Below are 288,358 nucleotides of genomic sequence, written 5' to 3'. Positions count from 1 at the left end.
TAGGCCCATGCACCACTCACAACCCCTGGGCCTAATGTATGAAAGCTAGGCAAAATGGGTGCAGGCCTGTGAACACTGCCTGCATTCAAAATGGCCCCTTGCCTCCCAGCACATGCCCAAATCCTGCCTGTACCAGCACTGCAAAATGGCCCCCAACCACATGGCTTGTCCCCATGAACACCCCAAAAAAACAAAAAACACAGTAAAATCAGCACAATCCCATGCCATCCATGCCCTCCATGATGTTTAAATTCAAGACACCCCACAGAAAGACTAGGCCCATGCACCACTCACTACCCCTGGTCAAAAGGCCCCAACAACAGCCCAAAAAATCGAAAAACACAGAAAAATCTGCACAATCCCATGCCATCCATGCCCTCCATGATGTTTAAATTCAAGACACCCCACAGAAAGACTAGGCCCATTCACCACTCACTACCCCTGGTCAAAAGGCCCCAACAACAACCCAAAAATCGAAAAACACTGAAAAATCAGCACAATCCCATGCCATCCATGCCCTCCATGATGTTTAAATTCAAGACACCCCACAGAAAGACTAGGCCCATGCACCACTCACTACCCCTGGTCAAAAGGCCCCAACAACAGCCCAAAAATTGAAAAACACAGACAAATCAGCACAATCCCATGCCATCCATGCCCTCCATGATTTTTAAATTCAATACACCCCACAGAAAGACTAGGCCCATGCACCACTCACTACCCCTGGTCAAAAGGCCCCAACAACAGCCCAAAAATCGAAAATTCCAAAATTGTAGTTGCAGCAACTGTAGTGCCCCAAACAAACTTACTTGTGAAATTTCTAATCCAAAAGTGATCCAAAGAAAGTCAAAAAGGCCTCAAATCCAAATATCCAGCAGCATCCACAAAAAGTAATCCTTCCAGGTCAAGATCCGAATGAAAGTGACCAGCACCTGAAGAAAGCACTGGGAGGAGCCTGCTGGACAGGAACAGGAAGTTGGAGACTGTGGGGCACTTCCTTCCTCCCACCCCCCCCCCCCAAAATGGACTCCTTGCAAAAAAAAGTGCAGGCAAATGTCAACCTGAGGAGTTATTCTGATAAAAATCATCATTTTCAGAAGGTTAATGCTGCTTGCTGGTGGATTTCTTGTGTGGAATTACAAATTCTGTATTTCGCCAGTGCGAGATTGTTGCTGCCCGCGGCATCTACGTGTTCGCAATTGCGAACTCTCGCGATGCGTGCTGTGCAAGGTGGCAAGCTGCGATTACGTAATCACGGTCGCCATTTTGGATCCCACAGCAAGATCCAAAATGGCGCAGCACTCGCAAAATATCGAGAAAAACAACTCGGCAAACGCTGAATGACGGTTAGTAAACGCCGCGCGCCGCAATATTGTATCACTAAGCAAAAAAATACGCCGCGTGCGAATTTACCGAATATCCGCAAAATCCGCGAGCGGAACGGATTTTACGCCCATGCTTAGTGACAATGTAGACACCCCTGCACCATGGTGCAAGCGCTCCTCTGTTGCGGGCAGGATTGTTTTTAGCAGGAAGGGGCACCTTCCTGTACAAAAACAATCCAGAGAGCCCATTTCCTTGTTCTATATGTGCTGCAAAATGCAGCACACATGGAGAGAGGAAAAAACAAGGAGAAATAAAAACATTTCTCCTAGTTACACCTGCTCTGGGGAGACATGAGGTTTTGGCGCTGCCTCCGGTTTCTGTGATTTTGTAAATCTGGGGCAGTATCAAAATTCATGGGTGTTGCGTGGGAATGCCCATGGAATGCCTCATAGAAGCAGAGTTAGACAACACAGCGCTTTGCGCTGCCTTGCTTTACTCCATATCTATGAGGCCATGCAAAGCCACACAGGGTGGCTTTGAGTCGGCTCATAGAAATGAATGAGAGGTCTGCACCACCGGAGCATCAAAATAGATGACGCTCCAGCAGCGCAGGTAATAGGGCCAATAGGAAAGATTAGAATGAGGCTGTTCTCCAAATGTCAGGATCGGCCATGGCGCCTACCTGAACTATAGGGACTACAACTCCCAGAAGTCCCTGAAGGGGGGGCGTGGCCCTATAAAAGCTGGGCGAGCCCTTCCTACACTGTTCGTGATTTTGTTGTTTGCAGTACTTCTGGGTTCCTTAGTTGTGTGCTGGTACCTGTCCTCTCCCTGTGATCTACAGCGAGAGGTTTTGACCCCTTTCATTCCGCTGTTTGCGCGAGTGAAAAAAGAAACGCGCTCAGTCATTTGGATTTAACTCGGAGCTTGCCGAGTAAAGCGCGGGTTGTGCTTCCTGGTTGTTCTTTCCTCCTGGCGTTCCTGTTGGCGGCCACATACCGTGGCGGGAAGGAGAGCAAAGTTCAAAGAGGATGAACGGACAGTGACGGATTGGCACAAGTACTGTGAGTCGTTCAGCAATGCGTGCCTTTTAACGCATGGTTGAAAATGTATTGAAAACTTCCTCTGTAAGGACAAGTGATAAACGGAAGTGTTCTGTTAAGGATTGTTTGTGTTAAGATACAGGAGAGCGGAGTGTATTGCGGGGCAAGCCTTCTGCACACTGTCGCTACGAAGAAAGGCACTAGTGTCTACAGGGGTAATTGCCAAAGCGGAAGGTAGTGGGGGGAATCCTACACCTTGCCGTATTTGGAGCGTTCTTCATTGAGGACACTTTGATTGTTGGTTTGAGAGCGGAAGACTGTAGTAGGAAGCTATGTCTTGCTGTATCCATTAAGGTTTATCCTTGTACATTTCTGAAGGAAGAACTGTATTCCAAGAGGTTGAACTATTTGATTTATTCACGTATATTGGTGGACCTATACACGTTTAATTTGAGCACAGACCTATTCACAAGGCGGGGTATGTACAAATCCTCTAGAGAGTATTGAACATTTATTCTCTGGGTTATCTGAGAGTAACTGGTGTTTATATTCCATAGGGACTAGCGGTGCAGTTATTCACATTCCGATAAAGGGAGGAGGTGGAGTGCATTTCTTCTGGAAAGGTGAATCCTTTAATACACTTAGAGAGAATGCAAGAGAGTAGGTTTTCCCTGTGACCAATTATGACCTGTATGCTTGTTTTCTTGTCTTTCAGCCATCCCTTCCCTGCTGTCCCCTTCCGTCCCCTCCTTGTTCTATTCCTTTTTTATCCCTCGCCCTATCCCACGAACACGCTGTATTGTTAGTGCCAGCGTGTTGGTGAGGTCGGGAGGTGGACGTATATGTGCAACGACCGTATCCTGCAGCGTGGAGTCTGACAGAATCACGAACCCACGAATTGCATACTGCCTGGTACGATCGGAGCACATATGGCCACCTTGGATGATGTGTTAAGGGCTCTGGTTTTGGTCCAACAAGAATTGGCTTCGTCTAAAGCTGAGGCGGTAGCTCTTAAGGATAGGGTTGAGCAGTTATCAAAGAATCCTTTTTCTACCGGCCCCTCCCAAATTCAGGTTACAGTCCCTCCACCTATTCCGTTAGCCACCCCAGAACGTTATGGGGGGGATCCACGCAAAACACAAGCATTCATGACTCAGATCATGCTTCACTTCTCTTGTAAACCAGCCTCCTTCCCTACGAATCACTCTAGGGTTGCGTTTGCTATATCTTATTTGGTGGGGGATGCAGCAAATTGGGCAGTCCCTTTGGTAAAACGAGACGATGCCATGTTGTCCAACTGGACTGCGTTCAGAGAGGAATTTGAAAAAGTCTTTGACAGAAGGGCCACTAATTTCAGCGCTGACAAAGAGTTACTGTCCCTGCGTCAGGGGAGGAGTGATCTGATAACCTACCTAACCACGTTTAATCGGTTAATAGCTGAAACAGAATGGCCACAGGGCAAAAGGATGTCCTTATTTTATCAGGGTTTGAAGGATGAATTGAAGGACGCCGTGGCACATATAGACCCTCAACCCTCTACCTGTGTAGATATGGTGAACTTGGTATTGAGGTTGGATGGGAGGTTGACTGAGCGGAGTGGGGATCGGAGAAAATGGGACAGAGGTTATACCCGTAATGTAAGTTTCCCTCCTAGGGCTATGGGTACCGCAGAAGCTGGGGTAGAACCTATGGAAATAGGAGCTATTAGACCCCCTTTGTCCAAAACTGAAAGAGAAAGCAGAAGAGTACAAGGCCTTTGTATGTATTGCGGGAAGAAAGGACATTATGTCCGAGAGTGCCCTTCTAAGCCCAAGACTCCGAATACTTGGAACAAAAACCAACGGGTGGCGGTGTCCAATACAGCTAGAGAAATTGAAGAAGGGTTGGTATCCTCGCCTAGGGAGGAAGAGACACCTGACTGGAAACTTACATCTTTGTCTTCCTCAGGGATAGGGGAAACTGAATCCCACCTGGTGCTAGCTATGACATTGGAGTGTGAGCAAAAATCCCATCAAGTAATGGTTATGCTGGACTCAGGGGCCACAGGTAACTTTATAGATGATGGGTTGGTGGCTCGTTTGTTGATACCTAGGGTACCCAGAGGCAGTCCAGAGGAGGTTTTGGCTGTCGATGGGCAACCCATTAAATCAGGTCTCATAACTGAGAAAACCGCAGAAGTGGAATTGTCTATTGAGGTGTCCGAAGGAAGACATGTAGAAAAGGTGGAGCTGAATATAATTGATGCTCCACAATACGAGATTATACTGGGGATGCCGTGGTTTACGTTCCATAACCCGTCCATCGACTGGAAATCACGCACAGTGCATTTCTCTTCAGGATTTTGCAAGGAACATCTGGTGCCTTATGTGTCTTCCCCAGTAGCAGTATTAGCCTTACAGTTTATGGTGGCTACAGCCGCTGAAAAAGAGGTGAAGCTTCCGAAACACTACGAAGCCTTTCAGGATGTCTTTAGTGAAAGCAGAGCGGAGAAGTTACCTCCACACAGAGCATATGACTGTCGTATTGATTTGGTTGATGGGGCAGTGATTCCTACATGTCGAGTATATGCTTTGTCGGTCCCCGAAACCGCTCACTTAAAGGAGTACATCGATCATTACGAGAGCATAGGCTTTATAAGACCTTCACGGTCCCCTGCAGCCTCTCCCCTTTTCTTTATAGCAAAAGCCAATAGTGATTTGAGGGCGTGTGTGGACTACCGCGTCTTGAATAAGAACACCATCCGCAACCGATACCCTCTCCCCCTCATTACCGTATTGATTGATCAAGTGAGGGAGGCTGTGATCTATACTCGCTTGGACTTGCGAGGTGCCTATCACTTGGTCAGGGTTTGTGAGGGGGATGAGTGGAAGACGGCCTTCAAGACGCGGTATGGCCTTTACGAATATCTGGTCATGCCGTTTGGGCTGTGTAATGCCCCTGCGGCTTTTCAGTTCCTGATCAATGACGTTCTGAAGGAGGTTATCGATTTGTTCGTAGTTGTCTACATTGATGATATTTTGGTATACTCAATGGAGGAAGACAGTCATGTGGAGCATGTATGTAAGGTTCTGGCCAAGCTGAGAGAACATAGTCTCTTTGTGAAACTCAGTAAATGCGAGTTTGGAGTGTACAGTGTAGAATTCCTGGGTGTGATGATTAGTCCTTTGGGGTTGCAAATGTCGGAGCGTAAGGTGGAGGCAGTGCGAAACTGGCCTGTTCCGAAAAATGTGAGAGAGGTCCAGAGTTTTTTGGGTTTCGCGAATTATTATCGTCGCTTTATTTTGCATTTTTCATTACTGGCTGTGCCTATTACAAGGCTTTTGAGGAAGGGAGTGCCTTTTGAGTGGACATCTGCAGCAGGGGATGCATTTCAAACCCTTAAGACTTCATTCACTACTGCTCCGGTACTGTCTCATCCCAATCTGGAACACCCCTTTGTGGTAGAGGCTGATGCTTCGGATGAAGCTATCGGGGCGGTGTTGTCGCAGAGAGATGTAGGTACAGGGCAGTTGCACCCAGTGGCCTTTCTGTCAAAGAAATTGAGTTCGGCTGAACTCAATTATACGATAGCAGAAAAAGAACTGCTGTCTATAAAGAGGGCTTTTCAAGAATGGAGGCAATATCTATGGGGGGCCCTTCATACCATCACAGTATACACTGACCATAGAAACTTGCAATTTATGTCATCTGCCAGACATTTAACACAAAGGCAAATGAGATGGATGCTCTTTTTTGCAGAGTATAACTTTGTAGTCACTTTCCGCCCGGGGTCTGAAAATAGAAAGGCTGACGCCTTATCTAGACAAACCATGCCAGTGGAAAGTGTGGAAGAGAAACAGGCCATCATACCTACAGGGAAAGTCTTATGTGTGGTGAGAGCAGAGACCTTTTTGGATGACGTGAGAAGTCATCAGTATCCTGGAGGGTGGAGGTCATGGGCTCAAGGCGTAGTGGAGAGGAAGGTGAGAGACGGGTTGCCCTTCTTTCAGGAAAAGCTGTTCTTGCCCTCAATTCCCTTGCAGAAGAAGGCTTTTTGCTGGTGTCATGAGGGAGAGCTTGTGGGACATCCTGGTATACGTAAAACCCTCGAAACCATTCAAAGGCATTTCTGGTGGGCTACCCTGATTAAGGATGTTACGCTGTGGGTGACCCGTTGTGATGTTTGTGCTAGAGCCAAGGGAATAACCACTAAGAAAGCGGGGAAACTGATACCCATGCCTACACCCATTCAACCTTGGCAGCAAATCAGTCTGGATTTTGTGTCTGGTCTTCCGTTGGATAAGGGATTTTCAGCCGTTTTGGTAGTGGTAGATAGCCTCACTAAAATGGGGCATTTTATCCCCTGCAAAACCCTTCCAAATGCCAGTCAGACGGCCCAACTGTTAGCCAGCAATGTTGTCCGGTTGCATGGTATTCCCAGGGTGATTGTGTCAGATAGAGGGCCGCAGTTTATTGCAAGGTTCTGGCGCATGTGGTGTCGCGCCTTGAATATTGAGTCTAATCTGTCCACCAGCTTCCACCCCCAAACAGATGGGCAGACAGAACGTCTGAACCAGATCCTAAAGAAATACTTGAGATGCTTCTCCAAAGAAGCTCATGAATCCTGGGTAGATCTTTTGTGGATGGCGGAACTAGCCTATAATAATGCTTGGCATAGTTCAACGGGGATGTCACCCTTCAAAGCTAATTTCGGTTTTGATGCTAACACCTTACCGGTTGACATTCCCGCTGATCTCCACGACCAGCCTTCTGTTAAAGAAAGGGTCTTGCTGTTGAGGAAGGTACACAAGGGGGTGCAGGTGCATTTGAACAAGGCAAAGGAGGTGTACAAGAAGTGGGAGGATCGCCGCAGGATAGAGAGCCGTCAGTATGTAGTGGGCGATAAAGTCTGGTTGTCCACAAAGAATATAAAGTTTAAGTTACGCAGTGTATTCCATCCAAGGTTCATCGGCCCTTATCCCATCATGAAACAGGTGAATCCCGTAACATACAAACTGAAATTGCCAGGATCATTGCGCATACACCCAGTGTTTCATGTACCGTTGCTGAAGCCTGCGCTTACATCTCGCAGAGCGACCCCTCCACCGGTCTTGTGTGACGGGGGAATGGAATACGAGGTGAGGAGCATTAGGGACTCCAAGTGGAGCAGGGGCGTCCTTAAATACCTGGTGTCATGGAAGGGATATACCTCGGAAGATGATTCCTGGGAGCTCAGTTCGGATGTGCATGCTCCAGCGGCGGTGCGTTCTTTCCACAGGAGGTTCCCTGCTAAGCCTGGCCCTAGAAGGCGCTAGGGACGGGGACATACTGTCAGGATCGGCCATGGCGCCTACCTGAACTATAGGGACTACAACTCCCAGAAGTCCCTGTAGGGGGGGCGTGGCCCTATAAAGGCTGGGCGAGCCCTTCCTACACTGTTCGTGATTTTGTTGTTTGCAGTACTTCTGGGTTCCTTAGTTGTGTGCTGGTACCTGTCCTCTCCCTGTGATCTACAGCGAGAGGTTTTGACCCCTTTCATTCCGCTGTTTGCGCGAGTGAAAAAAGAAACGCGCTCAGTCATTTGGATTTAACTCGGAGCTTGCCGAGTAAAGCGCGGGTTGTGCTTCCTGGTTGTTCTTTCCTCCTGGCGTTCCTGTTGGCGGCCACATACCGTGGCGGGAAGGACAGCAAAGTTCAAAGAGGATGAACGGACAGTGATGGATTGGCACAAGTACTGTGAGTCGTTCAGCAATGCGTGCCTTTTAACGCATGGTTGAAAATGTATTGAAAACTTCCTCTGTAAGGACAAGTGATAAACGGAAGTGTTCTGTTAAGGATTGTTTGTGTTAAGATACAGGAGAGCGGAGTGTATTGCGGGGCAAGCCTTCTGCACACTGCCGCTACGAAGAAAGGCACTAGTGTCTACAGGGGTAATTGCCAAAGCGGAAGGTAGTGGGGGGAATCCAACACCTTGCCGTATTTGGAGCGTTCTTCATTGAGGACACTTTGATTGTTGGTTTGAGAGCGGAAGACTGTAGTAGGAAGCTACGTCTTGCCGTATCCATTAAGGTTTATCCTTGTACATTTCTGAAGGAAGAACTGTATTCCAAGAGGTTGAACTATTTGATTTATTCACGTATATTGGTGGACCTATACACGTTTAATTTGAGCACAGACCTATTCACAAGGCGGGGTATGTACAAATCCTCTAGAGAGTATTGAACATTTATTCTCTGGGTTATCTGAGAGTAACTGGTGTTTATATTCCATAGGGACTAGCGGTGCAGTTATTCACATTCCGATAAAGGGAGGAGATGGAGTGCATTTCTTCTGGAAAGGTGAATCCTTTAATACACTTAGAGAGAATGCAAGAGAGTAGGTTTTCCCTGTGACCAATTATAACCTGTATGCTTGTTTTCTTGTCTTTCAGCCATCCCTTCCCTGCTGTCCCCTTCCGTCCCCTCCTTGTTCTATTCCTTTTTTATCCCTCGCCCTATCCCACGAACACGCTGTATTGTTAGTGCCAGCATGTTGGTGAGATCGGGAGGTGGACGTATATGTGCAACGACCGTATCCTGCAGCGTGGAGTCTGACACCAAAAGGAAAGACCAACACTCTCTGAAAGAGACTTTCCCCCAAAGTATAGGTTTCTAATCAAGTGAATGACATTACACACCAATGTGAGGAGATCCATCTCAAATGATACTGTATTTGTTCACCACCCATCACTGTCCCTGATGCCATCCAACCTGTGTCTCTTTGGAGTGTGGTTATTGGTCTGTGTTACAAGCCCCCTTTCTCTGTTCTCTCATTCTCTAATTCCTAATCTATTCTTATCCATCTGTACTTTTCTAAAGGGCTAAGTTACCTAGAGTGCATCCTGGCACCATTTATGAAAGCCTACTGAATGAGATGCTATTTACTAATTGAGGGGCATATTCTTAAGATAACCATCGCAAAAGTAACTTAACGCAACACTCAACATCGCAGTCTATCGTGGGAAAATGGCGGTACCATGACATAGTCACCAGATAACGCGTCAAATGACCGCATTAAAATCAACGCCAAGTCGCAAAAAACACAAAACACGAATGCAAGAAAAGCTGTGATGAGGCCAATCGCGATTCAAAATCAGCGAAAACCAACAACAGGTCTGCAATTCACATGCGGTAGGCGGGAAAAATCACCATAAAAGTGGAAAAAAAACAGACAAACAAATGCCAAAAAACAGCGAAGCACAATGGATGTTGCCGGAGCAAGTACCGAGGAGAACCAGAACCGCACAAGCCCCCCCGGCGGACCAGCCTGGGACCTCTGGGTCAGGAAAGGCCAAGGAGAAGAAGAGTAGGAAGAAGCGCTTCAGTCCGCAAGAAAACAGGATCCTGATAACGGAGGTGGTAGAACACCATAAACAACTGTTCATCACCTCCACTGTGTAATTGGCAACCAAAATGTACTCTTGCCGTCCATTGTGGACAAGGTGAATGCAGTCGGCGTGCTGAAGAGGATAATGGAAGAGGTCAAGAGGCGCTGGAATGATGTTAAGCGCAAAACCAAGCTGAAACTAGCCAACAACCGGACGGCAGCGATGCAGACTGGAGGTGGGAGTCCTGCGCCACAGGAGCAGGTGGACGAAATGGAGGAAATAGTGTCCACAGTCATCAGTGGGGTTGACAGTGGCAGGAGTAGGGGGACTTGACACTGCTCAACATAACCGGACACAACAGCACCAGGGTGAGTAACGACTGAGGGGACGGGGGGATGGACACATTGACACACATGTACAATTGAGCTGAGCACATCGGTGGACAAACCATGCCCCAGCCACCAACTCACACCAAGAGACCAATTTACCCAAGTATGCAACATCTCAGCACTGCATAGGCACAGAAGTCAAAGGCACATCACATGAAATAGAGAAGGGGCAGCAAAATCAGAGCTGCAGGGGTGACTCCCCCAAAATGCAGCACACACACACACACACATAACATGCAGAGCACATCAACACTGACAACAATGTGGTACAAACTGCAACACGTCCACCACAGGATGCAACGGGTGCCGACTGGGTGTAGACACTGGCCAATCACATTTGGCATTGCAAACAAATGTGAGTTGATAATGTACAAGTACAAACACACACAAGTCATCTTGTCAAAATGTCCACTCTCCCCCATCAAATAGGCAGTACCTCACAAACAGCCACAATGTACACAGTCATGCGGTTAGCGCTCTAGACCTCTGCTTTTGCAAGGCTATTTAGGCAGCGAGGAGGCAGGCGCATTTGCGGTAAGGAGTTGGTGGCAGCTACTCTAACTCCGCTTGGCGCTGACCTCGCACAGCCACGCTGGGTTAACTTAGAAAATTATAAAGGGAGCTCGAGATCGTTTTAAGATCGTTTTTAATATTACTTTGCACTTTGTAATAACTTGTCACAAACCCTGAATACTGATTTTAAAAGTACATTGCTCCTGGTTAGATAATTAGAGGCACGCTGTGTTTTGAAATCACTTACTTGCACACATCTAGGAATTGGTTTGTCTGCCTCCTGACCCCTGAACCGGCACTGCAGCACTGCAGCCAATCGCGGTGTGTGGAGGGCGGGGCAGAGACGGGCCACACGGAGAGTCGAGCGGTTAGCGCTCTAGACCTCCGCTTTTGCAAGGCTATTTAGCCCTCGTCGGCCCCAGCACGCAGCGTTGGCGCGTAGGGTGGCGCCTAATCCTGCGCCTAAGACGAGCCAAAGACCAGCCCGTCTGCGCCCGTCCGCGACAGGACAGGGCTAGGGGCAGGAGATCATGTCAATATCCCCAACCAACAAGAGGAATATCTGTAACAGGCGCCTAACCTACTCCTCACAGGTATTATTAGGGCTTAAGGACCAATCATCTAAGATATGCGATGTTGCCTTACAATTCGATCTGGAAGGACCTTTTTCATGCGACATTTGTCGCACACAGTTCTGCCTTGAAGCAGTGGTCAATTGCCATCAGCGGGACCCTGCCACAAGACGATATGAATTACACAGTAATGTCCCAGCCAAGAGGGCAAATCCCCCTTTGGGGAGCAAAAATCTGCTTTGCAATGTGCGCTCGCTTGTGAAGCACGCCATACAGGTATGGGACATGATTTCCCCAGAGAAACCTGACTTATGTTTCTTAACAGAGACTTGGCTCAAGCCTCACTCAGTTCCTGCCATCACATTAGGGATCCCTATGGGATATAAGATAATCAGAATGGATCGCCCTAGCAAATTAGGAGGGGGAGTAGCCATTGTATATAAGGAGGAGTTAAACATCACAATTCTGGAGGAAATTAGTACCCCGCGCATGGAACTATTGATTTTTAAACTCACCTCCGTATCTAGGGAAAATAGAAGGGGTGCAGTACTGTATCGACCCCCAGGTTCGAGTGGAAATTTTTCCATTCTCCTTATGGAGGCCCTTGCACCATTCATAGAAGAAAAGCAGAACTTCCTATTAGTAGGGGACTTTAATATGCATAGCGACTCAGAGAAATGCATGGAAGCTAAAACCCTCTTAATGGATATGGAACATTTAGGTCTTAAAAAGATTAATCAGGGACCTACACACGAGGCTGGCCATACTTTGGATCTGGTGTTTTCTAACTCTCCCCTAACTACGTGTATGCCCCCTACCCAGGTCGAATGGACTGACCATTTTATTTTAAAATTTTACACTGATGCTATGGATAAGCCACGCATACAGTTGCCCTTGCCCACTAAAAGAAGACCCTGGCACAAATTAACGGCGGATAATTTTCGTGAAGCCTATCAAGCCCCCTTGATCAATGATCACAGAGGAACTATGTCAAATGAACTTGAACGGTTTGAAAAGGCAGTTAGCGAAGCAATTAACTACACCATCCCGCTGAAAATATACAAACCCCGTCAGGCAGTCAAGCAAGAAATCTGGTATTCCGAGGATCTGAGACTGATGAAACAAAAAACCAGAAAGTTAGAAAAAGTATGGAGACAGTCTCAGAGACCGGAGGATAAACAACACCATATAACCGCTCTCAGGTCTTATCACAAGGCCATAAGGGCAGCTCGGAAAAACCATATCGCGATGCAACTCACCAAGGCAGGGAAAGATTCAAAAGTTTTATATAAGATCTTACAAACTTTTACTAAGCCTGCGGCATGTGAAACTGTAGAGGTTGCATCTCAAGACCTATGCGACGGGATCTCTCAATTCTTCATGAAGAAGATAGATGCAATCTATGGAAAGATAATGACCTCAAAGAATACTGAGGTGGCCGATCCCAATAGTCTTTTCCATAATAACACACAACAGAAGCCACATGCTAAGTACCTAAAGAACTTTCCCCCTATCTCCTTAGAGGAAGTTACTGCTCTAATGACTGAGATTAAGAGTGGCAGCCCCGAGGACCTCATCCCTGCCCGCATTATGCCCATGCTGGCGAAAGTTCTGGGCCCAGAAATCCAGCAGTTAATCAACTTGTCACTAAGTACGGGAGAGGTCCTGAGGGACTGGAAAAGTGCACTCGTGAGACCGCTGAGTAAAAACACCACCATTCCTTGGACAGAACTCACCAACTTGAGACCTATTTCTCTCCTTCCCTTTATGGGTAAAGTGATAGAGAAATTTGTTAATAGGCATTTGTCCAATTATGTTGAGGAGACAGATGGACTGGATCCATCCCAGTCGGGTTTCAGGCCGAGGCATAGCACCGAGACCACCTTGTTGTCAGTCGCAGACGATTTACACATGTTCCAGGATAAAGGTCACTCTGTTATCCTGGTTCTGTTGGATATGTCTGCGGCGTTTGACACAGTGTCATATGACATCTTGACCACCAGGCTAATTAACATCAGCCTGGAAGGTGAGGCCTTAGCGTGGTTGAGGAGTTACCTGACAGACCGCACCCAAACAGTCACCTTGGGCGCCTATCAGTCAGAGGAGTTGGAGATCTCGAAGGGGGTGCCACAGGGCTCTTGTTTGAGCCCTACCTTGTTCAATATCTACGTGGCCCCCCTAGCGAACATCATGAGGTCCCATGGGTTTATCCCTGTGTCATATGCGGATGACACCCAACTCCTTTTCCCTTTTACACACTTTACCAATGAGGTCAGGAACTCCTTCTCCCAGGGGATGAAGGCAGTGGCCCACTGGATGGCATCTAACTTCCTGCAATGTAATGTTGCTAAAACGGAAGTGATGCTGTTCGGTGAGGCCAAACTCCTGTGGTCCCCTGATTGGTGGCCGCAGGATTTGGGACCAGTCCCGGAGCCTAAACAGGTGGTAAAAAATCTCGTTGTGCGTCTGGACCATGAGCTGTCCCTGAAGCAACACAGCAACCAAGTGGTGGGCTCCTGTTTCCATGTCATCGGAATGTTAAGGAAAGTGTTTCCCTTGCTCCCTGACTCTACCAGGAGGACGCTAGTGCAGGCCTTGGTGTTGAGTTGTTTAGACTATTGTAATGGGCTGCTTCTATCAGCAAATGAGGGAGTAATTGCCAGATTGCAGGTGGTCCAAAATACAGCGGCCCGCCTTGTTCTAAACCAGCCCCCTCGCACCACCTCCAAACCCCTCCTGAATACCCTGCATTGGCTTCCTGTCAAGCAAAGGGTGAAGTACAAGACTTGTTGCATAATACACAAGTGTCTTCAAAAGAAAGGCCCTGGGTATTTGTTTAATAAATTTCTCCCCTATAAACCTTTGCGATCCTTGAGATCCAGTGAACAAGCTCTGCTGCAGGTCCCAAGAGCAAAAAAGACTAGACAGGGTGGTAGAGCCCTCTCAACAGCCTCCCAGTTTCCTTAAGACTCTGTAAGGAATATCTTCCGTTTAGGAAACAATTAAAAACCTTTTTATTTCAAAATTATTAGATAGGACATGTACCCACTGTCTATGTGCAGGAAGGATGCCTAAGGCGCGGAGATACTCCTTTGGGAGGTGATCCTAGCGCGTTATAAACCCGCAAATAAATAAATAAATAAATGCAGTCTGTATGAAAACATGTTTAATGCAAAAACATACTTGTGGACACATTTTTAAACTGCATCTCACCTCCACATTGCAGATGTAGCATCAACACCTTGTGTAGAGCTGCCCGAACTTCTCTTCTCTGATGACAAAGAGGATCACCACAGCTTCGACTCCGATGCCCACCAACAGCTCATGGACAGCCTCCACAGCCCACCTCCAGGATCATGGCAGCCCAGCTGCTACGAAGAGACCCCACCTCCCGTGCAGAACACACAGCAGGCAGCACACACCACCACCGCTGCCTCCCAGGACCCCCCACGAAGAACACATGGCCTTCCAATGCCGTGTGTTGCGGTGCCAGAAGAATCTGGCTGAACAGGTGCGGGTGAGCTTCAATCTCATGGCAGACAAACTAGATGCCATATGTGGGTGTCTGAGTCTCATCAGGGACCACTCACGGTCCCTAACAGACACCCACAGTCCGCTCCATGATCTCCAACAGACCATGGCTGACATCGCTGGAGCCCTGACTCAGAGGATAGAACAACTGTCCAATCAGAGTGGCTATACTGATGTCACACAGGAGTTGGGAAACATGCGCAGGTTAATGGAGACAATGGAGCAGGCAAATGCGGAAAGGGCGGCTGCCACAGCTGCACACAAGCGAGTGGTAGCTGCATTTCTCAATGACCTCAAGACCATCCTCATGGAATTGCTGCCACAAGGCCTGGCGCTGATGCATTCTGCTGCTACCACTACATCCACATCTCCACCCCCTGAAGTGTCAGTGCCACACAGTGCAGGAGACAGAACACCACCACCCTCACGTGAGGCACATGAAACTCCAGAGGACGAAGATGCGGATGAATCTGCTATTGTGGTACGAAGGACGCAGTAGCATTCTTCTCTGCCATATGGACGGTTTCTGCTTGGTCCTGCCCTCTGCATCTTCACCTTCCAGTGTCCCCCGATGCACTCTGTGACACTCACCTTGGACCTTGACATGGACTACCATAATCTGTTTGATCATCAATGACACCTCAATCAGACTGCGGACTGAACTCTTCCTCTTCCTTTGGACTTGTCATTTCCTTAAGGACGCTGGCTGGCCCTCCATGGGCCAACATCGTAATGTGTGGTTTGCATGGCCCTGTACTGCTCCAGATGCAACACTCCACTGAATGTGCATTAAACATTCCTCCTAATCACACAGATGTGTCATGTCTATGGCCTTTCAACTCTGGAAGTATAGATGAATGTAGGCTCAGTGAATTCCTCTTACGTCCATCTGGTTCATGTTGTAGAACTTGGGTCAATGCGGTCCGGGTGGCGCAGACACAACAACAGGGACACACGCATTAATTACTTCCTTGTCCAGCCTAGTACGGAACCACGCCCAGAGCCCCGGGGTCATTGTTCACACCATTATAGTGGACTGGCATACACCAGGCCAGCCCACTCCGCTTACACTCACAGGGGGAATGACAACGCTACATGTCCTAGGTTTTCCCTGCGGTGATCTGCTGATCAAAGGTCTAGTTGTTAGCATGCCACAGCCACTCCCTCATGGCAGGTTTACACCCACTCCACACCCATCCAGCACACGCGTCACAGGACATGTGACCCTGGCAATAAAAAGGGCTGGGCGCACGTTCTTGATGCCATTTCCTCTCTATCTTAGTGGTGTTCATGGAGGCATGAGGGCCTACGTCCCTGCAACACCACTCTCCCCCGGCCCGGAGGTGACATGATGGTGTCCGCACCACAATACCCAATCATACAGGGTCCATGACTTTTGGGGCACAGATTTGGTGGCACCGGATACACTGCGGCCGGCACAGGCACACCGCCACGGGACGGTGACTTTCGGTGCACTGAGGTAGGGGCACCTTAAGTGCTGAGCGGGATGATGTCCTGTCCCGGCGGTCTAGACTGCTCAGCAGTTTTTGTATACCCTGATGGACCACCGTGTAGGCCAGGGCAAGCGGGCAGCACAGACCTACCGCAACGTGGCGTCGCCTCCCGGATCACAGAGTTAGTGGCACCTCAAGGGCTGAGCAGGTGTGCAGCCTGCGATGATGTCAGGTGTACTGGTATGTCCTCTGCAATGGCAAAATCAAGATCCCGAATCAAATGTGAGACCTGGTGACCTGCGGAGCGGGGCAGCATGATGTGGAGGGTGCCATGTTCACGGGCCCCAGACTTTGGGCTTGCACCGGCACGTGGTGGGCCCTCATTGCAACACGCCGGTGGCGGAAGGTGAACAGTGAGGCTTGGGTGCGCAGGGACGGGCATGCACTGCTGGGCAGAGGGAGGTGCTGGGGGGCAGCTGCCTGGGCACGCAGGGGAGGGCATGCACCGCTGGGCAGCGGGAGGGATTGGGGGCCAGCTGCCTGGGTGCGCTGGGGCAGGCATGCACCACTGGGCGGCAGAAGGGTCTTATGGGGCAGCTACCTGGGAGAGCTGGGGCGGGCATGCACTGGTGGGCGGCGGCAGGGGATGAGGGGCAGCTGCCTGGGTGTGCAGGGGCAGACAGGTGATGTTGTGTGCAATTATATGCACTTTGCCATTTATGTATCTGGACTCTGTTTCAGATGTGGGACCTGGTCAACTGCACCCTACTGGCACGTGGTGGGAGACACACCGGTGTCAGCAGGTGAGCATTGAGGCCTGGGTACGCAATGTCGGCACTCTCTCTCCCTGCCCATCTATTCTGTTCTCTGTGTCTCTCTCCCCCTCTCTGTCCTTCTATCTCTTTCTCCCCCTCTCTGTCCATCTATCTCTCTCTCCCCCTCTCTGTCCATCTGTCTCTCTCTCTCTCCCCTTCTTTCTCTCTCTCTCTCTCTTTGTGTCTCTCTTTCTACTTTGCTCTCTCTCTGTCCTTTGCTGTGCGCAACACACTCCTTCTCATCATGATTTTTGTCTTGCAGGCTATGACCTACAGATTATCCAGAGGGGAGCCAACTTGTGTCTTCATTTCTGTTCTGTGTTTATTTGAATACATTTACATGTGTGATGCTCATTTTTGTGACGACACATGCATGTCACCAAATGTGTTTGTGCAATATCAGGCGGATTATTTGATGCATGATTCTGTGTAGTTGATGTGGCATGTCTTTGACCGGGGGGTGTAGGTGTCCAGGAAGGAGGGTGGGTCCTAGGGGTGGTGGTGGTGGGTGTTGTGGCCCTGTTGGGGATCCCAGCAGCATGATCAATGGCTCCAAGGCATCTGTTGTTCTTCTGGTGTGGCTGTGAGCTGGGCTCCCTTTTCTGGTGCAGGCTGTGGTCTGACTTTACACCAGGTCAGAGCAGGTGTTAATTTTGCTGCTGCTAATGATCCTAATTGCATGTTTTTTGGTTGATCGCTGATCTGGCTGGTCATTAAGAATGTTGCGTAGTGGTGTTGTCACAGCTTTTTGCACGGGAACGCCTACTCTGCATCTCATTAGCTATAGTTGTGGGGGTCATCTGTGGCGATGTTGTTTGCGGCTGCTATCGCAGGTAAACTGGTGATATGGGCTGTTCACTCCAGCTTGTGAATTGGGTGATCATTTTACCGCGACTTTGACTGCGATAAAGTGCCGATAACTCGGCGATAACTGCTTGAGAATATGCCCCTAAGTTCCATATAATTTATGGACTAGCACTTTCCTGAAGTACACAAAATCCTCCCACAGATGCAAAGTAATAGGTCAAATATGCCACTATTTAGGGGGCCACCATTAAAGAAACCTGGCCTCCGCTTCTAGCTTTCTTAAGTCTCAGTACTACCAAGCAACCTTGTATAGTTCATCATAGACTTTGACTTGGCATTTTATGGCCTGAATATGTCTCGCCCCTCCGATGTCTCACTGGCGCCCTCCCCCCTCTTAGCCACCAAACTTTGGGACTCATTTATGAAATTTTTGCATAGGGCAGAAAAGCAAGGCACCTTGCTGTGCTGCCCTACGCCAAAGTGAAAGGACAGGAATGCACTGTATTTAAACAACACAGTGCATCCCTTTCCTTTCTGCCTGTGCTGGAACCGTTTTAGCAGCCTAGCGAAAATGTACCTCCATTGCAGGCAGAAGGGGCATTTTCTTGCACAAAAACAATCTTATGAGGCATCTTCCTCTTTCTATGTGTGCTGTAAAATGCAGCACACATTGTAAGAGCAAAAATATATTTCTCCTCATTCCCCATCCCTCGGGCGGCGTGTGGATTTGACGCTTTGCCAGGTTTACATCACTTTGTAAACCTGGGGCATCATCACGTTCCATGGGTGGATGAATGGAAAAACCCACTCCAAAGTCCATGGAACGCCTCCCGGGTGCAGAGTAAGGCGACGCAGCCATTTGCGCTGCGTCGCCTTACTCATGATTTATGAGGCAACTCGAAGCCACGCAGGATGGCTTTGTGTGGCATCATCAATCGAAATGCGAGCCCTGCATCACGCATGTACCACTTTACAAGATGATTCAGAAAAGGGGGTGGTGATGAACAGAGTGTCTGAATTAAGCAGACCACTCTTACCCAGTCCAAAGATCAGGGCTTGATCCATCACCGTTTTTTAGCTCACTGCACCATCCCAGCTCAGAACTTGGCTATATGCAAATTAGTCTGACCCTGGCCCAGTGCTTCATGGGAACAGGGAAGACCAAACTACCAAGCCAATTCTTATACTGGGAAGGAAACAAGCTACCGGGGACCGGTTTCTGGCATTTCAGCCGTCTTCGGCCCGGCTTGCTTGAATCCTGATGGTGCAATGAACTAGGGACCCACATCTGAGTATACCCTTCCACGCTTATGGTGGACAAAAATGATTCAGAAAAGGGGGTGGTGATGAACAGAGTGTCTGAATTAAGCAGACCACTCTTACCCAGTCCAAAGATCAGGGCTTGATCCATCACCGTTTTTTAGCTCACTGCACCATCCCAGCTCAGAACTTGGCTATATGCAAATTAGTCTGACCCTGGCCCAGTGCATCATGGGAACAGGGCAGACCAAACTACCAAGCCAATTCTTATACTGGGAAGGAAACAAGCTACCGGGGACCGGTTTCTGGCATTTCAGCCGTCTGCGGCCCGGCTTGCTTGAATCCTGATGGTGCAATGAGCTAGGGACTCACATCTGAGTATACCCTTCCACGCTTATGGTGGACAAAAATGATTCAGAAAAGGGGGTGGTGATGAACAGAGTGTCTGAATTAAGCAGACCACTCTTACCCAGTCCAAAGATCAGGGCTTGATCCATCACCGTTTTTTAGCTCACTGCACCATCCCAGCTCAGAACTTGGCTATATGCAAATTAGTCTGACCCTGGCCCAGTGCATCATGGGAACAGGGCAGACCAAACTACCAAGCCAATTCTTATACTGGGAAGGAAACAAGCTACCGGGGACCGGTTTCTGGCATTTCAGCCGTCTTCGGCCCGGCTTGCTTGAATCCTGATGGTGCAATGAGCTAGGGACTCACATCTGAGTATACCCTTCCACGCTTATGGTGGACAAAAATGATTCAGAAAAGGGGGTGGTGATGAACAGAGTGTCTGAATTAAGCAGACCACTCTTACCCAGTCCAAAGATCAGTGATGTCATTTGAGATTTCATCAGTGATGTCACTGACCTTGTCATGAATGATGTAATATGTGACATCATCAGCAGTGGATTGCGGGTGCGCGAAATATAGTTAGTACAACTAACTATATAGGAGCAATTTCAATGGTTTTGTATGAGTGAAATGTCCAGCTAACTATAACACCCCTAAAACGTATAGTTTTTTGAGTGAATTTTAAAGGTTTTTTAAATGCTAATTCTTAACTATATAAGGCTTGAAACCTATGTTTTTTTCAGTGAATTTGCAAGGTTTTTTAAATGCTAATTCCTAACTATATAAGGCCAGAAACCTATGTTTTTTTCAGTGAATTTCAAAGTTTTTTTTAATGCTAATTCCGAACTATATAAGACCTGAAAGCCCACCAGGAATCTCCAGTATGCGCCAGGGGACTGCATTGCAGAGAGGTGTAATGAAGCCACGCCCCTTTTTACACCTCTCTGCAACGCAGCCCCGTGCATGTTTGAAGAGGGGGAACTAATTCCCCTTGCATACTGGGGGCCCCTGGGGGCCAACTAGCCCACCTGGAACCTCCAGTATGCGCCAAGGGGCTGCATTGCAGAGGTGTAATGAGGCTATGCCCCTTGTTACACCTCTCTGCAACGCAGCCCCCTGCCGAATTTGCAGAGAGGGAACTAATTCCCCTTGCATACTGGGGGCCAACTAGCCCACCAGGAGCCTCCAGTATGCGCCAGGGGGCTGCATTGCAGAGAGGTGTAATGAGGCCACACCCTTTTTTACACCTCTCTGCAACGCAGCCCTCGTGCATGTTTGAAGAGGGGGAACTAATTCTCCTTGCATACTAGTAGTCCCTGGGGGGCCAACTAGCCCACCTGGAGCCTTCAGTATGCGCCAGGGGGCTGCATTGCACAGAGGTGTAAAGAGGCTAAGCCCCTTTTTACACATCTCTGCAACGCAGGCCACTGGCGCGTTTGCAGAGGGGGGACTAATTCCACTTGCATACTGGGGGTCCCTGGGTCATATCTGCCCAAACACCGATATTCCGAACGATTGAAAATGATTTTTCTTGAGAAACATTTGGATTTGGATTATCATGTCCTATACTTTGGAATTTTTGAAAGACTGACTTTGAGGATGCTATAAATTACTCAAGTCTGCCCGAATTGTGTGGGTAAAATTGATACCTAGTCACTTTGAATAAGAATGTACTTACATCTCGTCTAACATTTGGAAGAAATATTTAGTTATATGACAAAAGGATACCGACCTAACTTGAAGGAAATAAGAACGCCCTGAAGAAGTTCTGTTGTACAGAACAAAACGTTTCGGCTGGCTGTGGTACATACACTTAAGGAAAATAAAAGCATTTGAATACACACCATGATTCAGAGCTTCAATAAGGACTCTAAGTGATATGATTTGATTGGACTTATTGTGCAATTAGTGCTGTGCCAAACTTTGGAATATTCTCCACTACTCTCTACTACTTACTCTCTCCTACTCCACTACTCTCCAATACTCACTCTTTACTACTCATTCTCTACTACTCTCTACTACTCTCTCTCTACTACTCACTCCCTACTACTCACTATCTACTACTCTCTACTACTCACTCTCTACTACTCTCTACTACTCACTCTCTACTACTCTCTCTCTACTACTCACTCTTTACTACTCACTCTCTAATACTCTCTACTACGTACTCTCTACTTCTCACTTACTACTACTCTCTACTACTCACTCTCTACTACTCTCTCTCTACTACTCACTCTACTACTCACTCTCTACTACTCTCTACTACTCACTCTCTACTACTCTCTCTCTACTAGTCTCTACTACTCACTCTACTTCTCACTCTCTACTACTCTCTATTCTCTCTCTCTCTGCTACTCACTCTCTACTACTCTCTACTACTCACTCTCTACTACTCTCTACTACTCACTCTTTACTACTCTCTACTACTAACTCTCTACTGCTCTCTACTACTCACTCTACTACTCACTCTCTACTACTCTCTACTACTCACTCTCTACTACTCACTCTCTACTACTCACTCTACTATTCACTCTACTACTCTCTACCACTCACTCTCTGTTACTCTCTCTACTGCTCTCTACTACTCTCTACAACTCTCTCTCTACTCTCTATTACTCACTCTCTTATCTCTACCTCTCTACCTCTCCCTACCTCTCTCTCTACTAATCTCTACCTCTCTACCGCTACCTCTACACCTCTACCTCTCTACCTCTCTCTACACGCACACATATACACATATATATATGCATATATATGCATACATATATAAACATATATATTCTGTATATCTATATAAATACAAATATAAATGCATGCATACATATACATATATGCATACATATGCATGTTATTTACATGAAAGTTTAAAAAACACAAATAAAAAAATCAAAGCTAAAAAGCCAACTCATTACAAACAGAATGGCTTTAACTTACACGAGGGCGAGATTTATTGCATTTTCAATGCTTGTTTACTTTGGTTCCATCAAGAAGGCATTCAGATGTGTCACACATTTGCCATAAATTCTGAATGTAAGCACTCTAGTTACTCATTAGATCACTGTAGTAAAGATACTGCTCACCAGGGAAGTCTGATGCTGGTATTCAAAGTGCATGTTTCAGTCTGCATGTCAGAATTTTTTTAATGAAATAGAAGAGGATTTGAGAAGTCACTCAAAATGTGCCCTAATTTTTCTTTCTGAAGCACTAATCATACTTTCTATGGCAAAATGAACCCCCTCATTTTGTTCCTTTTTAAATTAAATGTTTTCAGACTTACCACTTCATTCCAATGAAGATGACTTCCGGTGTGCCATACTTTTGTCATAAGTAAGACTGTTAGCGCTCTAGTTGTTATTTAGAACACTCTGGGACATTCTGTCATTGGGCTATACTTGGGCTACATCTGGGTGATATTTGGGCTACATTTAGGCTCTTTTGTCTCTGGTAGCCATCTTGGGAGACTGCATGTCAGAATTTTTTAATGAAATTGAAGAGGATTTGAGAAGTCACTCAAAATGTGCCCTAAATTTTCTTTCTGCAGCACTAATAATACTTTCTATGGCAAAATATACCCCCTCATTTTGTTCCTTTTTAAATTAAATGTTTTAAGAGTTACCACTTTATTCCAATCAAGATGGCTTCAGGTGTGCTATACCTTTGTAATAAGTAGGACTGTTAGCGCTCTAGTTGTTCTTTAGAACACTCTAGGAGGCTGCAGTAGAACACAAAGGAATCAACTGACAGTCTCTGTCCTTGTTGGATGTACATGTTTTACTGAGAATGTCAGACTTCATTCTCACATGACTGAGAGCAAGGGCTCGGAAAGAGTGTCCTGAGTGGAAAGTTCAGGGCTGACAGGGCTAGGGCAGGTGGAGGCTCATTGTTTCTCTGTTAGGAGACTGGTGGACAGACAGCAAGCAGAATGGGTGAAGCCTGCAAATTAATGTTTATTTCTGCCCTCGGGCTCAAAGGCTTGCTCACCGGAAGAGATGGGGAGTCAGAGGTGTCTCCTACCGGAAGAGGCCAATAAATGGCCAGTGGATCTAACAAGAGATTGCCCGGGGCTTCTAGGAACCCATTGCCACCTACTAACCAGACTCGGGCTGCCAGCAGGGGAAGTTTTAAAGTCAGTGCATGTGTTGTGCACAGAAATGTGCCCATGTATTGATTGAATTATTGACTATTAGAACCCAGACCTGCCACATTGAAGGAATACATTTTTGTCATACACTTGCAATTAATATTTAATTCCAACAAGACTCTACATGTTTCATGCCATTTACCCGAGGGCCTCAGTCTGTGGAAGGACTCTAGCTGGGTAAAAAAAAAATGTAAATCCATATTTGTAAAGCGTGCACTACTCACCATTATGGGTCTCAAGGCGCTGGGGCCATTGTGGAAATTAACACCTTAACCACGGCGGTTTTTCCTCCGCAGTGCGGACATTCTAAAGGGTGGGCGGGGCTGCGTCGGCCGTTGGTCGACGGCAGCACTAGGGAGGTAGTGCTCCCGTCGGCTGACGGCAGCCCAGGACGGGTTAAGTGAGCTATTGCCCAGTCACAGGCTCCGAAGTCAGCTGCCATGGCTGCTGTACCACACCTGGGTCTAAGCCTCATCTTACATTTTTCTACATTTTCCTGGAGAATATAATTTGTTATTACCTACTGGCGGTCGCCAGTAGGTATATATAGTTAGGATTTTTTTGAATAGGGATTTCTGAAAATTCTATGTTGAATAACTTTGGCGTTGATGGACGGAATTGGCTGAAATTTTCAGGAAAATGGCACATTTTGTTTCTGAGCGTCCCCTGAAAGTTTGGGGGGGTTTCATCAAGCTATATATATATATATATATATATATATATATATATATATATATATATATATATATATATATATATATATATATAACATTTCTATGGCAAAATGAAACCCCTCATTTTGTTCCTTTGCAAATTAAATGTTTTAAGTGTTAACACTTTATTCCAATCAAGAAGATATCAAGAAGATATATATATATATATATATATATATATATATATATATATATATATATATATATATATATATATATATATATATATATATATATATATATATATATATATATATATTACCTACTGGCGGTCGAATAGGGATTTCTGAAAATTCTATGTTGAATAACTTTGGCGTTGATGGACGGAATTGGCTAAAATTCACAGGAAAATGGCACATTTTGTTTCTGAGCGTCCCCTGAAAGTTTGGGGGGGTTTCTTCAAGCGGGGCCGAGAAAAAAGGGGGGTCCCAAAACATGTTTTTAACATTGAGTTTTCCTTAGGGCGGTTGGACTCACTTTTAGCTCGAACGGCTGAATGGATTTCTATGAAACTTGGCAAAATTGTAGAGACTGTTTGCCCGATGTGCCTTTGCTAGGTCTCAAGATATGTGCTCCAGTGGATTTTGAGAAATTAATGTTCCAAAAAATATACATATCTGTGACAGCGTCCCGGTTCGCGTACCAGACGCGTAACGGAACTTCGCGAGGAAAAGCGGATTGGCTCTCCGGTGACTCTCAACATTCTAAACAGTCCGGAGCGGCCGCCATCTTGTCTCTAGGTAGGATCGAGAGACAAGAGGTGGAAATAAACGAAGGGGGAAATGAATGAAAGGGGCAAGGTAGACCCCTCCTGACCCCCTAGGATTGATGTGGGGGCTATTAAAGGGCCCCGCAGGGCAAAAAAATAAAATAATTTTTTTTTCGATTTTTCGCAGTGGAAGCGCTACCCGGTACGCGAACCGGGTAGCTCACCGGTAGCGAAACGGGAGTCCGCCATCTTGTGTTTCGGACGAATTTAGTCACAAGATGGAGGATAAACAATGTTGGGAATGGGTATAAGGGGGCACGGGAGACATATCCTGACCCCCTAGGTTTTCTGAGGGTGGCTGAGGAGGCCCATATATGTAAAAAAAAAAACCTTTTTTTTTCAAATTTTCGCACGGTTAGCGCCCGGTCCGCGCACCGGGTAGCGTTCCTGAAAGCGTAACAAGGGGAAAACCAAGGGAAATAGTAAAATAATATTTTAGAGTGCTTTGAGGTAGGGTAGCTCTGAATAGAGCTGTTGTGTTGTGTGGGTGATGTAAGTACCAACATGTAGGTACCAATGAAGAGTCTAAAATTCAATGTACACCGTCTCCTCTGTAGATATTTTGTATGTTCTAATATGGGTTATTGAAATGTAAATGTGTGGAAAAGCACTTCATGCTTTAAAGCAATTGTATTTTTGAACTGATTGTTCTTTCCTCTTAGTCCTCCTCTTTGTTTTTTTTCCCCACACTCTTCTTCAGCATGATAGTTGATAAATTCGTTCCCTCAAAAAATTTATATACATAAAAAAATTATATTAAATACATATAAAATATATTTTTCCTTTAAAAGAAGAATACATTTTACAGCTTTTGATATTTGCTATTAAAAAACCATTGAAATTCACTGAAAAAACCATAGGTTATAGACCATATATAGTTAGGAATTAGCATTTACAAAACCTTGAAAATTCACTGAAAAAAACCATAGGTTATAGACCATATATAGTTAGGAATTAGCATTTACAAAACCTTATTTTACTCACACAAAACCATTGAAATTCGCATATATAGTTAGTTGCACTAACTATATATCGCGCACTCACAATCCACTGCTGATCATGTCACATATTACATCATTCATGACATGGTCAGTGACATCACTGATGACATCACTGATGACATCACTGATGACAACATCCAGTGACTGTATGTTTCTGTAAAGTTAAAATATGTCTTACATATTGAAGAATGAGTGGATGTATAAGTGTCTGGATGAAGGATTTAGTAGGTGCATGACTGACTGTATGAGTGAGTGATTAAATGTGTCTCACTGAGTGCATGGGTTAGTGACTAAACTGTCTTAATTTGTGCATCATTATGTCTGTTGTTCTGTAAACTGCTGCATGTGTTGATCAGTAGCTATATGAGTAACTATATGGGTTATTGATTGGTTGCCCAAGTATTTGTATGGGAGACTGAGTGTGTGTGTGGGTGGCTGGGAGGTGTATGACTCTGTGCATAGATGTGTGAGCAGTTGATTCACTAGATGTATGGGTTCAAAAGTGCATGTGGAAACAGCTGTATGGGCGGTTGACTGTGTGCATGAGTGTATTGGTGAGTGAATGGATATCTCAGTGCTACATGTCAAAGTAAGTACATATGTAAAACACAGTACATGTGAGAGTTGACATATATATGAATAACTGTGCATAAGAGCCAGTGAATGTGTGAGTGGCTGTATGGATCATTGTGAACTTGTATCAGGGATTGTATAAGAGAGTAAATATGTGTTAGTATATGTTTGAATAAGTAAGGTGTGTATAACTGTATAGTTGAGGAAATGGAGGTGTGATTGATTCTTTGCATGACTGACTAGGTGTGTGAGTAACTCCATGGATGAGTGACAGTCTGTGAGTGTCTGTTTACACTGAGTGTATCTAAGGTTATATTAGAGTCTGAAGAGGTTCATCGTATTATCACATGAATGATGTCATCAGTGATGTGATCAGTAATGTCAAATGAGATGTCATCAGTGATGTCATCAGTGATGTCATTTGAGATGTCATCAGTGATGCCATCAGTGATGTCATTTGAGATGACATCAGTGATGTCATCAGTGATGTCATTTGAGATGTCATCAGTGATGTCATTTGAGATGTCATCAGTGATGTCATCAGTGATGTCATTTGAGATGTCATCAGTGATGTCATCAGTGATGTCACTGACCATGTCATGAATGATGTAATATGTGACATGATCAGCAGTGGATTGCGGGTGCGCGATATATAGTTAGTGCAACTAACTATATATGCGAATTTCAATGGTTTAGTGTGAGTAAAATAAGGTTTTGTAAATGCTAATTCCTAACTATATATGGTCTATAACCTATGGTTTTTTTCAGTGAATTTTCAAGGTTTTGTAAATGCTAATTCCTAACTATATATGGTCTATAACCTATGGTTTTTTCAGTGAATATATATATATATATTCCAGCTCAACTTGTACCACAGAATCACAGGGCACTCGCGGGCGGGTGCTTCAACGCGCCGGTACCGCGCGTCAATTATCAAGCTCACAACTTCGCTCTTTAGTCAACAAAGTAGAAGCACTCCGGTGGGTTTTCCAAATGGTTTTAATCCGGTCAACAAAACAGACGCGTTTCGGACGTCTAGTCCTTCGTCAGTGTTTACCACATAGTCAGCGTTGCCTGGCTATAAATCAACACGTCATTGCTAACTATACATGAAAAGCAATGACGGCATCAAAAGTATTTCATTTCGTATGTAAACACTGCGGCCATTTTAGAATGGGCAAATCCATGATCAAACATTTTATAAAATATTTTACAAAACATTTTATGCGCCTGAAATATATTGGCAGCACGATCAAGAGTGTTAAACTACGGGTTCTAGAACACCAACGGGCAATAACAAACCAGGATACAACATATCCGGTTGCCCGACACTTCGCCCTAACACATGATAGCAATAGGGATCTATTGCAATACTGGGGTATAGACCATGTACCTCCACAACCCAGAGGAGGGGACAGATTACTGAAGTTGAGAAGGCTAGAATCACGTTATATTATAGACCTAGATACTAAGACTCCCCAAGGGATGAATAGTGGTGAAGAGATGACAGTTCATTTGGGCAAATGAAATATGAAACCATGCATTGTTACTGTTATTTCGATCTATAACTGCAAATAATTTTGTATATTTTGATACTTTTTCTGAATTGCTCTTTCTATGTATAATTTTGATGCAAATTTTGATGTAATTTTGACTCCGTATACTAGAGCATATATGACAAAGGTTAAACGTAACAATGAAAACAAAAGATTAATATGTCAATTCCTTTGACCGTTTTGACCTAATACAAGTGCTGTTAATGGTTTTGGTTCGGTACGGTATGTAATGTGATGGCTGGTGCTATGCCGATACACTGCTTGATTGCTGCTATAATCACCGGCCCTACGCGGCCCATTTGCGGATACACAGCTTTATTAATTTGACAACCTGGCGCCGCACAAAATGCGGGCGCATAAAATGTTTCGAAGCTCCATATGCTTCTCTTCAGGGGCTTTAACGTAAGCGGCGTGCATGACCGCCAACCAACTTCTCCATTTTCCATATGCCACACCCACCATTGGGAGGCTCAGATGAGACTGTGCGTTATGGGAAGTATGGTGTGGAAAGCACAAATCAAGTCCTGTATGGACCCCGCAAGGGTGCCCGTCCTCGATTCCATGTACGGCTGCTGCTTCACTGCCGTGACCCAGAAAGCTAGCGGGGTGGTGCATGCTCTGCGGCTGGACAACCGCATGTATATTCTCGCTCCAAGGTTGTCCACCATTGAGTAGCACACAAGCAGCAGCTTAATTTATGCGTCGGTGAGGACGGGAATCCGCTTGCAGATGCCGCTCCGTAATGGATCTGCCCGACGCGTTTCGAAGCTCCATATGCTTCTCTTCAGGGGCTTTAACGTAAGCGGCGTGCATGACCGCCAACCAACTTCTCCATTTTCCATATGCCACACCCACCATTGGGAGGCTCAGATGAGACTGTGCGTTATGGGAAGTATGGTGTGGAAAGCACAAATCAAGTCCTGTATGGACCCCTCAAGGGTGCCCGTCCTCGATTCCATGTATGGCTGCTGCTTCACTGCCGTGACCCCCAAGGCTAGCGGGGTGATGCCTGCTCTGCGGCTGGACGGCCGCATGTATATTCTCGCTCCAAGGTTGTCCACCATTGAGTAGCACACGAGCAGCAGCTTAATTTATGCGTAGGTGAGGACGGGAATCCACTTGCAGATGCCGCTCCGTTATGGATCTGCCCGACGCTTTTCGAAGCTCCATATGCTTCTCTTCAGGGGCTTTAACGTAAGCGGCGTGCATGACCGCCAACCAACTTCTCCATTTTCCATATGCCACACCCACCATTGGGAGGCTCAGATAAGACTGTGCGTTATGGGAAGTATGGTGTGGAAAGCACAAATCAAGTCCTGTATAGACCCCGCAAGGGTGCCCGTCCTCGATTCCATGTACAGCTGCTGCTTCACTGTCGTGACCCCCAAAGCTAACGGGGTGGTGCCTGCTCTGCGGCTGGACGGACGCAGGTATATTCTCGCTCCAAGGTTGTCCACCATTGAGTAGCACACGAGCAGCAGCTTAATTTATGCGTAGGTGAGGACGGGAATCCGCTTGCATATGCCGCTCCGTAATGGATCTGCCCGACGTGCTTCAAAGCTCCATATGCTTCTCTTCAGGGGCTTTAACGGAAGCGGTTAACTTCAAAAACACATATATCTGGGCGGAGCCTAACCACACATCTGATCTGATTGGCTGTCAGCACTTCATCTAAGAAGTGTTGGCAGCCATCTTGGGACCAATATACATGATAGCACCTCATTAAAAAGCATTGTAGTTAATAGAGGGTTTTAGGACTTTAGTTACATTATAAATCATTTGTTGATGGTACCATACTCATTTTAGGAATTATGGTGTGTTCTAAGGTGATTTTACCATGTGAAAAAACCTTCTGCTGTGATATCATGAATTATGTTTGAAAGAAAACTATTATCTCATGCTTTTCTCACAGTGGTTTGGAAGGGGATCTATAAGCTAAACTGAAAGCATATTTTCTGTAAATTCACATTATCTTTCTCAGTCATGTGAGAATGAAGTCTGACATTCTCAGCAAAACATGTACATCCAACATGGACAGAGACTGTCAGTTGATTCCTTTGTGTTCTACTGCAGCCTCCTAGAGTGTTCTAAAGAACAACTAGAGCGCTAACAGTCCTACTTATTACAAAGGTATAGCACACCTGAAGCCATCTTGATTGGAATAAAGTGGTAACTCTTAAAACATTTAATTTAAAAAGGAACAAAATGAGGGGGTATATTTTGCCATAGAAAGTATTATTAGTGTTGCAGAAAGAAAAATTAGGGCACATTTTGAGTGACTTCTCAAATCCTCTTCTATTTCATTAAAAAATTCTGACATGCAGTCTTCCAAGATGGCCACCAGAGACAAAAGAGCCCAAATGTAGCCCAAATATCACCCAGATGTAGTCCAAGTATAGCCCATTGACAGAATGTCCCAGAGTGTTCTAAAGAACAACTAGAGCGCTAACAGTCCTACTTATTACAAAGGTATGGCACACCTGAAGCCATCTTGATTGGAATAAAGTGGTAACTCTTAAAACATTTATTTTAAAAAGGAACAAAATGAGGGGGTATATTGTGCCATAGAAAGTATTATTAGTGCTGCAGAAAGAAAAATTAGGGCACATTTTGAGTGACTTCTCAAATCCTCTTCAATTTCATTTAAAATTCTGACATGCAGTCTCCCAAGATGGCCACCAGAGACAAAAGAGCCTAAATGTAGCCCAAATATTGCCCAGATGTAGCCCAAGTATAGCCCAATGACAGAATGTCCCGGAGTGTTCTAAAGAACAACTAGAGCGCTAACAGTCTTACTTATGACAAAAGTATGGCACACCAGAAGCCATCTTGATTGGAATGAAGTGGTAAGTCTGAAAACATTTAATTTAAAAAGGAACACAATTTTGCCATAGAAAGTATGATTAGGGCTTCAGAAAGAAAAATTAGGGCACATTTTGAGTGACTTCTCAAATCCTCTGCTATTTCATTAAAAAAATTCTGACATGCAGACTAAAACATGCACTTTGAATACCAGCAGCAGACTTCCCTGGTGAGCAGTAGCTTTACTACAGTGATCTAAGGAGCAACTAGAGTGATAAAATTCAGAATTTATGGCAAATGTGTGACACATCTGAATGCCTTCTTGATGGAACCAAAGTAAACAAGCATTGAAAATGCAATAGATCTCACCCTCGTGTAAGTTAAAGCCATTCTGTTTGTAATGAGGTGGCTTTTTAGCTTTGCTTTTATTCGTGTTTTTTAAACTTTCATGTAAATAACATGCATATGTATGCATATATGTATATGTATGCATGCATTTATATTTGTATTTATATAGATATACAGATTATATGTGTTTATGTATATTTATATATGTATATATATATATATATATATATATAAATGCATATGCATATATATATGTGCATATGTGTGCGTGTAGAGAGAGGTAGTGAGGTAGAGGTGTAGAGGCAGAGAAGTAGAGGTAGAGAGGTAGCGGTAGAGAGGTAGAGACTAGTAGAGAGAGAAGTAGAGAGAGGTAGAGAGTAGAGAGTAGAGAGTGAGTAATAGAGAGTAGAGAGTGATTAGTAGAGAGTAGTAGAGAGCAGTAGAGAGAGTAGCAGAGAGTGAGTAGTAGAGAGTAGTAGAGTGAATAGTAGGGTGAGTATTAGAGAGTAGTAGAGAGTGAGTAGTAGAGAGCAGTAGCGAGTGAGTAGTAGAGAGTAGTAAAGAGTGAGTAGTAGAGAGTGAGTAGTAGAGAGTGAGTAGTAGAGAGTAGTAGAGTGAGTAGCAGAGAGAGAGAATAGTAGAGAGTAGTAGAGAGTGAGTAATAGAGTGAGTAGTAGAGAGTGAGTAGTAGTGAGTGAGAAGTAGAGAGGGAGTAGTGAGTGAGAAGTAGAGAGTGAGTAGTAGAGAGTGAGTAGTAAAGAGTGAGTAGTAGAGAGAGAGTAGTAGAGAGTAGAGAGTAGTAGAGAGTGAGTAGTAGAGAGCAGTAGATAGTGAGTAGTGGGGAGTGAGTAGTAGAGAGAGAGTAGGAGAGAGTAGTAGAGTAGTAGAGAATGAGTAGTAGAGAGTAAATAGTAGAGAGTAGTGGAGAATATTCCAAAGTTTGGCACAGCACTAATTGCACAATAAGTCCAATCAAATCATATCACTTAGAGTCCTTATTGAAGCGCTGAATCTTGGTGTATATTCAAATGCTTTTATTTTCCTTAAGTTTATGTACCACAGCCAGCCGAAACGTTTCGTTCTGTACAACAGAACTTCTTCAGGGCGTTCTTATTTCCTTCAAGTTAGGTCGGTATCCTGTTGTCATATAACTAGATATTTCTTCCAAATGTTAGACGAGACGTAAGTACATTCTTACTCAAAGTGACTAGGTATCAATTTTACCCACACAATTCGGGCAGACTTGAGTAATTTATAGCATCCTCAAAGTCAGTCTTTCAAAAATTCCAAAGTATAGGACATGATAATCCAAATCCAAATGTTTCTCAAGAAAAGTCATTTTCAATCATTCGGAATATCGGTGTTTGGGCAGGTATGACCCAGGGACCCCCAGTATGCAAGGGGAATTAGTCCCCCCTCTGCAAACGCGCCAGTGGCCTGCATTGCAGAGAGGTGTAAAAAGGGGCATAGCCTCATTACACCTCTGTGCAATGCAGCCCCCTGGCGCATACTGGAGGTTCCAGGTGATCTAGTTGGCCCCCAGGGACCCCTAGTATGCAAGGAGAATTAGTTCCCCATTATTCAAACATGCACGGGGGCTGCGTTGCAGAGAGGTGTAAAAAAGGGTGTGGCCTCATTACACCTCTCTGCAATGCAGCCCCCTGGCGCATACTGGAGGCTCCTGGTGGGCTAGTTGGCCCCCAGGAACCCCCAGTATGCAAGGGGAATTAGTTCCCCCTCTGCAAATTCGGCAGGGGGCTGCATTGCAGAGAGGTGTAAAAAGGGGCATAGCCTCATTACACCTCTGCAATGCAGCCCCCTGGCGCATACTGGAGGTTCCGGGTGGGCTAGTTGGCCCCCAGGGGTCCCCAGTATGCAAGGGGAATTAGTTCCCCCTCTTCAAACATGCACGGGGCTGCGTTGCAGAGAGGTGTAAAAAGGGGCGTGGCTTCATTACACCTCTCTGCAATGCAGTCCCCTGGCGCATACTGGAGATTTCTGGTGGGTTTTCAGGTCTTATATAGTTAAGAATTAGCATTAAAAAAACCTTTGAAATTCACTGAAAAAAACATAGGTTTCAGGCCTTATATAGTTAGGAATTAGCATTTAAAAAACCTTGCAAATACACTGAAAAAAACATAGGTTTCAGGCCTTATATAGTTGGGAATTAGCATTTAAAAAACCTTTGAAATTCACTGAAAAAACCATAGGTTTCAGGCCTTATATAGTTAGGAATTAGCATTTAAAAAACCTTTAAAATTCACTCAAAAAACTATACGTTTTAGGGGTGTTATAGTTAGCTGGGCATTTCACTCATACTAAACCATTGAAATTGCTCCTATATAGTTAGTTGTACTAACTATATTTCGTGCACCCGCAATCCACTGCTGATGATGTCACATATTACATCATTCATGACAAGGTCAGTGACATCACTGATGACATCTCAAATGACATCACTGATGTCATCACTGATGACATCATCCAGTGAATGTGGTTTGCTACGTTATTTAAACATGCATTATATATATAGAAATTTGCATTGAAGAATGAGTGGATATATTAAAATAAATATTTGGATGGAGGATTTAGTAGCAGTGTAATTGGCTGTTTACTTGACCAATTTATAGTGTCTCACTAAATATAGTGGATAGTGACTAAACAGTTTGAATATCTGTATCACTTTGTCAGTTGTTGTGTAAACAGGTACTCCAGTTGGTTACTAGCAAACCAGGTGATGGGGACTTGCACTAGGGCCTGTGGAACCTTTGCTACGCCACTGACCAAAGGGTTGAAAGGGTCACACAAAAAAGATGTAGGAGTTCCATACATTGTCATGAGCTTTCCAGAGCCACAAATGGGGTCCAAGCCCCACTGGCATATATCCTGAAAATCTGGCTCGGATCTGGCCATCTGGACGTACCATGGACATCCCTGACATAGATCATCTATCTCAGATAGATAGATTCTTAACTTCAGCCAAACATGCTGTGGGAAAAGATTCCAGAGAACTTTAGACAGCAGCCAGCCACACACTGAGGGAATACGCTAAGTACACTAAATCCAGGCTCTACTCCACCACATTGGAAGAAAGTATACGGCCCTGTGCACATGTGGGGTGGTTTACAAAAAACTGAGAAAGTCCGAAATGTAAGCGTTCTATGCACCCACCTTAGCTTTACGGATATTTCCAGCTTTTATGCTATTCACAAAACTCCCTAGCAATAGGTATGGAAATCTATGAACTTGCTGAGTTCCATGTATGTTGTTACTTCTGAGCAGAGTGTGCAGACAACCTGCAGGAGATAATCCGCTGAAATGCACATTTGTATATTTAACTGTAAAAGATTTGTCCTCATAAAATGATCTTTTTCCATATTCCTCCAAAACATATTGAATGTTTTCACATCCATTTTGCACACTTCGTTCAGTCCTTTTGTTTTACTTTAAGTGCAGGTGCACAATTTAGGAGCAAAAAATGATTAAGACGGTCTGTGACTATGACCAACAAATGTGTACCTTTGTGTATTTTCTCTAACTTCCCGGTATCTGCCTTCTACCTCTCTCCAAGGAACACGTATGTCTTCTGATCTTAAATGTAGATGGTAGTTGAAAATGTATTGCAATTCAGTAATTATAACTCAATCTCATGCGAACATCTGTCTGTTATCACCTGGGCAAAAACAGTGGGTGGGGTATTTTTTTTGTAAAAATATTGGTGACACATCGGTTTTGGTAGACAAGGGTTATCAGTATGTTGCAGCAATGTTTTTTTTATTCTTACTTTTTTTTTTTTACCGTTGCCTTGACCATGGGAATCGCTAGATTGTTCCCATATTGTTGCCATCTGAATGTTGCTGTGCTTAGTCACCATCAACAGTAGTCCTTCCCACGGTATATTGTGTCTCCATGATGCCTTCTTTTCCTGTGCCTGGTTGTACTTTCACTCACTGGTTGTGAGTTCTTCAGCTTCTGTGGTGTCCCAAATGTGTTTGAGGGCTATTAGAGTCTATGAGGGTCAGATCTGCACGTGTGTGAGGGGTATATTAATAGATAAGAACTGTGAGTGGGGGGGAGAGCATGGCTGGACATCAGGTGCTGTACTTTCTGGGTTAAGACTGGTCCTCCTTGCAGTGGCGTAGCGTGGGCGGGCCACAGGGGCTGTTGCCTAGGGTGCAAAATTCTTAACGGCACAGGGGCATTCTTAAGGGTGCACTTTTTAGGTCTCGCCCTGGAATTCGCATCCGAAGGATGCGTCCAGGGCGGAGACTTATAGTCGGCTGACACGGGGGAATGAGGGACACAAAACTGTGACGAGCGTGGATTGAGCTGCGTGCACGCGCGTCAACATTCACGCATGCGCACATCACAGCCACACGCATACACAGCACTCACGCATGCGCACATACACACGCATACACAGGCACACCCCCGTCACCTACACGCATACACAGAGACCCCTCCACACACACCAGCCCCTCTCCTCTCGGCTCCACACACACGCACACGCATTTACACTTACACAGACACGCAGGCACCCAGACAGGCAACCCCCCCCCCCGTCACACACACGCATACACACGCATACACACAGACTCCAGGACACATACACACACACATGCACGCTCACACACATACACAGTCCGCCGCCGCGCGCGCGCACACAGATGCCCCCCGCCCCCCCCCAACAAGGCGACGCCCCACTCACCGGCATCCTCAGTGCAGCGGCTCCCACCGGCAGCAAGACTCTTCTTCCCTTCTTCGGCACCGGGGCGCAGGGTAGGCTCCTGCCTGCTCCGGTGCGCCAAACAATCGCGGCTCTTCCGTGGGAGGCGGGGTAGGCTCCCGCCCTCCTACTTCCGGTTGTCCCGCCCGGCCTGCCTGACTTCCTGTTCGCAGGCCGGCGGAAAACGAAAGCGGGAGTCCGCCGTAATTGCTTACCTTAGGGCAAAGGAGCGTGTGCGCGGCGGTTTCCTTTGCCGCGCGCGTTGATTGGTAAATGCGCAGTGAGTATTTTTTATAAAACTGTAAAATACTTGAATCAAATGCGCATCACGACGTCTGCGCATGTCCGTGACTTGGTATGATACAAGGAGGCAGGAGAGGAGAGTGTGCGAGCGGCCGGTTTCCTTTGCCGTGCATGTTGTTTTGCCAAGCGTGTTGTTCGTTGAGGGTGGAATGCGCAGTGATTTCCCAGGCGACCGATGGCCGGGTTGTGTGCCTGGCCCTCTCCATCAAGTCTTCGTCTGATCTGTTTTGATAAGGACGGGTCGGGTGGGTTCGTTGTTATGGGTGATTGATTTTTTTTTTTGTAAGTACATTCCTCCAAGATACAGTGAAACGTTTAGTACTTTGGTATTGCGGGTACATTTTGTCTCTTACCTCGTAGCTTCTAATCTACGGCCTTGTGCTGTTGCAGGAACATATCATTTTGCCATTTTGTTCAGACATTGACCAAGCTTAGCTCCTCTGACATAAACCAGTGCACGCAGAAGAGGTACCCGTTTTATGCCACAAAAGGAACAGTAATGATGAGTGCAGAGTGAGTGCAGAGTGACAGTGAGTGCAGAGTGCATGCAGTGAGTGCAGAGTGACAGTGAGTGCAGAGTGCATGCAGAGTGACAGTGAGTGCAGAGTGACAGTGAGTGCAGAGTGACAGTGAGTGCAGAGTGACAGTGAGTGCAGAGTGACAGTGAGTGCAGAGTGACAGTGAGTGCAGAGTGACAGTGAGTGCAGAGTGAGTGCAGAGTGACAGTGAGTGCAGAGTGCATGCAGTGAGTGCAGAGTGACAGTGAGTGCAGAGTGCATGCAGAGTGACAGTGAGTGCAGAGTGACAGTGAGTGCGGAGTGACAGTGAGTGCAGAGTGCGTGCAGAGTGACAGTGAGTGCAGAGTGAGTGCAGAGTGACAGTGAGTGCAGAGTGACAGTGAGTGCGGAGTGACAGTGAGTGCGGAGTGACAGTGAGTGCAGAGTGACAGTGAGTGCAGAGTGACAGTGAGTGCAGAGTGACAGTGAGTGCGGAGTGACAGTGAGTGCGAAGTGACAGTGAGTGCAGAGTGACAGTGAGTGCAGAGTGACAGTGAGTGCAGAGTGCAGAGTGACAGTGAGTGCAGAGTGACAGTGAGTGCAGAGTGACAGTGAGTGCGGAGTGACAGTGAGTGCGGAGTGACAGTGAGTGCAGAGTGACAGTGAGTGCAGAGTGACAGTGAGTGCAGAGTGACAGTGAGTGCAGAGTGCAGAGTGACAGTGAGTGCAGAGTGACAGTGAGTGCAGAGTGACAGTGAGTGCAGAGTGACAGTGAGTGCAGAGTGACAGTGAGTGCACAGTGACAGTGAGTGCAGAGTGACAGTGAGTGCAGAGTGACAGTGAGTGCAGAGTGAGTGCAGAGTGACAGTGAGTGCAGAGTGACAGTGAGTGCAGAGTGACAGTGAGTGCAGAGTGCGTGCAGAGTGACAGTGAGTGCAGAGTGACAGTGAGTGCAGAGTGACAGTGAGTGCAGAGTGACAGTGAGTGCAGAGTGACAGTGAGTGCAGAGTGAGTGCAGAGTGACAGTGAGTGCAGAGTGAGTGCAGAGTGACAGTGAGTGCAGAGTGAGTGCAGAGTGACAGTGAGTGCAGAGTGACAGTGAGTGCAGAGTGACAGTGAGTGCAGAGTGACAGTGAGTGCAGAGTGACAGTGAGTGCAGAGTGACAGTGAGTGCAGAGTGACAGTGAGTGCAGAGTGACAGTGAGTGCAGAGTGCGTGCAGAGTGACAGTGCGTGCAGAGTGACAGTGCGTGCAGAGTGACAGTGCGTGCAGAGTGACAGTGAGTACAGTCACTCAGCACCACCACATTATCAGTCAGAACCACCACAGCATCACTCAGAACCACCACAGCACCACTCAGCACCACCACAGCATCACTCAGCATCACTCAGCACCACCACAGCACCACCATAGCACCACTCAGCACCACCACTGCATCACTCAGCATCACCACAGCCCCATTCAGCACCACCACAGCATCACTCAGCACCACCACAGCACAAATATGTTCTCTCAATGTTTCAAGCTTTATTACAAATGTCACAAAAAGATGTTAATATTTCACTTCTGTTCTTGGATTTTGTTACAATAAAATACACTGAACATAATCTTCACAAAAGTTATTTACAAAAGTTTGAGCTATTGCCATTATAAATTACAATCACTTTTATTAAGTATTAAAAAAAATTAAAAGCCATTGTTATTTGTAATATCAATACATCTAAGTCACGTAAATACAAATGTTGCATTACAAATGCTATAGGTGTCACATTTGCGAAAGTTATAACTATTGGCATTGTAAATGACAAAGCTATTAATTTAGCTATTTTCAAAACCAACACATAAATGAACGTTTGGTAAATTTCCATTAAAATATTCGACTTTTTTACTAAGATATTATTATACTGTTTTATGCAAACAAAATTTAGATACTGCATAAATAACTTTAATAAAACATATTTTATATGAAGCTTTTTATGTAAAAAAAAAATATAGCATAAAGCAAAAAACAATTGCCATTTACAATGCTAATAGCTCAAACTTAAATAATGCGAGACCTATTGCATTGCAAATGCTTGTTTTATGTGGAAGGATACTTACCTTGTCCTAGGCGCTGGCAGCCCATACTACGCCACTGCCTGCTTGCATGGTAAATGTAAATGCCAGCATGTGTAAAGCACACAGCTACCCCCAGAGAGGTGTCCTGGAGTCAGGCACCCTGGCTGCTGCGCCACACCGCTTCCAGGTGCGGTCATGCACCTGCCGACCTGCATTGACTGCCATGAGCTGTGTGACTTAATGGTGAGTCTGCTAGTGTCTGCAGCCTAAGCATCCACATCATCTGTGGGCCAATTTAACGCACTGACCTACATTTCTACCCCTAAAGTAGGAAGGGAAAAACATATTTGGGATACAAGAGCTTAACACTTGAACTTGAATCAGGTAAAAATTAGCAAATGCCCTTGATGTATTTGATCTGAAGTAGTTTCTCTCGCTTGACAATTTTTATGAACATTCACTTCTTTAATATTTTGTTCTTGAATTTAAAATCACAATTTCATATACAGAGTAATATGTACAGCATATAGATAGTATCAGAGAAGACAGCAAAAAAATAAATAGAGCGTGTAGCAGCTCAGGGTAACTGCTAACAAAGCCATCCCGCCTTCTGTATACCTTTTGTACATTTCAGAACAAATATGTAATATTGAAGTTACATTCAGCACTCTGTTAGAAAATATTACTTATATACGCGACCCACGTACTGTTATTAACTTTTGCATGACAAAAAGAAATATAGGTTATGTAAGATAGAAAATGACATTGTCACCTGGGTTACAAAATATGTGTCTGCGTTTTCAGCTGATTAACTCTGTGCGATTGTAGCGAAAATGAGCAAACTCGAGGTGTTATTTATAATTCTCCTTCCCAACTACAGTTTCTCATTACAATATTTGCACTGCGCTTCCATAAAGACAGCTTCCAGTCTCTGGTATATCAGCGAATGAAGAACAGAGCAGGGAAAATGAAATAGGTTTGTTCATCAGTCAGTGACAAGAATGTGATTTTTGGCAATTAATTTGGCCTGATTGATTTGGAATCCAGGTGCTACCAAGCACAACAAAAACATTAAAAATCCAAAGCAATCGCATGAGAAAATTAACAAAAATCCTCTTAAAATCCCTTGTTAACTATAAGAGTAATAATGATAAATATATTCGTATTACTTTTGTCTCTCTACAATCATTGGCCAGTCAACGCCAGAGTTTGTATACAAATTCGCGAGTCAAGAGTTGCCTTGAAGTATGTTCTTTTCCTGGTCCTTCTGATACTCTTCCTGGGCACGCATGAGTTTTTTGCCCCTCAGTTTCCACTTGTGAAAGCAGTACGTCACCATGGATGTAACAACTAAGGTAAAAATAATTGTCACCAACACAATTAGGGCTATGGTGGAGGACATCGAGGCCTCCAGCCGCGTGGCTTCCGCGTCCCTCGTGTCATTTTGCGATGCAAGGTTTTCGTAGTCATTGGATGTGAATGCCGTGGGCACAGGGGTCCCATTGAAAGTTGGCTTCATTAGTCTGAACTGCCACCAACTCACACGTACGAAGACTTGGAAGTAAGGATGAACTTGGCCGAGTTCTTGGAAAAAAGTGATCAACTTCTCAAAATATGAACCTGGAAAGCATCTTAGTCCTAAGGGGATTTGACCAGTACGTGTCACACCAGATGTGCGGAAGATTCCATCCCGCTATCCGGGGTGCTCTCTTTTTCCAGAATCAAATTAACTCAGTAATTCTTTGTTTCCTTGATCTTCCTTTATGGTGGCCTTTAGTAAAGATAAAACAGGTATTCAGTTTTTTGAAAGACCCTTTTAGAAAATGTTCATCTATTGAAAAATGATGGATGTTCATACATAGAAGTTTGCTTCAGTAAAGCCATTTTCCCGAGTTTGTATTACTGAAGATTGAAAGTAGAATAAATATGGGAGAAAGAGAACCAGATTTTAATATGCACACACTGTGGAGACCTCAAAACATCTTCAATCCAAAGTGAAGGATATCATTCATTCTACTTTCCCATCTTCAAATCCAACACCTCCAAAGTCTCTTTCTTGCTGGAACCTTCCAGTGGTCCTCATGGACTGGTACTGTGAAGTCGAGGCTCTTGTCTGAAATGAGAAAAATATGGTACAGTTCAGGCAGCTGTTTTAGTTTCTAGGCAAACTCATTATAATACAGGGGTGTGTGCAAACACTGCATACAACTTCACTGTAATTTAATTATGGCAGTCTAGCCGTGGCCTCGCAATTTCTCTGTAATACGAAAGTGACATCACTACTCTATTGTAATAACTGAGTTGTGAATTCACAATGCTTGTTGCTAGATGCAACACTTAAGGTGAAACACAAGTCCCTCACACCAGAACAACTTCACTGTCGCTTAAACGAAGAAAGGGACAACACTTTATTTCACCTGAACTTACTTTCACTGGAAATTCATTTTCATTAGCTCTTGCAGAGGCATTTAGGATAACATGTCTATTTATTGCAGAGCTGGGGTTCACTGCAAGAAAGTAGGCACCTATTTGCAGGTAACACTTATCCTAATCTATTAATCTAACGGATTCTAACGGATTTGACGTTTTCTAGATGAAACTGTTACATGTATCGAACAAGAGTTTAACAGGAAAAATTCACAAGCACAGAGCCCTCATTTGTTCTTTATAAACACACTTAGAGGACATCAGATATGTTACTGAGCAAAAGACCAAGGGCTGATTCACAAAATAAATAATGAATCCACACTTGCAAATTTACATCTACCTCCAAGAATAGATTTACTACGTTTTGAAATTCACCATTATTTCCAGGAATTCCACAGAGAAAGCTGTGCCCGACACAGGTTTCTATGTGAATTCCTGGACAGAAACGTGATTTTCCAAACATGCTCCGGTTTATGCTATGCTCTGTCCATTCGTACAGGGGCAAATATATATCGTTTTTTTTTTTTTTGCAGCAGGGGAAATATTTTCCGCCACAGACAAATCTCTTTCTCTCGATGCCTCCATATCTGGGGGTATTTCATGTCCATCCCCTCACTGGAAAGGATTATGGGCAACATGCATCAAAGTTTGCATTTGCGATTTTTAAGAAATAGCAATTTAGGAATCGCAAATGCTTATGAATGTAGGATTCGCAAAAAAAATTGCCATTCCTACACATTCCTTAATTGTGACTCCCAAATTGTGAATCGCAATTAAGGAATTACTTCCCATTAATTCCTATAGGCTTTTTCAATGCATCCATTAGCAAGGTCGCCTTCCCTGAAGAATGAAAGAACGTAGAAGTCACACCTCTACTCAAGAAACCAACTACCGATCCCAGCGAATTCAAGAACTACCATCTAATTTCTCTGCTCTCCTTCCCCGCCAAGTCCATCAAAAAAACCATCAACCACCAACTTCCAGAACACCTGGAGAATAACAATCTTCTGGTAACCTCCCAATCCGGATTCTGCACCAGCCACAGCACCAAAATCACCTCAATCACTGCTACTGATGACATCCCCTCCCCAACCAAGGAGAAAAGGTGGTCCTGATCCTCCTCGACCTCTCTGCAACCGTTGACACTTTCGAAAGACTTGATCACAATGGTAGCCAAGGAGACGCCCTTGAATGGCTTGCACCCTTCTTCACTGGAGGAACACAGAGAATCTGCCTGCCGCCATTCACCTCGGAACCCAGGAACATTATCTGTGGTGTTCCTCAAGGCTCGTCCCTCAGCCCCATGCTGTTGAATGCTTATTGCCCCCCTGGCCAACATCGTCAAAGCCCAAATATCATATGCTATGCAGACAACACCCAGCTCATCCTCTTTCTCTCAGAAAGCCTACCACCAAGAGGGCCAACTTCCATAGGTGTATGATCAGTGTCGCTGACTGGATGAAAAACAGCTGCCTGAAACTCAACACAGACAAAACAGAAGTGTCGATCTTCCTTAACAAAGCCTTCCCGTGGAACCACACCTGGTGGCCCTCCAAACTAGGACCACCACCCACTCCGAAAGATCATGCTCGAAACCGTGGCATTATTCATGACAGGAAACTCACCATGAAAGGCCAGATCAATGCAACCTCAGCCCCCTGCTTCCTCACTCTTCGCATGTGCTGGAAAATCTTAAACTGGCTTTCCATCAATACCAGACAAACCATCACTAATGCTATAATCACCAGCTGCCTGGACTACGGCAATGCGCTGTATGCAGGAATCAACACTCAAACCATGCAGTACACAGTGTCCAGACTCATCCTCGTCCTCACCAGATGGACCCACATCACCCCTCACCTCAAGAATGTCCACAGGCTCCCCATACAAAATAGATGTCAATTCAAAATGCTGATTTACACCTGCAAAGCCCAACACAACCAAAGACGAGCATACATCAACCACCGCCTGAATCTGCACCAACCCTCCAGACAACTACATTCTGCCTCATCTTCCACCACACCCCCCTGCCTCCACTTAAGCAACAGTGAAGGCCGCTCCTTCTCCTACCTAGTCACTAAATCCTGCAACAACCACCCCTGCGGCTCTGAACCTCCACCTCTCTCCCATAATTCCGGAAAGCCCTCAAGACCCGGCTGTTGAAATTAACCCATCCAAAGCACTAACCCCCTCAGTGTATAAATACCCTGACGGGTTATTAGCCCTGCTTTATTAATCTTATTTTGATTTGATTTGATGGAAGAGGTCAGTGAACGATGAGTCAAAATTTCTAGCTTGGGAGTAGTGCAGTGGAAATTTCTGCAGATATCTTTGACCGTTTTTCTAGAATACTTTCTGGGTGATACAGAGAACCTTGCATTTGATTCTGGCTTTGACTGATTTCAGTAATGGCTTTACTGCATCCTGTTTGCATAGGTTAAGGTATTCTGGCTGCCTGGTTATTTAACCTTTGCAGCCTGGCAGTGATTGTTTAGATGAGGCCTGTGCATATGATGCTACAATGGACCAACTGAGAGATAAGGGGTTTGGTCAGTTTTGAGTAGTTTACAATGCAGGGAGAGCTGAGGATTGACCCATTAGACCACTGCAGTGACTTGTGAACGGAACAACAATTCGGAGTCAGATCACCCCCCCCCAGGCTCCTAGTTTTTGAGGAACCTGCGTGTCAGTCAAAGAGTACTTGATCAGTCTCACTTGCTCCCTTTACAATGATCTCAGTGTAGGCTCTGTGCATGGAGATGCCGCTCTCCTTTACCCTGTGGGGGATGTGGTCCAAACAGGATTGTTGTATAACACGATGTATAACACGAGATAGCACGAGTTACACCTCGTGTCTGTCTCGTGTCAGTTGTTGTTGTTCGGTGCATCATTTGAAGGTGGGAGTTGGGGATGTTTAGAATGATGCTGAGTTATAACTCACTTGACTGGACTTGAGAAAGGATGTGTTTCAATAAACACTTTACCAACAACATCCTGCTATTAGTATCTTTTTCCACACTGGCGACGAGGGTAAAAGAACTTCTAATTTAATCTATGAGAAAGGATTCTCATCTATTTCAAAATTATTATTTTTTTTTAATGGTCGGTGGTGCTGTGTAAACTCAAATTAATGTGCATGTCATCTGTATACATTTGGGAATGCACTTGATGATGTTCACGACACAGGGCCATGGCGTAGATATGGCTGCATTCCAGAACATTCTATACAGAAATATTGACTGACTTATATTGTATCCTAAAGATTGTTCATCCTCTCTCTCTTTCCAACTCTCTCTCACCACTTTCATGTATCATCCAGACCTATTGGCTTTACCCAGGCATGTTTCTACATCCATGGGTGGATTTTCTGTTCTTTCTCCAATACCCAGACTGGCGTTCCCAGTCCTCAAACATCAGGGATAAATAACTTCAGATCCCATCCAATTACATCAAATATTGGGACCCAGTGCGAGCAATGCTGATCGAAAACAATAACACTACACAACAACTACTTGAGCACGGATTCTTTCTCCTTCCCCTTTCAGAATTTTTCGTTTTTATGGTGTACTACACATAATACTGCATCTATGTGCGTTTTATGTAAATGTATCTGAATTTAAATCTTGATTTAGCCCTGCTGAACATGAACCTTAATAGTTGATGCTTGCACTTTATAAATATTTAAAGCAACATCGCAGCAGCCACTGTAATGTGGAGGCTTATAAATATTTAAAGTTAAGAAAATAAATGCTAATCTTGTTTCATTATGAAGCACTGAGGCATTACTCAAGTGCTACAAACAGCCAATGATTAATGTACATGAATTACACATGCATAATGATAATTGCCTGTGTGTACAAACTAATCAGTTCTACAATGAAATATACGATTATGTCGGTGATGGAAATTGTTAATATAGTCCTTAATGAAGAAAGAAAATATGTGTCTTAACCTGCCATGAAACGCTGCTTTAACCCTTGTCAGATTAGTAGCAATATTCACTCCTGCACTACATATAAATATCCTTAAAACACTGCTGTTAAAATTAGGTTATAGTTAGGATAGATTACAAGGCCTTATGTTATATTTAAAATCCTCTGAAATTGATTAAAAACACAGTAAAAGCACAGTTATGGTTACACACTAACAGACCTGCAAACCATACCTCGCATATCAAATACAATACAATGAACTTCTGTGGCCTTTTGATGACAGACTCTTTCCAAATGCCAGCTCGTGCAGCCAGCCCACCCTAGCGGCTCATGGCCCATTGTCCACAGGGTCTGGTCTAGGGCCTCCCCTTCGATGTAACTGATACAATTATGATTTTCATAAATGATCTTTCAGATCAGATTACATATTAAATTACTACTAATAATATAACTAGGAATTTCGAATTACTTATTTCCTGGAGCATTTATTGTTATTTAATGGCGTGCTTTTAGTTGTTGTTACATATTAGTATAAATATGAGGGCCATATTTATCAAATTGTAACACCTTGCTGTGCTTCAATACAGGGAAAGGGCAGTAATGCGCCGTATTTATCACAATATGGCGCATTCCTGCCTTTTCCAAGTGCTGGGGCACAATGTGCTGCCCGGCGCCAGTGCAGGCACCCTTGTAGGGAGGAATGTTTTGTGTAGCAAGGGGCACCTTCCTGCACAAGAACAATCCCTTGAAGCTTATTCCTTGTTCTCTGTGCTTCTGCAGCACACATAGATAGAGGAAAAAACGAGGAGAAATAAAGATATTTCTCCTTGTTACGCGTAGCATTTTGGCGCATCCCCAAGTCTTTCTGTAATGAATCAAAATTCATGGGTTTTCCGTGGGAACACCCAGGCACCACACATGCAACTCTTCCCTGAGGCAGAGTAACACAATGCAGATTTGTGCTGCATTGCGTTGATATGGATTTATCAAGTGAATCAGGGCCACGCAAAGTGACCTCGCATGTATTGATAATTCACATTTCAAAGGTTGCGTCGCTTTTTCACCTCACAATGTGAAGCAAAAGCAACCCAACCCTTGATAAATATGCCCCTGCGTTCTTAACCCATGCATTATTTTAACTCTAGTTAACTACTTTTTACACACATAATTACCTACAACTATATATATAGTTGTTAGACCTGCCATCCTAGGCATGGTTTCCCCCAACTTTTTGCCTTCAGTCCTCCTGTTTTTGCTTGCTTTGTTTTCGCTGGCCTTAGGACTCTGCAGACTTTACCACTATTAACCAGTAGCTAAGTGGAGAAGTGTGGCTCAGGGGTTAGAGGCGGCAGACCCGGAAGCTGAGATCGGTCCTGGACCAGGCTTCAATTCCCCGCCTCGGTGGGTCTTGGGCTAAAAATTCCACGGACTCGATAATTCTCGCTCCGGTGCCTTCTCGACTCATGGGTTCACACTCTGCGACTCTGGGCAATAGCTTGCTTAATCTCCACAACGGCCCCTCGCGGCGGGATGCCTGACTTTCACCTTGTGGATACCCGCTGGGGCTATCACACAGGGGAATATCAGGACGGGTTCCCTAAGCAAGCGCCGGGACACCCACTGCGGGTAGCTGTGCGCTATATAAGCTCAACTACATTTACATTTACAAGTGCTTGTGCTCTCTTCTTTAAACATGGTAAAATTGGCTTACACCCAATTGGCCTATTTAATGTACTTTTATGTTTCTAGTAAAGCAGTATTACGTGTACCCAGGGCCTGTAAATTAAATGCTACTTGTGGGCCTGCAGCACTTATTGTGCCACCCACTTAAGTAGCCTTTTAAACATTGCAGCTTGGGTAGGCATATGAAACTTCTATTTCGACCAGGCAAGATAAACCTATGCAAGTTAAATTGGGGGTAACTGTTCCTAAAGGAAAACAGAGAAGAGAGATCTAGGCTTTGGACAGGGCATCAAAGGCAGTGCTCAGGACTGTCTCTTGTGGCCCTCACACACCCCTAAGGATGTCATGATTCATCATTGGGCTGGTGCTCCTCGTCGGGCCAGCGTTGCGATGCCCTAAGGTTCCTTTAAAGGGTCACTTTAGAGGAGATCTTTAAAATTGTTACTGCCGTCTGATGAGTGCAAGGGTGTTTAAGTGGGGTGGCTGTGATATGTGAGAATGAGTGAGATTAAAACGGACCAGGGGATGTAAAATCAACTTTAATATACAGTCTCTCTTGACAGAATTAAAAACAGAATTGGTTAGTGCTACTTAGGGGTTATGGTGTACCCAAGGAGCTCAGTGTATGTAAGTGAGGTAAAATCAGTTCGGCATGTTTCGCACCTCTGTGGTCACTAAATGATCTGTGGCACTTCTTCAGGACCAGAAGGGAAATATCCCTACCCCACACTCAAATCATTTAAATCATTATGAGAGGGCCCCTATAAAAGAGAGGCACCCTTTAACCTGAATAACATCACAGGAAATGACATTATTACCACGGACCCTGATTTCTTTCGGAAAGGCATGTCACACAACCTAATATCTCAACAATTGAGGATTTGCATTGGATGGCATCAGCAACGAAAAGTTGCGCTAACCGCTGCTTTGCATTATTTTGTATCAAGGGGGCTTTCCATGGATGGTTCTTGGGGGTTCCCATGCCACCACCCGTAGGTGTGATGCAAATCCCTATCACCAAATATTGGTGGAGAAGAATTTGCACCAAAATCTTATGCCTCCTCGAGGCAGGTGTAACGAGGTGTCATATAGATATGCTTTGCCTATATGCTGTGTTAAGTTAGCATGAGCTTATTAGGAGTTTAAACACCATTTTACCTTTCTGCTGCATCTGCACACAACACATATCTGTTGCTTTAGCTTTGAGCCTAGTAGAGTCTTTTGATTCACACAAGAAGAATATGTTGTTACTCTAATATCAGCCTTGCTTGGTGAGCTCTGTCTGTACAGTGAGTAGTGAAACCTTCAAGGATATCTCAACACAGTGGTTGTTGTGAGGTCTGATCTTCGCACGTTCCTAGACATAACATACATGCAGCTGCGGCCAAATTCTGGCTTTAGGCACGTTTTATATTGCTTAGCAAAGAGCATACAAACACACTTGATGGTGCTTCGCATGCAGAGAGCTGGTGGAAGATGATGTGATCCCTTACCACTAAGATCTTGAGGTATGGGGCCGCCCTGCTAAAAACCCAAAGAGACCTTCTTAGATATAATATATTATACTAGCAAGGGAGGGTGAGAATTAGGTGTTGCTGAACCTTATTGGTTTTAGCATTTTACCATGCTTTCACCTTTTGTATTCTATAGAATAGTGACTATGCTGATTACTTTGTTTCTTAAAATATGTTTGCTTGTATTAGCTAAGATACTGAGTTTGAGAACACTGCATTAGTAAATAAACATTTTAAATGTGCACTCGTCCTCATTTACTCCTTGTTCTGGATTGAAATGATTGTATAACGAAAGAGTGTTCATGTGTTCCACGTCACCTGAGGTGTACTAAGTCCATGTTCTGGTTTGTCTAAGCATTGGGAGTTTGTGATAACCAATGAGACACTGTAGCTAGTCTGGTAGGGGATTTTGGGTACTAAGGTGAGTTTTGGTACACCCTAATTCACTGAGGTTCCAAGTCTCTATGCACAGTTCTGTATGAGAACTGAATCCCTGCGACATGAAGCCCAACGTTGGTGGCTCTATTACATGACACTTGAGTAGTACAGTATTCAGTCCTTAACCACTTCACTATTGTTTCCCGTTAACGGTGGTGTAGGACAAACCTACCTATATTTATGTAGGTCTTTTCAAGCTTGAATCTTTCTAAACGGTTTCTTTAAATTACTACCCAGTTGTGCTACATAGTTTACTTTGTACCTCTTTCTTTCTGTTTCGCTATGGCCGCGGTGAACATTCTGCAATATGGTTGCATTGCGGTGCACAATCATTTGCAGACTTATAATGTTATGTTATGTTATGTTATGTTAAAATGGGACTTATATAGCGCAACGGCTACTCCAAAGGAGTGTCCCGGCGCTTTGAGCTCCAGACCAAAGAAGAGAGCTAGATAACATAACAGTAAAAGAGCAGGGGCCTAAAAGAGGGGACAAATTATCCAGCAAACAGCCAGGTTTTTAAGTCTTTCCTAAAGACAAGCAGATTTGCGGTGTTTCGCAAGGACACCGGTAGAGAATTCCATAGCTGAGGAGCAAGGAAACTAAAGGACCGGCCGCCTAGCCGAGCCCTTTTGATGCGTGGCACCCGAGCCAACGCCAGAGCTTCTGACCTGAGGGATCGTGCAGGTCGATAAAAGTCCAGCCTCCTCTGAAGATATTTGGCACCATTGCCATGCAAGGCCTTATGGGCAAGAGTCATGGCCTTGAACAGTATCCTTTTCCGCACCGGAAGCCAGTGAAGGGATACAAGGAGATTGGAGGCACTAGTGCGGCGGTGCAGGCCAAAAATTGCACGCGCAGCAGCGTTCTGGGTGACCTGCAGATGCTGGAGGAGGTATTCAGGCAGGCCCAGATATAGGACATTTGCATAGTCCAATCTGGACCCTATGAGTGCCTGAACAGTGATCCTCCGATGTTGCTCCGAGAGAAGGGGAAAGAACTTACGCAGCATTCTGAGAATCCCAAAGCATGTTCCCGTGAGAGTAGAAACCTGGGATTTGAGCGAGAGCTCGTTGTCAATTTTAACTCCCAGGTTCTTAGCCCACTTAGAGGACTGAGTGGGAGGGAACATGTCAGCAGGCCACCATCCCTGCCAATCTGGTTCCGATGGGCATCCGAAGAATAGTATTTCAGATTTGTCCGAGTTGCACTTAAGGCTGTTGTGCGAGAACCAGCTAAAAACAGCCCCAAGGCACTCACGGATCCTTTCTCCATCGAACTCTTCGCTCTTACGACAGGTGAAAAGGAGCTGGGTGTCGTCAGCATAAGAGACGATCCGGGCCCCGTAGGACTCCGCCAATGTCGCCAGAGGGGTCATAAGGATGTTAAATAGAGTGGGGCTCAATACAGAGCCCTGAGGCACTCCGACTCCCAGTGGCGGCATCTCGGCGGATCCGGGTGGGACCCAGACCGTCTGGCGGCAGTTGGCCAGAAAGGAACGAAACCAGTTGAGCACCGTCCCCCCTAGCCCGATGTCATGAAGCCTAGTGAGGAGATCCTCATGGGAGACGGTGTCAAACGCCGCCGACAGGTCTAGCATGACTAACATCACCCTGCCTCCCGTGTCCAGCACCTCTTTAACGATCTCCGAGACTTCCAGGAGCGCCGTCTCGGTGCTTAAGTTGGAGCGAAAGCCCGATTGGGAATCATGAAGTAATTCATTAGACTCCAGGAAGTTGGAAAGCACGCTGTGCACGTGTTTCTCCAGGATCTTAGTCAGTGCTGGAAGGAGCGAGATCGGCCTATAGTTAGAAGGTGCCTCTGGGTCAAGATTGGGCTTCTTGATCAGGGGGATGACCATGGCTTGCTTCCAGGCCTGGGGCAGAAAGCCCTGACTCAGGGACAGATTAAGGATGGGATTGGCTATGGGGTTGATGGCGTCTGCCATTTTTGCTAGAAATTTTGCTGGGCACGGATCTAACGGTGAACCCGATTTAAGGTTCCTCATCAAGGCTAAAGAAGTAGCAGCCGAAATAGGAGGAAAGTCTAGCAAAGTTGGGCCTGGAGGAGACAGAGAGGCTGTCTCAGTCGGCACCGCAGACACATCATCTGGCGCTCTCAACGGGAACGAAACCTGGATTTGCCTAATTTTGGTGGTAAAAAAGTTGGCAATAGTATTAGCCCAGGTCTCCGCAGGAGCACCCTGAGTAGAAATGGACCGGGGGCTGGTGAATTCACGCACAATTGAGAAAATCTCTTTACAGGAGTTAGCTGCGTCGTCAATCCTTTTGGCGAAATAACATTTCTTGCTCTGAAGGACTAGATCATGGTATGACTTCATCATGATTCTATATCGTTGTTTAGCCTCCGGCTCATACTGGGCTCTCCAAGCCCGCTCAGCAACTTTGCAATGCCTACGGGCGTGGGCTAATTCCTCCGTAAACCAGGGGGCAGAGACCCGCAGGGCAGCGGACCTGGGTAGCTGTAAAGGAGCGAGCTCATTTAGTCTGGCAAGAAGCCAGGATTGCAGGCTCTCCAGATCTTTCTCCAGGTCGCCCGTACAGGACACAGGGTGATCTACCAGAGCATGCATGAGCATATCTGGGGTCACCCGATGGAGTGCCCTATAACTGCTGCCCTGCTGTCTCGTAGCGCTGGCCTGAGAAGCCACAGTAGATGGTATTTCAAAATGGGCAAGAAAATGATCAGACCAAACGACAGGCAGAAGTGTTACAGCCCTGATAGGTGTGGTGGAAAAAACCTGATCAAGTGTATGGCCTTTGTCGTGTGTCGGACCAGAGAGAAAGGGGGAAAGGCCTAAGGTGGATGCGATATCTAGCAGTTTGATGGCATCCTGGTCATCGTGGTCGTCCATATGGAAATTGAAATCTCCCGCCAGTAGGCAGCGCTCCGACCTAAGGACAAGGACCGACATGACCTGCTGGAGATCATCAAAAAAGGATCCCACTGGGCCCGGAGGTCTGTAAACAATCAGACCCTTCAATGCTTGTTGCGGCGATAGGGAGATGGTAAAGGCTAGGGAGTCAGCCCCAGCGATGGTGTGAGTATGCGTGACCGTGCACGGAAAAGATTTTTTCACAACCAAGGCAACTCCTCCTCCCCTGCCCTTGTCTCTGTCCTGTCGATGGATGGTATAGTCAGTGGGGATGGCTGCCACTATGTCCGGGTGGGAGGAATCATTAAGCCATGTCTCAGTGAGCATCAGACAGGTGGGACTAGTCGTCAAAAGGAGATCAAAGATCTCGTGAGTGTGACGATGCAACGACCTCGTATTGAGGAGTAGGCAAAGGTGATTTATGCTACTCTCCTTAGCAGGGATAGGGGAAAGGAGGGAGCGGACAGGGTGCCAAAGACAAGCAGGGCACTTATGCTTACCCCTGTATCGGCCAGGAAAAACCGAGTGACACGACGCAATCAAATTGCGCAAAGAGTAGAGCTCCTGAGCGGAGTAGGAAAGCATAATAGCCAGAGGTACCTGCCACGCCAAACGCCTCCGGGACGCTGACGGGCGCAGACGGGCAGGACTCTGGCACGACTCTGGCGCAGATCCGGCGCGCCCACTGATCGCGTCCGCTGCGCGGAGGGAGGGGTTAGCTTTTTATAGCGCTGCTGGAGCGCGAGGGTGAAGAGTCCTACCCCCAAGATGGCGGCCAAAGTGAGATCCCAGCCCTCGGCGTCAACACTCAGCCGAGGGCGGTCTCAGAGTCCCAGGCAAAGGAGAGGAGAAAGCGAAGCGCTTACAAGCGCTGGGAAGTCTAATGGCAGGCAGCGCAGTGCTCCTACACGCTTATAACACAAGCGCGAGCACGAGCTGCAAAGGGCACACAATTAAAATAGCAGCAATGAATTTTCACACGCTAAGTTTAAAAGCCAAAAGAAAAGTAAGGAGACCTCCCGGCTTTCGCCTCAGGAGGGAAATGGTAGGTAGGTAGCAGATGGTAATCACTAGCTACAGGCTCGACACAGCCCTGGCCCGCCTGGAGCAGTCGCCGGAGTGGGTTGCTGCAGGGATGTTGCTTCCTTGGCTGGTTCCTGTGGAAGGCATGGCCGTGATTATGGTAGTGAGTGCAGAGGTGGCTTACCCATACGAAATGTTTTACTCATGGGTGACCTTCCCAGCTGTGAACGCAAATACTAATGTGTTCGACATGTACACTCCCACGGCCATGCCACAGGAATATGCTCCATATAGGGCACAAGAAATTCCGAAAGATAATTGGCAGCACCAAATCCGGTTTGATGGCGCCCTACCCAATTCTTTGGCATCTCCGAGGTTAGGTCCTTTGTCCATTCCAGGCGCATATTGGCCTGTTTTGGCTGGATGTACACCTCATCCTCAACACGGGGCATGTACCGTGGTTGAGTTAAGACGACTACATGTAGTCGCAATTAGCGTGATTAGGTCGTTAGTGCAATACATAACCCGTAATCTCCCGGGCGGGGCCCCGGGTGGTGCGGTGCTTCCTGCCGGACAGGGCGGAATGAAACTCAGTCCCGTTATGGTCAACGCTGCGATGGGCAAACGCCCCCAGGAAAAGGATGATTTTCCTTTCTGGCTTGCCGAGAAGTTTGACCAGCTGGAAGCGGTATTTCCTACATGATTCCTGGTGAAAAACACAGGATTCTGACAATTAGCTTACCGAAAGACTTGACCCCTGAAATTGGTGACTGTGAGACCTGGAGTAAAACATTTGCGGCGGTCTATACGAGGTGTTCTGGCACTCCGTCTATGACTGTCGTGCCGACGGTCCTTAAACGGGTTCAGGATGCGCACGGACCTGAGGCTGCTGTTGAATTGGGTATGCGCCTTTGTGGCTCCTTTGATGTGGTTTCCGATCTCATACTTGCTAATGCCAAGGGGGATGCGGTGAACTTTCATGTAGCCAATGCTTTGCAGGCAATTCCCGATGCCGAGAAACCCCGACAGTTGGCAAGGATTATTGTAGCGGCTTATAAAACCGTGGGCCGCAATAGTAGGGGTCTCAAGACTTTTTCTACTAAAGAGAAAATAAAACCCCAAGGGCAGAAGTCAGAAACTGACGAACAGCCCAAGACCAAAAAATAAAATTGGCCGAAAAAACAAAAAGAGGGAAAAAGCAACAACAACAGAAACAGGAGTCTCGTCGTGCGTCTCCATTGCCTGCGCCCCCAGAACGGGTTTATGACTTGCGCGATCGCGCAATGGTAAAATCACCTGATCGATATCAGGTTTCTGATCAACGCTCTCCTCGTTCTTTTCAGGAGTCATCGGCCTCATCGACCCGTGGTGGAGGAGGTGGCAGGGGTCGGGGTGGGAAGCAAGGACGTAACCCGCCCTGCCCGAAAGACGGTAAAGGCAAGCAGGACGTTTCTACACCGAAGAGACCCCAGTTTCAGAAAAAGAAAGTCTCCGCTTTATCAGCGAGATATGCCATAGATAGTGAGAACGCAGCATCGGAATCAGACATGGGCTCTGACCTTGCTGGACAGCACGGCGGAGATTACCATAGTGCGAGAGGCCCTGCGTCTACTACTGAAGGTGACAGCGACTGACCGTTATGTTGTTGTGGAGACAGCTGACACTAGCTCCCCCTGACAGACTTTATGAAATAGTCCTATTCATCGAAGGTGACATACAACGTACCATAAAAGGGGTATTTTGAGAGAATCTTACAACTACCTATGACATTTTGTTAGCGGAGACTGACTGGCCCCCACCTTTTGTTCTCGCAGCTCCAAGAGGGGAGGAGGTGATCCGCCCTAGTTTCGCGCAGACTGTCTCGAAGGAGCATGTGCTGAATTTTGCAGGAGAGTGGGCTAAAGCCCTTGCGCCGGCTCTGTACCGTACACACTGTGGTTGGGATAAATGTTCCCCATGCCACGAAATACCATTACGGTGGCAGCCGCAGCCTCAACCTCAGTATCCCATTAGACGTGAAGCTAAGGCTTCCGTTGCGGAAATCCTTGAACAATTGAAATATCAGGGAGTGATTGAAACTTGTGTGTCACCAATGAATAACCCTCTTTTTACTGTGACCAAGCCTGACGGTTCATATCGTTTGGTATTGGATTACCAGCATTTAAACTTGCATTGCCGTACTTGTGCAGTACAGAATACTCACGGCTCTGCCTTAGTGGATAGTCTTGTGCGTAAGCGGTTTAAAACCACGCTTGACATTTCCAACGGTTTTAAGTTCCCAATGGACTAGCTTTACTTGCGGCGGTGTCCAAAAACATTTAAAATGTTTACCGATGGGCTATAAGAATTGTCCTGGGGTGTTTGCTGCCCGCATAGTCTCGCTCTTGGAGAGGGTCGACCCGGATGCTTGATTGTATGAGGATGACATTTAACTCATGGATGACGAGCTTTGGGAGCATGTGTGTCGAGTTGACCGCTTGATTTGTAGCTTTGCAGACTTCGGTTACAAATTCAACTTTGCAAAATCGCACATTGCGGAGTACACAGTGTTGTTTCTGGGCTACGAGCTCAACAATGAAGGTCGAGGATTGGCTCCTCACTTCTTGGAGAAATGCGCACAACTGCGCGCTCCGACAACTCTGAAAAAATTACAGTCTTTGCTGGGATTTTTGAACTTCGGGAGGACATACATTCCTGAATATGCCCAGCGTATCAAGCCTTTGTATGCTTTGATACAACCAACTGTTACCAAATCAAACTGGCTGCCGGAACACTCAGCTATACTGCAATCTTTGCAGGCTGATCTGCTCGCTTCTAAATACTTATTGACTCGTGACAACCACACCAACCTGGTGATAAGAATCATCCCTGGGACGGTGGGTTTCACATACCTTACTTTTAATGAAGGAGACACAGTACCTATTGCCTACAAGTCACACTTTTTCACTTTGGCTGAAATGCGATTTTCCACTGTGGAGAAAGTTTTGACGGCTGTTCAGATGGCGATTCATAAGGAACGTGCTCTGTCACAGGGAAAACGCATGTTGGTTGTTACCCCGTGTCCTGCTTTGGAAGCAGTTATGAAAGCCAGTGTACCTAATTCTAAAGCTTTGCACCCTCGGTGGATACAATGGGCAGTATCTTTGGCGTCTCCGGATGTCACGTTTATTTTTGATGCCTTCTTACGGTCGCAGGAGTTTTTGCAATATGAATTTGTTCATCCTGCACCTTTGGCTATGCGGCCTTTGGAGGATTTCCATTGTATCATATACACTGATGGTTCGGCGCAGGTTGCGAATGGTTCTAAACACGCCTACGTTTCCGCATGCGCCAATGTGGTAGGTGCCATGGTGAACGATGAGTTCAAGTCCAGAGTCGTGCACACGCAGACTCTAGGTGACTGCACATCACAATTGGCAGAGCTTCGTGCTCTGATGCTTGTATTGGAGTACGCAGATCCTAGCGTGACGACACATATTGTAAGTGATTCTTACTACTGTGTCCAGTCTTACAATGAAAACTTGTTCTTTTGGATTCAGAATGATTGTCGTGATTCCAAGGGCTGCACAATAAAACATAAAGTGATCTGGGTCAGAGTGGCTGAGCTTAAAGAACAGTTGCCACTCATGTTTGTAATTCATACTCTTGGTCATCAGCATGTTGGAGTTCACGCTGTTGGCAACTCGCTGGCTGATGAAGCAGCAAAATCTGCGGTATCAACATATTTAGTTGCAGCAGTCACACGGTCCAAAAGTAAGATTGATGGTGATATCTTGGCAGCTGTTGCTGCCACTGAGAAGGGAGGTAAACATCCTAAGGGGTTCCCTTCGAAGTACACATACCACTTAAGTCCCCATAAGGTACCTTATGTGAAAATTCCTGAAGTTGGGGAGAGATTGATTCCCAACTCGGATCGCAGAAATACATTGATCACAGCGGCCCATGAAGGAGTTGCGTCTGCTCATGCGGGCGTTTCTGCCACTGTGTCTCAATTGCAACAACGTTTTGGTGGCGGGGACTGTACAAACAGACGCGTGATTATGTCCTTCAATGTGACATTTGCCAGCAGATTAAGCCTTCAACTGCTGCACATCCGCCCCAAACACAGTTATTCATTTCTAATAAACCACTGGGTTGTGTTTATTTAGATCACTGCGGTCCTTTATCTTCTGATACTGCATATAAGTACGTCTTAGTCGCAGTTGATTCATGCACACGCTTTGTATGGGTGTGGCCTCACCGCAGCGCTGATTCACGGACTGTCATAAGGGATTTGTGTGTCTTTGTAGGGATTTTTGCCTGTGGTACCTTCCATTCGCATCAGGGGCCTGCTTTCGCCTCTAAGCCGTATAAGGATGCCATGGCTTCGATGAGGGTCCAAGTCAAGTTTTCGTCTCCATACAGACCTGAGGATTATAGTGTAGTGGAACGAATGAACCGTGACTTAAAGCAATCATTGACAGCTCGAGTTATAGGCACTGGCAGGAACTGGCTGGCCCATCTCAATGGCGTGCAGCGTGCTCTTAATAATCTCCCTAGAAGGTCTCCGGGTGGGCGGACCCCATACGAAATGCTCTTTGGTATCAAGATATATGTACCGGACCTTGACGGTCTAGACTCGGTGGCTGTTGCTGCCTCCTTTGACGTAGATGAACATTGCAATGTTTTACAGAATCTACAAAAGACAAGAGACAGTCTAGCAAAGGAACATTTGCCCTCCACTTCGGATGATGCGTTGCCGATCCGGGTAGTAGGCTGGCTACCCCAAGTTGGAGAATTGGTTTGGGAGAAGATCGATAAGAAGAAAGAATTTGGTCCCTCATACCATGCTCCAGTTCCTGTACTTGGTGTGAAGGGCACAAGAACAGTCATTTAACCACCACTTCCAGGTCTTAAAGAAAACAGGTATATCTCCATTGACAATGTCAAGATAACCAGAGTGGCAGATTCTTCTTAGTATGACACCGGCAGTCTCATGTCCTTCGATGGTGAGAAATTCCGTGTTGGCCTTCGAATCCTGAGCCGGAGGTGGCCCTCAAGATGCCTGCAATTTCTAGTCCTTTATTGAGTGCATTGCCTGGTACTCAAGCTGATGAAACTGATTATACTTATCCAACTGACTTATCGATGCCTGATTTGCAAACCCGTTTGGCCACAGAATTCAGATTTTCATTTGACACTGTTTCGCGCACTTCAGGAAAGCCCTCAAGGATTAGAGTCTATGCATCATTATTTAAAAAACATTTTTTGATTCCCCCTTGGACTTGTATTTGGCTGGAACTTTTTTCACTTTACCTTTTTATGTCAATTGGTTTTGTGTTTTATTTTTTTTGATTCATTAATGGACACTATGTCGAGGAGAGAACATGCATTCAACATCTGAATGGAACATTGGCACCCCATTCCTCGTCACATTCTGCTCACAGATTGTAGAGAGACTTGGCTTTTGTTAACATCACTGCTTGGCCTGTCCTGGATGGGATAGTCTGGGATGCTGTTAAGTTTCAAATCCATGGGCCCACTGAAGTTATAAATGTCCCTAATGTGCTTAGAGTTAACATGGGGGATGTGGTTAAACAAAACATACGTTCTGATGATTGGGATGTTCAGGCGGTAGAGGCTTTGTTTGCTGATTTAAAGTATTATGCTGCCTTTGATGCTTAAGATTTGTATTTAGAATCTGCTAATTATGGTGATTTAATTTGTTTCCAACATTTTGGCAATCACTGCCTACATAAAAACTAATTCTAGGAGGTGTACTGTAAATTATACGCAGTGGGAGCATTGTCCAGCTCCTTTGCGAGGCAGCTCGAGTAGGTTTTTAAAAAAGTACACTTATTTTACTGATTTTAATCAGTCCAATCCCGCATCATTTTATTTTAGAATGACAGAAAGATCCATGTCCAAAGTTAGACTTACCGATACTAAGTTATTGTACTCTAAGTCCTTTCTAGACCAGCTAGCTGTTGGAGGCTACGAGTTATGGAAGGAAACAGTTGACCTTAAATCTGTTTGGGGTTCTACAAGTTGGCAGGTACAAGGCACTGAGGCTTTGCACGGTGCATGTCTCATCCCAAATCATATGTTGTTTTTGAATTCTACTATCTCACAGACAACATGCTTTGGATTGGCTACTTCTAAAAAATTAAAAAGTCATTCCTTCCCTGATTTGGAAGAATATTCAGGTTGGGATAATACTACAAAATTTTCGATCAGAGAGTTGCAAACTCTGTTGCAAAATTCTTCCTTTAACATATCCAGTTTGGATCCCAAGGGTTGGTTGACGTGGCACAGAAGTGCTGATTCGTGCCAACATTGTTTTCTGGGTATAGCTGATGGTTTTACACAGGTCAGGGTCGATCCCCGTTTTGAGAGTGACCATTCTGTAACCACTTATTCAGTAGGCAGTTTATGTCAGAATTGGCTCAGACATTCTACATTGCCGTCAGTCAAACTGCATTTGTCTAAACTGACTGACGATGTTGATTTGAAGGATTTCATAAAAGGCCCAGCACGAGGTAGATCTAGAAGATGGATATATGCCGTTTATAATAGTTAGCAGCTTTTATTGAGGAACATCACCAACTGGACGGGACCCAATTTGGGTTCCGCAAGTCCCATGGCACAGAGACCGCCCTGATTAAGGCTGCTGATGACATTAGAGTCATCCGAGATCAAAGAGGCTCAGCACTATTGGTGCTGTTGGATCTCTCTGCAGCATTCGACACGGTCGACCATCAGAGTTTGGTCGACCGTGTCGAAAAAATGGGTATTCAAGGGACAGCCAAGAGCCTACTGGCCTCTTTTCTGAACAATAGATCTCAGGCGGTGACCCTAGGACCGTTCCAGTCGGCTAACTTGTCTCTGCCGTGTGGGGTACCACAAGGTTCATCCCTTAGTCCGACACTTTTTAATATCTATGTGTCGGACCTAGCTAAAATCATCAAAGTACACGGGATGAACCTTCCCTCATACGCAGATGACACTCAGTTGGTTCTGAAGAAAAAAGAAGTTGCTGGCCCTCTCAAATATTTAGTCTCTAAACATTTTGAGACCACAAACAAAAAATGAATCATTTGTTTGTAAGGGTAAATTTATTTAGCCCTTTTGAACTTATTTTCAAAATTGAACTATTTTAAAGGCGAGAAGAACACTTTACAACAATGTACAAGACACAATGACACCTATTTACAGCTACTATACAAATAACATATATACAGTTGAACAAACAATTATGCACAAACTTCTTTTTCAAAAGCAAAAAATGGCGATTATTTCACAAAATGATTATTCTTTGCAAGAATGTAAGCCGCTACAAAAACCACAAAATGAAAGAATGGCAACAAGAATTGAATTTTTGTTTAGCAATCAATTCAGAGATACTGAATAGTCTCTTCAGGGACAGATAATTTATAGTTGCCGTTTGCCGACGCGTTTTGAATCTGTAAAGAATCGCAGATTCTCCTCAGGGCTCTGTCATTGTAGTTGATCTATGTAAATAAGGATATAAAGGAAGTTTGTTTTAAAAAAATATTATTTGGACACTTGTCAACCCCCTACGGTCGCTAAGAGCTACCGGACTCATTACCTTCGTGAAAAGGCGGTATGGTCTCGATGGTCCAATTGCTCATGCAGGGCTGTGCGCTGCAGATGTTCAATGTGACAGAAGATGAGTTCTGCAAGAGAATTAATTCATATGCTTACTAGACCACCCGGGGCAGCACAGTGTGACTGACTCCAGACTGGAAAGGCACAGGATTTCTTACATTAGTCAGGTATGACGGTAAGGCTCTGTCTAGATCCTTTCAATGGTCAATGCAATTACGATGGTACCTATGAGACACAAGCGTTGTGCTCAGTGTTAAAATCTATTTTGACACCCTGGACAATTGGGTTATGCAAGGGAGTGTTAGAAAACATACCTATTGTTTGAAGGTAGAGCGGAGAACGCCGGTCGCCATGCCGTTTTCTCCTTGTCGTTCTCTGTGTGAAGTTTTAGTCAATGGCGGGGGCCAAGTTTAGAATCCTCCGCAAGTGAGGCTCCGAAAGCACTATGACAAGCTTAACAGCTTTAGCTGGTAACTAAGGAAATCTCTCCTTTTCATTTCAGCGTGATTCATATACACGCCGTTGTGAATACCGCGGAGGATTCTAAACTTGGCCCCCGCCATTGACTAAAACTTCACACAGAGAACGACAAGGAGAAAACGGCATGGCGACCGGCGTTCTCCGCTCTACCTTCAAACAATAGGTATGTTTTCTAACACTCCCTCGCATAACCCTATTGTCCAGGGTGTCAAAATAGATTTTAACACTGAGCACAACGCTTGTGTCTCATAGGTACCATCGTAATTGCATTGACCATTGAAAGGATCTAGACAGAGCCTTACCGTCATACCTGACTAAGGTAAGAAATCCTGTGCCTTTCCAGTCTGGCGTCAGTCACACTGTGCTGCCCCGGGTGGTCTAGTAAGCATATGAATTAATTCTCTTGCAGAACTCATCTTCTGTCACATTGAACATCTGCAGCGCACAGCCCTGCATGAGCAATTGGACCATCGAGACCATACCGCCTTTTCACGAAGGTAATGAGTCCGGTAGCTCTTAGCGACCGTAGGGGGTCGACAAGTGTCCAAATAATATTTTTTTAAAACAAACTTCCTTTATATCCTTATTTACATAGATCAACTACAATACAGAGCCCTGAGGAGAATCTGCGATTCTTTACAGATTCGAAACGCGTCGGCAAACGGCAACTATAAATTATCTGTCCCTGAAGAGACTATTCAGTATCTCTGAATTGATTGCTAAACAAAAATTCAATTCTTGTTGCCATTCTTTCATTTTGTGGTTTTTGTAGCGGCTTACATTCTTGCAAAGAGTAATCATTTTGTGAAATAATCGCCATTTTTTGCTTTTGAAAAAGAAGTTTGTGCATAATTGTTTGTTCAACTGTATATATGTTATTTGTATAGTAGCTGTAAATAGGTGTCATTGTGTCTTGTACATTGTTGCAAAGTGTTCTTCTCGCCTTTAAAATAGTTCAATTTTGAAAATAAGTTCAAAAGGGCTAAATAAATTTACCCTTACAAACAAATGATTCATTTTTTGTTTGTGGTCTCAAAATGTTTAGAGACTATATATTTGAGAGGGCCAGCAACTTCTTTTTTCTTGTGATATAATCGGTCCAGCTGCCCCCTCGTCACAGGACCAGACTCCGTTGTTTTACAAACTCAGTTGGTTCTGGCTATCAAAAATGATGGAGATAAAGTAGCCGAGGGGTTTAAAGTAGGCATGTTGGCAAATTGTCTAAAACTTAACTTCGAAAAGACGGAAGTGGTAACCTTTGGACAATTATCTCCAAGTTGGTCCCCCACCTGGTGGCCAACTTCTTTTGGAACCCTGCCTAAACCGGCCTCTAAGGTTAGGAACCTGTGAGTGGTATTCGATAATGACCTTAATTTTGCTTCCCATGCCAATCAGACTGCTGCTACAGCGTTCCACAAACTACAATTGGTGAAAAAAATTCTTCCTTTTCTACCGAAGAGTGTAGGCAAAACTCTGGTAAGTTCTCTAGTCCTATCCTCGTTACCTTATTGCAATGGCTTATTTGCCAATGCCCAGATCAGGGTCATTAAGAAAATGCAGACCGTACAGAATGCGGCGGCCAGACTTCTTTCTGGAATTCCTAGGCACAAACCCATAGCTGATACAATCAGAAGCTACCATTGGCTCCCTATAAGAAACCGCATTAAATTTAAGACACTATGCATAGTATATAAATCATTGCACAAACAAGCACCTCAGTTCCTGAGAGACCAGTTGACACCTTACTGCCCTTCAAGACCACTTCGTTCTTCTACTCTTAATGAATTAGTGGTGCCACGTACAAAGTCTGTCTCTTGGGGAGATCGCCGCTTTTTGCTTGCTGCCCCAAAACTATGGAACACATTACCCCAGTCCATTAGGACCAGCCCCCCTCTCATGTCATTTCGAAAAAAACTGAAAACGTGGTTGTTCAATCAGTAATTGTCAGAAACTCAGTAGTGGAGAATTTTGCAGAAGTAACAGCGCCGAGACGCCTGCGGGCATTTGTTCGCGCTTTGTCAAATGTCATTAATAAATAAATAATAAATAAATAAAATAAATAATGAAATCTGGAAAACATCACAGATTGAGGCGGCTACCCGCCTTAGGGCTATTGATCAATCTAATTTAGAAAAAGTGCTTGCAGTAGTGGATAATAGCATTAACACGCTTTCTTCCCGCATCTACACATTGGATAATATTGTGTCATCTGTTGTTGATATTGTGCAAGAGGGTGTGTCTGTGTTATACCATGGTCAAAATCAATTGCATTCTATTATGCAGTTTGCATGGACCCTGCAGACGCTGAAGGCCGGGAAAGTGCCTTGGAATTACATGAATGTTTCCTCTCTTTTTGCCCCGTTTACTTTGACTGATAAGCAACGTTTGCTTTCAATGAGAGATGCATCTTTTTCCATGTTACACATTGAACGATTAGAGTCTTTACCTTTCTCAGTGGCAGAGGTCACTACTGCAACGTGGCTTATCCACGGGTTAATAACTTTACCGTTTGCACTTTTCCAATTTATAAATTGAATGAAATATTTTGCCATTGGCAGATACGAGCTTCTTGGTAGCTCCTATTTACATGAAGCCTGGTCACTTCCATTTACTTACAGATGCCTTAGGGAGGGAAAGGAAGTTCATCTGAAAGGCGAGGAGTGCACCAAAACACCAGATCACTCATTGATGTGTAGACATATTCAATTGCACGGCTCTTGTAATCAGGAACGGCCTAATTTAGCATGTGTTTTAAAGGGTACACCCGTGCCCGCTATCGTCCGCACATTGACTTTACTGGCGAACATTAGTTATTTACTTTTAAATAATGAAGATTGCTGTGAGTTATTAAAAGGCATAGCTTATGTAGTTACAGGCAGTGAACGTGTGGTTTGCTGTAAAAATGTGTTGTATCCACCCACGCATGGGAACTTGGATGTTTCCATCTGGCCGAGGATTCCGACTTTGAAGGCAGAGTTCAATAAGATGAGTCTAATAAGAGCCCTATTGTCACAAAAAGAAGTTGCCCTGACATCTGCTCGTGAAACATTTGTCCTTCACTTAGCTAACACCCGCACAGAGGTGCATGCTTTATTAAATACTGACCTACCATTGCATTTCGGTGAGCTGATTCATACAATCTTTAACGCGTCCTCCACATCGGGGCTGGCACACTTTTTTAAAGTAGTAAGCAGTGGTCTTGTGACTTCTTTCCAAAAGATATTTGGAGTCATTCCTGCTTTCTTCCATTCAATCTTTTCAAGCCTATTTGGTGGATTTCCCGTTTTACTGGCGCTGGCTGCAGGCTTTCTAGTGCTATTTTATTTTATTAAAAATGGATGCACATCCTGTGTTCCAAGACAAGCTGTCACGGTTGGCACTGTATCGCAACAGGATGCTTGAATATTATGGAACGCTGCCGATCGCCACCTTAAGTGCAGCATTTGGATTATCGTTTTGATTTTCCTATTTCACATGTGTCCAGCCTGTCTTTCATAGCCTGAGCTGCGAATTCGAATGGGCCCTGGATTTGTGTCTCTGCAATATGGTGTCTCCTGAAGTGGATTTTAATCAGCTCATGAGCCCCTTAGTTGCTCATGAATTGCTTTGTTCTGACGGAGGGATTATGGCCTTTGCAGCGATGCATGGAATGCTGGGTGGTTGGAATATATTCGCAGCGGCGCAAGATTTCTTGGCACACAGCTTCGTTGAGAACCCGCCGAGTTGTCCTCTGATGGTACTAGAGGCTCCGGTAATTGAAGAGCATGTATGTTCTTTCTCGCTATTGAATTGGATGGCTGAGTTGTTTTCGGATGATAACAGTGACTTCCTTTTGGAAGCTGTTCTGCTTATTTTGCATACTCAGTATTGGCCTGAGACCTATCGAGGCCCTTGATATCATGGAGCTTTTTGTTATTTTTGGTGGGGAATTATGATGAACCTTTAAAGTCTCGGACCTATTGACTTTGTTTAAAGTGAACACTAAATTGTCATGCTGGTGAGATTTTGGTATTTTGGCTGACAATATTTTTTCCTCGCCTTCATGAATTTGACCTGACTATCTTTATTGAGCTCTGCCTTTCAAAAATGAGTCCTTTATCTTCGAATTATCTTATCCGTGCTCGGATCATGGGAGGGTGTCATAGATATGCTTTGCCTATATGCTGTGTTAAGTTAGCATGAGCTTATTAGGAGTTTAAACGCAATTTTATCTTTCTGCTGCTTCTGCACACAACACATATCTGTTGCTTTAGCTTTGAGCCTAGTAGAGTGTTTTGATTCACACAAGAAGAATATGTTGTTACTCTAATATCAGCCTTGCTTGGTGAGCTGTGTCTGTACAGTGAGTGCTGAAACCTTCAAGGATATCTCAACACAGTGGTTGTTGTGAGATCTGATCTTCGCACGTTCCTAGACATAACATACATGCAGCTGCGGCCAAATTCTGGCTTTAGGCGTGTTTTATATTGCTTAGCACAGAGTAAGCATGGGCGGAAAATCCGTTTCGCTCGCGGATTTTGCGGATTTTCGGGAAATTCGCAATCCGCGAGATTCGCGAATCTCCCGCAAAATCCGCAAATCTGCGAGCAGCGGATTTTGCTCGCACTGCTCGCACTGTTCGCGTGAGTTCGCGGCTTCCCAGTACAACTTCGCGCCCCGCGAATAAGTGCTAAATTGCAGAAATACGATCTTAGCAAAACTGAAACTACTTACCAGGTTCAAAAGTTCAGGCTCATCATTAGTAGCCATTTCCTGTAGTGCTTCCTGAGGGGCCCCTCCAGAGTTCAGTTGCCAGTTGCAACTATTATGTGACCCTGCTCTGAACCTCAGAATAGTTACACATATGCCACAAAGGTCCTGAATTACAGCTAAGGGAGACAAGCAGGAGCCAGGCTGGAAGTTAAAATCCATTAATCAGCCCCTAATTCATTATTGTCAGTTGGGGCAGGGCAGGTGTTGTAACTAATTTTGCAACAATGAAAGCACTTAGCAAGTGCAAAAGATCACTAATCAGGGCGCACTAAGGAAGCAGGTGCCAGCTAAAAAAATATTCTGTGACACATTAATCAGCCCCAAATTAATTCAGGTCACTTGAGGCAGGGAAGGTGTGCTTTGCTTTGCCGAAAATAATGTACACTGGACAACCAGAGGGTGTGGTGATGAAACAGAGGGTGGCATGGGTGGGCCAGAGGGTGGCATGAGTAGTCAGAGAGTGGCAGTGGTGACAGAGAGTGGCAGTGATGAAGAAGAGTGTCCCAAACAGGCTGGACACGTAGAAACAACAAGTTCGCAAAACTTGCGACCCGACAGGTAAGTTCGCAAATTGCGAAATTGTAAAAACCCTCGCGAACTGGCAGAAACACGGGCGAACACAAAAAAAAAAAAATCCGCAAATTCGCGGGAATTCGCGGATTTTGCGGATTGCGAGTTCGCAAATCCGCAAAATTCGCGAACGCGAGATTCGCAAAATTCGCCCATGCTTAGCACAGAGCATAAAAACACACTTGATGGTGCTTCGCATGCAGAGAGCTGGTGGAAGATGATGTGATCCTTTACCACTAGGATCTTGAGGTATGGGTCCACCCTGCTAAAAACCCATAGAGACCTTCTTAGAAATAATATAATATACTAGCAAGGGAGGATGAGAATTAGGTGTTGCTGAACCCTATTAGTTTTAGCATTTTACCATGCTTTCACCTTTTGTATTCTATGGACTAGTGACTATGCTGATTACTTTGTTTCTTATAATATGTTTGCTTGTATTAGCTAAGATACTGCGTTTGAGAACACTGCGTTAGTAAATAAACATTTCAAATGTGCACGCACCCTTATTTACTCCTTGTTCTGGATTGAAATGGTTTTATAACGAAAGAGTGTTCATGTGTTCCACGTTACCTGAGGTGTACTAAGTCCATGTTCTGGTTTGTCTAAGCATTGGGAGTTTGTGATAACCAATGAGACACTGTAGCTAGTCTGGTAGGGGATTTTGGGTACTAAGGTGAGTTTTGGTACACCCTAATTCACTGAGGTTCTAAGTCTCTATGCACAGTTCTGTATGAGAACGGAATCCCTGCGACAGAGGAGAATGGTTTTCATTTCTTCTTGTTTCTCTAACTTTGCATGTGTGTTGTATTGCACAGCACAAATACAAAGGGGGGGGAATGCCTTAAAGCAAAGATTTTGTACTGGAAGGGACCCTTTCATATACAAAACCTATGCTTCAGAGAATGCACACACCTTGCACTCTTGTACAAGGGTATGTGTATTAGCATATGACTGCCAAAAGTAGGCACTGCGAGAGAAAAAAGGAGCTCTCTTTGATGTGAGGCAGCGCCACAGCTTTGCTGCAGCATTGTCTTGTGTCAAAGAACAGTAACTGCAATCATTCACAATCTCACTCACTGTCAGTTGGCTCATTCACTTTCACTCGCACGTACATGCAGAAACATTTTTGTGCACATACGCACACTCTCTCACTTAAATACGCTCTCACCAGCAAGCACGCATAAAACATGCATTTAAAACAATTATCACTTACCACGGCTGCCTCCACATGTGGTAAGTGTGTTCCATTTTATATTATACTAATAGTGAATATAGTCACGATTAGTATAATGAAAAACGGACAGACAATAAGGAATGCAGAGCGCATTGTGTTCTTGGCTCTGATTATGCCACTTCTGAGACCAGGGGTTGCAAAGGCTGTGCCAGGGGTCGCAAGGGGCATGCCATGAGTCACAACTGTAACCCCTTGTTCATGTTCAACAGGAATCTTTTCTAACAAATCCGTGGCACTGCTATGGGCACATGTTTTGCACCAAGCTTTGCCAACCTTTTCCTAGCAAAGTGGGAGGAGGAGATTAGATCTGACCACACCTTGAACCTGTATTTCTCAAAGGTAAAGGTGTGGCTCAGGTACATTGATGATTTGTTTGTTATCTGGACAGGGAGAGAAACTATGGCGAAAGAATTCATCAATATCCTAAATACCAACAATCTAAATATTAGTCTAACGAGCAAAATCAGTGGTACGACAATAGAGTTCTTAGATCTCCAAGTAACACCTGAACAAAACATACTGACCACCAGTTTGTACAGAAAAAGTACAGCAGGGAATACACTTCTACACGCCCTCAGCAGCCATCCGGACACTCTCAAATGGAGTATTCCGTATGGAGAGCTGCTGAGGGCGAAAAGAAACTGCAGTACACCTTCTGCCTTTGAAAAAGAGATGGAAATCATGATGTCTAGATTTAAAGAGAGGGGGTATCCCGAATGGGTATTGAAAAAAGCAAGAGAGAGAGTTCTAAAAGTAGATCGTGATTCCTTGTTGAATCCTAATAACGATATCTGCTCAAAAACAACAAATCAAGACTCTGAAGGTACAATAAGAACAATAATGACCTTCAATAGTAATTCTAAAGAGATATCTAAGATACTGATTGACAAATGGGATGTATTGCGTAGTGACCCTATCATCGGTCCCAGTATATCCGCAGGCCCCAAATCACCTATAGAAAAGGTAGAAGCATAAAAGATATTATTGTCAGAAATGATATTACAGCAAAAAAGACAATAAATGATCACCAACTTAAAGGCTTCTACCCCTGTGGGCACTGCAAAGCATGCCGTACTAGTTGCATGATAAAAAGTGTCTCCAGTCCTGGCCAAAATACCCCGAAAAACATCGAACAATTCCTGACATGCAGTTCCACCTTCTGTGTGTATGTATTGATGTGCCCATGCAAAATGAAATATGTTGGCAGTACCACCCTTATGACCAAAGAAAGAGTTCTAGAACACATGCGGGCAATAACCAACAAAGACCCCCATTACCCCATAGCTAGACATTTCGAACTGTGTCATGGCTCCAACAGCAATTTGCTAAGTTTTTTTGCTTTGGAACAAGTTCATCTGGGTCCAAGGGGTGGGAACAGAGCTCTTGCACTTCGCAAACGGGAATCGAAGTGGATAATTAATCTCGAAACCAGACATCCTAATGGGCACAATCTGGATGAAGAACTGGCCTATCACTTAAAAGAATAATGTCTGGACTGGTCATTGTTATTTCAATTTTCTGAATCATTCTTGAACTGTGTATAATTGTATATTGCTATATGACTGCACTCTCTCTGAATCATGCGTTTTGTACCCGCCATCTGCCAACGGGTCCCAGGGCTTCAGTAAACGGGTCGTTGTTGTTTGGATATATATATATATATATATATATATATATATATATATATATATATATATATATATATATATATATATAACGTTCACTCTGCTGCTTGAACGACCCTCGACCAGCCAACGTTGATGCCGTCGGTAGTAGCAGCCGCTACCGCAATGTTTTACAGGTACTGGATCCCACCAAGTAGAAGGAAACAGAGACGGCACACCAAGAAATCTTGCACAAACCCTTTATTGTGCACTCGTTAACCAAGGACGACGCGTTTCGGCGTAAGCCTTTATCAAGTAACCACCATTTTGTGTTTAGCCAAACTTATAGTCCCACATTTGTTTCAATACAAAATAGACATAAAGAAAATACTTGGTAACATACATGATTACTGAAGAACTCATTTAGCTTCAAAGATTCTCAAGAAATATGTCCGAGTTTTAACCTTGAGTACATGCAATGCTCCTCGATTTGGTGAGAGCGAGTGGTATAAGAAGTTGGCTGTATTTAATTACCTCTCTGGCAGTAATTGTCAATGATCGTCACAAATAAATAAATGACAGTGAACCGCCCCAGAAAAGAGATTCCCGGTAGGAATTCTCATGCGGTATGTGCCCCGCATAAAGCAATATAGCCCGTCAATTTAAATATTATGTTCCATAGTGACGTGGTGCCGGTAATAACCATTCACAGAACGACCTAGGAATGACGGGCGGCCGCTAGGTATCTTGGGAATTGTAGTTAGGTAGATACCGCGGAACAAGACTGTAGTCCCGAAATTATTGTAAGGGAGCTCCCTGATTTGGATGCGGGATGGGGCACTGGGACTGGATTATGTCAATCGCGGAGAGCTCCCCTCGTGAATTGACCATCATGTATGACTTACGGGATGGTAATAGGTGGTAAAGGTCACGGTATGAGTGCTTTCTTAATAAGGATGAGTGTAAGGTGAGATATACCAATCCAAATGAATGTGTTAATACTGTGAAAAATAAATAATACAATAAAATTATATGTAACAACCAACTCGAATTACAATCCATTATCTTGAGTATGGTGTCATGCTCCTATATTCAAAAAATTGCGATTCAGACAGTAGGAACATTAGGATACAGTCTACTACTCAGTAAGGCTGTGCCTTCCCTACTCATTATCTTTTGCATATATGTACATAGGAGAATTTGTCCAATAAAACGTGAAAAGTGTAACACACAAAACATTCATCAAACCGCGGGTATACTTCTGCTCTGCCCTGGTTAGTTCTAGGAGCCTATGTGGGATGCTAATTCTTCCCCATAATTCAGTCCTTTTGGGGCCTTACTCTCCATATCAATGATTTTTCTAGACTCTCTCATCCTCAGCTGTGTTTCGCGGTCCCCACCTCTAATGGTTCTAGGTATCTTATCTATTCCGTAGAATCTCAGGCTGCCGTTATTGCTGCCATGTGTTTCTTCATAATGGCGGGCCATGGGGTAATTATGGTCTTTGTTGGAGATGGCACGGAGGTGCTGCAGAATCCTAATTTTTAATAATATATATATATGATATTAGATTGTTTCCATGTATCCTCATTCTGGTTATCCTGGGTGTGGTCTACAAGTTTCAGCCCCGGAGGGTCAACGTGGCTTTTGTCAGGGCCAGAGAATAGAGTGCATGCGTTCTACAGCATACACAGCAGGGGTATACGTGGCAGGTACTTACAGTATTTCCTCACAATTGTTTTTGATCACAATACGTCTCGTATTGTGTCGTGTTTGTTTGAGGCATGATCCCGTGTGGGCTACTGTTCAGACATTATCTAAATTGGACATTTTTTATCCATCCGTCCCAGTGTTTGCTGCACCTACCAGCATCTTTGCAGTCTCGTATACGCATGGATAAAAATTGTAAGACATTTAACAATGAATGAAAAATGATAGAACATTTTAGAAAAAATTAAAAAGCATACACATATTGGAGAAAAACTATACATAATAAGATGTAGGTTGGAAAACCAAAACACACCCATCTAATTGCAAGGTCTTGTAATGCTTTTCTAAAAGATATATGGTCGATTCATAAAATCATTAATAGGAAAAGGGAATAGTACTTTAAGAGTATTCTTTTACATACTGTAGTATGCTTTTAAGAAGCAACTTTGAAACTTGTTTGCAGACTTCAGAGAGCACTTGGACTACCTCCTCGCATTCTGTGATATTGAGTATAGCACAGTATTATGAGCATAGGGAGAATGAGGAGAAGGAGAAGGTGGCGAAAAAGCATAAGGAATTGAAAATTAAGGTGTCATTGCAGCATAACATTAAACCCACCTACCTCAACCATGCCTACATTTCTACCAACCCACCAGACAACTGCACTCACTTTCCTCCTCACTTGCTCGCACCCCTGCATCCACAAAACCAGAAATGGTGGTCGTATGTTTTTGCAAAATGCTGACAAGACTTGTAACGACCTCCCGCAACATATTTGGCCTCCTCCTCTCTTCCTGAATTCCGCAAGAGGCTGAAGACCCGTCTCTCCAATTTACCCTGCGTCACATGCAGACACAGCCCGAATGCAGGCTCGAGCCTTGTCACTCACCCAGCGCCTGGATACCCTCTTGGGTGACAAGTTCGCTCTACAAATCCACATAACATAACAACCCAAGGATATCAGAGCGCTGTACTGCGGCTGTGAAGAGTAACCCACAAAAATACAAAGAATTGAACTAAAAATAGCCTGGTGAATAGAACTTCAGAGTTGATCATTTCCTAATGTTCTAAAAGACCATCTTCATTCCAATATTGCTCTGCCGGCTAAAGATCGAAGTAGCCTTTTGATATGCTTTGCATTTTAGTTTTTATGAAAACACATTTTAAAAAAAATATAATTATTATATAAATATTTGTGTCCCAGGGATGCTCTGAAGGTTTATCTTTTGTATAGGTGCGTCTTAAACATACATATTTATCCTCCCCTAAACATTCTACACACTTTTTTTACAACATGTACTTTTCTATGCACAACTTCATGCAAATTCACTAAACAAAATCAAAGTAGTTGTTCAAAAAACGTTTTCCTATGTAAATGCAACTTAGAAATAGCAACAGGCAGACACAGATGTGTCTACATATATAGATACATACTCAATCTTATTTCTAAGAGTTGTGACAGTCTTCTATTCACTTGCTAATGCCTGTCACTTTAATTGGGGAATCGAGATTGGTTTGAACAATACACTTGCACCTCTGGGTATTATTAAAAGGACTGATTTCCTGAAATACCACAGTGTAATTATCATATTACAGCAAAAATGTGTTATGCCTGGAATAATGTTCAAAGGAAGCCGCAGTGAATCAGTTTATCTTGGGATTTTTCATTTACTGTAACTGATCATAATTGGCTTTTTGTTTCCAAAGACCTACACCTCATACATTCCTTTTTTAGGAGCCAGAAACAGAGGACGCAGCGCGCTAATTAACTCCGCATTAGAGATATTCCCAACTGCAGTAAGCACTATTTACTCTCCATGTGAACAGTTTGATATTAAAATATGCAAATTAGTAGTGCTTGCTGGTAAGAACATTTTCCTGCGATGAAGAAAAACGAGACGCCTGGATTTGAGAGAAATGCCCTAAAACCAGCTACCTTTGTCAGGCATACTGCTTCTGGCCAGACATTCTTGAGTGGAATTAATGCCAGCATTATAGGGGGGAAAGTTCACTAAGATACTGATTGCAAGCTGGCAGGTAAATTCTGCTCAGGGATTTGCACAGGGATAAGAAGTCTGAGATTTATGGTAATTCTGCCACCCGGGCCTGGCATCGACATTTATAGGAAGAAAAGCATGCAGTATATTCTAATACACACAGGATCTGGTGTAGGAAACACAATTTGTTTCTATAATTCCCCACTTTTCAGAGGAAATCTCAGATTACCTGGTATTTATCGCAGTCGGTAAATACCAAACAACGTGCCTTGGGTATTTACGGGGTGCTGGAAATATTTCAGCCTTTTTTTGGCCTGCAATGAATCAGAGCCTAAATGTTTATTTTGAGATATATAATAGACCATTAAGCGGTGATATCCCTAGGTCCCTAAATTTAAAATATAAAAAAGGAAAGAATTAGGAGCCAAGCCTTCTCAATCTATGCATTCTGAATATGGAATAACATTCTCTGACCCTTGAATATTAGACTTGAAACACCAAGTCTTCCTTTTAGAAAGGAGTTGAAGTTTCATTTCTATGAGGCACAACACATCAAACATCCATGCGGAACTGGCTTGCAATCAGGTCCCACAACCAGCTTGAAGTTTCTTCTGAACACAATCCTGGATTGTCCCCTATTTTCTGGTTCTCAACACTCCTCGCATACATGTCCCTGAAGTGAGCCCATTTTTTGGCTGGCATTCAAGCCAAAGCCCTGAATCCTTGGCTGCTTGCATCTCGGACTGAAATTACAGTTGACCTTTTGTCCTTAGTATCTGTTGATTTAAGATGAAACAAATGGAAATTCTACAGGTTAACTGAAAGTACCACTAAACCCATTAGACACAAATAACTGTTGCAAGACACAACTTCATTGTATGTAAATGTGTTTTGTGTATTTGTAATTTATTTATAATTTAGCCTTTAGGGATACTAAAATTCAGAGATAAAATGGAGCAGTTCACACTTGTTAAGGAAGCTAATGTGTGTTTGTTAATTGCTGTCCTTACTTTGCAATTGGAAATGTTCTCTTCCTTAGTTTACTAACGCTTGATTCAGGAAATGTTTCTTTAAATTTGCGGACTCCGAGCTCTAAGTGTTAACTGTAGTGTTAAGGCAACACATTTCTGTGCGAGCAGGAGGTAACTTGTAGTACAGTCAGTGCTAAATCTGCTCTTTTGATAGCAGGTGGTGGTGGACTCAGGCACTCAATTTTGCCGCCCAGGACCAGTAATATGTACCGGGTACACTGCGCTGTGGTGCACCTTTGGGTAATATAGGTGACAATGTGCAAAATGTAATACCTCAAGGGAAATAAGCATGTCTTATGTATTTCCTAGATATGGTGAAACAGTATGTAAATATTTATCACTGGATGATGCTGTGATAGATTTCATGACTATCAGGGCAGAGGAATATGCCCGGAGAAACATTTTTGATTTGTGTGCCTACCTGACTCTTAGGTTTTTTAGAGGGACCACCAGTTTGCTCAGGCTATAGATGTGTGCGACAGGGGAAACAACCTTTACAACGCAGTCATTATATTGCACTCTCTTTACATAGCAGTCATTACCTTGCAACATCCTTTCCATCGCATGTCATTACAACGCATGTCATTACAACACATGTCATTACAACGCAGGCATTACATCGCAAAGTCATTACAATGCATACCATTACTTGGCTGCTCGGCTGCTCGGCTAAAGACTTTTAAAGAACTCTGTTACACCGGGCCGTGTCAGGTCGGGTGTGGATGCTGCAGCTGGGGGAAAAACTACACGTTTCTTTTTTTGCAGCAGAGGGCAGAAGCCCAGCAAAACTACGGAACATCACGAATTAAGTGATTTTTCACTTTTCAAAAGAAGACGCTGAGACTGTTTAAAAACTGCCAAGTAAGATTTATAAAGATTTATAAAAAAAAAAACCTCTGTTACCTCTGAGGCTGTGATAAAAGACTATAACTAAGTAGAAGTGACATAGTGGAGTTAAAAACGTCTTACATACCTTGAAGGGCCAAAGGGATTTAAGGAGGTCTCAGAGGGACTCAGGCTCAGAGAGACTTGACGGGTGGCAGATATCGGCAGATAACGGCAGAAGTTGGGGTGAAGCTGCCGTTATAATAAACAGTATAACAGTGCAACATAAGGATATTTCAATATGCCCCCAAAAGTTGCACGTGGTGGGAAAACTAGACCCAGTGGTGACAACCCGATTGGGACTCGTGCTGCACTTGCGGCAAAGGCAAGGCAAGATAATAGCAATAACGACCCGGATAACATTCAATTGAGCACCCCAAAAATCCCACAAATGTTCTCCAAGGGAAAAGCACCAACAATAAGTAATACTGACCCTCAGAATGATGGAGGAGGGGGTCAGGGAAAGGGCTGTGCATCATCGATGAATGACCAAGATGAGACGCTAGTAGCTGCTCTAGAACAGTTGATTGTTTCTCCGACAACCCCTTTTGTTATCCCATCCACGTGTGCCTCACCTGCTGACTCCCACGTACCATTAGAAATACAAAAGGATGCTGTTTTTAATGGTAACGATGAAGGGGCCACGGAAGTGGATCCACCCCGATTGGAAGGGGCAGAAGGGGAATGTGATGCTGATCCCACTGGCAGTAAAGATAGCGAATTTTATTCTCTATCAGAACACTCGGAGGGATCTGACCTGGAAGAGTATTTGGATGAGGAAAGTGAAAATGTGTGCAAGGAGAACACAAGCAAGGATGCACATACCAGTGCTGCAGAGGAAATGCATACAACTAGATCTTGGAGTGAGGAAACCTCTGAAGGAGACCCAACAGTTATAGACCAAGAAATAGAGCTGGATTTAGCAGACTCTATTCAACAAACTAGCTCTAGCCCGGGACTGCCTAATCAAATGCCCATTGATATTATACTGAAAGCCATATCGGAGCAACGACTAGAGGCAAAAGCCGAATACTTGAAAACGCACAATGCTTGCAAAAAATTACAGAACACGGTACGACGCTTAGTCAAATCATGTAACGATTTCACAGACAGGATGGCAGAAGCGGAGGGACGTATTTCGTTATTAGAGGATCAAGTGACACACATTAAAACCAGCCTTGATGATTCAAAAGGGCTGAAGGAAGACATGAACGCCAAACTGGTTGATTTAGAAAATAGACTTCGTCGTAATAACCTACGAGTTCTGGGTGTTCCAGAAGGAAGTGAGGGGCATGATGTACGACAATTTATTGTTGAACTTTTTGAAGAAGCCTTTCCTGAAGTCAAAGAGTGGGTTTGGTCTTTGGAGATCCAGAGGGCACATCGCTTCCCTTTTCGCAAACAAACGGCACGGAACACCCAAACACGTCAATATCCTCGAGCCATTTTGATATCCGTTAATAACTTTTTGGCAAGACAGAAAGTGTATGATCTGGCTAGGCCGGATAAGAAACGCTCCGGGAAGGGTATTGAATTTTTTGTACGCCCAGATTATTGCCACTCCACGGTAGAAAATCGCTGGAGAATGCGTCAATTGATAGAGCCATTTCAGAAAAAGGGTGCGCAAGCTTTTTTGCTCCAACCATCCACGCTTAAAATAGTGTATAAAGGACAAAATAGATTCTTCACCGCTGAAGCTTTAGCAAAGGCTTATCTGAATACACTAGAGTGAGAAGTAAGACTTGAATATTATTAGATCAAATGTATAGTACGGTATAGACCCACTCTATCTAATGTTTGGACTTTTTTGGTCACGCCCAAACAGCTGTGGCGCTCTCACATACATCACCGGGGCAATAGGCCCCTTTGCCTTAATGTTGGGGAAGGGTCACGGGGGGAGGGTAGATGTGTTGCGGGGAGGGTTCGGGGGGGGTGGGATGTTCACGGGGGGTGTGCTTGGGGAGAAAAAGGGGAAAAAAACTCAGTCAAAGTCATGGATTATTATGTTGAAATTAATACTTTTTTTGATGTTGGAATGATACAATGGTACAAATTAATATCTGCAATGAACTTCTATTTTTTTTCATGGCAAACTCTAATTTTCGAATATGCTCTTTTAATGTATGTGGTCTCAATAATATAAAAAAGCGTAAACGTGTGATGCATGAAATTCGGCTAATACAACCTGATATAATATGTATTCAGGAGACGCATATACCATGGGTGAAAAGACAAGTATTAACAGATCTCATATTTACAGTGCTGGCTGTCTCACAACAATCAACTACGAATAGAGGGGTGGCTATCTTAGGTCAACGCTCTGTAATCACGACGGGGAAGGTTAAAGTAGATAGTGTAGGACGTTGGGCTATTGTGGAATGTGTAATTGGCAATGCTGTGACAACGATTTGTACAGTATATGGATCCAACGTGGATGACAGTGCAGTTATAGAATACCTAAATGTAGAATTAGCCCTCTGGAGTACTCCACTAATTGTACTGGGTGATTTCAATATCCATGGGGAACTGAATACATGGGACTCAAACTTTTCTAGATATTTAGGTAGGAAGCCCAAGGTTTTTAAGGCAATACGTCAACTATTATCCCAACATGGTTTGATTGATGGATGGCCCGTGACACATTTGAATGATCCAGGATATACTTTTTTTTCTTCACATAAGAAATTTGTCCGAATAGATTATATTTTCATACCTAGATATATGGCACAAGGATCCAATATGTCTGTTAAACCACGCATCACCTCTGACCATGCCCCAATTGTTATGGAGTTACCTATATCTAATACACGTAGAATACAAAGATCCTTTACCTTTAATAAGAAACTGTTATTAGATGAAACATTTGTGAATCAAATTATGGATTGGGCTCAACAATTTCTTGATTATAATAGAGCCTCTACATCGTATGCAATGGTATGGGATTGCTTCAAGGCTGGGATACGCTGTGAAACTTCTAGTTATAGCTGGAGTGTACAAAAGAAAAGGAAAAATATAATGATAGAATTAATACGAGATTTAGCTAATGCAGAGCATGATTTAATTTGCGATATTAGATTACAACGCAATAGCGAAATATCCCAAAATGAAGTCGCGAAATGTAAAGCGAAGATAAACGGGATTTGGAGTCAGGACATAGCATTACAATATAAGGCGTTCCGCGCAGAAAGATATGAATATGGGGAAAACATAGGCAGATGTTTAGCACAGAGGATGCGCGGGAGACAGAATATGCAGCGCATAAACTCTATAGAAAATAATCAGGGAACTCGTGTAGAATCATCAGAGGAGATTTTACAAGTGTTTTATGAATACTATACAAATCTCTATACCCAAGAAGATCTCTCTTCTGACTTACTGAATCAATACATTGATAATTTGGAGCTGTCCCATCTATATCCAACACAACAGGAACAATTAGAGCTGCCTATTACAATTGAAGAGCTAGAGACTTCACTGAAAGAACTAGCCCTCGGGAAGGCCTCTGGTCCTGATAAACTGCCATTAGAAATTTATAAAATCCTATTCCCTATAATTAAAACAGATATGCTTGCAACTTTTCTTGAAGCTCAAAAGGGTCATCCTCCATCATCATGGGAAGATGCCAGCATAGTTATATTTCATAAAAAAGAGAAACCTCCGCATTTACCTGGGTCGTACCGCCCCATCTCCCTTATAAATGCGGACGCAAAAATATATTCCAAAATTTTTGCTAATCGACTGAGCCAAATTGTCCCAACTCTAGTTTCTCTACAACAACATGGCTTTCTTCCTGAACGCGGTACTATTAACCATATACACCGGGTTATTGCTACACTAGACTATGCTATTACACAACACAAAGACGTCGGTCTGGTGCTTTTAGATGCTGAAAAAGCATTTGACCGCGTGTCATGGGTATTTTTATGGGCAGTCATGGGGAAAATGAGATTTGGTTTACAACTTATATCTTCACTACAAATTATGTATAGGCACCCGAGGGCCAAGATCTCTATATTTGGACAAGAATCTAAGGCAGTTAATATCACACGGGGCACACGACAGGGGTGTCCCTGTTCACCCTTATTATTTGCTATCTATATAGAACCCTTGTTAAAGGCATTAATGTTATCTCAACAAATTCAACCCATGGTTCTACCAGGAGGCGATGTAAAGGTGTTAGCTTATGCTGACGATATTGCAGTGGTAACTTCTGATCCGGAATCCGCATTAATTGAAATAGAAAATCTGACAGGCATGTTTGGCAATGTATCCGGATACAAACTCAATAGCCAAAAAACCCAGGTCATATGCTCACCAGGCCTATGTATTAATGACAGTAGGGTCACTATAGAGGCTAGATATTTAGGTATTAAAATTAGACTGATGCCACAACAGTTAGTCTCATCAAATTGGGCAGATATATTAGTGTCAGTAAAAAACCAACTTGATAAAATAGAGTATCTGCATTTATCGTTAGTAGGGAGACGCAATGTTTTAAAAATGACAATCCTTCCGAAAGTTTTATATTATTTTCGAGCAATACCACTGGAAATACCCACACTAGAATTGAAAAAATTGCAAACTATAACTGATCGATTCTTATGGAGTGGGAAAGCAACACGGAGAGCATCTAAATTTATGACTTTACCAATCTTAAGGGGGGGGTGGGGAGTCCCAAATTTCGTACTCTATTATTTGTCATGCCTTATTCAAAATGTTAAATATTTTTCAATTGGCGGAACTCCACCCCCATGTGAAAGCCCTGATATTTTCTCTCTTTTATTAGGTCCACAATCTAGTCAAATGCTACTTCGCTTCACAGAACCCAGCTATTATAAAAGAACTAGATTCAAACTTATATGGTCTGCTTTCAAAGGATGGCGTTCTATTCGGAAGCTCATCTCACTGGGCCGTATTAACTTTTACACTCCGTGTAATTCTATAGAACTTCTCCCGGTAATCTTCAGGGATCGTACTATGGGCCTCTGGCGGGAGAAGGGTATAACAGTTATGGGTGACATGGTTAAAAACGCATTATTGCCTCATTTCAGGAGTTAAGAGACCAATTTAGCCTGTCGAAACATGACTTCTTTAAGTATTTGCAAATAAGGAATGTTTTCCATACACACCCACATATTGTACCATTATGCTTCAATGAATTTATGGAAATATTAAAAAAAACAACACGCATAGGGACCATTTATAATTATCTGTTAAACTTGCATCAGGACGATATGGATCAAAGGCATCAAAATGGTGCACGAGACTAGGCACATCAGTAGTACCATTTCAAGAATCAATATTCATGGCTAATAAAATTATTCTTTCCGCCAATTTATATTCTCAACATTATAAAACTTTATTTAATCTTTATCACACACCACTTAAAATGTCAAAATGGAGTAATGCATATAACGGGAAATGTTATAGGTGTCAATGTGATTTGGCAGATATTATACATATATTTTCAGACTGCCTTATATTAAAACCTTTTTTTATTTCTATAGAACTCTTTTTAGCACATATTACTAAATGCGATGTAAAAATTTCTAGAGAGATGATTATTTTTGGTTTATCGAATGTCAATGAATTGTTTCTAGGTTACCAAGAGAATAGATTTGTTATATTCATGGCCATGGCTGTAGCTCGCCTTTGTATATCATCAATGTGGTTAAAACCCGAGGCACCTACATATGAAATGTGGCGAGCAAAATTTTATAATATCTTTAACTTGGAGTTTAATCTCTATCGCATTAAATCAATTAGGAAAAAGAGAAGAGGGTACAAAATTTGGCAGACTTTAATAGATTATTTGGATCAGCAGTGATTATTGTTTGTTATTAGATAACATAAAGATATTGCCTGGATTGTATATATTTGATGTTAAAACCACTTCGTGATTCTTTATCTCTATGTATGTTGAATATTTGTGTTTTTCTTTTGTATACATGACTGAACTGAATCAATAAAAAAAAACAAAAAAAAAAAACAATGCATACCATTACAACGCATAGTAACCTTACACTAGCCAACACTTACCCTACTGTTGCACTCACTGGAGTTAGAATTGTAATTTTTACCCCTACACTATCCAACACTTACCTTAAATGCGATGTAATGGTATGCATTGTTAAGGTATAATGCAATGTAATGGAATGCGTTGTAAAGGTCGTTTTTCTGAAAATGCGATGTAATGGCATGTGATTTAAAAGAATGCATTGTGAAGGATGTTGCGATGAAAAAAAGGCATGCGTTGTAAATGTATGCCTTGTAACGTCATACATTCGTGTGACAATGTTTAGTGTTTAGAACGTTTACCACTGCCTGTGCGTTTGAAAATTATATTATGCAACATACAAAGGATAGGATTGGTGTATTATGCAGTATTAAAAGATGTAATATTGTTGGTTAACATGCAGGAATCTGCCACTCCAGGAACTAGTTGCTCTTTCAAAAAGCATTCATTACCAGAGAGAAAAGGCTGTGAAGACATTTGCTTTATCTAAATAAGCCTTCAATGTAGCATGATCTGAGATATCCAGTTGGGGAAGACAATTAGCATGCTCTGTAGCATGTTGGAACATTTTGAACATATGTCCAAGAGTGGTAGTACGTGTGCAAGTTTAAATTCCATGTGTGAGAAATAAGCAAAAGAGCAATTGGATAATTTGTGCTGCTAGTGCTTTGTTGAGAGGACCCTTATGCTGAGGTTATGAATTCTGGAATGCATCTTGATTTCCAATGCAGGATTAAAATCACCATTAATTTAGTGAAAATATTTAAAGAAGAGCTGGATCATCTAGAAATGAAACCCCCAGACATCTAACATTGGGAACATCAAGGTTAAAAAATGTTTCTTCCAATATTTTGATGACCAAGTGAATTTTAAGAAACAGTGCATACAGAAAACATGTGCTTCTTTTGTAATCTAATAATTTAATTTATTTATAAGCATCAGTCCTTGAGTACGTTGTGATCAATCCTACTCAGGCGTGTCAACAAGACATCTGTAGAGATTTGACATCAATTGAGCAAAAGATTACGCTACAAGTTTTCTTTCCTTAATAGAACTAGATTAGTATGATGTGTGACAAGGAGACGCCCTTGAATATGATTCAGTAGTAGGGTTTAGATTCTAGACATCCACTACCAAACTCGACCGCCTAGAAGTTTGGCTACCATTATATTTAGGTGGAGTTCTTATGATACAATTAGGTCATATTTAAATTAGCGGTTAAAGTCTACTTTGGGATTAGATCCAGGAATTGAGGCTATTCTTTTGAATCTGTTGGACAATGATCCTGAGTGACATTCTTTGGTTTGTTCCCAGCCATATGGACGGCCGACCTCAATAAGCAGTAACTGCCACTGTAGCTCAACCGACGGCTGGAATTTCTCACAGTGCTGCTCAGAAACATGCAGGTATAAGCCTTCTTTACCTGTCCTAGTACATCAGTTGGCATGTGGGTGATTGAGTCATTACAATTCCCTGTTTTACATTTTTAACAGATTTGCTCAAGTCACGTTCCATCACCACTTAGGGCTTGCATCAAAGAACTTTGCTTTCCCTCGCAATTTACCTAAGTAAGTTATTTTAACTTGGGTCAAAATGGGTGATGGTGATTTACTTACCAGAGAGCAGATGTTGTAAATGAGACTATATATCTGTACAGACTTATGGTTGTTTGTCTGAAAAGATTAATACTATATATGGTTTTAAATTGTAATGTTACACCATTTGGGTGTTACACACATGGATTTCTTTAGTTTAAATATGTCTAGATGATATGAAATTTGTTAACATGTGTAGAATGGATTGGTAATGTTTGTATATTGTATCTACACAGGGGGCTTCCTCTGCACTATTATTTGTCCTGATGATGGTCTTATTGACTTCTGCAACAAAGACCGAAACGTCGGCCCTTTACATCATCTCCTAAGGACATTTGTATTCTCAAGAGCTTCTTTTTGCCAGCAGTTTGTCTAAGTTGCTCTTCCCTCAATGATTGGAGATTATGTTTGTTATGAATTGATTTGCTGATTTTTTCACACATCTGTTCATGACATTTTGTTGGTAATCAAATCACTTGTCTGTTCCCCTTTAATTGATTTTTAAAAATATAAAATAACTTATATTTTCCTATTTACTAGGATTTCCGTGTGTTCTTTTCCTTTTGCTCAATTGATGTCAAATCTCTACAGATGTCTTGTTGACACGCCTGAGTAAGATTGATCACAACATACTCAAGGACTGATACTTACAAATAAATTAAATTATTGAATTAACTAAATCCCTTGTAGACACCCTTTACCTTACATTGTTCACTGCCCAAGCCTACAAGGGTCTATTGGGTTACGCCTTCTTTTCGTATATCTTTTGTAATCTGTTCTGTCTGTGATACAGAACTACATTTGGAAACACCAGTCAAGTTCTATTTTTTTTAACTATTTTGAATTTTTATGAATGCACATATATTGCTCGAGGGAGTGAGTAATAGTAACAAGCACAAATGGTAAATTAATCGCTTTAACAGAATACTCAACTGTTTATGAACCAAACCCCTTTGGCCACTAGAAGTGACAAATGGCTCATTCAAGTGTACTATATGATTTTATTAAATGGATCTGTTTAGAGTGTTCTCAGAACATTTTGGTTTATTTTGTCACATAAGATATGTAAAATTTATATCTTTGAACTCATGACACACAATTAGACTCTGCTAAAAATGACAATGCAAAGCACCTTTGCACATACCCCAGTATTGCCCTTTCCCCAAATCGGCACAAAGAGTACTGGAATATTTGCTTTAAATGCACTTTTGATTAGATTTTTTTAAACATTTTCACAGGGCGGGGGAAACTCCCACTCAAAACCTTACTTGAGCAAGGCTCCCTTGCTAAAATTCAGATCCAGTATTATTAGAGATTTGGTTATGCCCAGATTTAAGAGAGTTCGTCTAGGGGGGCAATCTCTGACGGTTAGAGCTGCTCAGATGTGGAACAACCTTCCCGACGTACTTAGGCACACGTCAAACCTCTCAAGCTTTAAAAAACTTCTGAAAACACACTTATTTAGGCAAGCCTTGTAGTTTCCCTGTTTCCTTTAGCTGACACCAGGATACTCTCTCGCGCCAGGACAGTTTCGACTAGCAGTGCGCGTTATAAGCAACTATATAACATAACATAACATAACATATTATACCCGGCTTTCAGCAGTGCCAGTTAAGTTTGTGGGTGGAGCCAATAGAATAAGTGGGCTCCGTAAGGTGCACTGTGAGACAGCCATGATGTGTCTGAACATTTGAAAACAAGATCATATCAAACCAGAACTGAAAATGTTGTTTGGTAGGATTTGATTTAACATGCTCTGCACTGCTCATAATACCTACAGGTGGAAAGTACCCATATGTTACGCTATCTAACCCCAATTATTCATCAACCAGTAACCTACGCTCATCGCTTGGACACACTCACAGATCTTTGGGAGTCTAGGGTCCCCCCATAGGCTATAGCACACCCCTCACCCAAATCAGAAAGGTGAACCAAACTGCACATACTTTGGAAAACAACTGAAAGTAAAAAACCTGAAAATTCTCACTCAACTACAGGTGTGTCAAGACTGTAGGACATCAGAGAAGGTTCTTCCTCACCAGTCAGACTTTAATGATTCAGTTGTTGTACATAGCTAATTTCACCAATTAAAAGGCTTTTCAGTGCTCTTAAGTATGTAAGAAAACGAGCAGCACTCTACAAAACTCAAATAAACTATAAATAAATAATTACATACAAATACAAAAATAGGACCAATAGCCAGGCGAGGGTTGAAAGTGGCATATCTTTCATAAATGTGAAAACTCAGTTTAGAGAACTCCAATACCAAGCAAAAAGAAAATTGTGTTCCTCGTTGCCCCTTGTATCAGATTTGTTTTTAAAAGTTTACATTAATGTTCCCATGGTAGCAGCTCAAAATGAGGCCATTCAATGCATCCTTGAAATCTGTTCAGTTTTAATAACTTGGCAAAGTATAGTTATTTGCTCCAAGTATTGATATGCAAATGCATTGCATCAGGTACCTCAGTAATAACAGCTTGTTATAGAGTGAGCTACGTCACAGGTTTTTGTGGTTTCAAAGAGGTGTAGGCAACAGGTGCAACTACTGCTCAATTAAATTAAACATAATTTACAAACCTCGGAAGGATGAAATGTGGAGGCATTTTTGCTGTGAATCAAAAGCATGACTTTTCAATTACACCACATGCTACCAGGGGACACCGGGAGATATGGAAAATAGCTCTTTAAAGTGGATACTTCAGTGTGTGGGTGGAATGCAGCCAGGGGCGGCGTGGTCTTCCAGGTGGAAGATCAGTTCTCCGGGTAGGATGCTTGCGTAGAGGACGAGTGCTATAGCAAAGTCTGTTATGATGTTGTGAAGTTGGTGCATGGTCCTAGTGGTCTGTAGATGAGAGTGCTCCTTATGGTGAAGTTGTCTGTGATGTGGATCTTGAATGACAGGTGTGCCATATTAGCAGATGACGTGTCCATGGAGGTGGTGCAGCTGATGGCATTCTTGTGGATGATGACAATTCCACCTCCGGGCTTGTGAATTCTGTCTGGCCTGGTCATCTTTTCACAGTAGGTTAAAGTGATCACTTGAAATGCATCCACTATCTAGGTATTCCTTGGAATGTTTGTATGACCTGCTCCAAATCTCAACCAGTACATCCTTATGCACAGTAGATGGGAGACACAGGTGAAAGTGACTACTAGCTTATTGTCAGATGGACTGATTATGCCTTATATATCTGTACTATTTCTAGCCCTGATGAAGTCAGTGAAGGACAAAACACGTGTTGGCTACAAGTGAATATCATCCCAAAGGAATTTAGAAGATGTTTTATATACCCAGTGACAGGAAATCTGACTGGAGCATTATAGTGAGGGGTGGTACTCGAGGGTGTATCTGTGAATTATAGTTTGGTAACTGCTTTTCTACAGTGTTCTATTTCCAGGATGCGCCCAGATCATTTTACTTGGAGGACGATTTGTGGAGTAGCAAAGGGTGTATAATGTTTTGAGATACTGACATTCTGGTATGAAGTTCTATATGTAAAAGTACTGGCAAAGTCAATTGTTCTCGCCTTTACTAGCCAGGCCCAAGGCTATTGGCTTTGCCAGTGCTTGCTTTGTTTGCAATAGTGCAAAGTAATAAAGAAAACAAAATTCAAAATGGGCACTGATGCGTCAGTATGCAAATGCATGCATGCGTTCACATAGGCAGCCATCTTAGAGTGTGTTCTATTTTTTACGTTGGCGCTGTGGGCTCTTGTGATTCATGCATGCACTTGCTTGGGCAGTCATTTTGGAATGGCTTTTGGCATACAGAAAGAACATTTCACGATTACTGCCTGCACATGTCTTAGTTACTCATTTTCTGCTTCGATATGGGTGGCATCTATTTTCGAACCATAAATTAAGAAATACATGTTATGCAGGATTCCACTTAAGCAGAGCAAAGTGAGCAGCTATGAGAAGTTTACCAGCCTAGATGTCGATAATAGCCTATATCTTCTCTACACTTCGGTCCTGATGATGCAATAACGCAAGTGCTAGAAGCAGGAAATGGTGGGAAAGAGAGGAAAGGTGAGAGAGGGAGTGCGACAAAGACAACACAACTCCTGATTCAGTCTTGTCGAGCACTGAGCGACAGAGACAACCCAACTCCTGATTCAGTCTCATCGAGCACTAAGCGACAAAGACAACCCAACTCCTGATTCAGTCTCATCGAGCACTGCGCGACCGAGACAACCCAACTCCTGATTCAGTTTTGTCGAGCACTGAGCGACTCTCACAGGTAATTATATTCGAACTCCCTAAGAAGGACTATCGAGTAAAGGAGCAAAGGTCATAAAGCAACAATGTTTTCAGACAGGTTAAAGTCTATAGAGTGCCCAAGCGCGACCACATCGAAGAACTAAACATGAGGCAAAGACAAAGGAGGTGGATATGGAAGAAAATACCAAATGTTTGGGTTGGGAGGAAAGGTGTGAAATTGGTCAACAGCGAAATGGCAGAGACAGTTTGCCAGACGCCATGCTTCTATCTTAACATGTTGTTATACTGCCCCTGCTGGTCTTGCCCCGGAAAGCTTTGCTGAAAATAACACTCCTCTTTTTCCTGGGGGCGGCCATGTTTGTAGTTCATATCCATGCAATGCCATCTCCATCTCCCTGCTCTCCATAGCTGCCCAGTTCTATCTCATTTAAAGAAAAGCAGGGAGCTGGTAGTGAGGGGAGAAGGGCAGGACATAATCAGTCAGGTTAAAAGGATGGGAGAGTGTAAATAAAACAACAAAGCAGGCAGGAAAAGTGGGGAGGAAGATAATCAGACGAGCCACAGGTAGTTCCAGGGAGTGCTAAAATCAAAAAAAAAATAGTTTCATCGTGTTTCCTCGTGTCAGCAGTGAAAGGATACAATTCATCCACTCAATAATCATGGCAATGTAGAACGACTGCAAGGACGGATCAAACAGAAGCATAGGAAGGAAAGCTTCAAATGAGGGATGAGAACTGAGACGGACAAAAAAACCGACCAAACGAGAGCAAGGCGCAGACGCAAAGCCCATGCTAAGTATAGGATAGAATGCAATCTGCAACAGACAGATAATGCTGTCTATAGTGAGACAGCAATCAACTTAGTTTATATAAAAAGTATGCTTAAAAGACATACAAAGACCTCTGCCCAGATAGTCCAATTTAGTCAGGTTCTTTCACTTCTCCATCCACCCTAATTATTTTAATTTATTTAAGACCACACGAATTACAACTCTGGTACTGGTAATATCTATACTGAGAATGCCTCCTTGCAAAGATAATGTAGGTGCATATGTGTGTATATGACAATTGCATAGCATCAACCTACCTAAAAAGTATCAAAGTGCTGAACAGTGTCAAAGGCAAAGATGCATTTGTGATTTAGGGTTCATAAAGTAAGCGCAGTTTCACCTCTTTTCTAAACTGGAGCATGGCAGGGGCAGGCCTCATGCATACAAAGATGTTGTTCCAGATCCTGGGTGTATAGATGCAAGAGACTGGTTTCCTTGTTTTTTCTTTTTAAAATAGCACACAATACTAAGTATTCATTGTTTTCAGTACTCTTTCACACATGTAACAGCCAACACAAAACCAATGAAAAACAAGTAGTACAGGTATTTGTATAGTACTTTTTTGCAGCATGACACATTCCAGCTTCAATTAAGCAGAAAGCTTGCTCCGCCACAGGTTTGTATCGGGGCACAGTCAAATCCACTATACACAGACAATAAAGATAGCACAAATGAATTAGATAACAATAGACTTGAATCAGTAAGACTTTTCTGCACCCAATTTACTATACGTGGTATTAAGTACAGTACAGTACAGCCGGGAGTATTTTATTCCTTATAATACATGGTCATACCATTACATTTCTCACACCTACTTAAATCCTTTGTACATAGCTCTTTCATGTAGAATAGAGAACATATTTGCAAACATAAAGAATAAAAATAGATGCTCTAGTGCAAAATTGGAACTCTTCTGCACCCTTTGCAGGATCTGCAATCAATCCCTGCGTTGCGGACTTGTTCCGGCTCCCTGGAAACAGGCTCTCATTACCCCTCTACTGAAGAAACCCTCCTTGAACCCCGAGTGCCTACAGAACTATCGGCCAATCTCCCTGTTGCCTTTCCCGGCGAAAATCGCCGATCGCTGGGTGAGCTCCTGTCTCTCCAAACACCTGGAGCAGAATCACATTGTGGACGAAATTCAATTTGGTTTTCGTCCGGCCCATGGCACCGAAACAGCGGTTCTCACTGCCATGGAGGACCTTCATATGCGTGCAGACAGGGGCCAGGCTGTAGCCCTGATCCTGCTGGACCTGTCTGCCGCATTCGATACGGTCAATCACGTGATTCTGATGAGGAGATTAAGGGAGGCGGGGGTGGAAGGCACTACGCTGCTCTGGTTTCACTCTCTCCTACGGGATAGGAAGCAGGCCGTCTCCCTTCCCCCGTTTCAATTTGCCTTCTCCCCGGTCTCTCACGGGGTGCCCCAAGGCTCGTCCATCAGCCCCATCTTGTTCAACGTTTACCTCACACCTTTGATTACGTTAATAAAATCACATCGGCTAAAAGCCATAAACTACGCTGATGACACTCAGCTCATCCTCTCGTGGGAGGGTGAAGAATCGATCCCTCTGGAATCGTTTCACGATTGTTTGAGAGATACAGCGGGTTGGCTGCACAATAACTCCCTGCAGTTTAACTCCTCCAAAACCGAGGTCTTGTTTTGTCCCGGAAGCCGAATCCCCCGGCTGTTTCCAGCCGAATTTTGGCCCCCGGAAACCCCGGATAAGCCACAACCGGTAACCTCAGCCCGCAACCTCGGTGTCATGATGAACAACAAACTTAGCATGGAGACGCAGGTCGCTAAAACAGTGTCCACCTGCTCGGCCCTTCTGCGCTCCTTACGCAAGATCATGCCACTTCTCCCCTCTCAGGCACGGGCACTAATTGTCAGGTGCACTATTCTCAGTCGCCTTGACTATTGCAATGCGATGCTGCTCGAAGCTCCAGCGGTACTACTGGATCGTCTCCAGAGAGTTCAAACAGCCGCTGCCAAACTGGCCCTCGGCTGGAATAGGAGATCCTCGGCCACAGCGGCATTGGCCGAGCTGCACTGGCTCCCCGTGAAACAGCGAGTGGCTTTTAAATCACTCTGTCTCGTTTTTAAAGCACTGCACGGAGTCGGGCCCAGCTCCCTGCAATCTATGTTCTCCTGGTACTTCCCTACCAGAGCCCTCCGGTCATCCACAGCTCGCCTTGTCACAGTGCCAAGATTCAACAAGGTCAGGACCGGAGAAAGATCCTTCAGAGTTGCAGCCGCAAAACTATGGAACAGCCTGCCCCTCGACATTCGCCAAACAACTGAACTTCTGCCTTTCAGAAAGCAGATCAAAACATGGCTCTTCCCCAAACTTTAAGTCTGGTACCTCGCTCGGTTGCCCCATTACCTTCCACTTTAGGAGTTATTTCTTTTTACAGCGCCAGGATACCTGCAAGGTTTTAAATAAATAATAAATAAAATTAAGCACGTCAAAAAGCTGTGAGATATTGGTTGCAAGAAGATATTGAAAAAGTTCAATGCAAGTCAGTTTTTTGTAAACAAAAAAGGTGCAGTAGTTCAGAAGGTTTAGAAACATGCACAACATTATATCATTTCTATACTTGCCTAAGGAATGCAATAGATAAACATGTTGCATTAAACATCTCCTTTCTGGTTGTCACTGTAGAGCTAGTCAAACAAGCGCACAAAGAAAGAAAAGCTATGTTTCATTTTTGTGCTAGAAGCAGCTGCTTCAATTATGAACCGTTATCTGGCCTGACTTTTCCCTGGCTACTGGATCTGAAATTATGTCAGAACTCAACTGTAATAAGTTATTACAATTGATTTCTGGTGTCTTTTCTTTATATTTGGTGACTGGGTGTGTCACATGTCACTGATTATAAATAAATTACAGACTAGTTTTTATACAGGGACTGCAGAATCCCATGTTTTATATTAAACTTCATGTGTTACTGTGACTACTTTTGGTGGTCTGAAGTTCTGTGTCCTGAAGGTGATGACTGTGAGAGGGGAAACTACAAGATCTGAAACTTGAGGAGCTCACTTAGGAAGTGAATGTGAGCAAAACAGCAAACACCAAGGGGAACCCAAAGGATTGGAGGATGGAGAGCAGAAAAGACAAATAGAGCACCAGCGGAAGAAATACAGAGCTTAGTAATTGAGAAAGAGTGACATCTTGGTGAACAGTCTCGCTAAATTGTTTGTACGACTCAGTGTCATCTTAAGGGTAAAACATATTTTGACGGTCCATGTATGGGAAAAAAATTGAATTTTTTTACCCATTTCAAGCCCACATAATACCAAACAATACTAAATTATATGTTAAATTTTAACAAGTTCACACAAAAAACCATTTGAAATAGGTCTTGCCTATGTGACCTCAAAAATTCTTAAGTTGTCATTGATTTTGGGAGGCAGAGTTAGAAGCAATGCTAGGCAGAGACGGAGAGAAGTTTAGATAGAGAGATAGAATAGACAGTTAAAAGGGTCAGTTTTCTGGGAGGTGAATGGGGGGCATGGGAGGTGGGAGCCCTGAACAATTATCCACTTTGCCCATGCCTTAAAACATCTCTGCTGTGTCTCACTTTTTGAAGCGCAGCCTTCCTCGGTGCAAATTCCACATCTTAGTGCAGTCTCTCTTTGGGGGTCTAATTTTACACTTTGCTACAGTCTTTTTCTTGGCAAGCAAATCTCTCGACCTTAGGGAACAGCCTCATTCACCGGGTGCATCTCCTAATTCTAGTTGCACGAAAGCCTCACATTGAGCATATGTTCTATGTGTGGAGCACAAGCTTACACAATAGGTGTGAGTTTAATTTCTTGAATCACAGCATTAGGTATGAGTCTTGCATCTTTTAGTGCGATCCTCCATTTCCTGAAGTGCAGTGTCATGCTCTGAGTTTCCTTCTGATGTCTGTGGATGACGGTCTCACTCATTGAGTGCAAGTCTCATGCCTTAGCCTCACTCAGTTGGTGTGCCAACATGCCTTGATGCACAATCATATTTGTTTGGTGAGAACTACCCGTCTTAGAGTACAGTCTCACTCGGTGGGTATAAGTTTCACTTCTTGGAGAAAAGCCCCACTCTTGACCATTCTAAAGGGTCCTCTTGAGATCAACAGAGTCATGCACCAGTGAGGTTGCTCCAGAGCCACTCAAATCTCCTTTCAATGACAATCCAGAGATGCACATTCTAAGTCCTGCACCTAAAATGACTGTGGAACAATAACATTCCTCACTACTGATTTCTGTTGTGGAGGAACCGATGTGGACAGTCTCTGCAGGGGGTGCTGGGTGGTGCTAGGTGGTGGACAGTTGAGAAGAGTCAGGAAAACACAATAAAAACAAACCACAAGTGCTGACACAACGTGAGGATGCAGGGTGTGGGGAAGGGCAGTCAGGTGGTGAAGAGGATGCAGAACGTCTTGTGGCCGTCAGGGGAATAACAAACCACGACCAGGGTCAGACCAGGACAGCAAATAGTCCTGACTCCAAAATTAAACTGCAAATCTGATAGATAAAAAAGTGAGTCATATTTTCAAATCGAGCGAATTTTAACTTGTACAGACGTATTGGTGTTTTGCAAAATATGGGGAACTGCAGTTGTGTTAACTGCAGGCAATGTTTGTGGTCAAATCAGTGAACTCAGCAGTAAAAACCGTTCCACCAGACCATAAAACAGGCCCACAGACAGACAAGAATCAACAGACACACAGACCTGTCAAAACAGCCATTCTGGCACTGCCTGGTTGCCCTCTATGCCAGTCTGACTGTGCCCACTACCCACACAATAGGGCAACTGCTACAATAATAAAACAAAATGAGCAGAATTAAAGAGGCAGGGAATGAAACAAACTGTCAATGAAAAAGAGGCACCCTAAAGGCTGTGCCACAGGAAAATACAGCTGGGAGGGGCACAACTTCATGGTTTCCAGCCTGTTATAGGCAGTGCCATCTGAGAGCAGCAGAATCAGGGCAAGGGGGTGGTTACCAGGCTACCGTCAGCTTGTGCTATGCAAGTGACTCTGCCCTGGGCTTTTATTTATCACTTAATCTCACACAACATTTGATTTGCATCTGCAAAATGCAAATTTTGATTCACAGATCTGTAGGTTTTTTTTACAAACGTAAATCCAATTAGTCATTTAGAAAATCCTGCATGCACGCGGACTCTTCCACGTGAAGAAATCTGGTTTAGGTGATGGGAAAGAGAAGGCAAGCTAAGATACAAGGTGTGGGGAGATCTTGAGAACACTCCTAAAGTCAGACCTTTCTGGGGTACAAGAGGTTTTCCAGGGCATTTCTCACCCCACAAGCACATGACATCTAAAATGACTCATGCTTTCCAAGAATGTGCCCCTGAATATCAAGACAGGAACACCGACCTAATATCGTCGACAGTATATCGAGAGGTAAGAAAGAATAGGTTTTCTATATCTAACTCCCCATATTATACTGAGGAAAAGTGTTCTTCTGATCGGCATCATTTGTACCGGGACTCCATTGCTTTTTCATTGCCATCTCGTGTCAAACACTTCCACACGACCCACCTCGTCGTTTCTGCAGATGCCTGAGGAAAAACGAACACGACAACAGCCATCTTGCAGCCTGCATTTCTGCCCAATAACTGTCGCACACCCAACCCTCCTGTTCTTTGCAGTTCAACTGAAAGCCACAAGACAATCACACCCTGAGTAAATGATTTGTTTTCCATCTCCTGCTCCCAGCCTGGTAAACATCCTTGACACCGTGATCAGATTATCTGGACAATGGTCTGACTGCTGGGCCTTGATCAGGGTGATTAAATAATGACTTGAAAGACCGGGCTTTGATCAAGGTGATTGAACAATGACCTGAAAGACTGAGCCTTGATCAAGCCAAGTGAACAATGATTTGTGTACCAAGCCTTGACCAGGCCACCATCTACAAACGTCGTCTGGATCTGGTCATCAGCTGCAAACACTGCCCTGATTGAACAATGAACTAACAGCCAAAAGACTGGAATGAAAAAGTATAAAAGGCTTGTAAGCAGCGGAGTAAAGCAGCAGCCTCCTCTGTCTTGTTTCCAACGAGATTGGGACTCTGTTCCATAGCCCCGGCTATTTGAATAAATCTGGGTTCTTTCTGCAGACGAAAGCTCCTGTGTCTCTTTTTACTACGTATGAGGGTATAGAAGGCTTGGGCAGTTCCCCCGCCGCCGAGACGCAATAAGTAGGTTATTCTGGTTCTTCAATACCTTAACAATATATATATCTGCCAGCTGCATATTGTGGAGTTAATAATAGTACATTAATTCTTCTTCTATATGCACTTACCTTCTGATATTTTGTTCATCGATTTTCTGTCATGATATTCCTTACATCCATATTCCATAGTACAACTCTTTCCAGAGTTGGAGAGGAAAGGTAACATGCCTTTATATTTTCTCAAGTTGCTAAAGCCTGCTTGGAGGAAATTACTTTCAGATAATATGAAAATGGGAAACTTTGGGGTAAATTATGGGATAAGTACCTTGAACTGCCTCCATAGTAGCCTTGTGTTTTCTTTAGTGAGTAGGAGTGATGCCAGTTTCCTCCTTCCTACTGTTCTGTTCATCTTCCTTTGTCTATTCTTCAAATGTTAGTGTAAGAGGATTTCGATTTTATCTCTTCTTTTATATCCTTATTGTAAATTGTAAAACTGAATAAATTAGTCTAAAAAGTGGATCGGTGGTGTTTGGCGGATGAGCTGGACGTAAGAGGAGAGCTGATTGGGTGAAGTATCTGAAGTATTTAGCATAAACACTTAGGATAGGGTTCTCTAATCCGTGACAGTGCCACCTGGAAGCTTCCTCTTACTAGAAGACCCCAGAGAGGGCTAGAGTGAAACCTCTTCCTCGTTAAGAGGCATGGTACCCAGAAAATGCCCACCATCCTGGGCTTTTAGGACAGTGCCCACCCTAGATCATGATGCTTATGAAAAAAAAACACTGTATACTAGTTCCGTCAGTTAGAACTTAGCATCTGGTAACTTGGACACTGGGAGAGATTCACACAGAGGTTAATCTGCTCTGCTCTAATCTCGAACTCCTATTTGTCATGAAATGTGCAGGTGAATTACGATGCATTGAAAAGTCCTATTTTATCTTCATCGACAAACACAACGGGGCAGATTTACAATAACTGACGCATCCCTAGATATCAGCAGGAATGCGCCAGTTATTGACCGTCACGGCGGAGCCACCATGGATGAGCCGCATTTACAATGCGCCGCACCATGGGGCAAAAATGGACATATGCATGACACATCTGCTGCCGTAACAGCGGCGCATTGCTGGAGTTGTGTCGCAAGCGCGGCGCATTGCTGGAGTTGTGTCGCAAGCGCGGTGCATTGCTGGAGTTGCGTCGCAAGCGTGACGCAGCTCCAGCAAGGCTCGGGGTGCCCCTATGCCTACTATGCTGCGTCAATCCTTACGCCTGCTTCAAGCAGGCGCAGGGTTTTGACGCAGCATTGTCTTTAAAGTGACTGAGTGAAATCTTGTAGATTTCAATCAGCCACTTTTATGAGACGTTCCTGTGCCGGAACGCACCTCCTGCGCCGGAACGCCTACATGTGGCGCAGGGCTTTACAACGTGATGCATCTCCCAGATGTGTCACGTTGTAAATACCCCGCAGCATGGCGCTGGTTTGCACCGCCGCTGCATCACAAAAGTGACGCAACAGTGGCGTAAATGAGGCGCATGGGGCTTGTAAATCTGCTGCAACGACTCTAGAAAACCATGGCTCTGCACAAGGAGGAATCCTCTTAACCACAGCATGGCATAGTGACTGAGGGGGATTTTGTCAATTTATTGAACCCCAGTTGGTCAGTCACTGCTCCTGGAGGCCATGCTCTGAGATGTACCGAGACACTAGAATGACCTATGTTGTAATTAAGTGTCTGGCATTGGGCGGCATAGGTTTTTGTATTATTTAAAGCTCTGCCATGCTGGCCTTATTTACTGTATGGACTGGGAGCTGTGATTGCCTCACTACAGTATCAAATCTCTCATTCCAGCTTTTCATTATTGGGGGTTCCCGAGGTTTCTTAATAGCAAGTTTAGACGCAAGCCCTGTAAATAGTTGTATCTTAAATTATTTAGTATTTTCATTTATGAAACTTTTAATGCGCACATCTGGCCAAATGAGTTTCCGGGCGCAGGGCAGATGCAGGTGGTAAGGTGCACAAGTGCATACGATTAAAATATCCACGTGTTCAAGCTTTTGCGCTAGATCAACAAAGAATTGCAGGTTAGTTCATTGCAGGGAGCACTGTATCTCGCAGGAACTCTCACATCTAAACAACATGGTAGTATACTACATAAAAGAAAAACACCGAAAGCATAAGTTATAGAATTGTAGAGTTAAAATACTTAATTTCGCAATATTATATATTTTTAGCAAAATTGCTCAGTTTTAAAGCGAAGGTTACCAGTAGGTGCAGTCTTAAGACTAGGGTCACTCTTCGTGTCGGAGCAAAACACTAGTGTTACTTTTAAGGTTAACATCAGGCGTAGGGTCAATGTTGGGGCTAGAAATAATGCCAGCCGTAGGGAAAGGCGTTTCTGAAGCTAGGTTTAGCATCCGGCTTAGACTTCGGGTTAGCGGTGAGATTACTAGGTTTAGCGTTGGCACATCAAGTTTGCATATTTTTTCCTCATTTTGGAATTACATGTTTGTATTCATAGGTTTTGCTGCTTATTCAGATTTATGTGTTCAAAGTTTTTTTATTTCATTATCAACGTAACTGTTTTAGGCATTAGATTGTATGTTTTAGGATCTACAACCGTCACAAAAGGGGACTCAATAGGTCAGTGCCTTTAGGGAGTCAATCTAGACCAAACGTGCATCATAGCATCATTTTCCCTACTTGGAAAGTATCCAGTTTGGTCATTGCACCTGCTGCCCTAAACATTCAAAACCTGCTACACTTAAACTCCCTTTAAGGTTAGAGACCTCAAAAAGGCCAGGCAACATTTACAAACAATTCTGATGATTTTCAATAAAGTCAACATTTTTCTCCCAAACATTACTTTTGTGCTGGATCAGTGCTGGTTCGAGTGAGTGCCAAAGATTTCAGAGCCCCAGTGGCAGGGACCACTCACGCGGCATAGCCAGTGTGTCATGGGCCCTAGTGCAAAGAAGAAGACGAGACCACCAGCCACTGGATGAACTCTTGCATACACCAAAAGCCAGGGTTCAATGGGTCCCTGAGGCCTCTGGGTCCGGTGGCACTGCACTTGCTGCACCATTGGAAACGTGGCACTGGACCACTCCAAGCTACGCATGGTATCAGTAGGCATTCCGGCCCTCGGAATGCCACCTTAGGAACCCCGTGAATCATGCCATGATGCCCACACCCTCAGGGTGTAGCCACTCAGGAAAGAGTTCCAACTATGGCCAAAAAGTTACAGCGATGTCACACAAAAAATAGGCGTGGCAGGGGCCCAGTGATCGAGTTGTAAATAAATAAAGAATCGCAGGGACCCACCGTTTCCCCGAGGAGCTCGCCGTCTTTACTGCTGAATGCCAAGGTTGCAGAATACCAAGGCTGCCTAGTCTTCAAAGCACCTTCTGCCTCTTTCCTAATTTTTAGACTAAGCTTCCTGTCTCTATCTCACTCTTTTCATTACTTAGTTCTCCCTTGGCCATGGTTTCCCAATATTTTTCTTCCTTCTTTCCTCCTTTTCTGTCGCTGTCTCTCTGGCTCTTAATGTCTGACTAAATATGTCTTTTTCCCCCTAAATGAGTGTTGGTGCCCACCATGAACAACCCCCGGCACAAGGACACCTCTGCATGGACCTTCTTAGTTTACATGGCAGAGAGGGTGTCAGTGGATTCATATTCCAATAACATGGAGCAGCTGTAATGGAAGGCACATAAAAGCCTGCTGCATGCCATACAGGAGCTTAGGGTCATCGTCAGCTGGAAGATGTCTTCTGCTGGCTCCACCCGGCCCGAGGTCCAGCCATCGCACAGGACAGTTCAACTGACAACCTGCTACTCAGGGGCAGCTTCTCCACAGGGGCCAAAAGGGCGGTGACCCCCCACCCCCCCAATGATGTTGCACCTGCTTCTCACCTCTCACCAATCATTTCCTTACATGTAAAAGCTGCAATATCACCATGCACCAGAACAGGGTTCCCCGGGCTGTACTGCGCATGTGTCAGCTCGGAGCTGTTACAGCCCGTCCTTTCAAAGATGAAATGCATGGTGAACAACCTTTACAACAAAACTTTTACAACGCACTACCATTACAACGCGGTCATTACAACGCAAACCATTACAACGCATTGTGCTGGGGGGCGCTCTAGGATAGGGAATAGGTTTAATTTTCTATCCAACACCTTCCCTAGTGTCCACGAGGACTGGAGTTGGAATAGAAAATTAAACTTTTCACTATCCAGCACCTCTAAGCGCTTTGCGTTGTAAAGGTTTGCGATGCATTTATTTATTTATTTATGTATTTTTGCAATTTATTGAGCGCACAAATACCCTTAGGTGTCTCGGCGCTATTGAGGAGAGATCCATGCTGATTGAAAGGTAGCCTAAGCTTGATCAAAAAGCCAAGTCTTCAAATGCTTACGAAATGTTAACAGTGAAGGGCTCTTTTTTATGTGGAAAGGAAGTGTGTTCCACAGTCTAGAGACCGCGACAATGAAGCGCCTGTCTCCCCAATTTACCTTCTTTGTACGGGGGACTGGCAGTAGATGGGCTGTAGAAGAACGTAGAGTTCTAGATGGCATGTATGTGCATAGGGTTTTCAAGTAATGTAAAAAACGCGTTGTAAAGGCAGGCATTGTAATAGCCTGCGTTGTAATATCATACATCCGAAATGCATATCTGACATGCTGCGCTAGCGTCAGACAGGGCTGCATGTCAGATAATTGTGAATTTGGGTCCTGTCAGTCATGCACCCTTATGCCCCATCAGAAGCCATGATGAAGGAAAAAGGACAGCCTTCCGTCTTATCTGAGTTTGTGATTGGGCATAAGGGTGTGAGCCTCGTTTGTTCTTTTTGAAAGTCAGGAGTCAACGTTCAGAGGAAACTGCGCTGAGGACTACCCCAGGTAAGTTTCTACTTTATGTGTATGAGTGAGAATATGTTTGTTGTGTATGTGCCTAGGGCCAGCGTGCACCAGTGTGTGTGTTTATGTGAGTGTGCGTGTGACTATTTGTGTGTATGTGTCCTGACTAATGTTTTATGGCCTTACATTTGATAGCCCCACTGCTTTATAAAGTGACCAGCTGACACTGCTGCTACTGTGGGGTCATGAGCTGCCCCATCACCAGCTCCTCAAGGTAGTGTATATCGCCCCCCTACCATCTAACCCCGACTCCTCAGACACCCTTTTCCAATATTCTCAACCAGAGGCCCAGGCACCAGTGTCTGCCCCAGAACAGGCTCTGATGCAGCAGTAGACAGCTGTTGAACTAAACAGCCCAATACCCAGGTAACCAGCAGCATTAAGCCTTTAGGGGAGTTCTCTGCTCTGTCAGGGCCGCTTCCCTGCAGGGGGACCCTTTATGAACATTACTGAAGGAAAACATCTTTCTAAAGCTGCATTGTGCAGGACACTCTCTGTGCTGCAGCTCCTCCCTACCGTGTAAACCAACCATGGCCACTCACAGGCACAGTACAGCTCATGCTCAGTGTGAAGGCTGCACCAGGGACATCCATCCTGTGTCATACATAATATTCCACCCCAGCAGCTCGTATTCTGATGGGACCATCTGCGCACTAATCTATTCGTGCGTGTTTCAGTGGCGGCCGCATACAATGAAAGTGATGGGGTGGGAGAGGGGCAGTGGGAGGACCGAGAAGAATTGAGGGTGAACAAAAAATATTTTTTTTAAACGTTACCTTTCGCTTCCTTGACACCGACAGCCACCTTGTTGGTTCACTCCTGGCAGTCTTTGGGAAGGCACATGCTGCCCAGCGGTGAACAGCCTTTACAACGAAACTTTGACAACGCACTACCATTACGACGCAACCATTACAACGCAAACCATTACAACGCATTGCACTGGGGGGCGCTCTAGGATAGGGAATAAATTTAATTTACTATCCAACACCTTCCCTACTATCCACGGGGACTGGAGTTGGAATAGTAAATTAAACTATTCACTATCCAGCACCCAAAGCACTATGCGTTGTAATGGTATGCGTTGTAAAAACTGCGTTGTAACGGCATGCGTGGTAAAAGCATGCGTTTTAACGTCATACATCCCTGCCCAGCCAATCCAGACGCTGCTCTGCTAAATATGAGAGCAGCGCCAGGATTGGTGTGAGCGGCCTGGTCTGCCGCTCAGATACTGCCTGGGAGCCTGCAGCTTTTCTCCAAATTGGCTGTGAACGGTTGGTAAACATACATGCATACTTCTAAGTCCCCACCACTCCTGCATGTCATGGCCAGGCCCAACCCACATGCGAGTACCATCAGCCAGAGCCCCTCACAGAAAAATAAAATTATATTATTGTTTTAATATTGTTTAAGTTTTCTGTGACGGACTTTGATCAGTGGGTTGATGCTCCTCTGCCATTGTGGAGGAGCCGCCATTGGTGTGTTTGATGTGTTGTAATCCTGTATTCTGATCAGGTTTGAACACATTCAATCTATTGGCATCCAGGGATTCAGCAGGAGACAGTCCTGATAGCCTCAGCACAGAGGATAACACAGTTCAGTCTCTTCCTCTCAACACACGCCCTGAAGCTCCATGCCCTCAATTTGCGTCGACTTTGCCTAAAGACATTGGGGCTGATTCATAAAAGCATTGTAAATGTAAATGTATTTGAGCTTGTAAAGCGCACTGTTACCCGTCCATAGGTCTCCTGGCGCTTTATAACTCTGGGGAACCCGTCCTGGCTTTCCCTGTGGGATGGTCCCTGCTGGGAGTCCCCAAGGTGGAGCCAGGCATCCCCGGAATTGATGGGGCCGTTGTGGAGATGAGGCAAGCTAATGCCCAGAGTTGCCGAGTGGAACCCCTGATTAGAGTAAGCACCGAAGCGAGAATTATCAAGTCTGCTGACCAAGGTCCACGACCCTGCCGCATCGGGAATTGAACCCTGGTCCCGGGCCGACTTCTGCTCTCGGGTCTGCCACCTCTAACCAGTGAGCCACACTACTCCACACTTCCTGCCCATTTATAAGGGCAGGAAGTAGTAATACAGATGTATGCCGTTACGTAGTCTAACATGCCTTTTTAATCACCTGGAGATGTCAACTTCCTATTCGAAAAAAGCACAAAAAGGGCAGTCCTTTCTGCTTGTACTATCTGTGTGTGAATATTCTCTGAATATTCCCATTTTAGATGCTTTGGAGCCAATTCACAAAGACGAGCAAGCGTATGCAAAAGAATAAAACAGGTGTACTACTGTATACACTCTCAAATGCCTTTGCGAATAGGACCCAGTGGTTCCTCAGTTATATACACTACCTTTAAACTGTAGCAAACTCAATACATGACTCCAAACGTGGATCATCCACTATCTGAGCCAACTGACTAACAGGCCAAGCCACCCCCATTTTTATGTGACTCATTTGATTGACTAAGATGTATGTGCCAGGATTTGATACCTGTGAACTTCAGATCTTTGAAGCAGATGAAGTAGACCAATGGCCTACCTTAGATGCATTGTAGGTTCCACTATATCTCCAAGGTCGAGCCAGGACTTATACTCTTTAAACCTGACCGGTTATGTTATGTTACATTGATTTGTATAGCGCACTAATCACTTACTATGGAGGAGTGTTGCCTTCCCCAACAAATCAATTCCCTCTAGGCCCCATACTGCTGAGGAGAGGATTTGTGGTCCAAAAACAAGGTGGACAGGGATAGGTATTTTTGATTATGTGTCTGATTGAGAACAGGCTGAGGGATGTATGACGTTACAATGCATACTTTTACCACGCATACCATTACAACAAAACTTTTACATCGCATGATCTATTACAACGCATGCCATTACAACGCATGCCATTACAACGTAAGTATGGGTAAGTATTTTTTATTCCAAGTGTTGGATAGTGTAGGGGTTTAATTTACTATTCTAACTCCAGGGGGGCGTAACAGTAGGGAATGTGTTGGATAGTGTAGGGGTTAAAATTACATTTAATACTTACCCATACTTATGTTGTAATGGCATGCGTTGTACGTTGTAAAGGATGTTCCCCAGGCTGAGAGGTTATTTATGCCCTGGAGTAGAAATTTAATTTGGGAACAAACGATTTCTGCACCTGTTAGAACTAAGCTGAAATTGTACTCGCCTACATTCAGCCATACATTTGTAGGGTGATGTTACGAACACAAAGAAATTGCATACAATGCTCAAATGACGCATGCAAAATGGATGCAAAAACAACCTGGACGGGTTATTCCACAATTTATTTCACAGCTGTAAATCAAGTACAAAACCTCGCCGGGAATATGGCATGGTTGGGATTTTGTACAACTGAGTGTTTGTGACTAATTTGGGTCTAAATGACCTCCTGAACTGTCAAAATAATGAATGATTATGAAATTTAGCCTTTAGGCAAAAGTGTGTACAAATCCCTGACTGTGCTGCTTATTTTATGAAGCAACCCCCTGCTAATAATGTCCTGCACTTAAAAACATACTGCCCAGCAAACACTTCATTACCTTACAGATGCGGGTAGCTAAACTGGGTATGGACTGCATGCAAATTGTGCAGCCCATCCAGAACTCATGGTCCGGTCGATCGAGCATGAAATATACTGTCAGAACACCGCACAGAGCACCACGGGGTAGGCAGGAGCTACTGGGCCCAACCATGAGAGTGGAGGTCCTGATGTGCTGGGCCTGACCTACTATGATCCCAAGCAACTGGGCCAAGCAGCCCTTCAGCACGTGGCTCTCAGTGGTAGCGTAGGTCGAACATTCCAAGGTTTCCCAGGGGAGGTAGACACAAAGGGGTGAACACAGATTCACAACTTAAAATACGTTCAGCAGCAGCAATAAATGATTGTTCAGTCAAATACTTGTTTTTATGATAAAAGGAGTACTTATATACAAACACAAAGTAAAATATGGCTTTCACAAACAATATACACAGTCTCCTGAGGTCAGTGCTATTCCCCATTCACTACAGAGGACATTCAGGTTAAGCCCCACTAGTAATCCAAGTCTCAGGAGTCCCACTCCAACTCTTATCAAGTCAAACGTGTTCCAATGCCAAAGCCCTACATGGCCGGCAAGTCCCCACAGGGGTTCTCTGGCCCGTAAATCAATCTTTTCTGCACCATTGGGATACACACAACCTGAGATTCCAAGTGTGCCGTTTCAGAGGTGCTAAAGCAGCAGCTGCTGTCCCTGGTGAGTTCCTCACACGTGGCCCTGCTGGGGCAGCAGTCCGCTATCCTCGAATACCTTACTTGCGGTCCTTCGGAGGCAGCAGTCAGGGGGGTCCTCGACACTCCTTTGATGCTGGTTAATTTCCTTGGCTCACAGGCGGAGGGGGGTAATTTGATGTTCTTGGTGCTGGTCCTCCGTCTGAGCACGGGCACACATGGGTCACCATGGCAGGTTCATTCTCTTGACGGCTGTCTCAACTAGACCACACTTCTTGCCTTTTCCTGGTGATCCGACCTGCCATAAGGGGCCACTGTCCTCATGCTGCACACAAACTATGGCCCAGATGGCTCTGTAGTCATCTCCATGGTGGCCCCACGTGGCATTACTTGGTCACTGACTACTCTGCACATGGGCTACAGCCCAATTAGCATAGCAGTATTCTTCACAGTGGCCTCACCTGGCATAAGGAGTTGCCGACTTCCTTCTGCACACATGCTACAACCCGATCAGTGCAAAAGCCGTTCACTTCACACTGCACCTCGCCCCTACCCAACGCTCTCCTCTCCCTCACAGGGCACACTGGTATTGGCAAGCAGGCCGGCCCTTGTGCTCAAGGCTGCAGGAGCAGGTGGTCTTGGATTACCTGGGCGATGTCCCCTCACCCAGCTGGGAGATGGCAAGTCTTAACCCTCAATCCCAGTCACAGGCCAAAGTCTTGTCAAGGTTCTCCTCGCATAGCCCGACAGATGCCAGTTTGACATATGACAATTTTAGGTGCTTCATGTTCTCCTTCTTATAGTCCATTTCCAAACTCCAAACGTGAATTAGACTCTGAATCTTTGTAGTTTGTGTTGGGGGTCTGCTTCCTTTTAAAGTGCCTTCTCCTCTGCTTACTCCAGCGGTCTGTCACAGTAGAAGCAACCCAAAATATGATAGCCCCACAACACAGGCCATGAGAGTGACTAGAGGTTCACACCTGAATGTCAGTGATTTGTGTATCAAAAGGCTACCCCACTGCCCCAGCCCTACTCTATATAACTCTCTTATCAGCACCATCTCCTTCCTGAGATGTGCCCAGGAAAGCTTCTCAGTGACCGCTGTCTGGATCAAAGGGCACTCTTTGAAATGTACTGGAGAGTCTGTCTCTCCCTTCCTCCAGTGTTTCCCACCCAGCTAACAGGAATGTAGCAATTCACAGACCTGTCTGGATACAAAGTTCTGTCTGGGGGGATTCCTCTCCCTCCTCCTGCTCCTCCAGTCAGCCCTGGGTCTCCCAGAATGGAACCCACAATCTTCCAAGTATTACCAATCATAGGCACAGGCATAGAAAATCCACGCACTGCACAGAGCTGCATCGTCCCTGTATTGCACCATTCACAGACACATCTACACCCTGCACATGTTTATAACACACATACATTGCCCAGCACTATACACCAATCTAGTGTAGGCCAAGGGTGAGTTAAGTAACAGAAGCAACTTTTAACTGAGTGAGCCAGTACGCTTCACTGCAGTTACACCGGTGAAAAGGCCTGTTCACTCCTATGGATCACTACATGGTAGGCTGCCACCACCCCAATTGTGCCGCTTAATTCCTGGCAAAGTCAGAAGCCTTTCTCAACTTTGAGGGTGGTGCTTTGGGCACCCCTCCCAGTCCAAAAATACCACAAACCTAGAGACAGGCCTATGACATGGCTCACACGCATGATTCGTGTTCACCCATGACAACAAGTATCAGCATCGAGGTTCAAGACATCATTACATTTGGGGCACTCAGGGCAGGGGCATGCATCTTTCACCACGTGAGTAACTTTTCCATCCCAACATAAACTATTACACAGTCTCTCTGCCTACGGTACATTTTAACCGGACATTTAGAAGCACTTACATGAATTCTCTTCAGTGCACATTGGTAGCTGATTAATAGCGGACCCACACATTTATTTAGCAAGGTCCTAGGCGGGGGGGTTAACTCTAAACAACTGTAAGTAATGACTAAATAAATAAAAGAACACTTTGCCTGCCAGACAAGTCACAGATAATTGTATCCCATCCTGTACAGTGGACAGTTTGAAATTGTTGGTTTCAAAAGTTTAGAAGGAAGAGCTTAGAAATGTGAGTGTTAATTCAGAACAGCTGGGGCCTTTAATAGTATTTTGAGCATGCAGCTTTCAGCGGTTTTTAGCTATCCTTGAGCCCTCAGCACATGTTCTATGGAGAATTCACAGTGGCAGAGTCGATGCTGTGATTGACAGGTGTCATCATTACATATGTGGTATGACAAGCACTAATAATGACCTTATATTTGCTTCCAAATGCTGTCAGTCCCACCCGGCTGACACTGCTGCAAGGGCTCTTGCCCTACTCCAGGACTTTCTGGAGATGGCAGACCATTAGGAGGTGATTAGTTTGTTGAGCTTGGACCTGCTTTTCCCTGCGATTTGATGCAGCAGCCAGGCACAGATGATGTGCTTGGCATTGGGTCGATACATCGGGAATATGCTCATAGTCTGTTATTAATGGTCAAGGAAGTAAGATATTGATTGGAAATGCCCGTAGCAAGGATCACACAAACTTTCAGCAGAGCAATGCCAAGATTATTACTCACAGGGCCTTATTCACAAGGGTAACCTACACTTTTAAGTAATTTACACTTTGGAGTAAGTTTACTACTTTCCAGTATTCACTAACTCAGAGTGTAATTGTACTACAAAAGTGTTAATACATGTCTCCACACAATGTGTAAAGCAATTGACTTGCCTCCTTCAACCCCTCCCTTGAGAAGTGTGGCTCACTGGTGTGGAGAAGTGTGGCTCACTGGTTAGAGGAGGCAGACCTGGAAGCAGAGGTCAGCCCGGGACCAGGGTCGGCGGGGTCTTGAGTCCTAAAATGTCCATGGACTCGACAATTCTCGCTCCGGTGCCTACTCGATTCACGGGTTCACACTGTGTGACTCTGGGCAATAGCTTGCTTAATCTCCACAACGGCCCCTCGCGGCGGGACGCCTGGCTTTCACCTTGCGGATACCCTGCCGGGGTTATCTCACAGGGGAATACCAGGACGGGTTCCCTAAGCAAGCGCTTAGAAACCGCTCAGTGATTTGCGCTATATAAATTCCTGTACATTTACATGTACATCTGACCTCACCTAAACCCCTCTTATTCCTTCCTAATTTCATCCCATTTTGTAGTACATCTGCCCCTTTTTCCACCCACTCCCCCAGTCTCTCCCACATTTACTAATAAAATGTATACTTACATGTGTGGAAATTTCACTGTTGGGGCATAGAACTCTGCACACACAAGTATAGGGTATGCGGAGGCATATATTCTGCACATAGTTTGTCACTTTGTAGTGCGTTTTCGTGTGAATCGGGCCAACAGTGCTCAACCCAGAGCTGGATTGGCTTGTCACACAGTCTGGTGTTGGCAGATGCCAAAAGGGCCAGCTCGAACATGGCAGTTTTTTTGTTTGTCCCGTGAGCCTTTACGGGACCCAAAAAATCTGGTATTTTCAAAATGGGCCATAAAGAAGTGACAGACTGCCGAAAAGGCCAATCCAACACTGGCTCAACACACGGTATAGCAATGTGCTTAATAATCAGGAGTAAGACATTTTAGAGTGAATGAAAAACGAATGAGCATTTTAGGAAAAATATAAAAAGCATAACAATATATTGGAGATAAAACTATACTTGACAAGACGTAGATTGGAAAACCAAAACACACCCATCCAATTGCAATGTATTGTAATGTGTTTTGAAAAAATATAAGGTCGATTCACAAAATCATTAATGAGAACAAGGAATAGTACTATAAGAGTATTCTTTTACGTACTGTAATATGCTTTTGAGAAACAACTTTGAAACTTCCAATGCGCACTCAGTAGAAGTGCAAAAAGGTCCTTTATATTTGCACTAACTGTGTATAAATATTCATTGACTATTCCCTTTATATTACCATTTTAGATGTTTTGGGGCAAATTCACTAAGCAAACAAGTGTATGTAAAAGAGTATTAAAGGAGTTAAACTTCATGTATTACAAAATGGTATTGTGCATGGACCCCTGTGTTTTAAAGACCTACAAAAGTGAGTAGAGACGCAAAAGTTGGTAGATTTCGACTGGAAGTGAGTTCCAGATTGATTGTGCTGATGCCAATGGGTCTGATATTCAAAATGTTTTTGTTGTGAAATTTAGGGATGCCCATGAGAGTATATCACTGCTGCCGCTGATCAGGAGTTCTCCCGATACCTGAACCTTGTGTGTGGTATTGAATAGTTGAGAGAGAAGGACCATGAAGATGATACAGAAGAGCAACAGTACTTAAGGGGATTTGCTGTTTGGTTTGTGTATGTATTTTGCATGATAAAAGTTTTTTGTTACTTATACATGCCTAACGAAACTTATTCACATCTGCACTGCTTAGGCTATATACATATTAAATGACATTAATTATATTTTGAATTCAATAGTCCCAAGCAACCATGAGGTAGGATATTGAGTGGTGCACATTCAGTAAGAGGGGAGTTGCCAGAACTAACCCTACTGAGCAGAAAAGAAAAGGGGTATTGCGTGAAGTACCAATATGTCAGACCACGAAAGAGTCAATATTCATTAGAAATATTCACATAGTTTGCGGTTTCTTTGTTCCTCATTAATGCTATGAACCAGCTGTAATTGTATTTATCATACTTTGAGGGCATATCTCTTATTTTTGTTGAATTTCTATTTATGTTATACTCTACTCTTTCCAATTAAGTTACCGTCAGATGAAAATTCAATCAACACTTTTTAATTATTAGGAAAATACATACCCAGAGAGGCATGGGACAACCGTTGCTGTGACAAAGAGGTACACTCCCTTTATAGACCCATCCTAGAGTTCCCCAGACGTACCCACACCACACCCCACCTCAAGAAGTTACACTGCCTCCTGATCCAGGAGAGATGCCAGTTCAAGATGTTGACCCACTCATACAAAGCCCTACACAAGTAGGGACCAGCGTGCATCAAGAAAACACATGCCTGTCCACAATTGGACCAGATACCTACGATTTACCTCCCTCTTCCTCACAGACACTCCCCCACCCCCCGAATTAGCTGAAGCAATAGCAGAGGAGGCTCCTTTTTTACCTGGTGGCTAAAGCTTGGAACAACCTTCCCCTGCACTGCCTCATCACTCAAGCAATTAAAGAAAGTACTCAAGACCTGGCTATTCGAATGATCAGATCACAATGAAGCAGCTAGCAATTCCAGCGCCGGGAGACCCTCATGGGTGCTTTGCTGCGCTTTACAAATCTCTTGATTGAATGATTGATATACTCCCAGGAAGAAAGATTCTTGGCTCTATTCACAGAGGTAAAGTCGGTCATAAAAGTATGCTCATTGCTGGTGTTTTTTAGTTACCTTGTTTACGCCAGACAGGAATTGGCAGATGGAAACCCAGTCACCAGTGCAGAGTTCTGTAAATCCGAACTCAAGGGGTGGTAAAGTGGGCGTTCTAAGGCGTGGTTAGCCTTGGAAGTTTGCGATCGCCACAAACATGGACATTTGAGTGTATTTACAAACTCCTCTCTTTCCATTTTTTATGCACTGATTCGGGACAGATTTATACTCCAGGTAAGCAGTGGAATGAATCCCTTTCCATGGTGGGAATGGATCACCCTGAGATTTGGTGGGGCTACAGAGCAATAAGGTTTATCCACAGGGAAAATAGTTTCCCTGTGGAGAAAAAACATGTTTGCACGGGAGATCCTATTCCACCTTTGTGGTGTTCTAAGCTATGGACAACTTCGCACAGCTGGTGTAGGATCTGACTGGGAATGCCACATGACCTTCCAGGTGTGTGTGTGTGTATATATATATACATCCACAAAAAGAAAGGTTGCCTCCATGGAAGAGCCGCCAGGTAGGTTTAAATAGCACATTTATTCTTGAGATGCTGCAAGACTTTCCATCACAAAACCGGGCTTTAAGTTCATCAACCTCCCCGTCAGACCTGTTTCAGGTTCTCCCTTTAATCATTGGCATGTAGTTTGGTGATATTTCTGTGAATAACATGGGCGCTGGTAATTGTACCTTGGAACCTCCCCCATTGGGCGTGGCTGCTCCTGTAGCCTGCTGGTTCCTGTAGTCACCCCTGTATTACTCGAGTGAGCTTCTGCCCAAACTTTGCATACAATCTTTATTAAAAAACCCCAGTGGGTAAAAGCGGCAGTCTTCTTAGAAAACGTTGGGGCACATTACCAAGCAATAGCGATAATTATCGCTATTGCTTGGTTAGAGACAAAAATTTACTGCTGAGCTGCGGCGATTTTTACCGCAAATAAACCTTGGTATTACTAATGCTCTTAGCCATGTTATCCACCTTCCATTGGATAACATGGCTAAGAACTGCTCAGGGCAGGTGTTAGCTTTTGGAGATATTCGCGCTTAGCGCGAATATCTCCAAAAGTTGGTAATAGGAGATAGCGATGTTAGCGACTGTTTTCAGTCGCTAACATCTTGGCACGCCCACTTTGCATATCATTAGTGATAAATATCACTGACATGCAAAGTGGGGCCCAAGATGGTCGCTATCTCCTACTAGCTGTCGCTAACTGGTGTTAGCGACAGCTAGGTAATAGGGAGATAATTTTATTTTTAAAGCCAAAAAAGCAGAGATAAACCCCCTTGATAATATGCCCCTTTGTTTTTTTTCGTGCTTCTCATGAGGCTACTACATCCCGCTATAGCGATGACCTCACCTCTGAAGTCATCCCGGGTCTGCTGCAGCAGAGCGGCTTCTGCCGCGACCGGACCAGCCGCTGTTTTATCCACAAAAAGAAAGGTTGCCCCCATGGAAGAGCCGCCAGGTAGGTTTAATTAGCACATTTATTCTTGCGATGCTGCAAGACTTCCCATCACAATACTGGGCTTTAAGTTCATCAATCTCCTCGCCAGACGCGTTTCAGGTTCTCCCTTTAATCATTGGCATGTGGTTTGGCGATATTTCGAAGATAAAATATGGATGAAAAGTTGGAGAAGGAGAAATGAGCAAAGGGATTACCGAAGGAGAAGAGGAAGTTCAGGAAGAGTGGAAGGAATCAGAGGAACAAGATAAGGGAGGACATATTAAGAGGGGAGAGTGGAAGTTAAAGAAGGGGGCAGGAAAGAAATCACAAGAAAAAGGAGAGATGGAAAATCCGAAATAAAGGGAGAAAGTTGACACATTACGGGTGACAAAGGGCAGAATGAACAGGCGTAGAGTGGAGAGAGGATAGACAGCAGAGTACGAGGAGATGGCTAAAAAGCAAAGGAAACGGAGGATAGAGCTGAAGGTGGCAACAGTGGTGAATGTGGGATGCAAAAGAGGTGGTATTGGCCAACGCACGCGGTACAAGAGGCTACCCCAGCGATGTAAGTGGGTGCAGCCTTCTTAGATACATTTTAGGCATCTGCATTTATTTCTTTACATGTTACGCTATAAGATTTTCTCTAGCCATGGATTTGGTTGAAGTGAAAATATTGCTTAAGGAGTTAAAAATATAAAAATCTTGGGCCTCATTTATGAGAAATGACGCATCGCTGCATTCACGCAGCGGTGCGTCACTTCTCAGTGCGCACTCCTTGCGACATTCCTGATACGTCATATTTAATGTATGACGCATCATGTTGCAAGGAGTTACAGATACGTCAGTATTTCTGACGTATCTAAGCGCAAAAGTGACGCATTGCTGGAGTGTGTCACAAAAGTGATGCAACTCCAGCAATGCGTCCTCAGTCTTACGCCTGCTGTGAGTCAGGCGCAAGATTTTGATGCAACGGCGTCCTAAAAGTGACGCAGTGAAATCTTGCGTCAATATGCCCCCCTTGCATACATTATACCTGGTGCAGGTATAATGTGGCGCAGGAGTTTACAAAGTGACGCATCTACCTAGATGCGCCACTTTATAAATATGGCGCAACAAGGCGCATTTTTTACGCCACTGGTGCGTCACAAAAAGTGACGCACCGGCGGCGCAAAAGTGACGTAGAGCAATGAGGCCCCTTATTCCTTGTGTCAGTGTTCTCTAAACACGGATAAAACATTGTTTACATGTTGTTGTTTGGGTTCATCCATGCCTTCTTTGTAGTAGGAAGTTTATAAAAATGAAAAAAATATGTTCATCTTAAAAGTCTTTCTTCTGATCAGGCAGCAACAATAGTACAGCCCCTGCTTATGGCACATCACTGCTGATGTCAGCATCTGGACAGGTCACCAGGTCTCTGGAGGTGGGGGGGGGGGGGGATGGGAGTGTATTCTTTACGTCCCATTATATATTTATTCTTGTCGTGTTTTTCCTCAAGAAAGAGTAAAACAGCTCAGAATGTCGCTTTACTGGTGAGCTGCATAAAACCAGAGTCAATACCTAAAAGGACTATGAATAAATTGAGAACACATCTGTTCTATTCCTGCGCGTGGTAAATGCCATATTTGCACACTTCTGGGACTTGTGAGCTTGTGAGCTCGACGTTTTGACGAGTGCAGAACATCACACGTCTAATAGGCTGCATTCACAGCATAAGCATCACAGTCCTTTGCACATTTACACTGAAAGAAAAACAATATCCCGGTTTCTTTTTGCTGGCTGCTATGAGCAGGGCTGTGCACTGGATGCACTGAATAGTAGCCCATTGGCTCTTCAGAATGGCCAGTACATCTGCAAATCTCCACTCAAATGTATTTTATGCAAATGTATCTCATACATATAACCAAGCTCATTATAACTTCATTATGCTCCTATACCTCGCCTGCAAATGAGGAAGACCCATAGATAATCAAAGCAGATCCAGACACCAATGTCTAATACAAACCTAAGCACCTCCTCTCCTTACCCTTGTCAAGCTTTTGCAGTCTGTGGTCTTCAGGGACATCTTAAGGATTTCGGAGGCCCTGGGTCAAGCGTATTTTGGGGGCCCCTGTTCAGAACAGCTTTGAAGTTATGATCCAATTTCAGCACTTCCATGCCCTCTTTGGCCAGGTTACTGGCAGTGCACAGGCAAGGTCATCCAAATTTTAAATGTGCTTACATCTAATATTCAGGGATAGTGTTGTGCAGTTTTAATATAATATTACAGCATCAGCTAACTAATTTTATTCCAAATAATATGTATACCCGCTCCCATTTCTCATACGTGAAGTCCTGTTTTGCTCGCAAATAATTTTAATACGAGTGATACATCAAAAACCAGCCAAAAGAGACCTCTTCGAAGCTGTAACACCCTACTCCTGATTCTGCCTACATTTAAGAAAGAAAAACCACGCACTTGTTACTTCTCCCGGATGCACCGAGAATCTGCAATTTACTGCCGTAGGACTTACATGACATCAATTCTTACTTCATTTCAGAGAAAAACTAAAACTACTTCTCTATAAAGATCTAAACCCTTCCCTTTAAACCAACTCCTTATCTGACGCTCCGTCACACCCTCCATTGAGCCTGAACACCTCAGGGAAAAAACAGGGACTCCAAAAACCCTACCCTGAAGACTCCAAAAACCCAACCCTGAAGGCTCCAAAAACCCTACCCTGAAGCACCCTATTTAATACACCTCCAAACTATATTGTCCACATAGCTTACTGTCTATTTATTGTGTCCTGTGATTGGCTGTTGATTTTTTAAGTCTTTTTTTTCCGACTACCTCCCCGAGAAGCCTTGACTGCTCACTACCTTGAGCCACAGGTGCAGGTAGGGTGTACTTGGCAGTAGTCACAGAGCCATGGTAGGATGGACTTCAAGACACCAGTAGCAAATGACTTCAACCACAACAGTTGGGGCCATTGGCCCGTCTGCCCTCTGAAAATATAGATTATTATATATTTACCACCAGAAGAATGAAGTACCCACAATATAAGGCCTGTCTTAAATTTAAATCAGAAAGAACAAGGTACATACATCAAAGTTTACCTACAGACATGCTGATTTACTTCATCCTGTCAGTGTCACCCTTCTGAGCACCTTCCATCCTCTACAAGCCAAATGAGATTCCTTTTTTGAGGACAATTTTCTTTTAATTTGAATGAGTTTTGCCAGCAAGAAAGAGCAATGAATAAGCACTGGATGAATATGCACATATGCAGACAGGAGGCTCTTCTTGCTGCCAGTTGTCCTACGTGCAACCTACCAGACCTTGTGCAAGGTCTATAGGGCCCACCCCAAAACTGAGCCCTACTATAATCATGATAAAATACAGGCACAAAAGTCAAACTGGTCCACAGATATGCCGAGCGAGAAGTCCTAAGAAACAAAGATGCCTTAGTGGAGGAGGAAGGGCCGTCATTGAAAGCAACCCTGCTTTTCTCCACGTTGGCAGGAAATCTGTGTCAAAAACACATTTATACACAATTAATTTTCATAATACCAATCTACATATATTATAGCCTTATAGCCCGCCGTAGTGGGCTATACATGTCCCGCTGAATCGTTAAAGGCCCGAGCCGAAGGCGAGGGACTTTAACGAGACAGCGGGACTTTAATTGCCAGTATAGCCCTGCTACGAAGGGCTATAAGGCTATTAGAACATTCTGCCACTAGAGGGCAGAATGTTCTAACAATTTAAACAAAGGGTTCTCGAAGTTCTAGGGAATATAAATCCCCTCGAGCTTCGAGAAGCCTTTGTAGAACATTGGAATGTTGCTCTGCGGGCCTTTACCGGCCCGTAGAAGCAGGGAGCACTCCATTGTCGGCAATGGAGCTCCCAACATTCCAATGTTCTAATAGAAGTGAATGGGCATGATTTGGGCATCTGTTACGCTGAAAGACAGGTCAGGTGTAGCTATCAAGGAGGCACAATGTAGCCATCACGACTTAAGAACCCTGCTACCTGGATCGCTGGTGTCATTGAGTGAGGAGGTCAAGATTTAGGTTGCCCAAAGAAACCTAAGACAATATCCATACCACGGTGCTCGCTTGGTAGCACTAAACCATCAGAAGTCGGACAGAGTTTGGGTCATTAGGTCTTTGAGACTTGCTGGCTATTGTTCTTTGTAGGAGGCTGATGCTATCAGGATTTCAGGTCAGGAGCGAGTGAAGAAAGGGTCCCAGGAGCATGTATACAATATAAGATCTGCTCCTACCCGTAGGATGCAATCACAAGAGTGTCAGATCACTCCTTGGTTCACACAATCTTGTGAGTCAGACAGGGACAGAGCAGGACACTTCGGAAGACTGAGCAATGGCCCCTATGGAGCACTAGACCGCTAACCCCCAAGAGCCAGACACTTACGGAGTCAGAGGTTCACATCTGGGTCAATGGTGGCAGATTCAATACTTAACCACACTGCACAAACCTCCCCTTGTCTGAGAACAAACAGTTTGTGGTTTTATTGGCTTTCCACTTGTTAAGGAGGTCTCAGATGGGCTTATTTATGAGCCCTAGCGTCACTTTTGCGCCTCCGGTGCGTCACTTTTTCTGATGCACCAGCGGCGTGAAAAATGCGCCATGTTGCGCCATATTTACAAGGTGACCCATCTAGGTAGATGCGTCACTTTGTAAACCCCTGCGCCACATTATACCTGCGCCAGGTATAATGTATGCAGGGTGGGCGTTCCAACGCAAGTAAGCCTCTCAGAAGTGACGCAATGAAATCTATTTCGCTGCGCCACTTCTAGGACGCAAATGCCTCAATATCTTACGCCTGTCTCACAATAGGCGTGAGACTGATGCAGCACATTTGAAATGGGACTTGCCCATGTGAAATGACTCATTGCTGGAGTTGCGTCACTTTGGTGACACACTCCAGCAATGCGTCATTTGTACGCCTACATATACGTCAGAAATACTGACGTATCTGAAACTCCTTGCGACATTATGTGTCATACAGTAAATGACGCATCCATCATGTCGCGAGGAGGGCGCAATGAAAAGTGACGCATTTCTGTTTTCACGCAGCGATGCGTCACTTTTCGTAAATGAGGCCGAGAATTCCAGACTAAAAAACTTTCCCAACACTGGCAGTATAACCAGTGAGAGACTCTGGATTATAGATTTAGTTCAAATTCGCACTGCACGGCCTCTTAACGAAGTGTTCCCAAAGTGCCAGTGAGTGAGCAATCCATACTAAACATTTTACCTCGGACTGGCATCCCTCAGCAAACAAGAGAAAAGCCTTTGATTTTCCTCCGACAGAGGCCCACCGAGTCACCCAAGTCTGACTTGACTACGGGCAGAGGTAAAATAATTTACGCCACGCTTTACAGAACTCGACCGCTTCATGAATTCTGGCTTTGCATTCATAAAGTGACTATCAGGGGATAACGTAAAGCCCCCAAAAGCTGAAACCGCTGGAATTTAATAGGCTGCTGTTACTTTACTCGGCTCTAGTGTAGTTAAAAAAATCTCCACATTAGCATATTCGCTTCAGATATTTTGTTTTGTCTCCATTAAAAACCCAAAGGACATTTTCAACAGTGCGTGGTTATCACGGTCTGTAATGCAGCAGACACTATTTAAATGAGGATTTAAAAAGGTCAATTAGTACTGTAATTAAGTCTGTACCATTTTAATCCAGTCCTTCGGCTACCTTTTTCGCTACTTTAATGAGAATAAAAAAATCTCATTTTAGCAGTATTCGGGTTGCTATCTCCCCCTGCTTTAATTACAATGTATTCTGAAATATGACTGTGCTTTCTTGTCATTTCCTGCAGAACAGACTCTCCTGTTCTAAGGAGTTCGCTATTAGTCTTCAGGCTAGCTTTAATAATAGAGGCGAAAGTGGAATTAAACACTGCATGGCCAGATGAAACCTAAATTGCTTTCTATTTTCAGTTTTTAAATTGTTCAAACAGACATAATTTGTTCGGGGAGAACAGAGGTTACGTTATTACATCTCGGCGAGGTTGGCAGGAGAGCAATTACCTTTGAACACGAGTTTTGTACCCGAAGGTGGGTGACGCAGGGAGGACATTTTGTCTCTGGGTGCCGTGCCCTTTGTTTTCTAGATGGCCGGATGTGCTAAAAAGCTGCTCTGCAGGTCTGTGTCTTAGACCCACCTCATAAATATTCTTAGTTTTTCTTTGGTTCTTTGTGCCAACAGATAGACTGTGAAGAGTTGTCTGCGGGTTCTCACAAAACATCAATCTGTATAGCAACACCCAGGACTCCAGGCAACAACAACTAAACAAGCATTTGCAATGCAATAGGTCTTGCTTTACTAAAAGTTTGAGCTATTAGAGTTGCAAATAATAATGCAACGCCAATATCTCAAACTTTCAGTAATGCAAGACCTATTGCATTGCAAATGCTTGTTTCAGTATATAGAAGCACAATTGTAATGTGTAACAAAAAAACCCTCACAAGCTGGGATTGAGCAGAATCCACTTAAAAGACGCGGGGTTGGCAGCAAAGCCGATTGGGTAAACATTGTTAAGCGATGCCACGTTACGCATCACAGTCTCCTTAATAACGTCTCCAGGTCTCAATCAAAGAGAGGGGTGCTTTATAAATAGCAGACCACTAGACATGCCTCTGAGACCTGTAAAGTTGGCAGGTAGGGCCTAGCACGTGGCACTAAGCTATTGCAATGATGGACACAGACTCTCAGTATAGGTTAGCCGGAAAGACCCCGAGCGGTCTTCCGCATCTTTATTTATACCCCGGCGCGAGCCCGCCCCGGGGTTGTGCGTGCGTGCGTGGGGGAAAGATACAATGTAGTGGAGAGCCCGAGTGGCTCTCTACATCCCTCCTTTGTTTTAGTTCTTTTAGCTCCCAGACACTCGGACCACAGTTCAAGGAGATGTCCATGCAAAGTCTCTGAGCCGTTGGCTGGGCATCGGATTGGGCCTCAGGCTGTAGCGATGATTCCGGGTCCCTGATGGTTCGACAACCCCAGCCGGGGTTGTCCTTGGATCGGCGCTCGCCTCTACTGCCCTTGGTTGACTCGGCTCGATGCCGAGGCCGGGTGACATTGGCCTCGGTTGAATCTCCCCTCGTGACGGTCCTGGCAGAGAACTCGGGGACCTGGGATAGTCTGCGTCTTCGAACACCAGCTCCTCCGCTTCCGTTTCTTCCGCCCGCTGGTGTCCAGCGGCTGCTTCAGTTGCCTTCCTGAAGCATGAGATGTTTCGTGTCACGGTCTGTCCGTTTCTCTTTGCAGTGACCATTGTCCCTTGAATCTTGTCCACTCTCCACACTTCGGGTTCAAATGGCGTTCGAAACTTCCATCCAGGATGGCGATCCTTGACGACCACTGCATCCCCTTCTTTGATGTCTGGTTCTTTGGCACGGCGATGCAGGCTTGCTTTGGCGTTGGTGGCCCGCCTCAGTGCCTGGGTAGCCTCAGCGTCCCTCTCTGCAGGCACCCACGTACTCGCCGTGGGTATGCGGTCTCTGGGGGCCCGCTTGAACAGCACGTGAGCCGGGGCGCACTTGGTCGTCGAGTGCGGGGTCTGTCGGTATGCCCCTAGAAACTGGTCTAGGGACATCTCCAGGTCTTCACCATTGTCCACCGCTATCCAAAGGGCTCTATTTATCGTTCGCATCAGTCTCTCCACTTCTCCGTTGGCTTGAGGCCACAGCGGGGTGACCTTTCTGTGTTTGATTCGGAGGGATTCCAGATATGACTGGAACTCTCTCCCTTGAAAGGGGGGTCCGTTGTCGGACTTGATTTCCTCGGGGAGTCCCATCGTGGCGAACACGCGGTTTAGTATCTTCTTGACTTGTGGGAATGCTGTGGATGCGATGACTTCCACGATTGGGAACTTCGAGAAGGAATCCACCAGCACCAACATGTGCCTTCCGTCCGGGAAGCTGCCGAAGTCGATACTGAGTTGAGTCCAGGGAGCCCGAGGCGCATCTTCAGTGATTACAGGTGCTGGAATGGGTTCGCCCCCGGTGATCGTGCAGGCGTGGCAGGATCGTATCATTGCTTCCACTTGGCTGTCCATCGCTGGAAACCACACCTTGCTTCTTAGGCGCGCTTTCGTTTTAGCCATGCCTTGGTGTCCCACGTGGTCTAGGTTTAACGCTCGTTGTTGGAGGCTTTCTGGCATGACAATGAGGTGCCCTCGCAGGATCACTCCTTCCTCTCCCACACTGAGTTCGCTGCGTATGTGCCATAGCTGCTGTCTAGCATGGCTGACTTCGGGTCGGAGGCTAGCGGCGCCATCGAGGAAGCGGGCCCAGCGGTTTTCCTCGAGGGCTCGGCGGACTTTCGTGAGGGTCTCATCTTCTGCAGTGGCGTCTCCGATCTCCTTGAGCGACATGTTGTCTGGACATGCGGCCTGCGTGACCATGTGCACAATCTCTTCCACTTCCTCCCCGTCCTCGGTGGGTGGCTGCTGTGAGGTGACGTCCGGGTGCCGTGACAGGTAGTCAGCGGGGTTGTGAGCCCCGGGCCGGAACACAACCTTGAATCGGTAGCCCTGCAGCTGGACAGCCCACCGTTCGATCCGTGGGGGAGCCAACCGTGAGGTCCCGGCAAAGAGGGGCAGGAGAGGCTTGTGGTCCGTGCCCACCGTGAATTCCTGTCCACAGAGGTAGAGATGGAAATGCTGGCATGCCCACTTGATGGCCAGGGCCTCCCTCTCTATCTGTGCGTACCTGGTCTCCGTGTCCGTCAGTGCCTTGCTGGCATAGGCGACTGGTCTCCACTCTTCCGGCCCATACTCTTGCAAGAGAACGGCTCCTAGTCCCACGGGACTGGCGTCCACAATCAGTTCGGTCCTTCTCCTTGGCTGGAAGTAGGCCATAGTGGTGTTGTCCAGAAGACCAGCCTTGACATTCTGGAACGCTTTATTTGCGGCCGCGGTCCAGTCCCATTTCTGATCAGCTCGGGTGAGGGCCCGGAGAGGTTCCGCGATGGCAGCCAGGTTCGGAATGAACCGGCCGCAGTACGTGGCCATGCCCAAGAAACTGCGCACTTCAGTTGGGTTTCGAGGTGTGCTGGCAGCCTTGATCGCCTCCGCTTTCTTTGGGTCCACTTTGAGGCCTTCCCTGGTGAATGTGTATCCGAAGAAGTCCACTGATTCTTGGTAGAAGGCACATTTGGCTCGGTGCAAGGTCAGCCCGCTGTCAGCAAGTCTCTGTAGGGTCGCTCTCAGGTTGGTGTGGTGTTCTTCGAGGGTCGAAGAATACACGAGAATATCATCGCTGAGGTTAATTACTCCTGTCAGTCCTGACAGCACCTCGCGAATGGCGTTTTGAAAAACCTCGGCCGCAGATGAGACGCCGAAGCTGAGCCGGGTGTAGCGACGCAGCCCTACGTGCGTCGAAAAGGTGGTGATGTATCTGCTGGCCGGCTCCAACTCCAGCTGGTGGTAACCTGAGTTGAGGTCCAGCTTCGAAAACCACTTCGCCCCGTTGAGGTCCGCTATGATATCATCCATGGTGGGGGTGATATGCCTCTCGCGCTTGACAGCTGTGTTCGGAAGTCTCATGTCCACGCATAAGCGAATGGCTCCTGGCTGCTTTGGTTTGGGGGCGACGACCAATGGGGAGACCCAGGGTGTCGGTCCCGACACTTTCTCGATTACCCCCAGATCTTCGAGTTTCCACAGCTCCTCTTCTACTTGTGGCCGGAGATTGAAAGGTTCCCGCTTGTGCCTGAGTGCGACGGGTCTGACTGTCGTGTCTATATGTAGTTTGAACCTCCGTCCCTTGAGTTTGCCTAGGCCCTTGAACAGCTCGGGGAAGTCCTTTAGCATGAAGTCCGCGTGTGCCTGGTGCACCTGGTTGGCAAAGAATACCAGGCCGAGATCTTCCGGGGTGTGGCAGCTCAGGATGGTGCCCTTCTTGCCCTCCGTGATGTGGAACTTGGTCTCCGTAGAGTATTCCCCATTGACTACGGTGGTTTGGATCACCCCTCGAAGAGGTAGCGGTTCCGTCCCTCCATAGGTGTATATTCTTGCCATAGATGGTGCCAGTATCGGTTTCGGGGACATCTTTTCATATTGATCCGAGTCCATGACGTTGACGGACGCTCCGGTATCTATCAGCGCGTTGACGCTCGTCCCGTCAACGGTAATGGAGCACATGGGTGGCGGCCTTCTTTTCGTAGATGCTCGGCTGACATAGGAGACAACATACACCTCGTCATCTTCGTCGTCCTCGTACCTGGGCCGTCTGTCTTGTGCCTCGGTGTCAGGTGGAGGTCGCTCTTGATCAAGCGATAGCTGTTGGATTCGCTGTGTCACCGCTCGGGCACGTGGGCCTGCTGATCTGAATTTTCCTCCCCGGCAGACAGCGGCAAAATGATTTAGGCGCCCGCATTTGAGGCATGTCTTGCCTTTGGCGCCGCACGTGGCGGTGGCAGGATGATCTTCGCCGCAGTATCCGCAGCGGTTGCTTCGTGGTGGGCCCTGTCTCTGCCTTACTGGCGGAAATCGCCTGTGAATTGCGTCTACCCGCTCTTCCTTGATGGTCGGGGTTCGCGCCGTTGTCGGGGCGATGACCGGGGTGCGCAACGCCACCTCCATCTCTTCAGCCCTGGCATCGGACAGTTCATGTGATCTGGCCAGGATAAGTATCTCGTCGAGCGATATCCCTGGCTGCCTGAGGATTAGTTTTCTCAGCAGCTTCGACTTGCATCCGACTATGATTTGATCCCTGATTTCTTCCCTGGGGTCGGTGAACGGGCACGTGCTCGCAAGTCGACGGAGTCGAGCATAGTACATGTCGACAGATTCAGACTCAGTTTGCCAGGCGCGCTTGAACTTGAACTTTTCAAAGTCATTGTTCAGCTGTGGGTCGAAATGGGCGTTGAGGGCCGCGACAGCGGCATCGTAGTCATGCTCGGGTCCGTTATTGGGGAGCGATTCGAACAGGTCGTAGATTTCTTGCCCACCGTAGAGGATGAGAAGTGACCTCTTTACTGTCCCATCTGTTTCCCTGGTGCCCTTGAAGTATAGATTGAGGCGCCCGACCCACGCTCTCCATCGGAGCGCAGCTGTCCCCGTGCCGCGACGGCATGCAGGTGGGCAGGAAGTGCAGGTGCAGGGGGTCCTGCTGGGGCTTGGGCTCCCACTTGGGCTTGGGCCTGTGGGAGGACTGCAGGCACTACTGGCGGCGGCTGGACTGCTGGCGGTGGGGGCTGAACAGCCCCGTCTTGGGGCGCTCCTGTCGCGTTCTGGCTCATGGTGAGGCTCTATGCGAGGTGTACTGGTGCTTTCCGGAGTCATGGTGGTGTTGGGGTGCCACGTGATGGAGCGCTGTGAGGACTGGCCCAGGGGGGGTGGGCCGAGATGCAGGCGGGGCGCCTGGGGCTCCAGGTGTAGGCAGGCTGGTGGTTGACTTTGCCAAGGCTTGTTTATGTCTGTGTGCAGTGCTTTTCTCTTTTAATGATTTTTTTTTCCCAAACAGATGTCTTTGTACAGGTGGCAGGTGTCGCGTGGATGCGCTGCTCAGGCGTGCACAGGAAGTACAACTGCAGAATCTAAATTGCCTAGGCTTGATGAGGGCGTGTGCAGCGCCAGCAGGGCTGAGCGCGGAGCCTCGCGAGCACACGGGGCAGAGGCGCCGCTCGCGTGCCTTCTCCAGAAGGGGCGGGTCCGCTGTAGGCCGTGGCCACGTGGTGCAGCTGCGGGGCCTCGTAGAATGCAGGCGCACCTCCTCCACGCCGGCCGGGAATCGAGGAAGCGCGGGGATCGCGCAGGCGGGGCAGAAGGAAAACACTCACCCGCAGGACGATACCGCTGTGCACCGGCTCCGCGAGTCCCGCCAGCTGAAGGCGCTCCCTCGCGGGAGACGTGTGGGCGGGTCTCGGGTGGAGGATGAACCGGCACAAAGGAGCGGGTGGGCACCGCAGCAGGAGACCGGCAACACGGCGTGCAGGCGGCAGCAGGCACGCGTGGGGAACAACCGGCCTCGTCGCCAGTGTAAAGTTGGCAGGTAGGGCCTAGCACGTGGCACTAAGCTATTGCAATGATGGACACAGACTCTCAGTATAGGTTAGCCGGAAAGACCCCGAGCGGTCTTCCGCATCTTTATTTATACCCCGGCGCGAGCCCGCCCCGGGGTTTTGCGTGCGTGCGTGGGGGAAAGATACAATGTAGTGGAGAGCCCGAGTGGCTCTCTACAAGACCCTGGCATGTCATCTTTGGGCGAGACCTGTCTCAGGCTGAGCAGCTGCTGCGTAGGCATGGGCGGAAAATCCGTTCCGCTCGCGGATTTTGCGGATTTTCGGGAAATCCGCAATCCGCGAGATTTGCGAATTTCCTGCAAAATCCGCAAATCCGCGAGCAGCGGATTTTGCTCGCACTGCTCGCACTGTTCGCGTGAGTTCGCGCCCCGCGAATAAGTGCGAAATTGCAGAAATACGATCTAAGCAAAACTGAAAGTAACTACTTACCAGGTTCAAAAGTTCAGGCACATCATTAGTAGCCATTTCCTGTAGTGCTTCCTGAGGGGCCCCTCCAGAGTTCAGTTGCCAGTTGCAACTATTATGTGACCCTGCTCTGAACCTCAGAATAGTTACACATATGCCACAAAGGTCCTGAATTACAGCTAAGGGAGACAAGCAGGAGCCAGGCTGGAAGTTAAAATCCATTAATCAGCCCCTAATTCATTATTGTCAGTTGGGGCAGGGCAGGTGTTGTAACTAATTTTGCAACAATGAAAGCACTTAGCAAGTGCAAAAGATCACTAATCAGGGCGCACTAAGGAAGCAGGTGCCAGCTAAAAAAATATTCTGTGACACATTAATCAGCCCCAAATTAATTCAGGTCACTTGAGGCAGGGAAGGTGTGCTTTGCTTTGCCGAAAATAATGTACACTGGACAACCAGAGGGTGTGGTGATGAAACAGAGGGTGGCATGGGTGGGCCAGAGGGTGGCATGAGTAGTCAGAGAGTGGCAGTGGTGACAGAGAGTGGCAGTGATGAAGAAGAGTGTCCCAAACAGGTTGGACACGTAGAAACAACAAGTTCGCAAAACTTGCGACCCGACAGGTAAGTTCGCAAATTGCGAAATTGTAAAAACCCTCGCGAAATGGCAGAAACACGGGCGAACACAAAAAAAAAAAAAAATCCGCAAATTCGCGGGAATTCGCGGATTTTGCGGATTGCGAGTTTGCAAATCCGCAAATTCGCGGATTGCCAATCCGCAAAATCCGCTCATGACTACTGCTGCGGCGGGGAGCTCAGAGCTAGTTAGATTTTAGGACAAGCATTAGTTTTGGGCTATAGCAGCCTTTGTGGTTATTGTTTAGGATATTACAAAAAACATTGAGTTGAGGTATCTGTGCACAATAAGACGCACAGCCACCATTGTTTAGGATCTTAAAAAAAATGTTAAGTTGAGCGAGCTGCGCACAACCAGAAGCATGGCCACCATTGTTTAGGATGCTAAAAAAAACACATTGAGTTGGGCGAGCCATTGTTTAAGATCACATGTGGCGTACACACCCAAAATTACAGGAACAATTAGTACAACATGTCGGAGTTAGTGGGGTCAGAGAAGTATGTAGTTGTTGTGCCTGCAACTGCAGCTATGACAAAGAAGATATTAACAAAAGAATTCTCTGAAATAGTAAATACAATGTCCTGAGTAAAGTCACATGTAAAAGGTGTAGTCCTTAATGGAGGTTATAACAGTAGAAAAACAGTGACTGCAAAAGAAATTAACTAATAAAAAAGAAGCATTTATGAAAGACAGCGAAAGGTGACAGTTAAACATGGGTGGAACATGGGCGAAGCTTAAAGCTCATTTCCTGAATGCAGTATGTCTCGGAGAGACAGCACAAGCGCTCCCTAGCCGAGACCTAAAAACAGTAGGTTAGTGGGCCAGGTAGGAATTGTGACATGGCATGCCATGGCCCACCAGTTAGGGAACAGGCAGCATTAAATTCTTCATTGAAATATCCCATAAATGTCATGGCTCCTCATTAATTTGTGTGTGCAGCACAATGAGTGCACAACGGTTCATTAATAATTGTAAATTACAGTTTCTTTGGCCGCAGGTGGCAACTTGATCCAGGGCCAAATTTGGTCTTGTCCAAAATCTTTATATATCTATACGCAGAACCATCACACATGCCAACTCATCAGGTGGCTCCCCATTAGCACCAGAAAACCGTTGATGCAGGTCCTCATCAACAGCCGGCTAGACTACGGCAATGCACTTTATGCAGGCACCACCACCGAACTCATGAAAAGACTCCAGACGATCCAGAACAGAGCAGCCAGACTAATACTCCACCTGCCCAAAAGGACTTAAATCACCCAGCACCTGAAGCACCTCCCCTGGCTCCCCATCCTGCACCTGAAGCACCTACTCTGGCTCCCCATCCCGAAGAAGTGCCAATTCAAGCATCTGACCCACGCCTACAAAGCCCTCCATGACCAATGACCCGCTTACATGAACCACTGCCTGAATTTCCACCAACTTCCCAGAAACCTCTGCGCCGCTTACCTCGCCCAGATACCACGCATCTGCTGCTACCGCTCCGGAGGACAATCCTTCTCCCACCTCACCCCCAAGTCCTAGAACACCCTTTCCCTCCACCTCTGCACGTCACCCTCACTGACCCACTTCACAAAGGGACTCAAGACCTGGCTCTTCGACTGTTACCCGCAGCACAGCACCCAGATACCTTCTTGGGTGAAAAGTCACGCTACATAAGTACTGCTTGAATGATTGGCCACAAATCTGAAGTCTTGATTCCCAGAATCATTATTTTCATATTTTTCTGCCCACACAATTCCACTTAACGACAGAACAAAACAGATAAGCATAATGAATTTTCCATAGTCCTGCATCTAGGAGTTGAGGTAGGAAAGAGGTTAGAAGCATGCAAGGAGGACTGATGGCCACACAAAATGTTTAAAATACTCACATCCCAAGGAGAGTTATTATTTTGGGAAGAGGGTATCCTTACACACGTAATAAACACAAGGTCAGGTCTCAAGACAGTGAGGTGCCAGTCTTATCCTGTACAGGGCTCAGTGATTAGAGAATTCCCTACACCCAATCTGGGCTACTTTCTTTCATAATTCCTACCCCCTTTTCAAACACTTCTTCCCTTGGTTTACTGCTGACCTGCTCAGACTCCTTTAACCATTATGGTCCCAGGTAACCTCCTCCTGCAGGAGCTCTGGCCTTGCCTCTAGCCACTGCCATATGGACATGAGGTATCCTCCCCTCTCAGTGCTAGAATTGATGTCCCTTATGCTGGGTAGGGAACCTGAAATTATATGGTGGCTCTGGGAATCAATAGTTGTCTTTCCTGACAGCCCTATTTGTCATTTTCAAGTCAATGAAGAGCTGTCAAAGCTGCCTTATGTTCTGCCTGCTGGCTCGGTCATCTTTCCAAATAGCCAATACATGATAAGTAGCCACTTGCTCACACTGCTCTTCCTTTACCGGTGTCAGAGGCCATTATCTTCCAGGATGAGGCTCATTCAACAGTCAATCAATAAAGTGTATTGAGCCTCTAGAGCAGGATTGAAGGGCACACCAGTCCTAAACGAGATTCCTCCCAGGCAGCACAAAATACACTTTCCTAAAATCACCTTTCCACTAAAGTTATCAAAAACCTACTTTTACTATTGGGTTAGATTTTTGAAACTAAGTGAAAATAGCAATCATTTATAAAGCACAGTTCATCACCTGTGAGCGTATCCAGACGCTGAGGTATAGCTAGTCTCAGTTGAAGAGCCAGGTCTTGAGTCCCCTTCTGAAATTTGCCAAGGAGGGTGATGTTTGTAGGTAGAGGGGTAGGTTGTTCCAGGCCGATGGCTGCCAGGTAGGAGAAGGAACGATCAACGCTGTATCTTCAGTGAATGCAGGAGGTGTGAGTGAGGGCCAGTGTGGCAGAGAACAGGTGTCTGGCAGGGTAGTGGAATCTCAGATGGTGGTTGATGTATGCTGGTCCTGTATGCTGGTGGTTGATGTATGCTGGTTGTGTAGGGACTTGTAGGCATGTATGAGGATCGTGAACTGGCATCTCTTCCGGACGGGGAGCCAGTGGAGGTTCCTGAGGTGGGGGGGATGTGGGTCCGTTTGGGGAGGTTAAGGGTGAGATAAGATGTCATGTTCTGTATGGTCTGAAGTCTCTTGAGGAGTAGGGTGTAGATGTCTGTGTAGAGCACATTTCCGTAACACAGTTGACTGGTGATGAGGTAATGAATGACAGTTTTTATGGTTTTGACGGGTATCCACTTCAAGATTTTTTAGAGCGTGAGGAGGGTGTGGAAGCAGGAGGAGGCGACTGCATTGATTGGTCCTTCTTGGTGAGTTTACTATCAACAATGATGCTGAGGTTTCAGGTGTGGTCAGTTAGAGCGGGTGTTGGTCCGAGCTCCTGGGGCCACCAGGAGATGTCCCAGGGGGAGGTGTTGTTTCCAAAGATCAGCACCTCCGTCTTGTCGGTATTGAGTTTCAGGCAGTTGGTCGTCATCCGTTTGGCGACCATGGTCATGGCGTAGTGGAAGTTTGTTCTGGTGGTGGAACGGTCTTCGGTGAGTGAGAGGATGAGTTGGTGTCGTCAGCCTAGGATATGATATTGAATCCGTGGATACTGGCGATGTCGGTGAGGGGTGTAATGCAGGTGATGAAAAGGGTGGGACTGAGGGATGATACTTGAGGTACGCTGCAGATGATGCTTTTGGGTTCAGAGGTGAAGGGTGGTAGACGGATTTTCTAAATTTGTCCTGTGAGGAAATATGTGATCCATGTGCGGGTTTTCCCCAGGACGCCGATACAGTTGAGTCTGTTGATGAGGCTGTGGTGTGCTACTGAGTTGAATGCCGCTGAGAGGTCAAAGAGGATCAGAGGTGTTATTTCACCTCCTTCGAGTATGGATCTGATATTGTCCGTGGTGGCTATCATGGTGGTTTCTATGGTGGAGTTGGATCAAAAGGCGGCATCAAGGATGTTGATTTTTCTAGGTGTTTGGTGAGTGCGTGGTTGATGGCCTCCTCGAGAACGTTGGTGGGGAATGGGAGCAGCGAAATGGGGCAATCATTTTTTAGGTTGCTGAGGTCAGCAGTCGGATTCTTCAGTAGAGGTCTGGCTTCTGTATGTTTCCATTTGTTGGGGAATGCTGCAGTGTTGATAGAGGTTTTGAAGATGTAGGTGAGTTTGGCGCTGATTTCTTTGGTCTCCAGGTTGAAGAAATGAGGGGGGCAGGGGTCTTAGGGTGCTCCTGAGGGGATGGATGACATGATTGCTGGGGTGGTCTGTGTGGAGATCAGGGTCCAAGCGGGGATCAGGTGGCTGGTGTTGGTTGGAGGTTGAAGTTGTGGGCCGAAGTTGTTGTTGATGGTGGCTATTTTACGGGAGGGCGGACCGCATTCTTAGAGGCAGGAGATGTCTCTGACGATTTTGAAGAGTTCCTTCATGCAATACAATGTGCTCATCACTATAACCTTTTCCAAAATTAGACTTGCTCCTGGAGAATGCTGCTTCAGCTACACACTGAAAACTGCATTTTTGAAATTTCTCACTGTAGAGTCATGCTTTTGCCAATGTGTAGTATGATGCATTTTTATATATTAAGCACCTCTAATATATAAAGCAAAGTTTTATTACATGTCACAGACACTTCTCCTTGCTATGCATCACTGCAGTGATTTTAAACTGCTGCCTAGCCAGAGCACGCAGGGGCTCCTAGAAATTACATATTTTTGTTATCTAAATGGGAAGTGAACATAAATACAGAGGGAGGCTCACATGGGACATTTAACTTCCATGTCACCAATTGGTTGAAACCAATTTTATAACAGTTTGAAGGACAAGACAGACACCATGTGGCACTGAATGACAGTGTCACAGTGCAGAGTCATAACACCAGCAAACCTAGGATTCGTAAAATGTCAGAAGTCTGGGGTGACCACATAGAAAATGAGGTTTGTGACACCCATTAAGTCAGGGGTTTTGTCAATATGTTGCTTTACCAATTTTGGAAGGCTCTTATATTTCAAGGGGTTATGGTATTTTTTCACCTAGAAAATAAAATAAAGCCAAGTAGAGAAAAAACAGAAAACCAACTCATCAGTGCGTTTAACATGTATAACTACAACTCTCACACTTGTAAAATGTCCTCTCCCTGGACAGTTTTCAGGCATGAGTATCAAAGAGGAACACATTGCAACCTACAATTTATATAGCTTTCCCTTCATTTTTCCAGGCAGATTGTGAACAGTAGGTGAATACCTATTATGCATCAATTCCCACCGTTCAAAAAGGATCTTTGTGGATCAGGCCTATAAAATGTTACTTTTGGAAAAGGCATGTTTGGCAGGATAGTTTGGTTGATTTTTTCAGCTCTCAGTAGACTTTTGGGTCGTCAATAGGAGAAAAGGGTTCAGAAATTTTGTGCATTTAGAATGTTGGTGAATATGCCATTCATGCAACTTCATACATCGCTCAAATATGATTGCAGTTGGCTGCTGATTAACCATTTGCAAAGATCAGTCGGACTGGACGGTCAGGCCCTATTCTATATTTCCTCTGCACTACCTCCCTCATTAATGACAAAGCCATTAGAATCCATATATTTAACATTGGGAATAGTCCCCATCGCCTTCCTCTTAGAAGATCAATGCACAGATCAAATGCAGAAGCTTACATTTGGGAATTGCTCAACTTCTAAACAAAATAATGAATTTCACCAAAAGAGGACTTTCTAACCTCCCTGACACATATCTACCTACCTCCCACAGGAATTATGGTCCACAACCAAGCATACACGATTTAAATCTTCTTATACTAGTATTAGCATCTACACATAGCTCATCACCCTCTTACCTCGCAAACCACATCCTGACTCAGACACTATGCTCTACCAGCCACAACGGACTGATCTTACACAAGGCACTCTGCACCTCCTATAAATTTGGAACTTAATATACACTACTCCCTTCTTATAGAATTCCCTTCAAGTAAGCCCCGAGGTTTGCCCTCCCTTCCATGGTTTGAAGAAATTACACCTTCTATGAAAAACACGATCAGCTCACAGCTTCCACTTTTCCTCATCGTGACGCGGGCTACGTTTGCATCAAAATATGTTACCTGAACTGTATGCATTCCCATGTTTACACTATTTGGTATATCATTGTGTCCCAGTCTCTCTACTATTTATCATATATTATTGTTTTGTATCTATACTACCCGTGGAGCCCTAGCTCTTACCTTGTTCAGAACCTTTTAGGAGGAATTCTCATACAATACATACCTGGCATCATTGGCGTGAGTCTCCCTTTCATTTTTGACAGATTGCCTCCTCTGTTTTGATATGTTTGTTGCTGGTTATATGCTTTGGGCACTGTGCCACTGCTATTCAGTGCCACAGTGCAAGTGCTCCCTATGTTAAATTGATGTATTGATTAGTGATTCCATGATTGGGGGTATTTGATTTACTTGTCAGGCCCTAGTACAGTACACAATGTGTGCCCAGGACTTGTACATCAAATGCTGCTGGTGGGCTTGCAGCCCTGGTTGTGCCACCCACAGAAGCAGCTTGTAAAGTATGTCTCAGGCTTGCCATTGCAAGGCCTGTGTGCAGTCTGTGACTGCCATCTCGACTTGGCAAGTGCACCCACTTCCCAGTCCCTAAATCTTCCCTCTGCTTCATATCAGACACTCCTATGGTAGGCCCAAGGGCAGGGTGCATTGTAAGTATAAGGTAGGACATGCCCTGGTGTGTGTAGCATGTCCTAATATTGAATTACAGCCATTTCCGTTTTTCACTATTGCAAGGCTACCTGTTATCCATAGGCCAGAATGGGCAGTTAGATTATTACATCTTATAATCCTAACTGACTATGGGAACATGAGAAATTCGAATTCAGTATGCCTGAACTCAGAATGATAAAATACATATTTTAGTGAAGTTGGTTTTAACATTCTGTGTATGAAAATACCACGTTTAGAAAGTAGGTATTTTCCTTGCCTAACTATCCAAAGCCTGCTCTGCTAGGTTGTGTATTTCTTGTCTGGAGTTTGAGTGACAGAGCTGGGGATTCCAAGAGACTGAATGAGTCAGCCCAGTAATGAATAGGGAGATCTGCATCTAGATGGGAGGGAGGAGTTGCACCTGGGATCTGAATAGGCTGGGTCTTCCTCCAAAATGCTGGCTCCACCTCCTGGGGTGCGGCTGATGTCTCTGCCCTGCACTGTGAAAGAAGAGAAAGAATCATGTCAACAAAGTGCTCCAGGGCTGTGCTTTCCCTCCACAATGCTGGCTCCACCTCTTGTGGGGCGTCTGATGTTTCTGCCCTGCACTGTGAAAGGAAAGAAGGAGTCCTGTAAACAAAGTGCTCAAGAACTGGTTTGGATTAGGCAGAGGCCTCTCTGGCTTCAGAGAACAAAGAGAAAAGTAGTATAAATATTGGGACTCAGACTCAACGACTTTAGATCACTTCTGGGGACAAGAAACCTTTCTGCCAAGGAGAAGAACCAAGGAAGCTGTAGGTGTTTGGACTGCCCCTCTGCCAGTGTGCCGTTTGCTGGGTTGGCCTGCAATGGTGTCTTTATTGCCAAGGGAAAGGAGAAGGAACTTTTTAAAGACTTTCATCATCTACAGAATATTCTCCAAAGGCTTGAATTTGTGTTTGCCTCCTGCTGAAGTCTCAGGGGCAAAAGACTTCACCTCCAGCTCCCCACTGAATTTCCTTGCTGGGAATTCTAACTGCAGAAGCCTGCATGTCGCTGGGAGCTGGAAGCGCGATGCAACAAGAAGAAGCGGGATGCCGCCGCAGCTGAGATCGTCGCATCGCTGGAGAAGCGGACCACTGCCGCATCTCCCAGAAAACGTGTCTTTGTCGAAGCTGCCTGCTGTCGCACCACCGGAGAAGCTTGACGCCATCGAGAGAGTCACCATCGCATCACCGGAGAAGCGTGTCGCTGGGCCTATCACGGCTCCAAAGACAAGTCGTCGCTAGGCTGCCAGGGCGTCTTCGCATCATCGTCGCATCACTGCATCAAGGGCGACATCTTCTTGCATAGCACCCGGATTATCGCATCGCATCAAGGCGCCATCTTGCGCATCACAACCAGCCCGCAAGCCGAGAATCAACGCATCATCCCCGCACCTGTAAGGAGCACGATGCATCCCCTACTCTGAGCAAGCATTGAGGCACGATGCATCATCTCCCCCGGATTATGGAACCAACGCATCTCCCGTTTTGCTAGCCTTTTGTTCATTTTGCGTTACGCATCCAGGTACTTTGTTGAGAACTTTGTCGCATTTATCATCAACTTGAACTAAGGAACTTTTACCATCTTTAAGTCAATCTTAAGAACAGTATTGTGGATTTTTGTCGTTTGTGGTCTTGTCTTAAGTCTATTTAAAGAATACTTATTTTTATAAAACCTGTGTTGTGTCCATCTGTAGTGTTTTCACTGTATTACTGTGTATATTCACAAATGCTTAACACACTGCCTCTGAGATAAGCCTGTCTGCTGGTGCCAAGCTACCAAGGGCGTGAGCAGGGGTTATTAAGGAGTGTAATCCCCTTATCCTGACTTAGAAGTAAGGGTGCCTATTTGGACAAAGGTGCATACCATTGCCAACTAGAGACCCCCAGATCTAACATGGACTAACATCAATCAATCAATCAATGAAGGATTTATAAAGCCCAACAGATAACCTATGAGAGTCTCAAGCCACTGGAATTCCTAGCTGCTTCACGGTGCTCTTGTTCATTTGAACAACCAGGTCTGGAATCCTTTTCCTAAATTACCGCAAAAATGAGGTCGTCCTGAGGTGCAAGGAAAGGTTATTCCAAGCTTTGGCCACCAGGTATGAGAAGGAGCATCCTCCGATTTTGTACTGGTGGATCCAGGGGGTGTCTGCACGGAAGGAGACAGATCGTAGGTGACTGGTTGCTTGGTGGAAAGTCATGCGTTTTTTGATTTATGCTGGTCCTTCGTTGTGCAGGGCTTTGTATGCGTGGGTCAGCATCTTGAACTGGCATCTCTTCTGGATTTGGAGTCAGTGCAGCTTCTTAAGGTGCGGTCAGTCTGGGGAGGTCAAGGATGAGTCTTGCCCCTGAGTTTTGTATTGTCTGCAGTTTCTTCAGGAGGCATGCAGTGATTCATACATAGAGTGCATTCCCGTAATCCAGCCTACTGGTGAAGAGGGTATGTGTTACTGTCCGTCTGGTGTTGACTGGGAGCGATCTGAAGATCTTACTGAACATGGGTAGGGTGTAGAAGCAGGCGAATGAGGATGCGTTTACCTATTTCTTCATAGAAAGCTTGCTGACTAAGATATTGCTGAGGTTGCGGGCATGGTCTGCCGGGGCAGGAGAGTTCCGCAGACCACCATGCGTCTTTCCATAATGAGATATTGTTCCCAAAGAGGAGGACTTCTGTCTGGTCCGTGTTGAACTTGAGACAGTTGTCCGTCATCCAGTCGGTGACGTTCATCATACATCTATGGAAGTTAGCTCTGGTGGTGGAGGAGGTCTTCTGACAGCAAGAGGATGAGCTGGGTGTCAATGGGGGTAGGAGATGATATTGAGTCTATGTGACCTGACAGTGTTTGCCAGGCGTTGTCATGTACATGTTGAAGATGGTGGGGCTGAGAGACGATCCTTGGGGCACACCGCGGATGATCTTCTCTGAGTTCTTTCAGTGAGGTATGATGCGATCCATTTGAGGATGTCTCCTCGGATTCCACTGTGGTAGTCCGTTGATCAAGAGGTGTTGGGAAATGGTGTCAAAGGCGATGGCCAGTCCAGGAGGATGTGGGCTGCTGTCCAGGGTGGCCCTGATGTTGTCGGTGACTGCCATCATGTCTGTCTTGGTACTGTGGTTAGCTCGGAAACCAGATTGAGAGGGGTTCAGGAGGTTGTTGTGTTCCAGGTGTTCGGTGAGTTGCTGGTTGATTACCTTCTCAAGAACCTTCGCTGTGAGCAGGGAGATGGGCTTGTAGTTCTTTGGTTCTGTTGGGTCAGCGATGGTTTCTTTAGGAGGGGCCTCACTTCAGTGTGTTTCCAGGGAAGGAGGTGATAGAGGTGTTCAGGACTTTCTTGAGCTCTTCCCCAATCGTCTTTCTCCCTAGGTTGAAGATGTTATGGAGACAGGGGTCCATGGGAAGTCTAGCAATTTTCTTGTCATTTCTTCAGTTGCCTCTTTGGTTGATAAATGCATGGTCATTTTAACTTTGCTTCAAGGGGGTCCCCATCCCCAATGTTAAAGAATCTTGGGTTCAAAACTGGTTCTACATTGACTGATTTCCCCTAATCAAAACTGCACCTGAGATGTTTGCATTATTATTTCTTCTGTAGTAGCCTTGGTCAGTCCATAATTTGTTCTGGTGGTTGCCTGATGGTGAACTCTGTCATACATATATGAAATCAGGACTTATTTTTCATTGCCCTACTTTGATACATTTCTCACCGCACCATAATCGCAAGCTCCATGACGCTGGCATGGGTGGCAAGGACCTGGACTAGTTCCACTCCTTCGTCTCCGGCCAAACTCAACAATTAAGACTAACTCTGTGCCGCTCCGAAACTACACAGATCACCTGCAGAGTGCCCCTGAGCTCCTCCCTAAGCTACACCCTCTTCAATGTCTACATGGCCCCCTTCACCGCAATCATAAGAAACCAGTGACTTAACATCGTCTCCTATGCCGATGACACACAGCTGATCCTCTCCCTCACCATGAACGCTCAGCTGCCAGAATCAAATACCTCACCGGAATGAAGGCCTTTGCCTCTTGGATGAAGGACAGCTGCCTCAAACTCCACTCAGGCAAGACAGGAAGTACTCATCCTGGGACCCACCCCCTCTGCCTGGGACAACTCCTGGTGGCCTACCGCACTGGGAATCCCCCACAGACCACGCATGCAACTTCAGCATCATACTGGACTCCTTGCTCACAGTGAGCCCCCAGATCAATGTCGTATCCTCTTTATGCTATGCTTGCTTCAGAAGACGTTCAGATGGATCCCCACTGAAGCAAGAAAGTGGTCACCTATGCACTCATCACCAGCAGGCACGACTACGGCAACACACTCTGCTACCCATAAACTCCCCAGGAAACTACAGAATGTTCAAAACACTGCAGCAAGACTGGTCTTCAACATCCCCTGCCGAAGCCACATCACCAAACACCTTCGCAAACTGCACTGGTTCCCAGCCGACCAAAGAATCACCTTCAAGCTCCTCACTCACACCTACAAATCCCTCCATGAAGCTGGACCAGCGTACCTGAACCACCACCTCACATTCCATGTACCTACCAGGCAACTACGCTACAGCCAAGTGGCCCATGCCTCCGTACCTTTGATCCACAAGACAGAAAGCAGAGGAAGATCCTTCTCCTACCTCACCACCAAGACCTGGAACTCAACCCCCATCAATCCCTGTCAATGACTTAATTCAAGAAGGATTTCAAGACCTGGCTCTTCGACTGAACCCCCCCCAACTCCTCCCCCTAGTGCCTTTAGACCCTCACGTGTGAATAGCTGGGCTGTAAGAACCCCTAATTGATAAACAGACTTTTACACTGAGGAAGAGTGAAAAAGGTAGAAAAATTAGGGAAAACATACAGACAGAGAAAGCAGGGGTGCAAAAGAAACAGCAAGTCTGAAGGAGGAAAGAGACGTGAGGTGGAGTGAAGCCTAGATATCCTTGGCATTGTTTAGGCTCCGCATTCATTGCACCTGAGGCGTGTTCCTCTGTTGATGCATTTGTATCCTCCTGCTTAGGCTTCTACATTGTGGATTATTTGAGCTGTCTGACCTTCGAAGACCATGAAAGGTAAATACCAGTACCCCAACGGTGTGGTGACATATCTTTAGATCAAATTCAGAATAAGAGATTGTATTGACCTCACTCCCCTTCCCCCACTGACTTCCTTTTTAAAAACTTGATCAACAAAAACTCAAAACTTAAAGCATAAAGCTTAAAGCACTGTAACTTGTTTGTTCACCTTTCACACAGCAAATGTCATCCCTTCTTATTTTTTTATTTTGTTTTCTAATTAAATCAATTCTAAATGTCATGTTGGTGTTAGCGAACTGAAGTATGGGTTCAGTGTCACTCCTGCACGCGTAACGACATGAAGTGTTTATTCGCGGCCATTGTTATGTACACCAACACAGAGAGGGGACACGTATAGGTGTGTGGAAACCTTGCTCTGTAAATACATGTATTATTTTATTGACGTATACATTATTAAGATAGGAAACGAAAAAAGACAAACCATTGTAGTTTTATACTATTGTTGACTTGCAAGGAACCCCAAAGGCCTTGTACAGTGCTAAATAAGAGCTAGGGTCCAAACCTTTACTGTGGTCCATCGACTGGGGTTATTGAATGTCAGAGGTGAGGAATCCTAAGGTTGTGTAGTCTTGATTCCACCTTTTGCCTCCATAATCCACCACAGACTCTCTTTGCATGAAAACACAAAAAATGGGCTATTAGTTTCTTCCAGTCATCTCATAGAAATGACATGGAAATAGCATGCAGGTGCCAAGCATGGTATGTGGATGCTGACATCCCATGGAGACGGCGTGCCTGTGCTGAGCACAGTATGTGGATGCTGACATCCCATGGAGACAGCGTGGCTGTGCTGAGCACAGTATGTGGATGCTGACATCCCATGGAGATGGCGTGCCACATTTGAGCACAGTATGTGGATGCTGACATCCCATGGAGACGGCGTGCCTGTGCTGAGCACAGTATGTGGATGCTGACATCCCATGGAGATGGCATGCCTGTGCTTAGCACAGTATGTGGATGCTGATATCCCATGGAGATGGCGTGCCACAGTTGAGCACAGTATGTGGATACTGACAACCCATGGAGATGGCATGCCTGTGCCAAGCACAGTATGTGGATGCTGACATTCCATGGAGATGGCGAGTCACAGTTGAGCACAGTATGTGGATGCTGACAACCCATGGAGATGGCGTGCCTGTGCTGAGCACAGTATGTGGATGCTGACATCCCATGGAGACGGCGTGCCTGTGCCAAGCACAGTATGTGGATGCTGACATCCCATGGAGATGGCATGCCTGTGCTTAGCACAGTATGTGGATGCTGATATCCCATGGAGATGGCGTGCCACAGTTGAGCACAGTATGTGGATGCTGACAACCCATGGAGATGGCATGCCTGTGCCAAGCACAGTATGTGGATGCTGACATTCCATGGAGATGGCGTGCCACAGTTGAGCACAGTATGTGGATGCTGACAACCCATGGAGATGGCGTGCCTGTGCTGAGCACAGTATGTGGATGCTGACATCCCATGGAGACGGCGTGCCTGTGCCAAGCACAGTATGTGGATGCTGACATCCCATGGAGATGGCGTGCCACAGTTGAGCACAGTATGTGGATGCTGGCATTCCATGGAGATGGCATGCCTGTGCTGAGCACAGTATGTGGATGCTGACATTCCATGGAGATGGCATGCCTGTGCTGAGCACAGTATGTGGATGCTGACATCCCATGGAGACGGCATGCCTGTGCCAAGCACAGTATGTGGATGCTGACATCCCATGGAGATGGCGTGCCACAGTTGAGCACAGTATGTGGATGCTGACATCCCATGGAGATGGCATGCCTGTGCTGAGCACAGTATGTGGATGCTGACATCCCATGGAGACGGCATGCCTGTGCCAAGCACAGTATGTGGATGCTGACATCCCATGGAGATGGCGTGCCTGTGTCAAGCACAGTATGTGGATGCTGACATCCCATGGAGATGGCATGCCTGTGCCAAGCACAGTATGTGGATGCTGACATCCCATGGAGATGGCGTGCCTGTGCCAAGCACAGTATGTGGATGCTGACATCCCATGGAGATGGCGTGCCTGTGTCAAGCACAGTATGTGGATGCTGACATCCCATGGAGATGGCGTGCCTGTGCCAAGCACAGTATGTGGATGCTGACATCCCATGGAGATGGCGTGCCTGTGCCAAGCACAGTATGTGGATGCTGACATCCCATGGAGATGGCGTGCCACAGTTGAGCACAGTATGTGGATGCTGACATCCCATGGAGATGGCGTGCCTGTGCCAAGCACAGTATGTGGATGCTGACATTCCATGGAGATGGCATGCCTGTGCCAAGCACAGTATGTGGATGCTGACATCCCATGGAGATGGCGTGCCTGTGTCAAGCACAGTATGTGGATGCTGACATCCCATGGAGATGGCATGCCTGTGCCAAGCACAGTATGTGGATGCTGACATCCCATGGAGATGGCGTGCCTGTGTCAAGCACAGTATGTGGATGCTGACATCCCATGGAGATGGCATGCCTGTGCCAAGCACAGTATGTGGATGCTGACATCCCATGGAGATGGCATGCCTGTGCCAAGCACAGTATGTGGATGCTGACATCCCATGGAGATGGTGTGCCTGTGCCAAGCACAGTATGTGGATGCTGACATCCCATGGAGATGGTGTGGCTGTGCTGAGCACAGTATGTGGATGCTGACATCCCATGGAGATGGCATGCCTGTGCCAAGCGCAGTATATGGATGCTGACATCCCATGGAGATGGCGTGCCACAGTTGAGGACAGTATGTGGATGCTGACATCCCATGGAGATGGCGTGCCTGTGCTGAGCACAGTATGTGGATGCTGACATTCCATGGAGACTGCATGCCTGTGCTGAGCACAGTATGTGGATGCTGACATTCCATGGAGACGGCGTGCCTGTGCTGAGCACAGTATGTGGATGCTGACATCCCATGGAGACGACGTGCCTGTGCCAAGCACAGTATGTGGATGCTGACATCTCATTGAGATGGTGTGCCTGTGCTGAGCACAGTATGTGAATACTAACATCCCATTCAGATGGCGTGCCACAGTTGAGCACAGTGTGGGGACACCAACATTCTTTGCAGAAAGCATTCCTGTGCTGAGCGCAGTCTGTGGAAGCTGATGTCCATCACAGATGGCTAACTTTGACCAGCACAGCCTGTCGATACTAACATCCCATGGTGATGGGTTGCCTATTCTATGTATAGTCGATGGGCACCAATATCCCATGGAAATGGCGTGCCGTAGTCACCTACAGATATCGGCATCCCATGTAGATAGCATTCCTACGCTGAGCGCTGTCTGTAGAAGCCAACATCTAATGCAGATGCCTGCTTTCACCAGCACAGTTTGCCGATACTCACATCCCATGGTGATGGGTTATATATGCTGAGCACGGTCTATGGACGTCAACATCCCATGGAGATGGCGTGCTGCAGTCGAGCATGCCCTACAGACATCAAAACCCATTGGAGATGGTGTGGCGGTGTCGCATGCAGTCTGCTGAAGCGGACATCCTATAGAGTTGGCATGCTGGTGTTGAGCACAATCTTCAGACACTCACATCCCATGGAGATGGGTGTGCCGGTGTCAGCCAACACACGTGTCCTGTTGATGTTAGATCGAATCCCAGAATTTGATAGCAAATTAAGACTGTCGGACTCAACCAATTTGCACATTTCATGACCTTTAATGCATGAACAAATATTTTATTTTAATACGTTCCAGTGCATTTCCAATTCTCTCCCTATCCCTATCGCTTGACCCTACTTCCTTGTCATTTTCTTACCATTGTACTTGCAGGGAAGGTTCCATTTCTTTACCTCTGAAGGTTTTAATCTAAGAATTGGGCCATTTCTTCTTGGGGCGCCAGTTCGTTTGGTCTGGTCATTCCTGTACTGTAATTTTAAACACATTTCCTTCACCACCGGCCTTCTTTACCAGTATAAGGCATAATCCAGAGGATTTTCCTGTTCAACGGTCAACCACTGAAAAGCTCAATACATACTGCCTGAGCAGCGACAAGACTGCAGATGGTTTGAAGTTGGCTGTTTGGTTGCGAATGGACACAATACCTACCTGTAAAACTATGTAAAACTATTAAAAATAGGCTCACCAGCCTTTGCGCGCCTTCCAGGCAATTAGCTGAGAACAGTAGAAAATATTTTGCAAGGGGTCGGATCCATACCAATTTTTCATGAGTTCCGCTATAAATACATTTCCATACAATGCATCTAAATGGCACTCACTCACACAGTCAGTGGTTACCCTGGACATCTGGCACGGATGCAGACTTCCTGGACCTACATTTGATAGTTCCATCGACAGGCTGTCATGAGACTGAAAGTATAGCCTCCAAATTAACATAAAATGAGCATACATTATACCAACAGGGGAATTACTTCAGCCATTTTGGAAAGAGTGTACTTTCCCAAATTGAATCTGTTGTTTAATGTTCTACATCAAACAGTGTTATTGCTTTTTAATGTAAAATCAGTGTCTGCAGACTTTAGATCTAACCTATAAGTTTCCCTTTCTTAATAAACAGTTTTTCTTTAAAAACAAATGGACATTTTGGTGTAACTCTGTTAAGACAGCATCATTTGGCTTTGTAAATGGAACATCCTTTTCGCTTTTTCCATTGTAAGGATGCTGCAGACGCAGCAACCAATCAACAGTCAACTCTGAGGTATAGCGCTTTATGACGTCAAACCCCCTTGAGGGAAATTGATCGTACCCAGCCCAAGCATGTATCCCCGGTTACATTTAGACGCTTTGCGACCCTGACACACAAAAGACCTTGGGCTAGATATATCAAGATACACTTTTGCGATTCTCAAATAGCGATTTTTAAGGAATCGCTATTTAAGAATTGCAAAATGGTATGTATGTAGAAATTCGCTATTTTTTTGCGGTTTCTTAAAATTCCTTAATTGCGATTAGCAAATTGCTAATCGCAATTAAGGAATAATTTCCCATTTATTTCTATGGGCCAGGAGGCTCATAGGAATGAATGTGAAATTTTTCTCAATATGCGATTCGCAATTTGCTAATCGCAAATTGAGAATCATTTCAAGGGTGCAAGGGTGTCCAAAGGACACCCTGTTGCACCCTTGAAATAAGCATGGGTGCACATGTGGTGCATCACATGGCACTTTGAAAAATGCAAAAATGGGCATTTTTCAAGAACTTGAAGTTGGTGGTAATTTGCGATTCCTTAGGGACAATTGGCAAATTGTTTTTGCATCATACATTGCATTTAAGGAATCACAAATTTTGAGATTCCTTACATGCAATTGCAAAATAAGGAATCGCAAATTTGCGATTCCTTATTTTGCACTGAAATTTGCTACATACATACCATTTTGCTCAAATGCGAATTTCGGCGTTTGCGAACCCATTTGAGCTTCATACATCTAGCCCCTTGTTCCTCCGACAATAAATATTTCGTTTCTAGGTCACCATGTCCTTTGAACTACTTTAAATACATGAGTTCTACGAAATATAGTATTTCTGTCAGGAGCTTCGTAAAACAGATTTATCTGTATCCCAATTTTACAACGAGAACAGAAGGGACCGCCCCCACCCATGCACTGCCGCCCAGCTATAAAAGTCTTTGATTTAGCATCCTCCCTCAGGCACCTGCTGCCGTCTCACTCCCATCACTGGCATGGAAAAACGAGGAAGAAAGTTCCTAGAAATCTTACTCTCGATGCATGCCTTGTACACAGCCAGTCCGCTGGAATAGCGCCTACTAAGGCCTCTCACCCGGCGAGTTCAGCCCCCTTCATGCCATTTTCATTTCCAATACAATTTACCATGACCGGTTACCATGAAATATCCACCTTTCACAAGATTTGTGAGAGATCAGTGGTTTTTAGGACAGAATTGCGCCCTACGGCTTACTTGAAAGGAACTATAATAGCATCAAATGTAGCAAGCTTCAAGCTAGCAGCACGTACCATAACCCACCAAGCTATCCCAGATTAAAAGGCACCCACCAGAACACCACAGCAGAGCTGAGCCTCCCGAGTCCTTCATACTAGGCTGTACGGATGTGATCTTTTATCCCAGCATCCATAGCTTCAAGGAGCTGGAGCAACACATATGAATACATATGAACACAGTGCCTCCACCCTGCTAAGAAGTAGGAACATAGGGGTAACCCTGTCGAAATGGACCCCAGGGCAGGTAATGCAGGAAGGAAGTGACCACAAGTCCCTGATGTATAACCAGAGCCATTGGAATTTTGTGATTCTGTGCCCCTGGCGATTTCCACATAAGCGTAGATTTGCTGCATTCGCCACATAACCCATCATCTGCTGCGACATAACTCATCATCTGCTGCGACATAACCCTTCATCTGCTGCGACATAACCCATCGTCTGCTGCGACATAACCCATCGTCTGCTGCGACATAACCCATCGTCTGCTGCGACATAACCCATCGTCTGCTGCGACATAACCCATCGTCTGCCACGTAACCCATCATCTGCTGCGACATAACCCATCATCTGCTGCGACATAACCCATCATCTGCTGCGACATAACCCATCATCTGCTGCGACATAACCCATCATCTGCTGCGACATAACCCATCATCTGCTGCGACATAACCCATCATCTGCTGCGACATAACCCATCATCTGCTGCGACATAACCCATCATCTGCTGCGACATAACCCATCATCTGCTGCGACATAACCCATCATCTGCTGCGACATAACCCATCAGCTGCTGCGACATAACCCATCATCTACTGCGACATAACCCATCATCTACTGCGACATAACCCATCATCTGCTGCGACATAACCTATCATCTGCTGCGACATAACCCATCGTCTGCTGCGACATAACCCATCGTATGCTGCGACATAACCCATCGTCTGCTGCGACATAACCCATCGTCTGCTGCGACATAACCCATCATCTACTGCCACGTAACCCATCATCTGCTGCGACATAACCCATCATCTGCTGCGACATAACCCATCATCTGCTGCAACATAACCCATCATCTGCTGCAACATAACCCATCATCTGCTGCAACATAACCCATCATCTGCTGCAACATAACCCATAATCTGCTCCAACATAACCTATTATCTGCTGCAACATAACCTATCATCTGCTGCGACATAACCCATCATCTGCTGCGACATAACCCATCCTCTGCTGCAACATAACCCATCATCTGCTGCAACATAACCCGTGGTCTGCTGCATCATAACCCGTCATCTGCTCCAACATAACCCATCATCTGCTGCATAATCGAAAACAAAAAAATACTTTTGAAAGAGCAGCCAGCACAGCAGTGTGATCGGTAACTTTATGTATACAATCAGATAAGTCTAGAAATGGGTTCTCAGACCTTCGTATCACTGGCACATCTGGGTGTAGAATAAATGGGGGTACATTTCTCACAGCACCCCTCTTCTAGGGCCCTTCTCCAACACTGCACATTGGCCAGTTCTGCATTTTTCTGTCCTTTCCCAGCAATGTTCCTTAATGGTACCTGCGGTGACTGAAAGCAATATTCCAAGTCACTAGTGCGCTTTCTTTTTTCTCTCTCCGTAATCTAAGTGAGGAGCTGGCATTCTCCCCCAGCTTCATACCGAAAGGGGATTATTCCAAAACTCAGCCGATGAACAAACACTCCCTCATGGCCTGCTGTCACCACTGTTTAAATCTCTGCTTCCATGAAGACCTCCACTCGGTGGTCCATCTGACCCTTGCCACCACTTTGTCTTCACCAAAGGTTTCCTACCAAACAGTGAAGCACTAATACCCATCCTCAATACTTCCATCAACTGAGTGACAATACTGGACACCTAGAAACATGCCACCGTCATGCCCCTGCTACAGAAACAATCCGCTGACCCAGCCACGCTGTCCAACTACAGATTTATTTCCCTCCTACCAAACCCAGCAAAGGTCTTAGAGAAACTAATCAACCAGCGCCTCACGACAACCTCAGCAACCAGCAGCTCCTTGATATCACACAATCTGGATTCCATCCCCATCAAAGTGAAGAAGCACAGACAACATTGGCATGATCCTTGACAGAGGAGACATGGCAGCCTCAGATCGCTCTACACTATATCATTTGACACGGTCTCACACACGATCCTCATCAGGCGCCTGCACGAGGTGGGTATCCAAGGACCTGCTCTCCGCTGGAACATCAACATCCTCTCCTACGCAGACGACAGGCAAATCATACTTTCCTTCTCGGACAAGACCTCAACACATGAAACAAGTTCACCGCCTGATTGACCAAAGTCGCTCACTGGATGAAAGCCAACTGTTAAATGCTCGACATGGACAAGACTAAAGTAGTGAAATTCTGCAAGATCACCTAAATATAGGACATCGACTGGAGGCCGATCACACACGGACCTACACCCAGAACCCATGCCAGGAACCTCGTAATAATCATCGACAGCCAAGTGGACATGACTGCACAAGTCAAGGCCCTCATTGCATCCTGCTTCCACACCCTGTAGATGCTGATGAAGATCCTTCAAATGGCTTCCAAGCAACACAAGAAAAACTGTCACTCATGCCCCAGTCACTAGCAGTTTGGTCTATAGAAACCTCCTCTACGCCAGAATCACCAAGCAACTCACTTTAAGACTGACTCCTCCTCAACCTCCCACACAGAACTCACATTACAGCAAACCTCAGGGAACTACACTGGCTTTCAATACACATACGCGCTCAATTCAAATTCCTCACACACACATTCAAGGCACTCCACAACTTAGGCCACACCTACCTGAAGAGTCGCATCTCCTTCCACCAACCATCCATACACCTCCTCTCCACAGGACTCCTACTCACCAACACTCCACGCATACACAGAACCAGATCCTGAGGATGAGTGTTTTCTTACAACGCTCCCTCGTCCCCGATCTCTCCCTCTTTTGTTCTTTGTTTTCGCTCTCACTCTCTTTTTGCCCTTCCCTCTATCTCTCCATTTCTTCCTTCATCTTTCTCTCGATCGCTCACACTATCTCTCACTCTCTCTTCATCACTTTCATTCTCTCATCACCCACCCACGCTCTCGCTATCTCCCCTCTCTTTAGCTCTCTGTCTCTATGTCTTGGACTTGCTTGTCATACATACTCTCTCTTTCTCTGTAACTTTACCCTCCCTTTTTTAGGTCGAGGTAATATCCGGTCAGCCTTCGGCAGACCGGAAGTCCGAGATTTATTGTCAGTAAGAGGGCTGCTTTATCCCTCCTTTTTGGCTCTCCCTCCATGGGCTGGCTTCCTAAACGGAGGCTAGCCATTGGAGGAGAGAGCCGTCCCTCCGAATAGGCTCCGTCTTTTTCGGATTTGGGGGCGTACATTTTGCTGTTCTTTCGCCAGTGACGTCACCCGTCACTCAGAACAACAAAACACACGCCCCCAAATGCGAAAATTACCATGCTTTCTCCGAGGCATTTCTGCTTTGCCTCGGAGAAAGACGGTGGTGGTTTACAGAGCTGCTCTGCTCGTCCCCCCTCCCTCTGCAGCTCACCTCTGTCCCGCTCCCCCCCTGCCTCCGCCCGTAGCTCTCCTCTGTCCGGCTCCCCCCTCCCTCCGCCCGCAGCTCTCCTCCGTCCCGCTGCCCCCCCCTCCCTCCGCCCGCAGCTCTCCTCCGTCCTGCTCCCCCCCCCTCCGCCCGCCTGCTAAAAGGGGTGAAACAGACTGACTCGGGGTGGACTTGTTTTGTTTCACGTTGTTCAGCTCAGCCACTACATGAATATATTGTCCTGTGTTTCCTTTTACATCATTTAATTTAAATGTTTATAGGCCCCATATATTTATTGATCGAGTCAATGGTAGTCGATTCTCCAACAACAAATAGCTAAGTTGTCCCTACTGGGCTTGAAATCTGCCCTACAGATGACGCATAGAGCTATGCAGGAAGCACGTTAACCCCCTGAGATATCCTCCCATCATCTTGCTGCATGGACACTGCAGCCCGCGGCAGACCCCCTCGGTTGTAATTTAAGGCTGGCCTCTACCTCCAGAAGCAATGGTGGCTCCTGTTTTCATGACCCTGCCTGAGGTGGGGGGGGACTTTTTTCAGAGCATCGCCCTCTGATGTCTTCAGACCATGACTGTACCAGCGTAGAGCCTGGGTGGCACCCCGCACTATCTGCCCCCGCCCCCTCCCCTGTCCCACCGGCTCCCGTGACACACTCGCTTTAAAGACTCGTCAAACACAGAACAGAGGAGCCGCAGCCTTTGATCTGCTCCTGGGTCCTTGAAACCAGATAGGCTGAACTCCCACCAAAGTTCCCATAAAACCAGAGTGTTTTTGTCGAATGTTTTTGTCTCGGTGTTCCAGCATCATTCACAGTGTTCCCATCATGTTTATCCGGATGCTCACGGAGGTAGGACACAGCATCAACATAGCTCAGTGAGTTCATGTGCCGGTAGCAGAGCTGCTGTGTGACTGTGACTTTACTGCATAGCGCTTCAGCTTCAACTTTTACAGTTTCTAAGCGCTGTAAATGACAGATGATGCGAGTAGTACCGCATCTATCAAATATATTAAAATACCCATTAGCAAGAGTTAATAGCGCCCTCTCTTCGGGAGAAAATTGCTAACTTCTAATTAGGGGCTATTTTTGGTGCGATCCCAGGCCCTGCAGACGAAGTTGTGTAAATATGGGCGGGAATATGATCTGTCGGGCTCTCGGGCCAACCCTGCCGCTTTGGGCTGTGAATGTCTCTCTGGTTTCAGAGAGGACAGGACTCTGTGTGCTATTAATTGGGGACAGAAGCCAGCAGGGTACCAAAAAAATCAAAGCCACCCCATGGGTCGGATATTATTAAGCCGTAATGTCATGGAAACAGTCCATTGTCACCCGGGGCTTCATATATATATTACCTAATACTGTTCTTAAACGGTTGCAATAGCTAACAATGGGATGGATTCTAAAAAATATATAAATGTACATCTGTAGTAAGTTTACTCCTAGGTTTGGGCTTATATTTACTCATTTTTGAAACTCATAAATGATTCCAGGAGTTCTCTTGAAAAAAGCCTTGTGAATTCAAACTTCCTCAATCTCAAAGGGAGTTTTGGAAGAAAATCTATAAACATTGTACAGCTACGCATGCAAAAATGTCTTGAATGAGTTAATCGTAGATTTTTTTTTTAACATCACCTACACCCTCACCAATTTTGGGGGTATTCCTTGACCATTTAAACTATGGAAATCGATTTACTCCTGCTGTCGCCAGAAGTAAATCTGTAACAATCTCCAAAAGGAGAATGAGCTGAGAAAACACTTATGAAAACCCCAAAACAGGAGCGTAGCAGGACATGCTAGCCACGGGACACACAACGAATGCCTTATGGAAGATTTATTCACGCAAAAATACGTGTGTGAGAAAATATTTTTAAAAGCGTAAAGCCAAGTAAAGTTTTTTGAATTATAAAACTATGCTGTGCACATACACAAAGGTGATTTCTGCACGATAATTAAACATGCACATGATAATTGCCTGACACTCTGCGTACACGTGATTTGCATGGAATAACACAGTGGGGCCCGCACGGTTCACGAAGATAGTTTCACAATTAAATTGAACTTGCATTAACAAGTGTATTGATTTGCGAGCAAGGGAGAAGCCAGAGAATTGAAACATCCCTCACTTTGAACCAAAGCTCTTAAGGCACGAAGCAAGTCACTGTGATCCTCCCCATAGGAGCTCTATTGTCTCTTCCACCCAAGCATCTATCCTTTCATCCTTTCATCATTCATCCACTGATATCCATCATTTCACCTTTACATTATGCCATCCATTCATTCTTTCATCTATCAGTCAGTCTCTCACCATTCTGTCTGTACGCCCATTCATCTCCAAACCTATCCATCTATCTCCAAACCTATCCATAAGCCCATCCATCCTTTCTTCCATCCCTCCATCCATCCTTTCACTTTCATCCCTCTATCCACCCTTTCACTCATCCATCCAGCCGTCCACCCATCCAAACCTTGACTCCAAACATCACCCCTTTCACTCATTCATCCATCCACCCATCACCCAGCCTTCCATCCTTTCACTCTTCCATTCCTCCGAACACCCTTTCACTCATTCACCCATCCTTTCATTCACCCATCCATTCTTTCACTTGTCAATAAATCCCGCCTTTCATCCATACATCCTCCCTTTCATTCATCCACCGACTCTCACTCATCCATTCTTACAGCCATTCTTTCACTCATCTATCTTTACACTAATCCTTTTAATCATCCATCCATCGATACTTTCAATCATCCACCCTTTCACTCAGTCCATCCATCCACTCATTCAGTGTATCCATCAATCCATCTATCTGTCCATCTGCCGCTTCACTCATCCATCAATCCTTCAACACATCCATTCTTACGTTCTTCCTCCCACCCTTTCATGCAGTCCATCCAGCCACCCTTTTACTCATCCAACAATTCCATCACAGAGAGTGCAGAGTAGTGAGTGCAGAGTAGTGAGTGTAGAGTGCAGAGTAGTGAGTGCAGAGTGCAGAGTAGTGAGTGCAGAGTAGTGAGTGCAGAGTAGTGAGTGCAGAGTAGTGAGTGCAGAGTGCAGAGTAGTGAGTGCAGAGTAGTGAGTGCAGAGTAGTGAGTGCAGAGTAGTGAGTGCAGAGTGCAGAGTAGTGAGTGCAGAGTGCAGAGTAGTGAGTGCAGAGTAGTGAGTGCAGAGTGGTGAGTAGTGAGTGCAGAGTGGTGAGTGCAGAGTGGTGAGTAGTGAGTGCAGAGTGGTGAGTAGTGAGTGCAGAGTAGTGAGTGCAGAGTGGTGAGTGCAGAGTAGTGAGTGCAGAGTAGTGAGTGCAGAGTAGTGAGTGCAGAGTAGTGAGTGCAGAGTGTTGTGTGCTGTTGAGTGCAGAGTGCTCTGTGCTGTTGAGTGCAGAGTGCTGTGTGCTGTTGAGTGCTGTGTGCTGTTGAGTGCAGAGTGTTGTTGAGTGCAGAGTGCTGTGTGCTGTTGAGTGGAGAGTGCTGTGTGCTGTTGAGTGCAGAGTTCTGTGTATTGGCAATGTAAATGACAATGCCATTTATTTAGGATTTAAAGAAAAAAAAAGAAATGTCATGAGCAATGCCAATAGCTCTACCTTTAATGATGCTGAGACTATTGCATTGTAAATGCTTGTTTCTCTTTCTTCTCACCCCCTCTCTTTCTTTATATATCTCCCTCTCTGTCGATTTCTCTCTCCATCTCTTCCTCACAGGCTCAGATTCTCACTCTCTCCACTCTCTTTTTTGTTCTCTCTCCCTCAATGGCACATCTAATATTACTTGCTTTCCACGCAGACCTGCAACGAGAAAATCTCCCTGCGTATCCCCCCTTGTCACCCACTGAGAAGCCAGGTGCTCACATATCCACCAAGTGAAAAACGTCAACCTCTGGGAACTGTGTCAACACACTCCTACTCATATATCATGAGCTGGATCACAAAATATCTTTGATGCTATTTCATGCACTAGGTGGTAACTTAAGGCAAGATTTGCTCCAAACGTATTTTATCACTGCATTATTAAAACAGGATTCTGGAGGCAGGAATGTGGGACAAGAACATTAGTGCGCATTTATAGTATGCTTTTTGACGTGGTGGTGATATGTTCTGTTTTTTGTTGTGCAGGGTGCAATAGGATTTTGTTGTGTTGTACTGTGGTTGTTGTGTTCCTTTTTGACTGATCTGTTTGGATTTGTGACCCATTATGTTTTCATTGTTCCGTTACATTGGTTTGTGTATGTTGTTGCATTATGTTCATTTGTGCGCTTTACATGTTTTAAGAAATGCTGCCATATTTCTATACTTTCCTACCCAACTCAAAGCAGCACATGCCTTGGAACACAAAGCTAAGTACACAGATGGCTGCCAAACTAAGTGAATGAGAGCTAGATGCCGAGTCGCAGCTTGTTCAAGGAAAGCAAGCGCAAATAATAAGGACTGAGGAAAGCGGTGCCTACATGGTTAGAAAGCGTTTACCGCTGCAACCGATTAGAACACGAACAGCCCAAGCGAGGAATCCCTCAGAGCAGGCTGTAATACAAGACTGAAAATTAACTCCCATTTGGTGGAAACGTAGGATCACGAGCATGATCCAGTAAGATGCCGAAAAGAAAAGAAACTCAGTCAGAACTAATACCCTACCCTTGACCGGCGGCTGCTGGTTCAACAGATATCCCGTATTAAGACAGAGCCCTGATGAGAATCCGTAGAGTTGACATACCGGATTCGAAACGCGTTGGCGTAAAAAGATTAGCCATTTATTGGTTGAATGGACTGAATGAATTAATTTGAAGTCTATTTTTCCTTTTTTGAACTGCCTACATTCAACTGTAGTTCATTGATTTATGATTGTCATCAAGTTTATACTTTTGACTCTGGTCTTTATGGAATTACGGATGATTTTTTCTTCATAGTATGAATATTTGAGTGTATATATATCAGAGCAATTCACTTTGTATAATACAACTAGTTATGTGTATGTGTATGTGTTTGTGTTGTAAATAATCGCGAATTGTAAATAATTGTATATAAGGTGTACAAAACGATAAGGTGTCCCTTTCATACATCAATACCTTTAAAAAAAGACAAAAAACAAATAAATAATAAAAGGGTTTGAGTGATATACCCGAACGAACCAAGAAGTCTCTTATGGTTTGTTCCCTCAAAAATAGAGGATTTAAGTAAGTGTGTGGCTGGCAATCTGTGTACTTAGTTATATTAATGGTCCAGCTAGCCCCACGTCCCAGGACCTGACTCCCCCCTTCTTCAAAAATTGGAACACAAAGCAGCACATGCCTTGGAACACCAAGCAGCACATGCCTTGGAACACGTGTGACAAGAAACCATGTACCGCTGTCTAAGGTGATAAAATAGTGCTTCTGTAGCTCTTTCACTACTTATGGCACCAGTCAGCCCATAACTGTGGCAAGGACCACGTCTTACCTTAGTGCTCCTGGTGCTCACTTTATGTGATACAGCCCAATGTCTACAAAGAAGGGGAGCTAGAGTTTTTTTCAACAGGTCCAGCGATACATCAATACAAAAAGGGTATGCAGTTCCTGACCGGGAATACAGGTTGTGTGTGCGATTGAAATGTGAAAAGAGTATGAACTGAACACTTTGAATTGATGACACACACACCAGATTTCCTACATTGGGTCATCTTGGAAGCACATCCCAGAATGAGCAAGGAGACACTGTTTCGCACATTCCGTCCTATTCTGTCCTTTGCGCCGGGAAACCCTTTTTGGGTAGCTGTTACGCATTATAAATTCAAAAACTAAACTAAACAAAGATGGGTCCTACGACTTTCCTCCAATAAAGAGGGTCTTAATGAGGAAATCCCATGGAGCCTTTTGACCAAATGAACAAAACCTTCCTGACTAGGACCACTCACGGGGTCTAGATTATAAGTCTGAATATGACGCTCATTTGTATCTCTTAGAGGTGTCAGTATAACTTAACAAAATAGTTTGGCAGTTTGACTACGGCTTACAAACTGGTTTGGCAGTTTAAATATGCTGAGTTACTTGGCCGTTAGTTTTGACCTCCATTGCTTGCTAATCATCTGCTTCCTTCTCAGCACATAGATCCCCAACATGCAATAGCAGCTTGTGATACATCCCGCTCACACTACAAAATGGCCGACAGCTTTTCGGCTGTTTTTGGGTCCCTGCACTATGGAATTCCAATATGACGACCACAGACGTTAACGCAGAGTGCAAAAACCATGGGGCAAGCGTGTCTGTGTTGTTGGCATGATTGTTGATTGTTTATCTACAGGAAGGGATACCTTCCTGCCCAAAAACAAAGCAAAGGAGGTGTTTTCCTCATTCCATGTGTGCTGCAGAATGCAGCACATGTGGAAAGTGGGAAAATAGAAATCAATGAGAAGTTTAAACATTTCTCCTCGTTATGCCTGCTTTAGGAAGGTGTTAATTTTGGCTCTACCCCAGATTTACGCTATGTTGGAATGCAGGATGTGAAACTGTGAACAGGAGTGTAGACGAAGAAACAAGAGAAGAAACTGAGGCAATTCCAGCATGCGAGAGGCTCTGGGGAAGCCATTCTACGACCATGTATGGGTGCAGATGAAATGTACGGCCTGTACACAGAATAACACACATGCAGTGTGTATTAACCATACAACCTATTTTTATTTGGCATAGAGCCCCAGAAATGCCAACCTACCCCAACTCTGCAGAGGGGCTCAATACTCACAGTCCATTCCCACTATGTACACATAAGCTCCTCGCCAGCATTTCCAGCCCATTATTATTCTTCAAATAACACAGTATTTACAACCCACCTCTATTCTATGCTCAGAACAGCCATGGTAGGGTTTCAGTATTTACAATGCATCCCTCTCCTGTGCACAGTCACATAATGACCAACCTATCTAAATTCTGCACACAGCACCAACAAATCCAATCACAGCTACTCTGCACACAGTCAAACTTTACAATCCATCTGTATTCTGCAGGATTTATAGCCAATCCATATAGAGCCCGTGAGGGACAGAGTCACATTTAAACCACTGTGTATTGTCTATAGAGCACTGCACAGTACGGCCCCCCTACCAATGCAGGATAAATTTACATGGTACAAGCCCACTAGGCCTCTTCGTTCCTCTAGTCTGAGTCTAGCAACAACTACCAGATTCAAGAGAGCCAGGATGGGAGGTAGGGCTTTTTGCACAGTAGCGTCCCGGCTGTGGAATGAACTGCCCCAGAACATCAGGCAAGCCCACTCCCTGATAGGTTTTAGAAGGAACCTAAAGACCTGGCTATTTGCCAAAATCTGAGATTTCAGTACCCACTATTCAGCCCTGCCATCGGCCGGCTCCATCTGATTAGGTTCTCTCAAAAAGCGCCAGGATACCCGTAGGGTGGCAGTGGCGCTATACAAGAACTATATACAATACAATACAATACAGAGCTCTAGCCTTTACAACCCAGTCTTTACAGAGAGCAACCACAGCAACACCACACATCACTCCTTGGTGCACAGTCATAATTTACAACCCATTCCGCCTCTGAAGTGTATACAATCCAGGTCTGTAGGATACACCCATGCTGGACCTTATGTTATGATCTGTATAGCGCTGTATCGCCATTAGTATGGACAACCCACTCCTATTGTGAATGAAGCTGCCCCCCAATATTGCCAACCCATCTCTAGTGTCAAAACAGACATAGATATTAGAGCCATCCTCATCTATCAGTAGACCGGCCCGGCTCCTACTCTGAACACTGATTTATCCTCTGCAGCATAGCACTATGCTGCACAGAGACACATATGTAGAGCCCTCCTTAATGGGCCTAGAGTCAGAGGGTGTAAGCACTATGCTGCACAGAGACACAGTATGTAGAGCCCTCCTCATTTATCAGTAGTCCCACCCGGCTCCTACTCTGAACACTGATTTATCCTCTGCAGCTTAGCACTATGCTGCACAGAGACACAGTATGTAGATCCCTCCTTAATGGGCCTAGAGTCAGAGGGTGTACAACTCATCTCTATTCTTCATCCGGTCATGGTGTTTACATCTCAGCACTGGTATGCACACAGCAGTACGCTAAGTACACACTCATGTATTTACTACCCATCCTCATTCTGCACTGGTTCTTGCAACCACAGCGTTTAAAATAACTCGCTGATCAGCAAACTACTACATTATTTACAACACACTCCTATTCTGCACAGGGCCATGTGTTTACAACCCGTTCCGATTGTGGGTACGCATGTGGTCTTTACAGCCCACCCCAATTGTACATACAAATGATATTAATAACCTATTGTTAGTTAGTACACTGTCATAGTGTTAACAACCTGTCTTGTTCTGCATACAATATCTACAAACCATCCCATTTCTGCACATTGTTTAGTACTTACACACCAGGTTAACTGTACACACAGCACAGTATTTACAACCCATTCCCAATCTGCACATTGTCTAGTACTTACACTCCAGGTGTACTGTACATAAAGCCACAGTATTTAAAACCCATTCCCAATCTGTGCATTGTAGAGTACTCACACCCCAAATGTACATACAGCCACAGTATTTTTCACCCCATCCTCTTTCTGTACATTGTCTAGGACTTACACCCCAGGTGGACTGTACATACATCAAGAAGCAAAGAAGGAAGTGAAGGCATATATCAGTCATGGACTTAATCTCCTCTGTAAGTTATAAAAAAACAAAAAGAGTCCACTCTGAGTTACAAAAATAAAGCGCTAACCTTCGAAAAAGTGACTAAACCCAAGTGAACAGTTTGGTTACTAGCATGGGAAAACAATGGAGTTTCCCAAAATAACCCTCACCCACCAAAAGGTCCCTTGGTGGCATGCTACACCATCGGGTTCTTCCCGCCCGCAGCGGGACAGCCGTGCTACGACCGACGGATACGTGGGAGCACTCTGAAGTGAAGTTACGTGTCTTGGTGTGAGAGTGGAAGGGTCAGGAATGAGTGAATTAAACAATACCTAGCTATACGGAAAAACGAAAGTTTAATGCTCCCTATAGCTGGTACTGTTAAAAAAAAAGTGGGGAAAGAGGAGGGAAAAAGCTTTACTGAGCGGCTCTCTCTCTGGTTGACATGTTTTGAAGCCCACCCCTAAGCTTCTTCTTCAAGACCAAATACAATGATCCCTGTTACCATCTGACTGGTGCCTAGTGCTGTTAGCCCGATAGGTGTTTTGAATGTAAAAAAACATGTAAATTGATACTTGTAGAGCGCACTACTCACCCGCAAGGGTCTCAAGGCGCTTCTACGAATACCGCTGTGGAACCCATCCTGGCTTTCCCTGTGAACTGTGCACAGTATGTATAACCCTTACCTGTTTTGCACATTGTCTAGTACGCACACCCCAGGTGCACCGTAGATCCAGCCACCGGATGTATGACGCCTCCCTGGTCTGCACATCGTCTAGCACTTACACCCCAGTTGAAATGTACATACAGCCACAATAGTTGCAACCCACCCCTATTCTGCACTCTGTCATATTTGCCGCCTAACAGTAATGTGCATTTACAACGCAGGATTTACAAGCTGTGTCTATTCTGCAATCTAGCATGGTATTTACAACCTATCTAAAATGTCAATACACATATTTACAACCCGTCCTTGTTCTCACACTGCTATAGTGTTTAAAACCCATCCATATTGTGCATTAATAAAGTATATGCAACTTATTCTTATTCTGCACATTGTGACGGTATTTACAATTTATCAGCATTGTTTATGCACACGGTATTTACAACCTACTCCTATTCTGTGCACTACCATGGTATGTACAACCCGTCTGTACTGGGCATAAACACAGCTACTACAGCTCAAGCCTCTTCTGGACAACTTATCTATATAGCGGACAAGACCCATTCCTTTGCTGAGCAGTGCCATGGTATTTACAACCCACCCATATTGAGCATATGCATAGTATTTAAAAATCATTTCTGTTCTGCATAACGCCATAGTATTTATAACCCATCAGTTCAGTGCATAAGACCCATTCATCTTCTGCACAGTGCTTTAGTATTTACAACCCACCCCTATCAATGCGCACAGACGTAGTAATTACAATCCATGCGCACACTGCATGCTGGTTGGGAAACGGCCTTTACAACGCAGGCTGAACCGCGCGTGCTGTTTCCCCGCCAGCGTAACCAAGCTTGCCTGAACTGCACATCTGCCTTAACCAGGCATACGCGTGGGTAAGGCAGACAGCGGTCTAGTGTTCAGATGAGCGGGAAGAAGAGGAAAAGGCAAGACAAGAAGCTCCTAACGCGAAAAGGTAAGTGGGGCTGGAGCCAGGTTTGGGGGGGTAGTTTTTAAAAGGTGGGGGTCGGTTTTAGGGCTGTGGGCGGGGTCGTTTTTGGAAGGGGAGAGTATTTTAGGGCTCAGGGCAAGGGGAGGGGGTCGTGCAGTTTAAGGGTGGGGCAGGGTTTGAGAGGAGGTTTTAAGGGTGGAGTCGGGTTTAGGGTTCAGGGCAGGTTAGGGGTAATTTTAAGGGCTGACTTTGGGGGATTTATGGGTGGGGCATCTCTAGGGCTCAGGGTAGGGGGGTTGGGGTAGTTTATTTAATGTGGGGCTGGGTTTTAGGCATCAGGGCAGTGGTCGGGGTAGTTTTAAGGACAGCGTAGTGGGAAGTTTTAGGGCTCGGGTGGGGGGACTGGGCTCGGGTCGTTTTTGGTAGGCGGGAGGGCTTTATGCCCTGCAGGAGGAGGGGAAGGGTAGTTTTATGGGCAGAGTGAGGTAGGTTTTAGGCCTCAAGGCGAGGTAGGGGGATAGGATTTTAGGGCAGGAATACGGAGTAGTGGTAATCTTTACCACGCATATCCCTTTACGAAGCATGCCTTTTCCACAAAATGACGCTGTAAAGGCACACGTGGTAAATGCATGCGTTGTAAAGGAATGCGTGGTTTAGATGCATCCGTGGTTAGGACGGTGTTGTAGAGGCACGCGTGGTAAATGCATGCGTTGTAAAGGAATGTGTGGTTTAGATGCATCCGTGGCTAGGACGGTGTTGTAGAGGCAAGCGTGGTAAATGCATGCGTTGTAAAGGAATGTGTGGTTTAGATGCATCCGTGGCTAGGACGGTGTTGTAGAGGCACACGTGGTAAATGCATGCGTTGTAAAGGAATGTGTGGTTTAGATGCATCCGTGGCTAGGACAGTGTTGTAGAGGCATGCGTGGTAAATGCATGCGTTGTAAAGGAATGCGTGGTTTAGATGCATCCATGGTTAGGACGGCGTTGTAGAGGCACACGTGGTAAATGCATGCGTTGTAAAGGAATGTGTGGTTTAGATGCATCCGTGGCTAGGACGGTGTTGTAGAGGCATGCGTGGTAAATGCATGCGTTGTAAAGGAATGCGTGGTTTAGATGCATCCATGGTTATGACGGCGTTGTAGAGGCACGCTTGGTAAATGCATGCGTTGTAAAGGAATGCGTGGTTTAGATGCATCCATGGTTAGGACGGCGTTGTAGAGGCAGGCGTGGTAAATGCATGCGTTGTAAAGGAATGCGTGGTTTAGATGCATCCATGGTTAGGACGGCGTAGAGGCACGCGTGGTTCAGCCTTGCACGCCTCTCATATACATCCGTGCTGCCCTATGTGCAGCACATCCCTGTTGTTCGTTCGACCGCAGCCTTTACGAAGCATCTCTGCTCCTCTCTCAGGCCCAGGATTCGCCCCATCTTTATTCTGCACACAGCCTCCCTGGGCATGACTCATCCCTGCTCTGCACAAAGCCGCTATTTACAAGCAGCAGCGCCTGCTCCGCGCACAGCCGGCCACCTCCACATCCCCTCTTAGAAGCCATTCGTGCAGCTTTTATTAAGTATTCGTGCCCGGGAAGCATCAGGCAGAAGCCCATGAATAATGTCCAATTGGAAATTACCTCTCACCCCTCTCCAGCGAGGGATCTCATCATTCTGTCTTCCTGTCACAAAGGAGCCAAATTCCGCAGAATCATTTTATTTCAGCGTTTCTTTGGCTGTTATACCTTGAATGTGAAATGATATAAATGAGAAATAAAACGTGTCCACTTGGGTCACTTTCAATTACCTTATCTTGACAATAGTTATAGAAATTCTAATTAATTACAATATTTTTTCTTGAATGCTTGGTACTGTAGCTACCGCTGCTCTGTTGCCATTTTGTAGCATTTTAAATACCCGCTGGGCCAGTACAATAGTTCTTAATTTACCAACCTTGAAAGATTGAAAGGCGGAGCCAGCCCTTCCAGGTTACAGATAACAATGAGCTATGTTATCACCTGTCCAGGGTTCTCCAAAGTCGGTCCTGCAGGGCCGGACCCATGCCAGATTTTAATATACCTACATTTATCCAAATAGGAATATGCTAAAAATCTGGCATGAACCCGGCCCTCCAGGACCGACTTTGGAGAACCCGGACCTAGTTGATGGTAGATTTTGCCCCTGCCTGTTGAAAACGGAATTTCAGGCATCCATGTTGTGGGATATATTTTTAGGGTGCAGTCTCAAAGGTAGACGTTCAGCCTTTCTTGTGTGGGTTATGTCTTCTTTGCGTAGGCATAAAGTTTCACATCTCCTGGTGTCTTAGTTTAAGACCTTCAGTTGAGGTGCAGAATTTCAGCGCTTCATGTTGAAGGGTAAAGTTGCCGCTCTCGCTCTTGAGAACAGATACAGCTGGCCCTCGCACCATCAGTCCTCTATGTTGAGGGCAGGAGTTAGGATCCCCTTTGATTAGTCGTATTTCAACCATTTATGTTGAGACAAGGTGCTCCGGCCCCTCTGCTGAGAAACAGTATCTCTCCCCGCAGACCCCCTGTTAAAGGGTAACATTTCAGCCCTCAACATTAAGGAATAGAGTTTGCCATGTTGATGTTGAGTGTTGGCGTTTGAGCCTGGTAGAAATTCCATCATCTTTGCTGAGGAGCAGACTTTCAGCTCCACTGTTGAGTACTTGCATTTCAGCCATCTCTGTTGAAACATAGGGGCTTCTGTATGAAGCCATTTTTCTTGTTCGCAAACGGGCCGATTCTCAGAATTGGCCCTTTTGCGAATGGGAAAAAGCCTTTTGGGATGTATCATCCCAAAAGGACCTCACAGGATAGGGAATCGCAAAATTTGTGATTCCCTATTCTGCGAATGCATTTAAGGAATCGCAAATTGCAATTCCTTAAATGCAATTCTGGAAGCACCCAAGTTGTGCGATTTTGCCTTTAGAATTCGCAAATTACCACCAACTTCAAGGGACACCCTGTGTAAGGGTGTCCCTGGACACCCTTACACCCTTGAAATGGCATACGCAATTTGCGAGTACCTAATGGGTACTCGCAAATTGCGTATGTCTTCCCTTTCATTCCTATGGGCCTCAAGGTATTCCTTAATTGCAAATCACAAATTGTGATTCACAATTAAGGAATAGGTAGGAATCGCAATTAACATTGCGAATCTTACATACATTGCCTTTTCCAAGTCTTTAATAGCGAATCGCTAAAATTCGCTATTAAGGACTCGCAAAACTCTTCCTTGATACATATGCCCCATAGTACTTTGGCTCCCCATGCTGAGTAGTAACTACACACACTGTCCTCCCGCCCTCCCAGGATACTTAAGGGCTTTTTTTCCTGCCTTCGTGATATTTGCTAATTTCACCCTTGAGGCGGAAGCCGGGGGTACACTGCGCTCTCTTGCGCGCTGCTTTCAGAAAACGCTGATTTGTCCTGTTATTGACTCAAGAATAACATACCTTTTAAAATCTGTATATATTTTAATAGCAAGTTTTTATCTGTAGCCTCCACCTAGGAGCGAGATTCACATTGCCAAGGTTGTCTCTACTGCATGACACAGCGCCGCTGTCGCTAGGCGCTGGTCACTTCCCCTAGCAACTTGAGCCGACATCTTGGGCTGGGGAAGGCTCGCGCTGCAGATCTCCGTCCCTCACACCTTCCTCCCACTCTTCTAGATGTATTTAAACCACCGAACCGCCCATGGGCGCAGCAGGCGCACCGGCGGCACGCCAAAGGCACGCCAAAGGCGAGCCCGTCTGCGCCCGTCCGCGCCTGGACCGGGCCTAGGGCCATTCCCCCTGGTTTTCATCCCTTGCCCCCAGGAGGGACTTACACAGCTAATCAGCTCCGGCGCTGGCGCTCCCCCCAAGACCAATCTTGCACAATATTCGATCCTTGCCGCCTTACTGGAAATCTACCTTACTGTTGCTTGAACTGCTCTGCACCAATACCCTTATATCTGAAACACCTTCGATGTAACCCTACCAATACACGGAGCTCTTACTCAATTGCCCTTATTAACGTCCGATCGCTCGGCAAACACCGACAGGAAATATTCGAACTAATAGAGGACAAAAAACTAGATTTACTATTTTTGACAGAGACCTGGATGGACAGCGCTTCCGACCCGGACCTAGTTATTGCTGTTCCTCACGGCTTCTCTATTTATAGACTGGATAGACAACGCAAGAAAGGGGGTGGGATAGCAATCATTGCTTGCGATTCATATGCGGTAAGAACCAATGCGATACCGCTCCTCTCCTGTGAGGCTCTTCAATTCTCCATTAAACTGACTCCTTCGGTGAATTTTAAAGGCATCCTCCTTTATCGTCCACCAGGGCATAGGTCTGGATTCATTTCCGACATTGGGCCTGTTCTGGAAGTGTCTGCCCTTGATAGCTCCTTCACCATCTTAGGTGACTTCAACTTTCATTTTGATAAAACTGAAGATAATGATACAGCTACCCTCCTGGCAGACCTGACAACCTGTGGCCTTTCCTCGCTGGTAAAATTCCCTACTCACGAAGGAGGTCATATTCTTGATGGGATTTTTACTAACTTGGAGGACCTACATGTTACCGAAATATTCCCCCTCACCTGGTCAGACCACTATGTCGTAATGGCTTCATTTACCATCCATGACACTGGAGCACTTATGGCAAGCGCCAGCCCTCGCCAGACGTATCTGGCCTGGAACGACATTGACAGCGAAAGTCTAGAATCACCCCTGACCACCTCCAATCCTCTCCTCTCACATGACCCAAATACTGCTATTACTCAATTTAATGAGTGGGTGGGATCCGCGACCTCTGCTTTGGTTCAGGCCAAACAATGTTCTCGCAACAGATCCTCCACGTCAGCCCCCTGGTACTCTGAGACCTTAAGGACACAGAAACAATTGTGTAGAAGGTACGAAAGGTATTGGCGCAGATATTATTCTGAAGAGGCCAAAACTAAGTACAAAGAAATGGTGACCAAATATAAAATAATGATAAGTGAGGCCAAGAACAAGTTTTATTGTGAGAGAATAGAACTCTCTAAAAACTCCAACAAGGCCTTGTATGAGACCACCAAACAGCTAGCAGGCTACTCGCCCAACTTACATCCTTCCCCCTCCCAACCACTTTGTGATGCGCTGGCAAATTTCTTTTTTAATAAAGTTAATGACATTTATGCAGCCTTCGCTAACGGTGTTAAAACCACTTCTAAAACCACCTCTGAGTTGGTTTGTATCCCCAGGACTAGCCCATTGCTCCTCCAGTTTGCGGAGGTTTCCACAACCCAGATTAGGGATATTATGTCCGTCATTAAAGCTGGCTCCGCCCTTCACCCATGCCCCTTTAAAGTATTATGTTCAGTCATCGAAGTGGTTCTTCCTGCTATTACCACCATTTGCAACATCATGATTACTACAGGTACCTACCCACTTACTTTGAAAAAACTCTAATAAGACCTTTGCTGAAAAAGCCGAATCTCGACATGGATGAACTTAAGAGCTATCGGCCCATTGCCAACCTCCCAGTCTTGGCAAAGATTGCCGAAAAGGCTTTGAATTTTCAACTTTCAGCCTTTATAGAGGAACATCACTTATTGGATGATTCCCAGTTTGGCTTTCGTCAATATCATGGGACGGAGACGGCCCTGATCAAGGCTGCGGAGGACATTAGAGCTATTCGGGATGCTGGGGGAACAGCAGTCCTTATACTGCTGGACCTTTCAGCAGCATTTGACACGGTCGATCATACCATTTTGATCGACCGTGTCGAAAGCATGGGTGTTCAGCAAAAGGCCAAGACTCTCCTGGCCTCCTTCTTGGCAGAAAGGACCCAGGTGGTTACCATAGGATCCTTCCAGTCTTCCACCCTATCACTGCCATGTGGAGTACCCCAAGGCTCATCCCTGAGTCCGACACTTTTTAATATATACGTGTCGGACCTCGCTGATACCATTCGAACCCATGGGATGAGCCTCATATCCTACGCTGACGATACCCAGCTGGTCCTTGCCATCAGGAATGATGGCCAAAAAATTGCTGACGAATTCAATCTGGGTATGCAAGCTATAGGGAACTGGATGGCCTCCAATTGCTTAAAATTGAATTCAGATAAGTCCGAAGTAGTTATCTTCGGAAACTTGACCCCGGAATGGTCCTCCCACTGGTGGCCGCTGTCATTAGCCCCCCCCCCCCACACCCGTAAGTAGGGTGAGGAATCTGGGAGTCATGTTTGACGACCGTCTTACTTTTCTCCCGCATGCCAATCAGATCACCTCCTCTGCTTTCTATAAGTTACGACTTATAAAGAAAATTCTCCCCTTCCTTCCGGGTTCAGCGGGCAAAACCCTAATTACGTCCCTGGTACTGTCCACCTTGGACTATTGCAATGCCCTATTCCTGGATACACAAGAAAGAGTTCTCAATAAAATGCAAGCTATCCAAAATGCAGCTGCTAGGCTTTTGGGAGGTGTCCTCAAATTTCACTCAGTGTCAGGAACCATCAGAGAACTCCATTGGCTTTCTATCAGGAATAGAATAAAATTCAAAACCCTTTGTATTGTTTATAAAGCCTTGCATAACCAGGGACCAGCCTTTCTTATTCAAAATCTTATTCCCTACCGTCCCCTCAGATCCTTGCGATCTTCCAACTTACATGAGTTAGTGGTACCCCGAACCAAACTGGTGTCATGGGGTGACAGAAGATTCCTCGTGTCAGCACCCAAACTCTGGAACACTCTGCCACTAGCCATTAAAACCAGCTCGTCTCTCTGGTCTTTTCGAAAGCAACTTTAGACCTGGCTTTTTAATCAGTGATCCCCCTCCCCTTTTTGGCTGAACACAGCAGATATCTTAGCGCCGAGATGCCCAAGGGCCTTCGTTCGCGCTCTATAATTGCTATAAATAAATTAATAAATTGAGGGGTAGGGCTCCAGCTTTCAACATTGGGAAATAAAGTTCTGGTGAAGTATGATCCTAGTGGAATTTCAGCCTTCTATGTTGAAGCGTAGAGCTGTGGTCCTCTGTGTTATGAAGTCGACCCTAGTTGATGAGTTTCAGCTCTCTATGTAAAGGAGAACAGTTCCATCCCTCTAATGTTAGAGGTAGTGTTTGAGCTAACTACGCTCCCGCTTGCGGAGTTTCCCGTAGTCTGCACTAGGCGGAGCTCGCAGAGTTCGGAAAAACTCTGCTTCGAGTAGTGGAGCAGAGTTTTTTTCTCGCTAGCAATCGTCAAAGTCAAGTTGGTGACCGCGATCGAGGAAAATCAACCTCCCTGTGAGATTTTTCCTCGTTCGCAATGGTCAATGCGGGGTGGTCAGGTTTCTTATTGAGAGTGGTCGCATATGCTGGCGACTTCTTGCAATGGGAAACTGTTTATTCGCGTTGAGAAAGATGCTGCTCGAGTAAAAATCTACTTGAGCGGCAGAAAAGGGAAAGAAGGGACCGCTTGCTCTGTGCAAGGTGCCGTTCGCGATGATTGCACCGTGCATTTTTCTATGGAAGTCCGCTGCTCGCGTAGCGCAGCGTTTTTTTGCCACTTCGCGGAGTTCCGCATAGTGCAACTCTGCGAACCCCACCCAAGCTTAGTTTGAGCCCTTCACACTGAGGAGAGACTTGTCTATTTATTTAGTGTGGTGTACAGCATACATTTCTTTTTTTTGTAGGTGCCTTTTCATTTACACAGAGCTCTGTAGAAACCTACGATGGTTTGGAGAAAGCATTGGCCCTCCCAGCTTGTGCCATAAATCAACACTTGGAGACAGGGTAATACAGTTCATCAGAACCCTTTTCAGGTTTCAGTTATTTTTGTGAAAAAGAAAATGTTAAGGCCTGAGGCTGCCTTTAGATCCGAGATCTTCAGGTGTGTAGGACATAGCCATTGGTTTCCAAATCTAGGCACTGGCACTAAATTGTCAACACCAGTGCTTGTGACAATATGCCACAGGGTGGCGCAGACAGTTAATTATTCATTGAAAATACATAAATAATTACTATTACCTGCCGCCCAAGCCACTGAGTGGTGCAAGCTGCAGTAGCCTCATGATGAGAGCCCTGGCAGTTATTTTATTTTACAAATTAAGCACTGGTTGGACACTAGGAAGAGCAAGGCCTGGACAAAGTTTTTACATATGAAAATAAACAAGAGAAAGTTTCCTGATGAACTGTATAGCTCTTGCTCCAAATGTTGATTTATGGATCAAGCTGGGAGGTCCCTTGCCTTCTCCAAACCATCATAACTTTTTACAGAACTCTGTCTACATAGAAGAGCACTTAAATAACATGAAATGGTGTACAGCCTTCGATTCACTGGAAGCAAACTGCACAGTGTGCAATGAGAATGAGACAAGCCTCTCGTCTTCCCCAACCCATCAGAGCTTTTCACAGAGGCCCGAGTACACTGAAAAGCTCCTACTTAAATAAAATCAAAAGCTGCACTGCCATGGTTTCACCAAAGGAGACACACCAGTTGTATTTCCTCTCCTCTGTGCTCAGCATGTGCAATGGGAAGGCTGTTTTTTTCAGTAGCTAGACCAATAGAATGCCGCCCTCTCTCTTAACTCTAATTGGCTGTTGCCAATCAATCAGTGGGAAGGGTGTTTTACAACACTGAAAGTGTGCTGGTATGACTAAGCAACGAGGAAATAAAAGTAGGGATGGTGGATGAGAAGTAAGGATAATGGATGAGAAGTAAGGATAATAGATGAGAAGTAGGGATCGTGAATGAGAAGTAGGGGTTGTGAATGAAAAGTGGAGATGAGAAGCAGGGATGATGGATGAGAAGTGGGGATTAGAAGTCAGGGTGATGGATGGGAAGTAGGGATAGTAAATGAGAAGTAGGGACGATGGATGAGCAGCAGAGGTGGGAAGAAGGGATGATGGATGAGAAGTAGGGGGTGAAGAAGAGATGATGGGTCAGACGTTGAGATGATGGATGAGAAATAGGGATGTAAAGCAGGGATGATGGATGAGAAGAAGAGATGATAGAAGAAAAGTAGGGATGATGGATGAGAAGTAGGGATGGTGTATGCGAAGTAGGGATGATGGATGAGAAGCAGAGGTGAGAATCAGGGATGGGTGTGAAGCAGAGGTGAGGAGCAGGGATGGCTGAGTAGGGATGATAGGTGAGAAGTAAGGATGTGAAGCAGTGATTATATAATAAGTAGGGATCATGGATGAGAAGTAAGGATGGTGAATGAGAAGTAGAAATGGTGAATGAGAAGCAGGGATGGTGGATAAGGAGTAGGGATGGTGGATGAGGTGTAGGGATAAAAAAGGGATGAGAAGTAGAGATGATGTAAGAGAAGTAGGGATGTGAAGTAAAGATGATTGAAGAGAAATAGGGATGGTGGTTGAGAAGTAAGGATGAAGTAGGAATTATGTATGCAAAATAGGAATGAAAAGTAGAGGTGATGGATAAGAAGCACGGGTAAAAAGTAGTGATGATGGATGAGATGTAGGGATGATGGATGAGAACTGGGGATAAGAGGTAGGGATGATGGGTGAGAAGCAGTGATGATGGATGAGCAGTAGGGATGAGAAGTAGGGCCAAAAGAAGAGCTGTAGGGCAGATGAATGAGAAATAGGGATGATGGTTGAGAAGTAGGGATGATTGTTGAAAAATAGGGATGAGAAGTAGGGATGAGGAGGGAAGAACGAGGAAGTTCTGAAATGGATGCTGTAGTGATGGGGTTTGATCCTTGTATATCGAGAAAACTAGAGTTTCAACCTTCTGTGCTGAGTAGTAGTGTTTCAGTTGTGGTGATGAGTAGTGATTTGATCATCTATGTTATGAACTAGAGTTTGATCCCTCTATGTTGAGGAGTAGATTGTACCGATCGATGTTGAGAGCTTCAGCTGTGTTGTTGTCAACCACTGACATTTAGAAGTAGTTTCACCCCTCTGTGTTGAGAAGTAGAGTTTTGGCCCTAATGAGAGTATTGTTTTAACCATGTATGTTACGAAATAAAGTCATAGCACTTCTTGTTGAGAACTTCATCAGTGCTGATGAGTAGTAGGCTAACCTTCTCTATTAAGATGTCTCAGCCCCTTATGCTGGGGTGAGGAGTTGGTGATGGAAGGTGTTCAACAACCTATGTTGAGAAACAGAGTTTCGCCCTTTAGGCTGAGGAGTAGAGTTCTATATCGCTATGTTCAGGATTAGAGTTTGAGCCTTCGACTTTAAGGAGAAGAGACTTGTTCATCTATGTTGGTGGTAGAGTCCTATCCTTGTAAGTTGAAAAGAGCTTCAACTCTCTATGTCAGTGCTTCCTAAACGTTTTAGAACCACGACTCAATATTCATAACAAACTTTCGTGACCCACCTAGCATTAATGGACTGGAGGTAAGTGATTTTTTTAATGGCACTAAAGTATCGTGTTGTAACGCACTGCCATTTACAGACAGCACATTTTCCATTGAAATGGCCACTAAATTTGCACAAACATATAGTTTTACAGATACAACTATGTTGCACATAAATGATAAACTATGGACATTGGGTTTCAGTGAATATTAATCATTTGTGCCTCACCAAGTAGCATCTTGCTTTGTTTTGATTCTATTAAAATCTTTTTTCCGTCACACTTCACAACTACAAACAAATTGCTTTATTTTTTCTTGTATAACTCCAGATTGTACAGTTCATTTATAGATATTTCCCTTTCGTTGTGTATTACAAAAAAGTCAATCCTACAGCCTTTCACACTCCCTGTACCCCAGCAAGACCGCCACATAATTTACTTTACCTTGACTGCAAGGTGAGAAGAGTTAGTGAATACCAGTCCCTGTGTTAAAAACATGAGCAGCACTCTGTCAGAAGACATAGCCTGACATTTGACCTCTGTCTTTGAAGTGCAGGAACCTTGACAAGATAATCACAGAATTCAAAGGCATCTTTATCTATTTCTTGGACTTTCGTGACCCACCAGTGAGTCGCACCCCACAGTTTGAGAAACACTGCTCTGCGTTGAAGAGCAGCATTTCAGTCCTGTTGGTGGGCACTGGTCTAACCATCAATGCTAAGAACATCGTTCTAGCTCTTTTGTGGAGTATTGTTTTAACCATGGACATTAAGAAGTGGAGTTTCAGCCCTCTATGTTGAGGAACAGCGTTCGAGCCCTATTGAGGAGTATTGTTTTTAGCAGTAGAGTTCCAGCCCTTTATGTTGAGGAACAGAGTACGAGCCCTATTGTTGAGTATTGTTTTAACCATGTACGTTAAGAAGTAGAGGTTCATCTCTCTATGTTGCGGAACAGAGTTCGAGCCCCATTGATGAGCATTGTTTTCTACATGGACATTAATAGGAACAGTCTCAGCCTCTTTGTTGAGGAACAGCGTTTGAGCCCTATTGAGGAGCATTATTTTAACGATGCACGTTAAGTAGTAGAGTTTCAGCCCTCTATGTCGTGGAACAGAGTCTCAGCCCTATTGATGGGTAGTGTTTTAACCACGGACAGTAGAGTTTCAGCCCTTTATGTTAAGGACAGAGTTCGAGCCCTATTGGGGAGTATTATTTTAACCATGTACGTTAAGAAGTAGAGTTTCAGCCCTCTATGTTGAGGAACAGAGTTCGAGCCCTATTGGGGAGTATTGTTTTAACCATGTACGTTAAGAAGTAGAGTTTCATCCCTTTATGTTGCGGAACAGAGTTCGAGCCCCATTGATGAGTATTGTTTTAACCATGTACGTTAAGTAGTAGAGTTTCAGCCCTCTATGTTAAGGACAGAGTTCGAGCCCTATTGGGGAGTATTATTTTAACCATGTACGTTAAGAAGTAGAGTTTCAGCCCTCTATGTTGAGGAACAGAGTTCGAGCCCTATCGAGGAGCATTGTTTTAAGCAGTAGAGTTTCAGCCCTTTATGTTAAGGACAGAGTTCGAGCCCTATTGGGGAGTATTGTTTTAACCATGTACGTTAAGAAGTAGAGTTTCATCCCTCTATGTTGCGGAACAGAGTTCGAGCCCCATTGATGAGTATTGTTTTAACCATGTACGTTAAGTAGTAGAGTTTCAGCCCTCTATGTTAAGGACAGAGTTCGAGCCCTATTGAGGAGTATTGTTTTAACCATGGACATTAAGAAGTGGAGTTTCAGCCCTCTATGTTGAGGAACAGCGTTCGAGCCCTATTGAGGAGTATTGTTTTTAGCAGTAGAGTTCCAGCCCTTTATGTTGAGGAACAGAGTACGAGCCCTATTGTTGAGTATTGTTTTAACCATGTACGTTAAGAAGTAGAGGTTCATCTCTCTATGTTGCGGAACAGAGTTCGAGCCCTATTGATGAGCATTATTTTAAACATGGACATTAATAAGAACAGTCTCAGCCTCTTTGTTGAGGAACAGCGTTTGAGCCCTATTGAGGAGCATTATTTTAACGATGTACGTTAAGTAGTAGAGTTTCAGCCCTATATGTCGTGGAACAGAGTCTCAGCCCTATTGATGGGTAGTGTTTTAACCACGGACAGTAGAGTTTCAGCCCTTTATGTTAAGGACAGAGTTCGAGCCCTATTGGGGAGTATTGTTTTAACCATGTACGTTAAGAAGTAGAGTTTCATCCCTTTATGTTGCGGAACAGAGTTCGAGCCCCATTGATGAGTATTGTTTTAACCATGTACGTTAAGAAGTAGAGTTTCATCCCTTTATGTTGCGGAACAGAGTTCGAGCCCCATTGATGAGTATTGTTTTAACCATGTACGTTAAGTAGTAGAGTTTCAGCCCTCTATGTTAAGGACAGAGTTCGAGCCCTATTGGGGAGTATTATTTTAACCATGTACGTTAAGAAGTAGAGTTTCAGCCCTCTATGTTGAGGAACAGAGTTCGAGCCCTATCGAGGAGCATTGTTTTAAGCAGTAGAGTTTCAGCCCTTTATGTTAAGGACAGAGTTCGAGCCCTATTGGGGAGTATTGTTTTAACCATGTACGTTAAGAAGTAGAGTTTCATCCCTCTATGTTGCGGAACAGAGTTCGAGCCCCATTGATGAGTATTGTTTTAACCATGTACGTTAAGTAGTAGAGTTTCAGCCCTCTATGTTAAGGACAGAGTTCGAGCCCTATTGAGGAGTATTGTTTTAACCATGGACATTAAGAAGTGGAGTTTCAGCCCTCTATGTTGAGGAACAGCGTTCGAGCCCTATTGAGGAGTATTGTTTTTAGCAGTAGAGTTCCAGCCCTTTATGTTGAGGAACAGAGTACAAGCCCTATTGAGTATTGTTTTAACCATGTACGTTAAGAAGTAGATGTTCATCTCTCTATGTTGCGGAACAGAGTTCGAGCCCTATTGATGAGCATTATTTTAAACATGGATGTTAAGTAGTAGAGTTTCAACCCTCTATGTCGTGGAACAGAGTCTCAGCCCTATTGATGGGTAGTGTTTTAACCACGGACGTTAAGCCGTAGAGTTTTCACCCTCTTTGCTGAGGAGTGGAAATGTAGCCCTCTATATTGAAAAGGTAAGCCCTGTGGATGAATAGTGTTTTAGCCATGTGCATTAAGAAGTAGAGTTTGATTCCTCCATACGGAAGAGTAGATGCTTGACCCCCTCCAGTTGAGAGGTCTTTCTTGAGCACAGCTGTGGCCTCCCACATTGATGGGTGACGTTTTAGCTCTCACTTTTGTGAGTAGAGTTTGATGAACCCCCCTTGTACTCTCAGCCTCTTTTATGGCTAGTGTGTGAACCTCCACAATAGTGGGTGGAGCTTAAGCTCTTGTTGGTGGGTAGTACCAGTCCTCAGCATTGGTGGGTAGGGTTTAAATCCCACCACCTCCTTTCAGGGGTAGTGGTTCTGCCATTATTAATAATAGAGGGCGGTTCAGTCCCCCCCATCCTACACACACACACACACACAGAGTATCACTGTAACCCACCCTGTTGGTGGGGACAGCTTTAGTCATCACTTTGTGGATAGACGTTTAGCCAATGTATTGATGGGCAGAGTTCAATCTCCACGCTAGGTAGCGTGGCATTGCCCCACTGAACGGTGCCACATATGTCTCTGCGTGTGGCTCCGCCTTGTCTAGACACCTGACTCTGTCCCAGCCCCACTGACCTTTCAAAATCACCAGCCTGTCAAGAAGTTTCCCACGACATGCAGCCTTTGCGCGCGGACTGCCTATTGTGAATGGGGAAATGTGCCAATTCACATACATGCTTGTCATTAAAGCAACAGAAGTGTTCACTGATCTATTGTGTTATTGATTACTACTATAAAAACATTCTTATGCGCATCGGTTTAAAAAAACACCCCTATGCTACGTTGTGCGTTCTTATTGCACTGGTCAGGAAATGACAGGTACTGTGCCAGTGATGTCATAATGAACGCCTTGAGACACGCTAAGCAGCAATGGAAGTGGTGTGGCCGGTGGAGCACTTGACATAATAAACTTCAGGTCTGTGGCGGGCAGGCTTCTATTGCCCGTTAGTGCCCTCCTACGTGATCTCATTAGTCAGAGTATCATGGATGTACTATTGCACGGCTATCATTGGCTAACAATAGCCTATAGTTCGACATCGGGTTGTATGACAGGGAGAGGTCAAGTTACCCAGTGGCCATCTAGCTGACCTCTGACCGTATCTGCATTGCTAAGATCATGGGCAAGCAGAGTGTCTCATAATTGGATAGCCAAGGCTGTAACATGCGTTTTAGGTTTAATTAGCTTTGTTAGAAACCTGTTGTTTCCAATATTTAATATGTACTTAGAGAGGGCTTTGAGGAGGCCACTTGCTGGGGTGGCTTTGTTATCTAGATTACTTCCCTGTTCCTGATTCAAGAGATTACCTGCCCATTCTCACCATGTTTGGATTGGATGGGGCTATGTATAGTGTTTTTATTAATTAGAAAAATAATGCCTAATTCAATTCAGGTCAAGTTAGCATGACTAGGCCGAAACCAGCTTGCACTGACATCTTTTTCTGTTTGCAGGTAGAAATGTGCACTTATATTTTCCACGAAGGAGCCTCTCCTCGAGCATGTGTTGTGTCCTTTTCCATTTCAGAAAATCAGCGAGATAAAAGCCAAGTCCATCGTCTTTGTATTAACAAAATGTATTACAAATTGCTGCTGTGGATGCCCGCACATCTAAGAGCAAACAAACAATGGCAAAGTCAATGGGTTTTAGCAGAAACCTAATGGTTTTGCCAAAGCTTGTTTAAAGATTGCCTGTCCATTTGACTAGTATGAGAGACACAATCTGAGGTGAGAGTTATACAATTTCTTCTGTAAATGACAACTCATTATGTGATATGAGTAAATCTGCTAAGCTGATCAATAGCGTTGTCTTGACAGTGCTGGGTGTCATCCCGCGATAACTTCATAGCGCTTAGTATCGATGTGGTAGATGTAGACTCTCTAGCCGTTATTATCTTGATCTATAGAAGCATCAGTTCCATTCTTCTGTCATTGTATCAACAGTCTAGTTGAAGTAAACAGTTATATGTGTGTTGCCTACCGCCATTTTGCTGGTTATTCTAATTCCGCGGTCAGAATTTGGAGACTTTTCACCGGAAAGAGACAGCAGTGAGTCTGTGGTCCATGGGGAGCCTGAGAGAAGTCCTGGATTATCGAAACAGACACTGCATTGTGTGAACTTAAACACATGCAGGTGTCCTGGCTGCCTTCTCCTTACCACTGCATCCTCTACGTTGGCTTTCTGCCTGTTGTACTGTACAATACGGCATGCACTGCCCTTACTGTATTATGGTATGTAACTGTTACCACGGATTTTTTACAACGGATTCCATTACCACGGATTTTTTACAACGCAGGTCATTTTACAACGGAAACCTTTACAACGCAATACACTACAACGCAGATACTATTACAACGCATACCATTACATCGTAAGTATAATTATAGGTAAGTTTATCTTATTATTATTATTATTATTTTTTTATTATTATTATTATTATTATTATTATTATTTATTATTTTTTATTATTATTATTTATTATTAGTAGTATTATTTATTATTGTTTATTATTATTATTTATTATTGTTTTTATTTATTATTATTATTATTATTATTATTTATTCTTATTATTATTATTATTTAATATTATTATTATTTTTTGGTTTTAGGGCTGGGTTTGGGTTTTGGGGTACAGGGGTATTTTTAGGTTTTAGGGCTGGGTTTGGGTTTTGGGGTACAGGGGTATTTTTAGGTTTTAGGGCTGGGTTTGGGTTTTGGGGTACAGGGGTATTTTTAGGTTTTAGGGCTGGGTTTGGGTTTTGGGGTACAGGGGTATTTTTAGGTTTAAGGGCTGGGTTTGGGTTTTGGGGTACAGGGGTACTTTTAGGTTTAAGGGCTGGGTTTGGGTTTTGGGGTACAGGGGTATTTTTAGGTTTTAGGGCTGGGTTTGGGTTTTGAGGTACAGGGTATTTTTAGGTTTTAGGGCTGGGTTTGGGTTTTGGGGTACAGGGGTATTTTTAGGTTTTAGGGCTGGGTTTGGGTTTTGGGGTACAGGGGTATTTTTAGGTTTTAGGGCTGGGTTTGGGTTTTGGGGTACAGGGGTATTTTTAGGTTTTAGGGCTGGGTTTGGGTTTTGGGGTACAGGGGTATTTTTAGGTTTTAGGGCTGGGTTTGGGTTTTGGGGTACAGGGGTATTTTTAGGTTTTAGGGCTGGGTTTGGGTTTTGAGGTACAGGGGTATTTTTAGGTTTTAGGGCTGGGTTTGGGTTTTGGGGCACAGGGGTATTTTTAATATATATTTACAAATTTAAAAATTTCAATTATTTGAGTTAATTTTTTTTATTAATTAAATAATAAATAATTTAAATTAAAAATTCAAAAATAATTATTTACATTATATTTTAATATTTTATACTTACCTATAATTATACTTACGTTGTAATGGTCTGCGTTGTAATAGTATCTGCGTTGTAGTGTATTGCGTTGTAATGGTATCCGTTGTAAAATGACCTGCGTTGTAAAAAATCCGTGGTAATGGTATGCGTGCTAAAAGTACGCGTTGTAACATCATACATCCCTGTATTATGGTGCACTGCATTATTTTGTACTTCCTTAGAGTACTGAATTTACCAAGCTGCTCTGTACTGCACTTGTCTTTATGGTGCTGTAAAGTAGGAATGTAGTTCATTGCACTGAGCTCCACAACATTGTATGTTACTGTTTTATTGTATTGTACTCTTTCATAGTGTACTGAATCATCTTCTACAGTACTAAATAGTGCTGCGGCATACAGCACAGCACTGCATAAAGCTGTACTTCACTGTGGCATAGTGTGCTGTGCTTTATTGTGCTACATAGTATTGGTTAGACCTGGCAAGCTTGCTGTGATTTGGCCTTAACTTTTTGACCTCTGACCTCCAGTTTTTGCTGACTTTGTTTTCGCTGGCCACAGGACTCTGTGCACTTTACCCCTGGTGACCAGAGCTAAAGTGCTTGTGCTCTTTTCCTAAAACATGGTAACATTGGCTTGTACCCAACTGGCACATTTATTTCCTTGCAAGTCCCTAGTAAAGTGGTACTATCTGTGCCCAGGGCCTATAAATTAAATGCTACTAGTGGGCCTGTAACTTTGTTTTTGCCACCCACTTGAGTAGCACTTTAAATATATCCCAGACCGGCCATTGCAGCCTGTACAGTTTTAAACGTTCAATTCAAACTGGCAAAATAAACCTTATGCCAGGCCTTAACCTTCCTTTTTACTACATCTAAGTCACCCCAAGTGTGGTACCTGTACAGCCCAGTGAGCACGGTACAATGGATTCAAAAAGCAGGACGTGTATTTTTATGTTTTACATGTCCTGGTAGCTAAAACCTCTTAAATTCATTTTTCTCTACTGCAACGCCTATCTATCCCATGGGATATCAATGGAGTTACCTTATTTCATGTTATAAATGTAATTTCAAAATAGTAACAGGTAGGCGATTCATGTATGTTGTCTCTGGAATTGTGAGTTCCAAATCCCAACATATAGTGAAGTCGGATTTTAAATCACAATTTTGGAAATTCCACTTTTAGAGAGTTTAAACAACCGGGGGTTGGGTCCTTTTTGTCAGTAAGGCTGAACCACTGAAAGTCTCCAAACCATACAATACCAATACTAATTCATCTTTCACACAAACTTAGTTTTCTTCGCGATCACTATAATTAATAAAAATGGTCACCATTTATTTTTACTCGTAAATCATATCAATTAATTTGTTGTTAAAGTCAAAGGTTGAAACTTGGAGACTCACATTAGAACTAGTATCAGGCTCTTCCCACCAACCACCAAGTAAAGCTTCCATGTTCTTAGTCTTTTCTCACTGGGTCCAGACAATCGTTGCCTTGGAGAGGCTGAGGCCAGTCTTCGCTGAAGTACTTATCGCAGTACTGAGTATCTATAAAGACATACCTAGAGTTATCTGGCCTTCATAAAGAATTGAGTGTGGGCTATCAGGCTGGACTGTTTCTTCTGGGGTGGAGCCAAGGGAATAGCCAGAAAATTGAAATACCCCCTAATTTGAACCAAACCTCTAATGACACCAAGCAAGTGAAGAAAGTAGGCCTGGCCCTTCCTTAATCTTTTCCTTCACCCTTCCATCCATCCTGCCGCTATTCCACCCGTCAGCCCTTCACCTTTCCATCCATCCTTTCATTATTCTAAGTATTGCCCAGAGTCGCATGGTGCTGGGCAGACCCCTGCCACCGGAGTCAGGGGTCGAACCGTGATCCCCAGCGTCCAGCGTCAGTCGTCCTGGCCTTTGTGCCACACCTCTTCCCTTTTGCTGAATGTGTCTCCCTTAGCAGTGTTCAAATTCCACTTTTTAACCCTGCCCTGGCTTTTGTCTGAAGCCCTGCAGAGGCCATTGTAAACTATTAAACTTTTAGTAGATACCCCCAACTTGAACTGCTACAGCTGGGTCGGGGGTTCACGATGCACTGGGCAGAGCAAAGTTTGAGCTGCAAAAGGTTGGTACCTGCCTGTTATGTGACAGAGAGCTAAAAGCCTGTATTCTGGAATTTAGCCCAGATGTAGTTACCTTTCAGATTAATTTAAGTATTCAACCACCACTTTTCTTTGACTTTTTTTTTAGTGGTCTCTGTATCCACGGAATGCTGAGAAAAATGTACTGTTATACCTGAGGCGTCTGGACCACTTGCCACCAGAAACTCCGATCACCGCCAGAACCCCACCGTCCTGCTATCAGGCAAGACTACCATAATTCCCAAGATGGAGAATCGGACCGCCGCAAGAACGAGCCTCGAGCCACTACTTTAATTCCCCGAGAATTTCTCTATGCCGGCGAAGTTATTATGCATATCTATGCAGACAGTCCAAATGTATCAAAGGAATCTGATTAAGCCGACATGAGAGGCTTTGTAACTGTTGAAAAACTCTCAAGACAAACATGACACATTGGTTTTTGTCCTGATGATGATGCATGTATTCTCTAGCTGCATCGAAACGTCGTCGACCTTACTGCACCATATGTTTGTTTGAACTCACGAATTGTGTAAAACAATGGGTTGCTATAAATGAATCCTAGTCTGTGAAACTGAACAATAGTACAGACCGCTTTTGTGCGCTTTTACATAATTTTTTGTCACTTGTTTTGTCTTGTCCCCTGTGGGTCACAGGCTGTGCCCACTTTTGTATAAATGTTATATATATGAACTAAACACAAAAAATTGAAAAATAAATACCTGTCCGGCTGGACAGAGGTCATATATACTATTCAGTATATGTCTATTATTCGTGTGATCCTTAATTACTAGGGTCTCCTGTTCTGTACAATAGATTACTGCCCAAGGACCCTAGTGTTATTCCTTTTGGGTTTCCCTTGTCCTGTCAAACCAGAAACTCGAGCCATTGTACTGGTTCAGGTTCAGGTAGAAGATCACATTTAAATCATCTTGGGCATGGGTATCCAATGTAGCCCGGGAGAGCTGGATTAGTGCTAGATTCATCCTAGATGTTAAGCTAACCACTGACTCTATAAATGAGTTCCATGTAGATTCATTCGATGTGAAATCTTTTGTAGAAATCCTGTAACCAGGGCCGGCCTTAGGCATGTGCAAGGTGTGCACCTGCACAGGGCCGCCAAACCCCAGGGGCCGCCACGACAAGGATCGGATACATGAATCATACATATTTGTGGCGGCCCCTGGCAGGATTTGGCGGCCTCCGACCCCGGCTTCCACTTTTACTAACAGTTCCAAAGCCCTGACAGTGAGTCCTGCCAGAGCTCACTCAGACCCAGCAGTCAATAAATATTAACTTTATTATTGTCTTAAACTAAGTTTACGGATAAAACCACCGATCGTCTTCACAAGAATGACTGTAAAACTCTTCAAAACGTGTCAGCGGCGCCGGAATCCATATCACGTTTTATTTGATATTGTAACCCATGAGAGCCTTTGTTTTTCCTACATGGTGTGTTTCTGTAGCTGTGTCCGTGCCACATATGACTCTTGTAGGATGCACTCTGAACTGAGTCTTCACTAGGTCCCTGGGGGAGCTCTGGTTCTGGGTGGGTGTGGGATGAGTGGGTTTATAAAGGGCCACGACTGAGAGCTCTGGGCTGGCTGAAGGCAGAGCGAGTGTCTCACCGTGCCTGCCAGTGGTGTACAGTCTCAGACGACTTGCTCATGCAATCCTTGGCCTCTCGGCAGAGCGTGCTGAGCGATGGTTGCGTATATACATTTAAATGTAATTCTAAAGGAACGTTTGAGAAGGAGGTACAGCAAACGAAAATAAAATGCTTTATTTACAGGTGAGGAGGGAGAAGGCATGAAGAGGTCGGTCGTGGCGCACGCGTGACGTGCACAAGAGAGCAGAGTGATGAAGGGGACGGTGTCACACACAGCGAGAGTGCACAAGGCAGTGTTGTGAAGGGGGGAGTGATTGTGTGATGTCTGGACGCACTGGCACAAAACTCTGCTGCTCTGCAGAGGGCCTGCGTGCGTCGAGGAACAGGACTTCAGGTCTTATATTGTATGTAAGCCATGGCATGAAATGCACAGATCCAGCCTCTTGGGAAGAATTTCTAGTAATGCTTTTTTGGCCTCGGCCGTCTCACGGACACCCTCCCCCCTTTTCAGCCATCTTTAGGCACCGAGTGAGATTGCACCCAGTGGGTGAGCGGGCAGAGGCAGTGAGGGGGGAGACCTCATTTACCACGCAGTCTTTAAAACCACCAGCCTTTACAACAAGGTTACAAATGCAAAGAGAACAATTGATGGACAGCCACACTCTCTGTCCCTTCACACACGTGTACAGCACACACTCTGCCCCCTCAAGCTGTCCAGGCTGATGAGGGATGGCCAAGTCTAAACCGGGGTGGCATGGTGAGCAAAAGAATGATGGGCGCCTGCTGAGAGACTGCACAAGATGCTGGACAGCGGCAGCGCAAAAGCAAAGGCAGCGCTCCTTGCAAGTCGCTCATGCAGGCCATGATTGTGCCAGTCGAGGGTAAGAGTGACCTACAGCTTTGACCCCTGAGGTATGGTGTTTCGGCAAAGGGGGGGGAGGAAAAGCGTGGCACTGGCAGACATCAAGCACCTGTACAAATCCCTACAATCACCCGCTAGTAGCAGCACCCATCATGTCCTTTACCGTCCGTCATCTGCATGAGCCTTGCCAGTTGCTGCAGTGCTGAGCCCCGGCCCGACAGTCACTTGTGAGACAACAGGAAAAGTGTATCAGCACGAGCAATTATTAAAACACCTTCCTGAGCTCCGCCCTGCCCGGACTCCCTCTTCCGGGGCCCCCACCTACCCTCCCTGCACAGGGCCACCATGAGCCTAGAGCCGTCCCTGCTGTAACCTGGCATAGATCCGGCCGCCAGGGTCTAAGTTGGACACCTCTCGCCCAGAGTTTCCCCACCCGTATACTCGAACCATAATTCCTCTCAATAAGCGCTTTTCTCCATCAAATAACGAAGGTCCTTTCCGGAAAGGCCACCCGACCTCTTGCGATGCTAAAATTCGTGACATTCCGCTCAGGTGGTCGAGTCATCTCGGTACGGCCGCACAGCAAAGGAATGTTAACACTTCTGTTAAGGGACCCGTCGTTAAGTTCCAGGTCACTTTCACCTTCAGAGGTTCCCTCCAGGCCCATCTCTGCACCCTGAATCTGTCTCCGTGCCGGAGCCAGAGATGCTGAGCCCCTAAGCATGTCCCACCGCCTGTGCTTCCCATGCACAGGCGATCTGATGCTCACGGGCACCTGTGGCCCATATAACAAGAGGTCCGGGGTCACCGCCAAGGGCGGGGGCCAGTTCACGAGCCTGTCTCCCCGCGCCACGGTGCGCCTCCGTGGCACATGACTGCGCTTTAACAGAACGCTCCAATGTGACATGAGTTTACGTCACACAGCATGACACAGCACGAACTAAGCATGACACGGCCTTACGTGACCGGGCATTACAGCACCATAGAGATATGGCCGGAGGCGCCGGACATTAAATGCCTAAACGTGCATCATATATCATCACATAGCCACGTGGTGCCATATAACAGGACATTTGGGCAATCAGAGCTGTCAAGCCTTCTTTCTATGTACCTTGGGCACGTGGGAACTGGAGCACCCTCCCCGCACCCTTGCCCCCCCCCCTCCCCGCACCACTGCCCCTCCCCCCACTACTAGAAGGTGTGATCGCTCCTCTGAGACCACTCTGCGCTACAAGGAACTGATTAAAATAACGGTGCGGATAATTCAGCGATTCATCTAAAAGCCCCATTATATAGCGCACACAACACACTGCTCCGCCTCTTGACACTTGAACAACAGGCGACATTGTCTGGAATCCACTGGCACTCATTTTATTGGCTAAACTGAAAAGCCCTGTTGGGATCTGCTCGTTTCCGAGCAAGCACGTGGCTCGCTGAGCTATCTTCTCGGATGCCAAAAAACACGGATGTCTGTGGCTCTCCGGAAATCTCACCTGATGCCCGACAGAAAATGAGGATTCGCTGATTGTCCGGAAAAGCAAGTGCCCCACCGGGCACGAGCCTGGCAGGATTCACTGCAAACAACCCATTCCCACAGAGAGACCTCGAGGCTGGCACGTCACTTCATGCCCACATTCGGTTATTACAAAAGAGCTTCGATGCAATGCTAGCGGCAGATTGGGCGCTATGCAAATGGACATGCAATTACGCATAACAGTGCAAGTCTTACAAGCGCACAGAGCATTACAACAGCTGTATCTTGTGATTGTTGTGTGTTGAACAGGTGGCACAGTAAAGAGTAGGGCATAAATAACTGACTGGATTTAAAGTTGTAACCGAAACACCTGATCGACATGTCTTTTTAATAACCATTACTATAGTATACGTAAATACACATTGATCAAACGTAAGGTATATGCACAAAGTAAGCGGGAAGACAAACAAACGTATGCTGTGCCATGCCAATGCGCCACCTCTACATGTCTGTAACAGGGCACGCGTGCTACACACACACACACTAGCTCTAGTCTTGTGTGTGCTCGGTCGGCGCCTTTGGGTTGAAAACAGCAGCAGAGACGAATGTCCCCTCACCCACAGACACAGCCAGCGATCGAGCAGGGGGCGGGGAGGGGGCATCTGGGCTGGCAGCCAGGAGCGTAGCTTGGGCAGTAACTATTGAGGTGGGCTTCAGATCTCCCAACAATCAGGCTGGCACAGAATGTTAAAATACATGATCAGAAGCGTAGGGTGCACGGGAGGGCCTCGAGGAGCAGGGAAACGGGGACTCGTAAGGGTACTAAGTGAGAGAAAGCAAATTATTTTATGAAATAACCAACATTGTTGAAGTCTTTCTTACAGAGGGGGGGGGGGGGGGGGGGGGTGAGCGCCTTTATGTTTGTGCGTGTAAATATTCTTCGTACAATCTGACACCGCACCATACCCGACCGAAAGCACCTGTACCCAACTATGTATGTCAAAACACATGTATTAGGGGGTGTAGCACCCCAAACACCACCCCCTCCCCCCTGAAGCTACGCCCCTGCTGGCAGCACACAGCCGACTCTGTGCGCTCTACACACCGCATTTGCACCGTCCGTGCCCCGCCTTCTCTAGAAGGCGAGCGTGAAACCACCCACGAATAGTTAATTAGTGAACAATGCGCTGCTTGTCCTTTAGTGGCCACATCTCTGGCTGGCACATCAAGTGGCAGTGGGTGAACGGACCGAGCACCAGCTGCCGTGGGAGAGGTACGGGCGGGTACCACGCCCCCCCCCCCCCCCCGCACCCAGAAGGCTCTCAGATGCGATCCCTGGCATACTCTACGGGCACCACCTCAAACTTATCGTCCACGTACACCCACAACTGTACCTGGCATCCCCGCAGTTAAAGACTTCTGTGGGCACTGCGCCCAGTACAGCAAACTGCACCCTAACCAGAAACTAAAGGCACAAGACGACAGAATGACACCCGGTACTCACCTTTGCCGGCCACATGCTTTTCTCCACGAAATAATCACTCCATGTCTGCAGTGGGCGGGTGCGGAGGCTCAGAGGGGGAGGTGGCACCGAGGAGGCCCCTTAGGTGGGCAAGCCCCAGAGTCCTTGGCAGTGGGCCAGTCCCAGATGTTGCTTCAGCCGCGGGCACCTCACCTTCTAGTGGGTGGCGCGGGACGAGGCTCGAGGGGCACGTCGGGATCTACGCTGGGCACGCCCCGTTCCTTCTTTAGTAGCACGCCCGAGTAACCCCAGTCACTAGTCCAACTGTGTCTTCAGGGAGCATCCGAGATGCATCTTCAGTGGGAAATTCTAGGAGTGTCTTCCGTGGGTAGCGCCTCAGGTGTGCCTTCAGTGAGCAGTCCTACGTGTATCTTCGTTATGTAGCGCCTCAGGTTTGTCTTCAGTGAGCAGCCCTACGTGTATCTTCAGTGGGCTGCGCCTCAGGTTTGCCTTCAGTGAGCAGTCCTACGTGTATCTCCGTTGTGTAGCGCCTCAAGTGTGCCTTCAGTGAGCAGCCGTAGGCGTTTCTTCAGTGTGTAGCGCCTCAGGTGTGCCTTCAGTGAGCAGCCCTACGTGTATCTTCAGTGGGTTGCGCCTCAGGTTTGCCTTCAGTGAGCAGCCGTAGGCGTTTCTTCAGTGTGTAGCGCCTCAGGTGTGCCTTCAGTGAGCAGCCCTACGTGTATCTTCAGTGGGTTGCGCCTCAGGTTTGCCTTCAGTGAGCAGCCGTAGGCGTTTCTTCAGTGTGTAGCGCCTCAGGTGTGCCTTCAGTGAGCAGCCCTACGTGTATCTTGTGGCTAGCGCCTCAGGTGTGCCTTCAGTGAGCAGCCCTACGTGTATCTTCGTTGTGTAGCGCCTCGGGGGTGCCTACAGTGAGCAGCCCTACGTGTATCTTTGGTGTGTAGCGCCTCAGGCGTGCCTTCAGTGAGAAGTCCTACGTGTATCTTCGTTATGTAGCGCCTCAGGTGTGCCTTCAGTGAGCAGCCCTACGTGTATCTTCTGTGGGTAGCCTCGGGTGTGTCTTTAGTGGGTAACCTCGGGTGTGTCTTCAGTGGGGAGCCTCGGATGTGTCTTCAGTGGGTAGCCTCGGGTGTGTCTTCAGTGAGCAGCCCTACGTGTATCTTCTGTGGGTAGCCTCGGGTGTGTCTTCAGTGGGTAGCCTCGGGTGTGTCTTCAGTGGGTAGCCTCGGGTGTGCCCTCAGTGGGTAGCCTCGGCTGTGCCTTTAGTGGTAGCCTCGGTTGTCTTTAGTGGTAACCTCAGGTGTGTCTTCAGTGGTCCTTCGGGTGTGCCCTCAGTGGGTAGTCTTGGGTGCCTTTAGTGGTAGCCTCGGCTGTCTTTAGTGGTAGCCTCGGGTGTGTCTTCAGTGGTACTTCGTGTGTGACCTCAGTGGGTGGTCTCGGGTGTGCCCTCAGTGCGTAGCTACGGGTGCCTTAAGTGTAGCCCCAGGTGTGTCTTCAGTGGTCCTTCGGGTGTGCCCTCAGTGGGTAGCCTCGGCTGTGCCTTTAGTGGTAGCCTCGGTTGTCTTTAGTGGTAACCTCAGGTGTGTCTTCAGTGGTCCTTCAGGTGTGCCCTCAGTGGGTAGCCTCGGGTGCCTTTAGTGGTAGCTTCGACTGTGCCTTTAGTGATAACCTCGGCTGTCTTTAGTGGTAGCCTCGGCTGTCTTTAGTGATAACCTTCGGCTGTCTTTAGTGGTAGCCTCGGCTGTGCCTTTAGTTGTAGCCTCGGGTGTGTCTTCAGTCGGTAGCCTCGGGTGTGTCTTCAGTGGGTAGCCTCGGGTGTGCCCTCAGTGGGTAGCCTCGGGTGTGCCCTCAGTGGGTAGTCTCGGGTGCGCCCTCAGTGGGTAGCCTCAGGTGTGTCTTCAGTGGGTAGCCTCGGGTGTGCCCTCAGTGGGTAGCCTCGGGTGTGCCCTCACTGGGTAGCCTTGGGTGTGCCTTTAGTGGGTAGCCTCGGGTGTCTTCAGTGGGTCGCCTCAGGTGTCTTCAGTGGGTAGTCTCGGGTGTGTCTTCAGTGGTCCTTCGGATGTGCCCTCAGCGGGTGGTCTCGGGTGTACGTCTAATGGGTGATCCCGGACGTTTCTCTGTTGGTAGCCTCGGATGCCTCTTCATGGGTAGCGGTAGCCTCAGCGTCTAGTCCCAGAGAAGCCTTCATGGGTGGCCGTAGCACAGGATGCATCTTTAGTGCCAAGCCCGGTGCATGTCTTCGGCGGGTAGGCCGAGTGCCCTTGAACCGACTGCCCGTCAGCCCCGTATGCCTCTCCGCAGCCTGCCCGGAGAGCGCAGACTCAAGACGCCCTGCCACCGGCTCTTCACCGCCCTTGCATCCACAGCTCCCCGCCGCTCCTGCACAGCTCTCCCGCTCCACGCACAGCTCTCCCGCTCCACGCGCGGCTCTTCTCTGCCTTCAACGCCGGCACAGCTTGAACTTCATCCCGGGATGCCTGGCGCACGGGCAGCGGAGCGGGAGGGAGGGCGGCGGTGCCTGTGCCGGTCAGCGGTGTGGAGCGCACGGGAGCCGGAGCGGACTGTGCAGGAACACCGCCGAGAGCCGCCCACTGCAGCTCCACGCGGAGCCCTGCGTGTGCCTGTGTCCTCCGAGGAAGCCACCTCCCACCCGGGGCAGCCACGCCTGCCCCTCGGAGCTGCACAGTCCAACCGCAGCCCAAACTTACAGAGCAAGACGCAAGAAGCCAGAACAGCTGCAGTTTCTAGCACTGCCTGGCGCTAGAAATACAGCCGTCTGTAGCTCAGTTTGTCCATTGTCGTGCTCGTGCTGCCTTTCTTCTCACTATCCTTCAAGTACTACAACTACCAGAATGCACAGAGGCATTCGGGATGGAGCGCTGCCCACATTCGCGATGAGGGCACTTGGCATCTCTACAATACCGACGTTTTCTGCACGCGCACACCTGCTCTGCCCCCTCCCCCCCCCCATCCGCCTGACAGGTGTAGACACGTCTGTGGTTCACTATGGCTCAGGTGGGGAGATGGCACACTAGTAGGGGTTGCACAGGTGAATATCTGACTCTGGTGTGTTTGTGGCAAAGTTCTAAAGAAATATCACTGGCATGTGGCGGTAGCACAGCAGTGGATGTAGCGGGTCTGTGCTCTTGTAAGGGGTATATGACATTGATATAACTTGACATAAGTGTATGTATGGCACACAAACAAATATATGGCAAATAAGTAAATATTACACACGGAGCATTGCTAAGGTGTGATATGCCCAGATGAAGCCGAGGGCTAGGTGTAGCTCAGACATAGGCAGTGCATAACTTGTGCGGGTGCTTGCAGATGCTGAACACCAGCACTTAGTTTTGGGGACCGGGACTCATGCATTTATCAGACGTTGAAAAAGAGAGAAAGGAGGCAGGGCACAAGTCCTAAAAACAGAAGTGGGGGGACTCTCCAAGTTATTTAGTATCACAGGAAGTGACATCACAGCGGGTGGCATTGCAGGAAGTGACATCACGGCATGCAACAGGTTCCTTTACCCAAGGATTGACACACTAACTGCCAGCCTACCCCACCAGGCGTAATATTCCATGTGCAGCACATTTCCATGCAGATGTGACTGCTTTAGTGCCTGGTGGTTAACACAATTGATGGAAAGATCTGTTTTTGTAGATAGGTAGGTAGGTTACTTTGCACACAAAGATCCCTTTGTTACTGGCAGTTGCATTGTAATCCTTCTAGTAAAGCAGAGTGAGCTCTGAAGGACAATGTGTGACTCCTACACCCAGTAACCCTCACTGTCTTATATTAAACACCCTGTGCAATGATTTACAAACCTGTGTTATATATAGTCAATATAATGTGTATGTTTGCAGTAAAGTGATCTGAAACCATATAGTGGGATGAATAGCGGAGTAAAACAAATACAAAATACTGGTATTTAAACTGTTATTTTGCACTGGGACAGAGTAACACATCTGACATTCTTACAGGCATGAATATCTATTATATATGGGGGTCCAAACAGAGTCAACATTGTGCCTTTCTTAAGTATTTCTGAAGTGCTAACAAGCTGCCTGCTTTTGTTTCCCTTACACTTCACTTACTAAGGGCGAGGCTAGACGGACGAGCCCGCCTTTAGGGGCCGGCCCCCCGGCCCACGCACCCCATTCGTTGAGGGTAGCCGGTCGTCCACCCTATGGGAGGCGACCGGGTAGGGGAAGTCCTTCCGGGGGAGCGGTGATGCATTTCCGGCGCAGGCGGGGTCAGAGGCCGTGACCTATATAGGTCACACTCGCAATTCGGTCGGCCTCTTTCCTCGCCTGCGCACGGACCTGCTCGCACCTTCTGCCCCCCCCTCTCTTTTACTCCCAGGCTCGGTAGCCTGTTTTATTTAATCTGTATTGATCCCTGATCTGGTAGATTCCCCTGCCCCATAGTTGTTGCTGGCCCCCACTTCCCTCGTGGTGTCGGAGGAGTTGAGGCGGCTGTTCGGGAAGGCGTGGAGGAGTGTGAGCTGGACCGAGCGGAATCACGGTGGAACAGAGTCGGGGCGGCAGCGACCAGCGCGACAGGTAAGGGGTTGTAGCTCACGAGGCTGCGGGCTTGGGTGGGCTTCGGGGTTCGCCCGGCGTCTTAGTCATCCCGTGGGTGTCCCTGGGGCCTGTCCAGGCTGTGGCATTTTTTGGTTTTTAGGTATCCGCTGAGCTCTGATCCCCCTTGCCTGCCGCCTGGGAGCGAGCTGCGAAGGCGGGAGGGGGTCTGCCGGGTTATTCAGCGAGCGAGAAGGGCAATTGGTAATTTTTCCCGCGCGCGGAATCCGAGGGCGCTATGCCACCCAAGGGCGTGCACCAGAAGCAGAAGGGTAAAGACCCAGAGGTAGCGCAGCTACTCAAGGCGCTGCTCGCCAAATTCGATGGTGCCGAGGATAGTAGTGAGGAGGAGGGGGAGGGGGAGCTTCCTGAGCCCGAGGCGGAGCCCGAAGCGGTCGTCGAGCGCCCGCGGAGGCCGGGTGTTCCCCCCAGGGCCGCTTTCCCCCCCTCTAAACAAGAAACCTAGGGTTCAGAAGCAAGGCGGGCGGGGCAAGAGCAAGAAAGCGGGAGGTCGGGCTAAGACGCACCCTAAGGAGGTCCCGCTCGAACCGGATGTTTTGATTATACCGCCCCTAGGCAGCCTGAATTACCGCCAGCTGCACCTGGCAACCCCCAGGGTAATCCGGGGACGCCCGCCCCTGTTGGCCCACCGGAGGACAGGACGGGGGCGATTTTGGAGGAGATTCGTGGAGCATTAGCGGCCCTTGCGCCGGTCCCGGTCACTGGGGGGGGGGGGTGCATCCACCTGATACAGTAGCACCAGTAGCGCCCACACCAGTCGCCCCAGCGGCCCCCCAACCTGCAGCACCAGTACCAGTGACTCCTCTCCCGGGGGGCGCAGCTTCGGGCCCGCTCATTGAAATATTGGGGGCACTTAAAGCATTGTCAACAGGTCCTAAGGAGCAGGAAGGTGGGGGGGTGGGGACGACGCCGGTGGCGGTAGCCCCTCCCTCCGCGTCAGGGACAGTAGTGGCCACCGCAGCAGTCGCGCCATGGGCGCCAAGTGCATCTGAGGATCCCACTCTTAGCGAGATTAGGGCTCAACTAGCATTACTGGTCAAGGAGCGGGGAGCCATTGGGCAGTTAGGTCAACAGTCCACCGCATCAGGGACAGTCGGTCCCGCGTCTTCAGGAGGTAAGCCTGAGGGCCCGAGTGTTTTGTCTGCCAGTGGGCAGAAAGCCGGGGGTGGGCAGGGTTATGTGTTATCTAAACCTGGCCGCTTGGCTACCCATGTGCCACTGGAAACTAAAGAGAAGATCTGGAAAGGGGAATATGTGGATCTGTTTTTTCTCATTCGACCCAAAAGGTGGGAGGTAGAGTACAAAGATAAAGATGGTAAGGACAGCGCTTCTAAGGAGAGGAGGCCGAGAGTGGAGGAGTCCATTACCAACTGGCTTTTTTGGTTTTCAGGTTTTCATGACAGTGTTGATAGAGAAGAAGCCAGAGCTGGCGGCATCCTTGGTTTATTATCAGCATAAGATTTTGAAGGCACATGCAACTCATGGTGGTTCTGCTTGGTTAGACTATGATAGGGACTTTAGATGGGAAAAGGTACAGGATCCTGACATGGGGTGGGACCAGGTGGAGGTCAATGTTTGGCTTGAAAGCGTGAATGGTGGCAAGTCAGGGGGGTTTCAACCAGCTAGGCAGCCCTTTCGGACTTCGCAGGGGGGGGGCGGTGAGAAAAGAGGAACCTGTTGGGCCTTTAACAGGAAGACATGCACCTGGCCCTCAGATAAGTGCAAGTTCAAGCATGTGTGCTCCTATTGTGGGCATCCCTCCCACCCAGAGTTCAAGTGCATTAAAAAATCCAAAGAAAAGGGAGGAAGGGGTAAGGACATCAAGCCCCCACAGCCTTGAATTGCCCACTCCCGTGGACATTGGGAGACTGATTTATTGGCTGAATCAGTATCCTGACCGGTCAGCAGCCGAGTTATTGTACCTAGGTTTTTCTGAGGGTTTTCGCATCCCAGCGCAGGACGTTCCCCCTGTTGACTATTGCAATAATCTACTTTCAGCACGGGCCCAGCCAGCAGTGGTCAAATCCAAAATTGACAAAGAACTGGGGTTGGGGCGGGTAGCGGGCCCCTTTTTGACTCCCCCCTGCCTGGTTATGTGTGTTCTCCTTTAGGGGTGGTCCCCAAGAAGGACCCTGGTCAGTTTAGGATGATACATAATCTGTCGGCACCCAGAGGGGCCTCATTGAACGATGCAATTGACCCTGCCCTGTGTTCAGTTAATTATGCCTCATTTGATGCCGCTCTACAGAAATTGAGGGACCTGGGCCCAGGAGCCATCATGGCAAAAACGGACATAGAATCTGCCTTTCGCCTTTTGCCGGTACACCCGGAGGACTATCACCTGTTAGGTTTTCAGTTGGATGGCAAGTTCTAATATGACCAGTGTATGCCTATGGGGTGTGCAGTATCTTGCCGATATTTTGAGACTTTTAGCTCAATGCTTCACTGGCTATTTTCATATAGGTCTGGTTACAAAGGGGTCGTGCATTACTTGGATGACTTTATGGTGATGGGGCCAGCGGCTTCCGCAGATTGTGAGCATGCTTTGGAACAGTTAGCGGCCATGTTTCATGAGTTCAAGATGCCCCTGGTAAGACGGTCGGCCCGGCGACATGTATGTCATTCTTGGGCATAGAGATTGACTCAGTGGCAGGCGAGTGCAGGTTGCCCCTTGATAAGGTTCAGGCCTTTTCTAGGGCCATTGAGGCGGCATTGTCTTCTACTAAGGTGACTCTACATCAGTTACAGGTACTAGTTGGCCAGCTGAATTTCGCCCTGAGAATCATTCCTATGGGGCGCCCTTTCTCGAGGTCAATTGCAAGAGCTATGGTAGGCCTGTCCCAGAAGCACCACAGGGTTCGCCTCAGGGCTGAGGTGAAAAATGACTTGAAAGTGTGGCTGAGTTTCCTGTCAAACTTTAATGGTTCTGTTGTCTGGCCGGCACCGGCAGTATCTAGCAAGGAACTGGGATTGTTCACGGATGCGGCTGGGAGCATTGGTTTTGGGGCAATCTGGGGCTGAATGGCCACGTGAGTGGCATGAGAGTGGTCTGCCTAGGAACATTGCATTTTTAGAATTGTTCCCGATCTTGGTAGCAGTGAGCATTTGGGCAGAGCACTTCAGGAACAGATGGGTGATCTTTTGGTCTGACAACATGGCTGTGGTGGAGGCTATTAACAGGCAGGGGGCTACGTGTGCACACGTGTTGAGATTGCTGAAGCGGCTGGTGTTGGAGTGTCTGAAGTTGAATTTGACGTTCAGGGCTGCACACATTCCGGGCGTTGATAACCACGCTGCTGATGCTTTGTCTCGTTCCAAGTTACAGGAGTTCAGGAAGTTCCACCCGGAAGCGGAGGACGAGATGACAGTGTTTCCCCCATCACTGTGGAGGATTGGAGCCCCGCTCTAGCGGGGCTGGTAGGTGCCTCACTGAGTGACCGCACTCGGGTTGGGTATCAACAGTGTTTTTTGACTTACAGTTGCCTGGTTCAGGAGGCGGGCAATACAAACTGGTTCTCCGATCAGGCCATGTATTCTTTCTTGCAGCGAATCAGGGATCAGGGCAGGTCTCTCTCTTATGCTAGGGCTCATATTTCAGCAGTGGGGTTCTTTGCTAGATTGGCGGGTTCACACAATCCTGGGTCATCCTTTGTAGTTAAGAAGGCTTTATCGGGTTGGGCTAGGCTAGAGGGGCCCAAGTGGGATTGCAGACGCCCTTTGGATGTGAGGACTTTGGGGGATATCCTGGGGGTATTGCCTTTGCTCTGCACCTCAGCATATGAGGGCAGGCTCTTTGCAGCGGTATTTTCCTTGGCATTTTATGGTGCCTTCCGCCTGGGAGAGATTGTGGGGTCGTCCCGTAACAATCAAGATGGTGGGATCCAGTTTAGGGACACGAGAATTGAGCACGGTGACCTGGTGGTGATCCTTACGAAATCCAAGACTGACCAGGCGGGTAAGGGGGCGGTGATTCACCTGCGCCCCGCGCTGGGAGCCCCGGTATGCCCGGTGGCCTGCATGCAGGAGTATGTAGCCTTGCGTCCTAGTGGGGGGTGGACAGCCTTGTTCATCCATGAGAATGGGGACTGCGTATCACAGTTCCAATTCAAGGCGGTGTTGCAGAGGGCCTTAACACATCTGGGTTTGGGGGGCGCAGGTTACTCTTCCCACTCCTTCAGAATAGGGGCAGCAACTTTGGCGGCAGGAGCAGGGCTGTCATCTGTGGCTGTTAAGAAGGTGGGCCGCTGGTCGTCCGATTGTTTTAAGCGTTACATTCGCCCTGAATTACTTTGACGAACTGTTTTTTGCCACGATTTTGCTAACTTTTCTATTTCCTCTCTGATTAGTATGCCGGGAATGGTGGTGTGGGTGTTGGGTCACTCATTTGTGCGACGGGCGGCTGAGCATCTGCGACGGCGCCATCTGAGGAAGCCATCGAGTTTGGTCGGGGCTGAATTTCAATGGCATGGTGTGGGAGGAATGCGCATTCGGCATCTGCGGCGGCTCGTGGAGGAGATTAAAGAACGCGAGGGACAGAAGTCCCCAGACCTAATCATAATCCATCTGGGCGGCAACGACATGGTGGACCGCGGACGCTTGGCAGTCAAGGAGGCGCTCCTCGCAAAATTTTCTTGGCTTGGTCACACCTTCCCACAGGCCAGGATTGCATGGTCATGTATGATTCCGAGGAAATGGTGGGGCAAGGACATCAGGGCTAGGGTTTTGAACATATCAGTGAGACGTCTGAATGGTGAGTTGGCAAAGCTGTGCTCAGCGATGGGCCGCTTGCTGCACTTACCCCATAAGATGATTTCTGGCCCGGCTTTGTTTCACCAGGATGGAGTGCACTTGTCGGACATTGGCATGGACGCATGGATTAATGGAATCTGGTCTTTTGTGCTGCATCTACTGGAAGGGGGGGAAGGGCGTCGGCCCTTGTGGCGGAAAAGAGACATTCGAACACTGATCTTGATAGATGGCATAGACGGGAGTCCACCTTTGAGCACTCCCTTAGGCCAGCACTGAGGGGAGAGAGGGTAAGCTCTTCACAGGGGGATGGAGACCACCGGTTGGGGAGGCTAGGGCGACAGGTACGAGCCTCCTGGGTCCCTGGTCAACCTGGTGGAGGAGTGGTGGTGCCCTGGAAATGGCGGACAAGGTTACGAGGGCTGGGGCCCATCACTCTATGACGCAGGTGGGTTGCACCTTGCGTGGGCATCGCTTCCTGGGGAGAGCATAGCCAGAGGGCCCCTTGGTGCTGGGGGGATAATGTCATTCTGTGTGATTATTAAAATGATAATGTACAGTTTTTAATTTGGTGTTCTGATTTGCAAGTTTTAATAATTCTAATAATAATACTTCGTCATGTTTATGTTGTGTGAATATTAAACATGGCCGTTTTTTGACACCCACCTAAATCTCAAGTTTAATTATTGGGTGGGTGATGGGAGGGCGTGGAGCATGCTGGGGGATCCGGTCCCTATACTAAGGGCGAGGCTAGACGAGCCCGCCTTTAGGGGCCGGTCCCCCGGCCCACGCACCCCATTCGTTGAGGGTAGCCGGTCGTCCACCCTATGGGAGGCGACCGGGTAGAGGAAGTCCTTCCGGGGGAGCGGTGACGCATTTCCGGCGCAGGCGGGGTCAGAGGCCGTGACCTATATAGGTCACACTCGCAATTCGGTCGGCCTCTTTCCTCGCCTGCGCACGGACCTGCTCGCACCTTCTGCCCCCCCCCCTCTCTTTTACTCCCAGGCTCGGTAGCCTGTTTTATTTAATCTCCCACCCACCCGTCCCTTAGCTAGGCAGTTCGAAGGGGTGTGGCGGGAAAGAGACATTCGAACACTGATCTTGATAGATGGCATAGACGGGAGTCCACCTTTGAGCACTCCCTTAGGCCAGCACTGAGGGGAGAGAGGGTAAGCTCTTCACAAGGGGATGGAGACCACCGGTTGGTGAGGCTAGGGCGACAGGTACGAGCCTCCTGGGTCCCTGGTCAACCTGGTGGAGGAGTGGTGGTGCCCTGGAAATGGCGGACAAGGTTACGACGGCTGGGGCCCATCACTCTATGACGCAGGTGGGTTGCACCTCGCGTGGGCATCGCTTCCTGGGGAGAGCATAGCCAGAGGGCCCCTTGGTGCTGGGGGGATAATGTCATTCTGTGTGATTATTAAAATGATAATGTACAGTTTTTAATTTGGTGTTCTGATTTGCAAGTTTTAATAATTCTAATAATAATACTTTGTCATGTTTATGTTGTGTGAATATTAAACATGGCCGTTTTTTGACACCCACCTAAATCTCAAGTTTAATTATTGGGTGGGTGATGGGAGGGCGTGGAGCATGCTGGGGGATCCGGTCCCTATACATCTAGGTGTGAGGCGACAGCATGGATACTCAGACAAAGAAGGCCAAATGGGCCCTTAAGTTCGAACTTTGTTATGGCCCAGCTGGAGTCTCAAATGACAAAACCCCTCCCCGTCTGCATGTTGCTGCTCGGAAGGAAAGCAGATAACAAGCAGGCGCTGCTGAATGAATCCCGGTGTCTCAAAATTACACCGGGACGAGTTCAGCATGTTTTAGAGTGGGGCGCAACTTCTTAGCGGGGGGATGGCGTCCACCCTGTGAAAAGAGTGGGTGCGTGCCGTCTACCCGCATGTACCCCCGACTCGAGCCCTGGAAAGGAGGAAAAAAAAGATAGAAAAACATTAACAAAGGAAGAAATCGAGGATGCACAAGAAACTAGAGGAGTGATATAAAGAGATGGAACCTAGAGGAGTGATATAAAGAGATAGAACCTAGAGGAATGATATAAAGAAAAGGAATGGTTGATGAAGAAAGACCTCTGCTCGTCCGGACTCCTACATGCACACATCCCACCCAAATGGAAAACCTGTACCGGTGGTTGTGCCTTCTACAGCTCCCCTAAAGTGGGGAACAACTTGCTACTGTACATAAGAGCCTCCCCCTCACTGGAATTCTACCAGGAGCCGAAGACCCAGTGGTGGCTGGCATCTACAGGGAGGGGGGAGGCGGGTGCGAAAAAACAATATATAAAAAAAAACGTACCTAAAGACAAGCACAACGTCCTCTGCACCGGACGTCTTCTTTTTTCGACAGCAGAATGGGCACAAGGAAACTCCCTTGACCAATCCTGGTGCTGCTCTCATGCATTATGACAGCAGTGCCCTGATTGGAGGCAGAGGCCTCACTCAGTGCTCCATAGTGCTCTGGAAGCCTGCACTTGCTTTAATCCAGCTCTCTTAAGACAGCCAGGTTAGAGATGTTTAAAATGCGCATGTGCGGCTGGCTGAAGCAAGACGGTCGGCCAAAAAGACATGCACACTTTAAACAGTGCAAATACAGCCCACCCTCCTCCCTGCTGCTGTCACTGTTCGGGACGGGGAATGAAAAAGAAAATGATAATGAATTACCAATTTATTTTTCATCTCTGGGGCTTTGGCATTAATATAAGTGGGGGCGACACTCCTCTGCTGCAACAGAGGAGCTGCCCCTGTGAAGACCTGGCTTTTCGAGTAGTCTCACTAGGTGTGGCTAGACACTCCAGTTCAGTGCCACGATACCCCACCGGGAGATAGAGCACTTTACAAATCTGCTTAACATGACCCAAGGCATAAGACTGAATCGGACTAGCATCTTGCAACCTAGTATTCAGTAATATATAGTATTCGGCATCTCAGGCAATATGTAAGCCAAGCACTCAGCAAAAATGTGCTTCTAAAAACTAGCTTTGGTCTCTGTATTTATTTATTTATCTGTTTATTTATTTTAAATTGTGCACTGAAGAAAGGTGTGCTGGTAGCACCGAGTGTGAGTTTCATAAATTGGAACACGTCACTCACCGAGTCTGAGTTCTGCAATATGGAGTCGTTTCACTCATTCCGTAAGGGAGACCCTGGATTCTTAGCAGGGAAAGAGCGAGGTATGAATTCCAATACAGCCCCTCAACTAGTGCCTTCATAGACGCAGACAGTTTCAAAATGAAAACTGGGCTTACCCTTCGTATGGCGAAAAGACACAGACACGCAGGTAAAATATTTAATCAACACCCAAACAACATTAAAGTCAAGAAACTAGTCAGTAACATTTTCAACCCAATTTTGTAAAAACAAGAAATATGTCAGGATTATTACAAGACCAAAACCGCAAAATTCAGAACAGAAAAACGGAGATATGAATTTTTGAAGATTAACTGTCATAAAAGCTGCTGGTAGCTGAAAACATCAATATTAGTCATTGGGTGTGGGTTAAAGGGAACTACGCAATGTTTCAGTTTGCAGTGGAGTATGGCTTGGGTACAGCTCAGGTACTCACCCTGGTCATCAATTATACCTTCTGAAATATGGAAGTTAAAATGTTCCTTCAGGGCAAATTGAATGTTGTTGCCTTGAGGCAGGGTACAATGAATCTGAGATACTGCTGAAGTTTTTGAGTTTTGGCATCTAAAGTTATCCAGAGGGGTAGCTAAAACATGTAGTTTATGAGGTTGCTTGGTGTAGAAAATGAGTTAAATGTAAATGTAAATGTAAATTGATACTTGTATAGCGCACTACTCACCCGCAAGGGTCTCAAGGCGCTTGTACGAATACCGCTGTGGAACCCATCCTGGCTTTCCCTGTGAGGCGTCCACTCCTGGGCACTCCCAAGGTGGAGGCCAGGCATCCTTAGCATTGTGGGGGCCGTTGTGGAGATTAAGCAAGCTTTTGCTCAGAGTTGCAGAGTGGGACTTCATGATTGGAATAGGCATCGAGGCGAGAATTATCAGGTCCATGGAATTTTGAGCCCAAGACCCGCCGAGGCGGGGAATTGAACCCTGGTGCTGGGCTAGACCTCTGCATCAGGGTCTGCCGCTCTAACCATCGAGCCACACTTCTCCGAAGTTCCACTCATTTAGTCCACCAGAATGTTTCAGAATTGACTGCTCTTTTCCTTTCACTAAGTGAGTCTCACTCACTGTAAATTCATGGTAAATGGACTGAGTGTTTTAACCGCCAGTGTCTGCCTTTTAAGATAAGGCTGCTGCTGCACAGCTGGGGGGCAGGAGGGGGGGGGTAAGAGGCTCTGGGCTGGTTACACGTGAACACATGTGTGCACACGATTTTGGGCTGTGTGAATGAGATTAACATAGTTCGCAGCCCAGTATCGGCAAACCAGTAGCATCTCGCAGGAGGGACTTTTCAGAGATTAGTACTGACCTGGGGTGGGCATTATAAAGTGATTTGGCATCCATAGTGTAGGTCTGTAGTGCTTATGGAGGTCTGTGGTGTTTGCACTGTGAGTACACAATAGGCGAAATCTGCTCTAAAGCACAGTTTTGCTCCACTTAGCCCTATACGGATCAGGGAAGCCTTTATCTGGGGAGAAGCATGCACCCCAAGTTTAAATTTACAATCCCCCGATAACCCAAATACACACCTTATGGCCCTTCAGGATTTCTCATATTTCTGTGGCTCAGCCCATAATCAGATTCCAGGCCTTTGTCCCCCCTACTGGGCCAGAATTATGACTGTGCTCTCCACCAGAGGGATCAACGTCCTCCCGTAAAAGAAAAGACACACAAAACAAACTGCATGGAACTCTGCTGTCAGTTTCATGGGCGTCCGCAGAAATGTTTCCAGGGGGGGCAAACTTTTAACTTCATCACTCGCCTTCCAGGGGGGGGGGGTCAACATTTTAACTTCCTCATTTGCCTTCAAGGCACTTTTAATGCAGACGGCCCATTGTCATTCTTTAAGTGATGATCAGCAGCAGAGAGAATGACAATGGGCCTGTCCACAGTCTGCTCGAGGTTGGGGAGGGGCTGCTGCAGCCTCTAGAGTTCAAAGAGAAGTGTGAGAGGCGCCAAGTGAGAGAACATTTAAACTCCTGGGGCTTCTCGCAGGGGAACAGCCTGCTGTAATCTTGAACATTACGGACCAAAAGGAATGGGACCGGTGACCCGGGGGGGGGGCAAGCGCACCCCCTTGCCCTCCCCTGCGGACGCCCATGGTCAGTTTCAACGATTATTGTGGTATCCTTCCTTACCATAGTTCCCAGATGCACTATCTTGCATTTTTGGTTCCCCATGAGATAATAGAATGTGATGAGCTGGCATTCTGCACTGGTGTGCCCAAAGCAGTTAGACCAGGGCTGAGCTATGTGTAACACCTTCTCCTAGTGGGGTCGCCGTCTGTTTTACTTGCACTACTGTTTGTACTAGCTTGACAAATAAAGCCTGTATGTGACCTACAAGTGTCTGTGCGTGTTTCTCCATTCTCCTGACCAGCCTCCATTCATCATTACAATGGTGACAAGATTCCAACAATCCCGCGTGCAAAGGATATACTTTCTGGTGCATTTTGAAGGGTGCTAACTTTACGGACTCGACCCCATCAGTGCCTGTGGTAGGTTATGTATTATGTATTCCACATTCTGTGGGTTCTATGTTTTATAACCTCGTTTCTGGTACTGGCATGTACTTTCCAACATGACTGGTGTTTACCTTCATATTCTTGGTCAAGCTTTGTTAGTCCGTGTATTGTATTCTAAGTTCTCTTGAGTGATTCTGTATCCGTTGGATCTGGCTTTGACTGTGCATGATTGCTCCAATAAAGACCAACTACTCTTACACGTATAATTGCTGCATTTGCCTTCTCTATTTACCCCACATTGGCTACGAGTGGTAGAAGAATCCAGAGGGAGCATCCAAGTGTATCTTATCATCAGATTTGTACTATTACAGGGGAATATTCTGAAAAGTGCCTTCTGATTGATTGGTGTTTGACAAAACAGTTTGTGGCAGCTTTTCAGAAAACACAAGGTACGTGCCAACAGTATGTCCTCCAGAGGAAGTAATCACAGAGAGAGTTTATGTGAGCTCTTCTCACCACTTTTTGGCAGCTTGAGGTAAGGAGTGCAAGTGCAAGCTTTTCCAGGCTAGAGGACTGGCACATGCAGAGCAACAAGTCCAGAGAAACAGTGCGAGCACAACTGCTCTTGAGCATGAGCATCAGCGCATGCGGGGAAACGTAGTGGCTAAGCGCGAGAAGCTGTACTCCAACACTGCTCAAGCAACGTGCATTGACGCATGCGGGGAAGCCACGTTGTGATGGATTATGCACTTACACTTCAGTGGCCATTTTTAGGTCTCGCCTAGCGTTGTAGTGCGCGTGCGCTATTCGCTCTGTGAGGCATGCTGCAGTAGGGTGAGTTTCACAAGTGGAGTTGAAGCCCCCCCCTTGTTTCCATTGGCTTGCATCATCGTCCATGCTAAACGCTGGCTTGCGATTGTAAATGAGGCTTCTTAGTCCCTCCTGTTACCGCCCTGTCTCCTTTTGGACCTGCTCATCCGGACTGGATCTTTTAATTGCAGAGTTACACGGCCTCCTTCATAAGTCTGCAAGCACTCTTTTATTTTTATTTTCAGCGCGGTCCGCTTTGGCTGCGCTTGTTCTGTATTTGCAACGCTGCTGAACGGCTCCTGCTTCAGGGACACTGTGCTCGGTTTATTTATTTATTTTTTTAAACTTTAAGACTGAGCGCATTGCCTGCTTCTGGGACACCGGGCTCGGTTTATTTATTCATTTTTTAAAACTTTAACACTGAGCGCGGCACCCGCTTCATCGACCCGTGCTCGTTTATTATTTTTTTTAAACTTTAAGATTGAGCACGACGCCCGCTTCAGGGTCACCGCGCTGTTTTTTTTGGCCGCAGTCGAGGTTGTGCCCTGCGCGGACCTACAAGAAACTCGTAGCACTGCCACGCTGCAATGCACTGTGCCTGCTCATCCGGTGTTTAGCGCAGCTTTCACCACCTCTGTTCGTCTAGCTAGGGCACCCGATAACAATGCTGATCCCGTCCAATACAGCGCTGGATTGGCTGTGCCGTGCACAGATGGTTGTGCGCTTTGATCCTGTACTATCATAGCAGGTCAGGACATTCTGAATGCCCCTTATTTAAAGAGCCCGCCGCCACCATCTCCCTAATTAAAGATCTGTCGCCACTAACAAACTCAGCTCAACATGCTGAGCCGCGCCCCATTGATCGGGTACGCTCCTTTGCCTCAAAGGTATAAGGCACTACACAAGTGCTTCCGTTCTCCTTGTGTTCTTTTCTCGCAGTCAATGGGCCCTGCTCTCTTTCGAGAGCGTCTATTCTTTGCCCCCCATCTCGTCTTATTTTACCACCTGAGCTCGATGGCCTCAGATTACCAGGTCACATGCCTAATTCCAGTACCTGTTTTCAGTCAGGGATGCCACTTTCCCTGGGCCACGGAGAGCCAGAGCAACAAAAAAACACGGCACTATGCGAGAAAATCTTGCACTCTCCGACACCCTGGTATTGTCTGCTCTCTTGAACTCTTCATCTCTGTTTGGGTGGGGGCTGTGTGTGGGCGGGGCAGGTTGTAAGGTCTTACCGTTACATCGAAGACAAATGCTTTGCTCCCACTGCCAAAGGCACACATAGCGCTCAGAGCTGCTGTGTCTGGCGCAGCGCTCTGATATATGAGTGTGAATACTCAGCCACTATCTGCGTATGGCAGGAACATATAGCACCAGGAATGCTTCTCCAGCATGTTCCTGTACGGGACACACTGGGTACCATAGCATCACCCGCACTCCGGGAACCAGAGCTGCAGCGTAAATAGACACATCAGCAACAACCTTATCAAACCCATTACAAGACAACACATGCCTGGCAGTGGCAAAGCGCCAGCTTTCTGCTCCACAACAAGGGCAGCAGTGAAGCACGTCAAACACCCGAGACTAGCTAGACCCAAAGTACTACAGGGCAAGCACTACAGACACAGCGACATCTTCTTTGGCACCTCCCTGCACAGTCAGCAGAAGAGGGGATAACTGCTCTTTCTGAACACTGCTGTGGAGATGGGAGGGTGTTTTCTCCAGTAGTTCCGTTTTGGGAGGCGGTCTCTGTTTCTTTTGCTTGTGAAGGGGTTCTAGCCAGCCCTGATTGAATGAAGAGTGGGGGTGCAGCAGGTCCTCTATGCCTTTATCATGCTGCACATCTTACAAGGTATACGTCTTTCTGCCAAAGTGGGACACAAATGAGGTGTGGGTTTTGCAATTTGAGACACACTGTAGTGGACTTTATATTATGTGTAGTGGTTGTCTCTTCCCCCAGTACTTTGTAGCTGATAACGCAATTATCAGCTTTTGAGTTCTTTCAGAACGTCTTGCATATGTTACATGTAACGTAAAAATATGTTCGTTAAAATAGATACAGCATGGTCACGTGGCTGAACAAAAACTAGGAAATAAGGTCAATATACTTATCACTTGAAGGAGCCATGTACTTTTGCTACCTTGTGCAGCACCGGATCCGCCTTTCCATTCACACGTTCATTTAACGCCAAAGTACTCTTCTTCCGGTGGGCTCAGTCATTCTCCCCGTCCCGCCCTCTCGTTGTCCGTGATGCCTTGCATTTGCAATGCATTAGGTCTCGCATTTACGCGAGATTGAGCTATTGGCATTACAAATGACAATGCCTTCATTTATGTTTTGGTTTTTAAAACATAAATAAAACTCATTGTCATTTACAATGTTAATTGCTTAAACCCGCATAACTGCGAGACCTATTGCATTGCAAATGCTTGTTTGGATTGTATATTTCTGAGCTACACTTTTGGCTGCATATTTGTTTTGGCTGATAACATGCTGCATATTTGGCTTTTTTCCCCAGTTCTCATATATCGCAGTTAGTACCTAGCAGCAGACTGAGTTTACAACGGCAGCAGGAGGAGGAAAGAGCAGATCTGTTCTGACTTTCATTTTTACACCTATTTTCAGACAAATTTGTTAACATTGCGTGTCATTGCATTTCCTGTTCAATATCACTATGACTACTACATGTGGCAATCCTCCTCCTTCATTTTTCAGTGGTCATATCACTATGACTACTACATGTGGCAATCCTCCTCCTTCATTTTTCAGTGGTCCTAATCAACCCAGCATAAAATGGGACAAGTGACTCAGACATTTTCAGAATTATTTATTAGCCATTAATGGAAGAACCTTTTACCTTGAAAGAAAGAAGGCATTACTGTTCACCGTGTATGGTATAGATGCTGAAGATATTTCTGCACACTTACCTGCTATGATACCACTACATGGACTTAAAGCAGGTAACTAGGATTGTTTTTGCAGAAGCATTCTATAACCTGACAAAGTGATTCAGTGAAGAGCCATACATAGGGCCCGATTCTGATTTCGGCTGGAAAACGTTTTTCCAGACACAAACCCGTCATATTTTCCAACCGAACCGTACACACGTCTTCCAAATGGGTGAGTACGATGCAATGCTTGAAATTTACAACGACTGCCGAAAGAAAAAATTATGGCCGGAAAGGAGCCTGACGCGATATACTCATACGCAAAAGACTCCATGTAGCCAAGCATTGACACGACACGACAGACTCGGACGTGAACGATGCCACATAGTCCATCATTAACACAACCCAATAGATACGTACATGGACGATTCTACAAAGCCAAGCACATAAATGACGCGACAGACTCCGTCTCGTCCCCGTTGAATGTGTTCTGGTGCGAATCGGAGCTTAAATTCGCCTCGTCCGAATTCTGTGAGGTGCTGGAAGTGGCGCCCTGTATGACACGTAGAAAAAATGCATCATACTTGTGTGTCTGGAAAATGCTTGTGAAACGCCTCTGTACGACTCGATTTCCATGTTTTCGGAGCCTGCTCGGTCGTGAAATAGAGCACGAATCGGAGCGGACGATTCGGTCGGAAATTTGCCTGTAATACGCATCATACTTGCTCGTTTGTAGAAAAAAGCTTCGGATACGAGTCAGTCGTAAGGTAAGCCTATGAATAGCATTGAGAGGGCATTTTTAGCAACAACGGAATCGCCCCCTTAGTGTTGGAGAGGTTTATTTATTATACGCTCTAAAAATTGTTGGATGAATCGGTGGATTCTTATGTGTCCGCTTTAAGAATTCTTGCTGTTGATTGTTCATTTATAGTGAAAGTAGAGACATATGTTAGAGATCAATTGATCATTTGCTGTTCCAATTTAAAGATTCAGGAGCAACTCCTATCAATCAACCTTGCCTAGAGCATGGACCTATCTATCAACTCTTTTAAAACTATTTATATTGATAGTGCTTCTGTGAATTTTGTAACCTTCTTTTAAAGATATATGTGTTATATCTAAATAAAGATAATTGATTTGATATATTGATAGTGCTTCTGTGGGGGTGACTGCATTGAACTTAAAAAATGCTAACAAGCCCATGGGATATAATGGAATTAACTGAAACGTATGAATGCTAAGTTGCTATGCAACCATTGTGGATCAAAAACATATGCTGCACAATTTAAGTAATGTCCAGCTAAGGGTAAAGAATGTTTTAAGTTTAAAAAAGTCAGCCACTTTGGGGTTGTTTATCAAAGTGCCGCCAAGAGAGTGTCCAGCGTCCAAGAGAATTGAACAGAGGATGGCATTTCTGAAGAACAAGTTGTGTTGTGTGTGAGAAAATGTTGTGTTGCGGATGAAACTGATAAGGATGATAATATTCAGGAAGTCTGTATGGTTGCTGATGGAAATGTAATGAGTGAAGTGGATGTAGAACCATATGTGACACCAATGTGCGAGATCAATATTGATGGCAGGACATTGAAGGCAAAGGTTGATTTAGGAGATCCGTACACCATTATTTCTGATTCCTTTTTTTTTACAAGAATTGGTGAGATAAAAATTCTGAAACCAACTAATGTTAGGATGTATGGATTTGGAGGAAAAGAGATCAATATGATGGGTTATTTTGTGCCTGAGATAAGTTTCAAACATAAAACTATTATTGGTGCAGTGTATGTTGTGGTGGCTGGTTTACAGGTTTTGTGTTGGAGACATCAAGGTACGTTTGATATCAATGTTCATCTCAATTCTAAAATACACATGTATGTATGTATGTTTGGCTGAAGACACAATGAGGGTTCAGAGTGTGCTGAGTGGGGAACACAATTTGGAAGGTCTACTTGACAAACATAAGAGTTTGTTCCACAAGGAACATAGTAATGTGAAAGGTTTTTACCATCATATTCAACCAAAAAAGGATGCTGTACCTACCAGACACAATTTGAGGCATGTTCTATTATCAGGGTGAGCTGTCTCAAATGTTGAAGAGTATGTGTGAGGAAGGGGTAATTGAATCCGTCAATTCAACGGAATCGGTTTCTCCGATTGTTTTGTTTAAAAAAATGGGGAACTCAGAATGTGTATGGATTTCAGGTTGGTTAACAAGCAAATATTGGTGGACTGTCTTCATTTGCCTAAGGTACATGAGTTATTTGCAAAATTGGATGGGGCAAGATAATTTTCCACATTTGCCCTGAAGGTGGCTTATCATCAGGTTGAGCTAACACCTGAATTGAGGCATATTTCAAAGTTCATTAGGGGATCGCCTAAGGGATCGCCTAAGAGGAGCCAAAGAGTAGCCCGTCTGCGCCCGTCCGGGGCCGGGGGCTATGGGCCCTGCTCCTCGAAGATCCTCTACGATTACAAGGGCGCCTAGATTAAGGTACTCCAGTAATGTCTTAAAACACTTATGTCCTGCTGTGGTAAACAAAATTACCCGGACTATTTTTCTATACATTAAATGACAATAAAGGATAGCTCAATAAATGAGAGACAGAGTCCGTGGTATCTGAGTCATACGGGCTTTAATTAAGGTTCTCGAGAACCGGGACATCGAGTTCCATCACCACTAAGGTTCAGGAAGGGACATTCAACATTTTATTAACATCACACATTATATATAGTAAAACAGTATAATTGAAATGAATACAGTAGGCGTAACAAGTGAAAAAGAGAAAGATAAGAACACATGTGCGTAACAGGAGGCGTGTAAGAGGGCGTACACGTAGGCGTGTACTGGAAACGTCACAGGAGTATCATAAGTGGGTGGATGCATAGAGGTTACAGATGCGCGCGCAACTAAGCATGACGTGGTGTGGACGTGTATCTGGGGAGAACTGGGGGCTTGACTTTTAACTCTAGTAGAGGAGTCTGATGTCTGGGATGTCAGAACGACCTGCACCTATAGCATATCTGGTATCTTATGTTTGGAGGATGTGTTGTCTGAAGTAAAAGGTCTCTCGGGCAGAGGCCGTTCAATACTGAATGCTAGTGCGTGCATACGTGTCTTGGTGCAATGCGCGGGGCCATGGGCCTACCATGGTAACGGGTTCTGTAAATCACTTGCAGGAGGACAGGAAGGCCGGGCCCTTTGCTCTGCAGCCGGAAATATGTTTACCTATTTCACTAGACTGGAATGTGTTTTCGAGGAGGCTGAGCAGATAACTGTAGGCAAAATACTGTCTTGGCAGGCGGGCCGGGCCGAGCCGGGCACCGCTTCGCTGGGCAGGAAGTAAGGTAGAGGTCAGGGATGCATACCTAAACTGCAGTATTCAGAGACAGAAGAGACTCGGAGCCTCAATTAAGGGCCAAGCTCGACTGAGCCAGGAAACGTGGAAAACGTGTGCTTCGCGTTATTTAAAAGTGCACCATGTAAAGACGTTGGCACCATAGGCCTAAAAGCCAAATTAACGTGTTTTTCTTGGAGGACTGAATAACTGACATGTTAACGTTGGACGCAAATGCATATGCGTCTTTGTGGCATGCACGGAAATGGAGTTACACGACATACATGGAACATGGGTGCATGGATAGGGTGCGAGTGGGGGACACATTGATTACCTAAAAATTTCTATTTCCTCATTCCCTCCTTGGCCCCTACTACACCCTTTAGGATATGTCTATTTTCATGAGACTATCTATCTGTTCATATAGCATCATTTGTTCATCTTTTTTCATTCGGGAACGGGAACGTGAACTTGGACGGGGAATACAAGCTGTGGCGCACAAGCCGCAAATCGCTGGCCCACATTGTAGACAGAGACAACAACTGAATACTATGAGCAGTATTATTCCTAGGAATGACAGTACTTTCCATCCCCAGGCGGATATCACACTCCAGAGCCAACCGGACCAGGTCCAGGTGCCAGGATTCTGGTGTATCTGGTGAGCTATCTCATGAAGCCTTGTTATTGCTTTATAAACTGACGGTGCGTTATTAGGAATGAAAATACAACAACTGGATCCGATCACTCTACAAGCCCCGCCCCTATCGGCCAGGATGACGTCAAGTACAAGGCGATTTTGAAGAACAACAAGTCTCATAGCAGACTGTTCTTCGGTCAGGTTACCTAAAGCAAAAGTAGTCTCATTCACTACTGCTTCCAGAGTTCTGGTTAATTTGCGTATCAGTTTACTGTTTTGGACAGGACCTACAAAGAAAAAGAATCCTTTATTGAAATCTGTATATTGCTCCCATGTTGTTTCGGTCTGGTCAACAATCGGGGTCTTGATCTCCCTTCTATGTCTTACATGCACAAGATGTGGATTTCGATGATAATCAGGTGGGGCTAGGAAAACAGGTGGCAATAGGAACGCAATGTAACACGTTCCATCCCAATCTAATGGCAGACGTACATAAGCTGTCTGACCACATATAAAATAAGAATGGCGAGAGGCTTTGAAAGTAGACTTTCCTTTATCACTGAATTCGACCAAAGTATTACAATCACTGTGTCCTAGATGTACTGAACCATTCTTTCTGACGCATAATTCGCCTTTTACTGGTAAAACTGTAATAAACGGCAAGTCCGAATTAGTCTCGGACTGAACGTTCAGAATCATGAGGTTAAGTGTAAAGTTACCTAATCCATACACTTCATTTTCTAGATCGGTCCCTGTCCTTTGGGGAAGACCTTCCTTGTCTGGGAAACATATTTTATTCATAACTGTATTCAGGTTCCCCCATATCCAATTGCCTTGGGAAACTGTGGACTTACTGTCTAGGGAGGACATTAAAGTAAACCATGCTCCGCACGAACCATTATGTGTAAACGGATAAGGAAAGAGGGGCAGAGCTCCCTTGTATTTCTGATAGGGTGGGAGTCGGCCACATACCCAGCAATTTGTGGCATTGCTGGTCTGGTGAGAATGGTGTAACATACGGATAAAAGTGTTGTTGCGCATTGCTAATCGATAGGACAGCTCGTGAGGGGGCAGGTCACTGAAAGTGTGCTCTACAGTGTCATTAGAGGAAGTATGTACATGAGAACCAAGAGGAAAGAAAACATGTAGCATTACACTTATGCATATGATCGTAAGACTCAGAAGAAACATAAAAATCAAAGTAATGACACATCTGCTGCGCAGGTTTTTGCAATATTTTTCTCTCTTTTCAATTCGCCTATCTCTCTGACTACTTGGGTCTATCTTATACATGTCAGAAACCTGTCTAACCGCTTCACCCGAGGGGGACTTAAACAATTAAACGCTGTCTGACTTATTAGAACTCAACTTGGCTCGGTACTCCTGTTGTGGAGTTTTCTCTAACAGGGAGAATTTAGAGTCTGTAGCGGGGCAGTCCTTGGGAAAAGTCTTTGGACACAATCCATGAAATCTTTTAATGTGGCTGGAATGTAGCCACCCTTTCCTGCCTTCAATCTTCACAGCGGTCCGCGTCGTCATCAACACCAGTTTAGGTTCCTTCCACCTGGGCTCCAGAGGGCTCGAGCGGTCAAAGTTGCGGACCAACACCAGGTCTCCGGGAACAATTTCATACGGTTTCACCTGGGTGTTGTCCGGGAAGGCAGCCGCGACCTGTGAACGACAAGATAGTAGTGCAGACATCAAGGAAGCCAGGTAATCTGTCAGCATAGTACTTTCAACATCTGTGATCTTACGGGGCATAGGCGTACCCCACATGTTTGGGGGACGGCCGAAGACTAATTCATACGGGGACAGTCCGGTTCTGGAATGGGCTACCATACGCATGTAAAAGAGGGCAACCGGCAGGGCTACCATCCAATCTACTCCTTTTTCTGCACAGACCTTCGCTAACCGGGTTTTCAGAGTTTGATTATGTCTCTCAACGAGACCGGCGGCTTCGGGGTGTCGTACGCAGTGGAATTTCCACTGGTATCCTAACAGGAGTGATACCTGTTTCATGAGTTCGGACGAGAATGGCTGTCCATTATCTGAGTACACGACACGGGGCAAGCCGTTTCGCGGGAAGAATTCACGGACCAACTGTTTGGCAGTGGTCACTGCAGTATAATCTGGGACTGGGTATGCTTCTGTCCATCGGGAAAGGGCACATACAACTACGTGGACATACTTGAATCCTCGGCATCTGTCCATCTGGATATAATCCATCTGGAGGACTTCGAAAGGATGGTCAGGAGGATGAAATCCACCTTGTTCCACAGGGATACCTTTGCCTGGATTGAACTGACAACAGATCATGCAGGTACGCACTTTCTGTTTTGCTGCTGCACGTAAATGCTTGTTGAACCAGAGATTCTGGATGCTGTCTAGCATGGCTTTCTCTCCTAAGTGTGCTGGACTATGTGCTGTATTAATGATAACTTGAACCATAGAGTCGGGGAGAAACCAAGTGGCTCTTCCCTTCGTCATCCATCCCTGATCTGTCTGGATCCCTCCTTGTTCAGTCCATTTCTTGATTTCTTCTGGAGTTGCATGTGTCTGTATGTCGAGTACATCTAGTGTGGGATCCTTAACTGTCATACAATGTGTCAGTGAAGTTACTTCAGTCTTCGTCGTGTCAGTCGGAATGTCTGTTTGAGTCTGAGCTGTGAGTTTAGCTGTTCGATCTGCCAGGTCGTTACCCTGGGAAATAGTGTCAGTGACTTTAGTATGTGCTTTGCACTTCATGATAGCAATGGATGCAGGCAAATGTATTGCTTCTAACAGAGCTTGAATGAGGGGACCGTGTTGTATCTTGGCGCCGTGAGAAGTTAAAAAACCTCTTTCTTGCCAGAGAATACCGAAGTCGTGAACGACTCCGAATGCGTACTGTGAGTCTGTGTATATGTTTACTTTCAAGTTCCTGGCTCGTATACAGGCTTGGGTCAGAGCGATGAGCTCTGCTGCTTGGGCAGACAATGTGTCAATACAATGTGTTTCTATGACTTCAGTTTCAGTGGTCACTGCATATGCGGCTACTAACTCTCCTGTGCATGTTCTCATACATGAACCATCCACATAAAGTGTCAGGTCTGGGTCGGGCAATGCAATGTCTGTCAAGTCTTGTCTGGGCTTCGTCACGGTATTAATGACTTCCACACAGTCATGTGGTGTTGGATCTGCTGTAATCAAGGGTAACAGTGTAGCAGGGTTTAGTATGTTGCAACGTCTGATTTCTATGTGTGGTTGGAACAGTGTCAGTTCATAGCCTGTCAGTCGTGCTATGGTCAAGTGTTGAGTCTGGGTTCGGTTCAGGAGAACTTCCACGGAGTGTGGAACTTGTACTGTCAGAGGATGTCCTAACACTATTGAGTCGCTTTGTCTGATAGCTAGAGCTGTTGCTGCAACTGATTTTAGGCACGCAGGCAGAGCCTGGGCTACTGGATCCAATGTACTAGAAAAATAAGCGCACAGCTTGTGTTTCCCTGCTTGATCCTGTGTGAGAACAGATAATGCTGTGCCATCGCGTTCTGTGACAAAAAGTGTAAAAGGTTTGCTGTAACATGGTGTCGCTAAAACTGGTGCTTGACATAAAGCTTTCTTCAGTTCATCAAAAGCTTGTGTATGTTCCTGAGTCCAAGGGAGGACAGTCGAAGTTGCTGCCTCCTGTGTTGTCAACTGTATGAGTGGCTTGGCTAGATATGCATACTGAGGAATCCATTGTCTGCAGTACGAAGTGAGGCCAATGAAGGCCCGTACTTCCTTTTGTGTCTTGGGTTGTGGCAGATGTGCAATTAACTGAATGCGATCAGGTGTCAACTGTCTACCCCTCTTGGACAGCAAGTGTCCAAGGTATACCACTTGCTGGGCACAGAATTGCAGCTTCGAAGGGGACACTTTATGCCCCTTTTTGGCCAGAAAATACAAGACTGTCAGTGATGCGCGTTCGCAGTCACGTTCGGTCCGTGCTGTAATTAACAGATCATCAACATATTGGAGTAGGGCAGTGTCAGTAGGCATGTGAATACAGTCTAGTTGTCGTTTCAGTGCTTGGCTGTAAATACTAGGACTTTCTGTGAACCCTTGAGGAGCACGTGCAAATTTGAAGCTTCAGCCATTTAAACAGAATCCGAAAAGGTACTGGCTTTCCGGATGAATGGGGACACTAAAGAAGGCGTTCTTGAGATCTATAACGGTAAAGAACGCTGCTTCGGAATCAATGGCAGTCAATAGGGAAGACATGTCTGGGACCACTGGGTACTGGGGTATTATGCATTTATTTAGCTCTCGAAGGTCGATCACCAGTCTGTAGACCGGTGGTGCATTTGGGTCAGTTCGTTTAAGAATCGGAATGATTGGAGAATTACATACATTGGAGTCAGTTTCTACAACCACTCCTTGTGCAATGAGCTCGTCAATAATTTTCAGTAAGGCTGCTACAGCCTCAGGTGGCAACTTGTATTGTCGGATTCGGGGCAGTACAACACCTTGTTTGAGAGTGACACGATATGGGGTAATATGCATACAACCTACATCAGTTGGACCTTGCGCCCATAAATGCTGTGGTACATTCTGCAATCTTGGATCAAAATCTCTCAACACATAATGTCCTTTAAAATCACGTAAAAACAATCTCACTCCTTCCGGAGAATAACATATCACTGCTCCTAGTGCTTTCAATGTTTTAATACCAAGCAAGTTTTCAGGACATGATTTCGTAAGTAACAAGTCTGTAGTACGAGACAATGGACCAACTTCTAGTGAAACTGGCCTTGACACTTCGTTAACAATAGGCTTTCCTGAAAATCCAAGGGAAACATTCTGTGAGCCTGAGAGGGGTGCCCCTGGAACCTCGTCATGACTGATGGTAGTTCTGCTCGCCCCTGTGTCAATCAAAAATTTTCTGTCTTTCCCTAATACCTGACTATGTACATAGGGACCCTCTTGATCTACAGGAACCTCGATAAGGGGCAAGCCAACCTCCCTCTCTAGGCTGTTTCATGAATACTGCTGATAATCGGGATAATCTGACTGTGCATACTGGTACATTTGTTGCGTGACATGTTGTGTGGCAGCAATAGGTTGGGGCTGGGGTACAGCTACTGTCTGTTGTGCATTCTGTGGAGGTTGCGTGTTCTGCGGAATATTCTGTGGAACATGTTCTGGTCTAGGTGGACGCGGTCTTTCTTTTGTCCTGCCTGTAGCGATATTGTACTTTAGAACGGCACATTAGTTTATATAGTGACCAGGCTGTTTACAATAATTGCAATTCCCTTTAACAGGAGCTGCAGGATGACTAGTCTGTGTCGTACCCCTCTTCTGACCATCTGCTGGGACGGCCTGGGCAACTAGTACTTTCATTTTCGTGTCTTTCATACGCCTCTGTTCATGTTCGTGTTCTTCTCTGATTCGATTCTGGAGGTACTGTAACATTTGTAGCATTTGGGAAGGGGTATTAGCTTGCCATGTACTCTCGACTTTTAGTACTCCGTTTTTAACCTGTGGTAAGGAATTCTCGACTAGTTTGGTCACAAAAAGATGTGGATAAGATTCACTACTTGTTTTCAGGCCGCTGTTAATAATGAAACATTTCTCGAATCTGGAATAAAAATCACTAGTGTCTTCGTCTTGTTTCTGTTTGCAGGCTGAGATTGCATCCCAGTCTTCCTTTTTAACTGTCAATAACCTCGGCAAGACTTGTACTAATAATCCTGGTAATGCTTTTCCCCAAGACCTGTACCTGGGACTCGCCCATCTTCTTCGGTTTCTAATTCTGCCCAAATAATCTTTTTATTTCCCACCTCCCATTCTTTTTCTTTAAGTTTTTCGTAAATGCCGGCTGGCAACAATACCTTTAACATTTTAAGAATATCGGGATACGTATAATCCCCCATGAGTAGCATGTCTTTTAATTTGCGGTGGAATCCTGCTGGATCTTTATCATGACAGGGCACTAATTTTTTCATTTCCAATAATTCCATTTTAGTCAAGGGGGTGTATACGAATACTCGTTCTAGCTCACCTCCTGTGGTCCGGACGGGATGAACTTCTCGTAAGGGATTCTGTCTGTCTATATAAAAGGGTTTCCTTACTGGGGGTGGAACAGGAACGAAATGTGGAGTCAGGAAAGTTCTGTATTTATGGCGTTGTTCTAGAATGATATTAATTAAATCGGTACCTAGGCCTCTCCATCTTTTTAGGAGTAATTCTTCCAATATATTATATAGGGGACCTGGATCAGAATGCTGACTTTCATACAGTGTAATGAGGTGTTGGATCATGTACATACCAGCTAATCGCTGTTCGTCTGGGGAAAGATTCAAAAATGTTTGCGCTACTATGTCATCTTTATATACACTAGTATTGCCAGCCCATTGGACTGCTGACCGGGCCAGTTCCTGTTCAGGCATGGTACTAAGTTCACTGTAACCTATTCGTTCTTTCAGTATTTTATCAGGGGCTTGGAATAGATGTTCAAGAGAACATTGTTCTGGTATGGGAGAAAGAAAACGTTTCTGGTTTTCTGGACGTACGGGTCTGTCAAAGGGTCTCACCCTACCTACATATGCTATTCTATCTGCACTCGCAGTTTCTATATCATCGTCTTGTGAGACTTCATCATCCGCTTTCTTGGCTTCTCTCGCTGCTTTCTCCCTTGCGTGTATGTCTAGAATTTCTTTACGAATCTTTCTGTACATGGATTCTATACAAGCTTGCTTACTGTGTTTTCCATCGGCTATGTTGTCACTCCATTTAATCAGAAGTTTCATTTCTTCTTAGTCTATACCTGGCTGGTCTTGTTCCCTAATCAGGCAATTTATCAAAAACTGTAGGATCATACCTTGAGTCTCCACCTTTCTGTGTGCCATGGCCTCGTGAATACTTTCTGGTTTCTCCTCTGTTCTAATAAAATGATATATATTGTCTAGATGTTTAGTCATGTCTGGTAAAATAGTCAAATAGTTTGTAACCCGTCGTATACGTAATGAATATAATATCATCTCGTCCTCACCTGGTACTGGATCATATCTACAATCTGTAATGTACTGTCTAAGGGTTGCGTATGTAGCTACTTTTGGTGTGCGTTGTAATGCTGCTTCTCTGAGTGTGGTTCGTTTTATTTGAGGCGGGGTGATAGGGGGACCTCCTACTGCTCCTCCTGAAGCGGGATCGTCAACTATTACTGGCTGTGCTGTCGTTGGTGGTAATGTAGTGGGTAAGCTAGGTGTAGGTAATGCAGGTAATACAGGTTGGCCCTGCGTTGCAGGTGGTTTAAAAGGATTCCTAGGACCAGTGGCCGGAACAGTGGCAGATGAGACAGTGGGAGGGGTCGTGTCATCAACAGGAATGTGAACAGGGTTGGGAGGATGAGCATTTGGAGGAGGATTTCTGTTTGCATATTCTGGGACAGCGTCATCTAAATACGAAGAAAGGAAAATCTCTGCGGCGGTCTGTTTGTGACGCAATTTAATCGGGACCAATGGTGGCGGCAAGTTTCGGGGTACTTCCGGGGTCGCTTTGGGTAGGCCCTCAGTGAGGACAGGATACATGCCTGTAATAAGGGCATTTCTTTGTCTGTCTAATTGTTCTACTCTAACTCGTTCACCTTCTTCTAGTAACTCTCTTTCTTTAGCTTTTTCAGATTCTTCTCTACTTTTCTCTGCTTTCCTGATTTCTTTCTCTGTTCTTCTATGCGCTTCTTTACGCCACAATTCTATGGCATCTTTCTGGGATTGTCTGGCTTTCTTTTTCCATAGTGCTTCTTCTACTCTCATGATGCATTCAGCATCCCATGTCCCTGAGACAGGCCATCTATATTTCTCTTCCAGATCCTTAGTATAATCAACCCACAAGTCTAAGTACAATATGGCATCTAAGCCATGCTTGTGGTACATAAAATGTCCTGGAGTGTCCCTAGGCGGGACGGGAACTGCTTCTTCGAGTATCCCTTTCCTAGTTCCTATCTGACGTAATTTCGAGAACAGTGGCATTTTTTAACTTACTTGAACGTGAACACAATAAACACAGTAATGAATAGCAAACAATCATTCATACCACGACATTAAACACATTAAAAACATTTTCAGACTGGTACATAGAAAAACATAAACTCTCAAGAAACAATACTAGAATACTGAATCACTAGATGCACTGCTAGAACAGTACAGACATACCGGTCCCATAAAGAGACACGTCATACCGTATTCACCTAAGTGAACACGTCTGGACCGAGTCTGTGTACCCAGACCCGTCTTGACCGGGCACAAATTAATGAACCCGTCTAGATGCGTTCCCAACAACGGTACTCACCGGGAAGCAAAACTGAAGGCCTCGGAAACTGGACTGGACTGGACTGGAATGACGTCTGGCTGCTACTACTACTACGCATGCGCTTCGGAACAGGTGGGCCTCCGGATACCTCGGACCTTGCTCTCTCGGCTTGGGCTCTGGTCGGGACTCTCCGCATTCCTCACCGCCTCGTCTGGATGCTGGACCGCAGCCTCTGTCTCTTCCGTGGGCCTGAGGGAGATAGCAGGAAAACCCGCAGGTGTGCACAGGAATCCGTCACGGCTGTAGAAGGGGTCAGGGGCCTGCGTACATCACCGGCGCGTGATGAAGGGGAGGGGTTCCTGTTCGGGCGCCAGATTTATGTAGTAAATAAAATTACCGGGACTATTTTTCTATACATTAAATGACAATAAAGGATAGCTCAATAAATGAGAGGCAGAGTCCGTGGTATCTGAGTCATACGGGCTTTAATTAAGGTTCTCGAGAACCGGGACATCGAGTTCCATCACCACTAAGGTTCAGGAAGGGACATTCAACATTTTATTAACATCACACATTATATATAGTAAAACAGTATAATTGAAATGAATACAGTAGACGTAACAAGTGAAAAAGAGAAAGATAAGAACACATGTGCGTAACAGGAGGCGTGTAAGAGGGCGTACACGTAGGCGTGTACTGGAAACGTCACAGGAGTATCATAAGTGGGTGGATGCATAGAGAAATTCTGCAGGGTCAGCAGAAACCTTTGTTACAGATGCGCGCGCAACTAAGCATGACGTGGTGTGGACGTGTATCTGGGGAGAACTGGGGGCTTGACTTTTAACTCTAGTAGAGGAGTCTGGTGTCTGGGATGTCAGAACGACCTGCACCTATAGCATATCTGGTATCTTATGTTTGGAGGATGTGTTGTCTGAAGTAAAAGGTCTCTCGGGCAGAGGCCGTTCAATACTGAATGCTAGTGCGTGCATACGTGTCTTGGTGCAATGCGCGGGGCCATGGGCCTACCATGGTAACGGGTTCTGTAAATCACTTGCAGGAGGACAGGAAGGCCGGGCCCTTTGCTCTGAAGCCGGAAATATGTTTACCTATTTCACTAGACTGGAATGTGTTTTCGAGGAGGCTGAGCAGATAACTGTAGGCAAAATACTGTCTTGGCAGGCGAGCCAGGCCGAGCCGGGCACCGCTTCGCTGGGCAGGAAGTAAGGTAGAGGTCAGGGATGCATACCTAAACTGCAGTATTCAGAGACAGAAGAGACTCGGAGCCTCAATTAAGGGCCTAGCTCGACTGAGCCAGGAAACGTGGAAAACGTGTGCTTTGCGTTATTTAAAAGTGCACCATGTAAAGACGTTGGCACCATAGGCCTAAAAGCCAAATTAACGTGTTTTTCTTGGAGGACTGAATAACTGACATGTTAACGTTGGACGCAAATGCATATGCGTCTTTGTGGCATGCACGGAAATGGAGTTACACGACATACATGGAACATGGGTGCATGGATAGGGTGCGAGTGGGGGACACATTGATTACCTAAAAAATTCTATTTCCTCACTGCCCCTCTTAAAGGATGTAATCGAGAATCTTGGCCATGCCCAGAGGGTCAGTTTTCTTGTTTAAATTGTCAGTTTCAGGCATCCTATATTGTCCCAACTGGTAGGGTTAAGCCATTAAAACCTCTGCCAGAATGCGGCCTGAAGAGCTTTTTATTGAATGTGCGTTCTTTGCCCAAGCATCATATGGAATTGTGGGACCTTGTGTTCTCCTTACAGCCTGATATATGCTTCCTAACTGAGTCCTGGATGAAACCCCATACTGTTCCCGCAATAACATTGGGGGTTCCCTTAGGCTATACATTTTTACATTTTGACCGGCCTAATAAAACCGGGGGTGGATTACCTACACAAGGAAGAGTTGAAGTTCGTTATACTGGAGCAATTCCACTGTTTATCTATGGAAACTATGATTTTTAAAATAAGCTTTGATGCTAAAACCTTTTGGAAAGGAGCCCTAGTGTATCGCCCTCCTGGACCCATATCGGGCTTTACCCTATCCCTGGTGGAAGCATTAGCACCACATTTTAAAGCAAAAGAAAAATGTATCCTCCTGGGTGATTTTAATGTTCATGCTGATATCCCTTCACACCCAGAAACCTCAACATTCTTAGCTGATCTTTCCACTTTAGGCCTTGAAATGTATAACAAGGGCCCTACACATAAAGGAGGTCACACATTGGATATACTCTTCTCCAACTGCCCCGATATACGATGCTATACTGCTACCCAAATAAGCTGGTCTGACCACTATTTAGTGGAGTTTTCTTTATTGGGTGTCTCTAAACCATCCCATAAGCCACCGCTCCCACCCATCTGGAGACGACAGTGGCATAAAATAACAGTAGAAGAGCTAGAGAGGGTATGGAAGAGACCAATCTTCACTGAGATAGATAACATGGATTCAGCTCTCTCCAAACCTATTGACTCCCTCACAATGGCAGTAGACACTCTAGCACCGCTAAAACTGCATAAACAACATCCCACCTCTAAGCAAGAAATATGGTACACCGAAGCACTTAGAGTAGAGAAACAGGGATGTAGAAAGATATAGAAGAAGTGGAGGAAAGCCCAAACAGAGGAGAATAAAAGGGCACATCAAGAGGCTCAATCGAATTATTATAAAAATATAAGGCTGGCTAGGAAAAACAGTCTTATCCAGCAACTTGATGAAGAAGGCAATTCCTCTAAAGAGCTTTACAAAATACTACAGACCTTTGTAAAACCGATGGCCTGTGAAAGTTTGGATGATTTTTCACAGCCCCTCTGTAATGACATCTCCCTGTTTTTTTAGAACAAAATAAACACGATTTATGATAAAATCATGATAACCTCCAGTAATATGAACAGCTCTCCTAGTCCACCTAAATCACCCATACTTGGGGACCATTCATTTACCCCCTTTCCATCTATTAACGATACTGATTTCTTCAATCTTATCAGTCACATAAAATCTGGGTCCCCGGATGATTTTTTACCTGCCAAAATAATCGCCCCCTTGAGTACTTTGATTGGACCGGAGGTCACATTTGTATTAAATCTCTCACTCAAGGAAGGGCAGGTACCTATGGAATGGAAGAGAGCGGTGGCGAACCCTATTCGTAAGAACACGGCATACCCATGGACGGATCTTTCCAACCTCCGACCCATCTCCCTTTTGCCATACTTTAGCAAGATGGCGAGAAGCATGTGAACACCTGTCTGTCAAAATACATGGAGACAGCGGGAGGTCTGGACCCCTCGCAATCGGGGTTCAGACCCAATCACAGCACCGAATCTGCCCTCCTCTCAGTGACCGATACGATCAGGATGGCACTAAATGGAGGGGGCTCAATGATTTTGGTGCTGTTAGATTCGTCCGCGGCCTTCGACACGGTGTCACATGAGATTCTACTCGGCCGCCTGCGGGAGGTGGGCATAGGGGGTGTGGCGCTGTCCTGGGTAGAGAGTTTTCTCACAGGCCGATCACAAGGTGTCAGATTGGGCTCCCTTCAATCCATCTCTAGAAAGCTCACCAAGGGAGTGCCACAAGGCTCATGTCTAAGCCCTACACTATTTAATGTGTATGTGGCACCCTTGGCTGGCATTGTGAGAGAATATGGGTTCACCCCGGTGTCCTACGCTGATGACACCCAGCTCCTGTTCCCTTTCCAGTCCCTTACTCGAGCAATAAGGAAATCTTTTGCGGATGGTATGAGGGCGGTTTCTAACTGGATGGCTGCAAACTCCCTTCAATGCAATGTAGGCAAAACAGAGGTGATGTTATTCAGAGAGGCCCCGCTTCTGTGGTCCCCAGAATGGTGGCCTCTAGATCTCGGGCCAGTGCCAAGTCCAAAACAGACCGTTAAAAACCTCGGAGTACGTCTGGATCAGGCACTGGTGCTTAAAGAACATGCCACTCAAGATGCTGGTCTATGCTTCCACACCATCGGACTTTTGCGACGTGTTTTTCCACTCTTGCCTAACTATCATCGCAAGACTCTGGTCCAGACATTGGTGATCAGTAGACTGGACTACTGCAATGACCTGCTCATCTCGGCCAATGAGGAACAACTTAAGCGTCTACAAGTGGTCCAGAACACCGCAGCAAGATTGGTACTCAATGCCCTGCCTAGAACACCCTCCCGCCCGCTTTTGGACAGCCTTCATTGGCTGCCTGTTCGGCAGCGGGTTAAATACAAAATCTGCTGTACCATACATAAATGCCTCTTTGGCACAGGCCCCAAATACCTAACAGACAAGTTCATCCCTTATAGTCCTGGATGTTCCTTGCGTTCAAGCAACCAGCAACTGCTTCAGGTCCCCAGGATTAAGAGGGCAAGACAGGGAGGGCGTGCCCTCTACTACAAAGGTCCCATTCTTTGGAACTTACTTCCACTTGCCCTAAAGACTAATTTAAACTTTCAATCCTTTAGGAAGGTCCTTAAAACACATCTATACTCGACATCATAGTTCGCTGGTAGTTCTACTATTCAGTTATCAGTCCAGCATCTGCACCTATGCGCAAGCGCGGAGATACCCCTATGGGAGTCGATTCCTGTGCTATATAAGAAAACAAAAAAATAAATAAATTACTCCTGATGGGTGTTTAGATATATCAGGATGCCGTTCGGACTTGCATCTGCCATATCAGTATTTTAGAAAGTAATGTTTTGTCTTTTCAGGGATGTCGATGAGATGGTTGCATTCCAGGACACCGTTCTAGTGTACTCTGAGACAGCAGAACAACATTTCAACGTAATGAAAAATTGTTGATTATTTTAGAGGATAAAGGAATGATCATTCACCAAGACAAGTGCAAAATTTTCTCTTATGCGGTAGAATACTTAGTGTGCACGATTGCAAAAACAGGCATTTATCCCAAAAATAATCTATTGAAGTCAATTCAGAATATACAGATTCCTGTAGTAAAAAACAACTCAAATACATTTTGGGTTTATACGAATATTATTCATGTTCATACAGAAGTTTGCAGATGTTCTGCTTCCTTTGAGAGGTTCACTTAAAAAGGGATCAAAAATTGAATGATCTAAAGAGCATACTTCGGCATTCAATAGATTGAAGAAGCCAATAGTTCAATCTGAACCATAGTCTTTGATTGCTCACAATGCTATGAATGTGGTTACAGAGGATGCCAGCCAGTGCTACTGGTCTTGGTACCATATTTAGCCAAGTTAAGGATGGTGTTAAATGCACCATTGCCTTTGCATTCAAACCATTTATAGTGGCCAAATCCATATGCTCTGCTATAGGACAAGATTTATTGGGGTGTACGTGGTCAGTGGAACATTTTAAAATGTACTTGTGGAGTAAACTTTTCCATCTAAAAACTGACCATAGCCTTTAATATCATTACTCTCAAAATATGGAAAGGGAAAAGACTGTTCCAGATTAGTGAGGTTGCCAGCCAAATTGCATGAGTACTATTTCACTGTGACGTATATACCAGGGACACAAAATGTAAGAGCTGACTGCTTGTATCAACTGCCAGGTGAAGTTCTATCATTCCATGGTATGCAACCATAAGTAGGACAAGTCTTAGCAAAAGAAAAGTGGTGCGTGTTGGTTTCTAATGATGACACTTTTGGGGAGCTCAAAGAGTAAATATTTGAAGGCTGGCCATTTGAAAATCTCTTATCAAAAGAGCTTCAAGTATTTTGGAAGGTTAGGGATGATTTGTTTTAGAAAAATGTGTGATTGTTAAAGGGGCATGTTTTTGTCTCCCTAAAGGCATCAGAAACAAACTGATTTTGATAGCTCATTTGGGTTACATGGGTCAAACTAGTACTAGTAAAAAAGTCCAAGAGATATTCTGGTGGCCATACATGGACAGTGAAATTGTTACGTTTTTGAAAATTGTCCTTTGTGTTTAAACCCGGACATGGTTTTGAAACCCCAACAATGTGAGCACATTCAAACTACTTTACCAGACAAACCTTGGTCAGAGTTAGCTATGGATTTGTTACATACTTATAAAGGCACTGGATCTGGAAAATTGTATATATTTCAGCACTTACTGGTTATTTCACAAAATGGGTGGAGTTAAGATGAATTTCACAACCCAATACAGAATCTGGAATTGATTTCCTACAAGATGTTTTTAGAAGAGAAGGTTTTACAGATTCCATTGTGTCTGATAATGGAACGCAATTTACATCCAGTACAATGGTTAATTATTTTAAAAGTGTAGTCATCCATCATACTGAGACAACTTTATATTCTCCAAACATGAATGGTTTGGTAGCCAGACTTAACAGGACTTTGGTGGAGGGCACCCATCTGGCTCTTCGGGAAGGATTTATGTTAAAATACATGTGGCAGATTTGCTTTGGTCATATCATTGCACACCACATTGTGCCACCGGATTCTCTTCTTTCCTGTGGCTTAAAGGGAGAAAACCAAGGCAGCAATTGAATCTAGGTTGGCTTTTTCCCAACATAGAGACATGCAATTTGAAGAAAATGCATGATTTAGTCAAGACTAATATTGAAATGAAAGGAATAAAAAGTCAAAAGTGGTCGTGTTCCAAACAAACTACATTATGTGTTAGGGATGAGGTTAAAATCAAAAAGGATGTTCAGAAAGGATGTTACAGATTTTAAAAGTTATGGAACATAGTCAAACTGGGGAGAATGTCAGCTTTGCTTGATAATGGCACATGGTGGAGCCTTTCTAGGTTGGCTAGGGTGAATGATAATAAAGAGAGTAAAAGTTTACATGAAGAACATGATTTGGGTTGTGAATCTGTTATAAGAAATACTTCAAATGACATTGGAGAAATCACTCCTTGCAATAGTGTTACCAGAAATTTTGGAAAATAGTAAGAGTAATACTAGGTGATCTAAAAAGTTTGATGATTTTGTTATGTATTAATTTGCTGTTTTTTATTTATTTGCTTTGTTTTCTTTACTTTTCATAAGGAAGGGAGGTATGTTGCAGGGTTTGTATTATGTATTCCACAATCTATGGGTTCTATGTTCTATAATTAAGTTTCTTGTACTGGCATGTACTTTGCAAACATGATTGGCGTTTACCTTCAAATTCATTGGTCACGCATTGTTCGTACTTGTACTGTATTCTAGATTCTATTAGGGGATTTTGTATCTGGCTTTGGCTGTGCATGGATGCTCCAATAAAGACCAACTTCTCTTACACATATAATTGCTGTATTTGCCTTCTCTACTTTCCTAAGTGCCTTTTTCTTATGGCAACTATAAACCAAAACACAATACCAGTATTGCCAACTTAATTACACTTGGACCACGGATGATCACTCGAATCGCTGACTGAAACAGTGACTCTCGGAGAACAGTTTTGTCCGAAATAAATCAAAATGTTTTAATTTTTATATCACATATACCATATCAATGGGCAATTTTTTGTTTTTTAGATACACATTTGGATAGCTCCACAGACGTATGTCAAAACAACAAATAATGAAAAACGAGTACAAAAAGACACTTTTTAAACAAATTAACACCTTGCATTCAACATTCATACGGGACAACACACATATAAATATACATATATACACAATCGAAAGATTCTATTTACGGCATATATTTTTGAAAAACAACGCATTGGAACAAACAACTAAACAATTTTCATGTGTTTGAGAGTAAATCAACAATTCCTAATGCTGGATAGAGAAGGTCTACGCGTTTCGATGACCCCTTGTTGTGGGGAAATCTCGTCAGGACCAAAAAGCCTGTGAATGAAGAAACAAGATTGGGTCAACTAAGGGGACCGGACTCTACCTCTCAACGTATCAGAAAGGATAAGTGAAACTAATCCTACCTTACAGTTGCTGGGTGCTCTTTTGAGATTTATACTGTAATAAAAACAGAACCTGTTTTAACCCATGGTTAAAGACGCAGAAAAAACCGCAATCGCATTTTCCTAACTGTCTCATTCACTCGTGAGTACTTACATAGTGTTGCGCAGGGTGCGCTCTCAAAGGGTTTTGTTCTCATCCATAAGTGGAAGTGGAGATCTAAAAAAATGGAAGGACTAGTAAGAGATCTAGTGGTTTGACTGGTGGTAGCAGTAGCTATCGGTGAACCGGAGACTACTTACATCTGGTTGAAGCGTGGAGACGGGGCTGTTTCCCGGATCCGCACGGTGAAACGCCTTGTTAGATTAGTTCCTGAAAGGAAAAATGAAGACTACTGTCAGTATTCTTCGTGGGAACTACGTGGGCAGGATGGCAATTCTATCACGGTTCTGTCAAGTTGTTCCGATCTACCTGTAGGTTTGTAGTATGATGAGTATATCTGGGGGTCCACGTTCTTCGGTCTCTGTCAATTGAATGCAGATACCGGCATCATCCAGTTCGATGTTTCTTGTCTCGTGTGTCCTGGTTTTTAACTCACTTCCTGGTCATAGGATTTGTGGGGATTGTAGTTTTTAGGATTCGTCGTCATGGAGACGTTGTTTCTGTCATGTGACTTTGTGTAGTCTCGTGTATCCTAGTTTTTAACTCACTTCCTGGTCATAGGATTTGTGGGGATTGTTGTTTTTAGGATTCGTCGATTTTCTTATGGCAGGCATGAAGTAATTTCCTCAAACTCTAAGAGTGCTGTTGATTCAGGACCCTGTACTTTGTTTTCTTTGCTATACAAGGGATTACGCATGCCAAGTAAGTATAACTTCCTGTGGTGTTGATGCATTCCACGTTTGGAATGTATCTTACATCACAGTGAGGTAAGGTAGAACCAAGGGGAGTGGGAGTTCTGGGGGAAGACAGTTATCTTTGAATGATCACCATGTTAAGATGTACTTGAAGTAATGTGCTATGCAGAGTTGCCAACCAAGCTACTTGAAGACTACTCAAGCTTACCGGAGTGATACTTTACACTTCCCTTCAGTACTCGGTCATTGCCAAAGTCCTTGTTGACATTCAAGAAGAGCATTTCTTGGAAGACCAAAATGCAGCCAGAATCACAAGAGCCATTGAGGTGTGGCATTACTACCTGGTTTCAAGCTGGCTGGAAAGTTCAGTTTAGTATTATGTATTTTTGCTGGATTTTAAAAAAGACTCATGAAGGGAAAATTATCAGAACGGCGTCTGATGGGACATTTGCCATCTTTCAAGGTGAACAATTGTGGCGCAGTACAGTTGTATGCCCGAATTCACGTGCAAACCTAAGCTGAGGCTGGTGACGCTGTGGAATTTTCTTATGTTGTACAAAAACAGATCGATTTACTTTTACCAGATACAACGGAAGACAAGACTATTATAACATAAGTGCAGCACCAAGGAAAATGTTCTTAAACTTCTTGATTCACAGCTGATTAATAATATGAAAAAAGGCATTTTATAGGATTTCAAACTTTTCTTCTGGTATTTAAGTTCAGTGGCACTAACTTTCTCTAAAGGCAACTGGTTTTTCCGTTTGTCTCCTCGTTTAATGTTTATTATCCAATTTCATTCAGTCACTTTTGCTGAATCGACATAAGTTCGGTAGAGTGACGGTTAAATAACAGCAGTTTCAAAATATGCACGAGACAGGCGCTCGCGCTTACCTGCACACACCCAGCAACGTCAGTGCTTCCGTCCTCTTTGCTCGATGCGAGCCACCCGGCCTGCGTGCTGACGTTCTTCGACGCACTGCGTCACTTGTAATCAACAATCTGAGCGATGACACGCACGTCAGTATAGCTGGTGCTACTGGATATATGGTGTCTGCGCTGATGCTTTCAGGTACATCACAGTTAACAACGCCTGGTTTCTTCGGGCACCTGCCTCAGCACCAGCAAATGGTTTTCCAACTTTCTAAGCCACGTCTACATGTTCTAACTCTGCTTTTAGTGACCCAAAGTCATAGCTGCCAAGGTTTGAGATTGCCAAGTGTGACATTTTCATAATTTCTGTGTAATTATAGATGACATTCCAATGGCTATGAGTGACACTTTTTCGCAAGCAAAATCAAGCAATGAAGACTTGGAAAACATATCAATTTCAGAAATTACACCCATTTGAGCAACAAGACAATCTAAAATGATGTTAAAACTGCTGGAAAGGGGGGGGAGGAGCCAGGCCGGCGACCGCGATGGCCGCTTAGGCGCCCGGCTCCGTAAACCTTCCAGCCTCGCGATCCCATCCTGGCCGTTATCCTGTACCCGCACCACGGTTTCGTGCGGGGGAAAGATTGTGGCCGCCGATCATGTATCTCCTGGATCCCTACCTGCCCTGATGCCGGCGATACGTCCTATCTTCTACTGCGGCCTGTGAGGACGTCGGAGCCGGGGCTTGGAGTGGGATGCTACGCTGACCGCCGGCGCGAAAATGGCGTCCGCCAGTCGTAAGCCTGACTGATCGCCCCGATTGGGAGTAAACCTTGCCCCGATCCTTTGGTTGCGCCTCAGCTCTCCCAGCTGTGCTACTTGGAGGTCCCGACCCACCACCGTACGGGCTGCAGCTCCCAGAACGGGCACTGCAGCGGTCATCAGACGGGGACTCCAGCCTTTCCTGACACTAGTGGGAATCCCCCGAATTGTTCAGGAGAGTGCCTTCAATCCTGGCGGGGCCCGCAGGGAGGTGTTGGTGACCCTGATTGCTGCACCCGGTTTTCCTGGACTGCCCGCTGAGCCATGCTCTCCCCCTCTCCTTTGTTTGGGGCTCACTTTCGGTCCTCCACAGTGATGGCTGCTGATCGAGGGGCAGTTCGTGAAAGTTATACCCGGCTTCGGTTGCCCCAAGAAGATGGAATGTTCGGAGCTGGGAGATGTGCCGACATCGGGATGCATTACGACAGGCCGATGGTTGGTGACCTAGTTCTGGCCCTTGGCGCCCTCCGCAGTGCCATACAACGGGACGCACGGAACCTGGGAGAAAAGCTGGACGCCATTACTGCCACCCCGAGGAAGGAGACGCCAGTCGTATCCTGGGCGACTGCCATTTTGTCTGATTCCACACCAGTGTGCTGCGCCTTGAGTACCCTACCGACTAGGGACACTTTGGGGGGCCCGACTCATACAACTCCTAGCTGGCCACCGGGAATCTCTCCTACATTGGGAAACACTGGACCTGTGACGCCGAAGGGGTCGGCTGACCATGCAGCGCCTTTGAATGCTCCGACGAGGTCTCGACAGTGGAATGGAACTACTACTTTCCCCCAATTACTAATGGCCCCGTGTACAGCCCGGCCGCGACGTCTGGTGAACATATTGGTGTGGCTTGATCCCCGTGTTGACTCTCCTTCACATGGCCGCCTGTTCTCCCCACTCGGAGTGCCTGAATCTCCCAGAACACTCTTTTCGGACACTGACTGGTCGCTACACGTGGGTGAGCTTGATAGTGTGGGCCAGGGTTAGAGATGATCTCACCACGCAGGGACTGCTGACGGGCTGATGGATGTATTCGAGACCTGGGACTGTTGTGACTATGTAACTATGCGGGCTAACAATGTATCTTATTACCCTTTTGTGGTTTGACTGCATCTGATTTAGCATTGTTTACTGTGTAGAGGGTTGGCGCGAGGTGGGGTGGGGCAGGGGGCTGGCCTGGAGATCCTCCTCCACTCTACTCGTAACTGTTTTCTTTTCTTTTTATGGACTACTTTCTTTTTGGGGGTTTCAGTTCCTTAGGGCGACAGGCACACTGTTAGGGGGGGGTAGGCCGTAGCCATCTACAGGAGTGCAGGGTGGGGGGTTGAGGGGATGGGTCTTCTTAGTCTTGTCCTTTTATTGTTTCTATGGCCCTTTTTTCTTTCTCTATCCTTTTTTTCTGGTATCTGGGTAGTGTATTCTTATACTTTTATAGTCTGTTCTATTAGGGAAGGTGTTCCAGGGATGTCCCAATGCACGATGGCCGGTTTGCTATGACGATGCAATGTGTTCAGATTTTATTGTTTATCCTGGTTCAAACGTACCGGCGCTACTAATTCAACTACAGTCATCCTGTCTATGAATATTCTGTAATATCGCTATCCCGTACTTTGTTATTGATTGAATATACGGTTCCCGATCCTGTTCCTCTTTAATACATTTAAAAGAAACCTTTCTTAATCCTGTTATATACACGACAGTCGGTGGGCGAATGGTACTTAGTTTCAGTATTGTGCCGGTGGGTGGCGGTCTACTGTTTTCTACGATATGCTTGACTTGCTTTGCTCTAATCGCACTAGCGGCCAGCCGTGATGGTTGTAGGCCCATACCTGTATCTGCTTACTGAAATAATAAAGGTTTACCAAAAAAAAAAAAAAACTGCTGGAAAGCACCAGAAACTGAAGCATGTAGTAGTCTTCTAAGCTGATAGAACTATTAACCAAAACGAGGACTCAGATCTGCACCACTCTCATTGACAGTGCGCGCCATGCCACTACAAACTAAAGGACGTTTCTGTAAATTTGAGCAAAGTCAGTTATTGTAGTAGGGTCAGATTATCTGTTGTGAAAACCGGCGCAGTGTGCCTGCCACTTGCTCACCTTGAGTACAGAGAATAACATAACGACTGCTATAGTAGGAGTGCGGGGGAGATAAGGAGGCAGATGAGGATGTTTTCAAGATTGGGTGTCCTCACTTCAAAGCGCACATCATTGTTCGTTGGGGTACTGAATGTAGCCGAGATGCAGACTCTCCACTACCAACATTTTGAGCAGGTGTTCTGATTTAATTTCTTCTGCAGCCTCTGACAAACCGAAAATAAAAAGATTTACTAATCACTTTCCTGACTGCTCGACCGCTATAAATGAGCACAGGGACATCCATAGTATTAAGAGCACCAATAGTTTTCCGAGTTCAGAGGTTAAGGGATGTTTAATCTTGCACTTACTTTGATTAGAGGCAGGCGACAAGCGGAGACGCACCGGGTTCCCATACCTGTTAACACACTTACCCATTCTGGCCTTGCAGTTTCAGCTCTCTATTATTGAAGGCATCGACTCCGGTCTGCAGAGGTGCAAGGCTGGCTGCAAGCAGACTCAGGCCATGAGTCACAGTGGGCCGCGGCAATTTGAGTTTGCCACCCGGGGGTCTAGCCCGCCTTCAGTGATAGTGGTGTTGCCCACTCAGCTGTCCTGACTCTTGTGATTTCCGGCTGAGCAGTCTAGTAACAGATTGTCCTGGCAGCCGCTGCAAGTCAACACTGACTTCTCTCCGTCTCCCGGCTCGGCTGCTGTAATTATATTGAATGATGCCGGGGAGAAGTATTACCTACAGTGATAAGAGGCGATGGCCCGAGGCGGTGCGAGATGCAGAAAACAGGACTATGAGCGCTTCGACTAGCGCCATGATTATTTGCAGCAACCCAGTAATGACTATTAAATGTACCCCAAACTACCCAGCCGAGCCGCCAGTTCTAGCTCGCAAAATTATAAACTCCCCGTGCGCGCTCCTGCAGCAGGATGTGACGTCTCCTCCCAATGGCGTCATGCTGGTAGTGAGAGCCGCGCCACCTAAATTGGAAGCACAAGATACATTATAGCAGTTGAGTGAGTGCTGCCAGCAAACTTAGCTCAGCTGCGAGCCCAAGCCTGCTGCAGCAGGAAGGGGAAGCCACGGGCAGCTCGCAGCCACAGACACGGTTTTATTGGCGATTTTAGCGACAGCTGACACACAGCGATATGCGTGACAATGCATTTCAGTGCGGTAATGCGGATTACCACACTGAAATGCACTAGTGTCACGCCTGATGCGTGACAATTCGTAGGCCTGCAAAGTTTGAAGTGGATAATATATTTTTATGCTGGGTAAACCTTGATGTGAAAGCATTGTATGGCAGGTTTTCTATATTTGTATGTAGTGGCCTTAATAGCTCTCAATCTGTCTAATTGCATGATCCGTATTTTGCTTCAGAAAGTACATTTCGTCTCCAAATTTCTGCTTATAATTTAATGTGGATTAATGTTTTTCATGTTTCAGAGTGGAAGGGTGTACATGCTCTTTTCTACCTGTGTGTGATTTTTGTTCTGTAGGTCTGTTGTGACATTGAATCATTTAGCATTTCACAGGTCTGATCACACTTGTTTTCATTTTACGGTTAAAGATATTTTTTTCTTTAAGGGTGTGCCTATTATTTTGTGAGTGAAGCACAAACGTATGTTTAGTGTACAAACTCAAATGAGTGCCAACTTTCTGTACCCTTAATATCACCCCGTTCTGCTATGCTTTGCATTCATGTCATGGCAACTTCTTTTGCCAATGTTGCTAAGGAATCAATTCAATTTTCCGTCAAGGCACAGTTTTCCTCCTATCTCACTGGGTTTTTTCAGGGATTTAGCACCGTAGATTTGGTTGCACCCTATGTGTCAACTTGATTTCTCTTATTAGTGAATTGCTTCTAGGTTGGGTCCGTGCTTGGGTTGAGGGGCATTATGTTTAATTCCCCCAGTGGAGGTATTCTTACAGGCCTGCCCCTATATTTTGCACTGATATCTCATTTGCAGGTTGAGATGCACATGCTTCAGCATTTAGAAATGTTAGAGATGCAGGTAAGAGCGGTGGGTCCGGGTTGGAGGGGATTCCACAGACAAAGACAAGGGAAATTTAAATAATCAATTGTCCCTCGTTGTCGTCTATCAAAATCCCCCCTCACCCTCACCCCACCCCACTGCTCCACTGCTCTTACCTGCAAGGGCCGCTGCTGCTCCACATAACATTCAAGCATCTGTCTGTTCCTGCATTCTCCTGACCTACCTCCATGCATCATTACAAATTTCCCCTGAAGTGGGCTGGAGCCCGAGGGTCCAATTCAGAAAAGGGGGTGGTGATGGACAGAGTATCTGAATTAAGCAGAACACTCGTACCCAGTCAAGAGATCAGGGCTTCATCCATCACCGTTTTTTAGCTCACTGCGCCATCCCAGCTCAGAACCTGGCTACATGCAAATTAGTCTGTCCCTGGCCCAGTGCATCATGGGGACAGGGCAGACCAAACTACCAAGCCAATTCTTTTACTGGAAAGGAAACAAGCTTCCGGGGACCGGTTTCTGGCATTACAGCCGTCTTCGGCCCGGCTTGCTTGAATCCTGATGGTGCAATGAGCTAGGGACTCACATCTGAGCATACACTTCCACGCTTGTGGTGGACAAAACGATTCAGAAAAGGGGGTGGTGATGGACAGAGTATCTGAATTAAGCAGAACACTCATACCCAGTCAAGAGATCAGGGCTTAATCCATCACCGTTTTTTAGCTCACTGCACCATCCCAGCTCAGAACCTGGCTACATGCTAATTAGTCTGTCCCTGGCCCAGTGCATCATGGGGACAGGGCAGACCAAACTACCAAGCCAAGTCTTTTACTGGAAAGGAAACAAGCTTCCGGGGACCGGTTTCTGGCATTACAGCCGTCTTCGGCCCGGCTTGCTTGAATCCTGATGGTGCAGTGAGCAAGGGACTCACATCTGAGCATACCCTTCCACGCTTGTGGTGGACAAAACGATTCAGAAAAGGGGGTGGTGATGGACAGAGTATCTGAATTAAGCAGAACACTTGTACCCAGTCAAGAGATCAGGGCTCAATCCATCACCGTTTTTTAGCTCACTGCACCATCCCAGCTCAGAACCTGGCTACATGCAAATTAGTCTGTCCCTGGCCCAGTGCATCATGGGGACAGGGCAGACCAAACTACCAAGCCAAATCTTTTACTGGAAAGGAAACCAGCTTCCGGGGACCGGTTTCTGGCATTACAGCCATCTTCGGCCCGGCTTGCTTGAATCCTGATGGTGCAGTGAGCAAGGGACTCACATCTGAGCATACAATTCCACGCTTGTGGTGGACAAAACGATTCAGAAAAGGGGGTGGTGATGCACAGAGTATCTGAATTAAGCAGAACACTCGTACCCAGTCAAGAGATCAGGGCTTAATCCATCACCGTTTTTTAGCTCACTGCACCATCCCAGCTCAGAACCTGGCTACATGCAAATTAGTCTGTCCCTGGCCCAGTGCATCATGGGGACTGGGCAGACCAAACTACCAAGCCAATTCTTTTACTGGAAAGGAAACAAGCTTCCGGGGACCGGTTTCTGGCATTACAGCCGTCTTCGGCCCGGCTTGCTTGAATCCTGATGGTGCAGTGAGCAAGGGACTCACATCTGAGCATACCCTTCCACGCTTGTGGTGGACAAAACGATTCAGAAAAGGGGGTGGTGATGGACAGAGTATCTGAATTAAGCAGAACACTCGTACCCAGTCAAGAGATCAGGGCTTAATCCATCACCGTTTTTTAGCTCACTGCACCATCCCAGCTCAGAACATGGCTACATGCAAATTAGTCTGTCCCTGGCCCAGTGCATCATGGGGACAGGGCAGACCAAACTACCAAGCCAATTCTTTTACTGGAAAGGAAACAAGCTTCCGGGGACCGGTTTCTGGCATTACAGCCATCTTCGGCCCGGCTTGCTTGAATCCTGATGGTGCAGTGAGCAAGGGACTCACATCTGAGCATACCCTTCCACGCTTGTGGTGGACAAAAGGATTTAGAAAAGGGGGTGGTGATGGACAGAGTATCTGAATTAAGCAGAACACTCGTACCCAGTCAAGAGATCAGAGCTTCATCCATCACCGTTTTTTAGCTCACTGCACCATCCCAGCTCAGAACCTGGCTACATGCAAATTAGTCTGTCCCTGGCCCAGTGCATCATGGGGACAGGGCAGACCAAACTACCAAGCAAATTCTTTTACTGGAAAGGAAACAAGCTTCCGGGGACCGGTTTCTAGCATTACAGCCATCTTCGGCCCGGCTTGCTTGAATCCTGATGGTGCAGTGAGCAAGGGACTCACATCTGAGCATACCCTTCCACGCTTGTGGTGGACAAAACGATTCAGAAAAGGGGGTGGTGATGGGCAGAGTATCTGAATTAAGCAGAACACTCGTACCCAGCCAAGAGATCAGGGCTTAATCCATCACCGTTTTTTAGCTCACTGCAGCATCCCAGTTCAGAACCTGGCTACATGCAAATTAGTCTGTCCCTGGCCCAATGCATCATGGGGACAGGGCAGACCAAACTACCAAGCCAATTCTTTTACTGGAAAGGAAACAAGCTTCCGGGGACCTGTTTCTGGCATTACAGCCGTCTTCGGCCCGGCTTGCTTGAATCCTGATGGTGCAGTGAGCAAGGGACTCACATCTGAGCATACCCTTCCATGCTTGTGGTGGACAAAATGATTCAGAAAAGGAGGTGGTGACGGACAGAGTATCTGAATTAAGCAGAACACTCGTACCCAGTCAAGAGATCAGGGCTTAATCCATCACCGTTTTTTAGCTCACTGCACCATCCCAGCTCAGAACCTGGCTACATGCAAATTAGTCTGTCCCTGGCCCAGTGCATCATGGGGACAGGGCAGACCAAACTACCAAGCCAAGTCTTTTACTGGAAAGGAAACAAGCTTCCGGGGACCGGTTTCTGGCATTACAGCCGTCTTCGGCCCGGCTTGCTTGAATCCTGATGGTGCAGTGAGCAAGGGACTCACATCTGAGCATACCCTTCCACGCTTGTGGTGGACAAAACGATTCAGAAAAGGGGGTGGTGATGGACAGAGTATCTGAATTAAGCAGAACACTCGTACCCAGTCAAGAGATCAGGGCTCAATCCATCACCGTTTTTTAGCTCACTGCACCATCCCAGCTCAGAACCTGGCTACATGCAAATTAGTCTGTCCCTGGCCCAGTGCATCATGGGGACAGGGCAGACCAAACTACCAAGCCAAATCTTTTACTGGAAAGGAAACCAGCTTCCGGGGACCGGTTTCTGGCATTACAGCCATCTTCGGCCCGGCTTGCTTGAATCCTGATGGTGCAGTGAGCAAGGGACTCACATCTGAGCATACAATTCCACGCTTGTGGTGGACAAAACGATTCAGAAAAGGGGGTGGTGATGCACAGAGTATCTGAATTAAGCAGAACACTCGTACCCAGTCAAGAGATCAGGGCTTAATCCATCACCGTTTTTTAGCTCACTGCACCATCCCAGCTCAGAACCTGGCTACATGCAAATTAGTCTGTCCCTGGCCCAGTGCATCATGGGGACTGGGCAGACCAAACTACCAAGCCAATTCTTTTACTGGAAAGGAAACAAGCTTCCGGGGACCGGTTTCTGGCATTACAGCCGTCTTCGGCCCGGCTTGCTTGAATCCTGATGGTGCAGTGAGCAAGGGACTCACATCTGAGCATACCCTTCCACGCTTGTGGTGGACAAAACGATTCAGAAAAGGGGGTGGTGATGGACAGAGTATCTGAATTAAGCAGAACACTCTTACCCAGTCAAGAGATCAGGGCTTAATCCATCACCGTTTTTTAGCTCACTGCACTATCCCAGCTCAGAACATGGCTACATGCAAATTAGTCTGTCCCTGGCCCAGTGCATCATGGGGACAGGGCAGACCAAACTACCAAGCCAATTCTTTTACTGGAAAGGAAACAAGCTTCCGGGGACCAGTTTCTGGCATTACAGCCGTCTTCGGCCCGGCTTGCTTGAATCCTGATGGTGCAGTGAGCAAGGGACTCACATCTGAGAATACCCTTCCACGCTTGTGGTGGACAAAACGATTCAGAAAAGGGGGTGGTGATGGACAGAGTATCTGAATTAAGCAGAACACTCGTACCCAGTCAAGAGATCAGGGCTTAATCCATCACCGTTTTTTAGCTCACTGCACCATCCCAGCTCAGAACCTGGCTACATGCAAATTAGTCTGTCCCTGGCCCAGTGCATCATGGGGACAGGGCAGACCAAACTACCAAGCCAATTCTTTTACTGGAAAGGAAACAAGCTTCCGGGGACCGGTTTCTGGCATTACAGCCATCTTCGGCCCGGCTTGCTTGAATCCTGATGGTGCAGTGAGCAAGGGACTCACATCTGAGCATACCCTTCCACGCTTGTGGTGGACAAAAGGATTTAGAAAAGGGGGTGGTGATGGACAGAGTATCTGAATTAAGCAGAACACTCGTACACAGTCAAGAGATCAGAGCTTCATCCATCACCGTTTTTTAGCTCACTGCACCATCCCAGCTCAGAACCTGGCTACATGCAAATTAGTCTGTCCCTGGCCCAGTGCATCATGGGGACAGGGCAGACCAAACTACCAAGCCAATTCTTTTACTGGAAAGGAAACAAGCTTCCGGGGACCGGTTTCTAGCATTACAGCCATCTTCGGCCCGGCTTGCTTGAATCCTGATGGTGCAGTGAGCAAGGGACTCACATCTGAGCATACCCTTCCACGCTTGTGGTGGACAAAACGATTCAGAAAAGGGGGTGGTGATGGGCAGAGTATCTGAATTAAGCAGAACACTCGTACCCAGTCAAGAGATCAGGGCTTAATCCATCACCGTTTTTTAGCTCACTGCAGCATCCCAGTTCAGAACCTGGCTACATGCAAATTAGTCTGTCCCTGGCCCAATGCATCATGGGGACAGGGCAGACCAAACTACCAAGCCAATTCTTTTACTGGAAAGGAAACAAGCTTCCGGGGACCTGTTTCTGGCATTACAGCCGTCTTCGGCCCGGCTTGCTTGAATCCTGATGGTGCAGTGAGCAAGGGACTCACATCTGAGCATACCCTTCCATGCTTGTGGTGGACAAAACGATTCAGAAAAGGAGGTGGTGATGGACAGAGTATCTGAATTAAGCAGAACACTCGTACTCAGTCAAGAGATCAGGGCTTAATCCATCACCGTTTTTTAGCTCACTGCACCATCCCAGCTCAGAACCTGGCTACATGAAAATTAGTCTGTCCCTGGCCCAGTGCATCATGGGGACAGGGCAGACCAAACTACCAAGCCAATTCTTTTACTGAAAAGGAAACAAGATTCTGGGGACCGGTTTCTGGCATTACAGCCGTCTTCGGCCCGGCTTGCTTGAATCCTGATGGTGCAGTGAGCAAGGGACTCACATCTGATCATACCCTTCCACGCTTGTGGTGGACAAAACGATTCAGAAAAGGGGGTGGTGATGGACAGAGTATCTGAATTAAGCAGAACACTCGTACCCAGTCAAGAGATCAGGGCTTAATCCATCACCGTTTTTTAGCTCACTGCACCATCCAAGCTCAGAACCTGGCTACATACAAATTAGTCTGTCCCTGGCCCAGTGCATCATGGGGACAGGGCAGACCAAACTACCAAGCCAAGTCTCTTACTTGAAAGCAAACAAGCTTCCGGGGACCGGTTTCTGGCATTACAGCCGTCTTCGGCCCGGCTTGCTTGAATCCTGATGGTGCAGTGAGCAAGGGACTCACATCTGAGCATACCCTTCCACGCTTGTTGTGGACAAAACGATTCAGAAAAGGGGGTGGTGATGGATAGAGTATCTGAATTAAGCAGAACACTCGTACCCAGTCAAGAGATCAGGGCTCAATCCATCACCGTTTTTTAGCTCACTGCACCATCCCAGCTCAGAACCTGGCTACATGCAAATTAGTCTGTCCCTGGCCCAGTGCATCATGGGGACAGGGCAGACCAAACTACCAAGCCAAATCTTTTACTGGAAAGGAAACCAGCTTCCGGGGACCGGTTTCTGGCATTACAGCCGTCTTCGGCCCGGCTTGCTTGAATCCTGATGGTGCAGTGAGCAAGGGACTCACATCTGAGCATACAATTCCACGCTTGTGGTGGACAAAACGATTCAGAAAAGGGGGTGGTGATGCACAGAGTATCTGAATTAAGCAGAACACTCGTACCCAGTCAAGAGATCAGGGCTTAATCCATCACCGTTTTTTAGATCACTGCACCATCCCAGCTCAGAACCTGGCTACATGCAAATTAGTCTGTCCCTGGCCCAGTGCATCATGGGGACTGGGCAGACCAAACTACCAAGCCAATTCTTTTACTGGAAAGGAAACAAGCTTCCGGGGACCGGTTTCTGGCATTACAGCCGTCTTCGGCCCGGCTTGCTTGAATCCTGATGGTGCAGTGAGCAAGGGACTCACATCTGAGCATACCCTTCCACGCTTGTGGTGGACAAAACGATTCAGAAAAGGGGGTGGTGATTGACAGAGTATCTGAATTAAGCAGAACACTCGTACCCAGTCAAGAGATCAGGGCTTAATCCATCACCGTTTTTTAGCTCACTGCACCATCCCAGCTCAGAACATGGCTACATGCAAATTAGTCTGTCCCTGGCCCAGCGCATCATGGGGACAGGGCAGACCAAACTACCAAGCCAATTCTTTTACTGGAAAGGAAACAAGCTTCCGGGGACCAGTTTCTGGCATTACAGCCGTCTTCGGCCCGGCTTGCTTGAATCCTGATGGTGCAGTGAGCAAGGGACTCACATCTGAGCATACCCTTCCACGCTTGTGGTGGACAAAACGATTCAGAAAAGGGGGTGGTGATGGACAGAGTATCTGAATTAAGCAAAACACTCGTACCCAGTCAAGAGATCAGGGCTTAATCCATCACCGTTTTTTAGCTCACTGCACCATCCCAGCTCAGAACCTGGCTACATGCAAATTAGTCTGTCCCTGGCCCAGTGCATCATGGGGACAGGGCAGACCAAACTACCAAGCCAATTCTTTTAGTGGAACGCAAACAAGCTTCCGGGGACCGGTTTCTGGCATTACAGCCGTCTTCGGCCCGGCTTGCTTGAATCCTGATGGTGCAGTGAGCAAGGGACTCACATCTGAGCATACCCTTCCACGCTTGTGGTGGACAAAACGATTCAGAAAAGGGGGTGGTGATTGACAGAGTATCTGAATTAAGCAGAACACTCGTACCCAGTCAAGAGATCAGGGCTTAATCCATCACCGTTTTTTAGCTCACTGCACCATCCCAGCTCAGAACATGGCTACATGCAAATTAGTCTGTCCCTGGCCCAGCGCATCATGGGGACAGGGCAGACCAAACTACCAAGCCAATTCTTTTACTGGAAAGGAAACAAGCTTCCGGGGACCAGTTTCTGGCATTACAGCCGTCTTCGGCCCGGCTTGCTTGAATCCTGATGGTGCAGTGAGCAAGGGACTCACATCTGAGCATACCCTTCCACGCTTGTGGTGGACAAAACGATTCAGAAAAGGGGGTGGTGATGGACAGAGTATCTGAATTAAGCAAAACACTCGTACCCAGTCAAGAGATCAGGGCTTAATCCATCACCGTTTTTTAGCTCACTGCACCATCCCAGCTCAGAACCTGGCTACATGCAAATTAGTCTGTCCCTGGCCCAGTGCATCATGGGGACAGGGCAGACCAAACTACCAAGCCAATTCTTTTAGTGGAACGCAAACAAGCTTCCGGGGACCGGTTTCTGGCATTACAGCCGTCTTCGGCCCGGCTTGCTTGAATCCTGATGGTGCAGTGAGCAAGGGACTCACATCTGAGCATACCCTTCCACACTTGTGGTGGACAAAACGATTCAGAAAAGGGGGTGGTGATGGACAGAGTATCTGAATTAAGCAGAACACTCGTACCCAGTCAAGGGATCAGGGCTTAATCCATCACCGTTTTTTAGCTCACTGCACCATCCCAGCTCAGAACCTGGCTACATGCAAATTAGTCTGTCCCTGGCCCAGTGCATCATGGGGACAGGGCAGACCAAACTACCAAGCCAATTCTTTTACTGGAAAGGAAACAAGCTTCCGGGGACCGGTTTCTGGCATTCTGGCATTACAGCAGTCTTCGGCCCGGCTTGCTTGAATCCTGATGGAGCCCAAGGGTCAGCACATCTTTATTTGATCAAATAGCTATATGAAGAGGCTGTGCATGGTGCCTTCTTCTCAAGTTGAACCCTGAGCACACAATGGGGGCCTCATCTCGCAGAGGCTGGAATCTGAACAATGGGGTCCTTGGACCATGGTACTGAAAGAGGGTCGGTTTATAAACCTTAGGTCCTATTGACCCCATCCCCAGGAATGAGAAGTGCTGCTTAGATAGGCATGTTGCCTGCCCCCGTAGCCATGTCTGGGAGGGCAAGTTGCACCAGCTTCCTTCTTCCCTGCCTGCAGCCAGCATGGACAGGGAACAATGTCTATATCCCGCAACCACCATAACAAGAAACACAAAGCCAGCCCACTCATTAGCTATTCACCGACATGCGCAGGAGAGCCCTATAATCTCTGTGAGGGCTAACTCTGCATATTTTTTGTGCTTGTGGCAAAAAGTACAGAGGCACTACCTATGTGCTTTAAGTGTGTTCTGGAGGGCTGTGGAAGTGCAGCAGCCCCCAGGCTGCTCAAAATGCATCCTAATTTTCCAGGGGCATTGAATCCTTGACCCCAGGAGGGATTTTCCATTGATTCAAGCACTCCCAGAGCTGGAATATTTGCTCTTGATCCCTGGAGTGCAGGTGCCCCTTTTGGTTTGCCTAATGGCTACATTTGATGGCCTGTTGAAAGTAAAGATCTGATCCACATGCTTAAAACAAATGTAAATGCTTTATTAATACCGGTCATACAAAACAGTGCTATGCATAAACGTATAATGAATTCTTTTGAATGCTGACAACAGGTTCTTCCTGGTCTTGGTGGATCACACCACACGCTACCCATAGGCCATCCCCCTGAGGTCGATGACTCCACCTGGGGTGGCCAAGGCCCTGATGGGATCTTTACTAGTTTAGGGTTAAATTAAAGAGGTAGTGTCTGACAGAGGCTCTAACTCCATGTCAAGGTACATGAAGTCCATGTGACCTAAGTGTGGAGTAATGTGTAAGTTCTCCACTCCCTACCACCCCAAACCAATAGGCTTGTAGAGAGATTCAACAAGGCCCTCAAAGGCCTGATAATGGGCCTACCTGAGCTAATGAGGTGTTAGTGGTATAGCCCCCTGCCATGCCATCTATTTGCCATTCAGGGAGGTCCCACAGAAGGGAGTTGGGGTTAGCCTCTTCAAACTCTTTTATGGTCACGCAGTTAGCGGACTTTGCAGCCTTGTCAGAGATAATTGAAATCAAGCTCCTAGGAACTCCCCCATAATGTGGTCATCTCCATTCTGGCACTTCACAACCAGATTCATTGCTTCTGGAAAAAGACAAAGAACAATCGTGAGGTCAGTCAAGAAGTTATGAAACTCTTGTATGACTTGAAGTTCACACTGGTAGAGTTTCAGCGTGGTCAGAAAGTTGGGTTATGGAGCCTGTGGAGTCCAGGGCTCTCCAACATCACTTGACAGGCCCATATGAGGTAAAGGATTGGTTGGGGTAGTCCACCTTCCTGGTTGATCTCAAGACCACTAAAAGTCCCTTATGGGTGTTCCACGTGAACCACCTCAAATTACACTTTGAGAGGTCGAAACTTAACATGCTCCTGGTGACAGATGAAGGGGTGGAAGAAAAGAGTGAGCACCTCCCTGACCTTCAGTCTGCCCAAGAGCTCAATGGGTTAGTAGAGGGTGTCAACCTCTCCCCTCTTCTGACCCCATAACAGCAAGGTGACTGTCGTCAGTTGTTGGGGCAGTTTTTCTCTCTGTTCTTCTTCAACCCTGGACTGACACTTCTGCACGTCTATGATATTGACATTGGGGACAGTCTGCCTGTTAAAAATAAAACTTACAGGCTGTCAGACAAGTTGAGCACCAATATCAAGGAGGAGTCTCCAAGATGCTGGGGAAGGGGTGATTGAGCTGTTCAACAGTCCCTGGTCCAGCCCTGAGGTGCTGGTACCCAAGGCTGCCTTAACTGACACAACTCCAGAACTTAGGTTCTGTGTAGACTACAGGGGACTCAATACCATCACAAAGACTGACACAAACCTCATTTTCTGAGCTGATGAGCTTGTCGACAGGGTGGCCGCTGCCATGCACCTGAGTACCTTTGTCCTTACATCAGGATACTGGCAGATTGCTCTGACTTAGGTGCAAAGAAGAGGTCTTCATTCTCTACCCAATTTAGGGTGCTGCCCTTTGGTTTAAAGATTGCTCCTGCCACCTTTCAGAGATTGGTCAACAGGCTCCTGGCTTGCAAGAAGGCTGTCAGTTAAGTTGTCAGTTAACTAGAACTGTGAGTTCAAGTTCAAGTTTATTATGATAACGGAACTCTTTACGAGGTGCACATAAAAGACATAAAATATGCATACCAAAAATAGCTTTAAACATAAAATGTCGAACATGCAATAGTATCAAATACACAACAGTTTTAAAAATACCATCTTAATACAGATCCAAAAAACATTTGAAGAATTTGTACAGTTTAAAACAGAACATTTCATTTGGCGGGTTAATCATGGCTGCCCGAAAAGCAGAGGCTGATAGAATGTTGAGTTGTAGGCAAATTGGTCTTAACCATCTTCGCCTAAAGGACATCAAGGCTGGACAAACGAAAATAACATGAACCAAATCTTGGTCATACAACTGACAAAAATCACAGACCGCTGAGTGGCCGTACCATCTGGAATAAAGAGATTTCAACTGAAGCAGATCCTGTCTTACCAAAAACACTAGGCGTCTAACGCCGTGAGGAATGTTCCATTGAGTGTACGGTTGAGCTTTCCTCAATAGACAGGACTCAATAGCAGGGGTACAACCTTTTTTCAACAACCGGAAATCTCTATCCAGTCTAAACCCAAGTTCCCACGTGGAGGACTTCAAAAGGGTTTTTAACTGATAAGAGGACAAAGAAAATAAAACATCTTTATCTAATTGCAATTGGTCCACAGCATATCTGAAGTTTTTTACAATTGAAGAGTAGTTATTAAAGTTTCCCAGCAATTCATTTTTTATGAGATGTCGTAAGGTATTAGGCTCACTCTTTGCAAGGCTTACAACCCATCGTATGATACCAGCCAAACCTTGGACCCAGCTACTGCGTAAGCCGAGTTCCTGTCTTAGAGTAGCGGTAGAATTTGCTGTACTAACGGTTAATAAACTGCGTAAAATCTTCCCTTCCGAGGAATTTAAAAAGCTCCAGTTTTTTTGGTCAATTAACTCTATTCCGTATAAAAGGGAGGCAGGTACTTTTGCTCTGAATACCTCCAATAAAATAGAAAAATGCCTTCTACCTGTGGCTTTATACAAGGATACCAAACTCTTTCCCTGCGAGATAGCCTTCCGGGAGTTATTGGCCAAATGAGCTTTCTCACTTAAATTACTCATGATAATTTTACCCAGGAAGGTATAAGAACTCACGGTTTCCAATTTTTGACCCCCTACTACCCATGGAAAGTTAGGAAATTTGGGTTTCTTCCTTCCCGCCATGCACATCACTTTACTTTTTGCAATGTTTATCAACAGATAATGTTTTCCAGCGTATTCATAAAGAGCTTGCAAGCGATTATTTAGGCCCTTTGGAGTAAGATCGAGGATCAAAATATCATCTGCATACATAAGGCATACAATCGGAACGCCCCCCAACGTCGGGGCAATACCAGAGCATGCAGAGAGCGCTAGAGGTAAGTCCACTGTGTAAAGTGAAAAAAGCAGGGGAGCCAAAAGGCAACCCTGCTTTAACCCGTTGGATGTGGGTATTATTTTAGATAAGCCTCTTTCACCTCCCAGCAGTACCCTGCACCAGGTGTCTGAATAAAGGGCACGGATTAATTTAATAAGAAAAGGTGGCATCCCTAGATCAAATAGCTTTCTCCACAGCAATGTTCTGTCCACTTTATCAAATGCCGTGGAGAAGTCAATAAATGCACCATATACATGCCCACCACGTACTTTCACATATTTTTCGGAAATAACCTGAAGTGCAGTCAAATTGTCTAACGTTCCGTGATTTTGCCTGAAGCCAGTTTGTTCCAAAGGCAGAATGTTGTGCTCAGTTACCCATTCACTAATTAAAGTGAGAATACATTTTGCGAAAACCTTACCGATGGCATCAAGTAAAGCAATTTGGCGATAATTTTGTGGAAGATCTCTTGCCCCTTTTTTATATAAAGGAACAAGGATACTCCCTTTCCAGGAAGGGGGGACTATTCCGCTTGAAAAGCAAGATTTAAACAGAGGAAAAAGAATTTTGCTCCAAAGCGTACTCTGTTGTTTTAATACAGAGATGGGGACTTCATCTGGTCCCATCGCACCAGAGGAGCGCATGTTCTTAATAGCAGATTCAATTTCCTTTTCAGATGGGGAATCGTATACACGCAAGTCATCGTAAGTTTCAACATTGTTTAATTGTAAATTATTATTGCTGTACAAATTCTCAATATATTGAACCCAGATCTGTTCATCAATGGTAATAGGCGTAGGATTAACTCTAGTACCACAGCCTTTGCCAATTACTGACCAGAATGTCTTGGCTTGGCCGTTATATGAAGCTTCCATACTGAATCCTCCTTATCTCGTTTTAAACGAGCCTTAAGCCTAGATCTCCTTCTTTTTAAAAGTGCTAACTTCTGGTTATCTTCCTCACTAAATAATAAATATTGCCCCCGTATTACTTTATTTATTTCTATGTTTAATGCCCGAAGTGATGGCGGGGCTGCTGAAGGTTTTTTGACGATGAAGTTCTTTTTTGCTATTGAAGTAACTAATTCTAAAAAATCAGCAAATCCTATCAGTTCTCTCCCCTCCCAAAGGGATAAATTCTCCACAGTAGAGATCAAGAGTGTCAACAAGCTCTCAAAAGAACGGAAGTTCCAAAAACATTTCCCCGAGTTGGAGTCAAAATTCACCCTATCCGTATCGATGCTCCAAGAATCTGCCATTGGTGGACTAAGGGAAACTGTGAGCATCAACACATTATGGTCACTGAGCTTAGTATCAATAACCAAAAGATCTTTTAACAAGGGAAAGAAAGCACAATCTGCAATCACATAATCGATAATAGAATTTCCCTTATTTGAATTATGCGTAAAAGATGCCGGGGTGTCAGAGGGAAGTCTCCCATTTACTATTATACAATCCACATTATATAGGCCTTCCAGGGCTAGTTTACCTCTTTTATTAGCTTTGACTTTAGGCGGGAACTGGGCCTGAGGTATACTCAGAGACTCTTCCCGCAGTTTGTTTCTAAACAAGTCAAGCCCACAATTAGATATGTTACAATTTAGGTCCCCGACTACTAATATGTAAGGGGAGGGGGTAGTGTCCATAATTCTAGTTAAATAAGAGAAAAGTGCTTTTAAACCATCATTGAAACGGCAGTTTGGGGGAATATAAGAATTTATCAATACTAGTGACCTATTGGGACAATCCATAAATATATTTTTAAAAGTTATTGCCTGGAACAATTTCCCCGGATCAAGATAATGAGAATAGTCCCAATTAATTCTATTTGATAACAGGCATGCTATTCCACCCTTCGCATGACCTCTCCTAGAAGGGATTGCACTATCTTCTAGGATAAAATACTCTTTTTCTAGCATTAGTCTACCTTCCACCCACGTTTCCTGTAGACAAATTATATCTGCCTCCAGGGACCGTAAGAGACATAATTTTTCCTTATGATCTTTAAAACCAGCAGTATTCCAAGAAATGAACTTCAAGTCTCTGTTAAAAATTTGAAGGCTGTTTAGGGCAGGAAGAAGACTTACTGGACAAAACTCCTGGTAACCAACTCCATTTAGAATGATCGTCCTTCAAAGTTTGTTTAAGAGGAGGGGGGTTTTTATACAGGACTTGCCTTTCATTTCTAGACACACATATTTTTAAGTCCTCAGATCTAACAGAGGACCAATCTGAAGGCATCAAATTAATATTAGAGGCAGGAGACAAATTGGAGAGAGCACTTTGACTTCGTTTTTCCCCAAAGTATGGAGTAACATCTATCCCTCTGATTTGAAGATCCTCAGCCCACTGTAAAATATGATTTAGCACCACTTTAGATTGAAATTTCACCCTTGTTGTTCTCCCTACTGAAGTGTTAAGAAGAAAGACCACATCCAGGTCAGATGTTTGAATTAATTTTAAGCCTTCAACCTCTTGAAAACAAATAAGTAAGGCAGATCTGTTTAAAATTAAATCTAAATCAAATAAAGGTGAAAAATCAAGAAAAAAAGTATCTACATTTATTTTTTCCCTAGGCGGCACCAGGGGAATGACTGCACTTATGGATGAATCTTGAAAAGGTCTAGCTGAAGGATTAAGAGAGGAAGGGAGAGGGTTAACAGAGGGTAATAAGACATTAGGAACAAAAGGGTTAGTAGAGCTTATAGGACCCGACCCTATGGATGTTGAAACTACCTTAGGAGAAACAATCATATCTTCCTGTGTAGCAAAGGACTGCTCAGTCTGGGAGGAATCTTCTAGTATTGGTTCCAGACTTTTTTCAAATAAGACTTTCCTCTGTCTTTTTTTAGAAAATCTTCGAATGGTTTTTCTCTTTTTTATTCTATTCTTTTTTTGTTTTGGGGGAACCGTTTTTTCAACATTTCCTGGAGAAGCTGTAATGGCCTCATCCTCTTTTTTTGTCGGTAAAGAGAATATAGGAAAAAGAGAGGGAGTTTCCAAATTTTGAATGACAGGGGAGGTGGATACTACGTCTATCTCGTCATTGAGAGTAACTATGCAATTAGCTCCGGCCGAAGCCGCCTTAGAAACCTTAGGGTCAGCAGATATAGCTACCGGATTATTAATTTTCTGACCTTCAGGCCTAGGTAGCGTTTCAACTGGGTCTAATATAACTTGTCCACTCGGGGATCTCTTAATAGGGATCTCCAAGGAAGTAGCGGGCATTGACGAACATTCAAAGACTGATCCGCTCTTATTCTGCAAAAGTACTCTTAGGATTTGAGTTACAGTATCAAAGATACACTCCGAGCCACCAACAAATTTTTCCAGTAAACTTAATATAGAAGATATTAGAGATTCTAATGAAGATAATGAGTTGGAGATTAGCTTCCCATTAGTACTTAAAGGACTCTCTGGTAAAATGTTCAAATTGGGGCCAGAACAAGAAGTAAAATTTAATTGAGCTAGGGAAAAATCTAATTTGTTTGAGGGGGTACTATTAAGAGGACAAGAACTCGAAATTGTTATAACTTCATTAGTGTTGGGGTTAGCCTTGGGATTGTCCTGAGAAGGTCTCAACAAATCTTTATGAGCCATTAAATCAATATCTGGTAGTGTAAAATCACCCTCTGGAATGACGGAAATAGTTGGCAAAACTGAAGAAATACTAATATTCTCTATGGATTTAGAAGCTACCATAAGGGAAGCTTGAGGAGGGATAGTAATGTCAGATTTCTGAACATTACATCCCGGAGTCTTGTGAGGAGGCATCAATTTCCGTTGAGAATCAGTGAATACCAAAGGTAAATCCCCCACTGTATCAGGGCTCAAAGGTGCAGACTGAGACTGGGCAGGAATCAAGGCCAAATTAGAGATATCCTTATTAACAATGTTAGCTGGTTCAGGAATATTATTCTCTAAAGCTTCACTGGGTAGGTGGATCTCAACAGACTTGTCCTTCCCTTTATCCCATAGATTAAAAAGCTGACATTGGCCTTTCAATTGCATTGCAGACGTAATTTTATTACGTAAAGGGTTCGATTTCGTTTTGCAACCAGACCTCCCCACTAAGACGCGACCAGAACGAAGTTTTTTTGCCGTCATGTGTAGAGTAGGGAAGATGCTATACTATGGGTTTTATGAAGCAAAAGGACACAGTACAACCCAAACAGGAATAAAACACTGTATAAAGGAAGCCTGACAGAAACAACACTATTAATTACAGGGAAGATTAAAGGGACGGGGCCCAGCCTGGCCTACTTCGGCCTCTGACGGCCTCAGACGGTCCCGCCCTTATCCGGGCTTCTCCTGGCACCCTCCCGCACGCTCCCGCGCCGCGGGACCCTGGAGATGGTTTATAGTAGGAGCAAAAAGGGGAGGAGCCAGCAGGGAGAGCGTCACAGCTGATGGAAATGCAGAGGGTCAGGCGCTCCTGGGACTTGGAGTCCTGCGCCTGCCCTCGCTCGCAGCCCTGCAGCTACCGCCGCCCTAAAAGTGAAATCTGCAGGTACAGTAGGAAGCCTCACAGAGTCTCAGTGTCCCAAAAAAGAACAAGCAGCACAGTGCAGGAATTCTGCTATCGAAGCGGGACCCGCGTAGCGGGTTCCGCGAGGAGTAGAAGCAAAGAGAAGAGCAATGGAGGTGCTCGCAGTCTCCGACCTTGACAAGAGACAAACAAGAGGTGAGCAATCCGACCAGATTCACAGGCGCAGAAGGTTTTAGCAGCGCTGAGGCAGGGGAGGAGCCAGCAGGGAGAGCGTCGCAGCTGATGGAAATGCAGAGGGTCAGGCGCTCCTGGGACTTGGAGTCCTGCGCCTGCCCTCGCTCGCAGCCCTGCAGCTACCGCCGCCCCAAAAGTGAAATCTGCCGGTACAGTAGGAAGCCTCACAGAGTCTCAGTGTCCCAAAAAAGAACAAGCAGCACAGTGCAGGAATTCTGCTATCGAAGCGGGACCCGCGTAGCGGGTTCCGCGAGGAGTAGAAGCAAAGAGAAGAGCAATGGAGGTGCTCGCAGTCTCCGACCTTGACAAGAGACAAACAAGAGGTGAGCAATCCGACCAGATTCACAGGCGCAGAAGGTTTTAGCAGCGCTGAGGCAGGGGAGGAGCCAGCAGGGAGAGCGTCGCAGCTGATGGAAATGCAGAGGGTCAGGCGCTCCTGGGACTTGGAGTCCTGCGCCTGCCCTCGCTCGCAGCCCTGCAGCTACCGCCGCCCCAAAAGTGAAATCTGCCGGTACAGTAGGAAGCCTCACAGAGTCTCAGTGTCCCAAAAAAGAACAAGCAGCACAGTCCAGGAATTCTGCTATCGAAGCGGGAACCGCGTAGCGGGTTCCGCGAGGAGTAGAAGCAAAGAGAAGAGCAATGGAGGTGCTCGCAGTCTCCAACCTTGACAAGAGGCAAACAAGAGGTGAGCAATCAGAAGGCCTTCTGTGCCCCTTACCTGCATGACATAGCTGTCTACAGCTCCAGCTCAGAGAAATACCTGTACCACCTCCAGGAGGTACTTCAGGCAATAGAGCAGGAAGGCCTGACTATCACAGCCACTCAGTGCCAAATAGGAGTGTGCTGTATCTGGGCCACATTACCCCTTTTAGAAAGTTGGCATTTTCTTGCCTTAGCCATTTAGTTAGGGCCTGTAGCCTGTCTCAGGTCACATGACTAGATGTAGCTAACAGTTGAGCTTTGTGTATTCCCCCTCTACAGACACACAAAATAGGGAGCTTAGGTGTGCCTGGATATGCCATTAGTAGAATGATCAGCGAGCGGACCTAGGCACAGCCCCATTAACACCTCAATAGGCTGTATTCACACAAAGGTGCGCATACCCCCTGTAGTTAGTCTGGAGCCAGGGCAGGAAAGGCAGGATGCCTGGGCACTTCAAAGTGAAACCTCTGGAAGATTCTCCCTCACTTTAAAGGCACAGCTGGGTATAAATACTGGACCTCATACACCGACTCTTCAGTACACTTCTAGACCTAGGGATACTCTGTCAGAAAGAAGGATGCTGTACTGCTACAAGGACTGTCACTCTGCTGGACGGCTGTTTGGAAGAACTGCTGCCCTGCTGTGCTGACCTGCTGTCCTCTTTCCTGGGAAAGATGAACTGGACCTGCAACTTCATCTTGAACCCAGGACCTTAGAGTGACTCCAAAGGCTAGTCTGCTGTCCTCCTGATTGGCGCCTCAAGGACATAAAAGACTCCCCAACAGCTCCTGAACTAGTCTTCAGAGAGTTCCTGACCCCCAAGAAGTTCTGCTCAGGTCCTGGAGCCTTGGTTTGGCTCACAGGCTCTTGTAATCAAGCTTTTGGTCTTTTCAGGATTGCGAATAGGCCTGTTTACACTGGAACCACGCTGCTCGTGCTGAAGTTCAGCTCGAGGCGCCACCAGTCTGTCTCTTCACACACCCAGCATTGATTACACGTGGAGGACCACCACTGTAAAGCTCCAGCCTGCCCATCCCCGATGCCTGCCCTCGTCTTCGCACCAAACAACCATCACCTGCTATGCTCTCCAATGCGAACAGGACTCTTGGCACAAAACCTCAGGAGGTAAAACTTCAGCAGGACTAATCTGGGACTGTATCTGACCTACACCCCATCACTGCCAGCCTAAACGTCTAACTTTGACCTGCTCCAGTGTGACCAGATAGCTGTGGTTGGCGCTTTCTGCTGTTACAGTTTATTCTTTAGAAACTCATAACTCCAGCTCTACTGATTGGGTGTTTATTGTTTTGCTCTTGTTCTATTTATTAAATGAAGATTTATTTTTCTCACCTGGTGTGAGATCGTTTTTGTGTGGTGTTTTCACTGGTTTGCTGTTTGAAGTGCTGCACATATACGTACACATTGCCTCTAAATTAACCCTGACTGCTCTGTGCCAAGCTACCAGAGATTGAGCACAGGTTAATATGGGGTTTGCTTGTACCTTACCCTGACTAGGCTTGTGATTGCTGCTTGACCAGGACTCACACCCCAGTCAACAAATCACCCAATTTGTAACATGAGCATTATGCTACTAAGCCCTTTTGCACAATAAAACTGTGACCTTACTGAAGTGCCTAACAAGTTATATAACATTCACTACTGTTACCTTGCTTTGATGGGCAGAACACATGAACTGGAAGATGTTTACCAGTTTTCGTATAGGCTAGAAAATCAAGTCCCATAAATGCAAACATTTGGTGTGACCTCTTAGAAAGAGGATTTTTCCTACAATGTGTGAATATAATGCCACCATCTCACTTACTAAAAGTCCCTCACCTCTGTACACTGTGTCATTAATTTTGTGTATAGCCACAATCCTTAGAGTACAGTCTTCTTCAGAGAATGTGAGTCTCACCTCTTGGAAAACAATCTCACTGTTGGTCATTGTCAAAGGCCTCATTGACTGTGAGTAGTCACCTGGGGATATAAGGCCAAAACCATTCAAATCTCATCACTGTCAATTCTTGGCCTTGTGATCTCCTCTAAAGGCTTGCCTAGGACCTGGGAGCCAAAATATTTACCTACATGGTCAAGTACTTCAAGAGCCAGAGGCAGAATTTTAAAACCCACTTTGTTTGAAGATACCAAAGTTAAAATGTTTCTTCTTTTGGCTGAGGACATGTTTGTATTCATGACATTTGCTGCTGCCCAGCTAAAGACTCATTACAGAGGAAAGGGGAAAGGAGGAGGAAGTATGAAAAGACACAATGGGGAAACAGAGTGTGAAAGAAAAAAAACACAGTATGGGGAATGAAGAACCACAGGAGGTGCAGAACTACAGAAATAGGCAAAATGATCATCATGTGACTGCCGGAGATCAGAAGCATGGCATGGTGATAATGTAAAAATGCTAAACTCTAATACTGTGCCAGGAATGGTAATCACCAGGTAATCTTATACTTACAGACTGTGCTACAAAGATGGCAAAAGGCTATGTTGTAGTTCCGTGGTTTGTGGGTGAGGTTCGATGATTCCAAACCCGTTCAATAAAGGACGTCGGAAATAGACGATTTTGGTGTCAGTAGACTGCAAATCACGAGTGTAGTGTGTACGAGTGTTTTCGCATGAATCGATCAATGAGAACACTACGTATTCAAGGATTTCGTTTGAACCTTCGGGTTCCATTTTGTGTACAGCAGCCATTTTGTGTGGTTGCCTTCACATAGGCCGATGACTGCGGCCGAACGAGTCTTTGGGACACGTACACCGTAGCTGACTTCTGAGTGACCTGGCCGAACTGACTCCTTGCCCGAGGCTGACCTCACTGAGCCAGTTCTTTGTTAAGCAGCTGGTCAGATAAAGATCAAAGAGTAGGGCATGCCGAAGTTTATGGTACACTGCACCCACCTTTCTATCTTGCTTCGAATCTGTTTCTGTTCCTTCCTTTACAACATAATTACTGATTTGGGTTGAGGGTTTTATGATGGGTTTGTCCGGCCTGAGCGAACAAGAATATTGGAATGTGCTTGGTCATTTCTGGTGGGCTGGACAACGGAAAGTGGGATTGTCTTCATACGCTACTTTTGAATTGTCACATTTCTATTGGTCAGTTTGTATGAACCCAATGCTAATTTGGAATGTTGCCTGAGGCTGGATTTTTGGCATAAAAGACCATGCTCCGCTCATTGACTTTGTGCAGTCTCTAGCGAACCACCCGTGTGTGCTTCGTAGACCTCTGTTCCTGGTTGCAACCAATAAACTTTGGTCTTTGACGTCATCAAGAAGTATCCCGTGTCTCTGTTTGCCAAGGCAGGGGAACTCGAAGGCATCCGGCGTTTTCCCTGACGCCGCTGGGTTCTAAAACCCGGTCCTTCAGTTGGCGCCCAACGTAGGGCGACTTCAACGGTACCGGTCCAAGCCCGAAGATCGTGGAGAGCTTTGTGTGGAAATTCTAACCACTTCATCGACCCCTGTATGTCGGCGTGGTCCGAAAGTCTTTGCTGCGACGTTCCCCGCCTTCCAACGGCTACAAAGGACTGCTGCCCTGACTGTCGTCTTGTCTTGGAGCCTTAGACGTTTCTAGAGCGAGACAATTGACGGGTCTTCTGGTGACGCCATCGACATTTCAGGTAAGTATGAGTGGAGCGTCTCCTAGTCCTTAGTTTGTTTTGGTATCCTTTAGTGGATCGCTTTGATTTGGTACCTGCAGGCCCCAAAGCCAAGGGACTCGTGTATTCGCGAGACTATTGTTTTGAGATTTCCATTGTAGTTTGAAGCTAGACTAGTGAGCAAGATGCCTGGTTTTAGCAGACTTGGAAAGATATTTGGTTGTGGTTGATCTAAGGATTCCCGGTTAGAGGATTCGTGTCCGGTTCCTCCAATTGGAACTCCTACATATGAATTATACGTGAAACATGGTGTGGGCCCTATTAGTTATAATGAGATCTGGGTGAAATATACGAGAAAAGACGGTGTCCTAGAGTGGGCCCGTTATGGTAGTTTTGAAACTGAGATTCTAGACAATCTCGAAGTGAAGTTGTTCAAGAAGAAAGCCCGTCCGGCGATGTTTGACTCTTTCTGCATATGGCGCAAAGAAGCCAAACAGAAAGAAATTAAATTAGCGAAGAAGAATAAACGAGAACGAGGTATGTCAATGGTACAAGCTGCTATTGCATATAGGGATAATGAGGAAGAGCAAGAGAGCGAACAGATGCTTCGAGTGAAGAAGTTAGCGATAGATAGATGCTACCCAGTTTTGCCGCCTAAAGAGCAGGAAGAAAAGAAAGAACTTGCGAAAGATCCTTTAATGTCGCATCAATTGAGTTTGCCACCCCCTTATGCACAGAGTGCTATGGCACCACCGCCACCAGTTGTGGCCGTGCAACATCCAGTTGTTGTACCACCCGTAATTCCTCCACAGCCAGCTCCTCTTCCGTTGGCTACTGTTCCTTTGGCGCAGCCTCCTCAGGGGCCGCCAACTTTGCCTTCCCCTTTGTCTGCTACTCCTACGCCTGTCTATAACACTCCTTCTGTTCCGATTTTGGATTCTTCTACTATTGTTCCGTCTTCCCTTATTCTTCCATCTTCTCCTTCTACTAGACAGCGAATGACTGCTGCTGTTTCTGGTTTTCTTTCTCCTTTGTTGGGACAATTGGGTATGTCTCCTGTGAATGAGCATAGACAATCACATAGTCAGTTGCCTGATACAGATGAGCGTACAGTTTTGGATCACATGGCACGTAGATGGGTTACGTATACTTCCCAGTATGATCTTGAGGGTATTATGGATGTTTTCCGGCAATGGAAAGCACCAAAGCAACAGTACGTCTTTGAAATGATGTAAGTAAATGTAAGGTGTTTTGTAGCGCGCTCAATTACTACCGGAGTATCCTGGCGCGAATGACCGCTGGGGAACCCGTCCTGGCTTTCCCTGTGAGATGGTCCCATGCTGGGTATCTCCAAGGTGAAGCCAGGCATCCCCGGCGTCTGTGGGGGGCCGTTGTAGAGATGAGGCAAGCTTAATGCCCAGAGTTACCGAGTGTGATCACTGCCCAAAGTGGGCACCGAGGCGAGAATTATCAGTCCGCTGACCCTGGTCCTCGACCCTGCCGCGTCGGGAATCGAACCCTGGTCCCGGGCCGTTCTCAGCCTCCGGGTCTGCCGCCTCTAACCAGTGAGCCACACCTCTCTAATGATGTGTGTGTTCCTCCATGAACAATGGGTTGACAAAGTCGGTAAAGCTCCTAATGAGTTGTATCGTATACGTTTTGAGTTTGCGAAAGGGACCATTGTGAGTCTTCTCGACATTGAGAGAGCAGTTGCGACGTTGTTGTCGTTTCGTAATAATGCTCCTTCTGAGCGATTGTTCGAGCCTGATTCGTCAATTAGGAGAAAAGCGCGTCAGTATCCGATGCGTGAGGTTCCTCCGGTGTGGAAGGAAGCAGTTCAGGCTAATGCTGCGCAGAATATTGTAGCTGCGCCTGCGCATTTTCAGCGAGTATGGGTACATGTTCCTTGGAAGCGTGAGGAAGTTTTAGCGATTAAGCAGACTTTACCTGATCCGCGCAAAAATCCGGCGGGATATTATAAAGAGCTCACTCAAACTGTGGGTTCGTGCATCATGAATTTAGCGGACATAGACATGTTGTTTGGCAATGTTGTTCCACAGCCTATCTGGAATATGATTCGACACACGGATCATGATAACGAATTGGGTGATACATGGGTTAATATTTTTGCTGCGAATGATAGACAAGTTGGAGGTGCTAAGCCTGAAGATTTGATTGCTCAACTCCCTGGTAGAATTAATAATTTCATGAAGACTTTGATGCCCGAAGTGCGTGTTAAATTGGGACAAGTTGTCTGCATGTAAGCAGAAGAAAGACGAGACTGTGTCTGACTTTTTCACACGGTTTGAAGAGACTTTTGTAGATCATAGTGGTCAGGATATGGCTACCGAGGGTGGCCAGAGATTGTTCGTTGATAGGTTGGTATATAATTTGCTTCCCGAGATGTGCACTAAGTTGAAGGATTCCGAGAGTGCTTGGGCAGTGTTAGACCTGTCTGGCTTTTTGCGTAGTCCCTCCAATTTATCATTTATTTTGGCCCCTTTTTGCCCCTCATACCTTTATTAATTTTTGTGTCCACTAGCTTTTTCTAGGTGTTGGTCAAGGGGATAGGTGTTCTTTCCCCCCTCACAGTTTTTAACCTCAGGCCTAGAGGCCTTTCCTGACAGGAATATAGTTGGAGTCACAAAATGGTGGCTACCAACTGCCCTAACTGCCAAACCCAGAACCTGTCCCATAGAGTAGAATAGGGCGTTCCAGAACCTTCTGGTCCCTTCTGGACTCCTGAGGGTCAGCCTATAAAAGGCGGAATGCTGGACAGCCATTTTGTCTTACTGGAGAGAGTCAGCTGGAGGACAGGCTGTAGTTGAAGGTGGGGGTAGGATAGTCAGAGGGTTGACCTATTGATTCACCACCCTTCCTCCCTTGGGCTATCTGACCTGACCCTGCTGATTTGGATGGCTGGAGACCCTGGGCGCCTGACCAACCCCTAGTCTAGGAATACCGGGGTGTGAGAAGGAGAAGGAGACTGCAGTGCTGCGGAGCGCAGTCCTCTGCCCAGTAGAGAGACTTGTGAGAGGCTTTTACTGAACAAGTGCTGAGAAGGAATAGGGCTAACCTTGTGGCCCCCCTTTGTTCAGTTATCAACTAAATCCTGCCCTGGTTGCAGTGACTTTCCCCTAGTTTCAAAATCCCACAGAGTGTCATCTCTCACCTGCTGTGGACGACCCCTGACTGTGGAGAGGAGCCAACTTTGGAAGGGGCGGAAGCGGAGTGAAACTGAGCCTGTCTATCCCCTAAGCCAGCACCTGGTGAGCTGCGCCGGATCAGTGGCTGAACGCTGACTGAGGAATGCAGCGGTCGCTGAGGGAGCAGAGGCCAGGAGAAATCGGGCTGTTCCGCCCCTGTATCGGCGTGGGGATCGGCGCCGATTTTGAGCTGTGGTAGCAAGTCCAAGGTGAGGAGCGGACCTAGAGGAATCCTTGCGGACTTCCGGGTGGGCGGAGAAGAAGGGAGGCGCCGGCTGAGAAGCGCGGCCTCCGGTGTGGAGACACTCGCTCCTCGCGCATGCCCAATTGAGCGCTCGGCTCTCTGAGGCGGAGCCGGATAAGAAGAGGAAGAGGCAGTGGCGCTCGTCGTGCCAGTCCGTCCCTGCAGCGCCAGCCCGGGATTGTGTGAGCGAGTCTTGGGGCATTGACGGCGGTGTCCGTGTGGGGGAACGTGTCATGACCGCTTTTCCCCGCGCCAGCACCGAGTGAGCAGCTGGCTGGGCGGGAGGTAGCGGACTGGACAGTCGTTGGCTGAGACTTCCACGGAGCCAACTGTCAGCCCGGCTATCTGGAGACTTGGGCAATACAGCCTCAAGACAGTAAGGAGTGAGGGGGTGAAAGGGAAACGGAGCACTCCCAGGGGTCAATCGTTTTAGGAGTAAAGAAAGGTTGAATGTACCTATGGTTTGAGGGAAGTTATAAGTTCCTCACAAAGCTTACTGGTGATAACATAGAACGTGGGTATTTCCTACACTTCTCACTGGGTGTGCCCTCACTTTGTGATTAAAGGTACAGATAAGGGAGGTAAAGGTTTCAACACTGTAGAGAAGTCAAAGCCAGTAAAGTTTGGAGGCTAATGTAATGAAATGTACTATTGCTGTTGATTACTAATGCAAGATAACACTGCTGAAAATATTACTACTGATTTCATGACAACTGCTTGTACTGAGCTGTAGTTTTTCCAAAGACATAAGAGTAATGCTATTTCTCCTGACAGAATGTATAATACTAAACTGTGAATACTAAGAATAAGAGAACAGATAATATTTTTATAAAGCAGCTCATATTTTTCCATACTTTGGGGTAGTGTCCTTTTTGTGTGTTATTGCGTGGATTTACTGCTGGGTGGTTTGCAACCTTCGCACATGTGCCTCTAGTATTTGTGTCTTACCCTAGGCCAGGCTACCCTAGGTGACCTGTCATCCCAGGTTCCAACAAATTGGTGTCTAGCGGTGGGATCCTGACTGTGGTTGCAGCTACTCAGTAGTAATTAAACGCAATACACTGGCCTACACCAGGAGTTTTCTCCTTGCGGCCCTCCTAATTTGACTTTTGTTTTTCCAAATTTGTTCCTGGTGGTGGGTGGAGGTTATCCTCAGATCAGGCTTCTTAGTTCTCTCCTGAGTGCTCATTTAATCCCATATTTGAAAAATGGAATTAAACCTTGAAGAACTAGAGTCCTACACTGTGACCCAACTTAAAGAGTGGTGTCAACAAAAGGGGGTATTCTTCAAAAAAGGTGCCAAGAAAAGCGAGTTACTGACAAGCATAAGGGCATGGGTGGAAGCTCATATAGAGGAGGAACAGGACACAGAAGAGAGTGATAGGGACACTGTCCTTGATCTGCAATGCTGTACCAAGCTGAAAGGGGGAATCTGCTGACAGGTCCCAGGACACTTTCAAGGGAGGGCAGCAGCGTCTCGGTGAGGAGCTTAACTGACGCCGAGTTGGAAGACAGGAGGGAGGAGAGGAGACTGAAATTGGATTTAGCTAGAATGGAAATGGAGAGGGAGGATAGGAGGTTGGCCCACGAACGAACCATAAAGGAGCTAGACCTTCAAGCCTTAACCCTAAGGTCTCCTAATCCAAACAATGGTGGCAGCGAAAACAAAGTAAATACCAGGGAACCCAGACCCTATCTACCCAAGGATGTTATTGCTAGTTACACCACAGGCGATGACATTGCCAAATGGTTAGCCGCATATGAAGTCTCTTTAAGGGCTCACGGGATCTCAGAAACTCACTGGGGGGGTGGCTGTATAAGTATATGCCACCTGCTGGCAGGGATACCTTGTTGGCTCTGGAGCAGGATGAGCAAACCCGCTACCCTACAATGAAAGTGGCACTTGTGAAAAAGTTTGGACTTACCCCTGAAAAATACAGACAAAGATTTAGGGGAAGTCACAAACTGAGTACCCAGAATTGGGTGGATTTCTTAGATTACGCCAAGAAAGCCTTGGAGGGTTGGGTCAAGGGCAGTGAGGTGAAGGATTATGAGGGGCTGTATGATCTATTTTTGAAAGAGCACCTCCTCGAGAAATGTTTTCCCGAGCTGCGCCAACACCTGGTGGACAGCAAGCTGACCAATCCCCGGAAGCTTGCAGAGGAGGTGGACATCTGGGCAAGTACCCGGGTGTCCTCAAAGGGGACTGGAGGGGATTCCCAAAAGGCCAGACAGGGCGCCCCCCAGAAGAAGGAGGGGGGAGATAAAAAGAGGGAGTTCTCTAAAGGTCCCCAAAACAATTTCCAAGGGAAGGGAACAGGTTTCACCCCTAAGGCAAACCCGCCCAGAAACCCTAATCCTGGCCAAAGCCAGCAGCCAAGGGTTCTCCACTGTTTTGAGTGTGGTGATGTTGGACATTATAAGGGGAGATGTCAGATGCCCAAAGAGACCACCCCCTCCCACCGGAGGAAAACCACCGGGAGTAGCTAGTGTAGCGCTCGGGGAGGAGTTGCCCTTAGATAAGGGGGGTGAGTGGGCGGGTGTCACCTTTGTTTCCCTGGGAGAGCGGGAGATGGTTCCAAAGATCCAGGTGCCCCCAAATACTACAAAGTATGGGCAAGGGGTCACCATCAATGGCCAGAGAGGGGAGGCTCTGAGAGATACAGGAGCCAGTATGACTATGGTGAGAAGTCAACTGGTGTCTCCAGAGCAGGTGGTTCCCAATGTACTCCACCCCGCCGCGATGGCTGACGGCAGAATGGGCCACTATCCAGTGGCTGAGGTTCCCTTTGAGTGGGAGGGGGTTGCAGGTTCACTTTGAGTTGCCGTAAGCCCTGCCGTGCCAGTTGATTGTCTGCTGGGGAATGACATGGAGCACAACACTTGGAGAGAGGTGTAATACCGGACGCACTCTGCGATGCTGGGTACACCTGACTGGGCCTGTGCGAGCACACGGTCTGCGACTGCCCGGAGAGGGAGTTTGCCTGGGTTGGAGCCTGGAACAATGGCCCAACCCGCTGCCAAAAAGGGACAGACCCGGAGACAGGAAGAGCCTGCTTCGGCTTCCGCACCCCATGTGACAGATCGGCCACCTGCGGTGGTGGACCAGGAGTCAGTGGAGGGGGAAGTAGACTCTCTGGAGGATTTACCCATCCCTGCTGAGTGGCATGTGGAGGGAGGTCCTACCATTGAGGAATTCTGTAAGGGGCAGAGGGAGTGCCCTACCCTTGAGGGACTGAGGCGACAGGCTGAAGCCCAGGCAGCAGGTGATGTTACGGGATACTACCATATTTACTGGGAGGTTGGACTCCTCTACAGTGAACCCAAGGTACCCTTACCTGGGTCATCCAGGGCCTTGGTAGTCCCGCAACAATACCGAGCCTTTCTGCTGGAATTGGCTCATGCTATACCCTTGGCAGGACACTTAGGTCAGGACAAGACCTTTGCTCGGCTTGTCCTCCACTTTTACTGGCCTCAGATGAAAGTGGCGTCCAACACTTACTGTCGGACATGTGTATCCTGCCAGGCCAGTGGGAAAACAGGGGTGAAGCTGAAGGCTCCCCTGGAACCACTTCCAGTCGTTAGCACACCCTTTGAGAGGGTGGGCATCGACATTGTAGGGCCTTTAGATCCACCAACAACAGCTGGTCACAGGTTCATCCTGGTTCTGGTGGATCATGCCACACGGTACCCAGAGGCAATTCCTCTGAGGACAGTCACTGCACCTGTGGTGGCTAGAGCCCTAATGGGGATCTTTACCCGAGTGGGATTCCCCAAGGAAGTTGTGTCTGACAGGGGAACCAACTTCATGTCAGCTTACATGCGGGCGATGTGGAAGCAGTGTGGAGTGACCTACCGGTTCACCACTCCTTATCACCCCCAGTCGAATGGACTGGTTGAGAGGTTCAACAAGACCTTGAAGGGCATGATCAGAAGTCTGCCCGAAAGCCTGCGGAGGAAATGGGACGTCCTCCTACCCTGTTTGCTCTTTTCTTGCAGGGAAGTGCCACAGAAGGGAGTGGGCTTCAGCCCCTTTGAACTTCTGTATGGGCACCCTGTACGCGGTCCTCTCAGCCTGGTGAAGGATGGTTGGGAGAAGTCTCCCAGGAAACCCCCTCAGGATGTGGTGAGCTACATGATGGCCTTCAGGAGCCAAATGGCGAAGTTGTGGAAGCAAGCTTCTGACAACTTGGAGGCCAGCCAGGCAGTCATGAAAGAGTGGTATGACCACAATGCTCACCAGGTGGAATTGGAGCCTGGCCAGAAAGTGTGTGTGATGGAGCCTGGAGAGCTTAGTGCCCTTCAGGATCGCTGGACAGGCCCATTTGAAGTGTTGGAGAAGAAGGGTAAGGCCACATACCTGGTGGACCTTAAGACCCCTCGACAGCCCCTACGGGTGCTGCATGCCAACCGACTCAAACCCCACCATGAGAGGCCCGAGGTCATGTTGATGATGGTGACTGATGGGGAAGAGGAAGCAGAAAGCGAACCTCTCCCAGACTTATTCTCGTCTCAAGAGAAGGATGGGTCAGTGGAGGGAGTGATTCTCTCTCCCACTCTAACTCCTGAGCAGCGGGAGAACTGCCGCCAGATACTGGAGCAGTACTCTACGTTGTTCTCCCTTGTCCCGGGAAGGACTCACCTGTGTACCCATGATGTGGACACAGGGGACAGCCCACCAGTGAAGTCGAAGACCTACCGGCTGTCCGACAAGGTGAAGGCTAGCATCCAAGGAGAGGTTGCCAAGATGCTAGAGCTGGGAGTTATCGAACCTTCCAACAGTCCTTGGTCCAGTCCGGTGGTGCTCGTGCCAAAAGCCGCGCCACCAGGCACCACACCAGAACTGAGGTTCTGTGTGGATTACCGGGGACTGAACTCAGTGACAAAGACTGATGCTCATCCGATCCCTAGGGCGGATGAATTAATTGACCGGTTAGGAGCTGCCCAATACCTAAGTACCTTTGACCTCACTTCGGGGTACTGGCAGATCTCCTTGACAGATGGAGCAAAGGAAAGGTCAGCCTTCTCCACGCCTGAGGGACACTTCCAATTTTGCGTGATGCCCTTTGGGCTCAAAAATGCTCCTGCCACATTTCAGCGGCTGGTGAACCAGGTCCTCTCTGGAATGGAGAGTTTCTCTGCTGCTTACTTGGATGACATTGCTGTCTTCAGTAGCAGTTGAGAGGACCATTTGCAACGCTTGCAAGCAGTTCTCCAGGCCCTGAAACAAGCTGGATTGACAATCAAGGCCAGCAAATGCCAGATTGGGCAGGGGTCGGTTGTGTACCTTGGACACTTGGTGAGTAGGGGGACAGTGCAGCCCCTGCAGGCGAAGATTGAGGCAATCATGGCCTGGGAACCCCCCAAGACACAGACTGAGGTCCGAGCTTTCCTGGGCCTCACAGGCTACTACCGTCGCATTGTGAAGGGGTATGGCACTATTGTAGCGCCTCTCACAGAGCTCACCTCTAAGAAACAACCTCGACGGGTAGTTTGGACGGGAGCTTGTCAGCAAGCTTTCGAGAAACTAAAGCAGGCAATGTGTGTAGCACCGGTCCTGAGGGCCCCAGACTTCTCCAAGGAGTTCATTGTCCAGACAGATGCATCAGAACATGGCATTGGGGCAGTGTTATCGCAACTAAATGAAGAGGGCCTGGATCAGCCTGTGGTCTTCTTATCCAGGAGACTGCTTCCCCGGGAACAGAAGTGGAGTGCAATTGAGAGGGAAGCTTTTGCGGTGGTGTGGGCTCTGAAGAAGCTGCGGCCATACCTGTTTGGCTCGCACTTCCTGGTTCAGACTGACCACCGACCCCTTCGTTGGCTGATGCAAATGAAGGGGGAAAATCCCAAGCTGTTGAGGTGGTCCATCTCCCTACAGGGAATGGACTTCCGGGTGGAACATCGGCCTGGAGTGGACCACGCCAATGCAGACGTCTCTCCAGGTATTTCCCCCTTAGTGATGAGGACTCCCAAGGGGTTGGGTAGTTCTCCCCACTTTCAGCTGGGGGGGACGCGTGTTAGACCTGTCTGGCTTTTTGCGTAGTCCCTCCAATTTATCATTTATTTTGTCCCCTTTTTGCCCCTCATACCTTTATTAATTTTTGTGTCCACTAGCTTTTTCTAGGTGTTGGTCAAGGGGATAGGTGTTCTTTCCCCCCTCACAGTTTTTCACCTCAGGCCTAGAGGCCTTTCCTGAAGGAATATAGTTGGAGTCACAAAATGATGGCTACCAACTGCCCTAACTGCCAAACCCAGAACCTGTCCCATAGAGTAGAATAGGGCGTTCCAGAACCTTCTGGTCCCTTCTGGACTCCTGAGGGTCAGCCTATAAAAGGCGGAATGCTGGACAGCCATTTTGTCTTACTTGAGAGAGTCAGCTGGAGGACAGGCTGTAGTTGAAGGTGGGGGTAGGATAGTCAGAGGGTTGACCTATTGATTCACCACCCTTCCTCCCTTGGGCTATCTGACCTGACCCTGCTGATTTGGATGGCTGGAGACCCTGGGCGCCTGACCAACCCCTAGTCTAGGAATACCGGGGTGTGAGAAGGAGAAGGAGACTGCAGTGCTGCGGAGCGCAGTCCTCTGCCCAGTAGAGAGGCTTGTGAGAGGCTTTTACTGAACAAGTGCTGAGAAGGAATAGGCCTAACCTTGTGGCCCCCCTTTTTTCAGTTATCAACTAAATCCTGCCCTGGTTGCAGTGACTTTCCCCTAGTTTCAAAATCCCACAGAGTGTCATCTCTCACCTGCTGTGGACGACCCCTGACTGTGGAGAGGAGCCAACTTTGGAAGGGGCGAAAGCGGAGTGAAACTGAGCCTGTCTATCCCCTAAGCCAGCGCCTGGTGAGCTGCGCCGGATTAGTGGCTGAGCGCTGACTGAGGAGAGCAGCGGTCGCTGAGGGAGCAGAGGCCAGGAGAAATCGGGCTGTTCCGCCCCTGTATCGGCGTGGGGATCGGCGCCGATTTTGAGCTGTGGTAGCAAGTCCAAGGTGAGGAGCAGACCTAGAGGAATCCTTGCGGACTTCCGGGTGGGCGGAGAAGAAGGGAGGCGCCGGCTGAGAAGCGCGGCCTCCGGTGTGGAGACACTCGCTCCTCGCGCATGCCCAATTGAGCGCTCGGCTCTCTGAGGCGGAGCCGGATAAGAAGAGGAAGAGGCAGTGGCGCTCGTCGCGCCAGTCCGTCCCTGCAGCGCCAGCCCGGGATTGTGTGAGCGAGTCTTGGGGCATTGACGGCGGTGTCCGTGTGGGGGAACGTGTCATGACTGCTTTTCCCCGCGCCAGCACCGAGTGAGCAGCTGGCTGGGCGGGAGGTAGCGGACTGGACAGTCGTTGGCTGAGACTTCCACGGAGCCAACTGTCAGCCCGGCTATCTGGAGACTTGGGCAATACAGCCTCAAGACAGTAAGGAGTGAGGGGGTGAAAGGGAAACGGAGCACTCCCAGGGGTCAATCGTTTTAGGAGTAAAGAAAGGTTGAATGTACCTATGGTTTGAGGGAAGTTATAAGTTCCTCACAAAGCTTACTGGTGATAACATAGAACGTGGGTATTTCCTACACTTCTCACTGGGTGTGCCCTCACTTTGTGATTAAAGGTACAGATAAGGGAGGTAAAGGTTTCAACACTGTAGAGAAGTCAAAGCCAGTAAAGTTTGGAGGCTAATGTAATGAAATGTACTATTGCTGTTGATTACTAATGCAAGATAACACTGCTGAAAATATTACTACTGATTTCATGACAACTGCTTGTACTGAGCTGTAGTTTTTCCAAAGACATAAGAGTAATGCTATTTCTCCTGACAGAATGTATAATACTAAACTGTGAATACTAAGAATAAGAGAACAGATAATATTTTTATAAAGCAGCTCATATTTTTCCATACTTTGGTGTAGTGTCCTTTTTGTGTGTTATTGCGTGGATTTACTGCTGGGTGGTTTGCAACCTTCGCACATGTGCCTCTAGTATTTGTGTCTTACCCTAGGCCAGGCTACCCTAGGTGACCTGTCATCCCAGGTTCCAACAGGCAGTTTCTATGTACGCGCAGATTTTAGCTACGGCTCAGTACTATGAAAATAGGTGCAAAGATGAGTTAGAGAAATCGGATAAGAAGACTAAGGAATTGAAGACTAAAGTTCTTCTACAACAAGCTTATCCACCCCGTACTACTAGTCAGCGCGATTATCAGCAACCTCAGCAGTATTCGAGAAACTCGCAAAGGAACGAGTTTTTTCAACTGCGTTTTCCGTATGGGCCTAATCAGTGTGTGTATTGCATAGAAGAGGGTCATTACAAGAATAGTTGTCCGGTTTTGTTACAGCGTACGAATGGTGCTTCTGGTATACGAGGTCGAGGTGCTCAACAAGCGCCTAGAGGTAGAGGTCGCGGACAGAACGTACATTCTTTGCCTCCACAGAACTCGATGAATAGTTTTGACCAACAGCAGGGTTCGTCTGGTAGGACAGCACAGTACTATGTGGATGATTACTATGTTGAAGGTGATGAAGAGAATGGTAATGATTGTTAGGACAGCCATGCACAAGAGAGAGGGAGTTGTTTCAGTTCCAGTAGATCAGAGTGGACCCTGTGTTGAGGGGATTGCATCAGGTGTGTCAGAACCTTTTCTGCTAGATACTGGTGCTACGAAGAGTTCTATTATGCACTCTAAATTCCCTGGCGCACCTTTTTCTGGCTTTGATAATGTATCTGTAGGTTTTTCTGGCGCCCCCGTTACAAATCCGATTTCTGCTCCATTGTCTCTTTCTGTTGGTCCTCGTAAGTTAGAAGCACCCCTTCTTTTGACTACAGGTTGTAATGAGAATCTGTTGGGATTGGATTTATTGAAGAGATTGTACGTGACACTGTATTGTTTTCCGTCAGGAGTACATCTTACTTTGGGTGAGAGAGTGATCTCTCCGATGTACCTGTCGAAAGACAGTCTTCCATCTGAATTGTCTTCTTTACCAGATTCATTGTGGGCTACTGGTCCGAATGATGTGAGCCTACTGGAAATTCCCCCATATGTGGTGACACTGAAGGCGAATGCTAAGTTACCGCGCATTCCACAGTATTGTATCTAGAGTGATGGTGAGCGTGCACTTTTGGCGATTATTTATGATCTGATCGAAAAGGGTGTCATTGAGGAAACGAGAGGTAATGTGTCTAATAGTCCTGTTTTGCCTGTTCTGAAGAGAACTGATTCTTCACAGCCTCCTGTTTATACGTTTGTCATCGATCTTCGTGAAGTGAACACGATTGTTGTTCCACAGTTTCCTGTCGTGCCTGATATTACTGCCTTGTTGACTTTGATTCCGGCTACTGCCACATGGTTTTCGGTGATTGACTTGAAGAATGCTTTCTTCAGTATCCCGATTGCCATGGAGAGTAGGGATATCTTTGGATTCGCTTTAGGAGGACGAAGTTTCCGCTTTAAGCGCGCTCCTCAAGGCTATTGCGAGGGTCCATCGATTTATAGTCAAGCTTTGAAGACACAACTTGATCTGTTGATTTTATCTGATGGTGCAGCCCTTATTCAATATGTTGATGATTTGCTAGTCGCCGCTGATACTGAGGAGATTTGTAGGAAAGCCACTTTGTCGTTGTTACACCACTTGTCTGATTTTCATCACAAAGTTTCTCTCTCCAAGTTGCAATATTGTCGACAAGAAGTAACCTACCTAGGTCACCTCTTATCGAAGGAGGGAAGGAAACTGACCCCAGAGAGAATTCAAGCTATTGCGAAAATGAGTGGGCCTACGAGACAGAGAGAAGTACGTGCGTTTTTGGGTATTACGTCGTACTGTAGACAGTGGATTCCTAATTTTTCTTTGTTAGCGAAGCCTTTGATAGCACTTACTGTTAAGGATACTCCAAATCCTATTCCATGGACTGATGAATGTCAAAAGAGCTTTTCTGAATTACGCAATGCATTGTGTTCGGCTCCTGTGTTGGGTACTCCCGACTACAGTAAGCCTTTCACATTGTATGTTCACGAGAGAGAGGGATGTGCATTGTCAGTGTTGACTCAGCAGTTTGGCGATAAGCAGCGTCCATGTGCTTACTTTTCATCGACCTTAGATCCGGTAGCTAGAGCGTTGCTGAGTTGCTTGAGAGCTACAGCAGCAGCAGCTGTTTCAATTCGACAATCTGCTGGTTTGGTTATGGACAACACGTTAGTGGTAATGGTTCCACATGCAGTGGATACCTTGTTGAACCGTACGAAGACACAGCATTTAACTAGTGCTCGGTTGTCGGGTTACGAGTTGACGTTGTTAGCGAGTCATGTGCACATTAAATGATGCAACACGTTGAATCCAGCCACGTTGTTGTCAATTTCAGTTGAGACAGATATGGAAGAACAACATGATTGTTGTCTAAGAACTGAAGAAGAAACGAAAGGGAGAGTAGACCTTAGAGACACTCCTCTTCCTAAGTGTGATGGTACTTTGTGGGTTGATGGTTCGTGCTTTAAGTTGCCGAATGGTGATATGACTGCGGCATATGCTGTTACGACTTTGCATACGATTGTTGAAGCTGCACGTATTCCATATAATTCAGCACAAGCAGCGGAGTTGATTGCATTAACAAGAGCATGTGTGTTGGCCAAAGGAAAACGAGTGAATGTGTATACTGACAGCCAGTATGCATTCGGTGTGGCTCATAGCTTTGGACGTTTGTGGCGTGAACGTGGGTTTTTGACTTCGCATGGAACGAAGATACAGCATGGACAGTTGGTGAATGAACTTCTTGAATCTCTTACTTTGCCATTGCAAGTAGCGATTGTCAAATGCAGTGCCCATAAGAAAGTTATGGATGATGTTGGCCGCGGAAATGCGTTAGCGGATGAAGTCGCGAAAGAAACTGCGAGGAATGTGAGGAGTCGAATGTATGTTGCAGGTCCGGCGAGATGGGTTCCAGAGAAGAGTATGTGTGAAGATACGATTGAGAGTGTGAAATCCATTCAAGCTGAAGTTACTGAGAAAGAGCTGAATGAATGGAGAGAAAGTAAGGGTACATTGGATTCGAATGGTTGTTGGATTGATTTGTCCGAGCATCAGAGATGGTTGTTCCCTGATGCGTATGTGCTTCCAGTTGTTACATTGGCTCATGGCATGGCACATATTAGTGTGAAAGGGATTTGTAAGTTGTGTTCTCCGGATAGGCAGAATGCGGGAATTCCAAAATGTGCAGAGAACTTGGTTAAGGACTGTATGGTGTGTTTGATGTACAATCCTGGTAAGGGAACTCCAACACCAGCTGGTCATTTTGCTCCTCCTACATATCCGTTCGAGGCTTTGCAGCTAGATTTTATCCACATGGAGAGATGCAACAACTTGAAATATGTTTTAGTGGTTGTTTGCTCTATTTCTAGATGGGTAGAAGCTTATCCCCTTAAGGACAATACTGCCTTGTCCACAGCGAAAGTTTTGATAAAAGAGTTTTTCCAGAGGTTTGGAATCCCGAGAATTATCTGGAGTGACAATGGGAGTGAATTTGTGGGTCAAGTCATGAAGAAAGTGTGTGTGGGACTAAGAATCCGGCAGAAGTTCCCCGCTGCAAATCATCCCCAATCAGCTGGTTTAGTCGAGTGCTATAATGGCACTCTTAAGCTAAAGTTAGCCAAAATCCAAGCGAGCACTGGTTTGCAATGGCCAGATGCTTTGCCTTTAGCGCTTTTGTCCACAAGAATGACTGTGCATTCGAGAATGGGTCTGAGTCCATATGAAGTGGTTTTTGGCCGCCCAGCGAATGTTTGGGGTGTGCCAAGACCAACCAGATTTAGTGAGATTGAGTACCCTGTGTTGCTTGACTACTTGCGTGAACTGACGACTAAATTGCGTGTTTTACACCAACAGGTACATGATAGCCTACCACAAGCTTCAGAAGATCCAGGCCACGCTATTGAACCTGGAAGTTGGGTGTTTGTTAAGAATTTTCAGCGGAGCAAGAACGATCAGCCCCGCTGGACAGGACCCTTTCAAGTGCTACTGTCGATACGTTCTGCAGTTCGAGTGCAAGGCAAGAAAAACTGGATCCACGGTGTACACTGTAAGCGAGCACCATTGCCCTTACCGTACGATCAGTGGGTCCAGGAGGGACTTCCAGACTCTGAAAAGGAAAATGTTCCACGATTTTTGCCATTCAGCGATGCTCGTCTGATTGGTACGAACTCTGAGAGACAAAGTGGCGATCTTTTACAAAAAGCAGTGCCTCCTTTGAATCGATTGAACATTACTGAGCCTGATTTGTTGTTCAAAGACCAAGAATTGCCTGGAAGAAGCCGCTATAATTTGCGACCGAGAGTCATGGACAAATAAAAACAAATAACGTTTTTAAGATTTTTCTGTTTGCCGGTTAACTCTCCACCGAGGATCTAATTATTTTTGTTTTTCGAACCGCCATCCGGGTTCAGCTGGAGGGTCGCGGTGCCTAAGTCTTTGGAGTGCAAGCCTGAGACACTAGGTCGAAGGTTCTGGTTGGCCTAAGGGAGTTGCCCTGGGTTGACAGAAGCATTCCTTAGCATAGAACACCCTACCATCACGAGCAGCATATTTAGTTTAGGATGGATTTCTTCGAGTTGGAGAGACCTGCACGGACAATGGTTTTTAGAAAAAAGATATGCAAATTGATCTCAAAGAAGAGTTTTCTAATACCGTGTTTATTTTTGCCATTGAGTTTGATGATATTCATAATTGGTTATGTGACATTCTCTTTTAAAGTAACGTTTGTTCCCACTGTGCAACCTACACCTCCACCTACTATTTCTTCTCATTCTTTTCATCCTTTGCCTGAGCATGAGGTAGTTAGACGACTGGAATTTGCCAATAATTCCTTTATTCAACTTTTGCACCAACACCAGTTAGTGATGAACATGACAAACTGTTGGATCTGTGGTCTAATGCCCCATACGACTGATAAGGGTATTCCGTATTTAGTTTTGCCTTTTAGTTTAAATGGTTCGATTTGGGCTTACGGAACGATGTTTATTTATGCCCATAGTGTCTATCCCCAACGTTCACCGAAGGACAATCCGAAGAATAGTGCTGTTGCTAGAGGCATAGTCGACATGGTCAAAGGGACTAATGCCGTTGAAACTATTCCGATAGATGAGAAGCAACCCTATAGTAGTTGGGATATTACTGGGTATGGAGTTAGTCTGAGTGTTAACCAGTGAGCGAAAAGTTCTCCACCGATTAGGATAGTGCCCCATCAGGGTCGCTATTGTCTGCAGGGTAATGGCAAGCATCCGAGAGCTCAGCTAGGGAAGAGCGTTTGTACTGATACTTACGTATTTACGTCTCAGTCTTCTCCAGCATTTTTAGCTGCTAAGGGTACCTACTTTGTTTGCTATGACAAAGCGTATACATGGTTGCCCCCTGATTTTTCTGGCACATGTTTTGTTTCTTTCCTGTTGCCCCCCACTTTTACAGCTGCGGCGGATTACCATAAGACGAGAGTTGCTAAAGGTGTCTTTAGTCAAGAAGACACTGCAGGGCAAGAGTTGGGAGATTTCTTTAGGGTTTTCTGCCGTTCTGGGGATCGATGGCTAACAGCAGGAATATTCGCCAGTTGACGAGAGTGGTTGAGTCCACCATAGTCGAAACTGCCGGTGCTCTTAGTAACTTGACTGCTGAGCTCCAGTCGGATAGACTTATGACACTTCAAAATAGAGTTGCCCTTGATGTCATACTAGCAGATCGAGATGGATTATGTAAACTGATTCAATCGAGCTGCTGCATTTTCATTCAAGACAACGCTCCGTCAGTCTTCCAGGCCATTTCCAAGTTACATAAGATCTCCGATTCTGTTCATTTGGACAAAGGAGATTGGTCGTTGATGGGATGGTTTTGGGGATTGATATCCACTTGGGGTTGGAAGATTTTGATGGTCATTGGGATGGGTTTAGCTATCCTTTTCCTGTTCTGTCTTTGTGTACAGTGTGCTCCTGCTATTTGTGGCCTCTGTGCTACTTCGTGTGCAAGGAGACCTGTCCAGAGAGAGGCACTAAGTAATAGGATGATGCTACAGCAACATATCGATGATCTGATGAATATAGATCCAGATTCAGATTGACATGGGTTTGGGTCTTGTAGGAAGGTACCTCCTGACTATGGTTGCCCCCAACTTTTTTGCCCTGTGTTTTAGCTGGTTTTTGGCATAGTCGACCTGGGATCCTGCCAATCAGGACCCCAGGCCTACTGCTCTCTCTGTAAAATGGATTCCATGTACCTTAGGTACATTTCCAATTGGTACTGGGCCACCTTATCAGACCCTGTAACTCAGGGCATAGGTGTACCCAGGGCCTACCAGGGGCTGAAGCATGTATTATGCCACCCCTGGCTGGCCTCCTAAATTTGACACAACTGGCTGCATGACAGCTGGGGCAAAGTCGTGTAATCACCCTTTGCTGTAGATATAGTATACCTATATCTAACCCTAAAATGGACACACAGATTCCTATCAGTCACTCCTATGGCAGGCCTTGACAATCCTGAAGGCAGAGTGCTTGGAATCGTGTGAGATGGTGCTCTGGCATGAGCTGAGCCTGTCTGCAGCTTGCGGAACCAAGTCCTAATAGCTGTTCCATGATAACGCATACCATATACTCTTAAGTGCATTATAATCCTCACGGTTAAATGCTATCTTTGGTATTGCTTTATCAAAACATGTCGAGTAAGGTGTCATACGAATTGGAATACTAACCCCTCGCCAATTATGGCGACGGGGTTAGCATTCCACCCTTCTAGAGGGACACGACATGTATGTAACTGTGAACCCCGGTTAAAGTTAAACGAAGCCTCAGCTCCACAAAATGGATGCTGCCACCACAGACACGAGTCTGACCCCCTGCAGCTGGGAGTCCTTCCAGCGAGGGGAGCCTGGACAAAGGGTTTCCTGTCGAGGGCGGTGCTAGCACCGTCCCAGACAGGGTTTTGTGTATCCTGGGTAGGCAGGGCTTTACAGGAAGGTGACTGCTGAGTGGCATCCCGGTGCTCACTACGCATAGGCCGGTCAGAACCAGTTCCAGGGGCACACCAGCCCCTGGCCTGGGGGAAGTCCGGCATGGGAGAGGGGTGTAACCACCCCCCTCCTAGTCCCACCCATAGGCAGGACCTAGTCACCGGGTCAGCCCCTTTTCTTAGTATAAAGATAGGAGCGGGCCCCCTGTTAAAATTAGATCATCTTTGGAATCAAGACACGACTTTCTGCGAAAGGACATCAAGATTTCTTCTTCAAGATTCTCCCTTGTGGCTAAGGAGTAGTCACCCTGCATCAAGCGGGCACCATCCTAAGAACACTGCGGTCTGCTGCAAGTCCTTCCTCTGGAATCCGACTGCCCAGATCGACGAGACCCGGCTTCCCTGGCACCTCTGACCTCTACTCACCTCTACAGCCAAGCTGAGAACCGTGAGTGCGACGAGACCTCGAGGGACCGACGATCGCCAAGACTGCACAACTTCTTTACAGCACGCCCGCCGAGTGTTCCACTGGTGAGTGCTTTGGGGTCCGAGAAGGCCCGACCCTGAGCAGCACCAGCACCGAAGATCAGCCTCCCAGCATCTCCACGATCTGCGTGGGGCCCTTCTGCTTTTTGCTGCTCATCGCGTTGTTTGGCTACTAGCCGGCTGGCTTGTGGCCTTCTTCACGACGCCCGACGACATCACTGCTGCTGGTCTGGTTGCTCCAGACTGGCCCTTGCTTCCTTCTTCAAGAGAGGCACCCCGGACCCTCCTGGTCCACTCCAGACGCCATTTTGAGTCCACCGCGTGGGCTTGAATTTGCCAAGGCTTTGTTGCCCAATCCTGGGTCCAGCGACGCCGACAGCTTCATCCATCGTGGGACAGCTCGCTCCTCCATCCTGGTCGCCGACAACGCCTCCTGGTCCGTGAGATCTGCAGAGCACAGCGTCACCCACTCACCTGGTCGAGGTGACTACCATCCGGTGCCCTCCTGGTGCCACCTGACTACTGGCTAGTAGTCTCGAACTTGGTCCCCTCTGCTTTCAGGTGTCATCTATCTTCAAGATCCAGGCTTGGATCACTTCGAACTCTCTTCACTGGTCGCCTGCCAGCATCTTTCTTCCAGGCTCCTGGTCCGTCTACGAGGATTCCCGACGTCTTTTGAGACCTATGCAGCTGCAGCCCCTGGGCTAGGTAACTTCGGCATTTCGGTGCCCCAGCATAGCCTCACTATCCAAGGGTCAGAATCCACTTTCGTTTTCCTCCTACCAGGTCGGGTTCGCCCGAGAACACTAACTCTGTGAAATCTAGCTACCATAGACTTTGTCCCGCATCACGCGTGAGAGTGCACACTCTGCACCCGAGTCCCCTGGGTCTCCTAGAAGTAATCTGAAGATTCTATAGTCAAGATCTAGCGATTCCAAAGCCTATTAGTACTGTACTTACCTGCTAGTAATTTCGCATTCCACTTCCAGAGTATATGGTTTTCCGTGCCCCTCGGGCATTTGTATATACTGTGCTAACTTAAGTATTTTCGTAAGAGTTTTGTTTTGTGCTTAGTACCCTGTCCTCATAAAGAGTACAGGGCTGTTGTGATTTTAATAAATACACTGTTTATTTTCATAACACTTGTGTGGTGTCCTTTCACTTGGTGTTCAAGGGGTATATGTGTGGTATAACAGCTGGCTTAACACGCCCTCTCGAGTCTTTAGCCTTAGACTGCTCGTATCCACGCTACTAGGATAGCTGGTCTATAAGGTTGACTTACAACCAATCATCAATAAGGGTTGCTGGACTGATACATAGTGTTCACTAGAATAGTGAGCACTGCATATCAGGCCACCTTCTCACAGGTCTGTTGCCTATGTAAGGGCAAAAGGAGGGTCTGTAGTTCCGTGGGTGAGGTTCGATGATTCAAACCCGTTCAATAAAGGTCGTCAGAAATAGACGATTTTGGTGTCAGTAGACCGCAAATCACGAGTGTAGTGTGTACGAGTGTTTTCGCATGAATCGATCAATGAGAACACTACGTATTCAAGGATTTTGTTTGAACCTTCAGGTTCCATTTTGTGTACGGCAGCCATTTTGTGTGGTTGCCCTCACATAGGCCGATGACTGCAGCCAAACGAGTCTTTGGGACACGTACACTTTAGCTGACTTCTGAGTGACCTGGCCGAACTGACTCCTTGCCTGAGGCTGACCTCGCTGAGCCAGTTCCTTGTTAAGCAGCTGGTCAGGTAAAGATCAAAGAGTAGGACATGCCGAAGTTTATGGTACACTGCACCCACCTTTCTATCTTGCTTCCAATCTGTTTCTGTTCCTTCCTTTACGACATAATTACTGATTTGGGTTGAGGGTTTTATGATGGGTTTGTCCGGCCTGAGCGAACAAGAATATTGGAATGTGCTTGGTCATTTCTGGTGGGCTGGACAACGGAAAGTGGGATTGTCGTCATACGCTACTTTTGAATTGTCACATTTCTATTGGTCAGTTTGTATGAACCCAATGCTAATTTGGAATGTTGCCTGAGGCTGGATTTTTGGCATAAAAGACCATGCTCTGCTCATTGACTTTGTGCAGTCTCTAGCGAACCACCCGTGTGTGCTTCGTAGACCTCTGTTCCTGGTTGCAACCAATAAACTTTGGTCTTTGACGTCATCAAGAAGTATCCCGTGTCTCTGTTTGCCAAGGCAGGGGAACTCGAAGGCATCGGGCATTTTCCCTGACGCCGCTGGGTTCTAAAACCCGGTCCTGCAATGACACCTATTTAGCTTGGGGTATCTGGCACTGCATTAACGCTACACTTGAAAACTCTATTAGCAAAACAGACATTTGAGGTAAGCAGAGTTAGGGTGCAAGTGGTGTTGTGGAGTGCTCAGTATAAAGGAACTGCTCTCCACCTAAAACCTGGGATCTACCCAGGGTTCCCTTCTTCTTTTTTTGCATAATGTATGCAACACCCTAAGCCCAATAGAACATTTTTGGACTTATATTGGGTGCTCTTTTCTGTCTGGACAAATATGTGCTGTATAACAAGCTCTAATTGCAAAACCCATATGTGTGGAGCTGGTTTTATTCATTCTGAGTTGTCTTGGGTGGTTTCGTACTAGACCAAACCTCTAACACTTTGCTTAGAATGGTAAAAGGCTTTTGTCAGTTTTTTATCTCAGCGTGGGTAGTACTAGATAATACTACGCTTAAAGACCGTGCTTCAAAAATGACAAAAGGCTTTTTCCCTGTACGAGCTCAGCATGGATGGCACTGTGCTAATCATATGCTCAGAAACTCTGCCAGAAAAACAGACAACTGAGGTGGGCAGAGTTGCAGTGTCGGTGGTGTTGTAGGGTGCTCTGTATATAGGAGTTGCTCTCCACCTACAATGTGGGATCTATCCAGGGTTCTCTTTTTTGCATGGTTATGCAGCATTCTCAGCCTGAAAGGGCACTGTTTTGAGATCAGAAGTATGTGTGGCATAAGAGCCCAGAAGCCACAAGTAGCAAGCTTGAAACATTGGCCATGAGTCAAAGAAACAGAAACAGAGAGACGGTGTGAACACGGCTGAAGCATAGCAGATAAAGCCACGGTGTGTGTAGCATGGTGGCTGAAAAGAGGCAGAGGAACAGGGAGAAACCCCACCAGAAAAGGGGGCACAGAAGGAGATAAACTGGGAGAGGAAAAGGGGAGGCAGCCTGCAGGCTGCTGCTGAGAAACAGCAGTCAGAATCTGTACCCAGGCTGTGGCATCTGCAACATGCTTGGCCCCTTGTTGCTGAGAAGCACTACAAGTTGGCCACTAAGTGACCAGCAAAATATTGGTAAGTAGTTTGCCTAATGCAAGCTGTGCTGCCCAAGGCGTCTTCTATTTATGATGCTTCAATAGAATTGAACCACTGTATCGCCTCTGTGAAATGTTGGTGAGATTATCTACTAGCCAACAGTGGACAAAACTCAGATGCATCTTAAAGTAATGCTGGATAGCTTCGGGTCTCCACTGGTGGCATCTTAAAAAACAGCATGGACCATGGACTGCGGCCTCTCTCCCCACTCGGCCTGCTTAAATGAACAGTGCACCAGGCCTGGTTCCCAGGTGCTTCTCTGTTTCTCCCTGTAGTGGGCAAGTGCTCCTCTAGGGCAACAACAACCAACTTAGCAGGATATGGTGCCCGTGGGCAGCAGCTGTTCTGTTCCTGGTCTGAATTGCGATTTTCTTGATGTGGTTTGCCACATGAACCACAATGGGATACCAAGTGTCCTTTCAAGTGTAGGCCGGTACTGGAGGTGCTCCTGGTGTCGGTCAGCTTCTTGTGGGTACTCCACGTCCCAGAAACACATCTGGGATTCTCCTTTTGAATAGTCTCCACTCCGGCAGGGATAGGTACTTTCCTTCCCTCTCAATAAAGACAGTCAAGCTTCTAGGTGCTAGGGAGACCCCCAGCTTCTCTATCACGTTGTGCAGACTCCAGGCGATATACCCTCATCTCTTCGAGACAAGCTGTCCTGACAACACCAGTCCTAGTCTCAGAGTAGATTTTTGGGTACTTTGCGGAGCACCCCATTCCTTGGTCAGTGAAGCAGCTTGGAACTGGAAGAAAGTGAAGTGGTCTGGGCCCCATTTATATCTTCATATTCCAGAAAGGGGATGTTGATCCACTTTCTAAAGTCATGCAACTGGTTTGTGGAGGCTCCTTTCCAAATGATATATTTTGCTGTAGTGTGGTGCAGACACAGCCTTTCTGCAAGGTGATGGCAATCACAGCAGGTAGTGATAATGATGCCTCCTAGCAGGAGTATCCAATAAAAGGGGACAATGAAATGTGCAGACTTTGCACATGCCCTTAATCAGCCTTTCTGAAGTAGCTAGTAGAGAAAGTCAAAAGGGTAGGCCCTAGCTAGAAACCTCCTCACCTTTAACAATTGGATATGCTCACTCCCTCCCCACCATCCACCGAATGGCAGTGCTCAGGAAGGACTAATCAGAAAGCCTTGCTAAAAAGCACCTCATAGCATTGAATAGGAGTCGCCTTCCCTCTTTCCTCCCTCATGTGAATGTCTGGGTCTCCATCCTCCAGATTCAGGAATGCAGACAATAGATTTCCGCTGTCTGGGAAATCCGTACTCACCCTCCGTTTTGTGCTGTTTTAAACGAGTGCAATCCAAAATGGATCACACAAGCACAAGGCTTCAGGCTCTCACACAAGCACAAGGCTTCAGGCTCTCACCACACATGGAGTCTTGCTGCCATATACATGTGCTTCACATCCATCATGCATACATGCACTCGACATGCACACGGAATGTCAGCGCAAGAGTCTGAGTGTTACATGTAAGTGGAACTTTACATGATTGGAGCTGGGAGGCCACAATCCCTTCTAGAACTGAAAAACTGTCTCAGGGCTGCTAGTCTACTAACTAGTAACTTACTCAAATTGGAACCCTGTCACCACTGTTAACAACCCAGGATGTGGACAGTAGTATGATGTCACAAAAAAGCGCCTCCTTTGCCACCCAATTGGGAGCAAAACAGGTCACAAGTCTCTGCTATATCATGAACAGGCCGAGGCTTCAGCCACGTGTTGGGTCCGTGTGTTATTTGGGCCAACAAAATGCAGGATTCCAGTTTCATGTGTACTCACATCACTAAGGGAAGAACATATACCATGCAAGGGACATTCACGTTCCAACAATGACTGATTTGGGAGTTCATTTACACAGATGAAACTAGATGCAACAACACCCTGGTGCATATTATCACTGCGTTTGCACTCTATTTAGAAAAAATCTGGCATTTTGAGCGCAGAGGTTACTAGGCCTGATTTCTGGGCACTTTTTGTGATTTTTGCACTCTGTATTACTGTCTGATAAAAAACCCAGTGGTGAATTGGGTCACAAAATCCAACCGAGGGAGTGCCATTCGGGCTCCTGTAGTAATGGGAACAAATGTTAAACCAGGTGCATCTTCTTTTAACAATGTAATTGGCACGAAATTAGGGCCTTGCATTAAAGCAATAAATTAAGAAGAACCACCCCAGTATGAACATCCCCCAGGCAGCTGCTCAGTTCACACTCGCACTTAAGGCATTTTGAACACAATGACCCAACATTTTTTTGTCCATTTCAGGCACAGGTATAGAAATGTTAGCAATGCGGATCACATCTGAACGAGAAGGCACTATTTTCATTTGTCTTGTAGTGAATAGAACTGTTACATGAGCACACAGATGTTTTTGCCAGTGTTTATTGTTGCACTAGTCTGCAAATAGGGGATTTGTGATTTGAAAAGAGAGTAGAAGCCGCATTAGGAGAGGCAACAGTGGAGGGAGGAGGGAAGGTGCAAGCAACTACCCCTGCTTCCTGGAGGCTGCATACACCTTTGAACAAGAGATGCAGCAGGTGAAAGAGGTCAGTAGCACAAATGAATCCACCAGCTGTCAGGGCACTGTCAAGAGTGTGGAGCAGGACAAGTGGTAGTGGAGTAAGGCTCGGAAGAACAGCTGACTGCACCTGATATCATGGAACTGTCTAATCTCCTATGCAAAAGAAGCAGCAAGAGTAAGAGGACAGGAAGCACAACAAAGTGCACCAGCAGTCAGGGCACTGTCTACAGTAGAGATACTCATTGGATGACCAGGTGGCCGCTTGCCGCCCACCTGACCTTTAGATGAGGTCCCCTGGTAAACAGCACAGAGTGGTGTAGCAAGGGGGGGAAGGTGGGGTCTGCCCATGGCGGCACAAGTTTTGGTGGCTGCGGCCTCCCACTCCCCCCCTGCTCTTTCCTGCAGCCATCGTGTGGCAGCAAACGCAGGAATCGCCAGCACAGCCCCCCCTCCTACATGCGGCTGCCACTGGGCGTCAAATGCAGGGGCCCCCATGGGTGGCAAAAGGTCTAGCTACACCACTGACAGAACTGCACAGAAGGTGTCCTAAACCACTTATGACAGGGAAGACCTTAGCTGCAATTGGACTGCCATATCAACGTGGTCTCATCCTCCTGCTTCCACACCCTCCGCCTCCTATGTAAGACCTTCAAATGGACCCCCCTCGAACACAGAAAGACCGTCAGTCACACCCTGGTCACCAGCAGACTCAACTACGGCAACGCACTCTACACTGGAATAAACAAAAACCTCAACCGCAAGCTTCAGAACATCCAGAACGCCACCGCAAGACTGGTCCTCGACCTGCTAAGACACTGCCACATCTCCCAGCACCTGCGCACACTCCACTGGCTCCCCATCGAAGCTAGAGTCACCTTCAAGATGCTCAACCACGCCCACAAGGCCCTCCACGACACAGGACCAGCATACCCGAACAGCCGACTCAAATTCCACGCACCCCAGAGGACCCTACTATCTGCCCAGCTGTCGTACGCTGTGCTCCCCTGCACAGAAAGACCAGATCGAAAGGCCACTCCTTCTCGTCCTCGCGGCCCGAGCCTGGCACGCCCTCCCGCTCCACCTCAGACAGACAACATTGCTCTCCATCTTTGCAAGAAACCTCAAAACCTGGCTCTACGACAGACCCCACCCTTGATGGATTGGAGCCTGTAAAAACCCCCTCCTCCCAGCGCCTTGAGACCCTTACGGGTGATTAGTCGCGCTTAACAAAAGCCTGATTGATTGATTGATCCATAAAGATTTCCCCAAGGTGGACATTTTAGTTTTTTCACTACAACTTGTCATAGCTATACTTCTTCAGGAGCCGTCATATATAGGCCTCTAGGCTATGCCAGCTCCTTTGCCAAAAACATTGCAGATACATTATCTGCTTTCTAATTTTACCATTCTTGGTAATTTTAATTATCATACAGAGGAGAATCAGGATGGCTCTGCCAACTCTTTTTAAGAGGTATTGTCTGCTTTAAACTTCCCTCAGATGCTGTCAGGAGTTATCCATTCTGCGGGGCACACCTTAGATTTCATTTTCACAAATGATGCTAATCTTGATCCCTTGTTCAGTAGATATCACACTCCCAAACAGCCTATGATTCTACTGTGGGCTATTTTGAAGATGGCATTCAGACGATTCAATGTGCATTTAAGACAGGTAGTTTATTCTACTCCTAAACTGCAATGCTATGAGAATTCAGTGAAACTCACTCAATACGCCCTATTTTTTTCCTGTGAGGATGCAGGAACTTGTGCTAAAATGCAAATGTAGTTCACTTTCTGACTCCTGTCCTCCCTCTAGTCTTAAATTCGATCTTGTTCAATTTTGTCCACACTTTGTGCCATCCTTAACTCATCTATTGAATCCGCTTGTGTACCTAAGACATGGACACTAGCCTACATCACCCCAATTCTTTAAATATAAAAAAAAAATCAGTGCCAATCTCCCGATTCCCTCGAATTTCAGGCCCATTTTGTTATTGCCTGTTCCCTAACAACAGATGCATATTAAGAGATTACTTTCAGATTATTTAGAGAAACACATGCATTTGGATACATCGCAATGTGGCTTCCGCTCCCTTCATAGTACAGAATCAATTCTTTTTTCAGTATTGGAAAATCTCGAATTAGCGACAGAGAAAACACTTCAGCTCTCATTTTATTGGCCTATCTGCAGCCTTCAACACCATCTCTCACTCTATTCTCATTCAGAGACTACAGGAGATTTGTATAGTTCGTTCCGCATTATCTTGGATAGTTGATTTTTTAGCCAAGCAAGCTCAGTTTGTTCATCTACCTCCTTTCTCTTCAGATCCTTGCTCTTTGGATTGTGGGGTACCTCAGGGATCTTCTGTGAGTCCTACCTTTTCTAATATTTATATGGCCCTTCTTGCTGTTTTGATTCGCAGCTTTGGTTTTGAAGTAATGTCCTATGCGGACGATACCCAATTATTCTTTCACTGATGGATGACTCAGCCTCTAGTCTGTTAAATCTGAGCCAATGTCTTCTTTCAGTTGCAATTTGGATGAATGAAAACCATCTAAAGCTCAGTGCTGGCAAAACTGAATTGTTGATTGTAGGGAAAAATAAGCATCTCTGGAATGATGCCTGGTGGCCTCAGAAATTTGATCCACCCCTTTCTCCAGTTGAGGTTGTTAATAATTTAGGTGTCACATTTGACAGTCAGCTCTCTTTTAAACATCAGATTGTAGCAGTCTCATCCACTTGGTTTGGACTGCTCGAAGTCCTGTGTAAAGTGTTAGACTGTATTCCTCTCACGGACAAAAAGACGATAATCCATGTGTTAATAACCACTGGTTAGATTACTCTAAAGCCTTATACTTGGCCTTACTAAATAAGTGTTATAGTGAACAAGGGTACCCCAATATACGAACCTGGGGTGATTCAATGTTTTAAGAAGACAGTGGTTGTTTTGCGGCCAAACAGATGGTCCTGAAAAGGAAGCGCTGGAATTAGCGCCAGGCTTGGGAACAGTAGTAATGATTGTCAGGGGTAGTCAATTAATGCCGGAGAGAGCAATTAAGGGGTATGCACAGGGACAAGAGTAGATTCAGAGAATTATTATATATTTTGCGATTATTTATAAGTAAGGGTGACTTTTTTATGAATTCAGCTTGTTCACTTATTACTTGTCCTGCAGATGATCTCTAGCCATTGAGATCGAAACTCCGTTGACCCCTACAACAAGAACTCCTTGTACTTTGTATAAATTGTTTCTGAGGAGTTCATATATGTGTTGTCAATGCGATGTAATTTTGTTTTTTTTAAGTCACCCTCACTTATCACAGCACGCCTGTTTTCACTTTTTTATCTGAGCTCTTGAACTATATATGATTTTTTGTTGGAAATAAATCGTATAATATATAATAATTCTCTGAATGTACTCTTGTCCCTGTGCATTCCCATTAATTGCTCCCACCAGCATTAATTTACTAAATAAGTGGTAAACAAACTTCAGCAGGTTCAAAATGCCGCAGCAAGGCTTCTCCGTCACCTTCCCAGATGGTGTTCAGGTTCTTCAACATCAAAATATATCGACAAGCCTCCTAACGCAAAGAGGATTGAGTTCATAATTCTCACACACATACATAGGGCTGTCTTTTAATCTGGTCCACTCAGTTTACAGAAGTTGTTCAAAGTATATGCTCCTCTTAGATCTCTTACATCTTCTAATGCCTTCCCGATCCTTTCCACTAGAGACCGCTTTTCTAACTGGGTGGAGTCTGTGCAACAGTTTCAGAAGCTAAACTTTGGAACTCACTATAAAAATAAAATAAATAATAAAAATATGATGAAGACTTTACAAAATTCAAAAAAGTGTATTTCTCTAATATTGAAAAGTGTTCCATTGTACCATATCAGATTCTATCAAACAGAGTGTTATTTATTAGAAGTGATAGTTTTCAAACTTGAAATATTCGTGCCCTCCACATCTGTGACAGCAATGCCATTAGTGAATCAAGATGCAAGTCAAGTGTCATGTGCACCATCACTCTGGCCTAGGCTGGTGTTCTATATAAAGCAACTATTTAGTCTACTAAACAAAACACATGAAGAGTTTTTGTTTTGCTCACACCTTGAATTTATTATGTGGTAATGAAGAAAAAGGAGTCAAGGTGAAATAAAAAAGTGGCCTCGGATCGCAATATTTGGTCAAGCACGGAAGCTGGGATTGAGTCCCGGTTCTTGGGTTACACATTGTGCAATTCAGCAACTAGATGGATATATTTTTTCACTCTTTGGTTTTACATAAAAATGTATTGATTTGTCTTTAAATATTGGCATGTGAGATTAGCGTGTGGGTGTCAGAAAGAAGCCCAATGAAGGTTCGGATCGTTTTGGCTCAAGGATCTAATATAGCCTTATAGCCCGCCGTAGAGGGCTATACCGGCTATTGAAGGCCCTCTCCAGCGTTAAAGGCCCCGAGCCGAAGGCGAGGGCCTTTAACAAGGGAGAGGGACTTTAATAGAGGTATAGCCCATCTACGAAGGGTTATAAGGCTAAAAGAACATTCTGTCACTAGAGGACGGAATGTTCTAACAAAAAAAACAAAGCCTTTTGGGAGCGCGAGGGGATTGGAATCCCCTCAGGCTCCCTGAAGCCTTTGTTCACAGCCAGAGCTGTGAACAAAGAAACATTGGAATGTTGGAGCTCCAGGCTTATACCAGCCATTATAAGCCCGGAGCACTCCATTGTTTTCAATGGAGCTCCCAACATTCCAATTTTCTAATAGAACTTTGAACTCAGCCGAAGCCAGGCTTAGTTTGAGCTTTCAGTGGCTTGCCCACTTCTATAACATTGTGGCAGTTAAGAGGACAGGAGACTAGGAAGGACGTGATTTGACCAAGATCAAACAATGTGGTGAAGCAGGGGTACCAACACCACAGCGCAAGACTCCTTGTTTGATGGTCCATAACTTTCTCACCACACCACATTTTACTGATTGGTCTTTGATACTGGGTGTCCTCTCCATCACAGCTAAAATGAAAGAGCTGTTGGGTTACAGTCCTGCTTTCTTATTTACTTACTAACAGAGATTAGTTTGATTACCTTTCTTTCTATTTCTGCGAAAAAAAGTAGCTGAGAAATATGTTTAAAATGTGATTGCCGAGAGCCCCCAGTGAGTCAAAAGGGGAGGCCGAGTTTAATAATAAAACACATGTTTATTGGTTTTGTAGTTACCATCCTGTTCATTAACAAACGGAGTGTTAGTGCTTCTCATGGTGACGCTCAAGGACCACTCTCAGCAAAGAAATGCCACTATGTTATGGAACCTGCCCAGATGTTTAATACAGAGCTCGCTTTTATTTACCAGCTTATACCAGCTTATATTTGCAAAGTGGTAAAGCAATGATTCACTGCCAAGTCTCCTAACGTCATTGATAAAACCTCCCCACTGCACCAATGCTATCGTGGGAGGATGGTTATTTGTGTCTGTCCATCCAAGTGATTGCACATCTTGTTGAGGGTTCTTTATCAAGGATTTTTTAGTATTCACTACCTTAGCAGAGCATGTTTCCAAGAACTCCCAATGTTTACAAATATGAGACTAAAAGCAAAAGGAGATTGTCGGGCCTAAGATTCTATTTCATTCCAGTTTAATAATCATATTACTTTCTTTGTACATTTGACTTGCCAAAGGGAGTGACGGCAAGCAGAGAAGGCTTACCCAAGGATGCGATAGAGGAATAGGAACTTAAATACAGCATACAAGAATATGGTCAAATGTACATCTCTTCTAGAGACTAAGAGGCAGATTTACAAGGCCCTTGCGCCACTTTTGCGTCATTTTTAACATGGGAAAATTGACGTAAGGGTGGCTCAAGGGGCTTGTAGATAAGCCCCTAAAGGTTTAAATTTTGAGGGAAGTAAGGAATGGGACCTTAAAATAACTCCACGACTCGCAGTCCACACCATGGATATGCTTCCCTCTCCATATGCCGATCATACGCCCCACCTCCCATTACCCACCCTGCACACATCAGTGCGGCCCTCGTTCACACCACAGACCATACTGTGTGTCCCTTTCGAAAATGGTTGTGAGTGCACACAGGCTACAGAGGCGAAAAGGACAAGCAGCCGTGCAAGGAGGGTCAACAGCACAAGTCACTGTACCTGATACTCTTGAGCTGTGTACACTCTTGATCAAGAGAGGCAGCAGTGGAAAAGGCTCAGCAGCACACATCTCAGCACCTGATACCTAGAGCTGTCTAGAATGCTGAGGAACAAGAGAAACAATGGCTGAAGACCCAGCAGCACAACTCACTGCACCCGCTGCCAGGGAGCTGTCTGCGAAACTGAGCAGAACCCGTGGCAGAGGACTCCAATGCACCGTCTGCCAGGAAGCTTTTCTTAGTGCTGACTAGGGAGAGCAGCAGATTATGAAGGACTAGCAGCACAGCTCTTTGGAGTATATGCTGGGAATCTGTCTACACTACTGAGCAGGAGCTGTAGCAGAGGAAGAAGTCCCAGCAGCACAACTCACTGCACAGGCGGCCAGGGAATTGCCTACAAACCTGAGCAGGACCATCGGCAGAGGAAGAAGACTCAGCAGCTCAAATCACTGCATCATCTGCTGGGGAGCTGCCTAGACTGCTGAGCAGGACCAGCGGCAGAGAAAGGAGACCCAGTAACTCAAATTGTAAAGCGCTCTGATATCCCTCGGGGTCAAGTTCGCGCTATATAAAACTTTATAAATCAATAAAAGCGCAGCTCTTTGAACCAGCAGCTAGGGAGCTGTCCGCACTGGTTGTTGACCAGGAGCAGCTGCAGTCCAAGAAAGCTCAGTAACACAACGTGATGCACCGTCTGCCGAAGAGCTGTCTACGGTGCTGAGCAGGACCAGAGGCAGAGGCCTCAGCAGTGGAACTCCCTGGATCATCTGCTGAAGAGCTGTCCACGGTGCTGAGCAGACCCAGAGGCGGAGAAAGCGGCACAGCTCACTGCGTCATCTGCCGAGGAGCTGTCCACGGTGCTGAGCAGGACCGCCATCAGCTGGAGGAGGCGCAAATAAGGAGCTGTCTACGGTGCTGAGCAGGACCAGAGGCGGAGAGAGCGGCACAGCGGCACAGCTCACTGCATCATCTGCTGAGGAGCTGTCCACTGTGCTGAGCAGGACCGCCATCAGCTGGAGGAGGCGCAAATAAGGAGCTGTCTACGGTGCTGAAAATGTTCCTCTAGCTTGAGCGCGCAGGAAAAGTAGCAGATGTGAGAGCCGATATCACCCTTTCGATACCCCCTTTCCTTTCATCTTTTAATTTCCAGGTGTTCCTTCCCTATTTAAACTCTGGGTATGGCTTTACTTCTGCCCTTGACAAGAGTAATTCTCCAGCCATGTACGTGCCGACCACACATGTATGAATACCTGCAAACGCACAGGCTTCGGGAGTTACGCTGTCTGTGCAGGTTTTCTCTCCCTAAAAAGGCCAAAACCCACCCATAGGAGCACATTTGTTCACACGCAAAATCAACTCCCAATCGTGAAAATTGTATGTGACCAAATCTATTTACAAGTGTAATTCTTGTTCTGTGTAATTCTTGTTTTATGAACAGTAAAAATGACTTTATACTTGTAGTTTTTGCTATTTACACAACTATGTTGTACCCGGTAAATCTCTGTGAATTGCGTCCTAATTGCACCGGATGCCAGGGAGCTATTTGTGGTGCTGAAAGACTCGTCAGATGGCCAATTCCAGCTGCCGTGCAGCAGGAAATATAATACCTCTGTCCTGAAAAAGAAGCACGGATGACCTGGATAGGGGGCAAATAAATACATTCATAAATGATAACAAAACTGCAGAACAGAATATTTTTATTGAAAGTAGGCAGAATTACTGCTAACATTGAAACCACCATCCTAAACATAAACGTTTTTTTTTAAAGATATAATGGTATGTTTAAAGGCTTTTGATCTAGTTTTCGTTCAAAACCTGGACCCTCTTTTGTTTTGGGTCCCTTGTTTTCCACTTTTCAGCTCCTTACTCTCTGTTGTGTCATGCGTACTTCTGGGTTGTACGTGAAGAAGCTCCGCACACCTTTAGTTCTTTATGACTGGTATGATGCAACGCAACGTCTAAATCAGCTGCCAGATATAGATTGTGTACAGGGCTTGAGGGGCAGTGCAATCCATAAAACGAACGGTGCCTTCCCCTGATCTGCAGTATACCTGCACTAAATAGAATAGGGCTTTTGTGTGTTTTCTGTGGTGTGTTTAGCTGTGGAAATGGACTAGTAAAGACTCTCAAACTTGTGTGCTTCTCCCCTAACCTTTGACCTGGATGTAAACTCACAGGAGATAAGTAATTACTCGGTTAACCCTCGAGTCCTCTATGGCACCTATGTGGTGTTGAGTGCTGACGGGGAGAGTGGTTGTGTATACGTGGGCACATGCTTGTGTGTGGGCGTGCATGCTGGCTTCAAACGAATCAGCACTTTCTAGGGGGTCCACGTTGTTCTTGGGGTACCGTTCCCAAAATGCATTTGAAATAAACATGCAGGCACATGAACACAGGGCTTTAAGTAGGTGGGGTCCCTGTGGGTCTCACACTCAGCAGTAATTCAAAACTGACTCTGAAACAGGTTCCTATCGGTCCCTATCGGGTCCTATTTTCACGGGTTTAATTTTGGCAGCAAACACACTGATCGATTTGTGAACAATGTGGTAAAACAATCCATGTCAGCGATGCAGCTCAGGTTTACTTTTCACATGTACTCAATCTTGTATTCCCTAAGAGTGTTTGTTTTTTCCAAAATGTTATGTTTCTGTATTACTTTTTCTTTCAGCGTGTTTCTTTTGTACAATGCGTACTGGGAACGGAGTCGCTTCTCCGTGTCTGTGTGAGCTCAGGTTGTGTGTGGGTGTTTATAACAGGGCACAATTTAGACCTCTGGCCTTGAGCAGAAGGCAGTGTGGGGTTTTCAGATGGCCTGTCAGTGGGTCATAATGGTGTTCACAATAGTGTTCACAATACATGCTCATCCAATCATTGGCCTCTACAGATCACACAGCGCGTTATCACATGTGCCACCTGTAATTGTGATTCTGTACTTATATGTGTGAAAGAGGTACACACCTATTGACATATTGAAAGGGGAAAGTAAGAGAAACTATAGTCCTTACATGTGAATCATGCGTTGTGTGTGTAGAGGGGTAGTGAAGTGAAGCAGACACAGCAAAGAAGTGAAGCAGACACAGCAAAGAAACTGTAGCAGAGAGTTAAAAGAGGGCGCTGTAGAGGAAAGAGGCACAGAATGAAATATGCAGATGGAAGATTTTAGAAAGATGTGGGGTCAAAAAGGGCAGAAATGTCTGCCGGAGAGACTGCAGAAGAAAGTTGTGTGAAGGAAGAACTGGAGTGATTCAGATACTCCAAAGACCACTTTGCTCTTTCACAGACCTTACCAATGCTTAATTCAGGCTCATATGTTCAGAACTGAAACATTTTCTGTTCTAATTATTCACAAATTCATTGTTTTTACTCATTTAGCTGATATTGCTAAGAAGCATTGGCAACATCAACAGGTTTGACTTATTTTAGGTATATGTCAGTTACTGTGCAATAATTCTGGCAGTAATAACTGAACGCTCACAGAGATTCACCAAAGTACCCATCAGGCTATATATTATGGGAAGCAAAGGATCTTAGTTTACATGTTTTAAGCCACACCCTTAATTGTTAAAATCTAGGTTGCGGCGTAAACATTATCGGCGCCATCTTGTCCCTTTTCAGGCTCATATGTGTGTGTAAGTAGCAGCCATTTTGAATGCCATGGCCTCTCTGCCCACTGCCGATAGCCAGCGCGTCTCTCCCCCTCTCTCTCTGACCTCGCAAGCATCCCCCACGCACTGACAGCCCCCCCTCTCACATGCTTGGGCCATAAACCTCCCCTTCAGCACGACCCTGCCTCGGAACCACATTCCGTACCCGGCTAACACCTCCCTCCATCCCTTTCAAGATCACACATCCTTTGATGAACCCCCTTCCTCTGTGCCCTATTGTCCGGCCCGATCCCAGGCCATCACCTGGCCCTGCGGATACAGTTTATTGCCCCCTACAGTAGGAAGCTGCCCCCTTCAAAGGATCTACGACTGATCAAAACCCCCACCCATGAGATCCGATCAGCCGCACACATTCCGGGAACGGGCGGAATGTCGAGCTGTGCGACAGTCATCACCTACTGAGATCAGGGTGGGGACTTCTACTGTAAATGTGTGTGGGAACGGGCTTGAAGCGGGGATTCCGAGGATGTCTTACTGTACATCAAAGTGTTGACAAAGATGTGTTTCATGCAATAAAGCCATAAACCTGTGTATAAGAGGCCAGGCCTCAGAGATGCGGTTAGAGCACCTCGAGAAGATACCCTGTTATCTGATTAGATGTGTTCTGCTCCGTCGGAATAAACTTCTGTTTCCTGCCTTCCAGTCTCCAGCGCCTGCCTCTTTGTTTGGTAGTTTCGAGTGGTATGAGAGGCGGCTCACGCTGGGCAATACTTAAAGGTTATCGGTTGAAATCTGCCTACCTTAACATAATTATATAGGCTACGCCACTTGGAACGCTCTACGTTACTCTTCTTAGGTCAGCACACTTTTAGAGACCCCCCTACTTTATTCATCCCACTTACGGCTCTATATAAACACACAGACATACAAGCTTGTGGATATTTTATGCATCCAGTTGGCTTGGTGGCATTTGTTCATAAGGAACATACATCCAGGATCACACATCACTGCTCCATGGCATGCTACCACTCCCTGAAAACTGCACTCCTGTTCCCCTGCTAAGAACTAAGGGCCTCATTCATGAGGCCGTGCGTCACTTTTACGCCGCCGGTGCGTCACTTTTTGTGACGCACCAGCAGCGTAAAAAATGTGCCTTGTTGCACCATATTTACAATGTGACGCATCTAGGTAGATGCATCACTTTGTAAACTCCTGCGCTACATTATACCTGTGCCAGGTATGATGTATGCAGGGGGGCATTCTGACACAAGAAAAGGTCCTAGAAGTGACGCAGTGAAATCTATAAGATTTCACTGCGCCACTTATAGGATGAAAATGCGTCAATTTCTTACGCCTGCCTCACAGCAGGCGTAAGACTGACGCAGGCACTTTCACATGGGGCTTTCCCCATGTGAAAGGACACATTGCTGGAGGCGCGTCACTTTTGTGGCACACTCCAGCAATGCAGGGGGGCATTCTGACACAAGAAAAGGTCCTAGAAGTGACGCAGTGAAATCTATAAGATTTCACTGCGCCACTTATAGGATGCAAATGCGCCAATTTCTTACGCCCCATGTGAAAGGACACATTGCTGGAGTTGCGTCACTTTTGTGGCACACTCCAGCAATGCGTCACTTTTGTCCCATACAGATACGTCAGAAATACTGACGTATATGTAACTCCTTGCGCAATGATGCGTCATACTGTAAATATGATGCATCATTGGTGTCGCAAGGAGGGCACAGTAAAAAGTGACGCATTGCTGTTTTCACGCAGCGATGTGTCACTTTTCATAAATGAGGCCCTAAGACACTTCTACCCTTCTAAGCAGATTACTAGAGGCTGCCATCACCTCACCTAAAGGCGTTGGAAGTAAACAAATCACCTACAAGCAGGGTCTCATGAGCTGATGTGCGGGATTACCTCTCCTGTGTCCTGAATGGGTACATCAGTTGTGTGTCTGGGTTCTATAGTCACACATTTTTGCTCAGTGTCTGGCTATGTGCTGAGTTTAGTGCATGGCCACTCCCCGAACAATAGAACAGGTTGGTACCTAAACCCAGCCTCTTCCACTGGCGGGGAACAAGTTGGTGCTGGACGCATGTGTACAGACTACCCCCACTATTATTAGTGAGGGGACTCGAGAACAAAGGCGGGTTAGAGGTGCCCCAGGACATTTATAAATAATGTATGCAGGAAACCTGGCCTCAAAGTATTTTAAACTCCCCTTCCCATTGGTAGCATACCCTTTATTTGTAGGAGAGGTTATATTTGAATCTCTTATTCGGAAAGTAAAAGAAAACTTCAGAGTATTAACTCTAATGGACTTCAACTGAAACTGAAATGTATTGATTGATTTAGACCTGTTAGACCTGACACCTTTGGCGTGGTTCTCCCCTATCTTTTTGCCTCTGCCTCGTGTATTTTTGATGCTGTGCTGGATTTCGTTTTTGCTGGTTTAGATGCTTTGGACACTCTGCCACTGCTGATCAGTGCCAGCGTGTAAGTGCTCCTTATGGAAATTATCATATTGATTGGAAAAACCTGATTGGCATATTTGTATCACCATGAAGTCCCTAGTAAAGTGCACTGGGTGTGCCAGGGCTGGTGACGACAGATGCTACTAGTGGGCCTGCAGCACTGATTGTACCACCCACATGAGTAGCCCTAAAATGGTGTCTCAGGTCTGCCATCACAGTGCCTGTGTGCAGTCTGTGAACTGCCATGTCCGCCTGGCCGGTGTCCCCACTGGCTGGGCCTAACACTTCCCTTTATGTACACATTGGTCACCCCTATGGGAGGCTCAAGGTACCCCCTTGGGCAGGGTGCAGTGTATATGAAAGGTAGAGCATGTACTAGTGCATGTAACATGCTCTGGTAGTGAAAAGCAGCCATTTTGTGTGATCACTGCTGCAAGGTTATCTTGCTCCATAGACTAACATGGGGGAGGCTGGTCCCAATGGATACCAGTGAAGAACCAGGTTTTAAACCCAGCGGCGCCAGGGGCACGCCCAAAGTCTTCGGATTGACCTGTCTTGGTATACAGAGACACAGAATACTTCTGGGTGGCGTCAGAGACCAAATGTATTAGCTGCAGCTAGTAACAGAAGTCCTAGAAATACAACACGGTGTACAACTCAGGAGACTGTTCAATTTTGTAAGGCAAGACATCCCTTTTTATGCCAAAATTCACATTACAAATGCACACCCACTGCGCAAAATTCTAGCCAATAAGGTACATTCTCAAACAAAGTTTCACATAGCAAAAAAAAACATAGTTTACATTGCCCCAAACCACAAGTTAATTATTAGGAATGTCCCAAATCCAATCTCCACAAGCCGGACAAACCCATAATTGAAAGCACAATGCATGTAATGAAAGAGCATAGGAAAGAAACAATGAAAGATAGCGAGCAAGATAAAGCATGTGTAAAGAACCTAAAAGTTAACGATGCCCTGAACAGTGTTTGGCAATCTCAGACAACGATCAACCAAGAAAATTGGCTTAGCGAGGTCGGTTTCAAGTGAAGGGGTCAGTTTCTTACAGTTCACCTTAGAGTCAAGGAAAGGCCTAGTTAATAAGTGCATGAACAGCGAAGCCCCTGCAACTTTGTTCATTCGGTTACCTCCACAGGCCCACTGGCCTACGTGATGGCAACACAAAATGGAGGCACAGACAAAATGGAACCCATATTCGAGACAAAGTCTCTGAATACGTAATGAACTCGCTAGTTAACACAACAAATTCACTCCATATTAGCCGTACTTACTAAATACGGTACAACATCACCAAAATCGTGACGGAACCATAACCTCACGGGACAAGACAGAATTTCACAGAACCTCACCAGCCTATCTTCTCACAGGAACAAGATAGGACATAAGTGATTGATATCCCTGAACTCAGAATTTAATAACACATCTTTTAGGAAAGGTTGTTTTTAAATTCTGTGTTTGAGAACAGTACTTTTAGAAAGTGGCTGTTCTCTTGTCTAACCTTTCTGTGTGCCTGGGCCTGCTTGTGGATTGACTGTCTGGTTTGAGGGTGACAGGGGCTGGGGAGCCCCCAGGAGGTTGTCTGAGTCAGCCCTTGGTTGAATGACTGCATCTGCAACTAGGGAAGTGAGAGGAGATAGCACCTGGGAGTGAATAGGGCTGTGCCTGCCTGCAACAATGCTGGCTATACCTCCTGCTGGGCGACTGACACCTCTGCCTCTGACTCTGAAAGGAAGGAAGAAGCCAGGAAGCCCAGTTAGTCCAGCAACACCCAGAACTGGTTTAGACCGGGCTCAGGGCCCACTTGCACAAAGTCTTTTAGGGGTATAAGAGAAGGACCCCTGACAACAGATTTTCAGATTCTACAATCAAGAAGAACCTCTGCCAGAAGAAGAACCGCTGGAGAAACTAAGGAAGACTACCTTGCTGTGTGCTTTGGGGCTGACCTGTTTTGCTGTTCAACTGAAGGAGAGAAGAAGGGGACTTTGCTGTGTGCTGTGGCCCCTGCCTGCTTGATCTACAAGACTTTTCTGTGTGCTGTGTCTTTGACTGAATCTCCAAGGGCCTGAGAAGAGCTGTCCTCCTTATCTGGAACCCAGGGTCAAAAGGTTCCACAGAAACAGAACTACGCTGTAAGGATCGTGCTGTCTTGGCCTCGTGCGTGATTTATTTTCAACTGCTGATCGTGGGCAGAGATCGGTGCGCTCATCGGCACACACTCTGCGAGGGTCGGAGGTCCGTGGTGCCTCCCTTCATGAGCTCGGCCCCAACAGATCTTGTGGTCGTGAGGGCGGTCTAGCTGTGACCCGCGCCCTCAAAAATCACTGTGCCGCTGAAGTTTACCGCTGCCCGGGGCCTGAAATCGCCCTACGATCTCGCCGTCCCTTGCCGGGGCCGCAGAGCCGAAAAACGAAGCCGTTGCGCTCCCATTGGCTACGAGCGCCGAGTCCCCTCAGCAACGCCGAGCTGGGATTGGTTCCGGGCCGCTGCGTCATCGGGATAGCCGCGCTGCGAGTGGCTGAGGTCTTATCATCCCTGAGGGCTCACCTGCGGAGCTGCGCCTGCGGAGCTGCACCTGGATTGGTCTGCCCCAGAGACTCATCGTGGGAAGACATCGAGCCGCCGCGTCATCTAAGGGAAAGGCTGGTCTTTGCGTCCGAAGAAGAAACGCCGACTGAGCCACTAAGAAACCCCTGGCCTGCCATTCTCGCACCAAGAAGGTAAACAAGCTCCCCGCCGCTCGCAGGATTGTCGAGAGCGGGCGGAGAGCTAGCGGGACCGGCAGAGGCCGGGAGGGGGTTTCTGTGTGAGGTTCTCTAGTGCAGTCACGCTGAGACACGCTTCATTTACACGGCGCTAGAAACTACTTGGAACTGCTCATAAGCATTCCCGCCTATAGTTATTTTTATTTGGGCTAGTTAAGACTTAAGATTGTAATTGAAATATCAGACCTTCCTAGAAAAATAGTGCAAACCTTTAAGAAAGTAAGAAATTGTGTAACTATCCTGCAAGTGGTTCTAAATTGCTTAAACTAGATAAAGTTATATTTTTGATATACCTACCTGTGTGGTCTCAGTTTGTGGTGTGTTTTAGAATTACTGTGTGTGTTAAGTGCAAATATTATACACATTGCCTTGGGGATAAGCCTGACTGCTCTTGCCAAGCTACCTAGAGCGTGAGCAGGGGTTATCTCAGAGGGTTTCCTCCTTACCCTGACTAGAATCAAGGGTCCCTAATTGGAAAGTGGTACCTACCTCTGCCAACTAGAGACCCCCAGTTCTAACAAGACCTCATCCGAGAGCCACAATATGTTAAAACAATATATACAGATTTCCAGCCCCACAGTATTACAATATATCATGAATTTCTTTATAAACAAAAAAGATTATTGTTCTTATGTTATATAGCTCTAAAATAGTGGGAATAACACTTAAAAAAAGTAAAAAAACTTTGTAACATGCATCAGGTGGGGTTCTTCTAATCTCAATCAGATCCATAGTTCTAAAAATATTATATTTTGTATTATTTAAAACTTCAAATGTGCAGGCTTCTGTGCTTTGAAGCTGAATAGCTTCACCAGCAAAAAACAAACATGCATTAAAAGCAAGTTTTTGAAATAAGAAACCCAGGACATTTTTGTTGAGTCTGGAAATGCAGTTTAAAGATGTTTTGACCAAGTTCCAAGGTGTGTTTAAAAATAATTTTCCTTTCAGGGATTTGTGAGCATGATGACATTCTGATATATGATAAGCAAACATGTGATTTATAACAAATACAACAACAACAAAAATGTTATTTTCAAATTTCATGATTATGTTAACTTCTTGTTTTTGGAAATAGGCCCGTTTAATTTTAAGTAAAGAATATAAGGCTATGAACTTATTTATTGTGACGTCACTTCCTGCAATATCACTGCAAATATGTATGCTTATTAGTGCTCTAGTATTTTTGTAGTTTTGTAAAGCTAAGGAGTTAGGCATGGGGTAGGCTGGACAAAGAACACAAAATTTGCCCACAACACCCTTACTTTTAAATGATCTTAATTATAAAGGTCGAACAACAAATTCTTTGGTTTGACCCAGTATTTTTATTTATACCATTCTACTTTATACTTTCTTTTTGTAGACTTTTTTGTTCATTTATGCATGAAAGAAGGAAACAACTGTACACTCATATATTTACAATAATATACAATACAATTTACAAACTTAGGTTCACATTCCATATATACAATAAATAAAAATAACATCATACATCCCAAAAACAATACTTTATACAGACAAACATCATGTATTTATATATATATTTTTTGTTCCAAAAAATGAGGGACAAAGTAAAAAACAAGGAGCACAATCTCTAAATGAAATCAATCTTTACACTAGCAATTGCTAGTTTGCACTGTGGATGACAAGATTCACTCCTTCAAATTCGCCGACGCATTTCGAATCCAGGAAACCAGTTCCCGGAATCTCATCAGGGCTTTGTCACTTTTCTGTATCAATCTGTGAAAAACGACCTTCCAGGTTTTGAAAAAATAAAGGGCTTTGATCGAGTCTTTCCTTATTTCAAAAGCGATAATTCATTGTATCGATGGAGGATCTAAATTTCATCCATATCACTGGTTGTGCTTTCTCTCAAGTGATATTTTTCGTGCCCGGCTTTATTTCACAACAAAATCTTTCAATTAGTGAATGAAGCTGACGCGAATACTTTCGTTTGTGTTCAAAAATGAATTACTGAACCCGGCATCTTCCATCGCGAAACTGTTTACAGTTGCTGCTTTCTCTGCCGGCTTGTTGTCTGGATCCAACGGTCTCTTTTGCTCGGATGCCGCAGCAGCCTCAGTATTTTTGTAGGACTTGTGCCCTGTTCACTTTGGTTGGTGGCTCTATCAGTGGTAACTTACAATGTTTCGCCCTCTTACTGCCTTGTCGTTGTCCTGAAAGAGTCCACGTCTTCACTGACACCACATCCGGGCCATTGTGGGCTGGAGGAGCAATTTGAGACCCTGAGGCTGCAGGAAATCACATCACTGGCAGCTTCCAACAAATTTCTTCTTATCCTTGCAGCACATCGGCCTCGAAGATTCTTGCCTCTGTCCCAATGATGCCACAGGCAGTTACCCTTCAAGAGAGATTAGGATCCCCACACCTCTCTGCTGCAGAGGAGGCAGTCGTGAAGTTCAACACCCCACAGAACATAATATACCTCTCAGACACATCATAACATCATCCATACACAGACACTTCTCTGCAGGAAGACTCTCTGGAGCTATTACTCACATCCAAGATGGACCCATGGACATGGCCCGCAGTACCCATGCAGGGTTACTGCACTCGGCAGCTGCACAGAAACAGAAGGCGCGGTCACACTCTTCCTAGTGTGGAAAAAGCTGCTACACCAGAATGTGCATGGCTTTCCAAACTGTGGGACTTATTTATGAGCCACTGCATCACTTTTGAACTACATAAAGTGGTACGTGCACGACAAGGGGGTCTGATAACGAATTATGAAGCCACTCAAAGTCGCCCAGCGTATCTTTGAGTGGCCTCATAAATCATGAGTAATGCGACGCAGCGCAAATCATTGCGTTGCCTTATTCTATGCCCGGGAGGTGTTCCCTGGGTGTAGTGGTAGGTTTTCCCATGCAACACTCATGGAATTTGACCCTGCCCCAGATTTGTGAAGTGATGTGAACCTGGGGAAACATCAAATCCGTACGCCTCCAGGGGTGAGGCGTAACAAGGGGAAATATATTAATTTCTCCTTATCTTTTCCTCTTGTCATGTGTGCTGAATGCAGCACACATACGAAGAGCAAAAACCCCTTGTAGGACTGTTTTTGTGCAGGAAGGTGCTCCTTACTGGACAAAAAGAATCCTGCCTGCAATGGAGGCGCGCTTGCACCATGGGGTACGGGTGCCTATATTGGCGCTTGGCTGCCAAAGCAGCACCAGCTCAGGCAGAAATGACAGGAATTGCTTAAATACAGTGCATTCCTGCCCATTCACTTTGGTGTAGGGCAGCTCAGCAAGGTGCCTTGCTGCCAAAATGTCATAAATGAGGCCCTCTATCTGTGTTTGTGTACAGTAAGTTGCTGCCTGTGGAGAGAGGCACTGTGGGGGTAGAACAGTGCCAAGAGCTGCAGTGCCTTGCTTGGGTTTCAAGGTCACATGTGCTGGAATAAATTAAATGTAAATAGATGACAGAATCTTGTGAGATGGAACATGTCTGCCTGTTGATACCCAAGTGCCATAAAGACATCAAGGCTGGTTAAATACAAATTGTGCGACTCTGAAAGGGAAAGTAACTAAACAACTGGTCTTCTGGAATGCCAGTCCGCTATATTTCAGTTGTCTTGGCCTTCTAGTCTGGGCAACTCCATAAAACCAATGCAAAGGTCAGAAACGTGAGTGTTTTTTTATTGGAGAGTTATTTTTTGGGCAACATTTCTCCAATGTCGTGCTGCAATGCAGACGCCGCCACCATACATGCCCAGAAATATTAGTCCATATTTGAAGGCTGTCACAGGAGTGTATTCCAGGCTGCATGATGTGCACACATCAAAACAGAAAAGGCTGGTGGGTGGG

Source organism: Lissotriton vulgaris, chromosome 4_1 (assembly GCF_964263255.1).
Source record: "Lissotriton vulgaris chromosome 4_1, aLisVul1.2, whole genome shotgun sequence".
Taxonomy (NCBI): Eukaryota; Metazoa; Chordata; class Amphibia; order Caudata; family Salamandridae; genus Lissotriton; species Lissotriton vulgaris.
This window is presented reverse-complemented; position numbering follows the sequence as displayed.